Source organism: Papio anubis, chromosome 1 (assembly GCF_008728515.1).
Source record: "Papio anubis isolate 15944 chromosome 1, Panubis1.0, whole genome shotgun sequence".
NCBI lineage: Eukaryota > Metazoa > Chordata > Mammalia > Primates > Cercopithecidae > Papio > Papio anubis.
In genome coordinates this window covers 69,177,209-69,465,566 of record NC_044976.1, presented here as the reverse complement: position 1 = coordinate 69,465,566, position 288,358 = coordinate 69,177,209, and the positions used below count along the sequence as shown (strand labels likewise).

Here is a 288,358-nt window from a genome sequence, read left to right as displayed (position 1 = left end):
TATACACCATGGAATACTATGCAGCCATAAAAGGATGAGTTTGCGTCCTTTTGTAGGAACATGGATGCAGCTGGAAACCATCATTCTTAGCAAACTATCACGGGGCAAACCAAACGCATGTTCTCACTCACATGGAGCAGACTGAACAATAAAGGGCCCTTGGACTCAGGAAGGGGAACATCACACACCGGGGTCTATCATACAGGAGGGGGCGGGGAGGGATTGCATTAGAGGTATACCTGATATAAATGACGGAAGGTTGATGGGTGCAGCATGACCAACATGGCACAAAGTATACATATCTTAACAAACCTGCGTTATACTGCACATGTACCTACAAACTTAAAGTATAATAATAATAAATTAATTAAAAAAAAAAAAAAAAAGATGAACAAAATTGATAGACTGCTAGCAGGACTAATAAAGACAAAAAGAGAGAAGAATCAAATAGACACAATAAAAAATGAGAAAAGGGATATCATCACCAATCCCACAGAAATACAAACTACCATCAGAGAATACTATAAATACCTCTATGCAAATAAACTAGAAAATCTAGAAGAAATGGATAAATTCCTGGACACATACACCCTCCCAGGACTAAACCAGGAAGAAGTTGAATCTCTGAATAGACCAATAACAGGCTCTGAAATCAAGCTTGTTTCTATTATTTTCCTTGTGGTGTAAGATAAGTTGCTGTGTCTTTAAAATAACTTGTTCTCCATGTATCTTTGGAACCTGTCAGTTGTGGCAGTCTCCCTTCCTAGCCATGGAAGAGCATATTCTTGTTTATTGGCAAAGCTGTCACCATTTAATTGGTATCAGATTCTGACTTGCACAAGTAACATTATTCACTGTTAAAAACCTGGAAGGTGCCGAATTATTGGGCAAACTTTTCTAAGCCGTTGTTCAAATGTTTCTAGGAAGCTGAACTGAACACATTACGGTGGATGATGGAAACATAAGACTATCAAGAAATCCAAAGTGGTAATGGGCGAAATCTATTCAGCATCCGGCAATGGATTTATCTTAGTTGGGGAAACGGATGTTCCGAATAATGTTCTGGAAGTTATCAGGATACCTATTTTCAATATAGGCCTGAATTTTTTAAAGTAATTTTTAAGGTGGTCCTTGATAATTAAATAAAATGCTGAATTCGTGTGGCTAAAATAAATAAATAAATAAAAATAAAATAACTTGTTATATCTATAAGATTTTTAGTAAGCCTTATGACAACCACAAGGCAAAAGGCTATAATAGATTCATTTAAAATAAAAGCAACTAATTAAAACATACTATGAGAGAAAAATCACTTAACCACAAAAGAAGACAGTGAGAAAGGAAGAGAGGAGTTACAGAACAACCAGAAAATAAGCAACAAAATGGCAGCAGTAAGTCCTTCTTCTCAATAATAGCACTGAATGAAAATACTAAATCAATTTTTAAGAGAGGTAAATATTGAGAAACATTTTCAAAACAAAGTTTTGAAGACAGTTTTCATTAAGGAAAAAAGTCCTACCTCAATAGAACCATCTGTAAACTAGGCAATTTTATCATCAAACTTTATTGTCTACTCAATGCCAAATACTATGTTGGATCCTAGAAACAGAAAGAGATAAATGACAAGTTACCTGCCTCAGAAAAGAACACCGTGCAGTTACAAACCTAGAGCCAAACATGAAAAGACACTACAAGGCTGGCCAGGTGCCGTGGCTCATGCCTGTAATCCCAGCACTTTGGGAGGCTAAGGCAGGGGGATCACTTGAAGTCAGGAGTTCAAGCTCAGCCTGGCCAGCATGGCAAAAGCCCATCTTTACCAAAAATACAAAAAAATAAAATAAAATTAGCAGGTGTAGTGACATGTACCTGTATTCCAGGTACTTGGGAAGCTGAGGCAGGAGAATTGCTTGAACCTGGGAGGCAGAGGAGCCAAGCTCGTGTCACTGCACTCCAGCCTGGGTGACAAAGCAAAAGTTATTAAAAAAAAAAAAGCTACAAGACTGACAAAAAAAAAGTGCCACAGTGCCTCAGCAAATGAAAAGATCAATCGATTATAGGATCATCAGTAAACGTTTTACACAGAAGTTACAATTAAGTCTTGCCGTACACTAAAACGTGAAGTCATAAAACGTCAGACTTTCTCAAAGGCTGACATCAGCACAATGTTTCTTTCTGGCCTTCCAGAGAGGAGTTCCAGATTTCATTCACTTCTGCTGTCTACTCCAAGCCACCCTTATCCCACTGCTGACCTGGATGTTATACTATAGCCTCTTAACTGTATCACAATGGAGTGTTCAAAGAGGTCAAGGCCACATATTTGTGTGATGTCTCTCCCTTCTAAGATATTTTAATAGCAATAAGAGAAACAAAAGCCTAAATCTCTCCTCTATCTTTGTTTTTCTTTCTGGACTCTGACTTCCAGGAGTGTAGTGAAGTAAGGCTAAGCTTGGGATCTATTCTCCTTGGGAGAAAGCCTGCTCCTGTCTCTTTCTCTTTTCTCCATTTTTCTTTCTCTTCTCTCCCTTCTCTTTCTTTTTTCCTCTTCAGCTGGTCTATTTCTCATCCACAAAGAAGCCGAATCAGTTGGCTTACTAATGCAGCCCAAGAGAGTCCAGGGCGGGCTCTCTCCATCTCCATCTGTCCTTGTCCTTATGTCTCACACACTGGGACCTGTGAGTGGAGTAGTCACCACATGGGAATGATAAGACCTAACTGTGGATTGAATATTGAGGTAAAAATGGTCTGAAGGTCTTTTTGGTCTTCTTTGCTTCCAGTATATTCAAGCCTGTATATACTGTATAGTTCGATATATACTGCATAGTTCAATAGATACTTCAATATATAGTTCAATATAGTTTAGAATGTTTCATGAAGTCTTGATTAGTTCTCTTTTATTCTGCTTTGGAGTTTGAGAGTCAAGTCTGTTTAATATGATGTCACTGTCCTCTGTTGGTCAGTGTACCCTGCATGGATCCTCTGTTGGTCAGTATATCCTGCATGGATCCTTATCTTGGGTATTTCTCAGAGAAGGATAGCCAAGGCAGGACAGGGCTTGGATACTCATGAGTGCCCTGGCCAAATGCCATCCAAGTATCATGTTGACATCAATTCAACAGCTCCTGTTTCTTTATTTTGAATAACTCTGTACAGAAGGCATAAGAACAAGTAAATAGGAACAATCTAGTCTGTCACGAATATGTCCTCCCTTTGCCTTTTCAAAACATGAGCAACTAGTTGAGGACCAGAGTTGACTTCTAATTTCTCTGACAGAAGGAGCCCAAGAACCTGAAAGATATTCCCTTTTATTTTCTGTGATTACATATTGGCCAAACAGGATTTTCTTCATCTTCAATTTTAGCAATAAAAAATAGCCAGATTCACCTGAAAGATCATATTCACTTTAATAAACAAGTTTTTAAAAGAAAAAAAAATGGCCCCGCAGATTGATGGCAGTGGGCCCAGACCTGCTCTCTCTTGGTTGGCCCTGGGGTAAGTTTCTGAACCTAATTTTGGCTTCCTTAGCAGCAATCTCTAGAATCTGAGGAATTTAGCCCCTCTTCTGCTCAGTTTTTGGCCTTAACTAAAAATCTGAGACAATGAGAAAGTCCTCCTTAACCTATTATATACTCTCTCCAAATTTGGTAGAATGTCAGCGAAAACAGCAATGTATAATATAAACTCTGGAAATGTCAAAATAATCAATGAAATATCATAATTATTAAAGTTTTCTTCACAGTTGGAAAATTATCAAACCTCTTTGCCATGAGCAGTTCTAATTTTATTCTCAAAGTCTCCCTGACTATTAAAAATATGTATATGCAATATATTTATAGATGTGTATCACACTCAGAGGATGTGCCAGATAGATATGCCTACTTTGAAAAATGATAATATTCACAAGTCAGTTGCTGACTTTCCCTTCAAACCCTCTGAGCTGGCTATATGTCATTTGGCTCACAACAACCTTCCCAGCCTTCTGGAATCTCCTCTGTATCACAAGATGGCTGGGAGCCTGCAAACTATATCTCACAGACTTTCTCACCAGCTGCTTTCCAGTAAGTTTCTGCCAACGGGAGGCACTGTTGGGGAACCGAAAGGCAAAGGGAGGGAGAAATCTCTCTCTCTCTCTCTCTCTCTCCCCCTCTTTCTCTCTCTCTCTCTCTCTGTGTGTGTGTGTGTGTGTGTGTGTTTGTGTGTGTCTGTTGTTTCTGGAGGTGCATGAAAGCATTAGAGAGGGAGCAGGGCAAGTACATGCTCTAGGTCCTGCTCAAGCAGTGCAATTCCACAGCGGTGGCAGACCTGGTGCTCCTGCATCGTGCTTTTGGGCTCTGGCTCTAGCAGCAGTAACTGCAGCCTCTATAAAAAGAGACTATAGACCTGGGTTGTGCAGCCCAGCAGGCGTATGGGCTTCCAGCTGCCTGCAAGAAATGGTGATAGTTGCAGCAGCAACAGAAGTAGAACCTCAACAGCCTCTTCATCACAACAATCCTGGGTTCTGGGTAACTCCATTTCCTTTGCTGCTTCTGTTGCCAAACGGGTGGTAGGTAGGGATAACTTCACCTTCCCCTCGTCACTTCTTCAGTCTTCCAACAATTTCCTAACCAATTCCTTAAATGCTTTAGCAGTTTCCTGAATGAGCACTTATTAATATGCCACTCTATCTTTCTTAATTACAAAAAATCAAGAGAAAATAATAAAGATATATAATTTTGTTGATTCTTCATATAGGCATGTATATACTTGCTGAAAGCTGTGAAATCTTGTAATGTAAAAATAACCTACAGAGGCAGAATTAGTAAATCCCTTAAGTGCAAAACATTAAAAAGTTACAGAATGCAGGTTAAACGTAATGGATTAAACACATACATTTAATCTTGAAATGGCACTAAAATTACAGTAAAGGAAGTAAGAATGTATAAAACCACAAAGACAAAGAAAATGGAAGAGGGAAAGAGACATCAGGGATAGTAGACAAGAGAAATCAACACAATTTTGTAAGATGAAAAGGGCATGGATTCGTTTTGTTGTGGTGGTTGTTTCTCTTTTTTTTCTTTTCTTTTTTTTTTTTTTTTTTTTTTTTTTACAAGGTCTTACTCTAGGCCTAGGCTAGAATGCAGTGGTGTGACCATAGCTCACCATAACTTCAAATTCCTGAGTTCAAGCAGTCTTCCCTCCTCAGCCTTATGACTAGCTGGGACTACAGCAACACACCACCAAAAATTTTGTAATTTTTATAAAGATGGGGTCTCACTCTCTCTCTCAGGCTGGTTTCAAATTCCTGACCTCAAGTGATCCTCCCACTTCAGCCTCCCAAAGTGTTGGGATTACAGACATGAGCCACTGGCAAGCATGAACCACTGTCCTGTGGTCTGCCAGAACAGGGATTAGTTGAAATTGATTAGCAAAACTCAGAAAACTGAAGCTGAAGATTCAAGTAGCAAACCCTCAAAAAAATATCTGTATAGGAACTCTGTATAGTTCTGAAGGCAGGAGTATGAGATAGAGTAGGGCTGAAACAGGAAGACAGATTGAAAATTTATATCAGGCATGGTTTGCTCCTTAGAGCCCTCACCCCAGCCCTTGCAATTATGCTACTGTCCCACCCCACTTATCTTTTCATTCTTTAGAAGAGATGGACAAAAGTGTCTAGACTCAAGGAAAATAGCATAATTGACATTAAGAGTGAGGTCTTAGTCTAGATTTGGTTATAAAATGAAAGTTTTTATACTGAACATTGACATCACCACTCCCACTGACCAACCATTTTTTGCACAGTAGATCACCTGGGTTTTTCCCTCCAAGAAGAAAATTGGAGGACTACCCTCTAGAGAAATTTGCCAGAATAAAAGAAAAGATCTACAGAGACTAATATTTTGATGTCCCCCAAGGAAATTGCCTTACAATTTCTTACATGTAAGAAGTTCTATCTATCAATGGGCTCAGAACTTCCAATTCAAATTTTTCTGCCTCAATTTAAATAGGAGAAAATGGTCAAGGATGACTAGATATGGGAAGGAACTCTCTAACCTTAAAAAAAGAAACCAAAATAAAAGAACAGAGAAGAAAAACTGAGTAAAACAAAGGCAATATTGAAACAAAAGTCTAAATATAGTATGAATATTCCCAGGGAGAAGATATTATACCCATGAAATAAGACCGAAATACTTTAAAAAATAGTGTTTTAAAAATGAAAGAAAGAAACATTTACAAAAAGAGCTATGGGAAATTAAAAATATAATTGCAGAAATTCAGTAGAAGAATTGGAGATAAAGCTGAGAATGATTCTCAAAAATATAAAAGACCAAAGGATGGAAAACAGAAGAATAACATTTTTTCAAATTAGGCAATCATGCCTGGAAGTTCAAAATCCAGATAGAAGTGTCAGAGAGCAGGAAAAATAAACAAAAAACTAGTTGAAGAACTTAACAACAAAAAAAGTTTACAAAAATAAAGAATTTAATTTTCCATATTGAAAGTTTGCAATTGGAGTCTAGCATAGTGAATTTTAAAAAGACCTATATAAAAATTCATAGTGAAATTTCTAAATATCAAGGATAATAGAATGTTCTAAACAACATCAGAGATTTTAAAAAAGCCAGTCTTATACAAAAATAAAGAACCAAAAAAAAAAAAAAACCTGGTATCTGAGTAGTATCAGATTTAACAATTGCAGCAACAAATCAGCAGAAATCAACAAATTAATGTTTCCTAAATTCCAAGAGAAAGTTATTTCTAATCTAAAACTTTATCATAAAAGCTCTAATTTAATCAAATGTAAAGGTAGAATAAAAAACCTTATCAGCATCTCCAAAAAATTTTTATCTTGTATGCAACCTTTGTCAGAAATACTAGCAGATGTACTTCACCACAACAAAGAAATAGACCAAGAAAGAGGAAGACATAAAATCCAAAAATTCAGGGAATTCAATACAGAGAGAAAAAAGATAAATGAAAAACAAAGAATAATTCCTGGTAATGGCAACCTAAAGTGTCAGCTAAGATACTTGGTCTAGAGAGTCATGAGTCCAGATTTTCACAGGAGGACAGTGGACTCCAGAAGGACAGACCTAAAGAAAATTAAAAATGAAAAAAAAAACAGAAAGAATAAAAACCTAGAAATTATGTGTTCAATAACATGGGCTGTAGTGAAACCTGTTTTACAGTTCTGTGAGAAAGTTTAAGGCTAAAATAGTCATAGGCACCTGGATTTAAAAAACCAATTGATATAATAAAATCTGTAGTAAAAAGGGAGAGAGGAGATATATAATCACAGTACAATGCAAATTTAAACTGTGAGTGTTAATACCTTGTCATTTAAGCGCTTAGAGTGTTCACATTGATGGAAGGGCTGTTCATGCTCTGGTTGGGGGCAGTGTCTTGAACGATGCATACAAGATTATGTAGGTAGTGCATGCAAGTGGTGTCCATTGTGGCAAATACTTGTTTCTTTCTGGGTGTACGGAGATTTAGAAATCATGTTTGATTATGTGCCTTTGTGTCTGACATCCAATAAAAACTCTGTACTCCAAAAAAAAAAAAAAAACATGATGTAACTATGTTGGGAGAACAGGAGGAGAAAAAATAAGTGTATGCATTAAAATGAGTTGAAGAAGGAGTGTGAAAGACATAATCTTCTTTAGAAGGGAGCTAATAAAGTCTAAAATTGAAAAAACAAGCAAAAAGCCGTAGAACTGGTAATAAAGTATGGTAAGAGAAATTGAAAGGTAAATATAAGAACAAACAGCTAAAACGGATTGAAAATAAATGTTTCCAGGGAAAGGGAAGAGGATAGGCATTTGCTTCGATTTATTTCTTTATGTACTGTTGTAGTACTTTTAAAATTAAGCACAAATACTACTTTGAGAATAAAAATTAACATTTTTAAAAGTAAATAAAAGGTAAGAACTTTGGAATTCATATACTTACAGAATCCTAATCAATAACAAATTGTAGCATAAGTCTAGTCATTTTGTAATGAAATTAAACATTAGCTATTTAATGTATTTCTTCCAGTCATTATGTACTAATGCACACTGCAATTTTCATAATATATAAAGATTAATTTTAGACCAAATCAGTTAAAACTTCTATAAATTCTCTATTGTATGAACATCAAATTATTTTGATTACTAAGATATTCTCTTAGGTCCCATTTTGATTATTATTGCTACATAATGAATAATTCTAAAACATAGTGGCTTAAATCATTTAATTACTATGTCTCTTAGTTTTGGGGTTCTTGTTCCAGGTCTTTCATGCTGTTGTATTCAGATGACTGCGGTAGCTGAATCCAGAGTAATCCCAAAGGCTTCCTCACACACATGTCTAGCAGTTGATGCTGGCGGTGTTCTAGGAACTCAAATGAAACTGTCAGCCAGAATACCTATTCATGGCCTTTCCATGTGGTCTGACTTCCACACATCATGGCAATTGGGTTCTAGAAGTGAGCCTCCCAAGTGAACTAGGCAGAGCTTTATGACATAGCCTCAGAAGTCACATAGCATCTCTTCCTCCATATTCACAGACCTCTCAAGGTCCAAAAGAAGGGAAAATGGATCCTCACTTCTCAATGAGAGGAGTGTCAATGTCACACTATAAGAAGAACGTGTAGGACAGGAGATCTTGCTGCAGCTCTTTTGAAATATACAATCTCCTGTAGGTCCCTTGGTTCCGATATCAAAAAATCTACATTCACATAATGTTGAGTAACCATTAACTATCTTAAAAAGGAGACATGATCAGACCAGCAGAGTTCAAACTGGAATATGTATTTTTTGGTGGCATGAATAATTTCAAGGAAATAATTGCTACATCCTGAACTTAACATGTACTCTTTCCTAAAATTTGACTGTCAGAATATTTATTCTGATTTTTCTTATCCTTGTTATCCTTGTCACACTTTCAAAAAGGGGTATGCTTGTCATCTATTTTACCAAGGCACATTGATCCTGAGTGTAAAAATCTCCAGAGTTCTAGGACAATTCAAAATATTGGTATTAGTGTTGAGAAAGTAAATGACCCTAATAACTGAGTAATAAAACCTAGAATTAGTTTCAATTCTTTGCCTTTAACAAAATTGAAAGAAAACCTAATTAAGATGACAGCTGGTATATCATTAAAAATAATTTTTGATGATAGATAACTATGTGATTTTTGGCATATAACTTGGAAGGAGTTCAAATATTTGAATGACACTGCTAAAACACAACTCTTTCCATTCCCATTTACTTATTTATGAGAATACATTTTCTCAGATCTCATATCTATAAAAACAAAAATAGAATAGATTGATGCTAAGCTTTGGCTCATTCTAGCAATAAGTAATATTCAGCGACAGATATATACATTTTTTGAACAAGAAATAGCTCAATCATGAGAATAATGAATAGAATTCTAATATATTTTAGTTTTTATGTTTATTATCTAAAAGTTATTCATGATGTTTAGGTTAATTATATATTAATATGAATAATGAAAATTGAATTCAGAAGAAATCTTAACAACTGGAGTCTAAATCGCCAAAAAATTTGAATTACTTTTTCAATGTACATTCATATTTTTATGGTAGGAAAAGGGTAATTACTAAAAGACTTTGAGGCAGAAAGAATGCATTAAGCTAGCCTAAATCCTATTGGAAAAGTGGTATAGAAATAGAAGTTCAGGGAGAAGAAAAAATGAATAATTTGTGACTGTTACAGATGAATTTATATAAGTATTTTAATATCGATTTTTCATGAGAACCAAAATGGATATATCTCAAAGAAGATACAACTTTTATGTCAATATTTACAATTTGCTGTAAACTATATATTTTACAATGATTTAACTTAAATTGAGAAGTTTTAGAGGTCGAATTATTTAGAGGTCAACTTTAGAGACATATAAGTTTTTAAGATGTACTTAAGATCGCTGATTTACAATTTTAAAATAATCACCAAAACAACATAAAATTTGAACCTGATTTAACAGTATTTTACTTGAGTCATTTTTACTAGTTGAGGCCGGGCTCAGTGGCTCATGTCTGTAATCCCAGCACTTTGGGAGGTCGAGGAGGGCGAATTACGAGGTCAGGAGATCGAGACCATCCTGGCTAAGAAGGTGAAACCCCATCTCAACCAAAAATACAAAAAATTAGCTGGGCGTGGTGGCGGGCGCCTGTAGTCCCAGCCACTGGGGAGGCTGAGGCAGGAGAATGGCGTGAATCCGGGAGGCGGAGCTTGCAGTGAGCCGAGATGGTGCCACTATACTCCTGTACTCCAGGCTAGGCAACAGAGCGAGGCTCCGTCTCAAGAAAAAAAAAAAAAAAAAAAAGTTATTTTTGTTAATTAAAAGGAAGATTTTCTGAACATTTTCATATCCTGTTCACCTATACAGTTATTTTTATTGTACATTGTACATGTAATTGTGAGGCAATTGAGTAGCACAATAAAAGAAGAAAACCTTGTTTCATTAAACCTGGCAGAAAATTGGTATGGTTGGATTTTATTATCATGCCTAAGACTAATTAATTAGAACTGAGATTTCTGGTGTTGCCTAGAACTATTTTTATATACACAAAGGAACATGCTTAGAGTGTAATTGGAAATCTCTTTATTATGACATTTTTGAGGAATATGAGGGATATGGAAATGTGGAGATAAATGCTTGTCCATTTTTTAAAGATTATTAGTGACATTTACTGAATATAATACATCGATATCTAGATATGCATTCCTTGCTCTTTTGAGTGACTCAGTGCTCCGCCAAAAGCAAGCTGGTACACTGAGCCTCAAATAATCTTAATGATATTATTTACTCCAAGGCTCATCATTGGTGCCTGTCACAGGGTAGATGTTCAATATCTGTTTGTTAAATTATTGAATGAATGAAAAAACTGGAATTTATCCAGTTGGTAAGTCAGTCAGGAAGAGTTTTTCACTTTCAGAAATGTTCTATTAAAGTACAAATGTACATTGTACAGTGTTCCCAAAAGTTAGCTCATACTCTTGACTGCATCAGTGTTACCCAGAGTGTGTTATAAATTTAACTTCCTGTACCCCACCGCATACTACTACTACTAAATACTTTAAGCAACATGAGGTCTAAGAATCTTCATTTCTAGCAATCTCCCCAGTTAACTGGCATGCACAAAATTGGCAGAAAGCTGGAGAATCAGTTTTGGAAATGAGAAAAACTAGGGCAGATTCATTCAGAGAATGAAAAAACGGGAAAGACAGAGTCTCGGGGGAAAATAGTCTGGTCAGGGCACCACTGCTGTAAATGAAACAACGCTAAACATTTGTTTCACTGTGTTCAAGATTCAAATTTGAGGAAAGGACTCACTGCAGGACTACCTGGGGTCAGGTTGGTATCTTTTGTTTAGGGTGAGGTAAGGGCCATGATTAATAGTTTCACTAGACTGTATCAGATCAAGAAGAGGTTTTTCTATGAACATAAACAAAAATGCTGGTAGAAATTAGGAATGTTTTCTAGGAAGCCAAAAATAAAAATTAGGCTATACACAGTGTATAGACGTTAGGCTATACACAGTGAAACAGAGTGCCTCATAAAGTAGCATGTGTCCTGTCAACACAGAACACCAGACTTTCGCTCAACCTGAACAATATAGAAAGAATTCCTGCCTCAAGTGCCATTGGATAAACTTGAAATTTGTCTCCTATTCTGAGAGTCTGTTGCTCTGTGTTACTAATTGAATTACAAAATCATCCAATTCAGTGTTTAAAAATCAATCAAACATTGTTTGAAATCCTTTAGAAAAATGAAAAACAAAATAATTTATTATGATGGTAACTTTTGTGCTTTTACACATTTTAAATGTGTCTAATGATAGAATACTGGGTAATGTTTATTTTTGGAAAGAATAATCAATCATCGTCTGCTCAGTTCTTGGCCCTTCTAGCCAACCTCACTCCTTTCACCCATCATATGCCCACTGTTCCATAAAGGAAAACCTCAGTTATCTTATCCTCTACCATTGTCAAATTAGGACATTGTCGAAGAACCACCTGTTCACTCCCAAAAGGCTTTTGCTCTTTTATATCTTATTTCTTGGCTAAAGTTTTTTGGCCTAGTTTTTGACCCAGAAAATCTAACGTTCTTTCTTTCCTCACAGATTTCTTCTTTCTTTCCTCTGACAGATTTGCCAGTCCCTTTGGCTCACTGCATTTGCATGGTCCTGGGTAAGAATTGCATATTCTTCATCATCCTGGAACCTAATTAATAACCCCTTCTCAACTTGGTTCATGTTGGCCAGATCATTCTCCAACTCCCATTTAGGCAGGGAAGTTTAATTAAATATGTGACATATTTAAATAAGTATGTGACATGGTTGAATATGGAGAGGCCCACTATTTAGACAGGAAGTAAACTTTGACAAAACATCCAAGTAATTAAATAATTTCATAGCCACATCATTTTTCAGGAATTTAAATGTATATGTGTTTGACTTTTCTGATTCATGCCATTATTCTTTCAGTGATAGAGTGGACATGGTACATTGCTCTGAGAGGAATACCTCATTACCTTTCACAGTTCTCTGAATTTCATAGTGTTACCTAAAAATACCTTTTCACCAGAAGAGCCTAGAACAGCACTCAAAAGAGAGCCGTGTTTGCCATTACACTGATCTCAGTCAGTAGACGCCAATGGATTATTGAGCTGCATGCTGCTCATAAATCAACACACATTATACTTGTACTCTACTGCATTTTAGTCTTTCATCTACGTACTAAGTGACATTTAATGTTAAACTAATGTAAGAATTGTATCTCTATGGTTTGTTTTGGATTATTTTCTCTAGTATATTTATGAATGACCAACCTCTTCAAAAATTCATACATACTGATGATCTATGTAATGTATCCAGGGAAATAATTTTATTTCTCTCAAGAAAAATGTTACATATTCATTGAATCAACATTCAGACTATGATGAAAACCAATTTTTTGACAACATAGTCATGCTGTAGTTGAAGTTTTTATTGGTGCCACAAAGAAGTCAATTCTGAAATAGATCTGTAATAGAAGCTCACTGGCTATTCACCCGAACTCTGTTCACACAGGAGGTGATATTGGTTCAAGTATTATTAAAGCACATGAAAAGATAAAAAGTAAGCCTTACGCCATGAAATTAACTCCAGAAAATTGACTAGTTCTAGGTGATATATTAAATTGATAGTTCTGAAAATTCAGTTGTTGTCTAATGCTAAGGTATATGAACTCAACAGACAGATAATTCTTACCTGGCAAGAATATAGCTCCTAAGTAACATTTGAGGAATAACAGGAAATTCTACACCAGATACAAAAGGGATAACAGGAAAATCTACACCAGATACAGATATGCAGGATGGAGGCACTGGCTAATAGCACTGAACCTAGGATTAGAAGATCTGATTTGATCTTACACAAACCAGTGACTGTGACGCTACATATGTCTTTGAGCCTGCATTTCTTGATCTTTAAAATGAAAGCAAAAACACCTCTCTTACAGGGTGGTGGAGACAGTAATGGAGATAATAGGTGTAGAAATGCTTTGTAAATTCTAAAGTGGTCTAGAAATATAAGATACTATGTCTTCTGTTTCTTGTTAGTGCCATACCATAAGCTATCAAGGCATAATAATAATCCTGGAAAGCACACATTTAAGGCAAAACATTTGTCAAAGAAACCCGATTGGAAGAAGCAATATAGACAAGTTTAATGAACAGTCTTTCCTATTTTTCTGGATACAATGGTAAGTAAAATATTACCAAAGATATTAAATAAAAGCTTCCATTAAAAAGGCTGCGCTAAAATGCGCAGAGTCCAAGAGATCTATTCCATAGGAATTCACACAGTCAAGCCTAGCAATGTCTGAACTGTTATCCAAGCAAACTGTCTCAAAAATTAATTATTTGGAGTTACTATCGCAACACCAATACAGGTGAATGTAGTGGCATGCTGTTCCTGGGGTACCTACATGTCTGCTAGATACCTGTTAATATCCAATTAAATAAATAACAGGCTGCAAAAATGGAAAAAAGTCATTGCTTATGTCAGCGATAGAAAAAAAAATGTCTAGAAATAAGGAAAGAATTAGTGATAGAGTTGAGCACACAGAATAGCTACCACTTTAAAAGCTGTGTGGACTTAGGCTTCCCAGAAGTCCCAGACCTGTCATTCTCCTAGCTACTATCACTCCTTAAACCAAAACTGTCAGGTTTGAATAATAGAAAAACTTCTGTTACTTTCTCTGGATACTGAGTTCACTGAGAGGGAGGCAATTTAACTATCCCTCCATAGTCCCAGTTATTTCGTCCCTGACAGATGCAACATCTTCCCAGAATGATCTTCCACAGCAATGATGAAAAATGAGAGTTGAAGAAAAAGATTGTCACAAATTCAAACTAAAGAATTGGTAAAATAGTTTAATAAGGTATGCAATATAATTTTAGAGTTAAAAACAATATACTCCAAACCAGAATTTTCTTCTAAGCTTTCATTAGTTGGTTAAGACTCTACTGTTCTTGGCAGTTGCTTAAGCTCAAGTATATTTGATCACCTTTATCATAATCTTTAAATTCTATAAAATAACAGTCAGTTGGATAGATAAATTGTGGTGTATTTATAGACTAGAATATCATGAAACAATGAAAATAAGTGAACCACAGATACATTCAACAGCATGTATGACTCTTATCAACATTGTTAACTGAAAGCAGTTAGACACAAAATAATATATTTTATGTAATGACAGGTATATAGAATTAAAAAATAGTCACCCCTGGTCTATGGTGTTAGAGGTCAGTGGAGTTTCCTTGAGAGAGAAAAAAAGGTATATTCTTTGAAAGGGGCTGAATGGGCTTTCTGATATGTTGGAAATGTTTTATTTTGTGATCTGGGTAGTGGGCTCATAGGTGCATTAACTTTGTAATAATCTATTGAAATGGACACTTACGTTTTATGCACTTTTCTGCACATTTAAAAAATATGTAAGTTCTTAGTTTGGCCTCTAAGGTTGACCATGAGTATTTCCCCATGTGTTACTCCAACCTCACCCTCAAGTTGCCTCCCTAAATATTTTATTCCGACTATGTTGCTTTATTCACGCATCTCAAACAAGGTATTATTTTTAACCTGGTTCTTTTGCTTTTGCTGTTTCTCACTAGAAGTCATCTTCTATGTCTCTTCATATCAAAATCCTAATCATTCTTCAGAGTTCAACTATACCTCTTTTATGTAGCCTTCCCTCATTTCAGTAAATGTTCTTTCTCCATCCTCTGAGTTGCAATGATCATTTGAACCTCTCTCATCAATTTGATTTTAATTGCCCCTGAATTAAAAGTAAGTTCATTTGTTTTATTATGTAACAGGTATATAAATTATTGGAGAGCCAGGAACTCTATATTACATATCTTGAAATTCTTTTCCTTACTTCACAGATTAGCTGTACATGGTGCTAAGTGGATAATTGAATGAGTCTGTGAATAAATGGACAAGCAAATAAACCATTGAGTCAATTATTTATAAACATGTATAATTATTATATACCTCTGAGGGGCCCTTGGATCAAGTTTCATCCCAGCCCATGAATAAGTGTTGGTAAGTCCTCCAGTTCCCTCTTGGTTCTGGCCAAGAAATCAGTAGATGAGTGGTGGAAAGTTATATAAAATCTTGTATCTTACTACCCCCCAAAAGTGAGAGAGAAACAGACTGAAAGTCTAGAATTAGTAAATATACTACCTGTCCAAGACAAAATTGTGAAATAAGTTGTTCCTTCTCTACCTTTCCTCCAAGGATCATGCCTTTTTCCAACCCCACCTCCATACTGTCTTTCTCCTCTTCCTCCTTTATTTTCAGAGGTCAATAGTGACATCTGTTGATTGCTGTATTAGAGTTCTCTAAAGAAATGGAGCCAATAGGGTATGTGTATGCAAATTTCCATGTCAAGGGCAAAGCAAGAAGGTTATTGCAGGATCTACTCTGCAAGATTGCCAAAGGCCTATGTTCTTGGCACATGACTGAGGCAAAGCTTCACCAGATGTCCTTATACCCACACTACTGCCTTAAGGGATGGCAGGCAGCCTGACACCTTTTTCCCGAAATGTCCCTCCGGCATCCTCTGCTGATAAAGGTTAACATAGGTCTCACTTTAAAGGAGAAATACTAAAAGGAAGTGTCTATTATCACAGAATATATATTGAAGGGTGAATTTGGAGCCAAGAGGCAATAACTTGATAACTGGCATACAGGCTATAAGTACCAGTTATGAGAGCCAATAGATTCCCTTCTGGTTTTAGATCTTTTCAGCTGGATTTTCTGAATATTGAACTGAAAGACTGTTAACTGACAAAAGGCCCAGTCCTCATACCACCTAGAGCAAAGCAGTTTGTCATTGAATATTGAATGCTTTTCTGAGTCTTTTTGCCACTATTTTCCTTCAAAACCTTTCTGCCTTGGCCCCATTTTTTTTTAGTTAGAATTCTACTTATTGTCCTTGATATATACGTTAAAAGCCTGTCAACATCATATTTTTATTTTAATAATAGAATTCTAGAAAATGAAAGCTTTAAAACAGAAGAATGATAGAGTTAGGTATCTTTAAAAGTTGATAGAATATCTTAGGACAACTGGCACTTTGGTTTCCTTCAAATAATTAAGCTATAATCTATAATAACAAAATATAGTTAGAATTTTTTTTTTTTTTTTGAGACGGAGTCTCCCCCTGTCACCCAGGCTAGAGTGCAGTGGTGCGAATATAGTTAGAATTTTTAATTCAATTAGGATTGCTCTCAAATCCACCTGGTAATTCTAGAATTGCACCTTGACAACAAAGCATAGTCCCAAAAGAAAGCATTTATTTTCAGTAAAACACAAAAATACCTAAGTAAGCAACTTTAATAGGGTTTACATAAGTTTCAGTTAAAAGTAAGATATCTAATGCAAAAGACAATTGCTGTCTGTGTTATTTCTAAAAACAGAAGTTCCAGATAGTAGAGGAATTAAGAAAATAAAAACTTTACACAATGGTAAAAAATGTGTTAGTAGCTAAAATAATTACTTTATGAAGTAGACTCCCAAGGAATGTATAAACATTTCCGATTAGACAATATTGGCTCTTTGAAAAGCTTCATTTTAAGATTTAGACTAACATATATCTTTTTTTATTCTTGGCTTCAGCAATTTCTCCTAAATGCCTCAGTAGTCTTGTTTTCCTTGGGTTTTATAACCACAAAGTTTATTATTAAAAAGTTTTAGTTCACCTCAAATACTTTCTGTGCTATTTGGAAAAAGTATCTAGGGGAAAATTCACGTAAGAAGAGTAAACCCAATTTAACAGAAAACATGAAAAATTGTTGATGAAGGGCTTTCTGTGTGTGTGTGCTCAGCCCAAAGGAAGTATCGGACTGGCTCTGGGAGTGGGAGGCAGCGTGAAAAGATGTAGTATCTCCTCCTCTGCCTGCTTGTGTTGGATAAATGAATCATTTTATTGTCAGGTTGGCTGAGACTGAACGTCAACATTATACAGGAAAGTCCCAAAGGTAGGCAGCAGAGGGGATGCTATACCAGTTTCCCTCACTTGATGCTATTAAATGAGCTCACAGTCTGTAAGATAAAAGTTAGATACATTGAAGGACAATAAGTACCTAGTTTTATAGCAGTACTTTATGTTCAAACTCCTCATGAGTTTATACGTGTTTCTATGGAAAGACTGCATCTAAAACAATGCTCTTAACAAATGAAATTTATAAGAGAAAACAAGCCCTGTGAATTGCTATACTAATGAGTGTTTTTTTTTTTTCAAACACAGTAGTACAGTAGTCACTTACAATGTCTGAACATTCTAAGGCCTAACAATAGATACTACATTTGATTTACAATTTTCATAAATATGTTCTATGTTCGTTTACAAATTTTTTCCTGTGTTACACATAAAGAACACTCATCCATTCATTCCACAAAAATATATTTGTTACCTTCTATATGCCAGGAAACCATGATTTCTGCCATTGTAAATCTCTCTAGCATATGAGAAAGGTTACTATAAAAATCTGTGATTATCATGTGTTAAATGTGCACCACACTTCAACCAGGAATAATAATCATTTTTATATAATGATACAATTTCCGAATGCACACACGCATACATATATGTATAGAAAGAGAGAAAGATAATGGTAATGTTCAATATATGTACCAACTGCTACAGCAGAGGTTCCAACAAACCTAAATGCAAATGCAATAAGATTGATTTTGGAAAAATCTATAGAATACAGAATCTCAGCCACTATGTCCACTTGCAAGTATGGTTTAGCAGGCTCCCACTGATCCAAAGACAGGACCTTAAACTGCGATCTTTTCCCCATCTTTTAACTGTAATATGAGAACTTAAAAGAGGTTATAATATTGGAAATTAGAAATTGATCATTAATACATATTTATTACTTTCATACTATGTGTCAAAAACTTTGCCTGCTGTTCAATCAAGGCGAGCCAAGTTTCAGGTTACTAAGGAATAAATACAAAATAAACAATAAGCAGGGGGTGCAATGAGAGAATATTGATTGTGGTAGAAGCATGGCTGAGGAGGAAGTTGTAGAAAGATAATGGAAAAGCAACTAAAAAGGCGATCATTATTAGAGCAAGAACTTGCAAAAGGGAGAAGGTTTGAGGTCAAAGCCAAGAGGAAAGGGGTAAAAAAGGAAGAATGACTATGTTGAAGGAGGAAAGAAAATAAAGATGGATAAGAATTGCAAATCAATTTAGAGTTGTAGGATAAGTAGAATAAGTCCTAGAATGATAGGAATTTGGAAGGAAAGAAAGAGGATCTTCCAGAATGAGAAGAATAGATGAACTCCAGGAAGAAGTTATAAAGGAAAATTTTTCATGACTGTCACAACTATTTCCTCTGTGAAGTAGGGAAGGTAATCTGCGAAGAATAAAGAGTGCAGCATTAAGTACAAAGTTTAAAAAGCAGTAAAAATTTTTAAAAGAAAGTGTCATAGGAAATAGGTAAGTATCTGTAAAGATTTCCTAGAAAAAGATTGAGAGTTCAACAGAGGACCGAAATCATAAATGTATAAGGCAGACAATCAATATGGTTATGTGATTTGCTCCAGAATTATTCAGTGCCTGGTTTCAGGATCAGAACAAACAGATGGTTGGGTTATTCTAGAATTGAGGATTAGGAATAATGGAATGAGAAGAAGGTCGTGAGAGAGTTGGGAATTAAGAGCGTCAGTGAGAGAGAGGTTTAACTGAATGACTGTGGATTGTCAGCTGGAGTGAATAAGGAAATGAAGCCAAATAAGGCTTATTGATCAAGAACATATGAAACTGACAAAGTACAGAAGAATCAATGGGAGTGAAGAGCAGTCATTCCCCTGAATGAAACCCCTCCGGGTATTCTGCAGCCTGGATGATAAAGTGTCATTTACTTCTTAAACCATACAAGACTGTTTATAATCTTGCCTGCCTCTCAAGCTCATTGCTAATTCCTTCTCCCAAATGCCTCCAGGCATTCTGCATGTCCGGCAGGCAGACCAAACATGATGCTTTCTGTCTTCATGTTACTGCTGTTCTTTTAAAGGGCTCCTCTTCTTCTCCTAAACTTCATGTCCTCTATTCACTAATGAACTTCTCAGTTTTCAAGACCCACTTCAAGCATCTCTTTCTTATTAAAGTCATGTGTAGTACATGGTATGAAAAAAATGACTGCCAAAATTTCCTTCCACCCTTACATACTCATGCCATTACTCCCACCAAAAAAACCCTTGATTCTGGGCGGACAAACAGAATGCTGTAGAACTGACACTATTCCAGTTCCAACCTAACCCAACTGCCATATTGCGAAGAAGTTCAGGCTATCTTGCCTGGAGTATGAGATACCATGCAGAGAGAAAATCATAGAGAGGAGAGATTACATATGGCAACTATATCTCAGACATATGAGTGAGATCTTCTTGGCCATTCCTATTCATCCCAACCACCAGATGAATGGAGGTGGAGCCCAGTCAACCTACAGAATTATGGGAAATAAGAAATCATTTCTATTTTAAGCCACTATGTTTTGGGGTTTAATTATTCATTTATAGATAAATGACATCTCTCCCATTTTCAACCTAAGTGTAACTGTTCAAACTTTCCACTGTATCACACTACTGCACCTATAATACACCTGTATTATTTTACTTATCACACTAGGATTGCAAAATTGTTTTTACATATCTGCTCCCTTCCTATTCTGTGAGATGAAACAATGTTTCAGTGCTAGGGTATGTTTACACTATGTGTGTGTATGTATATGTGTCTGTTGTGTGAGTCTGTATTCTAAGTCCTAACACACAACATATGATAAGTATTTAATAATTGACTTGAACTACATTAAATAGGGATTGAGTTAGTGGAAGTTAGAAAGAGATAGCTATGAGGTTCAGTCATTAGAATTTTATGATTAAGTATTTCATAAAAGGAGCAGTTCCCTGATTGACACGGAAACATGATGGAAGTGAAGTTCGCTTAAGGATAGTCTAGGAATTCAGGTGGGGTGGTAGAATCATCAAGGATGTGGACTTGTGGCCTAGTACAATTACAGAATTTTGTGTGGAATGGAATATGGTGCTATCCAATGGCAAGAGATTGTGAACTTCAGAAAAAGAGACACTGTGAGTGACAGCTTTCTGAAGAAAAGGCTCTTAAAGTAATAGTAAACCATTAAGAATATGCAGGTTCAACCTTCTGCCCAATGTATGTTTAAGGGAGAAAAAGTCAGTCTCATTTCACAGACTTATGTGGAAATTGTACTTTAACTAAAAGAAGTTTCCCTTTAAGTCATCTGAGTGCACCTTTTTAGTCTCCTCCAACGACCCCTTTTTTCCACTGCCACTGAAAGCTTTCTGCACAGTCCTCTGCCATTCTCACTCTACATCTCTTCTCTGGACGATGTGAGCCACTCCGACAGCTTCCATGATTACTGGTATCTCCTACAGCTGAACTTTCTGACTCCATTTCTTTTATGAGTGTCAGAACTATTATTTACAATTCTCTTCTGAATATCTCCAGTGTTTTGCCTACCACTTATGTCAAACTCAAGACATCAAGGGACGAACTGATTATCTGCTATTCAAAACATGTTTTTTTTTTTTCCTTCCGTATTTCCTAGTTCAGTAAATGGCATACTGGCCACTCCAAGAGTATAGAAAGAAACAGCCAGCTCAGTGGTTAAGAGCTTGGATTCTGGAATTAATCAAACAGAATGTGCTCAAATTTGGCCTTCATAAATTACTAACTGTATGGTAATTCTAGTCTGCTCAGGCTGCTGTAACAAAATACCAGAAGTTGGGTCACTTAAACAACAGACGTTGATTTCTCTCAGTTCTAGAGGCTAAGAAATCCAAGATCAGAGTTCCAGCATGCTCAGTTTCTGGTGAGGGCCTTCTTTGTGGCTTGCAGACAGTTGCCTTCTCGCTGTGTTCTCACACAGAGCTACTTCTCTGGTCTCTTCTTATAAAGGATACTAGTGCCATCATGAGTACCTTTACGACCTTATCTAAACCTCTCAAAGGCCCCATCTCCAAAGGTCATTACATTGGGAGTTAGAGTTTCAACATATGAATTTTGGGGGCACACAATTCAGTCCAAAGCAGTAACCTTGGCAAACTACTTAACTTTTAAGAGATTCATTTTTCTCACCTGTTAGAATCTCCAAAACCTTCTGAAGAGGATTAAATAAATGCTTATCCAAACCCTCAAAACTAATCATACCAACTAGATCTCTTGAAGCCATTCTTACCTTCTCCCTTTCCCTTAGTACCCACCTCTTCCAAGCAACTGACTGCCAAATTCTGTTACTTCCATTTCTAAAGTGTATCTTAATATATGCGTTTGTCCATTGTCACTTCCACTGTGCTAGTTTAGACCTGAACATATTTCAACCAGACTATTCTTGACCTCATCTAACCCATCTTTCACACCATTGCCAGAGATAATGTTTTAAAAAATATAATTCTGATCATATCCTTTTTCTTCATTTTCAATTTTTTTTCAGTAGCTCCCTGTTTCCTACAAAAATCATGCCAAACTCTTTAGCATCTGACTTTTGCAGTCTTTTTCTGAACTACCTTTCCAGGGCCACTCTACATTATTTCCCACCATCCCCTGTATTTAAAACTGTCATTCTTTGAACATATTCTTCTGCCTTCATGTCTGGTTCCTTTCCTAAATCCTTACCCCCTACTTTTCCCCCTGAGAATTCCTGCTCAAACTCCAAGACCCAGCTCGAATGTGATTTCCTTTCTGTTGTCTTCCCAAAACCCCCAAGTGACATAGAATGCCCCCTCATCTGTTTTCCCACAGGGCTGTATACAAACCTGTCTAGCCTTTATTACACTACAGTATAGTTATTAATTTACTTGTCTATCTTCCCAGCTAGACTCTGAGCACTTCCTCAGAGGCAAGGATAGTGAAATATTTATTCTTGCATTAAAAGTCCATCCTGGAAAATACTAGTCAGTATATGTAAGATGCTTGATAAATGTCGGTTGAAAGAATGAATAAACTATGTAACTTTAATGGTGCCTGCTATATATTAATTCAGTTCAAATTTTTCAGGTATAAGTTCAAATTTTTCAGGTATATATAAAAAGTAAATCATTAAAACTGGGCATTGAAAGAAGTAGATTATCTATACGTATTTTTCCCAACTTTAAAATTCTATAATCTTATTGTGAGCTTGGCTAAAGATCTTCTCCAGGCATATAGGATTAAAGTCTTGTCTGAGATAGACTTAAAGTTGTAGATAGGATCTAATGGGTTGTTTAAGGTATATTTCCAATTTATTCTGTTACATTAACTTTTATAAACTGATATTTTGTGAATTTTATACCTTTCAATTAAACAAAATTGAATTATATGCAATAACTGATCTTGCAAGATGGTAACATGGTGAAGAAAGTGGTTTTTTTTCCTGAAACCTTGTCAGCTTGAGTGACATGTGAGTACCCAGCACTAAGCATCTGTTAGGGAAATCTTATTACTCTGTGTCTGTCACTAGAAAATTGGAACAAACATTGCAAGACCTACATACTTAAAATGTTATGATGTGTTTTTTAAAATTGCTTTCCACAGAAGGTCTTTTATTTTATTAGAAAATTATAAGCAAACAAGGCTTGTTTAATGGCTTTCAGAGTATAAGCACATTTCATGTCAAAATTGTATCACTTTCAACTGCTGAGTTGTGTGAGAAAGCTGTCAGGCCCTGGTGCCCAAGAAAATAGGGCACCATGGCAGAAATTTCTTACTGAAGGGCATAATGTATGCTCAATTAAACCGATACAATGTGTGTAATGGTCTACTTCTATCTTAGAATGTACTGCTAGCTTTCTGTTCTGGAATCAGAATTTTCCTAATGCCTGGACTTTTTGTTGAATCCCATGTAAGAAGTAATGCAATCTTTGAGTTTATATCTCAGGGAAGGTTGGGATCTTTTTTTTCTCCTTTTAACATTCAAAAATTCTCAGATATATTACTTTCTCATTCTGATAATCTATATATACTCTACACCCTTTCCATACTTCTCTTAGCTTATTAAATATCTTAGCTGACAATTAAAGAAAATATGCATGAAATGCTAAAATTATAGCCAATTTTTCAGAGGAATCAATTGTTGGTTACAGCATTATTTTTCTTAAGAAACATTCCCAAGTCCTTTATTTCTTCAAATACCATGGATATCTATATGTGCTTCAAATGAATGGGAGGTAATAAAATATGATGGAAAAATCCTGGAAAATTCCAACACTCCTTATATTGTTCGTTATTTGATGAGTTTATAACAATTTTGCTTCTTTAAGCCAGCAGAGAGCACCCACAGAGGTGGTAGATGATAACTTTTCCACAAAAGATGGCAATAAATAGATAACATTTAAGATATATATTTTTCTATATATTCTAAGAAAAGATGACCACTAAACATGAATTCCCCCATGATAGAAGGATATTGTATGTTACTAAACTGCCATCTACTGGATTTGTTCACCCAGTACACAATATCATCTATAAATTTTTATTTTTCAAGGAATACATGAGTTTTTTTCCCAGCCATTTTCTGACTTTCTTTCTTTCCCTAGTTCTAGAAATGTGTGCTTCTAATGACCAGGAAAAAAAAAAATTGTTTCAACTAATTATAGTCCAACCAAAGTCATTCACATCATTTAAGAATTAGATTGATTATTCATAGTGTCATGAAAACATGTCAATTTGAGACAAGAAGAGGTTTAGAGAGGCTTACACTTTTCAGAGTGCCACCTATCTCCAAAGGGCACATTCATTAAGAAGCTCCAGGTGCAAGTTGTGGAAGCAAAACAGCATAATGAAGTCCTTTGCCTCCTTGTGCACCTTTTGATTAATAACATCCTCCTTCAATTCTAGCAGATTGTACACCAGTGTATGCCACAAGAAACCTAAAATGCAAGCCTACTTTTCTATCCTTCTCTGAATAGAGTAAATCACCATTTACCTATGGCCAGAATCAAAAGAATTAACAAAATAAGGTATTTGTGGCACAACCTACTTTTATAAGAAAAGAACAGCTAATAAGCCGACTGATGATATTTACTTGATAACAATGTATAATATGTGTCACTGATCAAATTCCACCTAATCTGTCTTCTCTGTCCTATAGTCACACATGGAAATGCAATTGATATTTGGCCTGGCGCAGTGGCTCACACCTGTAATCCCAGCACTTTGGGAGCCCAAGGCAGGCAGATCACCTGAGGTCAGGAGTTCGAGACCAGCCTGGCTAACATGGTGAAATCCCATTTCTACTAAAAATACAAAAAATTAGATGGGCATGGTGGTGCATGCCTGTAATCCCATCTACTCAGAAGGCTGAGGCAGGAGAATCACTTTAACCTGGGAGGCAGAGATTGTAGTCAGCTGAGACAGCACCATCACACTCCAGCTTGGTCAACAAGAGTGAAACTCTGTCTCAAAAAAAAAAAAAAAAAGCCGGGGGGGGGGGGGTAGTGGAATGGGCATTTATTGAATACTATTTCCTAGACATTTTTTTTTTTTGAGACAGAGTCTTACTCTGTTGCCCAGGTTGGAGGGCAGTGATGAGTTCTCGACTCACTGCAACCTCTGTCTCCCAGGTTCAAGCGAGTCTCCTGCCTCAGTCGCCCATATTTACTAGACATTTTCATGGGCACTATCACACTTTATCTACATAGTAGCTTGGTTAGGTAAATATCGTTATCCTCATTGTCATCACTGAATGTGATTGAAGGCCAGAGTGATAATAAGAGCAACACTTATTGACTACTTAATATTTTCCTGTCATTGCCTTTATTACTTTAGAAAAATTGACACAATTAATTCTCAAGACCACATTATGGAAAACATGTTATCACTATCCTCATTTTATTAGAGGTGACTCCAAGAAGCTAAGTAACTTGCCCAACATTACACAAATAATATGCAATAGAGTTTGGATTTGACCCCAGCAAACTGGTTCCAATATCTGTCCTGTCAACTTCAACATTATGCTGTTTATGAATGTGTGTGTGTGTGTGTGTGTGTGTGTTTATACTTCAGTATTAAATGGGCTATATTATTGTTTGTTTCTAAAAATTGGTAATTGTGTATTTATTGTCAGGCATTTCATATGCATTATCCATTAGAAATACCACATATATGTATCCCCATTTTACTTTGATAAAACTGAGGTTTGGAGAATAACAAGAATAAGAATAATCACAGTAAACACATTACACATATCATGTGCTAGATACTCTTCATGTGAAAAGTTTTAAACATAGTACATATTTAATACTGACAACAACAATATGTTGCATTGTTACTACTACTATACAGGTGAGGAAAAAGAAAGGTACCACGTTGACCAAAGTCGCAAGGCTATCAGCAAGCAATGCAAGAAATCTAGTTCCAAAGACCCATGATTTTATCCACTACTGTAGACTTTGAAACAATTTAGAATAGTCATTCCTTGTTTATTGCAGCAAATGTTTGCAATACGCCTTAACTATAGTAGCATTCATCACAATCAAACATTTTGTTGCATACCAAGTAAAATAATTATGTACATTTGGTAAAGAGTGAGAAAGAATCAAGCCTGTACAGTTTCACATTGGTCAGGCTTATGCATAGTTTCAATAATGGTAAAAATAAAATTTTTCTCTTCATTTATCCTACAAACATTGAGCACTAACCTTGTTCGAGGTGCTTGGGTAGTGAAAATAAGGTTTGTTTTATTCTGTAAAGAATTGGAGATACATAAAAACAAATAGGAAATTGCAACATAAAGGGATAATTGCTAAAAAGAAGTTTTGCTTCCTAAATCACAGCCACAGCTACAAAACACTTTATGTTACCTGCTTTCATGACTCCAAAAGAGGTCATACACAGGGTAAAACTAGCAAAAGAATAAAAAGGCAGAAGAACATTCTTTCATAAATACATAAAATAAGGTGCTTAAAGTTGTTATAATAGTTGCAATTTTATTTAAAATTCTGTTAACATTTATGTCTGAATCACAGGTGGAAGTTCAAAATAGCTTCATGATATATGTTTTCCTTGTTTCACATCTGATATTTTTCTTTCAGTACTACTCCTTCCTAGTGGGTTTGCCTGGTCCTGAGTTCCCAGGTCCTCCCAGTCCGGCTCATGCCAAATTCAAACTATCATGTTAATCAGAATTTTTAGTTGCAGGTGACAGAAACCCAGTGCAATGTAGCTTAAGCCAAAAGAAAGTGTGCTGACATGACTTAGGTGACTGGGAAGTCCAAGAGATAGACATGCCTTGACAGAGCTATATTCAGGGATCCAAATGCTATACTTAGAGTTCACTTTTGTCCCTTGCCACACATCCCTCTCCTTAATTCTCTCCATCTGTCAGCTCTTATTGTGTCTACTTGACTTCCTTTTGTGGGCAAACTCTCTCTATACAGTGGGTCTCACATTCACATATACTGGGTTAGCAACCCTAATGAAGAAAAAAACTTCTCTTTCCCAATAATCCTAAAGGAATCCTCAAGAATATTCTGATTGGCCTTGCCTGGTTCATATATTCATTTTTCAGCCAATCACATGATTAGGTGAGCTAATACACAGAATTTGATGATCAAAAAGGACTCACAAAAATTAGAAATAGCATCAAGTTTTCCTAATAATTTCAGAGTACAGGCAATCAAGAGACAAAGACAGAGCAGAGAAAGTCTGGGACATTCTGTGTGACTTTGCCAGATGCTTCCTATCCACTGACCCAGAGTGATTAACTAGGTCTCTGTACATAGTTTTGCTGATTATTACCTCACAGAGCAGAAGCATGTAATTTATAATACATCTGCTCAGATGTTATAAAATGGCATTCCATTACATTACATTCTCCAGAGAAGCCATTCATGTCCCCATAAATCAATAGATTCCAGGTTTATTTACTAGAAGTAATCCTTATCCAGGGAGATCCTGCTAAGGGCTTTCTGTAGAAAGATCCCCCTCTGTCTAAAATCATTATTCTATTTATTAGAGTGTTTAGTTAGAAAGGAGATTAGAACAGATTACCTGACTTCCTTTCTTTTCCCTAGTGGTACCCCTATAGGAAAAGAAGTGAATGGTCCACAGGGCTAGCTGCTTTATTCCTTCCCCTGCACCAGGTGACTGGACATTCTGACTGAACATCTAGAGACAAGAATCTCAAACTGTGCTCAGGGGTAAAAGAAGAACCATGATTGACAGACCCCCAGAAGCACCTGGACTGTGAGATGGTGATAGAAAAGCACGTTGGGTAGTGCTTTTATAAACTGCGAGTGCTCTTGTTTATCATACTGCTTCTGTCCAGACAAGAGACTTTTAAGAGTTCTAATGATGCTATAACTTTCCTGTTCCTAAACTTTGTCTATTTCTCTCTAGTTTCTAACTGTGAAAAACTCTTCAGCTATGTTCTGTGACTCATAGATTACAGCAAAAGAACAAATAGTGACAGCAAAGAATGGAAACAACTATGCCAAATCTTGGAGTCTGTAGGAAAGCAATCCAAAAGAATGCTGAATAGGACCTGACAATGAACCCTTAAGAGGAGAAAGAATATCCCAAGGGTTTTCCATCTAGGCTTATGTCCTCATATTCATTTTCTTACAGAAATCTAAAGTTCTAACACAGCAAATGAATTTCTTTAACAGTCAGGGTACACAAAAAAACTATCCTACTGACCTGAGAATCCAGAAGAACCTTTTTTTTTGGCCAAGACAGCGTTTATGTTTAGGTTGAATTTGAAAGGCTTTGAACAACTCGTCACATTCTCTCTCATTCCCTAGTATTTTACACAGGCCTGTTTCATTCATTTATGCTACTGCCTGAACCCTATAAACATTTGAGATTTTCATTTAAGGTTTAAGACTTGATTTAACTGAAAATCCCTTTATAAGAATGTAAACTTTAGGCCAGGTGCAGTGGCTAACGCCTGTAATCCAGCACTTTGGGAGGCCAAGATGGGTGCATCGCTTGAGATCAGGAGTTCAAGACAAGCTTGGCCAACATGGTGAAACCCCGTCTCTACTAAAAATACAAAAATTAGCCAGGTGTAGTGGTGCATGCCTATAACCACAGCTACTCTGGAGGCTGAGGCAGGAGAATCACTTGAACCCAGGAGGTGGAGGTTGCAGTGACCCGAGATCGTGCCATTGCACTCCAGCGTAGGTGACAAAGCCAGACTCCATCTCAAAAACAAACAAAAAGAATGTACACTTTAAACTGTTTTTAGTTATTTACACTAGGATGTAAACAGTTTTTCAACTGTTTTTCACTGTGGGAGATGAGAAGCTTTTGAAGAAGTTAAGACTGAAGGAATAACAGGGTGGGGACTAGGGTGAGCCAGATGCCTACGGTTCAACATTTAAGGAGGCGTTCATTCTCAAGTGATACCTCCAGGCTCAGCACCTGAGACTGCCTCCTTAAATTTCATGCCCTATGCGTATTGTTTGCCTCACTCTTGTCCCAGTCCTTTAAGGATAAACTTTAACCAGCTTTGGTTTCTGTTACTTGTGATGAAGTACCCTAATTGCATTTCCCTTCCCCACCCATGAAATGAGGGAGTCATTCTTCCTGGGAACACCCATAATATCCTCTGATTATACCTATACTATACTTACAACACAGTTTTCTCACTATTTACACATCCATATGCACCAACACTCTGTGTGCTCCTTAAAGAAAGAGACTGTGACATAATCTTCTTTTTTTTTTTTTTTTTTTTTTTTAAATTTATTTATTATTATTATACTTTAAGTTGTAGGGTACATGTGCATAACATGCAGGTTTGTTACATATGTATACTTGTGCCATGTTAGTCTGCTGCACCCATCAACTCGTCATTTACATCAGGTATAACTCCCAATGCAATCCCTCCCCCTCTATGCAGCCTTAAAAAAGGATGAGTTTGCGTCCTTTGTAGGGACATGGATGCAGCTGGAAACCATCATTCTTAGCAAACTATCACAAGAACAGAAAACCAAACACCGCATGTTCTCACTCATAGGTGGGAACTGAACAACGAGATCACTTGGACTCAGGAAGGGGAACATCACACACCGGGGCCTATCATAATCTTCTTTATAGCTGCAATATCTAGTCCTGTACCTGTTGAGTGGGTAAGTGAATGAATGAATGGACAAATAAATAAATGAGTGTGTTGTCAGCATTGAACATGCCATACCCGCTGTGGCATGGAACACCTGTGAAATCCTTTTGTCAGTAAAAACGTTTTACTTTTGCTATAGATAGATGGCAAACTGCTTTTATTCTAATTGTGATATGATTTCTCTCATAACTTTGTAGGTAGTCTTTGTATTGTTCCAGTTTTTTATTTAAACATATGTGCTCAAGAAAGAACTGCAGTAGATTTGTGACTGACACCGTATATATGCTTTTGCCCTCAGTCTCCAGCAGGGCCAGACTCCTTGACCTAATTAGACTTCTCCACTCCCACATGGCTGGTAAATACTATAATTAATTTATAAAGGACTCTGAAACACCAGCTGGCAAAAGTTTCCTATTAATGACTTCTATGGAATGAAAAGAGCATTTAAGTTGTGGGAGAGTTGTAGTGTGTGTGTGCATGTGTGTGTGCGCATGTATTCACATTTTTTAATGTAGTGAATTTCTGAGAATGTCAAATCATAACATGTACTAAGTAAACAAGGTTTAATAATTTCTTGTCATTTCTTTCAGTACATTTATTTTAAATTTTTGAAAGAAATCTGTGTGACAAAATATTCTTAGAGATGTATATTTGGGGTATGTGAGACTTGAATGTTCATGAATATTCACACACATCCCATAAACTATGTCATTCTTAAAAGAAAGTTAAAGAGAAAAAGGTGGACCATCGGTTTAAGAAGGATGTCTCAATGCTTTGAGAAAGCAACTACTGTAGTGGCCTTTTGGAGTATTTGCCTATTCAGAAGCCATGGTTGGCAGAATTTCAAGATGGCTTCCAAGATTTCTGTGTCCTGGTGTACATGCCCTGTATTATACCCTCTCTGTGAGTGTGGGCAGGACCTGTGAATACAATGAGATGGTACTCCTTTGATTAGTTTATGTTAGATGGCAAAGGGGATGGAACCATCTCTCCTCTGATTACATTATATTATATAAGACTCTATAGTAGTATTAGTTATAGTAGTAGTGGATAGAGTAATGGTAGTGGCAGTAGCAGCAGTCGACTGGAGAGAAATTCTCCTGCTGGCTTTGGAGAAGTAAACTCCGTTGTGAGATGCCATGTAATTAGGACCTGAGGGCAGTCTCTTGAAGCTGAGAGAAACCCCTGGCCAACATCTCCCAAGAAAATAGGGACCTCAGACATAAAGTTGCAGGGAAGTAAATTCCACTGACAACTGAATATGCCTAAAAGAGAACCCCGAGCTTAAGATGAAATTGCAGCTCCACTTGGCACCTTGATTTCTGCCTAGTGAGACCCTAAGCAGAGAATCCAATTAAGCTATGCCCAGACTTCTCATCCACAGAAACAGAGATAACAAATACATGTTACTTTAAGCTTCTAAGGTTGTGGTAACTTGTTACGTGGCACTAGAAAACCAATACAAGAACCAACTGCTTTTTCTTTTCTCTGCGCACTACCCTTTACTCTCCTTTTCCCACAGGAGTGCCTCCTAGTAGTCAGGCCTATACATCACACCATGCTCCTGAAAAACTGGCATAGCTGATTGGACAGAGATGCACACCTGACTCAAGCCAGAGCAACTAGAGTCTGTCTGGAAATTTGAAGATGGGGCTAAGAGGCTCCAGGTGGGAATTTCTTGAATAGAAGAAACAGAAACTTGAACACTTTAGCAACACTATCTTCTGTCCAGGGTTGCCTATAGATATTAAAAGCCCTGAGGAAATATTCAAGGAGAGAGAGAATTTATCTATAGCAATCAACTAATTACAAAAATAATTATAAAAGTCATGGACCCATGTGAGATGGAGTGATTTGCTGTTAAAGAGTCAAGGCAAGGAAAAGCTACTAACATAGCTGCTTATTGTCTAATCAGTGAACATAAAATTTCACCTGTTTGTATTAATTATTACTAAAGAAACCATTCCTGTTTAATTTCATATCTACCACTGCAAGGAAAAGGTAGTAACACTATTATCATTCACAATGCCATGGCTCCTTGGGTCCTATTATAATTGGAACCGTATAGATCTTCTTGCCTCTGCAGTTCCATAACGCCATTTATTTAATGCTGATTACAGCATTTCTCATATTGCTTCAACATCCATTGTACTGCCTGTGAACACTAGATTCTAATTATTCAAATGTTGTTAGTGTACTTTGTTGATGATGACCACAAATACAGATCTTACACAGAGAATGCAGGAAAATGCAAACAATTATTCATATTGTGGTTGTTAATTTATTGTTTGGAATTTATTAACAGCATTTATTTATAGAACTTATTGCAGTAACGTAGAATAGCACATCTCTCAACCATGTCTTCTCTTGAATTCTCTAGACCGTAATCACTACATCCCTAGAGTGTGATCCTTTTAAGTTTGGCTGCAGCCCTGCCTTCCATGTATAGTTATCAGTGGTGAAGATAGATGAGGGGCCCTGGATAGATGAAAAGAGTCATCCCATTTGAGCAACCAATGTCCATCACTTGTTCAACAAGGCTTACGACCAACTCAAAACAGGAGGTTACCATGTTGATTAGAGGTAAGAAAGGACATTGATTGAAATGGTCCATTGGCTTTGTGTTGCTACAGTCTCAAAAGCCCTCAAAGGAGGCAAGCATTGCCATGATAAGTCATGTCTGATATGTGACACGGAGCTTGCAGAGGGGTAATGTGACTGCCCTAATGTCAGCAGCAGGGTGAGGACTGGAGACCCCAGGATAAAGGATGTCTGCAGACACACATACGATTTTCAAGTGCTCTCCACTAGAGGTGACTCCTTGGTCTGAGCAGTCAGGGAAGAGCCCACATACTGGCTCACACAGTCAGCTCCAGACCAAGGATGCATGGGGGACAGTGGTGGCCCAGAGCACTGAAGTCATCCTGTGTCTGATATTACTGAAAATCACTCTCGAACCACTGAAAAAGCATCATAGGCCGGGCGCGGTGGCTCAAGCCTGTAATCCCAGCACTTTGGGAGGCCGAGACGGGCGGATCACGAGGTCAGGAGATCGAGACCATCCTGGCTAACATGGTGAAACCCCGTCTCTACTAAAAAATACAAAAAACTAGCCGGGCGCGGTGGCGGGCGCCTGTAGTCCCAGCTACTCGGAAGGCTGAGGCAGGAGAATGGCGTGAACCCGGGAGGCGGAGCTTGCAGTGAGCAGAGATCCGGCCACTGCACTCCAGCCTGGGCGGCAGAGCGAGACTCCGTCTCAAAAAAAAAAAAAAAAAAAAAAGAAAAAGCATCATTCTGGTGGCCCATACTTGTGCGATGAAAGAAATAATGCCATGAAAAAAATAATGCCCCAGTCAGTGGGAGCTTTGGCTCTCCAAGTTGCTCTCCAGGAACTGGCAGGGCCATCCAGCCCTAAGCCACCCTACAGGTGCTAGTCCCAGAGATCCTGGAGCACTGGTGGGACCCTGAGTATCGTAAGAGGGTCGTATGGTCAGGAGGGCCTGAAGGGAAGAAACAAAGAAGCCAATAACATTTTATCTAGGCTTAGGGTGTCCCACTCAACAGGTCCTGCTGACTTGGCTGGTCCCCACCACCAAAAGCAATAGAACATCTCAGGACTTCCATTGTCCAGGATCCACATAGTACTACATTTTGGCTCCATCCTGCTGAATGGTCCAAGGCACCCCAGGGGAATTTTAGGGCATCTCAAGGAAGGCCAGGTGCAGGACCAGGTTAGGAGCCCTGGTTGCCCAGGTCTAAGAGCAGTACTGCTTTTTTTTTTTTTTTTTTTTTCAGTCTTCTGAACTAAGTAACAGAAAATCTAGTCTGAGAAAAGAATACTGTGTATGCAGAATGAATTCAGCAAAGAGACAGAGAAAGGGTGCTGCTTGAATAGAGGATAGCTTCTTTTAGGATCTTTCTGAAACTGCACTCCTGCTCTAGCATTCCATCCATTAAACACCACCTTCTCTTTATAATATGCTCCCCCTTTTTGTAGTTTAAGTCATTTTATTTTTATTTTTGTTCCTTGCAAGCAGAGTGAGCCCTAATGCAATATTTAGAGCCAGATTCTTAGGTTTGTAGATTCAGAAACTCAACTTTACCATTTCCACCAGAGCTAATCTCCTGGGGACCAACATATTAAGAGGACCCGTAAACAACTGATATGCATTTCAGAATGCCAATTTCTTAATCTATAAAGAGAGCTTAATCCAGATGAACAAATTGTGTGGATAAATTCACTCTGGGAATTTCACCATAGTAGGTTAAGTGTGCTCAGGAAGAAGAAAAATTATCAGAGGACTGTTTGGTGAGCATATAGTAAGAATAAAGAAAATGGGTAGAATTTTTCTTTCAAATTAGGATAGCTGAAATAAATTTCTTTTGTAGAAATATTTATCTTTGAAAAATCAGCTATAGTCCTTGAACTCAAATAACCTCTTCTGGTCATTATCAGATGTATTCACAAATTTTGTCCATTGTTATCCTAGACTTACTATAAAGAATTTTTCTCTTGACAAATAATTCTCCCAGAAAAATTCTGCTAATTACGGTTAGTATAGTTGATTAACTGCTGTTGCATTAACTGCATGTCATCTACCAGCTCTGGCATCTATTATTCCTATTGACCCCATCAAGTCACTATCTCCTCTCTACTCTCAAGGGTGATCACTATCCAAGATTAGTTTTGCTGCTTTTGAACTTCATGTAAATGGAGTAATATAGGATATGCCATTTTGTGTCTGGCTTTTTTCAATTCAAGACTGTGTTTGTGAGTCAAATAAATACTGGTCAATAATAGGATTGTAATTTGTTATTCTTGTTACTGTATAGAGTATTCCAACTGTGTAAATATATGACAATTTATTTATCCAGGCTACCATTGATAAGCACTTGGGAAGGATGACTGTATATGCTGTATTCTAAAAAAATTTATTGCATTTGTATACCAGAATCTATGCATAAGAATGCTCATACTGGTGTTTGTAATACCAAGCCTGAGAAACAGAAGGAATAAACTGTCGCAAAATGGAATAGTATCAGTATACATCAGTGAAAATAAAAGAACTACACCTATATGCTTCTACATGCAACTACCTAGGATTAATTTAGAGGCATAATGTTGCATGAACAAAAAAAGAGTACATAATCAACTATCCTTATATAGCTCATCAAATTAAACATACATGTATGTTAGGTTTTGAATAGAAGTCAAAGGTTAAAGAAAGACAGGGCGGCTTAACAGCAAATACAGAATTTATGTCCAGCATAAGACCTACAGAGGTGGGAGATCAGCTTAATGCCCGTGCCCATAGCTCCTTACAGGCTGGAGTAATTTATAGGCCTGGGTGGGAGTGGTCTGGGAGACCAAGGCCTGCTTCCTGGGAAAATGTTGATAAGGTGTTCCCAGGATGAGGCAGCTCTGGCCCTTGTTCTGGTGGAATGTGGTACTTTCTCCCAGCAGAATATAAGACGCAGCCTGTTTCTCACGGCCCAAACCCCATGGAATGTTTCACTTTGACTAAGGTCTGCAAAATGGCAGGGGGCTTACGGAAATGGTGCAGTTTGGACTAACGGTGCACACAAATTAAACCTTTAAAAAGAAAAGAATAAATCCCAAATATGGGAAAGTGTTATCTGTGGAAGAAAGTAATGGGATGGTATCTGGAAAAGACACTGGTAATTTAAACAATGTTGGCAATATCTCAGTTTTAAAATTACCAGTTGGTTCCCATGCTTACTTATCTGTTACACCTATTTATGTATATATAAAAAATAGGTTTCTTAACGACATCCCACGTGCATGAAATAACGGAATTTTTGTGCCTTTTTAAAATAATTTCCCTAAAAATATGAAGAGCCCGAGCCGTTTCTAGCCCTAAAGGAACCCCACGCCCCTGAATTGATCAGTCACTTCCGCCTCCACCTTTCCAGCTCCACCTATGGAAGCGGAAGTACTTTACTCTTGGGTCCTCCCACCTGTAGGGGGCTCTCCGAGGCTTCTAGTGCCACGAAGGCCTCCTATCTGGGTTGTCCTTATGACGCCTGTTAGTTTAGTCCTAGAAAAGATATTTGTATTTTAACTTTTTCATCTAAGAAACAGTAGCACAGGCATCTTAGTCTGGACAACAACGTATAAGCTGAATTCCTGGTCAGTTCCCTCATTATCAAACCCTGACGCAGTAGTAGGCGCGAGTCAGGCAGTGTGGGGACAGCCCCGAGTTGCCGAAAGTCCCCGGCCCGCTTTCCTCCTGTGAAGACATAGCTGCGGGTGGCTGTGCTGGTGGCGTTCAAGATGTCGACCAAGAATTTCCGAGTCAGTGACGGGGACTGGATTTGCCCTGACAAAAAGTGAGTTCAAGAAGGGTCCTGAATTGGGGCGGAGTTTATTAGTGGAAGCTTTCCCAGGTCCGTTCGGCATTTTCTTTTTCTATGATTTCCTGTGCCTTAAGACGGGTTGAGGCGGCGAACCGCCAGTTCCCGGGCGGGAATAAGGCTCCCAATCTCCTCACGAGAGAGGTCTTTCCGGAGTCTTTGTTCTAGATATGTCTTCAGCGTTTCGTCGACATTACCTCTCCAAGGTAGCCTCTCTTTTTAGAGTGCGAGATGGCCTACCTTTTAGCCCCACGCCCCACCCCCGCCCCGACCAGGTTTCAGCGATAGGAAATCTCTCCGGTCAGGCCAGCTTGGTGTTGGATCTCCCCCACGTGACTTTTCCCTGCAGAACTTTATTCTTGTTCACGGAAAATATTGCTTCCTCGCACTCGTCCTTTTGCCTCTTACAGTTCACCTCGTTTTGTATTTTTACTCAAACTTTTCCTCCGTACTATTTTTCCCTTTTCCCCAAACTCTAACCTCTTTGATTTGGAAAATTCTGACATTTTCTTTGTGGATCACTTCTCCACAAGAATTGGACATTTCGCCTCCTTAGAGCCGAAAAGGAGGGAAGAGGCCTGTGTTTTTGCCTACTCAGCCCTTAAGATGCCTGCAGCAGAGAAGCACGTGTGTTAGTGGCTCTGCTTTTTGACATTGTTGCCAACGCCAATGTACTCTACTAAATTGTTAATCAGATTTTTTTTGAAGGGTGCACAAGTAGATGTATCTATTCAGAAATATCATGGAAAATAATTTAACGTACAACTCATGTTCATATAGAAGCCTTTTATTTATTGTACCTGAGTTAGCCACAAATAAAGAGGTTTTGATTGTAAAGAGCAAAAACTTTGGAACAAACCTTGGTTGAGTTAAAATTCTATTAATTTAACTGCTGAAAAAGGAATAGAATTACTTTTTTATGAAAACATGAAATAACATGGATAGGGTGTGTAGACAATGACGTGTAGCAAATTCTAACTGGTAGCTATTGATAGTAATTTGATATTAAGATGACCTGAAGGAGTAGTTCAAGCCTAACAAATGATATTGAATAGAACCAAAGTTATGTATTATCGATAGTATTGCTCTGAGTGATAAGACGTTATTGAAAATGTTCAAAAGATTTACAACAACAACTTCTGACTTTGTTGTTACCTGTAAAATAATGTGCTTTTGTCAGTGTCTTTAATGACAGCACACCCAGATACTTGAGGTAGGACTTGCAAGGAGAGTACATTTCAACTCATTTACAAATATATGAATAGAAAGTTGCTTGTACAATATGTATAAATACAGGAGAAACTTTCAGAGTATATTTTCCATGTTTAATGGAGTTAAAAGGAATATTTTTAGGGGAAAAACTTAGCCTAAATATTATTTAGAGTGTTTCACTTTAGTGTCATCCCATACTTCACATCTGTATTGTATTCTAGTATAATGCCTTAAAAATCAGCTTTTTAAAATTTAAGCATTACATGTCTTTCTTAAAATTATTGAACCTTTTTGTATTTTTAGTTAGTACAACCTATCATCTTTGATTCCTTACCATCCTACCTACTACCTGTAAAAATATAATTTCATTAAGATCCATGAAGCCTCCTTGATTTATAAGTTTTTTCCTCATTGGTCCACCCCTAGGGTTTAAAACTCCCTGGTACCTTGTAAGTAATTACTGAAGTGGAGTTAACTGTCACTTCTAACTTTGTAAAGGGATTATAACTAATGATATCTGCTAACGTGAGAACTTGAGGCAGAGATCTTAAGTAATTTAACCAAGATCACATAACTGGTACATGGAAGATTGGAATATCTTATTTTGAATTTGTGACTCCAGTCTAATATTTTTCCCCCAGTAAATTGTGAGGAGTTTTTTGTTGGTAGCATTGACATTAACATGACTAAGATGTATTAGAAGTTATGAATTCCAGATATGTAGTGAGGGCAAGTTAAAATGTAAAATTTTACAAATTTAAATTTTTATAAATGCTTTTTATTTGTTTTCAGATGTGGAAATGTAAACTTTGCTAGAAGAACCAGCTGTAATCGATGTGGTCGGGGTAAGTATTTAAAGAAGATTCTATTTATACTGTATATATATCATTTATTTATTTCTCCAGGTTCATATTGCATGATTTTTCTGTTTTCAGAGAAAACAACTGAGGCCAAGATGATGAAAGCTGGGGGCACTGAAATAGGAAAGACACTTGCAGAAAAGAGCCGAGGCCTATTTAGTGCTAATGACTGGCAATGTAAAACGTATGTTTTTTAAATTATTGTCTGCTCTTTCTTCCAAAATAATAGATTTGGCCACTACTTGTTTATATTACAGCTCTTATTAACCACATTGACAAGCCAGGGTAACCTTTTAAATCCAAGGTATTGTTATTCAGTCTCACCTTTAAGTATAGTATAAAGAAATTTGAAATTATTCTTTGCATTTTTTAATGGTAATAGTTGTCACTGTGATGGATTATGTATACCAGTAAACAAATGCTTATGGTGAGCTAAAAACCCAAACTGGGGGGGGGGGGGGGGGGGGTACTTAAAAGTACTAAGGCCTACTTCTTTCTATTATTGAAAAATCCCCCCAATTTTTAGACTGTATAGTTAGTGTGAAATACACCATGAAACTCATTTTGCCTATTTACAAAATAATGTTAGATTCATAAGTTGTGTGCCATAAGTAATTATGTCTAATTATAGGTAGGTTTCTTAATGATTTTTATTTTCAGGCTTAGATTTAATTCTTTATTGATTTTTCCAACTTCCATCTTTTCTCTGTGCAGATGAATCCTATGTGTATGAAAGAGGAGTAAACCAAAAAAGTATTAAATAAATTTCTCTTTTTGTTTGTTTGTATTTTTTGTTTTGTGTTTTTTGTTTTTGAGACGAGGTCCCACTCAGTCACCCAGGCTGGAGTGCAGTGGGGGCGATCTCAGCTCTGTAACCTCTACCTCCCAGGCTCAAGCAATCTTTTCACCTCAGCCTCCTTAGTAGCTGGGACCACAAGCCCGCACCACCATGCCTGGCTCATTTTTTTATGTTTTTGGTAGAGACAGGGTTTTACCATGTTGCCCAGGATGCTCGAACTCCTGAGCTTGAGCATTCTGCCTACCTTGGCCTCCCAAAATGCTGGGTTTACAGGTGAGGCATGAGCCACTATTCCCCACCCTAGAGTCTTAAATAAATTTCTGATCCTCTAGATTATAAATTTGTATTGGAAAAGTTTCCAGCAACAGATTTGGTCACTGGATTTGGTATGCTTTGGAATTCAGTGCTTGAACTGATACCTCAAAAAAGTAAATTAACATTATTTATAGGGTATAACCATACTCTTTAAGGTATATTCAGAGACTGAGACATTAGTGGAGCCTTTAAAGTTATATTTTTTCATAAGGCATCAGAATTTCTATACAGGTTCAGTATCAGTTATCTGAAATGTTTGTGGGTTCAGCATCCCTAATCTGAAAATCTGAAATGCTCCAGTGAGCGTTTCTATTGTGTCATGTCCTCTCCTAAAAAGTTAGATTTTGGAACATTTTCGGATTTTGAATTTGTGGATTAGTGATACTTGGCCTGTGGTTATGATTTGTCATTTACTTCTCAAAATTACAAAGGCATTCTTCATACTGTATAAATTTTGCTTCTCTGCTTAAATGGTTCAGTCCGTTGTTGGAATCCGCATTTACTCTTCAGACCATTGTACATTTTCTTTGTTTACATTACCACTTAATAAACATGTTGATAGTGGTTTCATCCTAGTTTTTATTTTAAAATTCTAAAATATCTAAAAATTTGATATTCATCTATATTATAGCCTACTAATTTGGTGTTTTTCACTTCTAAAGTTGCAGCAATGTGAATTGGGCCAGAAGATCAGAGTGTAATATGTGTAATACTCCAAAGTATGCTAAATTAGAAGAAAGAACAGGTATGATACAACCACATTTTAACCAAATGGTTTTGTTTAAAGCACTAAATATTGAAACAATAATTGTATCACCTTCGAGTAAGAGCCACAGTAAGTGAGGAGTCTGTTTATTCTGCTCTGAATGTTTCTTACTGGAATTTTTTCCCCCCATACACACATACAAATCTGTTGTTTCACAGTTTCACAATTTATAAAATAACAGTGTTAGGGACCTTTATCCTAACAAGGAGGGACATAAGAATACTTTTAGAAATATTCTCCTCCTCTCCCTTTCACTGGTTTGCGTGTTTATTAGTAATGATATAATGATACCATTTTTAAATTCTTTTGATAGTCTGCTGTGACTTAAAAGGGCAAAGCCACACAATTTAAAGTGTTCTAAAGCTTTGTCAATAATTCTGCAACTTAACTATGTGTTAGGATCATCTGGAAAACTTTTTAAAATACAGATTGCAAAGTGCAGAACTGTTGAAGTTACTTGGTGGTGGGTTTCCAAAATCTGCAGGTGTTTTGGATGGTGTTTGGTAATCATTGGCCTAATTAATAGCTGATCACTAGCTTTGTGTGTTGTTACTGGTGAAATGAAAATGTTTACCTAATAGCATATAGTTTTTCCATTATCACCAATTAGCCCAACCACATTATCTGTTTACTTAAAATCTGATTTTGTCATTCAACTGCTTATATGTCACATGATCAAAGGATTCCTTCTATATATAGTCACCCTGTCACACTTAGACTTGGTGAACTACTTCCCTCTTTTCTTTGCCTCTCTAACTTTAGGCCATTTTCATTGTCTGTTTAGTTTCTAGGGATCAGAGGGCCACTGTTGAATCTTTTCAACCTAGCTCTTCCAGACTTCAACAGAAATTCTACTTTTATCCCCTCCACCCCTATTTAAAAAATTATATTCACATATGTGAGAACATTATAACATAATGTCCTCGATCTGCCCCTCCCCTGCCCCACCACCATTTTCAATCCTCAAATCCTACCTTATTCTTAGGAAGTGATTTTGCCTTTCCACTGATTGGGTAAGTTAAGGCCTTCTGACAAGGATCTCGTTTTTTTCTTCCCTTACCTAAGGTACACCGGCACCTCCACCACCACCCCTCCCCCACCCCGTTTGATTGATTGTTTATTCTGTCTCCTTTGCAGGTTTCTCTTCTTTTGGCCACTGATGTTGGGATTCTTTGCAGCCATCCCTGACCCTCTTTCTTTCCTCTATTTTGTAGGTGTTTTCTTCTAAGCCCAAAGTTTTAAGTAACTTTGCCATGATATCCAAGTTTATGTCTCCAGCTCAGACTTCTTTGACCCATATATCCAGCTGCCTATTCAACATTGCCATGCAAATGTCAAACTCATTATATTCAAACAGAATTTGTGATTTTTACCCCTGGGACCTGACCCTCTTCCAATGATCTGTTTCTCATGATTAGTACCACTCACCATACATTTGTTACATAAGCTGGAAATCTAGATGTCCTTCTTAGCCTAGATAGCTCCTTCTTGGTATCTCCAATACCCCAAAAATTCTTTTCCATTACCACCCTAGGCAAAGATATTATTATGTTTTGTGGAAAAATAGCCACCTAGCTGGTTTCTACATATTTTTATTTCCAAATTTAAAACCCTTTTTTAAAAACCCATTTTGATTGCTTTTAGGATAAAGTCTAAAATCTTTTTAACAGTTTCAAAACTTAAAAAAACTTTTGACCTATTTCCTGACTCCTTTACAGTTTCATTATCACAAGAACTATAGTTTAGTTTTGGTAAATTTTATATTGGTAACTTCTCACTTTTCTTTACTCGTTGCCATTTTTCGGTTATTCTGGTGTCTTGAACCTTTCTCACTTCCCTTACTACAAGTATTTGTCTTTGCTGGTAACAGTTGAAGGTGTGAAATGACTTACTCTGTTGCTTTCCACTTTCTTTTCGCTATTTATAATAAAGCAGCGCAGGGTTCAGGGAGCATTTCCTAAGCATGAGACAGGATATGAATAAAAGAGAATGTGATTCACTACCTCTGAAAGATTGCTGCCTTATCCTGTGTAATTCCATCAAATTGTTCAGTAATTTACTTCTTCTGTTTCGGGATTTAGGATTATTTTTGTTTTGGTCAGCTTTAAAAAAAAAAAAATTAAAGACAATGGCATAAAAACAATCTTGGCACATTGCGATTTTTATTCTTTTGGAGTATTTCCTTAGAATAAGTTATCAGGAGTTGAATTAATTGTTCAGAGTGTAGAATCACAGAATTTTCCTGTTAGTGCCTTGGTTCTTCCTTTGAAGTACATGTTATATTCATCCCCCTTTCCTGCTTTTTTTCCATTGTCACAATCCTGATCCAAACATTCATTTTAAACCTGTGTTTGATTCTTTCCTGTCCCTTGCTCAGCTTTTATATTATACTGTGAGACAAATTTGAAAATATATTCATTGTAAGACTTACACAGAAATTCTTGGTTACTTTCTAAAGCTTTCTGAAGAAATTCAAATTCATTAGATGATTCCAGAATTGTATTTTCTGTATTCATTCCTTGAAGACATTTATAGGCCACTGTGCAAGGTGCTGGGGATACCTAGGTGAGCAAAATAGTCTTACAGCAGCAAAGATTAATGAAGTCCTCTTTAGGAAAGCTATGCTTAAGCTAAGAAGGGAAAGATGAGTTACCTGAGTAATGGATTAAACACTCTTCTTTCTGTGTGTGGAGAAGTAATTAGGAGAGGTGTGGCAAGAGTGGAAATAGAACCAATTTATACGCATTACCTAAAATGCTTTAAATCAGTAGAATGAAGGAAACATACATACCATTCCATTGATTCCACTATCTCAGGTATTCAGTGAAAATTATATGCTTCAGTGTTTTGACGATAGGGAGCTAGTGTATTTTCCATTTATAGGGAAAGAGTTAATGAGCTAGATTTCTATTGTATGGGTTCATACAACATACCTTACTAACGTTTTTGTTGTCAACAGATTATTTTGCTGACTTTTAAAATAATTTTATTTACATACTTTTGAAAAATTAACTACATGAGTTATAGTTCACTTCTGATCTTACTATGATTTATTTTTGAGCTTTCCATATTCGTCATATTTTTTCAGTTTTTTCCTATGTAAATTATTTCCCATTTAGATCCCATGTATGTTTAAAAATATTTTTATTAACTTCCAACTATTTTAAAGTTTTCACTAGTACAAAGTATAATGAAGAAAAGATGTTGTATTCGTGTGGGTTTTTTTTTTCCAGAAAGTGAAATTTTAAAAAGATTTTTAAAATATTCATGATAGGCAAATTTTAAGTTACAAGTCCTAATTTTTATAAAATATTTTATTATAAATCTATTTAATATTTTGCTGATGAATGAAGTCCTTAAGTCTGAAAATCACGGGCCGCATGTCCTGATACTGCTCTGGAGTATGTGACCAGTTAGATTGTCTTACTCTTGATCAATGTATACCTCTTTAATTTTCAACAGGAGACTTTTTCAGAATATGTCAGCTCACTTTTCCTAAAACTAGCTCATTTTCTTTAATTCCAGTCTCTCCTTTAAGCTTATGTCAGAGACCTGCCAAATGAATCGTATACATTGGGTATGACATGAAAGAACAGTGGTTTGCTAATCTCAACTACTTTTTAATAGAATAATTTAATTTCAAAATGTACTGGCTACTTCAGAGAACCTGTGTGACTTTTACCTATGTGTTTATACCAATTAAACCAGGGCCAAAAGATGGCCTTTATTGTGTTACTGTGTTTGTCTGTGTAATTAGGAATTTTCCAAGCTCTAATAAGGCCCGCTACATTTTAAAGTAGCAAAATTTTAGTGTGTCAGAAGATTTCAGACTATTTGCATCTGGTAAACAGTGGAATTTAATGCTTGGTTGTTACTGAGCCCAGAAGAATTCTTCCCAGAAGAATTATGATAAACTATAGAGAAAAGTCCTTTAAACTTTATAGCAGAAGTTTGAGATGTTTTCCACCAATACATTCTATGAATTAAATAAGTCATGTAGGACAAATTGGAATTGAAAAGAGCTAGAAGTATAGCCATGTGACGTTCCAACTAAGTTCTATTTATTTTCTGTGGTGATTTCTAATATGCTTTCTTAAAGACTAGTAATTTGTTAGATGGGTAGGCAGCTATTGTTGATTAGATTTTTGTTGTTTGGAGATTTGGGCATGCTGTGTTTATTATTTAAATCAGTTGTCATCGGGTAACAGTTTGTGCCCTCTTTTTTAAGGATATGGTGGTGGTTTTAATGAAAGAGAAAATGTTGAATATATAGAAAGAGAAGAATCTGATGGTGAATATGATGAGGTAAGCTATATATTGGTGTTCAGATTGAATATAAATTAGAAAAACATAGAAAAAATTCTTAAATGCAAAGGAAAACTTAAACGTATTTTATTTTTGTAAGTGCAATTTGAGTCTTCAGCAACTGATCATTTTCAGGAAATCATAAATATCTAAAAATAATTTTTTAGAAAATGTATTAAGTTTAATGCATTGTCAGCTGACACGTATTTTGAAATTGTTTTTCTCTAGTTTGGACGTAAAAAGAAAAAATACAGAGGGAAAGCAGTTGGTCCTGCATCTATATTAAAGGAAGTTGAAGATAAAGAATCAGAGGGAGAAGAAGAGGATGAGGATGAAGATCTTTCCAAATACAAATTAGATGAGGTGAACAATTTTCTTGTCCTATTTCCCTTTTGTCTTATGAGAGTTACACCATAACATGAATGCTTTTGACAACCTCAGACACTTGGTGAAGATATATTCTGTGTTTTCATTTGTTCTCACAAAGGTTTTGGGTTTCCACTCTGCCAAGTACTATTTGTACTTGGAACACTACTGTTCTGGAGATACAGTAGTGACCGAAACAGAACTACCTTTCTCTTATTCAGTTCTAGAGGAGGAAAGATATAAATAGATAATTTTGATAGCAATAGTCTTATGAAGATACATGATGTGATAACAGTTTAGAATCAACTTTGGTTTTTGCTGATGTCTAAGGAGGTGAAGTTTGAGCTGAAACTTGAATGATAGGAAGGAGCCAGCAATAAGAGCTGAGGTGAGAGCATATTTAGTTAGAGAACAGCAAATACAGGTTCCCTAAATAGGAGATAAGCCAGCAGCCTTCAAAAATATCATACATAGGCCAGTATAATTAGAGCAGAGGAGAGAATGAGATGAGGGGGACAGCACACACTTCAGGTCTGGTGATACTTGTTCTGTCAGGCCAGAGTGTAAGTTTTATTCCATATTAAGGGTACCTTAGAGCCTGATCATAAGAGGTCCGAGAATGCAACTAAAGACATAATAAGCCAGTTTTAAAGTTTTTAAGAAAAAAGTGAGATGTATTTATCTGGCCTGTGTTCCAGAGTGATGACTGTCAGTATATTGAGATATTAGAGAGACAGAATGGATCTTCAGATTTGAGGAGACCAGCTAAGAGGTTACTATAATATGCTAGAGAATAAGGAACAGAGTTTTTAAGACCAAGAATGGTGGATTCAAGGACTTTTAAGGAGGTGGACTTGAAAATTATTGGGTGATGCATATGTGTGACAGAAAAAGTGTGTATGACCTCCAGGTTTATGTCTGTGCAATACCTGAGACAAAGTTGTCAAGTCTGTTTATTTGAGATGAGTTTAGTAGGTGAATTTTAGAATTCCAAATGAATTTGCTGAGATACCTGTGATATATGTATGTGGAGGTGCTCAGTACACTTAACTGTTTTATCTTTCCTGGTAGGTAACACTAATATCTAAATGTCTAATTATAATTGAATTTTTGTTAGGATGAGGATGAAGATGATGCTGATCTCTCAAAATATAATCTTGATGCCAGTGAAGAAGAAGATAGTAATAAAAAGAAATCTAATAGACGAAGTCGCTCAAAGTCTCGATCTTCACATTCACGATCTTCATCACGCTCATCCTCCCCCTCAAGTTCAAGGTCTAGGTCCAGGTAAACGGGTACAGGTCAAGGGTAACACCAGTCAAAATGTCAGTATCTAACTTTTTTATTTACAAATTTTGTTTTTCTTGACGAAATAAACTTTCCTTTTTATTTTAAAAATTTAATTCAAGTCAACTTTTAAAATAATTTTTCAGCTTAGTGCCATACAGTTGTTGTCCAGTATTTTTAGGAATGTGAAGTCTTAGCATGAAACTTCCTTAATTTATTTTAGCCTCATGCTTTTGACTAAAACAGACTTAAAAACTGAATTAAATTTTTACATACACTTACATCTAATTAATCTAAAGAGATAGCTTACATTTAGAAATTAAGTAAAGGGAAGATCTGTATTTTCGTTCAAGATGTTAAAGGCTAGCACAGAAATTTTCTAGGCATTAAATCATTGCTTATTACACAATGTTTAAATAGTTTGCTTTGATATCAGTATTCTGAATAAAGGAGCAAATTCAGCCGTGTTAGTTCTGTTGACTTAATGCTCATAATTTTGAGAAGTCCAGGAGTAAACTAAATAGAGGACTCATTTGTTGTACTTGAATATTCTTTTATTTGTTGATGTAAAATATGTAATCTCTGATTTTATAGTTAACAATAAAAATAAAATTTTAAGTGAGTGAAAGCAGTGATTTAAATTTAACAGTGTCCTCTTGAAGAACCTTAATCACAGTTAAGTGATGGCATGGGCAATGAATTTTAATCATATTTAGGAATAAAATATTAGCTATTAGTGTATAACAATTAGATATATGTTAATTAAGCACTACAGAGCCTGAAAGCTTAACAAAGTGGGGCTATAGCTAGTAATTTTTTGGTAAAAATATAGTGATCTTTTTCTACAGGTTATTATTATAAAAGACAAATTATAGTTGTAAATTAGATTAATGAATTTTGTGAGTTTTAAAATTTGTATGAACCATGTCTCCCCTTGTGTCATATTTTCCAATAATATAATTACCTAACAATGACAGAATTACACATTTTCCCTTTAATTCTCTAAGCATTGAGTAAACAGAAACATATAGGGATGAAATATACACATGCCAACATTCAAAACTTTGTACTAACTAGAAACAAAAATAAAAGGGGATTTATAAAGGAAAATGATGGAGACATTTTAGAGAAATTAAGTATAAACTGCAACATTCTGTTTTCTTGCATGTATTCTGGGTAGCTTCTAGTTACTTGTAAACAAAGTATTCATTGTTTTTGTAATAAAGTGATAATACTTGATGTTTTATTTGTCTAGTTGAGTGGCTTTAGGGTAATTTAATCACTTGGAAAGTGATAGTTATTTTTTTAATTACCTTTTGTTACTGAATCTTATCTAATTTAAAATACTATGTTTTGAAAGTATATATCTCGTATAGTTATCTTTTTATATGAAAATGAACTCTAATACATATCTTTCTTTCAGTGTTCATATCACAAAGCTCAATTAAGTGGTCCTGGAAAAAAAAATCCTTCCATGTTGTTCCAGGTCCCGTTCAAGAAGTTCTTCCAGTTCGCAGTCAAGATCTCGTTCCAGTTCCAGAGAACGTTCGAGATCTCGTGGGTCGAAATCAAGGTGAATGAGGTAGCATCTCTCTGTAAAGCAGAGAGAAAAATATTTAAAGGCTGCAGAAGGTGTTGCTGCTTTTTCCCCCTTATTTTGCTTCTACTTGTCAATTTTATTTTAGCATTAGAAAACTAATGCACTTGCCTCAGCTTAATTTTCTCACCATGAAATGTTTCCATTGCCAGCAGTGTGCCAAGACATTCCCATGGTTGAAATCAGGTGGCTATTTTGCATTATGCAGTGTTTATTATTTTGGCACTAAGATGTGATGAAGTAGGAAGATGAAGCCAAGTCTTATTGCCACATTGTATATTAAGATTATATATGGCCAGGCACAGTGATTCATGCCTATAATCCCAGTACTTTGGGAGGCTGAAGTGGTAGGATCACTTGAGGCCAGGAATGTGAAACTAGCCTTAGAGACAAGGTTGTAGTGAGCCTTGATCACTGTAATCCAGCCTGGGTGACAGGAGTGAGACGATGTCTCAAAAATAAATAAATAATAGTAGTTCAAATAAAATTACATATGTAAATAAAAAGAAAAATTTTCTTCATTATTAAAAGGAAGAAAAATAACCGTACCTCAAAACAGGTTCTGTTTTGCACGGCAGTTGTTTCAATATTTTCAGAAACAAATTTGCCATTTATATCAGATAAAGTTCCTAGAGAGTACTGTACTCTCATTTTCCTTTCTAGTTTTACACACAGTATTATTTATAGAGCACAAAACACTCTCAAAACTAAATCAGGAAATCTAGTTGGTTAGTTGAGATAGGATGTGGTCTTAAGTAGTAGACTGTTGTAAACTTTCAGGTTGCATGTACTCACATCTGTAGAGGGAAACATAATTTGAAAGATGCTCTTTCAGGAAATTTTTCTGTATTTAGTCAAAATGTGCTCTCTTTGTTTTTAAGTTAATTTATGATGACTTACTAAAAGCATCTAAAATAGAAAATGAAATTCCATATTTGTGGAAATTCATGTTGAAGTCTCACCGTGGCTCTTTTGGTAAAAGTATTTGCTGCTTTGAATCAAATTTAGCATTAAAGGACTGCCACAGTGTAATCATGTTAAGGAGAAAAGAATGATGTGCACACTTGCATTATAAGCCAATAAGAAATAGGTAACAAGGCCAGGCTCGGTGGCTTATGTCCATAATCCCAATACCTTGGGAGGCCGAGGTGGGAGGGCTGCTTGAGCCCAGGCGTTCGAGACCAGCCTGGGCAACACAGTGAGACCTCGTCTACTAAAAATAAAAATTAAAACAACCAGCCAGGCATGGTGGTGTGTTCTGTAGGCTGAGGTGGAAGGATCACTGGAGCCCTGGAGATTGAGGGTGCAGTGAGCCATGCTACTGCACCACAGCCTGGGGAACAGAGCAAGACCCTGTCTCAAAAAAAAAAAAAAAAAAAAAGTAGAGCGCAAATTATTTTTTATTGTTACCATTATTATTTAAGTGCTTTATAGGTAAAAATCCTTAAGTTATGGTATTCCCTTTGGGAACCATTATAATTAAGGTTTACAGAACAGCCTTCATATTCTTCCCATTTTTTCATTGCTTGTAACTTTCCAAAGAATTCTCCTTTTGGGCTTTCTGGTTTTATTTTAAGCCCAAAGGTGAATTTCTTGGGAAGTTTGAGCTAAATTCCTTCAACCAAAATATACAAGTGAAGAAAAAAAAATTTGTATTTAAACATTTACACATTTACTTCTACGTGAAGCATGTGAATGTCAACACTTCATACTTCATAAATAGTGGGTTTTCATAAAAATAAGTATTGTAAATATAAATCATTTTAAAGTTACTTTTTATTTTTGAATATTTAGCAATTTAGTACAGTTACTAGTCTTTTGTTTCTGTCCCATATGCCTGATTTTTCCGTAACAGTTTAATGAGTTGAATAATTCCACATGGAATTATGTTTATTTTCCTTGGGAAGTGGTATATAAGATGTGTATTTTCTTCTCAAATGTAAGGATGTAGTTTCTAAACATAAAGTCCTGTTAATGCAGTTACCTGCTGATTTTATAATACTATAATATTTGTGTATATTTTGGAAAGCCTTAAAAAAAGTTTTAAATTCTATTTTGATATAGTAAGCAGGGTTTTAATTACACATGATAAAATTGTAAAGGGAAAAATTAAAATAATGTTTAAGTAGAATGTTTTCATAGTTGATCCAGAAGTCTTCTGTTGAGTAAGCAGTAAGTATTCTTCCTTATAAAATTTTCATAGTTGTTATAAATCCTGTTTGTTTTTGGAGCTATCTGATAACTAAATAATCTTCCTTATTTCTTCTTTTAATGAAATGTTTGATTTGTTTCTCAATCAATGAAGATCCAGCTCCAGGTCCCACAGGGGCTCTTCTTCCCCACGAAAAAGATCTTATTCAAGTTCATCATCTTCTCCTGAGAGGAACAGAAAGAGAAGTCGTTCTAGATCTTCTTCATCTGGTGATCGCAAAAAAAGACGAACAAGATCACGGTCACCCGAAAGGTTTGGGTTTCTGTAGAAATAAGAATGGGTGTTCTTAAGTGTGTTTAATAGATAAACTTTCCTAGTCAAGGGTTAGATTTTTATTATCTCCTGTGTTCCAACTTTCTACTTTTCAACTTTGAACTTCAAAAAAACATTACTTTGTTTATCCTTTGTATTTTGATCAGGTTGTTAGAATTGTAGATCAAACCATTCTTTGATCATTTTATTGTTTAAATTTTTATTTCCATTTATAATTTTTATAGCCAACTCTCGGTTATTTCTGTCTTTTGAGATTGCAATTGAGGAGCTATATGTCGAAGTAATTTATGAGTTGACTTTTATACTTAGGCTTCTTTCAATACTAATAGTTAAGAATTCTAGAGCATCTAATAAAAAATTAACTTTCAGATCACTGGAATCTGTCCTCATTTAAATATGTGTAAATGCATTTCCACAGCAAATGCTTCATACCCTTTATCTATAAGGAAATTATTCCTTGTAGCTAATACATTTTTCATATTGCAGTCCAAATCTTTTTTGAGAAAGGCCTATGTTAGTTTACTTTATGTGTACTGACACTTAATATTGGAAGAGTGCAACTGTCATCTGTCAGCCTTTTCTGCAACAGGCTAATTACTTAGTTTCATTAATTTTCTCTGTTCTCAATTATATAGTCATTTTAATGGCTTTATTTGTACTTGCAAATTTTTCATATTTTATTAGCTTGTGAAGATAAAGATTATGTAAAGTCTATTAATTGCTGGGTTCAGTGGTAGGATTATCTCATGATTCCTACTTGTACAGAATGATTAGTTTTGCTTCTTCACATTTTGGAGTTTAGATGTTAAGATTACACACAGTCTTGTTTCTCTGCATTTGTTTCTTTGTTAAAAAATTACTCTGTTTTTGAGTGGAATTCATTCTGTTGCTTTCTTACCACTTCTGCAAATTTTTATCTTAGCCACATATAATCCCCCTAGTTTGTTGTCATCTAAACTTAATGAACATGTTCTCTATTCCATAAGCCAGGTGATTGGTGAAAACACTAAACAACCCTGAGCCCAGGGCCAACCCCTACGGAACACCACTACTTTACCCAGGTTGATATTGACTTATTCATACTAGCTGCATGAATATAACCCTATAGCAAATTGTACAATCATCTTGTGTAACCTAGATTTCCAAAACTTATTTATGAATATATTTTCTCATACACAGAAGCCTTGCTGTATCTTTTTTACATAATAGACTTCTTACACTTTCTACACCGTGTCACAGAGATTGGTTTAGTCACACTTCCATTACCAAGTTTATATGCTTTTGTTGTACATTTTCTGTAATTTTACACATTTTTGCAAGGCTTTTCTTCAATATCTTAAATAATTGAGAGGTGGCTATATTTTGAAATGAGATTCTTTTGAAATTGTAGAGAATTTTTAATTGTATTTATATGATAACTGGGCTCATATCCAAAGTCTAAACATACAATTTTACGTGTGTAAGTTCCTATCTCAGTTTTTAATTTTTTTGCTAGCATCATAGTACTGAATTTTGTACCTTCAGTGTCTTAAGAATGAATGCTGAAATTTAGCTCTAGCTTACTTGAATGCCTGCTCTCTCCATTATGTCTTACAGACGCCACAGGTCATCTTCTGGATCATCCCATTCTGGTTCCCGTTCAAGTTCAAAAAAGAAATAATGTATTAAAATTTACATCTTAAAAAAATCCAGTTCAGTGCATGAAGCATATTTTTAAAGAAGTTGGTGTCTTACTTGGTCAGAAGTGCTAAATCTGCTAGTAGAGGTGCATGCCTTTCATTGCTTTTCAAAACAATACAGCTGTGTTTATTTGTGAAGTTAAAAGTAAATAGCATTTTAAGCCATAATGTCCCAAAATAGATGCTCTGTCATTCATTATTATAACCATTTGCTTCATTTAAAACCATTTCAGCTGTAACAGAGTACTTTGCTTCCTAATTTAAACCCGTTTTTCTCATTTTCAAATACATCCTGTCCATTGGCTAAGACAGGATTACTTAGGCTTGCCTGAACTTTGGGCTTGGAGGCAAGACTGGAAACTAGTTGGAAACAACATACTTATGGAAAAGACAGTCAACCTGTTTATGCTGTTAACAGATGTCAAAGTGATTCTCACCAAAAAAAAGTTAAACTATATTGTAAGCAGCCAACTGTAAATGTCTTTACTTTGAAATTCCCTCTGCTAAGGGTGCCTTAGAATCATTGTGTCTCTTTTATCCAGCTTTACTTTTTTGCTCCACATTTAATGTGAAAGAATCTTGTGACATCTACAAGGAGAGAAGTGGGATTTATTTTCCTTTTTGACACACAATTTGGGGCAAAAAAGAAAGTCTTAAGAGTTTATCTCTTCTCTACTGATATGGTTGCTTGATAAAGACATCTCAAAATGTTTACTAATGTTTTAAGAAGCTTTGTGTGATATTCTTCAAAATCTAGTTACCAAATATGATATCGTAGAAAAGGCTAAATCATAGTCAATGAGCAAATTGAAGTAAGCTTTTAAAGTATATTTCTCTTTTGGTGAAAGGCCAATGGAGACATTGTGAATTTAAGTGAACATTTGCCTCAAGATGTTAACTATAAACATACTGCATACAATTTTCTTCTGAATAACAAGTGAATGCTTATCTCTACATGATGTAAGCAAAAATCATTATTTTTCCTATTCATTTGAAGTAAGTTATGGCTTAAAATGCTTTCGGAGTTCATTTCTCAAAATTAAAATCTGGTCACATGAGCTTCAGTTTGTTTTCTGGTTTGAAAAATAAAAAGGTTTCTCTTAACAGTATTTCCAGTGACAATGCAAGGTAAGTATATCAAAGGAAATCAACAACTGTGCTTGGGGGCTTTTTGTTATGGGATATTGATTTCTTTTTCTTGTTTTTTTTTCCATAACATTGTCTGCTGCAATTTAAATAAAAAATTACGACATTTTAAGATATTTCGTAGACAGACCAAACAAAAATATGTTTTTATTTTAAAGTGAATGTTTTTCTCTTCAGCTGATCTAAAAATGAAAGCAAAATATCTAATGTAGAAATATTTTGATAATATTTTTACAGTGAGCTTTCCCATGTTTTTATGTCTTAATTTTCTTTGCTGCGTTTATGTAGGTTGCACAAGAACTTTTACTCACTTGTAATTGTGCCTCAGACTTTTTGAAAGTCTACCTTCTAAATTGCCCAGATGATCTAGATTCTACATGTTACCATTGGTTTATTCTTGTGCTTTCTGTATTTAAAACTTTGGCTGTACTAAGCAAATACAAGGTTATAATTTAGCTAATAGTAGTTTACAGACAATTCTGATGATTATGATTTCATTTGGTTTAAACTGTACTAGTTCATTTCATAAGGAAATGATACTGTAGACAAATGTAAATAAAGCCTGTGAGTCAAGCATCAAGTGGTGTTTGTTGAAATAAACTAGAGATTTTTAAACTCTGATCTAATGTCCATTTTTAAACTAATTACAGTTTTCTTTGTTACCTTTGATTTGTTAATTTTTTATACTCTTTATATTCACCTACCTTTTATATATGATTGCTTGGTATTTTAAATTCCAAAGCCATTATCACTGCAACCTCAGAATTTTTAATTTTAACCTTTTTTTTTCTTTTTAAATAGAGCTCCTAAATTAGTTGCACACTTCTTGCCAGAACATTACATCCCTCATTCCATGTAGTAAAATACCATATCATAGTGTGCTTCTGTAACTACTCTTAAACTGTCACCTTATATAAAGCACTCAGCTGTCCACTTAACAGCTAAGTTTTCTTAAGTTTCTATTTGGAATCCTTTCATCTAAACAATATTGAATGATATCTGGTAATAAATGTCCAAGTTTAGAACTAGATCTAAATACAAGATCATCTCTAGGCACAATTACCAAGCTAAATTAGGTCTTTGAAACCATGTCATCTCCCCTTCTTGCTCTCTTGTGTACATAGCCAGTGTTGTGGATGTTGGTAAGAAGGTAGGGAATTTCTCCACTTTGCCCCTTGTTTTTGACATAAGGGTTAAATATTTTTTAAATAGAAATACTCTCATGGCTTTCCTTACCTGGAAATGGTATTTCTGTTTCTGGGAAAATTGAGTAGACAGGTTTAACTAAAAGACAGTGTGTGTGTGTGTGTAAAAGTTTTGTGTCTGAGTGTGTGAGATTTGCAGGCATTATCTAATTCTCCCTATGATCTTGTGAGGGTATATACTCTTGCATATCTTCTGTTTTGCGAAAAGGAGAGTTAAAGCACAGGGAAATTAAAAACTTGCCCAAGGAAGCCGCCGGAATAGCAAAGTAGGAATTCACCCCCAAACGTGATGGAAATTTTCAGTATTATGTCTAATAAAAGCCAAAACTCTTTGAGAAAATAAATGTGAAATTGTTAAGCCCAGTGGTCAGATATGTTTTAGTCTGCTAATTTGGTAGAGAATATATAATTTCAACCAATTATAGTTAGGGAGGTTAGACAAACACTATTTTGGATAACTTTAGATTTACAGAAAAGTTGCAAAGATCGTGCAGACAGTTCTCATATACCCCCACCAAGTTTCTACAGTCATTAGCATCTTATATTGCCATGTGTGTATATTTCTCAAAGCCAAAACCAACATTGGTATATTACTATTAATTACAGATTTTACTTGAATGTTACGATTTTTCCCCTTAAGATATTCCATAATCTAGAGTACCATCTTGTACTACTAATATCTTCCTGTTCTCTTCTGTTCTATGACAGTTTTTCATTCTTTCCTCATTTTTGATGATTTTGATAATCTTAGAGAGTACTAGCCAGGTATCCTCTAGAATATCTACCACTGCATTCTGTATTTCACTGGATTTTCTAATGATTAGACTGGGACTATGGGGTTTTGCAGAGAATACCACAGAGGAAAAGTGTCTTTCTCGTCACTTCCTATGGAAGGTACATCATAACCCTGTGACTTCACTGGGAACGTTAACAGTCGTCATTTGGTTAAGGTAGGGTTTGCCCTGATTCACCATTGCAGTTACTATTTCTCCTTTTATCTACTCTTATTCTTTCAAATCAGGTTATACTAAGTGTAGCCCATCATCATAATAAGACGGGAGAATTAAGTTCCACATCCTTTTCGGGTTAAGTATGTACACAGTATTTGGAATTTTTCTATAAGAAAGATTTGTCTCCATTTCTTTTATATATCTACTCAGGTATATTTATTTTATACTTGTTATTTATTTTTTAAATTGACTTTTGTGACCTTTGGCAAGCCTTTATTCTCTGATAGAGGGGAAAGTAGATGGAGAGAGGGAGGGAAAAATTTTTGGAGAGGTATCAAATAGGAGAAAACGTGGGTTCTAGAGCCGTGGCAAGGCGGTGGGGGGTGCCTTCAACATTAAATGAGAGCCTCCACAGTTAATTACAGTATGAGGAGGGATGGGTCCAGATTGCATTACAGCCAAGTTTGTAGTCATTGAGAGTGAGCAGTAAACAATGGGTTTTTTTTTCCCCAGCCACATTGAACTACCTGGCTGCTTAAATAACATTTAAGTAACATTACACACAGGTACAAAAAATAAACATGTAGTAATAGTTCTTAAATATTTGTTTAGCAAAATAAAAGGTGCCGGGGTAAGAAAAATGTTAACATTAACTTGGTAAATTCTAAATACTTCAGTGCGTGATTAAAATATGTCTAAAAAGATTTTGAGGAAAGCTATACTATTTTATTCAGAGAAATAAAAATACCTAAATCTGAAGCTAAAAATGCATAGGACAACTCCTCTCCCTAACCTCAATTTAGTAGGAGAAAAGCTCTTATAAAATACAGTTGTACTTAGGTGTCTGTGGAGAATTGGTTCCAGGATCACCCACAGATACTAAAATTCAAGGGTGCTTAAGTCCCTTACGTAAAACAGCATGGTATTTGCATGTAACCTGTGTATATCCTCTCATATACTTTAAATCGTCTCTAGAGTAACCCTAATACGATGCCATACGTTACTTCACGTAGATTCAGCATAACACCATGTGGCAAATTCAGGTATTGTCTTTGGAACTTTGTAGGGTTTTCTTTTCCCCTGAATATTTTTAATTTGCAGGTGTTGAATCCATGGATGCTGGATACAGAACCCGTGAATACAGAGGGCCTATTGTTCTTCAAGTTAGAGATAAAGCCTCTGATAAAATAGCAACAGTTTTGCCTGAATAGAGGCAAACTCTTAACGAGTTGACATGCAGTCTTGAAGGACAAGTTTATAGATGAGTAAGGCAAGCTAAGGTTATTCTCTTCGCAACACTGAATATTTTATTTTTTTAGGGAGCTCAAAATACGATAGCTGTGGGAAACCTCGGAGAAGGACAGGGAACTTTGTAGTAATGATGTCGGAATCAAACTGGACCACAGTGAATATTGACTACAGAATATTGATAATTTGAATACCTAAGTGTTGAACACAGAACAGTGGGATTTTGCACCTGTCCTAAAATGAAACATCTATAACCTGTTATTGGTGAGGTTATCACAAAGGCTAAGTACCTCCAACCTAAAAGTAATAGGAACTAAAGTTTACTTTAATGGGTGTGATGCAGTGGTAGAGTTTTCACTGATACTTGGTTACTATCTGGTTCTTCTGCTGACTTCAGTTTAGTTCATGGTAACTGAGTGACTCGGGACATTCTTTATGCCTAAGTTTGTTACACCTATAAAATGAAAATGACTTTTTCTACCTTGTGGGAATTATTATAAATAATAAAGTGGCACATATGTATACAACAGATATTGACAGTTTTTATCCCTTCTCCATGTTTACAGATATATATATACACACGCACATATACATATATGTACATATATGTATACGTGTGTGTGTATGCATATATTCTCAGATGCCTATTTCCCACTTACTCTTTCTAGAGCACCAGATCCATGTATGTAGCTGCCTCCTGTGTATCTCTTATTTATTTATTTTTTTTGTCAAGATGGGTCTTGCAGTGTTGGGCAGGCTGGTCTCGAATTCCTGGACTCAAGCGATATTCCTATCTTGGCCTCTGAAAGTGCTAGGATTATAGGTGTGAGCCACTATGCCTGGCCTGTATCTCCCTTCACATGTCATACAGGCAATTTTACTGCACTTAAGTTTTCCCTAAATCCTCTTAATTCACCAAACCTGCGTCTCATGTTGTATTTCGTATTGATAAACAACTGAAGTAAGTGTATTGGGGTGCATCATTGGCAAAATAAGCAACAAATCAAAAAGTAATTTACCTAACTGGGAGGAGCAGATGATAGAGTTCAAAATGCTTTGTTAGGTTAAAATAACTATGAGCAAGCATATCATGTACTAGATAGAACCAAATTTCATAAGTATAGTTAAAAAGCTTTCAATACAAGAAAATATAAAATACATAATTGCTTGATAACTAGACCAGTAGATTTTTACTGACAAATGGTTTGGACATTTATTTTGGCTTATATAATAAATAACACTAACTGTTAATGAGCTATTTCTGTGGTAAGTAATGAATTAAACACCTAAAACTCAAAACCAAAATGGAAGTGTTCAGTATGGATGAAGCAAATCCAATTAATTATAGTCTATCCTCTTATCTGTTAACTCTTAGTGACACTGTTACCCCAATCTAGCTGTTGACTGTGAACCTGTCAAAAATGTTGCTTTTTCAGCAGCTGTTTCCATGTATCAGAATTCTGATCAGGGAAAACAAATTATCTGTATTCTTATAAGTTGAATAATGTATTAGAGCCTAAGAATTTTAATGTGGTATCAGCAAATATGACATGAGAATAGGAAATATTTCCACCTTTGTAAATGGTGCAGTTAGAATTACAAGATTGTGTTGCCCTATATCACACTCACAATTATGTCTCCTATTAATAGATGCCTTAGAATCACAAAAAGGGAAAGGTTAAGGAGAATGTAGTTAATTCTACCAGAAGAGACTGATAAAGTCTACATCAGTAGACTCTGATGTAATGAAGACTACATCAGTATTCTCAGGCTGCACACACAGTACCTGTGGCACTAAAACCCTGGGATAGAAGAGTGCTAAGAAGGAATAAAATAGAATAAGGAAAGTTATGTTTTGTGTTTTTTCTTCAATTTAGTGTTAATGAAAATGTGTTTAAATTCAGGCCTCCCATAAAGTATTGCATATCATGAAGTCTAAGGCAGGTACCTGACCGTGAAAAACTACATTTTGACGCACTGATGACTGATAAGAGAGACATAAAATGTGTAACCTGTAATTTTGTTGAAGCCATTGGAAATTAGCAAACCTACACTATGTTTTCTCTACTTTTGGAGACTATTCATCTGTTGGTAAAGATTAGGAGGGAAGGAGATGTCAGGGTTTATAGTTAATGTAGATACAAAAGAAAGTCTTGCTCAAGGACTCCAAAGACATTTAACACTTACTGTAAGTTAAACATTCATCATTCATTTTAGGCACCACTGCATTCTGGTATCATTGCTTAGTGCCCTTTTGATTATATTTTCTGGGGCTATTTGAATCAGTATGGTCTATTTTTGTAAAATCCTTAATTTTTTTTTTATTAGAGGGTAAGTTAGCACAGCCCTTTCAAGGCCAATTTGAGAGTATCTGAAAAATTAGAATATTCACAGTATGAACATTTAAACATACTAATGCATTATATTACTGCATGTTAGGCAGTGAACTAATGTTAGATACCTTGATTGAAGCAAGGATAACAATTCCGATTGCTATGAAGGATATAAAAGGGGTAGGTGTATACTGCTCTTAGGACAGTAAGTATAAGACCTCGGGGTCAGGCAAATTATACTTGGTAGCTGAATTCTTAAGAGTTCAGTGCCAGCGGGGCTAAGTCTGCTCCTGGATATGATGATAAGCCAGTAAATAGCTTGGGGGAAAAAATGGTCTTAAGACAGAATTGTAGAGTTAGGAGCACCTGTCATGCAAGCCTAGTAAGCCATAGAAGGGAATTTACATTGTATGCGAAGAACAGTTGGAAAATAGTGAACAGTTTGAAGTGATCTAGTTAGTTTTAATACGAATTGCCCACTGCTTGGAGAATAGATCCGAAAGAACCATACTGGATGGTAAGGGAATAGTAAAAAGTCTTACTTAAGCAAATTAAAGTTATTACAAATCTATATGATCAAAACAGCACTAAATTTTAGGATAACTACGTGACAAAGACCAATAGTGTTTTAAGAAGTTTAAAATGTGGAAATAAAAGAAGTGGAAGTAGGTAATTTGAGCCATTGTGAGATTCATTCCTCAGTAAATGGTAAAAGTAGTATTTAAGGTAGACTCTAATAAATCATGGAACCATATTTTAATCTCCATAACCAGTGAGAGAATAATAAAGGTATAACAAGAAGTAGAAAGGAAAAATTGGAGTAATGAAAATGATTAATACAAATTAGTTTTTTAAGAGACAATGACAAAATAGCAAGCCAGTTAAACTGTTGTACCTAGAAGTGGATTTTACACTCCAATTAATCCAGAGTATCAGACAGGGTTAAGATAAATTGACAAAACCAATTGTGTATTTGTAATAAATATTTTCAGTTTGGAAATAAGAGAATGGGAAAAGAAAAAGTTTGGAATTAAACATCCCCATGGATCAGCAAATAGCAGTGGGATTTTTTTGAATGAAAATACAATTTATCAGGCCAGGTACAGTGGCTTACGCCTGTAATCCCAGCACTTTAGAGGCCGAGGGGGATGATCACGAGGTCAGGACATCGAGACCATCCTGGCTAACACGCTGAAACCCCATCTCTACTAAAAATACAAAAAAGCCAGGCGTGGTGGCACGCACCAGTAGTCCCAGCTGCTTGGGAGGCTGAGGCGGGAGAATCCCTTGAACCCGGAAGGTGGAAGTTTCAATGAGCCGAGGTCGCACCATTGCACTCCAGCCTTGGTGACAGAGCGAGATGCTGTCTCAAAAAATAAGAAAATACAATTTGTCAACACCTGTGAGATGCAGCTAAAGCAGTGCTTGGAATTGTGTGACTTTGAAAGCCTACACTAGAGAAAATTAAGTCTTTATCAAGAATACAGGAAAATACTGGCAGATCAAACATAATTCAGAGAAAAAAAGAGCAGAGAACTTCTGCTTCAGGCCAAGATTTACCCTTCAACCCGTAACAAACTAGACAAAATGTATCAGGCAGCATTTTTCAGTACATTAAGGCTGTGGAGGAGAGGTACCTGAGAAAGGAAAACAAGGTGAGTCCTATTAATGCTTCCAGCTTGCTTGAGAGAATTTCTAGGACACATCGCAGGGAGTTACCTGGATGGACCTCTGCAATCTCCCTGAGTTAAGATGAAACAGGTGGGCAGAAAGCCCAAGGCCACTAAAGGTAATACAGAAAGTACCAGAGAGGAGAGGTTCACAGATGTCTCTGGAAATCTGCAGAAGTTCCTCTTCAAGTCTTCAGATGAGTACTATCTATAAGGAAATCTTATGCCTTTGAGGAAACTACCACAAAGGCAACAAACTTGAAAAACCCTAAGCATAGGAAACATGAAGATGGGGAAGAAAAAGGCAGTGATACAATCTTAAGGCAACCGCGGCGGGTGGGGGTTGGGGAATAAGGTACTGTATAGAGGAACAGTTCTAAGGATAACAGCCGACTTGTCAGAAGCAGTGCAAGCCAAAGGGTGGTGCCACCTCAACGTACTGAAAGAAAAAAATACCAGTCTAATATTCTGTACTCAGTGAAAATATCTTTCAAAAACGTATGTGAACTACAAACAAGCTCTTCAAAATCTGAAAGAATTCACTAACAGATCTAATGCAGAAAATACTAGATTTTTTTGGCAGAAGAAAACATATCAGCAATCTGGTCCTACACAAGGTGAGAGCACAGGAAATGCTATGTGGATAGATATATTTAAGAGTTTCTTTGGAAGATAGTTGACTACAGCAAATAGAGTAAATTGTGGAACTTAGTACAAGTAAAATATACAGCAGCAAGAGCACATAGGCCAAGGGGAGAAGTGGACGTACACTATTGTAAGGTTGTTATACTATACACAGATTGGCACATCATCTTGAAGGGTACTGCAAATACTCCCAAAGTAGGGAGGAAAATGAAATTATAAATACTTGATCCGAAAGAAACCAGAAAAAGGAAATGAGCAAATTAGAGAAACCCTGCCATACTCATAATTACACTGAATGTAATGATTAAACACCCCAGTTCCGAGACAGCATTGTCACACTGGATGAAAGAAGCAAGACCTATATGCTCTTATAAGAAACCTACTGGAAACGCAAAGACACAAATAGGCTACAAATAAATAGATGGAAAATGTAAACCATGATAAAAAGATCTGAAGAAATTAGAAGAAACCTAGAGTGATTATATTAATTTTGGAAAAATTTGAGCATTGAGGTAACAAAGGTCCTTTCATACTGATGGAGTCTATCAATCTCAAACATATATACACCTACTAAGCTTCAAAATACATAAAGCAAAAACTAACGGAATTGCATGACAAAAATAGAGGAATCCACAATAATAGAGATTTCTACACTTTCAGAGTTGATGCAAGCCGTAGAAAATAAGAATATAGAATTGAAAACCAACTTGATTTCATTGACATTTAAAGAATAATCTACCTTTATGTAAATAAGGTAGAAATATAAAATAAATTTCTACATTTAAAGAATAACAACATAATGTGTGGAGCACTTATGGAGGTCAGCCATACAGGACACACAAACAGGTACACAGTCTGATTCTGTTTATGTGAAGTTCAAAGACTGCAACATTTAGCTATTGTGGCTGAAGTCAAAACAGTGATTACCTCAGGTCATGGTGATTATTAGTTGGGTTGGGACACAAGGGACCTTCTGGTTGTTAGAATTGTATATAGACATCTGGATGGTAATTAACAATTGTGTGTACATATGTTTTAAAAAAGTTAACATTTTTGCACTTTGGTGTATGAATTTTATGCCTCAAAACAATAGAACAGTACCCATCTATAAATCCAAGTCATCTAGTTAACTAAAATAAGGAAATAGAAAAAATCCAGGCATTTACGGGAAGGTTACAAAGCTACTTAGCTCCCCTACACCTCTCATCCAGTTTCCCTATTGTTAATATCTTACCTTAGTATATTTGCGAAAACCAAGAATCCAATATTTGCACATTGTTAACTGAATTGAGATTATATTTGAATTTCACCAACTTTTCCACTTAGGTCCTTTTTATTCCAGTACCCAGTCAAGGGTGCCACATTACATTTAGTTGTCTCCCCATTGTCATTTTTCATTTTCTCATTTTGTTTTCATGACCTTGATATTCTGGAGGAGTCCTGGCCTGGTATCCTGTAGAATGACCTCCATTCTTGGCTCGTCATTTTCACAATTAGATTGGGATTCTGGATTTTTTTTGAAAGATTATTACAGGTGTCAAGTGACTTTTATCATCACACCATAATCAGGAGATGTATAATATCCATGACATCACTCTTTATGTTAACCTCTTGATTAAGATTTAGTTTGTGTTGCTGCTGGAAGGGAAATCTCTGGTGGTTTTTGAGGGTCTCTCTGTTGACCAAGCTGGGGTGCAGTGGCATAAGCACAGCTCACTGCAACCTCAAGTTGTCAGACTCAGGTGATCCTCCCACCTCAGCCTCCCAAGGACTTGGGACCACAGGTGCGCACCAACACAACCAAATAATGTTTTGCGCTTTTTGTACAGATGAGGTTTTGCCACATTGCCCAGGCTGGTCTCAAACTTCTGGACTCAAGGGATCCACCTGCTTCGGCCTCCCAAAGTGCTGGAGTTACAGGTGTGAGCCACTGTACTTGGCCTTTTTTTTTTTTTTTTTCTTTTGAGGCAAGGTCTTGCTTTCACCTAGGCAGGAGTGCAGTAGCACACTGGTCTCGAACTCCTGGGCTCAAGAGGTTAGCCTGCCTTGACTTTCCACGGTGCTGGTGTTCCAGGAGAGGCCAGCTTGCCCATTCTTCCTTCCTGCCTGCCTGCCTTCCTTCCTTCCTTCCTTCCTTCCTTCCTTCCTTCCTTCTTTCCTTTCCTTTCCTTTCTTTTCTTCCTTTTTCTTTTCTTTCTTTTCGTGTGTGTGTGTGTGTGTGTGTGTGTGTCTGTGTGTGTGTGTGACAGAGTTTTGCTCTTGTTGCCCAGGCTGGAGTGCAGTGGTGCAATCTCAGCTCACCGCAAACTCCACTTCCCGAGTTCAAGCGATTTTCCTGCCTCAACCTCCCGAGTAGCTGGGATTACGGGCATACACCACCATGCCCGGCTAATTTAGTATTTTTAGAAGACATGGGGTTTCCACATGTTGGCCAGGCTAGTCTCGAACTCTTGACCTCAGGTGATCCAGCTGCCTTGGCCTCGCAAAGTGCCATCCTGCTTTTCTTATTTATCCTTTACTTCTGGAATCTTCAGGAGAAGGTGATGTGGACATAAGTTAGAGTAGACGTTTCTTTTAAGAGGCAAAGGCCATGGATGGACCTTCCTGGGCCTTCTGCTCTCCATGGGGCAGTGCTGGTCTCTCTTCATGTAAAGGGAAAGCTAAATTTGCACAAACTCTAAGGGTGCTGACAAAGCCAGTGATCCCAGATATGTCACCTACTTGTGCACACAGGTCTTGCAGCACCGTAGTTGTAAACTTTCCCACAAGGAAGAACTTTCCCAGAATGGCCAGATTTTCTCCCAGCAGCCAACCCTATCATACATGTATTAATATGACTTTTTTTTTTAAGGAAAAAAATGTATTAATGTTATAATTTCACATACTGTATAATGCTATCCTTTGATTAGTGTTTAGTTTGATGGAAACTCCAAACCATTAAAGAAAATTCAGGCCAGCTGTGGTGGTGCCATGCCTGCGGTCCCAGCTACTAAGGAGGCTGAAATGAGAGGATCGCTCAAACCCGAGAGGTCAAGTGAGCTGTTATTGTGCCACTGCACTCCAGCCTGGGCTGTAACAGAGCAAGACCCCCATCTCTAAAACAGAAAAGAGAAAAAAATCGTATCAGGTGCTACATTTGCACTGAGAAGAATCCACAAGCAGAGATGACTCTGAGAACAGTGGTGTCCTCACCAGCATCAGTTCCCACAGACTCCAGTGAATTGGGCATAAGTCAGAATAGATGCATGTGCGCCATGGGGGGTCCAGAGTGCCTGGCCCCAGAACAGCCGCTGAGTGCAGGGACCCTAAGGATGGGGAGGGGGGGGTCTGGGTGACAAGGCCAGAAGAGTCCCTGACACCCCTCACCCACCCCGCGGGACACCACAGTTGACACCGTGTGCCAGCAAAGTTGGGACCTGATGGTTTGGGGAACGTAGGTCATTGAAAGTGGCCTGCAGCAGGAGTGCCTAGGACTTACCTGGCTGGAACCCACCCTTGAAAACCACCTGAGGAGGTGCCAGAGTGTGGCTGTGGGCTCCAGACCACGTCGGCTCCACCTGCTGGGAACCCAGCTGCCACCAGCGCTGGTTGGGAACACAGGCTTGCTGTCTTCGGGTCTTGGGAAACCTGTACTTCTTAGGACTCATTCAGGATCAGCATGTCCCACCCAAGGACTTCTTCCGGAAAGGCACTCCCTGCCCACTAAAGGAAGGCTCCTCAAAGCAACCTGAGAAGCGCAGCCCATCCACCTCCTGCTGGGTGGCCCACAGACACATCAGGCTCCTGCTTGCCTGTATTTTCATGCCCCACTGTGAAAAACATGGTGAGTATTTCTTTCCAGTTATGTCCTGAGCCAAATGTTGAGCTTTTCTGCCCAGGAAGGGCAAAATTCTAGCACTGGCAGGGGTGCAACCCAAGAGGTGGCTGGGGTTCTCACGGCTCTTGGCCATGGGGCAGGCTGGTCTAGACAGCAGGAGGATGTTTTCAGGGTTGAAGTTTCCCCCCACCTAGTCCTGAACCCATTGGGTCCTGGAGCACCTGTGTTCCTATGAGGCCAGTATGGGCCACACATGTCTTCAAAAGGCCCTTGAAGCTTGACTAAGTGTGGCAGTTTCATTCTGAACATGTTACTCTAAAACACATCACTGCTAGCCACAGGAGGATCACATACTGTGAGCTTCTGACCTGTTGACGCTCAAGAGTCAGGGCGTGCAGGGAAGACTCCAGAAGTCCTAACTCTTCCTAACCTTACATCTGCGATTCTTACGCCCTCAGCTGAAGAACTTGATGAATTTCAACTTTGAAGGGGTTCTTCTAACACTTGGCCATTTCAACCAGGCTTTGCTAAAGTCATCTGAAATTGAGGGACTGAAAACCAATTACTTAGATCACAGGTTGCCTCTGAAATCTGCAAGGACCTGCTGTCAGGGCTCATTAAACCCCAAAGTATGGCACCTTGGCATGCGGATTACTCTGACCCAGAGGAGACTGGAAGGTCTCAGAAGCCTAGTCTTTGTCCTTCCTTCCTGGTTCCTGTCCCCTTTTCTCCCGCAGAGTGAGTCACAGAAACCAGAATTTGTTTTCCCCAAGGCAGGTCATAGAAACTAGAAATCATCTCTCCCAAAGCTAGCCATAAAACCTAGCAAGGTCACTCTCTTCCTTCTCCCTGGAGGACCTTCATTCCCGAGGGGCCCTGCCCCATACCCAGGGGAAGGGAAATTGTTCAAAGCAGCCTTGCTGGGTTTCCCCACTCCGTCCATCACCATTAGGCCACATCCTTTGTGTCCAGTCATGTCCAGCCATGTTCTGCATGGCTGTTCATACATCAAACCTAAATATAAAAATAAAGCTTTTCGTTGGGTTTTGGGTTAAAAAAAAAAAAAAAAAAAAAAAAAAAAGACTTCATTTGCTGGGTTTCTGCACTGTAAATTTACTGAAGTTACTATTTTTCCTGATGTATAGTAGATTCATTTGGCTTATTCAATACTACCTTATACCTTATATATTTTGTTGTTCAAATGGTTCCACCTTTGGTCTTTGGAATTTTTTTCATGTTGGCTTCTTTGTCCTTTTGACATGTCCCCAAATTCTTCTGTCTTCTGAACACTTCTTTAATTTCTGGCAGTACAAGATGCTCTAGGCTCAGCTTGTATTTTCTCAGCCATAGATGCAGAATCAGCCATTCTTCCGAAGAACCCTGTTTCCTTTTAAAGAAGAACTGTATTTAGACACCAAGATCTGGACACTGGACTAAATCGAAATTTAGTATTTGATGAAATAGGGTTTCAGTTAAGAGGAGAATTATGATTTACTTAAATGATGTTAGCTGTCTATGTGATAATCTGTAAAAAAGTTAAACCACCTCATTACCATTTGCTAAAAAGTACAAATTTTAACATCCATTTAGATTGAAAACATAAATATTAAAGTAAGAATATTCCCAAGTGCAACTTGGATATAGGAATTAAAGAGAGGCTTGCTTAAGCAGGAATCCTCAAAACCATAAATGAAAAGATCATTTTCCTGAATAAATTTCTTATATACGGTAATAGACATGATACAAAAAGTAAAAAGGCAAATGACAGGAAAATTAGAAACAGATGGTACCTCTATACAAAGAGTTGCTACAAATTAATAGCATAATGATATTCCAATAATGTATATAATTAATAGAAGAGGATGTTATTTAGCTTCACTGGTAGTCAAATTAGCATAACAATATATCTGGCCCATTGGGTTGTAAACATTTTAAACATAAGTGAAAATATCTTTGTATGATTATAGAATAAAGTATGAAAGAATACACCCCAGTCTATTAATATTGGTTAATTTGGAAGTGAAAATAGAGGAATCAAGAGATTATTAACATTTAAAATATAATCTAAATGGTCACTAAACTTCAATTTGTTACAGTAAACATAGTTTAAAATTATAAGGTCAAGGCAATTAGAAATCTATTGAGGGCCAGGCGTGGTGACTCAAAGCCTGTAATCCTAGCACTTTGGGAGGCCGAGGCAGATGGATCAGTTGAGGTCAGGAGTTCAAGACCAGCCTGGGCAACATGGCAAAACCCCATCTCTACTAAAAATACAAAACTTAGTGTATCATGGTGGCACACGCCTGTAATCTCAGGTACTCGGGAGGCTGAGGCACAAAAATGACTTGAACCCAGGAGGTGGAGGCTGCAGTGAGCTGAGAGATCACACCACTGCACTCCAGCCTGGGCGACAGAGCGACACCTGTCTCAAAAAAAAAAAAAAAAAAAAAAATTATTGTGTCCAGGCATGGTGGCTCACGCCTGTAATCCTAGCACTTTGGGAGGCTAAGGCAGGTGGATCACTTGAGATCAAGAGTTTGAGACCAGCCTGGCCAACATGGTGAAACCCCGTCTCTACTAAAAATGCAAAAATTAGCCGGACGTGCTCGCTTGAGCCCAGGAGGTAGAGGTTGCAGTGAGCCAAGATCATGCCACCGCACTCCAGCCTGGGAGACAGAGCGAAACTCTGTCTCTAAATAAATAAATATTGCAGTAAATTAGGCAAAAGATTGTGGTAACTTGAATCCGGGTGGTGACGGTGGAGATGGACACAAATGAGTGTATATGAGATATATTTTGGTATGAAGTTGAAGTTCAAAAGAGAAGTGTAGACTGCAGGTACAAATCTGAGAATCATCGGCACAGAACAGTCCACTTCTAATGATTTACCATGTAAAAATAAATCCCACAAATACATATACCAATATGTACAAGAATGTTATTGACTCACTGTTTCATTTATCAAAAGTTACAGGTAACCAGACATTCAGAAAGAATGTAATTATTTTTAGCAGAGCCTGAGGAAGAGCCTCCAAGGTCACACTCACAGGCCACATACTGTTATGCAGCTGAGAGCCTAACTGTGAAATTGAAGGGGAATGGCTTCTCGGGGTGGGGGACTGTGTGGTGGACTGTGTGGGGCTCAGGTGGTGAGATTGCTTGTGGCCAGGAGTTTGAAACCAGCCTGGGGAATATAGTATGACCCTGTCTCTACAAAAAATAAAATTGTAAAATTAGCCAGACATGGCTGCATGTGCCTGTAGCCCTAGCTACTCAGAAGGCTGAGGTGGGAGAATCACTTGAGCCCAGGAGTTCCAGGCATCATGAGCTAAAATCATGCTACTGCACTATAGCCTGGGTGACAGAGTGAGACTGTCTAAAACAAACAAACAAACCAAAAAAACAATATAATTTCTGTGCCTACTAAAACAGGTAATCACATGTTGTTCAATGCAACAACAACAACGACAACAACAACAAAGCTGAAGGAGTACTTGCAGTAATGATAGAGGAGAAAGAGGTCACAAGGAAAAGTCCTCTTTTAATCTCGGAGGTTTCTAGTTTTAACAGGTACATTTAAGTCTATTATCTATTTTGTTTTGTGGTGTAAGGTCTATGTTCATTTTTATATCCATACAGATATCTAGTTTATCCAGCACCACTTGTAAAAATGGCTGTTCTTTTGAATCACCTTAACACTTTTGACAAAGATCTGTTGAATATGAATGTCTGCATATGTGTACACATATCTATATCTCTATCTGTCATACACATATGTGTATATATGATGCTCTCTATAATACTCTCATTGATCTGTAGATCAGTGTCTTAGTTTGTTGTGTGCTGCTATAACAATACTACAACTGGGTAATTTAGAAATGGAAATTTATTTCTCAACGTTTTGCAGTTTGGGGATGTTCAAGAGCAAGGCGCCATCATCTGGTCTCTGGTGAAGGCCTTCTTGCCCTGTCCTCACATGTCAGGATGACAAGAAAGGGACCAAACTCCCTCTGTCAAGCCCTTTTAGAAGAGCAGCTAATCCCATTCACTCACGAGATGTCCTCATAGCCCAACCACCTCTTAAAGGCATCACCTCTTAATACCATCATATTAGCCATTAAGTTTCAACATGAATTTTGGAGGAGACACATTCCAACCATAGCATGCCTATCTTTATGCCAGTATCACACTGCCCTGCATATAACAATAATAAAGTATGGTTTAAAAAAACAAGTATTTGAATTTTATTGAAGTATTACATTGGAAAGCAAAGGCATACAGAAATCATAGAAGAGAAAAAAACACCTGCAAATTAGAGGAGTAAAAATTGTGACTTACTGGTTTTGGGATCGAGGATCCTGCCCAATCTTCATGACTATGGCTGTGGGAAATACTGTTAGAAAAAAAAGAAATCATAGCCTTACTGGCAACAAGTGCCAGAGACTGGAGTTAAGACTTGAAAAGCCACTGCAAATTTAAGTAGGAAATCTTGGGAATGAGAACCAGAGAAGAAATGCGATAGAACTGCCCAAATCCATGTCTCACAGCAAAACTCTGTATGAGTGAAGGAGACTCCATGAAGCCTGAGGAAAAAGCAAGCAAAACCAGATAGAAATCTAGTCTTAAAAGACCACTATTCGGCCGGGCACGGTGGCTCACGTCTGTATTCCCATTCCCAGCACTTTGGGAGGCCCAGGCGGGAGAATCATGAGGTTAGGAGATGGAGACCATCCTGGCTAACATGGTGAAACCCCGTCTCTACTAAAAATACAAAAAAATTAGCCAGGCATGGTGGCGGGCACCTGTAGTCCCAGCTACTCGGGAGGCTGAGGCAGGAGAATGGTGTGAACCTGGGAAGCAGCGCTTGCAGTGAGCCGAGATTGCGCCACTGCATTCCAGCCTGGGCGACAGAGCAGGACTCTGTCTGAAAAAAAAAAAAAAAAAAAAAAATTATTCGAGATGTATAAATGTAAATTATACCTCTACTTTGATGCTTTACTTAAGGGGATGTATTCCTCCCTGTGCTGTGTGTACTTTGAGTGACAGAAAGCTGAAACTTCAGAAACTTGGTATGTCAGGGAATAGTCCTAAGTTGCCAGAACAGCTGGAAATAAGAGGAGAATCCCTAGAATGGAGGAACCCACGAAGAAGGTGATCTCCATTGCTAACCCACCAGCAAATTACACAGGCATAGGGAAATCAATCTCTAGGGAGCCAAGCTAAAAGAGCATGGAAAATCATGAAAATGAAGCAGAGATATCAATAGCAGCATGCCCCAGGGGAGGCAATATTGGCAGTTTGAATCCAGACAAGTTAACTGTCAAACAGAACAAACAAACATAAAATCAATAATACTCAGGGAAAAAAAAACCCAGGAGAATCCAGAGTCATTACAATATATTACAATGTCCAGCTTTCAATAAAAAATTAACAGGCATGTAAAGAATAGGAAGAAAAGACAGGAGAAAAGGCAGTCATAGCAAGGGACTCGAGTATATCCAGATATTTGATTTAGCAAAGACTTCTAAGCATTGCTCTTATTTTGACACAGTAATTATATTGATTGATGTTTAAATGTTAAGTCTATGTTGCATTGTACTTCCATGGCAATCATTCTGAGAAGATAAAAGCCATGGGATCAGTGTTCTTTCTTCTGTTATTTGGCACTTAAATTCAGTAATTTTGCACTAAAATATAAACCCCATAGATGTAGGGACTGTTATGTATTGCTTTGTTATCCCTAATGACTGAAACAGTGTCTGACATAGATTGGGTGCTCAATGAATAGTTATTGAATGAATGAATGACTAAAATATAAACTAAAATTACTGGTTGGCTCCATGAAGAAAGACTTTCAGATAGTCTCCATCCATGGTGAGGCAATCAAGGGTTGATCATGTGACCAGTTATTAATCTTATTTTGTGTCCATATTTAAGATTTTTAAATAGATGTTTAATAGAAGTAAATAGCAAAATAAATTCATCATCACTAGCTAAATATTGACATATCTGTCATTGCCATTGAACATAGCTATTCATCACCAGGTAAACATTACACATTTTAAACTGTAAGGTACAAAAGGGGTACAATTAAGTAATCTGTGAATTTAAAACATATCCAGGGTAGAATTTCATTGAAAACATAATAGGTGAATATATACTCTAAATTTTAAAAAATGAATATCTGGTCTTTCAGTTTAATCCTCTACTGGTTTATTGACTGTTAAACAAAGTTGCCAATTTGTAACTTCAAAGGAAAACAAAGTGACCACAATTATGTACTGATAAGTAGATCTCTAGGAAAGAAATCAGAGATCCCCTAAGCAAAGCATCCATTGACCCTTTGGAAATTCTCTTTAAAACAGCATAAAGCATGTTATTAGCCTTTTGGTCACCAGGGGGCAGTGTTGTTTCAGACCAACACAATTCACACTATAGCTGTAGTAACTGTCCAGAAAGTACCAACCAGAATCCAACTGCCAGCTTCACACTGTTACTCCACAAACCCTCACAGTAACTTGTTTACAAGGTGAATAGCTAAAGGCAGACAATATAGGATGAAGCGAAATGCTGAAAGAAGAGAAATGTTACCCAAATTATCTGAAAGGCAACACATTTTGTTCATTGCTGTAGAGGTTAGTAAGAGACTAACAATTCTTTACTAATACATACCCTGGTACTTACCATGCTTATCAAGTCCAATTGGCTACAGCAAGCACTTCAGAGGGAGAAGTAAAAGTTTCAAAGAAGTCAAATACTTGTAAATGAAAATAAGAATAGTTTTTGATGTAACTGGAACAAGATAAGCTTTGCTTCGTTTGCTGTGCGAATGGTGAAATGGTCTTAAATTTTAAATATTGAATTACACTAGAATTTTACTAACTGCAGAAGGTATAAATTTGATAGCCACTTTCATCCAAATGCTTTGGATAAAGCTTTGTCTAAGAATAACCTCAAATATTATTTTATTTTCAAATATTAGGCTAGAAATATACTATCCCAAATACAGGTTTGAGATTAATTCAGAATAATAAGACAAAAGTTTGGAGAAGATTTTAGAATTAAATCATTTCACCCTTCCTAGCTGTTGTTCCCATTGTAAATGTGACATTTTAGTCAATAAAATGCAAAAGTGCAAAACATTTTTAAATAACAGCAAAACACAAAATGAAATTCATGTTGTGATTAATGCATGTTATTAGAATGGAATTTAAATTGCATTCTTGCTTTGCCTTCTTTAAAAAACATATAATGTTATAGTGATATGTTTTCAAACTCTCATACAGAATCAAGACCATCGAGAAAGCATGCAGAGGGACATATCCCATTCTTACCTCTTAACAGCAATTTAAAAGTTAAGAACACCCATACAGAACATCAGCTAAGCTAGGAAAGGCAAAACTGATTGGGCTTGTTCTGAAAGTCGATCTGTGTCAATCAGAATAATGGTCTTTATAGTGCTATACGATTAAGTCTAATTTCTTAAATATGAGGAAAAATGAACTTTGCAATTATTTTTAAAAATCTTTTCATTTCTTAGCCAGTGTGAAAAGGCAAAAAACAAAACAAAAAACACAAGACTTTCCCAAGATTAGGGGGAAATGACCTCACTGTTAATATTCATCTGCTGAGAGCAGTTATGGGACGCATGTCAGGAGTACATGCTTCAAATAAGATGGGACTTGAGAATTGCTGAGAGACTTCAGGAACATTCTTTAACTTCATGGGGCCTCAGTTACCCCCACCTTTAAGGGGAATAGTAATAGCAATAGTACCTTAGAGGATTTCTGTGATAAAATGAGAAATGTTTGTGAGAAATACACAAAATATTGGCTTACTGAAAGATGTTACGAGGCAAGCAAGTATGCCTATTTTCATTCAATGTTTATTATTTCAAAGGCAAAGTTTCCATATAGATTAAGGCCTTCCTAACATCTAAATACCTTTTCTAGTTCTTATTGTATGAAGATAAGAAGGATGGTTGGAGGCTTTGTGAGGAATACCTTTCTCCTCTGCTCCCCTCTCACTCCCATAGGCTGGTAGCAGCTGATTTCACTACCTCAGATACGCAAATTGATGCCACCTTCCTGTAGCCACTTTTGCCATAGCTGACTTATTTGTTGGGTGGTGGGGAGGGGAGCGGGCAGGATTAGGCGAGGGGTAGTAGTTGGGATTTACCGGTCTTGGAATTCAACCATCCGATGTATTTGTTTTCCTGTGTCTACTCCCTTAAGTCTGCAGGCACTGTCTAGTAATTTTATAGTTTTCAGCGGCACCCCAGGGGACAGGACACCTTGGCCTTTTTATAATCACTCTAGAGTCTCAAAGCAGAAAGGAAAAAAGTTAACGATCAGCTATGCAAAGGCTTGTGGGGATTGCTTAAAGACAGCCGATTTTCACTTTACCGGAGTTACTAAAGGACTTCAGGAGAAGGATCCCGTCCCTGCAGGAGCGTTTGTGGTTGAAGAAGCAGGCGAGCGAGCGCTCAGGTGCGCCTCGGCAGCTTGACTGGGGTCCGCAAGCCCGGTGCGACTTATTAGCTGCTTGCCGCCTACTGACACTCTGGCGGAGAACTGGAGGAGGCGCCCAGTGGGCTCTGGGTTCGGCCCGGAGCAGGGCGTTTCAGAGGAGCCGGTCTGGGGTTTCCCAACTCAGGCGATCAGGATAGGCAACAGCCAAGAGAGGCGCTCAGTTGCTTTGCACCCTCCTCCCACCTCGGTTGTGTCCACACCCACGGGCGCCCCGCCCCCTTGGCCTTATAGAGGGGACTCGGCACCTCGGCGCGCCTCGGAGCCAGAGGTTTTCCGGAGAGGAAGGCGCGGCTGCCTCCGGGGCCAGTGAGCCCTGGCGCTGCCGCCGCCGCGGTCCCAGTAGCGGCATAGGGCGGCGGCTGCGCCCCGCACCATGGAGGGCAGCCCAGCCACAGCCGCTGTAGCCGCCGACCTCCGCCGCCGCCCGCGCCGCGTCTGCCCCCTCCCGCTGCGGCTCTCTGGACGCTATCCCCTCCTCACCTCGAAGCCAACATGAAGGAGACCCGGGGCTACGGAGGGGGTGCCCCCTTCTGCACCCGCCTCAATCACTCCTACACAGGCATGTGGGCGCCCGAGCGTTCCGCCGAGGCGCGGGGCAACCTCACGCGCCCTCCAGGATCCGGCGAGGATTGCGGATCGGTGTCCGTAGCCTTCCCAATCACCATGCTGCTCACCGGTTTCGTGGGCAACGCACTGGCCATGCTGCTAGTGTCGCGCAGCTACCGGCGCCGGGAGAGCAAGCGCAAGAAGTCGTTCCTGCTGTGCATCGGCTGGCTGGCGCTCACCGACCTGGTCGGGCAGCTTCTCACCACCCCGGTGGTCATCGTCGTGTACCTGTCCAAGCAGCGTTGGGAGCAGCTCGACCCGTCGGGGCGGCTCTGCACCTTCTTCGGACTGACCATGACTGTTTTCGGGCTCTCCTCGCTGTTCATCGCCAGCGCCATGGCCGTCGAGCGGGCGCTGGCCATCAGGGCGCCGCACTGGTACGCGAGCCACATGAAGACGCGTGCCACCCGCGCTGTGCTGCTCGGCGTGTGGCTGGCCGTGCTCGCCTTCGCCCTGCTGCCGGTGCTGGGCGTGGGCCAGTACACCGTCCAGTGGCCCGGGACGTGGTGCTTCATCAGCACCGGGCGAGGGGGCAACGGGACTAGCTCTTCGCATAACTGGGGCAACCTTTTCTTCGCCTCTGCCTTTGCCTTCCTGGGGCTCTTGTCGCTGACAGTCACCTTTGCCTGCAACCTGGCCACCATTAAGGCCCTGGTGTCCCGCTGCCGGGCCAAGGCCACGGCATCTCAGTCCAGTGCCCAGTGGGGCCGCATCACGACCGAGACGGCCATTCAGCTCATGGGGATCATGTGCGTGCTGTCAGTCTGCTGGTCTCCGCTACTGGTAGGTAGTTCCAGGGTTGGGGAAAGTAAGGATGCGTGTGCGAGTAAGCGGGAACATAAGACTTCTCTAAGTGCTAAGTGGCAGCACCTGCAGGGGTGTGTTTGCAACCGCAGAGCGCTGGAGTGTCCTCTCCTCCTATCCGCGCCGTCTTGGTTACAGCTTCAGAGTTGAGCTCCTCACTTAGCTGAGCGCCTTCGAAGAGCCAGGATTCGCATTACGCGCTGGTTATGAGCACATAGAGATCACAGGGCTGTTCACATTCTAGTCGGGGAGGAGATAGGATATGTCACTGAAATGACACATATGCAGAGATAGAGGTTTGTCCTGGGTGCATTAAGAGCAGAATGGCTATGATAACTGCAGCCTGATACTGTGAGGGTTTTCTTTATTTCAAATACCTCTCTCACGTTAATGAGATTTTCAGTCTGCAACCCCAGACAGTCACAGCCCTCCTGCGACGTATGAGCAGCCTTCAAGGTTCATTTTTGATGATGTAGGAGAACGAAAGATGCGAGTTTCCTCCTCAGCCCTTCGGCATGGTGCTTGGCTCTCTAGGAGTGCCTGAACGATAGTCAGTGGGATCCGGAAACCCAGCAGGCCAGCATTTACTTACCCTTGTAGCAATCAAGCAGGGTTTGCTAATCCTGAGAGAGGAGGTAGAGGTTTCCCATGTCCTAGCTCCTCACACCAGAGCAATGCAAAGGAGCAAGGGATGTTTGCAAAGGCTCTTTGTCCAACACTTGACCTTACATGATATTTTTGAGGTTTTTTGTCTGTGTTACTTTTAGCTAGAAATGTCCATGTGTAAGTGCTGTTTACTTATTCTTGAAGAATGGATGCTTATTAGGCCCTGGGGAGTCTGGGCTAATAGATGTTGCAGAAAGAGCCATTTGCTCACTGTCACAAAGGTATAACCAACTATATGTATTACACAATTGTGAAAAACCTTTGAAACATGTGAATACAGTTTTTTTTTTCCTAGTTGTGGTAAAATATATTACATACAATTCAGTATTTTAACCATTATTGTGTGTACAGTTCAGTGGCATTAGGCATTAAGTACGTTGACTTTTTTGTGTGCCATATATACTTTTAAATCCCTTGCATTTGAAAATAGAAATGTAATTTCTTTCACCTGGTTTGGTAGATTGGAGCACAAACCTTGGCTCCAAATCAGTGACATGAGGGGACAAGGAGAGTTATGTTGAGACCTAACTGCCTACAAGTCGCTGTATGGTCACAGTGCTTTATTCCAGGAGTTGGAACTCAGGCTGGTGTCATCACTATGGCTTATCAAAACCAGCACCAGTTTTAGATATACAGTATTTACTTTTATGACTCAGGAATGGGGTGTACAGGAGGACAACTAGGAAGGAAGAAAGAGTTCTAAATAGTAAACACTTTACTAAAGTGTGGTAATTAATATAACTTTAAAGACAAAAGGGTATCTGAATTTTTCACAAGTGTCATTTGAGCCCCACATCGTTGAGTTTGCTGTATCACATGATTTATATCCTAGGGGAAAAAATGCAGTTAAATCAATTGAACAAAATACCCACACAGTTAATCAGACTTATGAATTTACTGTTTGTGTATTTTGTTTTTAAGTCAAAGAGAAACCATGTAGTGTGTTTTTGATGTAGACACTTTAATTCTAGTACCATGAGTATGGTGGCCTCAGAAAGAAAGTAGGTCAATCTTGAAAACTGTAATTTAGGATGGCCAAACTCATTCTTTCAAGAAAGACTGTATTTGAAACTATTTTACTTAATTTCAATTTATTTTCATTCGGATAATACTAATTGATTTATAGCATTTTACTGCACACTTTATTAATTCAATTATACACAGAGTCTCGCTCTGTCACCCAGACTGGAGTGCAGTGGTGACATCTCAGCTCTCTGCAGCCTCCACCTCCCAGGTGCAAATGATTCGCCTGCCTTAGCCTCTGGAGTCACTGGGATTACAGGTGCCCACCACCACAACCGGCTAATTTTTGTATTTTTAGTAGAGATGGGGTTTCACTATGTTGGCCAGGCTGGTCTCGAACTCCTGACCTGAGGTGATCCACCCGCCTCAGCCACCCAAAGTGCTGGGATTACAGGCATGAGCCACTGTGCCCAGCCTAGGAGAAATTGGAACTTTTAAAAGAAAATGGTTCCATCAGCTGGGTGCGGTGGCTCATGCTTGTAATCCCAGCACTTTGGGAGGCCGAGGTGGGTGGATCATTTGAGGTCAGCAGTTCGAGACCATCCTGGCCAACATGGCCAAACCCCGCCTCTACTAAAAATGCAAAAATTAGCGGGGCATAGTGGCATGCGCCTGTAATCCCAGTTACTCAGGAGGCTGACGCAGGAGAATTACTTAAGCTGGGGAGAGGTTGCCGTGAGCTGAGATTGAGCCACTGCATTCCAGCACGGGTGACAGAGCAAGACTCCATCTCAAAAAAAAAAAAAAAAAATATCCAAATATCTTCAAAAAGATTTACTGTACAAAGTTGGAATTATTTCAGAGAAAAGAAACTGACAAAGCTGCTTTCTTAATAGAGAATTGTAAGAACGAAAACACTAGAATTTAGTGATTGAATTTTCAGCATATTAGTGTTTAAATGAGATTAACACTGTTTTTTCTAACTATGGGTATGATATAGATTTCCTGTTAGCATATGTTAAGTTGGGTATAGGATACTGTTCTAATTGTCCAAACTTCTTACTTGAAAGGACGCTGAGTATATCCTGGATCATGACTATAACAAATATTCAGTTGTTACTGCAGGAAAACTTGGTAGGACAGAAATACCATAATAAGAAAATGTCCCAACTGCTACAAGTTCCCGCTACATAAATACTTAAATAGAGGCTTATGTATCCTTAAATAAAAGCTTTGTTTCCTTTTTCTTTTTCTCAGAAACTTTGCAAAATACAATATAAAATGTGAAATTAAGAGAGTGCAGTGGAAAACGATGTCACCATGATAGATGATCTACAGTTTTTAGTTACTGGTTATTGAAGACATCACATTGTCATTCTATTGCAATCAGCCAGTTGATTCAGCAATGCAATCTATTTGACTTTTATCATTATTGTTTTATATTTTATGAATGATGCTCACCATAGCTCAGTTGTTTGACATGATAGCTAAATTTCCAGAAATGGGAATAACCTTAGGATTTTGTTCAAAGGAAGCTGTGAGTACATTTTGTACTTTTATAACTTGGCACTCCCAAACAGGTAGAATGTGGCTAATACTGTAAGCTATCTCAAAAACAGTAAATATAAAGCCAGCTATGAACATTGTGAAAAGTGAGGTATGAGCAACAGTTTCTCATCATCAATCTTGGAACTGGATAAAAGCAGCCTTAGAAACTTTTGCCTTTAATCTTGAACCGGTGAATTCCCTGCTCAGTATCCACAAATACAAACAGAGATTTTCAGTTCAAGAAGATGTTTCACAATGTAGTTGTGATTTTTTTTGTTTTAGTTAAGAATCACTGATATATTTTGACAAGTGAAGTTTGCCTTTAATATGCCACATGTGGTAGATATGTATGGTGAATTATTTTCAGAAATAATGTTGTTTTGTAGCATATAAAAGTATTATTCGATTGCTAATCTCTTCTGCCACTAACTTTCTGCCATATTCAGGATGTTGTTTCAGAGAAAGTGATTAAACCTATGAATCCACATTATAGGAAAAATATTCTACAGTTTTTCTCTTTTGAAAAAGGTGTGAAGGTCAACAAAATATTCTATGATTATAAAACTGATTATATTATAATCTGTTCAGAAAAGCAGAATTTACACATTTATGAGTGAAATATTTAAAGAACCCTAATCCAAGACAAGATGTAATTAATGCCTTTGGCTCTCAGAAAAAAAGTCAGTCTGAATTTGCCAGAGGAGATTTCCAGGAAGAGGTGAATTGGCATAACCTGACTTCATGACTTTATGACTGAGACCAAGTGTGTCCGCAAACCCAGCCCAATGAGAACGAAGGGTGCACACTAGATCAATGGGAATTACGTTTTTAAAATGTTCAAGAAAACAAATTTAGGTGGTTAGTCCCTGAATGACAAGATGAGGACTTCACTCTTTTGAGTTTATCAGAAAGTGCCAAGAATTAAACACTTCTTAAGCCATCACCTTTGAAGAAATTCACATGGTCTGAAGTTGTAATATAATTGTGAGTCACTGACCCTTCTCTTTTGAACAAGCTGTGAAGGTCAGCAACTAAAATATAAAAGTTTCCACAGGTTCAGTTTTCTGGGACTAATGCTCAGGAATATGTTACAGGCATCTGTAACAGACTATGATTCATCTGAGGGTGCAGAGGGGTGGTAGGTGAGGGATACTGGGTGCTAAGTTTCAGTTTTTAGTTCTGCCCTTGCATTGCAGTAAAGAAATGCAGGGAAGTCCCCCCTAAAACTCTTTACATCTGTGTAGCACTTTTGCAACCTGCCAGTGTTCCACATTTATCCCATTCATGCCTCTCAATGCTAAGATCTACAACTGTAACATGTCAAATCCTTACTCTCCCATTTTTTCCAATTGCTTTACAAAAAGATAGGAAGGAAGTTTGTATTTCAACTCCTGCCAGCTGTGCTTCTTGAGAAGCCATAGACAATCTCTCAAGTCTTCCTTTTCCCTAGAAAATTCCAACTTTCATAAAGATGGTAACCAATGAAGGAGCCTAATTTTGGAGGGGGGTTCCTCTTATATCTTGTCCCCTAAGTTTATGGCAACATTTTACTGTAAACATAGTACAGTCTCTGACCTACGATTTTTCAACCTCATGATGGTGTGAAAGGAATGCACATTCAGTAGAAACTATACTTGGAATTTGGAATGTCGATCTTTTATCGGGCTAGTGATATGCAGTATGATACTTTTTGGTGATGAATGCACAGCTCCCAGTCAGCCATGCAAACACAAGGTCAGCAACCAATACTCTACAGTGGACTGTGTTGCCAGATGATTTTGCCCACTTGTAGGCTAATGTAAGTGTTCTGAGCATGTTTAAGGTAGGCAAGGCTAAGCTATGATGTTCAGTAGGTTAGGTGTATTAAACATATTAAATGCATCTTTGACCTTACAATATATTCAACTTACAACATTTTCAACTGACAATGAGTTTACCCAGATGCAACCCTGTTGTAAGTTGAGGAACATCTGTAATTGATTCTTATACAGAAATGACAGATGGACGGCATATGACTGAGATACATACAACGTGGAATTTCTCTGTGAATTCCTGCACCATGCTCTCTTTACACAGAACACTTCTTTCTCCATTTTTCATTGCCACTTTACCCCTCAACCATTCAGCAATATCTGCCAAGCACCCACCTCTCTTGGATTGGCTAAGATCTCAAGTTAGAAGCCATTTTCTAGCGAAGCCTTCCTTCATCCTCTCTAGGCCATGGTTGGGTGCCCTGACATTTTGATCTCATAATACCCCGCATTTCCCTGTCACAGTCTGAGTCACACTTCATTGGAGATATTGGTTTATTATCTTTCTGTTCTTTTAGTTCTGCCAAGGTCAAGTATAGTGTCTGTCTTGCACATTATTTTTTCCCTAGAAACTATCATAATTACTTGCCACATAAGGTCTGCCCAATATGTGCTTATTGACTGAATACATTTTTTTTTCTTTTGAGACAGAGTCTCGCTGTTGCCCAGGCTGGAGTGCATTGGCACGATCTCGGGCTCACTGCAACTTCTGTCTCCTGGGTTCAAGTGATTCTTGTGCCTCAGCCTCCTGAGTAGCCGGGATTACAGGTGTGTGCCACCACTTGCCCAGCTAATTTTTGTATTTTTTTACTAGAGACAGGATTTCACCATGTTGGGCAGTTTGGTCTCAAACTCCTGTCCTCCTATGATCCGCCCGCCTCTGCCTCCCAAAGTGCTGTGGCATTACAGGCACTGCACGGGCCTTGACTGAATACTTCAGCAACCAAATCAGAAGACAGGGTCTGGCCCCATGTAGATAAGCAATTAGTTTTTGGCCTTAGACAATTCACTTGATACTTTCATGAACCTTCCCCTCCCCTCCCTTCCTCTTTCTCTTTCTCTCTCTCTCTCTCTTTCTTTCTTTCTTTTTTCCTTCCTTCCTTCCTTCCTTCCTTCCTTCCTTCCTTCCTTCCTTCCTTCCTTCCTTCCTCTCTCTCTCTTTCTTTCTCTTTCTTTCTTTCTTTCTTTCTTTCTTTCTTTCTTTCTTTCTTTCTCTCTCTCTCTCTCTCTCTCTCTTTCTTTCTCTTGAAATGAAAATGCCTACCTAGCTCATTTCACAGTATTAGAATGAAAACCAACAAGATTAACATATGTGAAAATAATGGGGTAGTATACACTACTATGAAAATACTTTATTACTGAGTGCTTTTAGCAAGCTGGGAATATTCCTTCCATATGAGGAATACCACTGTGATGTTTTGCTGGATAGTAATATTGACTGTTGTGTTGAGATAGACCTTTCTCCTAGCAAACTGGAGAAAAGAGGCAAGTAGTGTTTCACAGCTTGATTAGTTAGAGTTCACTGGGAAAAACATGTGGTAGAGAATGCAACTTTCAAAAACAGAAAGAAAGAAAAATGGTAAACCAAGTGTGCCTAACTTTTTTTGTTTGTTTGTTTTTGAGACAGAGTCTCACTCTGTCCCCCAGGCTGGAATGCAGTGGCGCAATCTCGGCTCACTGCAAGCTCTGCCTCCCGGGTTCATTCCATTCTCCTGCCTCAGCCTCCTGAGTAACTGGGACTACAGGCGCCCGCCACCATGCCTGGCTACTTTTTTTGTATTTTTAGTAGAGACAGGGTTTCACCGTGTCAGCCAGGATGGTCTGGATCTCCTGACCTCGTGATCTGCCCGCCTCAGCCTCCCAAAGTGCTGGGATTACAGGGTGCCTAAATTTTTATGAGGTATTGTAATTCATCCCTCCTTCCCTTCCCCTGCCACCATCTCTCCTCTGCATTCTCTCAGGCCTGTAATCTATTCCCTTTTACAGCTTCTAGTTAGCTCTCTAACTCCAAAACACACTGATCCCATTTCCCCTTTCCCTTACACCCGAGGGAGGAGTTAGTACCTTGTTTCCTGAAGACTTCTGTCACAGGTCTGGAATGCTGTTTTCTGCTCTGTGGCCCTGAGAAAGGGAGGACTCATCTGCAATGAGCAGTTCCCCCCCCACCTGAACAGTCACTCCTCTGTGTTGGAGTTAAATGTGGGTCTTGCTAGCACCCACAGCCTCCCGTGTGAGCTCTTTCCAGTCAGGGTCTTCTTCCTGTTATCCTATATGTGCACAAACCTGTTCTACGGAATCTTGAGTTGAACTAATTGTGCATCTAACTGTTGTCTAGGATTAAGTCATTCTGCAAATTTCTTGAGAGAGTCTCTCCCTCAGTTGTCTTCATCTTTTCACAGGCAGTTAGAAATGTTGGGGCTGAACAGATCCTCTGCTGCTGACTGACAGCCCAGAATTGAATTTACGCAAGTCTTAAATCAGACCAAAGTGTGTGAATCATAGAGTTGTAAACTGCTTCACACAGTTTGACCAGGTCCTGACAACACATTAATATTATTTGCAGCCTGCAAATAGCACAATATGTTATTTTCCTATCTAGCGGCCTTCCAAGATATTCTCTGGGATGACATTTTTAAGGAGGACATTTCAGTGACTCGTGTGGGTGCTTACTTAAAATCCAAATATTATTTTAGCGAACTGATTTTATGATAGATATTTGAAGGATCATCAATCTAAAATGAAAAATGGTAGCAGAAATGAAAGAGGCTTGAGTACTCCCACTTTATATTAGAAAAAAGAAAACACCTACTAATTTAGGCGAAAGTTGTGCATTATAAATACAAGATAAATTCTCCACCAAATACCGTTACTGTGTAAAAACTCTTGGTAATACAAAAACAAAAGGCCATGTTGGAACTGGAAGCCTATTTATTTCAAGCAATAATTGGTCCCCAAATATTAAGTGTAATTTAAAACATATACTTTCCACTAAGTTTTGTTATATCCTGAAAGTAAATTTGATTTGTATATATTTTTGTCTCTCTTTCTGAATACATTATAAATGTCATTTTCTATGGTTGAGAATATGCTGCTGTTGTGATTCATAAAAATTTGGAAAAAAGTATGTGATTAATGTTGGAAAAGATGAAAGAATGATTGTAAAAGATTAGATTCATTCTAAGAAATTCACAAGACAGTGAAGTGGAGCACTGATTACTGTTTGATGTATGAAATTTCACTGGAAATGTCCTGCTACCACCAACCTTATTTGGGTCAGAGCTTCTGGCAGATCACACACTTGCGTATTTCCCCAAATAGAAGAATGCCTCAGCAGCCAGCTCCTCAGCCACAGAGTAGCATCAGTGATTAAGTGACCCCTGACTTGTGAGGACTCCTCTCTGCTTCATAAGAAGAACAGAAGAAAGTTATTAAAGAAGCAAGTGAGTGCCACAGAGAGAACAAGGCACTAGATGGCAAGAGACCCGGATCTGGTCATGGCCTTGACATGTGATCTAAGTCACTTTATCTTGCCGGACTTCCCTTTTCTAATCGGTAAGATAAAACGATTAACGACTCTAATCTTCCTTTCAGTTCTCACTTCCTGTAGCTCTAAGTAGATTAAATGGTCCCTATTGGACATACTATTTCAGATATTTGGGGGGAAATACCTAAAGACTTATTAGGAAGAAGCAGAGAAATGTATGCAAATGGACAAAATAGGTCACACATTCTTTTATCCAATGAGTCTATAAATATTTATTGAGAGCTTGTTATGTGCCTGCCACTCTCATCACTCTGGCAATGTGGTGGTGGCCAGCACTGATTCATTTAGCTATACAGGTTAAATAGTTACGTTGCTCAAGAGAGTGCTATTCACGTTATATTGTAAGATAATGACAATCTTTGGAGTTGAGCAGTAGGCAATCTGTGCAGCTCTACGTGGTAGCCTCGAGGGTAAACCAAATGGAATGCTGTCTTCCTTCATGTAGCTTCCAGTCTATTAAGGTAGACAGGCAGTAGATAATCAGTCATTCCAATAAGCAAATTTAACTAGTCTGATGGGTCTTACTGTGGTTGCCCTTACTACCACACAAGAGATTGGCCTCATGTGGGCAGGACAGTGCTGGTCCACTGCAGCGTGATGGCCCTAATGGAACATGCTTGGCCCCAAATGTACTGGGTCTGTGCTTGGACTCCATAATTAGGGAGCACATTAATTCACACCTATGACTCCAGCCACAATGCTCAGCTGCAGTTCTCCAGAGCACAAACACTGCTAGAGCGAGTACGTGGACTCAAAGGGCTGCTGACCTCAGGCCATATGCTGCTCTAGAATCAGCCTTACCTCTTGTGTCATTAGGCTCTGGCTGGTACTCAGATTATCTCCTGACAAATGTGTCTTTCCTTTTCTTTTATTTTTTATTTTTAATTAATTTATTTTATTTTGAGATAGGGTCTTGCTCTGTCGCCCAGGCTGTAGTACAGTGGAGTGATCATAGCTCAGTGCAGCCTTGAACTACTTGGCTCAAGTGATCCTCCAGCCTCAGCCTCTGAGTAGTTGTACTATTAGGTGTGTACCACAACACCCAGGTTTTCCCATTCAATGAGTTTGCTTTGAAGGCTTTTATGTCTTTTCCCTGTAGTTAATGTGGCCAAATCCACTCTGCTCCAAGTTTCTTAGCTTCAAATCTTGAGAGAAGAGGTTCAGTTTCTTAGTCTCCTCTTTCACAGAAGGCCCTGGGCCCCTGAAGCACTGTCTACCTCTTCCCAAGTGACCGGCAGAGTCTATACCACAGAGTATTGTGTGGGTTTTCCTTTGTCATACCACACAATTTCCACTATGTGAAGCTAATGATTCTAAATTTACCAAAATAAGTAATTCTTCTGAAACTTCTGCTCCAATGTCATTTGCTCTGCTCACTTGACCAGAGAAGTGCAGATGGATGCTGGCATACCTTTTTATACATCAAAACTGAGCACTTTATGGAGGCAAGAGAAAGATGCTTTGGGAGAGTATCAAAGATCTCCTATTGGTGCATTGGGGTTAGGGAGGGCATCTCTGGGAAAAAGGTCACTGATGATGAGTCTTACAAGATAAGACTTCAAGGAAGAAAGAGCAGCATGTGAAGGTGTCAGTGTAGGAATATACTGGAAGCATTGGAGGAACTGAAAGAAGGCCAGATGGATGGATTACAGTGAGTAGAAAAGAGTTTGCCTGCAAGGCCAGTTAGGGAGGGAGGCAGGGCCAGATAATTCAAAACCTTGTCATTTTTGTTTGGGAGTTTAGATTTCTACCACAAGTATAATGAAAAACAACTGAAAGCTGTAGGTAAATGATTTGGTCTGCTTTATGTTTTAAGGAGACCACTTAAGGTTGCCTAATGGATTAGATGGGTAGAGCATCAGAGCCCTCGAGTACTGAGGACAGACGGAGATGTAGAGACATTAATATAAAGAACAACTTTCTTCCTTAAATGTTGCTTTGAAAGAGGAGTGGGAAGTAGCTTGGCCTAGAATCGGTGAGAGAGGGGAAGCAGCAGTGAGTCTGTGCAGATGCACCACAGAAAACATTGAACAGGATGTGCTGGGAATGGTAAGCAGATGTGTTTTTGTAGAAGTACCTTTGAGAATGTCAAGAACTATAGATACAGCCAAATAGAGACTGAAGGGAAAGGGAGAGACACCTAAGTAGGTTGCTTAAGATTAGGAATGAGAATTTGTATTTCATTTTGGGCAAGTTGTATTGATTTTCTATACTGTTCTATATTTGTAAAATAACAGAGTGTGAATTATAAAACCTGAATTCACAAAGCCCATTTAGGTAAACAACTCATCTAATATTTGATATCTTTCTAGAATATTCTTAGTGAAATTGTTTTAGCTTTGTTTATGCTTTGTTGAACACCCTTAATAATAGGAAATTTTTTACTTTTCAAGAGCTCTAGGAATTTTCTTAGAGCCAAGATTGTGCCAGGCTCTTTCTCACACATAGTTTTTAAAAAATTTCTTGCAATAACCCTATGAGATAGGCATTTTTGTCGCCAAAGTTATTGATAATGACAAAAACTAAAACTGAGAGGAATTGAGTGATTTGGTCAAGGTAGCAGAGCTATTAAATGGACAGGCTGGGACTGAAAGGCCAATAAATTTCAATAAAGAAACAAAGCTGAGAACCATTTAGAATTCATTTGTCCATGTTTCCTCCATGCCATGATGCCTTAGAATACCCCAATTCAACTTGAACCGTTCTTTCTATTAGAAAAATTCATTTCCCTTATATTGAGTGAGTCAGAATCTGTCCTCCCTTTTGTTTCCACCCTTCGGTGCTAATACTAGCTCTTGGATTAGTTAGAACAATACTAAATTCATTTTTATTTTATTATTATGTTTTATCACAAAGAGGTTAAATTTTTTGCTGACAACTCAGTAACTGCATACATACTTTACTGCACAAGTTTTAAGTGGATCAACAATTATATTAGCAATGTAAACTCATGTTCATTTACATAAAACGACTGCCCTAGATTCTGGTGCATTTTGTGCCAGGTACGTTAGTAAATATGGCAGACATAAAGGGACTTAGCTACTTCAATTTATGTGAACAGAAAATAGCATATATGTCATCTTATAAAATACCTGTTATGTCAAATCCAGGAAAATCAATAAATGACAAAAGGAACACTTTAAAAGAAAATTTAGCGATAAAAATGTTAGATTAAAATATTAGGTTTAAAAAACTTAACAGTTGGACTTAGGAACAAGAAAGCATACACATGTTGGGAATTTTTAAGAAAAGATTCCCATATTCCACTTCAGAATTATGACCGTATTCCTAAAAAATAATTCTGGGTTTCTACAATGTCTTCCCTGCTACTATAAATCATTGTTTTGTAGTTATTAATATGGTGACTCACATAAATGAGTTTTAAAATAACATTCTTCTCACTCAAAATAAAATAAGATAAAACTAATATTACCTCCACCAAATTACAAAGAAATCCTATCGGCCGGGCGCGGTGGCTCAAGCCTGTAATCCCAGCACTTTGGGAGGCCGAGACGGGTGGATCACGAGGTCAGGAGATCGAGACCATCCTGGCTAACATGGTGAAACCCCGTCTCTACCAAAAAACACAAAAAACTAGCCGGGCGAGGTGGTGGGCGCCTATAGTCCCACCTACTCGGGAGGCTGAGGCAGGAGAATGACGCGAACTCGGGAGGCGGAGCTTGCAGTGAGCTGAGATCCGGCCACTGCACTCCAGCCTGGGCGACAGAGCGAGACTCCGTCTCAAAAAAAAAAAAAAAAAAAAAAAAAACAAATCCTATCAAAATGTTGGCCAGATGAATCCAGATACAGACACATCAGAACAATACTAAATTTACTTAAAGACATCTTTCATTTTTAAAGTTTAAAAAAATTTTTAAATATAAAAATACTATACCTAATGCTAGTTACACAGAGAGGTATTACTAATGCAGCATTATATTATTAGGTAATGAGGAGATCTACTAAGCTTATAGGCAGAAAAATAACAAAAAATTACCTTGACCGTGGCAGAGGGAGGAGCCAGGATTTATAATTTATTTAGGAGACACTTACTGAATACTGATTGCGTGTGAGGTAGTGCCACAATGACGTGACCCTTGTCCTCAAGGAATGTGTTGTCTTTAAAATGATTGCCTGGAGAAACTTGAAATTGACTCAAAAAAAAAAAAGCAGCAGCATTTTCCATCTTTAATTTTCAATAAAGAAACAAAGCTGAGAACCATTCAGTATTCATTTATTCATGCGTGCAATGAATATTTGTTTATTGAGCCCATACAATGTGTCAGCCACAGTTCTAGGTGCTGGAAATATAGCAGTGAATTAGGCTAGTTTCATGCTCTTAGGGAATTAGCATTCTAGTGGAAGGAGAGAGGCAATAAATAAACTAGAAGTCTGGTGATTGTGATAAATACCATGAAGAAAAGGAAGCAGTGTGCCAGAATAAAACCAGAAGCATCCTTCTGGCAGCTATGTGGAGCTGGATTGCAGAAAGGTATGAGTAGGAGCAGGGAAACCAGGTAAAAGGCTGTTGAAGTCATCCAGGTAAAAGGCGGTGACAACTGGGATTGGAATGGAGAAGTGCACATATTCACCTAGCGTTTTGGAGACAGAGTTTACCAGACATTTTGAAATTTCTCTAATCCCCGTCCTATGACTCTGACAAGGCATGGAACCTCTCTCTTCCTCTCCGAGCCTTTGGTTTTGAGGTGGCCAGCTATCTACATATGGCTTTCCATTTGGCTCCCCAAGAAGGAAGTGACTGCTCTAAGCTTACAAAACTAGGAAGGGACAGAATTTGGAGGTAAATTTGATCTAATAGATGTTATTTCCATTTTTCTGAGATGTGAATCAGAACAGTCACATAGAGACACAGAAGTTAGCAAAGTTTGCTTATAAAATAATAGAATGTCATAAGAATCGTGATCCCCGGAAGATCTGGAGCATGCGGATTTCCAGGCTAGGTCTCAGAAGAAATTTCTGTTGTCGTTGTTCTTTTTAAACGGGCTCTGGTTATTGTTGGCCTCTTTTTCTCCTAAACGGAGAGCAGTTCTCAAGTAATACTCCCTACTTTTAAAATCAGGATTGTTTGGCTGCAAATGACTGAAAAGTAATGCAAACTAGCTTACGCAAATAAATAAATACATAAAAATAAACAGATAGGGGGAGTTGCTTGATTCACGTAAACTGCAGGAGCATGAAGAGTGGAGGCGGGCTTATAGAAGATTGAAGCCAGGACTATCTCTTTCTGAGCCGCTAACTTCAGCTTCTTGCTGTGTATCACAATCCCCACTTCAAGGCTCTGCTCCTAAGGAGCCAGCCTAAGCCATAGCTTTGCAGCTCCTTGGCTAGGCCTTGTGTTCTTTTTTTCAAAGCTTCAAGTTAAGAAGTTTATATTTGCGGTCTACATGTGAGATTTTAATTTTGCTTTTATAATAATACAATATTTTACTGAATACGTCATCTTGAAGCACTGTTTAGACATCATTGATTTTTTTCTATTGTTTTGTTTTATAAATATGAGAAACAGTCATAGATGACAAAGTTCCATTTTCAAAGACTAGTATGAGTTTTCTAAGCTATGAGGAAAGATTCAGGCTCAGAGAATTGTCCAGAAGTAAGAGTATAATGAAAGGTGTCATTATAAGATGAAAATCTCACAAATACTCCATTAACACCATAGGGAGATGACTAGAGAAGAAAAAAAGAAGTTCTTTCTTGATTTTTCCATAAAGGATGAGCTGTGGTCTGGGTTTTATGTTAATCTGGCAGCCAGCTTTTTCTTTATAAATCAGTAGCTGTGCTAACGGCCAACATGCTGGGCGGCAGACTTTTGAATTTATTTAATGGTAGTAATTTTCTCCAAGAATAGACTAGGGATTTGCCTGGATCCAAAAGTAAATTTCTTAATACTAGCTTTTGCTCTATAAAAGACATTAGGGAACATTTTGAAATTTTTTTCTCTAGCATCTATTTCTGATTCAATTTTGCTACAGATCAATGTCAGGAAGCACGGAATGTCTTCTGACTTCAGAATTCTACCCTCTTCCTTAGACGTGGTTCTGGGTTGCAGACAACCAGCTGTGACTCCAAGTGCAAAGGGCCTATGTAGAAGGATTTCGGGAGCTCACAGAGTCCAGAGAAAGCTGGCAGGTCAGGTTTGGAAAACAGGCAGGACCCAGGATGTTCTTGATGATGAACTTCAGGCCGCACAGCCAAAGTCCTGCTGGAAAAATGTTTGCTGCATGCCACTGTGATGAATCCAACGTCTAAAAACCCCCTTCTTCTTTGTGTTATGCTTGTAAAATTCAAACTTCTATTGCCAGCCTGTCTGCTCTAGCTTGGGTTATTGACCCCCATGTTATAACAAAGGATGAAGAATCAGGCACCTCCGGCACTTGATTTTTGACATATGTGCTGGGATTTCTCTCCCACCCAGAATACAAAGAAACGGTTATCCAAAACTGGGATATTAATCATAAAAGGTGGAGGTTCATTTTTACCATCTATCTAATTTATTCTTAGAAACTTTATAACAGTAACGTATTTTTGAAGCCGTGTTCACATGTGCACGTGTGTGCACGTGTGTGTGTGCATGTGTGTGTGTGTGTTTTCTTGCCACGTATCTGTTGGGAAATTGGGGTAGCAGTGAGACTGGTGGAGCGCAAAGTGAAGAGAGCCACAAAAAATAAAAGGACTTCTATTTACTGAATGCCTATTATGTGCAGGTACATATTTGACAATTACCCTTTCCATATATTATCTAATTTAACCTTCACAACAATTTTTGAGTTTGTTGCTTTTCATTCCCATGTTTCAGTTGCAAATGATAAGACAGAAAAGATTTGATAACTTTCCCTAATCATATTCCTAGTAATGGGTAGATCTTAGGCTTTTTTATGCTATAATGCTATGTGTCACATTGTTTTTCTCTTTCTTATTAGTTTATAAAAATATTTTCAAGTCATTTCATTGAAAATATTGTGCAAAAGAGAACAGATGGATTGAGAATAGTAAAAAAAAAAATCACAGAAATGATCTGGGTCATATAATTATGGTGATGATTTCCTGTAGAATATCTATTGATTCATCAACTGATTGACCTTTGCAGAAGCTTGAGTATCTAGGGAACATATTCTGAAAATCCCTGTAGAAGGTGACAGGAGCTTTCACTTGTCTGACAGTAACTTGTTAAAAGATTCCATTCACCATGATACCTGCAATTTAGGAGGTGTTTTTTGTAAAGGTGTGGCATCAATTTTATTTACTTCTGTGTGTCTTTTAGGCTTACAGCATTCACATTCAGTGATAAAGTTTTACTAGGCAAACATTTTTCAGCTAGTATAAGTCACATATATTATTCTTTTCACTAAACTATTTGTAAAACAAATAAAACTGTATATTGAGTTCTTCTTGCTTGGTGGGAAAGTGTTTGACCACAGTCAAAATTAGAAACTTTGTTTTGACAGCTCTAAAGCCTCCAGTATGATCCAGTGCGATTGGGATTCTTGCAAACCTGCTTTCATCTTTTTTTCCTTGTAATTATGGAAAAGAGAAAGAGCCTTAGAGAACCTCAGTGTGACCACAGTGACTCTCTAACATGGAATTCAGGCATGTTACTGTAGTAGCCTCTCACCCAGATTAAAAGGCTTCAGATTCCTTAGTCCTCAAGATCTTGGATTCGGCCGCATTCACCACCGTACCATTTTTTCCATCCCTACCCCAGCATCCTTACCTTCAGTGATAAAAATCAGTTTGTAACTCTTATAATGATTCACTCAATTTCACACTCAGAAATATGGACTTTGTCTCAAATACCTACAAAGCATCTGCTGTTTTGGGAGACAGGAGTTCCTCTGAACCTAGAAACTTATTTACTTATTTATTTATTTTATTATTATTATTATTATTATTTATTTGAGATGGAGTCTCACTCTGTCACCCAGGCTGGAGTGCAGTGGCGTGATCTCGGCTCAGTGCAACCTCCATCTCCCAAGTTCAGGTGATTCTCCTGCTTCAGCCTCCAGAGCAGCTGGGATTACAGGTGTGTGCCACCACACCCAGCTAATTTTTGTATGTTTAGTACAGATGGGGTTTCACCATGTTGGCCAGGCTGGTCTAGAACTCCTGACCTCAAGTGATCTTCCCACCCAGGCCTCCCAAAGTACTGGGATTACAGGTGTGAGCCACCACACCCGGCCATAGAAACTGATTTAAATGCCCTTCCTCTTTACTCCATAGTGCCTGTGCATACCTTTACACTTAATTATGTGCAGTTATAATTATGACAATGAGGATGATTGGCCTCAACAGACAAATACTTATTTTATAATTCATGCACATTGTATTTCACAGATATAATTTCATTTTGTTCTATTGATGACAACTTGAGGAGATCCTGTCATCTTCGTTTTCAGAATAGGAAACTGGTTTTGAGATGTTAAGTAACTTTCCTGGGGTCAAATCCAGATCTGCCTGATTTTATTGCCTATGTAATTAGCCACTAAGCTTTATGGCCTCCCTCTTGTTAATATCTATTTGTCTGATTCAGTTTAAATTATAAACTGCTTAAAAGCAGAGATCTTGCCTTATTTGTCAATAAATCTTCCTGTCCCAAAACAATCACTCAATAAATGATTGTGGAATGAATGAAGAAGGGACGTGTAATTAAGTGAAAAGGACACTAGATTAGGAATAAGAAGATCAAGGTATAAATCCTAGCTTTAAGAGTTTTACATATATTAGATGCTTTTTAATCTTCACATAAATCTTGAAATGTAAGTGACATTAATTCCTGTTTTTTATTTTATTTTATTTTACTTTTTCACTAGCTGAGTACGCAACTAGCTTTAAGGCCACAGATGATAAATAGTGTTGAGTGAATCAAACTCAAATCTTTTTCATTCTAAAGCCATTAATCCAACTTGAATCTAATGAATCATGGGTACTATTAATACAGTAAAATTCGTTAGTATTTAAGATAATAGTACACGTTTTTCTTTATTCTTTTATTGTTTCCAGTTTGTTGTTAGTAATAAAAATTCTAGGGAAGATTTAAACATACCTTTAGGGTAGACAATTATAAGAGAGACAACGTTGTTTTTATAATGGAAGAGAGAAGTTAATTGGAAGCAATGGGAAGAAGCACAAGAAAACAGTTGCTCTAATGCCTGGTGTTTGAAGATGGAAAAAATGAAACGGATATTTGGAAAGGTGCCCTGGGGATAACAATTAAACATGAGGAATTTCAGCAACAATAGGGAAACATAGTAAAAAATAAAAAACAAAGGAAAAAACATAATACTGCAAAAGATGCTCAGGAGTCTCACTATATTCATGTTGCCCTCAGTCATTATTGAAGATGATGTAATATAGTGGTTTGGGAAAAAAAAAACCATAACAAATCCAAAGTTAGGGCAGCCTTCAGAGTTGGTTAATCCCAGAGCTCAGCATCATCCTCTAGGACCAAGGTTTGCCCCATCTCTCTTTCGCAGTACAATATTGGCCTCATCCTATGGCTTGTTCTCTGCAAGTGGTAGTAGAGATGCCAGTACGTGCTTCCTGGTTAACTTCTAGCAGGAGAGAGAAACTGTGTTTTTCTATTACTTTCTTTTAAAAATGAGGAAACTGTTGGATCTCATTAGCTAGTATGGGGTCACATGATCATCCCTAACCCCGGCACATTCCTGTAGCTAGGGATGGGGTCAGCCCTGAAGCACATAGGATTCAATGAAAATAACTATGTCGATGAGCAGGGGAGATGGAAGAATGGACGCTGAGTAGGTGACCAATAGTGGACGCTGCACTGATGATACCTATGCAGTTTAATTGACAGAATGAAGGTGGGAAACCCTCAAAAAGAATAAAGCACTGAAGTTTCATCTATACAGCATAGTAGCCACTAGCCTCATATGGTTATTTGCCTCTTAAAATGTGATTAATACAAATTGAGATACTTTAAATGTAAACTACACAGCAGAGTTCTAAGATTAAATACAAAAGGTAAAATGTAAAATATTGCATTAATAATTTTTATATTCACTACCTGCTGATGTAACATTTCAGATATATCGGATAAATTAAAATTCAAAATGTGTCTTTTTACTTTTAAAATAAATCTGGCTACTAGAAAATGCAAAAGCATACATGTGCTGCAGATTTGTGGCTTGAATTACATTTCTTTTGGATAGTGCTGCGTTAGACTGAAGATTTTCCAATTGTTTTAACCGGGGGAACTATGTCAATACGTCTTAGAAATAGATGAAAACAGAGCTGTTCTGGTTAAATGGGATGGGGAACCGGATAGTTCCAAGTCTCAATAGATCTATTTGCCAGTTCCTGCAAAACTATTCTTGAAAATATCTACTTTGGCTTGGTGAAGTGGCATAAAATCTTTTGTTTTTAATTCCAGTGCTTTGGGAGGCCAAGGCAGGAGAATCACTTGAGGCTAGGAGTTCAAGACCAGCCTGAGCAATGTAGGGAGATGCCTGTCTCTACAAAAATTTAAAAAGAAAAAAATTAACCTGGCTTGGTGGCACATGCCTGTAGTCCTAGCTACTAGGGAGGAACCCTTGAGCCCAGGAGTTTGAGGCTACAGTGAGTAAATTATGATGGTGTTACTGCACTCCAGCCTGGGTGACAGTGAAACCCGGTCTCTTAAAAAAAATAATAACAAAAGAAACTTACATCAAATATAGGATTTTAGGTGAATTCACCAAAAGCATTTTCCCTATGATAGTTGTAGGAACTGTTTTATTATTGCTTGTTTAAGATCTTCCCTAGAAAGGCAAGTAGTACAGTAAGAATTGCTTTCATTGGGCTCACACGTTAAGGACAGAGGGAGTCAATGGAGTTGGGATCTGTTTATCTTTTTATAGGAGCTTGGGAGCCTGTGATCCTCATAGAGTTAAGCATTTGAGTCATGGTAGGAACAGATTTCTTCCTCATATTTGCTTCCTTCTTGTTATTATTTACTTTGCTGTTGGACCAACCCAGAATATAGAGAAAAAGTTATCCAAAATTGGGATATTAATAATAAAAGGTGGGGGTCCATTTTTACCATCTATCTAATTTATTCTTAGAAACATTATAATAGTAACATATTTTTGAAGCCATGTCCAACAGCCATGTCCATGACCAAAGTCCAACAGCAAAGTAAATAATAATATAGTATTAATCTAAATAATATAATATTAGTAATAATACAGTATTAATCCAAATAAATCAATAGATGAGACAAAAGCAGCGTAAGGGGGTAAACATAGAAGATGAACACATTATAGTTTTCCATTTTCCTGCATCGCATACAATACAAATTGTGTCTTATTCAAACTTCTTTCAAACCTGGTATAAAATTGTAAGTGCTAACCATTATTTAAGCTAGATTTTAAAGTCTGATTTCCTGAAAAAGAAAAGAAACATTTTTTTCATAAGTTTTGGAAACTAAAGTTTACAGTGAGTAATATGAATATCGCATGGCACTTGCTGGTTTTCAGCTGCCACCTATGTGTTGCTTCCGTTTGTAATACATAACATCCAAATAATAGCAAAACAGCAAGTAGTACTTACATAGCACTTATATAGGTCAGGGACTGTGAGTATTACTCAGTCCCTATTTACAGCCAACAGGACAAGAGTTAGCTGTAAAGAAAGCTGGTAAATTTAGCCAGGGGTGTGTTTTGTGTTGGGAAAAGGAAAATGTATGAATATAATGTTAGGAAGTTCCTGATGCCAATACTGAGTACAAGCCTAACTCTGGCAGGGAATTTTGCAAGTGCTAAATTAAACTGTTACTGATGTGTTTTCTCAGATTCTGAGGGATATTTTAAATATTTATTATAATATAAGCAAGAGCTGATTAATCACACAATGCCAGATTCACAACTCAAGGAGCTGAAAGTGTCACACAATAGCATTGCTTTTTCTGTAACATTAAGAACAGTCTGTGATTTCCTAATCATGACAGGAAGTTTGGCCTTCAATGTCTCAACCTTTCCAAAGAGAGGCATGTTAACTGGGCTTCACCCACAGTTTTGCTGCTTGACTCTTGTGAAGGGAAAAAGTTGCAACCAAATATTTCTGGTGACTTTCTCTTCTCTTGGGGCTACCAAGTAGCAGCATTGAAGACATTCCTGCAACCCACTTACCTCACGGATATGCATAGTCTCTTATAGTAAGTATAATATAAGCATTAGTTGCTGTTTTATTATTATTATTCTTCAGATGTTAAGTATAGGATATGGTCTTATATTTTTGGGTAAAACTTCTATAAGCAAGGAGTGCTAGAATCATATATAACACTTTTACAGTAATAAAAGGACTTTTGACACTAAGTATTAAAAATTTAATGGTATCCTCATTAAAGACTGTGTTAATATGCATAATATCTTTTTTTTCTTGGGCCATATTTTTAAATAAATGTTATTAGATAAATAGTTAATAAAATATCTTCTTATAGATTCAATATATTTTATTTTAAATACTTGGTTTTCCTTTCATTCTATAACCCCAACTTACCAGCCTCAGGGTTACTACTGGCTGTCATCTGAACACCAGAACATTCCACTTAAAATCATGAGTGATAAGAAGATGTGCTTATAGTCCATTAGCACCTAGTTTGAAGCTGTTATCCTGGCTAATTATAATAACAAGAAGAAAGGAAAAAAAGAAAGGAAGGAAGGAAGGAAGGAAGAAAGGAAGGAAGAAAGGAAGGAAGGAAGGAAGGAAAGAAGGAAGAAAGAAAGGAAGGAAGGAAGGAAGGGCCTGGAGTCTTGAAAAGGGTTGAATGTTGTTAGATTTGTCCATTAGATGAAAACTCTAGAATCTGTACCCCCAAACGGGCAGGATGCACTGTACCCTTGCTCTCATTCACTTAGGTGTTAATTCAAAAACTATTTATTAATCTGCTGGGCTTGGCCCTTGCTGTGATATACCTAGAATATAGGATAGAATTGATCCCTACTCTTGTAACAATGTTCGATTATTGAGAGAGACCAACAATTAAAAACAAGCAGCAAGATAAAATGTAGAGAAGTAGAGAATTATGGGAATCCATATGAAGATTGTATTAAGGCTTGCTTTTGTCAAGGGAAATATCAAATAAATTGATGTTTCAAGACCGTGCACAAAATACGTCAGAATTTTTCAAGTAAAGAAAAAGAGGATGAGAGTTTTAAGACTTCCAGAGATCTACATTCGTAAAGCCTCAAAAGCAAGAAAGAACTGTCACTTTTAAAGACCTGCAAGAAGTTCAAGGTAATTGGATTATTGATGCATGAGAACTTAGGCTAGAGAACACAGCAGGTACTCACCAAATAAAGAGGAGCCTTGAGTTTAAGTGTTTGGACTTTATACTCAAGGCAATGTGTATAAATTAAGGACTTTTTAAAGTGGAATAAGAAGATTAAAATTTCATTTTACAAGCATCTTTTGTAAGCAGCAGCATGGGCCAGGCCAGATGGAGGCCAACAAATCATGTCATAGATGATTGTGATAGTTCAGACAAGACATGATGGAGGCCTCAGTTTATGGTCAATTGGAGGTATAAATGAGAGAAGTGATAGACTTAAAAAAAAAACATAAGAAGTTAATTGGAGACTTTGTGATTGATTGGATGTGAGGGATATGGTGAATGTGGTGGAAGGTGGAGAGAGACAGAGAGAAGTAGAGAAAGACACACACAAATGAATCAAGGGTAACTCCCAGGTTTCTATTTTAGAGATGAGGATTTACTGTGATAGGGAAGATTAATGTAGAAACGCCTTTGAGGAAAAAGATAAGAATTTCCATTTTGAAAATGTTGAATTTGATGTAAGAAATTTAAATAAAGCCATGCAATAGCAGCTAAACTAATCCGTTTGGAACTCAGAGAAAAGGTATGGCCTATAGCACATAAATGGGTTTTGAAGCCATTGAGATGAAAGACCTCACCTAGTCAGTTTATCCACAGTAAGAAGATGAGGCTCCCTAAGATACAATCCATAAATGCTAACATATTTTGAGAGAGAGAGAAACAGGAGCATATAAAGGGGACTGCAGAGGAATACCCAGAAAGGTAGCAGGAAAATTAGTAATAAAATCAGAACAAATGGTGACCCAAATATTAGAAAAGAGAATGTTTCAAGAGATAGCTACATTCAATTAGGTCTGACGTTACAGACAAGACTGTGGTGTTGATTCTGAAACCTTGTTGGTGGTCTTGGGAACAGCCCTGTCTGAGGATTTGTGAACACAGAGGTCAGGCTGTAGCAGGTTTTGGAATAAGTTTAAAGATAAGGATGGTAGACACCTCTTTTGGGGAATATGGCTGTAACTTCTGGAGCAGTCTATATGTAGGTAGGTAAGAATTCCACAGCAGGTTTTATTTTCTCAAGGTGGCAAAAATTTGGACATGTTAAAATGTGAATGAGGAAATGCCAAAAGTGGGAGAAGTTAACTATAAAAGAGAAAGGGAAAACCTGAGAGTATACGGTCTCTGAAATTCAGGATGGATAGGATCCAGGGGATAGATAGAGGGTGTGCCTTAGATAGACATGGCACCTTTTCCAGTCAAATAAGAGGAAGGAAAGAATGGATGGCTGCAGATGCCGAAGTTGGTGGCAAGAAGGTGGGAGGCCTCCTAAACAGATTGTTTGTGTGTGTATGTGTGTGTGTGTGTGCGCGCGCGCCTGTGTATATGTGTGTCTGTGTGTGTATGTATGAGAGAGAGAGAGCACTGACTAGAGAATGAATTAGGATTGGGTATCATACATTTAAGGACACCCCAATCTGCTCATATTCACCTGGTGTCCATCCCGAATATAAGATGCATCTATTTTGGATTCTCCTATGAGATGAAGTCTTCATAGATTTAAAAGGCAGTGTCATTTTGACATACTGCGAAGTTTAATAATAATTTATCATATCAGATTAGAACCATATTCATTACTCTGCATTGTGTACTGACTATGGCATAGGAAGGGATTCTTTTGTATGTCATGGCTGTATTGTCCATGAAGTCCATCACTGAGGCCAATAATTTATCACTAAATTTAGTAAGCTATAATTAATTTGTTGATGAAGCTGAATGTTTTGATCAATTATAGAGTGTCAGACTGCTCACCTCCTGTTAAATTATGCACACGTTGACCTCTTAAGAATTCAACTTAAAGTGACCACATTATAGTTCTAGGATTGCAACACTAACACTTTACCAACACGTGGATAGATGATTGTTTACTCTAAATTTAATGCTTTTTAAAGTGTAAAAAATAGCATGTGTATTGTGAAGAATTTGGGAAAAAATACAGAGGAGAAAATAGATATTGCCCTAATTCTCACCCAGAGAAAACTACTTCTAGTATATTTTACTATAAATAAGAACAGTTATTTTTTAAAATTTGGATTATACTGTGCAACATTTATTTTCACTTTTCACATTCTGAACATTTCTTCATGTTACTAAATATTCTTCATATTACTAATATTCAACAGCATGATTTTAAATGTCAGCATTAGAATACCTATAAATTATGCATGTGAAGAATGGTCCATAGGTTAAACAGTGCTCTGTTGTCAGTCATCTAGGTTTTTCTAATTTTCTATTTTTATATTGAGGTGATTATCTCTGCACAAAAGTAATTAACATCTCTGATTTTCTTCCTTCACATATTTAGCTGTTTTTAATTGTCACTAATACTCTGGTTCTCTGAATGGATGAGAGTACAATTGAACATTTGGGGTTTAAATGAAACTATATTTTTAGAGGAAAAATCTCTTAAATCTAAGCATTTTTAAGGATTAATGTACTTTAAGCCTTGACAATGACATATTATCTAGACTTTCTTTTGACACCTGAGATATAGGTGTTTGAAATATAGTGAAGATAACTCTTCTTACTTGTGTGTCACCCAGCTAATCCATCATCTATAATCCAAGAAATGAATCCTTCTATAGAATAGATTTTGCCTTCCCCCTTTCAGCCAGAATTTGAATACTTACTTAGATGTTGACATTCTGTGACTGTTCTAATAGAAAGATAAACATTTATCTAGACATATGTCTTCAGCTATACTGAGCCAAGTCATACAGAATTTACAATTTATACTAATTGAAAGGGAAGTTCTTATGCAGCAAATAATGTGGTAGCGGGCTGCTGGCTTGTTTATAATTTTGATTTTCCATATCCAGTAACTGAATAATGATTCTGCATTACTTAAAATTTTTAAAGTGCAAATTTGAGGTGAGTTTTCTAGAACGACTTTATTAGCTAGAAATTCAAGGAAAATAGACACAATACATTTATTTCCTTGCAGTATTCCCCTAAGCATTTTCTGTTCTGTTTGTGAATGTCAAGGCATTTTGTTCTGGAAGCATATGCAATAGTGTGAATGCCTGAGGCATGGGAAGAGGTATGCTATGTAAATTGAAGGTATTCATTATTCTTATCACATTTTAATTTTTGCAACTGCTCTACTAGATGGAGACAATACACAGTAAGTGTGTGTGAATCGTCTTTTAGAGAAGGAAGAAGTTAAGAACGAAAATTAGGTCACAGTCTCCAAACTAGAAGCAGAACTGAGTCAGACTTATGGAAGTTCTTTAACTCTTGGTCAGTATGTTTGCCAGAATCTTCTATTTCTTTTAATAAAAATACCCCCACCCCACTACACACACACACACACACACACACACACACTCACACACACACACTCTGCTGACATACACCAAAGCTTCATGAATCTAGTCCCTTGTTCTCATACACTGTCTTCTAACTTTGTAATTTTTCTCTTTCCTCCATTTACCCCTTGGAGTTTTTTTTGAAGAGGAGTTTGACTTTTGTTTCACACCTATTTCCTGTAGGTTTTAATTCTTTGCCCAATGAAATCCTTTCATTTTCCAGCTTTGCCCCAAAAATCATCAGAAAAAAAACTGTAGAAGTGTATGCAGAGGCCATCCAGTCCAGCCCCACTGCTTACTAGTAAATGTAATAAAGTTCAGAGATAAATGACTTTTCCAAAGTTGTAAATGATAGCAGAACCAGCAATATAATTTACTTGATTCTTAATCCATTGTTGTTTTAAAAAATCTTATAAAATGACATAGTAGTAAAGATGAAATGGTACAAATTCTAGTAATTTTTTTTAATGTTTATGAGCTGTTTATTTGTAATGTTTTCAGTTTAAATAAGGCAGGGAAAGATTTTGAAACAGTAGTCTAGGATCCAGAGACGACTTGATAACTGGAGAACAGGTGTAACTAGATTGTCGAGATTACAATTGTTTCTTAATCTGCAGTGAAGTTTCTTCCTATGCAAATCCTTCAAATTATGTAATTAACTAGTTTAAAGGGCCTAGACTCGTTTTAGTGTATTATGATGAAATACACTTATCAAATTATAGGGGAGAATTTCCAGTCAAGCAGGTTATTCTCCCATAGCCTAACAACAGAGAATTATGGAAAACAAAACATCACAGATAAAAATTGGCTTGTGAGGAAACTTCTCTTAAACACTTGCATTAGGAATAAACTGCACATGCAGAAACACCCCAGAATTGAGCCTAAGGGCAGCTAACCAATTTATTTCCTCCCCCAGAAATTAATTTTTCTGGGTTTCTTCATTTATCATCTTTAGTAGATATGTGCGGCCTACAACCCAAGGCACTTTTAAACTATGAAGTACTAAAAGATTTTTAAGTGTGTGATTATAAATCCTGCTGCAATAGAATAAAATCCAAGGATGGAATATTAAAACAGCCTTCCTGATTAATGCTTTGAACACTTAAAAGAACATTATCACTGGGGAAAGGGTAAATCATTTTTTTCTTTTAGGGTGGAACAAGGTAATTGTACTTGACAGTAGGCAGGGATGGTGAATTTAGAGATCACTGATGTAGTTGTGTTCCTAGTTATCTCAAGTGCATAAATAGCTCTCTATATTCCTGCTGATAACCAAGGGAGAGCTCTGCTAGAGGGCCTGGGAGAGTCACGTGGAACCCAGGGAAGGAGCTGACAGAAGAGCTGCAGCTCTGTTCAGCTAGAATTGGCCTCACCACTCCCTTGACCAGATCATTTGTTATATGAGGCTGTTTGAAAGGAGAAATAGTGCAGGGTATATGTGTGTTTGCTAAAACCAGTAAATAGCCTGTCTGTTAGCTGAGCATCCTGCTTTTTCTTCGTCTCCTCTCCCTTGTATGATAGAATTGGACTAATAGGAATAATTAATTCTACCAGAAATCTACATATTCATTGCCTAAGGTTTTCTCTCAAAGTCTAAACCGTCTGAAAAATATTTGCAAACACATACACAAAACTTATAATCACTGTGTAGCTGCTTAAATATAAAGACTCAACAGATGGATGCTAAGTTGAATTTATGTTCAAAATTGGATGAAGAATTTGGAGCCCCACTTTCATCTCTGCTGCCATTTGGAAACGGCAGTAGTATGCTCACTGTTTCTAATTCCGATTATCTCTGTATTGCACATCTCATGATTTCTGGGAAAAGCTAGAGTGTCTCTCCTCATGTGCCAGCTACTCCTTATAGAGCTTGTTTTTATAATTTCATAATCATTGCATTCTCAGTAGGAAATTTTAGCGTACTAAACAATGTAAGGCATATGAAACCTATATTTGCCTCATAACAATAATTTTAAATTATTAGCCTCACGAAAATTATTTTTCAAATAATCAAGGAAGACTGTGTAAAATGACTGAAGTATCATTTTAATAATTAATTTTGTGAATTTTCCTGATCATAAAAAGTTAGAGAAATCCAATTCTTTATTTTATAAAGAATATAAAAACATAATTTAAGTGAGTTTTTAGATAATTCTAGACCAGGCCCAGAACACTTTCTAGAGGATGGTAAATGGTTAAATATATTTAACTATTGGGTGGGGTAAAGCACTGAAAAAGAGAAGCAAAACTTTTCTAATAGTTTATAAAAAGAGGGGAAAGGGATTAATAAGCTTTTTTTATCATAAAGCCAACTGAGTTGAAAATATTAATTGTATACGTTTTAGTCAAACACATTAACATCTAACTGATGCCACTAGAATAACAGGCATTCGGTTTTGCATGTTGTAAATTTAGAAACTGAGATAATTTGGACAGTAGTTAGAATGAAGTTTACTTTTACTTTATTCATTTATTTTTAAGTTTCCTAAGAAAGTAAAATATTTAAACAAGCTTCCTAGGCTATTTTATCTATGAGAATGAGAAAATCGTTTTCAAACTCATTCCTTCCATTCCTCTTAACATTGGTTGAGAGCTCAGTGTGGGCATATTTGTTTTCTACTGCTGCTGTAACAAATTATTGTAAGCTTGGTGGCTGTATTAGTCCACCTGAGACTTGTTATAAAGAACTACCTGGGGCCAGGCGGTGGTGGCTCATGCCTGTAATCCTAGCACTTTGGAAGGTCGAGACGGGTGGATTCCCTGAGCCCAGGAGTTTGAGACCAGCCTGGCCAATATGGCAAAACCCCGTCTCTACTAAAATACATAAATTAGCCTGGTGGCACGTGCCTGTGATCCCAGCTACTTGGGAGTCTGAGGCACAAGAATAACTTGAACCCGGGAAGTGAAGGTTGCAGTGAGCCAAGATTGCACCACTGCACTCCAGCCTGGGGAACAGAGCAAGACTGTCTCAAAAGCACATGGTTCTGCTGGCTGTACAGGAAGCATAGCTGGGGAGGCCTCAAGAAACCTGTGATCAGGGTGGAAGGCAAAGAGGAGGCAGACACACCTTCACATGGCGGAGCAGGAGAGAGAGCAGAGAGGAAAGTGCTACGCACTTTTAAACAAGCATATCTCATGAGAAGTCACTCACTATCATAAGAACAGCAAGGGGGAAGTCTGCCCCCATGATCCAGTCACCTTCCAACAGGCCCCTTCTCCAACACTGAGGATTAAAATTGGACATGAGATTTGGGCGGGGACACAGAGCTAAACCATATCAGTGACTTAAGAGCAACACACATTTCTCTCTCTCTCTTTTTTTTTTTTTTTTTTTTTTTGAGACGGAGTCTCGCTCTGTCGCCCAGGCGGGACTGCAGTGGCCGGATCTCAGCTCACTGCAAGCTCCGCCTCCCGGGTTTGCCATTCTCCTGCCTCAGCCTCCCGAGTAGCTAGGACTACATTAGCTGGGACTACAGGTGCCCGCCACCTCGCCCAGCTAGTTTTTTTGTACTTTTTAGTAGAGACGGGGTTTCACCGTGTTAGCCAGGATGGTCTCGATCTCCTGACCTCGTGATCTGCCCGTCTCGGCCTCCCAAAGTGCTGGGATTACAGGCTTGAGCCACGGCGCCCGGCCTTTTTTTTTTTTTTTATTGTACTTCAAGTTCTAGGGTACATGTGCACAATGTGCAGGTTTGTTACATATGTATACATGTGCCATGTTGGTATGCTGCACCCTTTAACTCGTCAGCACCCATCGACTCATCATTTACATCAGCTATAACTCCCAATGCCATCTCTCCCCACTCCCCCCTCCCCATAATAGGCCCCAGTGTGTGATGTTCCCCTTCCCATGTCCAAGTGATCTCATTGTTCAATTCCCACCTATGAGTGAGAACACGTGGTGTTTGGTTTTCTGTTCTTGCCATAGTTTGCTGAGAATGATGGTTTCCAGCTGCATCCATGTCCCTACAAAGGACACAAACTCATCCTTTTTTATGGCTGCATAGTATTCCATGGTGTATATGTGCCACATTTTCTTAATCCAGTCTGTCACTGATGGACATTTGGGTTGATTCCAAGTCTCTGCTATTGTGAATAGTGCCGCAATAAACATACGTGTGCATGTGTCTTTATAGCAGCATGATTTATAATCCTTTGGGTATATCCCCAGTAATGGGATGGCTGGGTCAAATGGTATTTCTAGTTCTAGATCCTTGAGGAATCGCCATACTGTTTTCCACAATGGTTGAACTAGTTTACAGTCCCACCAACAGTGTAAAAGTGTTCCTATTTCTCCACATCCTCTCCAGCACCTATTGTTTCCTGACTTTTTAATGATCGCCATTCTAACTGGTGTGAGATGGTATCTCATTGTGGCTTTGATTTGCATTTCTCTGATGGCCAGTGATGACGAACATTTTTTCATGCTCGTGTGTCAGCAACACACATTTCTCTAACTGTTCTGTAGGCTGAAAGTCTGATGGATCTCACTGTGCTAAAGTAAAGGTGCCACAGGGCTGCATTGTCTTTTGAGTCTCTGAGGGAGAAGCGTTTACTTGCCGTTTTCAGTTTTTAGAGGAGGCCATCCTCATTCCTTACCTCCTGCATCCCTTCCTCCACCTTCAAAGCCGGAAACACTGTCTATCTGCGACCATTCTTCTATAGTCATGCCTCCCTCTGGCCAGAGCTGGGAAAAGTTCTCTGATTTTTAGGACCCTTGTTTTTACATTGGGTCCACCCAGATAATCCAGGATTATCTCCCCACGTCTGGGTCCTTTACTTTAATCACATCTGCAGAGTCCTTTTTGTCTTGTGTGGTAATGTATTCACAGATTCCAGGGACCGAGAAATGGGTATCTTTGTGTGTGGCGGGAGGCGCATTATTCTGCCTACTATAATGGGAGGTAGTAGTCAGCTCATAGGATGATAAGCCAGGCGGCATCAGAATATATTAATGTAAATATATTTATTTTAAGTAAATTCGGTGTATAATAGTCCATATTTATCAAAGAAGGGAATAATCATCTGCTTTCTTTAAATAAAAGACTTTCATTAACATCATTTGAAATGTTTTATTTATTTATTTATTTATTTTTTGAGATGGAGTCTTGCTCTGTCACCCAGGCTGGAGTGCAGTGGCGTGATCTCGGCTCACTGCAAGCTCCGCCTCCCGGGTTCATGCCATTCTCCTGTCTCAGCCTCCCGAGTAGCTGGGACTACAGGTGCTGGTCACCACACCGGGCTAATTTTTTGTATTTTTAGCAGAGACGAGGTTTCACCGTGTTAGCCAGGATGGTCTCGATCTGCTGACCTCATGATCTGCCCGCCTCGGCCTCCCAAAGTGCTGGGATTACAGGTGTGAGCCACTGCGCCCGGCCGAAACGTTTTTATATACATACAATTTTTTTTTTTTTTTTTTTTTTTTTTTTGAGCCCGAGTCTCACTCTCTCCCCCCGGCTGGAGTGCAGTAGCACAATCTTGGCTCACTGCAACATCCGCCTGCTGGGTTCAAGTAATTCTCCTGCCTCAGCCTCCTAAGTAGCTGGGATTACAGGCACACACCATCATGCCTGGCTAATATTTGTGTTTTTAGTAGAGACAGGGTTTCACCACGTTGCCCAGGCTGGTCTCGAACTCCTGGGTTCAGGGGATCCATCCACCTCGACCTCCCGAAGTGCTGGGATTACAGGCGTGAGCCACCTGGCCTGTGTACATACAATTTTAAAATTAAATTATATTGTTTAAAAGTAAATTATTGTTAAATAGCAATAATTCCATTGCCTTCCACAAGTCTGCATATTTCAAATAATATAACAACAAAACTTTATATATAAAAGTATCATCTATTCTGTTTTTTTCACTTAATACTTATATATACTATTTTTGAATTGTTGTTTTATTAAGCTTTATACCTGATGTTGGAGATGTATGTATTTACAATTTCTTGCTAGTATATATAATGCTCCTCTGAACATTTATTTATTGTATAGCTACTATTTGCTTTTATTGGATAAATCATTTGGAAAAATTCCTGTGAAAGAAATTCAACAGGAGGATTGCATGAAGCCAGGAGTTTGAGATCAACCTAGTTAACATAGTGAGACCCCGTCTCTATAAAAAATAAAAATATTAGTTGAGTGTGGTGGCATATACTTGTAATCCCAGCATCTCGGGAGGCTGAGGCAGGAGGATCATTTGAGCCCAGGAGTTCAGGACTACAGTGAGCTATGATTGCACCACTGCACTCAAGCCTTGGTGATAGAGTGAGACACTATCTCAAAAAACAAAACATGAGTCAAGTCCCAGAGCTTGAGTTTGCCTTATAAGACAAAACTGGAAATTCCCATCGGCTTTGCCAGGGATTCGTTTAAGAATAAAAACTGTGACCAAATAAGACAAAAGGGAAATGGCTGGAGACCAGTGTCACACAGACTTGTAAGAATTTTGGTGTATTATTTCCTCTCTTTCTGTCTGTCTGCTTAACCTGCTCTACCTCCTTTTTTGTTATATACTTGTATTTTTGAAATAAAATTGAGTATACATGAGCAGAATTGGCTGTTCCAGAAATCCTATGACTCAGCTCTCTTTTCCTGTTGACTTATCAATACTAGGACTAGTCATTATCAGCTTGGTGGAAAAAGACACAGAAGATGGGGAATTAAAAGAATCAAATATTTACTTACTTCAAACTAATATAGCCAATTACATCTTTTATCTCACTATAGTAGTCCATTTTGCCAACAAGAGTAGATGTATGTGTTTATAATTTCTTGCTAGTATATAACAATTAATTGCTAGTTTACAATTTCTTGCTGATGGTTAAGTGTCCTTTTTCCCAAAGCAAATCAATTTCAGATATGTTAGTACTTCGTTCAATTGCTTGTAGTCAAGTTCAGTAATCTTGGAGCCAGGTTCCTACGTGTTGATGTTATGTCCACTTTAAATCATAGAGACACACCTTTTCTTCCCTCATACATCCAAGTTTTTGAGGGACATGTGGATGCCTGCTAGTACTGTTTATCTGTTTATCTACTACAAATATGTGTTTATCTCTCTCTCTGTCTCTTTCTCTCTCTCTCTCTTTCTTTCTCACACACACACACACACACACACACACAATTGTAGGCCTTCAGAGGACAGTGTGAAAGACTCAGATGGTCCTGAAGGACATGGAAATCTCAGAAGTAGAAATGAATACTAGGATTAAAAGTGTTCCAGAAGTAGAAAACAGAAAGAATAAAGGCCAAGGGGGAAGAGAGAATAAAGGGATATTCTAGACCAATCGACTATAGCTAGAGTTTGGAGTCTGTGTAGGCAGTTAGTGGGAGACAAAACTGGAAAGAATAGTTTGGACAGTATTGTAGAGGGCTTTGAACACCAGAGTTAAATTTCTGTTTGATGGACAATGGGAAGACATTGATGATTTTCTAGTTAGAGAGGATTTGATCCCAGCTGGGATTGGAAGCTACACCTGTGATGGGCAGATATCTGTATACACCGTCTTAGTCTGCTTGGGCTGCCATAACAAAGCTGTAAACTTGATGGCTTAAACAGCGGACATTTATTTCTCACAGTTCAGGAAGCTGAAGATTCTAAGATCAAGGTGCCCTCAGATTCAGTTTCTGGTGAAGGCCCTTTTCCTGGCTTGTAGACTGCTGTCTTCTTGCTGTGCCCCACATGGCTGAAGGAGTCACCTGTGGGTTCTTCACCCTCTTCTTATAAGGATGATAATCCCATCATAGGAGCTTTCATGACCCTATCTAAACCTAATTACCTCCCATAGGCCTCACCTGCTAATACCATCACATAAAGGGTTGGGGCTTCCACATATAAACATTCAGTCCGTACCTGTACCATCTGAGTATCTGTTATAACCATAATTCAAATGAGAGAAAGATCTGAACAAGGATGAGTGTGAAGCAAGAGCAAAAGGCATTGCAGAGGATGAGGAAAAAAAGAGTTCTCAGACTCTGAAATATTGAGCCAGGGTGAGTGTAACAAAATGCTATCATTGGAGTTGTGGTTAAGTGGTTAGGGATGTTTTGGATGCTCAGGGATGTTGAATTTAATTTAAGTGATGTGACCTGAGGGCAGAACATACAGATAAGTGTAAGCCTCGAGAGAGAGATTAGATTCAATAGAAATGTACCATGAGCAAAGAAAACACAAGCCACATATAATTTAAAGTTTTCTAGTAACTGCATTTTTAAAAAGTCAGGACAAACAAGTGACATTAATTTGAATAATATATTTTTAACACAACATATGGAAATATTAGTCCATTGTGTAATCAACATATTCTAACATTTCAATGTGCTTTGGCTATATGTCAAGTACTCAAGAGTTGTATAGGTCTAGAATGGGAAACTTAGGAGCCAGTGACAAAGTCAGCTAATTTCTTTGCTTGGGAATGCGAACCCACGTTTGAGTTGCTCCTGCTTTTTTTGCTGTTATGAACAATGCTGTTATGAAATAGTCATATACACAACTCTTGGTGCAAGAATTCTGGATAGTATATTCCTAGGAGTTGTACCTCTGGGAAGTAGCAGGTGAAATAGTGCCAATTTGTTTTTTTTCTTTCTTTCTTTCTTTTTTTTTTTTTTGAGACGGAGTTTCGCTCTTGTTGCCCAGGCTGGAGTACAATGGCACGATCTCGGCTCATTGCAACCTCCACCTCCCAGGTTCAAGCGATTCTCCTGCCTCAGTCTCCCGAGTAACTGGGATTACAGACATGCACCACTACGACCAGCTAATTTTGTATTTTTAGTAGAAACAGGGTTTCTCTGAGTTGGTCAGGCTGGTCTTGAACTCCCGACCTCAGGTGATGCACCTGCTTCGGCCTCCCAAAGTCCTGGGATTACAGAAGTGAGTCACCGTGCCTGGCATGCCAATTTGTTTTCTAAGATGGTTGTTCCAGTTTACACACCCACTAATAGTGTGTAAAAGAGTCCTCACCTTATTCTACATCCTCAGGAACAGTATAGTCACATTTCTTCATTTTGATCAATCTAGAGAGTATAAAATTGCTTTGCATTTGTTGTAATTTGAATGTTTTCTGATGATTAATAATTTTGAACATTTTTCATATGCATACGAACATCTTTTTCATTCAAATATAAATACATATTATGTAGCTCATACACTGTCACTTGTGTGTTATATTATATATTACTTCAAATATAAAAATTTGTTATCTCACAAATACTTATTGAACATCTGCTATCTGCTACGTATTGATCTAGGCACTTGGAGAAAAAAATAGCCCCAAATTCCTGCAATCATGGAGTTTACATTGTGTAGTATATATTGGGTGGGGGCAAAGAAAAGTAAAATACTGTACATCATATGGTGTTAGTCTGGCTCATCCATTTCACCTCATTCAGTCTTGGGTTCTGCAAATGTAAGAAGGAGGTGGTAATACTACCTGTCTTATGATGTTTATTAAATACATATGAAGGACTTGGCACCATATCCAATAAATAGTAAGGATTCTGAAAATGCTAGTGGCAATAATAATAATAATAATAATAACAACAACAATATTATTATTTCCTCCTTTCTTGCTTCTACTTTTTCTGCAGTATTTTTTTAATTAGAACTATTGAAAATTTAAGATTAACATGTTTTTGTTATTGTTGAAGTGTTGGCTCTCATTTGGGTGAACTTGTGGTGTTTTCTGCAACAAGACATGACTTTGGCTCATTTTGAGATGTGTTATTTTCAAGCTTCTTAAATTTCAAGAATCAACAGCCTGAAGACATGCATGTTTCAAAAAGCTACATCGTGTTTAATAGCCAAAAATGTGGGGAAATACCTAGAAATGTCTTGTATAATTCAGGACTGTGTTATCCGAGTATAAATGTTGCTTGAATTAATCATTTCAATCCAACAACCAATTTATTGAAAACCGACTGCGTGCAATGTACAGGGTAGAGGAGATGCATATGACCTTATTAATCTTTGAAACAATTATTTGTCCCCCTTTCTTAGATAATGATGTTGAAAATGATCTTCAATCAGACATCAGTTGAGCACTGCAAGACACATACAGGGAAGCAGAAAGAATGCAACTTCTTCTTAATAGCTGTTCGCCTGGCTTCACTGAACCAGATCTTGGATCCTTGGGTTTACCTGCTGTTAAGAAAGATCCTTCTTCGAAAGTTTTGCCAGGTAGCAAATGCTGTCTCCAGCTGCTCTAATGATGGACAAAAAGGGCAGCCTATCTCATTATCTAATGAAATAATACAGACAGAAGCATGAAAGAAAACACTTAACTTGCATGTGCACAGCTTTTGGTAACAAATATCGCTAAACCTTACTGTGAATTTAGGCATCTCTGGCATGCCACTGTTTATGCATTGAAGTGAAATTTTTGGTATAAAGCTAAATGGTCTTAGAAGCATAGAAAATCCCTATGTGCCAAAAGTAGTGAAACACAAACAAAGGAAAATATATTAATAACAGTCTAGTGTTTTTGTTGAGTCTGCCATTTGTAGCTGAATATATGATTAATTATGTGATGAAAACATTTTTTATAAATGATCTTGGTCTGTTGGGGAGCGGGGATAGTTAATATTCCAGTACACTGAATACATGAGGAATTTAACCACATATATCATTGAAGACAAGGGATAGCAGTTTGTTTTTATTCAAAGACACTGCTGTGTTCTCTTTCATTGCCTCTCTCACTTTCTGTCACTTTTTTCCTCCTTACATTAAAAAAAGTTTAATTACAGTTAAAAATGTATAATGTGTTTATAATATTCATCAATACTGTTATTCAAATATTGCTCAATACAGCAAATTAACTCCTAACCTAACAAAGTTTAAGTTTAGTTGGATTGATAATTAGATTTACTTTTTATCTGAGTAAGAACCAATTCCATTTGTTTGAAATATGGAGTTTGTGACTACACAAATTGCTAATTATTCTTTCTTTTGAATATATTTTACATTTCTGTGAGCCTAAGGAAGATTCATAAAACTGACCTACGGGAGTTGTGAAGTAGTTTTTCAGAATGCTATGTAAGGACAGATTTGAGCACTAACTATAGGTACTCTGAATATATAATTTCCCTTGATTTTTCACCAAAAGTGTTCCCCAGTCTTTGACTCATTACATTCCAATACTGAGTCCAAAACAAATAAATATTTTGAAGAGTCAGTGAATACTTTCCATTGTTTGGCCTATTTATGTAAGAAAATTAATAACATTGACCCTTCACAGCTCTTCTGCCTGCTCCCCAAAGTGGCTCTATCTAAATATTTATTACTAAAATGTTTTTCCTACAGTCCACATGAGTACAAACCTCAATAGCTAAGCCTGACATATTTGTGCACCAGTAGATCACTACATTAAGTTTTGGGAATTGCACTTCTTAGAAATGTCTCCCCACCAAACATAGTAATCCTGTAGTTTACGCCTGCACAAAGCTTGTCGTATTCTTTGGTGCATTCATTTTGTAAACCCATTAACTTTTTATTGCAAAGATTTTCATTTGCAGTTTCTTGTACTGCTTTTCTAGTTTTTTAAAAGCTTGAGATTTATTTATACTTCTTGTAGTAACTGCATATTTGTGTGTGTGTTTAGTGGTCCTTTGGTAAAGAATTAATTTCGGTAGGTGCAATATGTCTTATCAGATTGATATATACACCAGCCTATGTCATCGGGACTAATCATTTTAAATGATCATGTCAAATTGAATTTGGAGACAAAATCTGCTGAGAGTGCTTATGTAATTCATGATGGTTCTACTAATCTAAATTTTGGAAAAGATAAATAGACTATACTAAAACCTCTCTATGCCATAGAATTGGATTATCCCATGGGTCAACTCATTGAGTATAAGACAAAACTACCTACTTTTTTTCAAAAGTGCACTTAAATCACATAATAAAGAGGCTTTACCTGTTGGGTGGTCCTGTGACCCTAAGTTCTAATCAGATAGACACAGAGGCAGTGTAGATTTGAGTGGCATGAGCATGATTAAGTTATTCCTTCCAGCATCTAGTATAACACCTGGAATATAGAAATTGTCCAATAAATATTTATTCAGTGAATCAATGAGCAGAAGTTTGCCAGAACAGTACACATTGGCAAGGCACATACCACATGATTGAAGTGCTTCATGCCATTACAGTCCATCAGGCTGATAAAGTGAATTATTTCTTCTTATTTAATTACAGAAATATGAATTTACCTTCAAGGGTGCAGTGTCATATTGCTGTAAAACAAAGTGCTTTATTTATACTAATAATTTAGGAGACCGATACTTACAAATGATAGTGGACATTACTACCAAAAGAATATCACTTTTCATCTAACCACAAAAATACAGAAAGCCAAAAAGCCTTGAAACTTATTCTTAACTGCAAAATAAATTCCTGCCCAGGAGATATATTTTAGGAGGGGATGAATGGCAGCTTTTGTGTTTTTTTTTTAACAAGCTTGAAAGGGAGGTGGAAAAGAAAGAAATTAGGTAAATGGCATATGAGTTTTGTTATCTAGACATTTGTTAGTCCGGGGAAACCTGATAAAAAATGAAAATCCCAAATGATTTCAGCCTTTTTGTGATGGCTGAGGTTAGATTTCAGAGATGTACCGAGACTAAGGCGGTGGTTAGAAACAGGATATACGTAGTCACAGCAGAAAGACGTGTCTAAGTTTAATTTTATTGGCTTTCAAGTTCACTCATGTATGCTTAGTTTGTCCATACATATGTCTAATCAGGAAAAATGCATGTATAGATTATGACATTCCTGAACTTTGAAGTATTGGTTAAAAGACAATTAAAGGCCAAGAAAACTATGTTGGAAGAAGTAAGTGAATGAAATGTAGAAATATATGTAAAATTAGCAAGTGTCAATTTTACCAAGTAGTGTTTATTTTCCAAACAATGAATTTATATACTATGCTGAGTCATAGATGAGAATGATCACATGTTACTTAATGAGAGCAGTTTACTTTTCAAATAAAATAGCTATGATGAATGTCTTAAAAGTATCTTGAAGTTGAAGAAACAAAAATGAGTTATCTCAATATTTACCAAATTAACCTAGTGCTGTATATATCCCAAGATATTTTAGGTAAATGTAAGTGTTTAATCATGCCAGATTTAAACTAGTCTGAAATACAAGGTATACATATATTTCCACTTACATTTCTTTATTTTATGAAATATCTCTTGACCATGTTGCAGAAAATAATTGCAAAACCTCATGTAAGTTAACTATGAAAGATCCTGTGAGCACATTGGTGTTGAGTGACAGACAAACTAAAAACTGGCAAACAGTATTTTAATAAGGGGGTCACTCTGTGGCAGTATTCTAATATTGGATTTTCAAGTAGATTAGGCTTTTTATTTATTCAATGTTTTTTATAATTTTGTTCTTTTTGACTCCAAATTATTGGTCAGCTTTCAACCTTCTCCACATCAGCAATCATTTAATAGTTCTTTTGGTTGAGATCAACTCAGAAAAAGAAAATAGAAAACTTTTGTTCTTTGAAATTTTAGACATGCATAATATCTATTTATTTTCATAATTTAACCCCAAAAGCTTCTCCTGCAATACACAGGATTCTAGGAGCTGAATGACATAGGGAGACTACAGAGCATTTATTATTACAAACATGCAAAAAGCTTAAGTTGAAGAATTAAAATTTCTATTTTTTAATCTATATAACAAATACAAACCATCAACAATGACAAAATTTAACAGCTGCTTGTTTATTGCTTGTTTTATATGTTTACATATCTCAAAATCTGTTAAAACTGAGGTCTAAAAACTGTACAGAATTGTGCAACTGTGGCTTAGTCCATAAGACTTTTCTGAGTTGCAATAAAGTGCTGACACAAAGTGACAGATGTCTGTGATGTTTCATGACATAGGTTATGATTGAGCCAATTTACAAAATTTAATAACCAACCTAAACTCACATACATATTTGTTAAGAAGCTGACATTAGTTCAGTATTGTAAGGAAACTAACTAGGTGGTGATGATGATAAAAGAATTAGGGGAAACATTTTATTTGATATGTTCTCTGTTTTGTAATTCCTAAAATGAAGATTCTATTTAAGGGTTATAATTTATACAAGTTTAGTCATATACCATTACATTATGATACCATAAGCAGAATGCATTATGATTCTCTAGAAATATAATTCAATCAGATACGTATCATATTCATTTATATGTCACACATTTTCTTTACTGAGAATAAAAATTATCTTATTTTCAGAAGCTTTGTATCAATCAGTTTCATATAATAAGCAACCCAGATATCTACTAGATTACATATTTCTTCATTTGAAACTACACTGTTTTCTCCTAGTCCCCTTGACTCTACTGTGCTTATCCATTCTTTCACAGAAAGAAAGTAACAAACATATTTCCTGTTGGTGAGGCTGGGATTGTTTTTAAAAGGAGAGATAATAACTTCATATTTTTAAAGTGCCAGTACCCTAATATGTGAAACAGATCAGAACTGGTTGTGTAGTAAGTCTGCTTTGTTGAAGAATTTATTATGGGAGTAAAGATGAGAAGGAAAGAGATCACCATTAGAAACAAGTCAGCCTTTTCATGCTTTTTTGAGCATTTTGGAGATGATTCTACTTCTCAAGTTATTATCATTCATGCATCTCCTCAATACTATTGTTAAATGCTTTAGAATTAGAATATTTTAATCCTTTAATTAAAGGAAGCCAAACATCTAGGCAAAAACAGCCAATCATCAAACTTTAATAGGAATTCAAATATAGATTCCTTATACAGTTTTCCATGTCTATAGAAATCAAAGCTGTAATGTTAAGCAGGGGGAAATGCATATGATTTACTAACACACTTCAATGTTCTACTTTTAAAAGGATATTCATGTGGGTGGGGCAGAGAACATAGAAAAAGATATGATGGAAAACCTGTCCATTTTCTACCTGTTAAACTTCATCATTTTGCGCCAGGCCCTGGAAGCAAAGAGAGGAAGGGGCTGACTGCATTTATCTTTGAACGCTTGAGCATCAGTAGGACAAACTACTGAGTGGCCAGGGGTCTTGTCTGTCAAAGCAAATGATAAGTTCACTCAGGCCATTATTGGCTGCTGAAATCTCTTTCTTCCCAACTTTCTTCCTCGAAAGAGAAAAAAATAGTTTGCCTTCTTGCTCTCCTTATCAAATATTTTTGTACAAATAGTATAAGCCTGTTTAAGCAAATCAATTAAAATAGGCACTGATTATTTTGATCTGTTTGTAACAAGTGGATGTAAGTACTATTTACATGGTGTGCCTAAGGAGGAGCTGAAATCATTGGCACTCTAATCCATATTGTAAAGATCAGTATTGAAAGAATAGTGTTCTTCATCTCTCCTCCACAGCATCCATCCCTATATACTTGATTAAATGGAAAAGTCTATTTTATCACCTCTATGTAAAGTTTCATGGGTAGTTATCGTCAGTGTATTTAAATATATCTTCTAGTATGTTTTAAAGGCTGGTCTTCAATACTGTGGAGACAAAAAAATAAAGAGCCTCTGAAAATACATTAGACTTTTGTTGCCATTCAAGCCATAGCTAGTATGTGTATTTAATAAATGTGTGTTATTTATGTCGTGTTTGTCAATGGAAAATAAAGTTGAATGTTCTGAAATGTCCCTGTGTTTTCTTCCTGATGTAAACTCATGTCAGGAATATATTACTTATACCTATGTTAAGTATTTTGCTGAAATCATATCTGATGTGCTTTGTCATATAATAGCACAATGTAATGCAACAGCCCCATGCTATCTGGAAAAATTAGATCATTTTGTTTTATATTCCATAATCATGTATATAGCAAATTATTGTTGATTTAATATAAATCTGAGAGTTGCTCTTTTCCCTTTTTCAACATGATGTTCCTTTGTTTTATAATCTCAAGAGTATTGTTCTTAACACAAAGTGCATTTATAAATTATTCTAAGCTTAGCTATTCCCCTTTCTTGTGGATTTTGGTGTAATCTACAGGCAGCCAAAATAAGAACTGTCCTTGCTCGTAGTCCAACCCTTTAATTGACTTGTGCCTGAGTATCGGTAGGAGCTGAGTATTGGTGGTTATGAATACTGTGCTCCCCAGCTATTTGTTCAAGTACTTATTGAGGTCACTATTGGTCTTCCTTCTTCAATGAAGGGAGTAACTCTGTGGAATGGAGACTGCAAAGTCAAGCTCATTAAAAGTATCCTTCTTTCTTCCTGAGAAAAGGTATCTAGGGAGAATTCTGTCCCTGGTTCCTCTCATGCAGGGGTTCTAGGCCTAGGACCAGATCTTATTGTCTCTAAAATCTTGATTGTTTAGCATTTCAGGATAGGCAGAGATTCATTAAAGTAAACAAAAATCATAGCTAAATAAGAGAGATAAGAGAAATAAATTGTAGTGTTCTATACTCCTGTAGGATTACTATAGTTAATGCTAATATACAGTTTCAAATAGCTGGAAGGAGGCTATTGAATGTTCCCAATACAAAGAAATGATGAATGTTTGAGATGATGTTGATGTGCTAATCACCCTCATCTGATCACTATATATTATATGTATCAAAACATCGCTCTGTACCCTGTGCCTGTCTACAATTATTATTATTAAAATAAATACTTAAATAAAATTTAAAAGTCATTATGACTAGTACGGCTATGGCTGACCCAAAATTTCCACCATCATGCTGGTAAACCTACAGGCCATGGGGTGAGACATTCCCCAGTTTCATGTCCTCAGAGGTCATGGGGCCAAATGTCCTTGGGGCCAGTGTGCTTGCTAGTACTAGCCTTGAGTAAATTCATTCTGGATGGATGTTGGTCATGGAGAATTTAAGTCACTTCTCCAAGCTTGCTCTTTCCTTCAACATATATTTATTGCGTACTTATTATGTGCCAAGCTCTGGTAGGTACTAAGACCCAAGGATTAATAAAAACAGCAAGTTCTCAATGAATTTATAACCTGGTAGGGGAACAGGAAATAATCAGAGCTGCAATTAGAGTAAGCACATGGTATCATGAGAATACATGGAAACATAATGCTAACATGAGAAGTGTTCCTGTAGAAGGTGACATTTAATCTGCATTTTGGGGAAAGAAATAGGTGTTAACCTGTAATGAAAGGACATTGTAGGATATTTTTCACTTCACTCTGTCCAAAACATTGCAATTTCCAAATCTGTCAAATGGGCTAAACTTTAGTGACCTTATGGGTAGTGTGGGTCTAAATAGAACCTATCTATATAACCTCTTACGGTCATCAAAGCAGCATGGCTTTAGGGCAGGGTTTCTCAACCTCGGCACTATTGACACATGGGATAGGTAATTCTCTGTCGTGAGGGTTGTCCTATGCATTGTAGGTTATTTCGCAGTGTCCCTGACTTCTACCCATGAGATGCCAGCAATACCTCTCTAGTTGTGACAGTCAAAAATATTCACCGACATTGCCAAATATACTATGGGGGACATAATTGCCCTCAGTTGGAACCTTTCCTTAAAAGCAAGGGCCAGGGCCACTAAACAGGTGCTATGTAGCCAAGGGTTTGCGGGATGAGGTAATCTGTGAGACCTTGGTCCACACAGGCACTGTTCTGGCATTTCCTGAGGCAGCAGGTACCAGAATGCCAGTTTGTGTCTGACTGCACAAAAATGTGGTGCTGCCACTACCACAATGCCTTGATCACCACAGGCCCTGATCGGCTTCCATCATCACATAAACCTATTCACAGATGATTAGGTACAATGTCTTAGAAAGTATCATCTTTCTATTCATGCCTCCAATCTCTATTCTCTTTTTGATAAGAGGCCTTAGAGTTTGTATGTCTCTTAAAGTGATATCGAAAGTGAATCCTGTTTCCAAAGACCTTTAAAAAATCTGTTATAATTCTACATCATTAGGTACCTATTTCCAGACAATTCTCTCAGAAGGAGAAAACTAATTTATCAAACTCTCCCCTTAAATTAGATGTTTGCATATTTAGTCTGTATAACAAAGCTGCAGAAGCTTCATTTTATCTGAAAGATGATTTTTATAAGGACTAATATTGGGCAATGTCTCTTGGCGAGCCTGTGACTTTCTGAGTTCATGCCAGTCTTCAATTCCTCAGGTCTAGAGTTATTATCGTGCATTTTGATAACAGAGTTCAAGTCCTGATCTCTATAACTGACACTACTGAAACCTATTGTTTGTATAAAACGGGAAGATGGATTTACCTACCACACTGAAAACCAAAATCTGATTTAAAAAAAAATGCAATTAGAATGAGGGAGCTAATCTGTTAACTGTAAGTTTCTGAGGCCAAGTAACAAAAGACTATGGATAATCAGCGTTCAGGCATAATATTCTTATGCATTTTTAAAAAGAAGGCTTTGAATATAACATACAAGGTTATTTGAATCTGATTTTGCAAAGAACATTGAGAGAAGATAATTCTGAAATCCACAATTGAGGCCGTTTTAAGTTATATTTAATTAGAAAGAACACTGGTTCTTAATCATTTTAGGATCAACAACCCTTCTGAGAAACTGATGATAGGTATGTGGTACTCCCACAAAAAGTGCAGAGGATTTTTGCACAGTGTCAGAAATTGTACGGACCTGCCGAAGCCTATCTATAGACCTCTTGGGCATTTATGCACATAGGTTAAGAAATCCTTCTGTGAGTGTCTCTATGATTTAAGGAACTGCAAAGCTTTACATGTTTGGTTAGGAAGCTCAAACCTAAAACTAGAACTAACTCAATGTAACTACTTCTCGGTGAATGCCAAAATTCCTTGACATCTGACTATATGTCCATAATAGTAAGTCAATGTAATTGGAGGTAGAATTATTGTAAGGAACTGCAATAATTTTTTTCTAAAAGTTGCTGTCAGGTGATGATAAGAAATAACACAATTCAATCTGAGTGGAGCAATATAAGTTACTCATCCCAGAACAGGTTGAAAAGTGAAAGACCCAATTTAAAAAACTTACAAGTTATCCAATGACGCATTTGCCTTACAATAAAGAGGTTGTTTTAGTTTTGCCTTGTGCTGGCCCAACAAGAGAGATTTATTATGTAGTTATTTTAAAAAATCAATAAAAAAAGTCATCTACCCGCCTTCCTGGAAAAATGTAATCTCCTATACACAAGCAAGCTACATGGTTAAAATGTAACTTTATGATACTAGGATATATATGTGGACACATATCTATTTATACTTCTATAGGCATTAACTTTTTGCATTGCCATTCAGAGTGCAAGTGGCAGGGTTGACCTTATTGACTGAACCTTTGAATAAGAAAACAAGACATGCATTCACAGACCTTCGTACAAATGTATAATTAATAATGATTTAAGCCAACCTTTAAAGCTATTAGTAGAATGTCTTACTGATATTTACGGTTTGCATTTCTCTGGAGGGAAAAATGCAGAGCAATTAATTACATGTATTTTTGCATTTATTTTTCTTTATTAAAGAAGATGAAAATGGAATCTTAGGGCATTGAAGTATTTGTCAATCATAAACAGTTCTTTGATACCAAAGCATCCTGCATTCTGGATGTATGTGCATGAATTGGACAGATACACAGTATGTGCATGACATTACGAATTGATTTTAATGAGTCAGCAGTGGTTAGTGAGTTGGAGTCTTCTCCTTAGAAGATCCATGAAGAGCTGTTTTTAGAGGAAAAGCAATTGTCCTTTGTTATTTTCAACATTTCTTGACCATTTAAATTTTTTCAACATTTCTTGACATTTTTATTTTAAGAGTTAAGGGGACAAAATGGGTTTTTACTTGAAATATTTTGGAGAAATAATATTGGCATATTACCAAGTGTAATCACTGCCTTAAATGTTGGGCAGCTCTAATTAGATATGCGTGACTCTAATCCCTGTCCCAGACTTTCTCACACCATTAGTAATTCAAAGCTGAACTAATTCATTTATTTTGGCCATATGTAATTTAAAATATTTTAAAGTATATTTTAAATACAGTCATTTTACAAAAATGCTCTCTAAAGTTTTGCGTGTCATAATGAAAGAGAAAATGTTCTACATTGGACAAGGAGTCAGAACACCTTGGTCTAATTATTTGATTTGTTATTTACTGGTTACTTGCCCTTGACAATTCATTAAACCTCTCTGAATAAACTTGAATTTTCTTATCAGCATAAGATTGTTACAATTAAATGAGATAATTAAAATACAGACCCTTTCTTTTTTTTTTTTTAGAGATAGGGTCTTACTCTGTCCCGAAGGCTGGAGTGCCATGGTGTGATCATAACTCATTGTAGCCTCCTGGGCTTGAGTAATCCTCCCACCTCAGCCTCCCCAGTGGCTAGGACTATAGGCATGTGACACCTCACTAGGCTTATTTTTTTTATTTTTTTATTGTTTTTAGAAACAAGTCTCACTATGTTGCCCAGGCTGATCTGAAACTCCTGGCCTCAAGCAATACTCCTGTCTTAGCCTCCCAAAGTGCTGGGATTACAGGTATCAGGCTTTGCACCCAGTAAAGACACCTGAAAGTGCTATGCAAGTGGTTAGTGTTACTTTATCTTCATTTCATTAATGGAACAATATTAGAAAATTAATTGTGATTGTTCTCATCTCATGTATAATACAGCCTTCCCAGTTTAGTATTGGGTAATTGCACATTCACCAGAACACACAAGCGACGTTAGAAAACTGGTTCTTGTCACAGACAGGATGTGTGAACTTGGGAAAAATACACAGCGTCTTTTAGGCTTAGTACCTCATCTGTAAAATAAGGGGATGATATTTCTATGTGGTATCTTCTCACTGAAAAGCCATGATTCTCCTTTCTCTCTGGAAATGTCTTGAAGGTGTTCTTGTCAGCTAAACACAGACAAGCTTTTTTCTTCTGAGTCCTGGAAAACAGCTCACAGGAAACCTCTAGGAGACAAAAATAGCAATACTCAAAAGTGTAGGTTCTTTTTTTTTCTCCAAAAAGAAATTTCAGGTTCCCACTCTCTCTCCTGAATGAGACTGATTTCTTTTCTCAACCAAATTGCAAAATCCTTGAATACAGGTACCATGTCTTCCATTTGTTAAGATTTTCTGCCTCCTTTTCTTTACTCCTCATCCTAACTACTAAATCCTATGCCTTCAGTTGTTAAATGATGGGTATTTATTTATTTATTATTATATTATTATTATTTTTTTTTTGAGACGGAGTCTTGCTCTGTCTCCCAGGCTGGAGTGCAGTGGCACTATCTCGGCTCACTGCAAGCTCCGCCTCCCGGGTTCACGCCATTTTCTGGCCTCAGCCTCCCGAGTAGCTGGGACTACAGGCTCCCGCCACCACGCCAGGCTAATTTTTTTGTATTTTTAGTAGAGGCGGAGTTTCAGTGTTTGCCAGGATGGTTTCGATCTCCTGACGTCGTGATCCTCCCACCTAGGCCTCCCAAAGGGCTAGGATTAAAGGCGTGAGCCACCGTGCCGGCCCGAGTATTTATTTATTTATTTATGGCTAAGGAACTATTGTAACAAAGAGTAAGCTACATAGATTTTTTATACACTTGTGCTTGTTTGTGTATATGTGAGGGAGCAAGAGAGATATCTGTTATACCTCACATGTGTATTCCTTTTCTTAAGTTTTTTCATAAGTTTTTATTAAAATACTATGTGCATCTCTTTAAAAAGTCAAATAGTGCTGAACGGCTTCTCATGCATGAAACCCACAGTCCCCATTCTAACCCTAACCCTACACCACCTGCTTTCCAGTGGCCACTCCTTTCAGCTTATTTTTTCAACGTTTCTTTCTAGCATATGCCACCATACTTTTAAAGAATATATTGTTATGTCACGCTTAATCAACTTTATAGACATTATATGCTGATTTTCTATTTTGCTGGATTTAGCTCTCTCCTCACCCATTCTCCCATTATAGTTTAACCGACTTTTATTAAATCAACATTCAATGTTTGCATTTTCATAATGATGAAAATATCCTTCACTGCAGAATCAGTAGTACTGTGATTATGTTTCTTTTCTTGAATACACTTCTCTTTTTTTTCTAGAGTTACGAACTCATCAAGTTTTAAATTTGCTTAACTTTGCTTTGGGACAATGGCTAAATCTTAACAGTCTTCCAAGTGCCCAAACCTATCTGATAATCTTTACCCACTTTGGGAGTCTAACATTTTTCTGGTTTTCTCTGCTATTCATCCTTTACCCTCTTTTTTCCTATTGATATCCATTTGTCTAGATTCCATGTCTTCCTCCTTCTTGAATTATTCACTCATTTTGACCTCACCTGCTTTAAAATGAGCTTCTTAATAGTAAAAGATGTTAAGTAACCAAACTCCTAGAAATGGAAAGAGAATGCTTTCAAGGACACATGAACACTAATGGCATTTTAAAGAAACTTGAACTGGTGATAATGACAATAGTGGCAGATACCATTTTATGAGCACCTATACTTTTTGTATGTTATCAAATTCTCATGTCAACAACAGAAGGTATGTGTTATCAGCACTTTACAGATAAGGAAACTGCGGTTCATGGAAGACAAATCACTTCACCAAATCCACAAAAGTTAATGAGAAATAAAGCTGGGGTTCACAGCTGATTTGGAGTTAGAATATAATCATTGTGTTATCCCTGAGCAAATAATTACTACTGTGATTAGTTTCAGAAGCTTCAAGTTTATCTTCGGGGGTTTGTCTAAAACCCCATGGAAGAAAGGCTTTGACTCTACTATTAATGTCTGGACATTTTCAAACCACTAGAAATAATTTTGGGGAGCAGTGGTGAGGCAGCTTTTCTAAGAGTGCCGATTAGATTAAGCAAACAAGATTCTCAGCAAAAAAATGTGAAGGTCCATATGTTCAATCTAGGCATGTGCACATGACTGCAAATATTTAGATCCTTCCTTGTTTGAGCCAGGACCACTTCTGCATTGGAGAGACTACTGGTCTCCTGGAGCAGATGGTTGTACAGAAAAACCGCACTTCTGCTTCTACACAGGCCTGCGGTTTTTGCTAAAGCCAAGAGTTTATCACAATTTGGGTTACTAAGGATACATCTTTTTGGCACTATTGGCTTTTGTTTCTTTTTTTGTTTTTCCTTTTGCACGTCCTCTCTGACTTGTAACTTGGGAGAATGCTTATTGAAAAGCAGAAGGTACTTGTGCTTCCTAGTTACAGAGAAACTCCTAAGAGACTGTAGAAAATTCAGGACCTAGGGCAGACTAGTTGTCATCAGTGAAACTATTCTGATCATCATCTCTCCCTGCTTAATTTTGAAATTTGCTTTAGCTTCTTCTGGGAAAATACAATGCAGTTTGAGGGGAGCACATTTTGTCTTTCAGAAAGAAAAATTCTTGCCCCCCGTTTCTGAGTTTTCCATCCCTTTTTGCTAAGAGGTGAAATCTATTTGGTGCATTTGATATTTTATTCATTCACCAGGTTTCTCTTCAACTGACTGCTCTCTGATTTCCACAGAACTGATCAGACTGATTAGAACAGTGCAAAACATTTTGTTCAAGGAAACAAAATCTCAGCGTCTCCAAACTTTAATTCTATTATTATCACTAAATGAATTCAGAATGCAACCTATCCATAGATATATAAACTTGAAAAATTTGTACATCTTGATGTTTATCTTTAGTCTTCACTGTGTACATTGCCTTTTGAATATTTCAATGTAAGTGTGACAATAGTCAACAGTTCTCAGGCATCTCTGGGGTCAATTGACATTTATTTGAAGGAATTCAACCCAATTACATTATATATATAATATATACATCTTGCTCTGTCACCTGCCCAGGCTGGAGTGTAGTGGTACAATCAGGGCTCACTACAGCTTCAACCTCTCAGGCTCAGGTGATCCTCCTACCTCAGCCTCCTGAGTAGCTAGGACTACAGGCATGTGTCACCATGCCCAGATAATTTTTGTATTTTTTGTAGAAACAGGGTTTCACCATGATCCCAGGCTGGTCTCAAATTCCTGGGCTCAAGCGATCTGCCTGCCTCAGCCTCCCAAAGTGTTGAGATTACAGGTGTGAGACACTGTGACTGGCCGCAAATCTTTATTTATCTATTTATTTACTATCCCATAGGTTATTAAACCAAACCAAATGAGTCACTGCTTAGGGCAAATGGTTGAGTACTAATTTCCTTTCTGCCTACCCATTTTTATATAATTTATCTTAGAAATGCAACTTGGAGATCTTCATAATGATTTGTTGTTAATATAATTTTTAAAACAATGTGGTAATTTATGAACTTCATTTTATAAAAGCAAGGTTTAATAAGAGAATGGGTTCAGAAAAAAAAAATTGAAATAGCAGTGAATGATGCCATCCACTTGAAGTTTGTTAGTGGGAAGCACTGCTCCATTTCATTGAATGAAGAATAGTCCACTCAACCTTAAGGGATCATTCTCATTTGCCAAAAACAATCCTGTGGAAAGGAGAGAGGGATATCCTCAGAGAGAGACAAGGGGCAAGTCAGATGTGAAGCTAGGATCTTTTGGGGGACGATAAGTATCATGGTCAGATCACTCTTGGGGGTGTAAAAGTATATGTTTCAGAGTCACATCTGGGATCAAATTTTGGGTTAATAGTAGTAGTAGAACTTGAAATAAATTTCTTAAACTAAGATTTTTGTATCCATATATATGAAGAATTAGGATTTTTGCACTTACATTATAGGGTAGTTGTGAGGATTAAATGAGGATTAAATGTTTTTGGCAAATGAGAATGATTCCTCAAGGTTGAGTGGACTATTCTTCATTCAATGAAATGGAGCAGTGCTTCCCATTAATAAACTTCAAGTTAATGTAATCATTCATTGCTATTTCAATTTTTTTGTGAACCCATTCTCTTATTAAAACTTGCTTTTATAAAATGAAGTACATAATTTACTGTATTATTTTAAATATGTGAATATTTAAAAATGTGAATATTTAAAATATTTGGATATTTCAGAAGAGTAGTGGGTACAATAAATATGGAGAAGGCAGTGTTGTTGTTGTTGGATTAGCAGTGGTAATTGCAGCTGCAACAACAATAGTAATTACCTGAGGAATCTGTAGCCCATATTGGTAATGTGAAAAAACATATCCTGACCTCTGTACCCATTCGTTACTACTATTTTGGGAGATTCAAACATAAAGCGTTTTGTTTGAGAGCATGGAACTTAAAATCAGACTAAATGCGATGGCATATCCTCATTCTGCTGATTTATTAGTTGGCTGACCTTAATCAAGTTAATTTTTTCTAAACCTCAATTTGTTCGGCTGTAAATCAAGATAATGATTTTACCTAAAAACATATTAGTTGCAAGCATCCAATGAAATAATGCATGCAAATGTTTATTTAGTGCCTAGTATGAAAGCACTCAATAAATTGTTATTATTATATTATTATAAATTGTTATTATTATTTTGAGATGGAGTCTGGCTGTGTCACCCAGGCTGGAGTGCAGTGGCATGATCTTGGCTCGCTACAACCTCTGCCTCCTGGGTTCTAGTGATTCTCCTGCCTCAGCCTCCCGAGTAGCTGTGACTATAGGCATGCACCACCAGGCTTGGTTAATTTTTGTACTTTTTTTTTTTTTTTTTTTTTTTTGGAGACAGAGTCTTGATCAGTCGCCCAGGCTGGAGTGCAGTGACGTGATCTCGGCTCACTGCAAGCTCCGCCTCCCGGGTTCCTGCCATTCTCCTGCCTCAGCCTCCCAAGTAGCTGGGACTACAGGCGCCCGCCGCCACACCCGGCTAATTTTTTGCATTTTTAGTAGAGATGGGGTTTCACCATGTTAGCCAGGATGGTCTCGATCTCCTGACCTCGTGATCCGCCCACCTCGGACTCCCAAAGTGTTGGGATTACAGGTGTGAGCCACCGCGCCCAGCCCTAATTTTTGTACTTTTTAGTAGAGATGGGGTTTCACCATATTGACCAGGTTGGTCTCGAACTCCTGACCTTGTAATCCACCCGCCTTGGCCTCCAAATATAAATTATTGTTATTAATATTAAAATCAACTGCGGAAGACTTAAGTTGGCCCAGTTTCCAACTAAGGTTGAATGTCTTCACAAGCATACAAATTTTATCCAACCTCTCAAGAGTTAGCATAAGAAGGCAAGGATGTGGTTCAACTCCATAGAAAGTAGAAGAAAAAATAAGAAACAGCAAAATAAAGAAATTTAATTAAGTTCTTCTTATGGCTTAAATGTACAGTCTTTGTGAGATAGGAAAATGGTTCTAGTAGCACAGAAGAGGTATTTTGAAAAGTTGCTATAACAATGTCGTTAAGTGGAACATTGGAAACATAAATAATAAGGCATATGGGCAAAGAGGTGAATCTCAGGATGGTAGTTCTTGTCTGAAAAACAACAAACAAGATCTGGTTATATTGGTTAATTCTTTCTCACCACTATGTAATGTAGACTAGTGTAACATGTGCCCACCACCTCAGTTTCCTAATCTGTAAACACTTATTGGAATAAGTATTTCTAGCATATAGGGTGAATATAAATATTTGAAGAAGTAGTATATACAATGAACTTGGCATACACGGCAGGTTTTAAATATGATACTTATCCACCATCATCAAAATAAGCACCATCATAGTTTCCTGCGCAAAATTTTCATAGATGTATCGAGATTCAAGCAGAACAATAATTTATTTCTGAGTACCTCGGTTCATCTCTAGCTGTAAAGTCACAATCAGAACTACCAGGGAATTTCTGGACTGTAATGTATTTGAGAAATGCACATTAAAAGGGCATTAAATCAATTTGAATTAGGATGGAAATGATTCTTTTCCTCTCAGTGCTTGGATTCACAGCAGTAACAGCTTGGTCCTTAGTGGAGCTGTTACTTCCCAAACGATGACTGTATCTCCGAGTAGATTTTGACCACCGTTTAAATGAATGATTTGTTGATTTACTGAGTCATATTCACATTTTTAATGAGCTTCTATCATGTGGGTCTAGGTCGTGGGGACATTGAGGTTTATCACTTGCAGATTTCAGATTTCAAATTCTCTCATTCTTCAAAGTGAAGTTCTCAGTTTTCACTGATTGCATTTAGGACTTAAATGTCTTTCCCAAAGTGTAAATAGCTCTACGTTTTCTTTCGTTATAGTTAGAATATATATTCATGTATAAAATTTAAGCAATACAGGAAAGCACGAGGACCAAAGAAAAATTTCCTATACTTCACTACTCAAACTTAATCATTGTTATGGTTTTGATTAATATTCTTTCAAATATTTGTCTTTGTAAATTTCCCTTTAAACCTGACTGCATCTAAGAACCATGGTAGGATTCTCTCAAATGCGTGAAGGAGTGTCACACTAAATAGGGATTTATTTCATACGCCCTGAAGGCTGGACTAAGAAGCTACAAAAAAAGGGGTCTGACTTAATCTGGAAAGATGCTAAACCAACGTGCCCTAAAGTGGCAGGGCTGGCCTTAGGCAATAATGAGTTTCCTGTCACTTCAAATATTCAAGCAAATACCAGAAAACCACTAGGGAGTTTGCTGTAGATGGATGGAATACAAATACCTTCTTTAAGCCTTCTTCCAACTCAGGATTTTATGATTCTATGTCTCAGAACAGTCATACTATGGCTACAATATTGGAATTGGTGTAAAAGAGAAAGATTTGTCTGAATATAGCTGCTGAGCTTAGTGTTCTGCTTTCAACCTCTTCAGACCTGGCTTATATTCTGCTTTATGTGTCACTAAACGCATTGTTGTTGACCCTAATCTCAAAACTAGAATTTCAACATTTCTATGTTCACCTTATCAGTTGACAATTTTTTTTGGAAAACTTTACTCATAAAAACAGCAAAAATGTTATTTAAAAAAGAGCTACAGCAATTACTTTCCAATAATTAAATCATAATATCTGGTGGCCATTAATAACAATTACAATTGGATTATTGGATTGACTTCATTGAATATGAAAGTCTGCCAACAATATGAATTTGGTCAAACTCTGCTTATTACCGATTCTGATCATTTTTTGCTATGCATAAAATATACGTATATTTCAGAAGAATAAATCTATCATGAATAACAATCACCAAATTTTTGTACAATATTATCCAACCTGTTATGTATATATTTTAAAGTTTCATAACCAAGAGAAGAGACGTATACTTTATTTATTTATTTATTTTCTTTTTATTTTTTGGGAGACAGAGTTTCCCTCTGTCACCCAGGCTGGAGTGCAGTAGTGCAATTTCTGCTCACTGCACCCTTCACCTCCCAGGCTCAAGCTATTCTCCTGCCTCAGCCTCCCAAGTAGCTGGGATTACAGGCATGCACCACCACGCTCAGCTAATTTTTGTGTTTTTAGTAGAGACGGGGTTTCATCATGTTTGCCAGTCTGGACTCGAACTCCCAACCTCAACTGATTTGCACTCTTCGGCATCCCAAAGCGCTGGGATTACAGGCGTGAGCCACCACGCCCAGCCAAGAAATATACTTTAAAACATAGAAACAGGCCAGGCTCCGTGGCTCACGCCTGTAACCCCAGCACTTTGGGAGGCTGAGGTGGGCGAATCACGAGGTCAGGAGATCAAGACCATCCTGGCTAACATGGTGAAACCCCGTCTCTATTAAAAATACAAAAATAAATAAATAAATAAATAAATTAGCCAGGCATGGTAGCGGGCGCCTGTAGTTCCAGCTACTCGGGAGGCTGAGGCAGGAGAATGGCGTGAACCCAGGAGGCAGAGCTTGCAGTGAGCCGAGATCCCGCCACTGCACTCCAGCCTGGGCGACAGAGCAAAACTCTGTCTCAAAAAAAAAAAAAAAAAAAAATAGAAACACATGATTCAGTAAATGTTAAACGTTAAAATAATTAAAATAATTATAAGAAACCAATACCATTACATAAACAGGGAATTTTTTAAATCCTTTTTTTAAGTCAACAATAAAATTATTCTTCAAGACATTATTTTGTCCCAGAGAGTAGGATTGAATGGGTAATTTTTTTTCAGGTAAGTCGAGCCTAATTACTACTTACGTATTCAACATTAAATCGCTCCCTGAAGACATCATTTCTGTGTGCCACTGCAAACTCCAAGGTTTATAGCATCATCAATAAGGAAGGCAATGAGTAACCTTATGGAAGGGATTTGGGGATTTAAAGATGTAAATTTGAAGGATGGTTCTTGACTTACCAGCTGTGTGACTGAATAGGTTTTAATCTCTTTCAGCCTCTGTTTACTTGTGTATAAATTGGAGATAAAAACACCTATTTCACAAGATAGCAAGGAAATGAGATATTATGTATATATAAAGCCCAGTAGGGACTCAATCATTTATAGACAATATTATAATCAAATAACACTAATTGCCTTTCCAGAAACATATTTAAGAGTTATATTAGTTGAATTGTGATAACAATAAAATAGTATTAATAGTCAACACTTATAAAAGTATTTTATATTTTCTAAGGTAATTTATATTTTATATTTTATAATCTTATATTTTATAATTTTATATTTAGTATTTTATATTTTCTAAGGTAATGTAGTTTTATTTGATCAAATTTTTATTTAGCTAGGGAGTATTTTTATTTAGCTAGGGAGTATTGTTATTATTCCTATTTTATAAAAAATTAAGACTAAGACATATATCAAAACATCATGTTATTACTATAATTTTTACTTGTCAATTAAAATAATTCTAAAATATTTTTAAAGAAAGACTCAGAGTAGGTGTAGTATTTGGACGCTAGAGTGAAACTTCAGCTCAAATATCACTTCTACACTTGCTTTAGAGTGAGTTTCTTACTCCTTCTAAGCTTCAGTTTTCTCATTTGAATCGTGGAGATAGTAGTGTCCTCGACTATCTATTTCAAGAGCAGAGACTTAGAGGGTCCTTTACTATTTCCCCAGTGCCCACTGTACAAAGCCCAAAAGATTTAACTTGTTCAAATCTCTCAGTAAAGCAATCCCAATCTACCATTCCAATGTTTTTCTGACTACACTGATCCCAGCCTTTTTTGAATCCTCTCCCCAAACACATTATGCACATTCCCAGTTCTGTTTCTAGTGTTTACTTTGCTTAAATGTTAATTTCAATGAACACAATTCTACTCATTCATTAAAGCGCAGCTCAAAAGACACCTACCCTAAGAATTGTTTCCTTATGCCTGATTCAGAATTACTGATTCCCTCCTTTGTACATCCATAAGCACCTCATTTATGCCTCGGTGATTACTTCTCACTGCTCTACTTGTATTGCAGTGAGCTGTGCATGCTTCTAGCTCCGCCACTGGATGGTCACCTTCTTGAATGAAAGACACATCATTTTAATCTTAGTGTCCCAGCCCCTCCCACTTCCTCTCCTCCCCAGACCTTCAGCTTCCAAGAATGTGAAGGCTTTGAAGTAGAGACATACAGTAGACATATAAATATTTATTAAATTGATTTTAATGACCAAACAAAATAGTACAAATCAAAAAATGCAATGATGCCCAAGAGGAGGGTTTAGTTAAAAAAAATTAAGGTTTGGCTAGTCGCAGTGGTTCATGTCTGTAATCCCAGCACTTTAGGAGGCCGAGGCGGGTGGATCACAAGGTCAGGAGATGGAGAACATGTTGGCCAACATGGGGAAACCCTGTCTCTACTAAAAGTACAAAAATTAGCTGGGCGTGGTGGTGTGCACTTGTACTCCCAGCTACTCTGGAGGCTGCGGCAGGAGAATCACTTGAACCCGGGAGGCAGAGGTTGCAGTGGGCAGAGATTGCCCCACTGCACTCCAGTCTGGGTGACAAGAGCAAAACTCTGTCTAAAAAAAAAAATAATAAGGTTTACAGACTTACCACATTGATAGACACAGCATACACTACATGTTTCATATGCTACATGTTTCTGTTAATAGTTAACTATAATTAGGGACTGAAATTAGAGATAATGGTATCCAAACTTTTGGCATGCATGCTATTCAGAATGCCTCTTTTTCCATCCCAGTAAAGGTCCCTTGGTGTCACCATTGGAGAGAATATTAAATTGAATGAACTACGGGTCTTAGTGTGTGCAACACTTCTTACATTCTTATATTAAGTTTCTGAGGTGATGTGAAGGTAAGACAGTGTTTGCATTAATTCAGATGTCTGCAATGGCCCCAGCTGGAGAATGGCCAGGCTGAGAGGTGAGCAGCCAGGCTAGAAGAGAGAAGAAGGGTAGATGTGGTTGGCAGGAGCAGAGAAACTGGCAAAGAGCAGAGCAGCCTTTGGCCGCAGGGTCTAAACCCACATCCTTGCTTCCAGCCATTTTGGTAACACAGCTATGAAGTCAGAGACTGATAAAGAGTGAAAAAACACTTTCCTTCCAAGAACCAAGAGCATTTCAAGAAAACTTCTGACCACCTCCTTTTGAGGCGCAAGGAAGTTGAACAGGATTTTGATCTGTTCACATTTAGAAATTTTGTTTTGCTTCCTGCCATGTGCTCATATCACTAGACTGCAGTTTCTCCATCAATTCTTCTTATTGTTCACTGCATCCCTATTCCTTCACTCACTCAGTTTGCATTCAGCTTCTAATTTCTGCTTATTACTATACTTAACCACAGTGCGGATGCAAATGCCCTTGAGGAGCAAAAATGCAAGCAACACATCTCAAAGACTGGAAAACTCCAAAGCACACCTGAGCAGCCTCCCAGTCATTCCTGAAAGTCTTTCTTCTGAGCTCTCCAGAGACTGTAGAGCTTCTTGTTATTAATGCTCTTCACCCACACCTCAGTTTTGTTAATGGGCTGCTGCAAAAGGAGAGCCTACCGTGGTTAGACATTTTAACCTAACTGTACAAAATGTAAACTTCCGCCCAAGACCAGTTCACTTTTCAATACTTGGTGAATTTCTCAGAAAATTAGTATAGCATGATTCCTCTAGCTTTTGGGGTGTCATAAGCTCTATTGCAGAGACATATTCACCCCTGTCCCACGTATACACATGCACTTTGCAAAGCAAACCAAAGACCCAGGAGTCTTGCACTGTCTCTCTAGAAGTTTTCCTTTTAAGAAGGACACCATCTGTGATACATTCCGCTTTCTTAGTGGGGGATATGTAACAAATATAGGACAGTAATACTGAAAAACAAACGGTTTAAAGATGAATGTGTTCCACTAGGCAGAACAAGAGAAGTGAGGTTCATAAGAGAATTTCTGGAGGTAGGAAGAAAGTTAAGTATATCCAGATCTATATCTCGATATACTTGTTAGAAGAGGGGGGAATTTAACATTGAGGGACCTCATATCTAATTTTATTGAAGAAGGAAAACAAGGTTAATTGAATCTATTTCCAAGTATCTAATGAAATTAATCTCAAAAAGTTCTACCTAGAGCAATGTTGTTGTTATACATGTTTTGGGTCTTAGTTATACTGTTGCCATAGTATTCAAATTAGCATGGATGGTCATTCATCAAACACTTCGAAAATGGTAGTCACTATGCTAAGTGCTTAGAAACTGCATTTCTCATCTCTGCTTCTCAGAGGGAAATGTATAGTGTAGGGTGAGGCTTTCATTAGTATCTTTTATTTGGTTGAGCCCTGAAGGAAATCAAGTGAAATGATGAAATCGATGTCCTTGGTTGCTCAAGTGTTGCCTCTTTTCTGTCTCTAACACTAGGCTGTTTCCACCTGAGTGCATGATAGAGAGGGGAGCATATTTTGAGACATGAAGCTGCTAGGTGTTTCTACACAATCGGTTACACAGGGTCCTGTAGCTGAAAGAAGCAGTAGAGATCACTGAGTCAGAAGGAGTTCAACTGGTTCAACAGAGCGCTATCTTTAGTAAGGGGTGAAGGGTTCAATTTTTGAACAATATGTGGGCAGCTCTAACAGCAGCCTAGGCTCAATATCTCTCTTTTATCTGTTGTGTATATCAGGCTTTTAATTAGGATTTCATTGAAAGAAATCGTTCTGCTTCCAAAAAAACAAGGCTATCAACCAGAAATTCAGTTCACCTGAGAGAGTTTAAGTGGCTTGCTCAAAGTTGCATAGCTCCTTAGAGGCAGAGCCAGGTCTAGAACTCAAGCCTTCTGACTCCCAGACTAACTTCAGCCTTGACGCTGTTTTTCACAGGTATCTGGCTAAATAAAGAGCAGGGATTCTGGAGCCAGACTACTTGGGTTCAAACCCCAGTTCATTTACTTACTAGCTGTATGACTGAGGGTAAATTACTCACCCTCCTCGGGGCTCAGTATTTTCATTTGTAAAGGTATTAGTACTTTCCTCTGGGATTACTATGAACATCAAATGAGCTAAAATGTGTAAAACTTTTAGAAAAGTGCTTGATATTTAGTATAACCAATTCAATGTAGACTATTATTATTATTATTTAAACGGTTTCCAAAAGCTTTCCTAACCCTATAGGATCTACCATAAGACCTATAATCTAAGAATTTTCATTTCTTTGTGCAAGGACACAAAAAGCCCATCTTAGAAAGTAAATGTATTATCTGGGTAATAACACAGTAAATCACTGTCACTCTCATATGTCATAAATAACTATTTCCATTACCTCTAGCCACTTAGTAAGGCCATAGAGGAATGGGACATAGAAGAGTTAAGCCTTAATGATGAGTTAGAGTTAGGATTTCTTTGGAAAAACCTGGGAAAGACATGAAGGGCTGGAAGGGAGCAAATCTCAAGAGAAGACAGACACCTGAAACTATTGTAGACCTTTTCAAAATTCTCTTCTGGGTCCACCTCAGAGACTGTGGCACGGAATGCATCTCCCTGCAGTTCCCAGAAAGGACTGGTGTCAGGGTCTCCATGTGCTCACTCCCTAGCAACCTTTCCTCCCTGTCTCATTCCACATATATTCTCTATAACCTAGCCTTCTGGCTCGGATAGTGTAATGAAAGTAGCAGTGGAAAATTAAAGAAAGTAGGCTTTTAAGGGAAGACTGAGGGTTTGGAGAGGAGAGGATAAGAGAGGAAATATCTCACCAGTCAGCCTCAGGGATAGTGGGCAGAGAGTGAGTAGGGTTTCCAAGAAAGGAGCAGTAAAACCAAAGTGTAATGTCCACAGGCCAGTTCCTCTTTCGCCATGTTTCCTTGGACTGTCAGAAGTGTGAGGGTAGGGCCAAGTCCTGAGTATATGCCCTTGTAGAGTGCCTCGTTTTTCTAGATTGTATTGGAGAGTGGGAGTTCTAAAGGTATGTGTGTGAGTGTCTGAGAGAGAGAAGAATTGAGTGGAATTTAAGGTTAGGTGACTTTTATTATTAATCAAATGGAAGCCCAAGGTCAATGAGATGCACATGGGAAGGAAGCCTATGAAATGAATGACATTCAGAAGGCAGTTCTCGACAGTAAATTCAAATAACCTGCTTTCTTGTGAGCAAGAAATTAAATCTTCCCTTCACTATTTGTGAAATGGAATTGTAGCATTTTTCATTCTGCTCCAGGTAAACACAGATAATCTAGCATTTTTATTGCTATTAATATTAATCTCCATGTTATATGATTGTGGAGTGATACACATCAGTTAGTTAAATATTTTAGTTTCAGCCAGGTGCAGTTGCTCATACCTGTAATCTCAGCACTTAAGGAAGCCGAGGTGGGAGAACTGCTTGAGCCCAGAAATTCAAGAACAGCCTGAGCAACACAGTGAAACCCGGTCTCTACAAACATAAAAATTAGCCAGGTGTGGTAGTGTGCACTTGTAGTACCAGGTAATTGGGAGGCTGTGATTATGCCACTGCACTCCAGCCTAGGCAACAGAGCAAGACCCTGTCGCAAATATATATATATGTACATATATGTATTTATATGTGTATATACATGTATATAAAATGCATGTGTGTATATATATTTTTCACATATGTGAAAAATACATACATATACATACATGTATATCATGCCCAGAAGCTTGATGTGTATATACACGCATACATATATGTATGTATATATTTTCACATATGTATTTTTACAAATACCTGTATATATGTGAAAATATATATGCGTGTGTGTGTGTGTGTGTGTGTGTGTGTGTGTGTGTGTAGGTTCCAAGGATTGGTAATATGTTTTTGTTAATTCAGAAGGCACTTCAATATTTTGTAAGTCCAGGTGCATTTTTACACCATTGATGCCTGGTCAATGCTATCAAAGTAAATGCTGCCATGTGAAATGTCTGGATGCTTGATCCTGGGTTGAAGAAATTTTGTTACACATAGTACTTAGATTTCAATCAGTAAGCGACATATTATAACTGCTCAGCCTTCTATAATTAGTTAAGAAATTTATTTTTATTTTCAGTGTCAGTCCAAGTGCTTCTCAGCTAGTTTCAAAAGAAGCAGTTATGAGTTAGCCAAATACACATTCTCAATAATATTCTTTTAGCTAAAAATATTTGCATATGTGTAGCTCACGAAAACTCAGATATCATAAAAACAAAATTATTCTGCAGAACCATGAAAGTGAGAAAGTAGAGAAAATAAGTTAATGCAGGCAAAAAAAGAGTCCCTTTTAAAAGGTAATTATTCCAGAAAACTGAAAACGGAGTGCCTCTCCCAGTGAAACATAAGTGAGCACCAAAATGATTTTAGTAACAACAATAACACTTAGACGTACATTTATTTTATTTGATTATCCCAACTTCCTTGTGTAGAAAATGGAGCTGCTGTTATCATTATCCTTATATTATAGATAAGAAACCAAGCTTTATAAAATTTAAACAACTTTCCAGGTCTATAGTGAGTTAAGCTTCAAGCATTCTGATTTCAGTTCTCAGATCTTTCCAGTGCCATTATCTGTATTGTAAACCCAGTATGAGGGCAGAGCAGAATTTTATTACACAGTAGTATGATACTATGTCACCTCTCCGCTTTAAGAATGTCAAAATATTGTACAAGTTTTGGGGAAATTACATGCAAACAATTTGCAATTATCATTGAACTTCTGGGCATGATACACAATAAAACCAGCCTCCTCATGTTAACTCCCAAAGCCTTGGTGACAGAACATTTTAGGTAATTAACTTCATTTTAGGCTAGCTATAATGAAAGCTCTTGGTTTCCTTTTACAAGTGTGGCTTCTCTTCACATTACTTTAAGTTTTCTCTTGATAACTGCTCAGAATTTATTCTGGCTGATGGGATGACTTTATCAGTATGTTAGGTTTTGGTGAGCTTCAGAAAAAAACAAAAAATAAATAAAACAATGGTTAAAAGAACACAGAGGGGTATCTCTTTCCTATTTATATAAATTCTGGATATAGACAGTCCAGGGCTGATCCGGCTACTCCTGGTTATCAGAGATTGGAGCTATTTCTAGCTGTCATTCTTAGTGCACAGCCTCATAATCCAATATAGCTGCTTGAGCTCCAGCCATTATTCTGCCTTCTGGTCAGCAGGAAGGAGGAAAAGTAAATAAAGAAGGGTGTGCCTCTTTCCTTTAAGGAGAATTTTTAGAAGTCTCATCACTTCTGCTCACAAATAATGGGCTGGAATTTAGTCACGTTGCCACAGCTAACTGGGAAACAGTCTGGAAATGCAGTGTTTTAGTTGGCACCCAGCTCACAATCAGAGCTCTGGCAGAAAGAGAGGAGAGTGGATGCTAGGAAGCAATTGGAAGCCTCTGCCACAGTCCAAGAATGGTTCTTTGTTTTATGTACCCATATTGCATGACTTTTAAAACTTCCTATGGGTTATTTTATGTCAAAGAATTTATCAAGGTTTTGCTTGAAGATCACAGTTACTATATTACTAAGAATAAGAGAAGCTGAATGATAAGTAATTTGCTATATTACTTCATATTTAAAATTAAACAACTGGGTTTTTAACCACTTTTATGTAAGATCCAGATTCCAAATGGTCATATTGTGACTAATGGGGCTTTAGACACTTGTATTTTGATACTCCTATCACTTAGAGAAATGAGAATGCATTGTGAATTTAGGCGCTTCATAACCACTAACTACATACAATTTACACTACATAATGCGAGCTGTTTAACAACAAAACATTTTTATTGGTGACGAGTCAAAGTTTTCTTTTAATGCCTAGCATAGTGTCTTACACATGAAAGATATGTAATCAATGAGGGCTAAATTGAATTGACCTTCACTACTCAGTTGAATTTATTTATTGGATGTATAAAAGACCCTTGACAGCTTCTGCTAGTATCCAATAATTATTCTATGGCAGTGTCACACTGGCTGTGATCTAATTTGATTGTATTGTGGTTATGCCTATGCACAGCTGGGAACACAGGGGACAAATCTCTTCTCAGCTGTGTTAAGTGTTTTGCCCCCAGACAGTGACCACACCTGCAGCCTCAGGGACTAGGAAATCCTCCAGAATACTGAAGTGCATAGAGATCAATCAAATCAGCTCTTACTTGGAAAATAAAGATCGATTTATCGTGGAACTACTTAGTGCAATTACCGTATTTATGATAGACTTTAATCTTATTTAATCCTTCTCAACTATTGATGTGGTAATATACTAGAAGAGTACATTTAATCTTTTCTTTTTATCTGAGCTGTATTTCTTATAATTTACCTTGTAAAACTGTAGATAAAATTGCAATAAGACCCTTGATTGACTCCTGTTACTGATGATACAACAAAACATAACTTACATGTTTTGTCAGACTTAATTTGTCTTTAGACATATATTCTTAACTTGTTTGGAATTAGAATGGCCTGGTTTTATTAGTTATCTTTGACACCATTTCCGTTTCCTTCCTGGTCACCGTTATAATACCTCAAACTGGAAAAGAAAAGGCTCATATTCACAGATTTATAAAGGGGAAAACCATAACCATATTTTTTTAGTGCCATTGATAGCTCTTTGGCTCTTAGAGTCTCTGTTTTGCTAATGGCCAGGGTGAAAATTATACAGTGTACAACGAGGCTGTAATACAATTACAGTAAATACTAATTGTAAAATTAATACAATTTTAGGTGCTTAAAGATATCTGTTTAAAATTTTTCTCGATAGAACAAAACTCTCACAAATGTTTGGTCTCTGCTGGCTGAAGCAGGAGCTAGGAGGTAGAAGAGTAGGAGATAGGTTCTTGATCTTGCAGTGGAAGATATTTTGTCAATCCATTATTTTCTTATTTTGGATTAATTCAGTCTCTTTGAGGCAAATGTTATCTTTCATGGTTTCTCCCAGCACGCCCTTCCCTTAGCCAAGATGGCATCTGTGTGAAGGAGAAAGCTCACATGCCGTTGTGATAATGCAGGTAAGTGAAGGGAGGCAGTTTATCAAAAGCAGGTCCTGATCCTGCCCTTTGGGTCCTCCCTGAAATCCCCAGAATCAATTGTTGTCTTGCCTGGTTGCTAGACAGCCACTGGCATCCACCATTGATTTCAATGCCGGTGAAACCTGGGAACAGTTTCCTCAGCATGTTCTTGCCTTGTGGTCCTGCTTCCTTGACTTGGCCCCACTGTCATCTCAGTGGCACAGAAGACTCTTGAGGCACAGCCACTTCCTTCCTCTAGTCCATTGCCTTAGGCTCGTTCCCTCATAGGAACTGCTGTCTCTGCCATGGTGTTACGTGAAAGGGGTCCTGATTCAGATCCCAAAAGACAGTTCTTGGATCTCAGGCAAGAAAGACTTCAGGGTGAGTTTACAGAGTAAAGTGAAAGCAAGTTTATTAAGGAAGTAAAGGAATAAAAAATGGCTACTCCATAGACAGAGCAGCCCCGAGAGTTGCTTGTGGCCCATTTTTATGGTTATTTCTTGATGATATGCTAAACAAGGGGCTGAGTATTCATGCCTCCCCTTTTAGACCATATAGGGTAACTTCCTGTTGTTACCGTGGCATTTGTAAACTGTCACGGTGCTGCTGGGAGTGTAGCAGTGAGGATGACCAGAGATCACTCTTGTCGCCATCTTGGTTTTGGTGGGTTTTGGCCAACTTCTTTACCAAAAGTGTTTAGTCAGCAAGATCTTTATGACCTGTATCTTGCGCTGACCTCCCATCTCATCCTGTGACTTAGAATGCCTAACCGTCTGGGAATGCAGTCCAGTAGATTTCAGAGTTGCTCTGGTTCAAATGCCTCTAACAATGTCATCTTGGCCCTAATCATAGCTGTGACAGACTGCCACTGCTACTACTTGAGACCGTCACTATGACAGTTACTACTGTTACTGCCTGAGAAGGTCATTACAAGACTGAATAAAGTGACGAACACGGAAATGAAAACTTAAGACAAAAGTAACTATTTTAAGGAAGGGTCCAGGGGTAGAAGAGAACTCCCTGCTTTTAGGGAGCAAAGGCAGCCCTTTGTATTTATTGGGTAGAAAGAACACGGAGGAGGAGGTAATGACGGGTCAGCTGCTTAATTGATCACAGGTTCACATTATTACTAACAGGCTTCACATTTGCCTAATCACAAGAAACACTTGTGCCTGGATTGTGACTTCCCTCCCGCAGTTCTTCTGGGTGGCATACAGTTTGTCAGTTTGCCAACATTCTGCATTTATGAGAAACAGTTTACTGTTTACTCACATAGCCTCCAGTAGTACACTGAGTTGATCACGACCCTCACTCTTTCGGCCTCCAACAATAGCAACTCCATGGCAGTCTCTATGGTGTACAGCTTTCCACTGCCTTCCATAAACCCCAGGGAGAGTTCAGGGAGGCTGGAGGAGAGTCAGGGAATGGTAACTGGCTTTCTCCTTCATGTCCACACATACATGCGGTGACACCTCATCAGCCTGTATACTAAACAGCTTGTGACCATTTCTTCTTTCTCTGTGATGTTTCTGTTCTTTCTCCTGCTTCTGGATTTTGACTCTGAGGCCATTGTAATGGAGAAGTAAGGATGTTATCTCCTACTCCTCTTTCTATGCTCTCCCCTCTTCTAGCACTAGAAGGATTTTGTCTGCAAAGGACCTTCCTTGCAAAGGTTTTCTCCTGCTGCTCAAGTTGGCATTGGCTCTCCCTTTTCCCTCGGGCTATCATGATGGAAGGGTTTCCATGAGAGTGGGAAGGGGACAGAAGACAATATTATCACCAATTCAGGAAAATGTATTGGGAAGTTTTTGAAGATTTAGAGAACATTTTTATTGTTTCACCAAAATATCTCTTTAATTTTTCTGAATTGTGTAACTTTATCCTTGTCTTTGAAAAATATGTATTTTTCTTGTTTTTTTTTTTCTTTAAATTATTAACTAAGTTAAAGGGCTTTCCTTATTGACTTAAATTTTTTTAAATTTTATTTCTAGAGACAGGGTCTCACTGTGTTGCCCAGGCTGGAGTGCAGTGGTACAATCATAGTTCACTGCATCTTCTAACTCCTGGGCACAAGGGATTCTCTCATCCTCCCACCTCAGCCTCCTGAGTAGCTGGGACTATAGGCTCACACAGCACACCTGACTAATTTAAAACTTTTTTTTGGTAGAGACAGATCTTGCTGTGTTGCCCGGGCTGGTCTCAAATTCCTGGCCTCAAGTGATCCTCCCACCTCGGTCTTGCAGAGTTACCCTTACTGTTTTATTAGTAGAGCAACTTTGAATAGTTAGAATAATTTTGTTAATTTAATGAATTTTTTTTTTTTTTTTTTTTTTTTTTTTTTTTTTTTTTTTGGAGACAGAGTCTCACTCTATTGCCCAGGCTGGAGTGCAGAGGTGTGATCTTGGCTCACTGCAACCTCCATCTCCCTGGTTCAAGTGATTCTTGTGCTTCAGCCTCCCAAGTAGCTGGGATTACAGGTGTGTGCCACCACACTTGGGTAATTTTTGTATTTTTAATAGAGACTGGGTTTCACCACATTGGTCAGGCTGGTCTCAAACCCCTGACCTCAGGTAATCCACACCCATTGGCCTCCCAAAGTGCCAGGATTACAGGCATGAGCCACCGCACCCAGCCTTGATGAACTTTAATAATGTTACTATTTATATCAATTAGCAACATAGCAGATACTCACAACAGCTAAACCATACAGAACTGTTTATCTAGTAACAACAATTTCTGTACTCAACCCAATGGTTATGTGTACAATTCGTCCTCCGGGCAGTTCAGGCTTTCCATGGCAATAAATCCCTGGGGACTAGGACCTTTTAGGAGGCAGCCTCTTGTTAAAGTCTGCTTCCAGGGATATGGCTGTTTCCTCATGGTTCTGAGAACCAAGAGGTTCTATTTGTGGAACAAACCAACCAAATTCAGTGAATCAGAAAGTGACAAAGATAGTTCAGGGAAGGATTAGTCTCTAGACTACTGTATTTTTGATACCAATAATTGTTCTTCCTTTTGCTTGTTTTACCTTTACAGAGCTGGGAGCACATAAAAGATAAGGCAGGATGTGAATTTGACCAGGTGTTCATGTTTATCACCAGGCTGAAAGAAAAAAATTCTCCCTTTGGCACATAAAGAGCCTTCTAAATCAGACAGCAAATCATAACTAGTGTCACTCTGTGTCAGGCATTGTGCTGCGTTCTTTAGAGGTACAGAATACTTACGACACAGTCTCTGGTTTCAAAAAGCTTGAGTCTTGTTGAAAAGATTATCCATTCATTCACTAAATATTTAACGAGTTCATACTATGGGATAGGCACTGTGATATGTGAGCATAGAGCAGAAACGAGGTAGATTTGAACCCCGCCTCAATGGAACTGATAATCAAGTGGTACTGATAGTCAATGACTGACTCTGGATGTTTCCAAATATCCCCAGTTCTAGCCATAGAAAGTTCCTTTTTTTTTTTTTTTTTTTAAATTAATTAAAAGAACGCAAGCACATCCTGGGTGACTTCATGAAATGCAGTCCCTCTCAAGCACTCTGATGGTTCCGGGGAGTGATTAGGCTCTGGCCGTCACTGACAGGCCTCCCTCTGGGCTGTGCTCTTGCATTTCCACAGGTCCCTTCAGGCTCTCTCTGATCTGTTTCTCTAGGTGGCTCTCCTCTCTCTACTGTGCTTCTAGTCAGTCTGGGAAGCCTCCTTTTTTCATTCTTCAAAGCTTCACCCTCATACAGCTCCTTATTCACTTACTTGTGTAGCTTCTTTTTAGAAATTTGTGATTTATTTTATTTTTAATTGACAAATAGTCACTGTATATGTTCTGTATTTATAGGGTATGATGTGATGTGTTGATATATGTTTATACTGTTCAGTGATTAAGCCAATTAACAAATCTATCATCTCTTTATTAGTCTTTACTGAGACCTTCAACCGAGCCAAGGGTGAAGGGGGTAGGAGGAAGTGAAAAAACAGTGGAATTTAAAAGCAGAGATAACTATTCCTAATGGTTATTGACTGCTCCCTTTCATAGATGTCCACAAATGGACAGTACATTTTTTAGCTCTGCTAATATGGAGTGGGAGAGAGAGAGGAATGATGGTGGAGAGGTGGACAGGACACTTGTGGCCCGTGAAGTAGATGTTCATCTTTATTTCAAGGACAATAGAAAAAAAAGCAGCAATTTTACAAAGCATATATGTTGGGATGTCTGTGTATGTCTGTGTGTAATGAGCAGATTCTCTTTAGAAACAGTTGTGTGGAGAATGGCTTAGCTACCAATATTAGGTGGCATATGCTAGATGCTGGATGAGCAGGAGTAGTGTCATATACTGATCAATGTTTTCCCTCCCAAATCTGACAGTAGGTCTGTCAGACATCAGGAATTTCTTCCCAACAGCCCGGGGGGGTGGTGGAATACTGCAGTCCAATCACAAATGATATTCCCAAAGTGGGAGGCAGCAAGTGTAAGACTGAGCTTATTTATGTAGCAGGTCTGTGTGATTACACACACTATTGTAAAATATACCTGGTAGAATAATTTCATGGAGAAAACATCCCTCTTGACCTGGTATCAGAAGTAGATGTACAGGGAAGTGAATGAAGCTGAAGTTTCAAAATCTCTCACTTGCACAGGCCTTTTCCTAGGGACCTAGTTTTATATTCATTTTATTAAAGAAAGTTTTATACTCTTCAGATGCCACAAAACCTGGATCCACCTCTGTCCAGTATAGTCTCCATGTATTCATGGAGAAAGTGGAATTTGAACTTGCCCTTCAAAGAAAATTAGCCTGTGCATGTCAAAAGGAATGGGAGCCCATTCTGAATGAGAATAACTGTGGGGGCAGTGTGGAGGGTGCACTGCAGGGCCATGAGTCAATTAATTGATGGGTACCAGGGATCACTAAAGCAAGTGTCGGATACCCAAACCCATCACCTAAGGTGTTTGTGTTCGTTGGTTATTTATGTTCTTTGGGCCATAGGAAATAGATCACCACTTACATTAACTTAGGCAAGAGGAGGTTTATTGTAATAGAAACAGCATTATGAGCCATGCACAGTGGCTCATGCCTATAATCCCAACACTTTGGGAGGTTGAGGCAGGAGGATCACTTGAGCTCAGGAGTTAGAGATCAGCCTAAGCAACATAGTGAGACCCTATCTCTACAAAAAATAAAAACATTAGCAGGGTGTGGTGATGCATGCCTATAGTCCCAGCGACTTGGAAGCCTGAGATGGGAGGCTTGAGCCCAGGATGTCAGGTTATAATGAGCTGTGATTGTGCCACTGCACTCCAGCCTAGGTGACCAAGACAGAGTCTGTCTTGAAAGAAAGAAAGAGAGAGAGAAAGAGAGAGAGGGAGAGAGAGAGAGAAAGAAAGAAAGAAAGAAAGAAAGAAAGAAAGAAAGAAAGAAAGAGAAAGAAAGAAAGAAAAGAAAGAGAAAGAAAGGAAGGAAGGAAGGAAGGAAAGAAAAGAAAGGAAAGGAAGGAAAGGAAGAAAAGAAAGAAAAGAAAGAGGAGGGGAGGGGAGAGGAGGAGAGGAAAAGAAAAGAAAAGAAAAGAAAAATGAAACAACATTATGGCTTGGAGTGTGTAGGCTGGAGTTGGAGAGTAGATTAAGATCCCAAAAATCAACAACTGGAGGAAATGGAATCCCTTGCCTATTGTCCACCATTATTGGACCCAGCTATTTTCTGCTTGTCATAATTGTGTTTCTATTAACAGTTGTCTATTTTTTTCTCTGTATTGTCAATATAATTTCTTAGCTTAATCATCTTCTTCCTCATGGCTCTGTTCCTGATACTAATCTTCCTTATTTTCTTAAGATTCTCAAGAAAGGAAGTCTCTTCCTTATAAGGTCACTTTTCCTTGACTGGCAAAGTCATAGATCAGTGGCTAACCTGTGGCTTGAGCTTGCACATCTTGTCCAATCAAGTATGCCTAAAATGTACAGAATCTTTGCACAAAATAGGTGACCTGTAGTTGCCCCTTCAGCAGAAGTTGTGGGACAGGGAATTTTCCTTACAAGAACCTGTAGGTGAGGCTAGCATAATAAATGGCCTGTCCGTTATGGCCGAAATAGGAATAGCTAATATTTTCTGAGTGCTTACTTTGTGTCATTGTGTCAGATTCTGTTCTAAGTGCTTAATATACATTAACCCCTTTTTTAAAAATTTAAGAGTCAGGGTCTTGATCTGTCACCCAGGCTGGAGTGCATTGGTGCAATCATGGCTCAAATTCCTGGGCTCCAGGAATCCTCCTGCCTAGGTCTCCCAAAGCACTGGGATTACAGACATAATGGGTGGTCTGCATTAACCCTTTAATCCCACCAACAATCTTATAGGGGTAGGTACAACCTTTATTCCCATTCCACCAAGAAGGAAACTGAGGCCCAGCAAGTTGCAGTAACTTACCCAAGGTCACGCAGCTAATAAGTGGTGGAACCAGGATTCCAGCTGGGCAGTATGTTCTAGAGTTTACCCTTCTTCCTGCCTAGGGTTTTTGGCTATCAATCTCCCCAAACTATGTCAAAGTTCCCACTTATTTGAAAGTGGTAACAGTTCTATTTCTCCAATTGCAATCCAGCTCTATCCAATCTTAGTCCAAAAGTGAAACATCCACAATAACCAGCTGTATTTGCTCGCTGCCTTCCACTCTTGCTCATTCAGTCCTGTCTTTGTTCAAGCCGTTCCCCACCCCCTTCCAGTTCTTTTCATGCTCTGCACCTCCTTATGAAACCTTAACTCCCCTCAGTTACTTTTATATTTCCCCTTTCTCTGAATCCTTAAGGCTTCTACAGTCTGTACTATTGTGAGGAGACCAGTATAACTGCATTTAAGGTCTATTATCTTTAGAATATATTTTGATGTTTTAGAAAGAGAAAAACACAGAACCCCCTTAAAAGATGAAGATTCAGAAAGCAGTGCTAGAAGTTACAAAGCCTAGTAACTGTACAATCTCTTTGGATAGTGAGGCTGTAAAAACTCCAAAAGATGAAGTTAAATTGAGGAGACGGTTGTAAGGCATTAGAGGCTTTAATACAGTTTGAGTTGCTCAGAGTCTCATGAAGGGGTGTGAGAATGTTCATTGGAAGGAGAGTCCCTGGCCTACCCACTTTGTTTCCCCAGGCAGTTTGAATCCTGAGAGGAAAGATAAGAAAGGAAGGAAACTTTGGAAAGTAAGAAGGGGAAACAGTTTATTTTTGTTGTTAGTGTGATAGAGCAGGCCCCGGACTAGAAATGATGGCTCACACCCAAAAGACCAGCAAGTAAATAAGGACAGTAGATAACGTGCCAGCTATACCCATTTCCTCAGAATTCTGCTGAAGTGACAAGTCTATCTGTATTCCCTGTACAGAATAACTAATAAATTTTTTATGAAAGCTATCTTTTTACAACTAAATCATGTATTAGGCACCAAAAGCCTGGTTTCTAGTTCTGGTTCTAGGTCTAGATTTGAGCAAGTCAACTTCACTCAGCTTAAATTTTTTTTTTCACCTATAAAATAGAAATAATATCTACTCACTTATAGACATTGTATGTAAAAACATGTAGAAGAAATCGTTCATTCAAACATCACATAGGAATTAAACCACGTTGTGGCTGACTCTGGTTTAGTCACAGGTTCCATCAACAAACAGAAACACGAAAATCTCTGCTCTTGTGGGGCTCACTGAGTGGTATAATTGGCCCAGCTCACATGTTTTAGTTTCTTAACCCTGCTCAGTTATCCACACTTTTATTTTTTTAAAGAAACAAGCATTTGCTCAATAAGGTATGTCCTAGGGTATTTATGCGGGGATTAAATCTACAAATCTATTACTGGGCCTAGTGATAGAGCAGAAAGAGGAAGCTAGATTCCAGATAGGACTTTGCTGCAAGCTCACTTTTTGACTGTAAAAAAAGTGGCTTCGTATCCTCATCTGTAAATAAGAGAGTTGGATTACATCATCTCCAAGGCTCCTCTTAGCTTTAAAAAGTGCAGTTTCGTTTACGCCCACAGGGATCACTACTCTCTTGGTGGCTTGGTGCCTAAGAAGAACTTGCCAATGCTCAGAATATAGGCTGCAAATTCTAACAAAGTAGATGATGGTGAACATCACCATCTTATGCTCTGGACTGTGACTATGTGCCATTTTCTATTATTTCTTGTTATTTCAATTGCTTCCCAACTAGGGTACACACTCCTGCAAGGCAGGAATCAAGAAGTGCATTATACATATTATTATCTGGATCAGGAAAGACTCCCTTGATATCAGAAGCCTGGATTTGTATTTCTAAAATTATCTGTATTTTCCCCCTTGAGTAGGTCAAATGCTGCTCCTACTACCTTATATGTTTTGCTTATTAATTTGACCGATTAACTCTATTTTATGTCATGAACAATATAAAATTTAGTTCTACTCTTATCAGAATAATGTGTTCATTCCAGCTTAATGAAGTTTCACTATACTTGCATAAAAAGCAGGGGGAGGTTTGTCAATTCTAGAACTTAATATGCAGTACAGGTATGTCTAGCCTGAGTACTACAATACCAGATGAGAGCATATACCAAAAGTTTCTAAGAGACTAGTTTTATTAGCACAGGAATGAAAAACAATTACAGAATTTGGAGGGAGTGAGGCAGTAGAGTGTGGTTAGGACCCGTGTTCTGGAACTAGACTCCTGGCATTTGAATTCAAACTCTACCACTCACCTGGAGGTGACCCTAGGCGAGTTACTTTACCTATCTATGCCTCCGTTTCTGCATATCTCAAGTGAAGATGATAAGAGTACCAATTACAAATAATTAAATGAATTATTATTTGTAAAGTGTTTGAACAGTGTCTGACAAAGGGAGAGGACCTTCTAATTCTGGTCAGTTGTTTAGGAGGGAGTTAAAAGGAGAGGAATTAGGAGCATCTGACACTGTATGTCACTTTAAAAAGCTGGTGGTAAAGGAAGGCAAAACATTGGACTGCGCTTGTAGGAAGGAGTAGAGACAAACAGTCAAGCACAGGTGTTTGTGTGTATTGGTTTCCCAAGACAAGGGAAGCCTCCACATATCTGAAAGTGGATGGAAAGGAGCCAGTGGTCAGGAAGTTGGAAGAGGGAGGGGATAGCTATGGGAGCGGGATGACCTGTAACAAGGACTCAGTTAATCAGAGGTGAAGAGAGGGAATTCTAGGATAGTTTTCTCTTTGTTCCTTCAAAATCTAGCTAGCTTTATGCCATGTTACAAATCTGGCCTTGAAATTCTGAAGGTGACAGCATAGACCATCATAGTCCTCAGTTATTCAGGATCAAGCAGTGTGGATGGGGATAAATTAGTGAGCTGGTGTGGGTGAGCAGAGATAACTATTAACGACATGATGGAAAGTAGCTATAACCCTGTGGTACAGCTGGGTCATTCTGGAAGGAATGATGCAGACAAACTGGCATAGTGTTCAGCCCACAGAGGCAACATGGCTCTGTGAATACAGGCATCAGGCATCCTCAGCTAAACCATAAACAGCCACAGGGTCTACAAATGAGCCATAGCAGAAGGCCAAACAAATGAGCTATGCTTGTGTAGTCTCCATTTGGTGTCTGTGGCATCTGCATTCACACATCAATCATCTTTCAGAATTGCCATAGGAAAACAATTTAGCCCAAGAGTTAAATTCAAATTGGAAGATCAACACCGACCCTTCCCCCAAGTACACTGATAAATAGTCTGCACCGCCTTAACTGAATTATTTAAAAATATCCTGTAACACAGTTTAGTAAGTAAAGCTGTCTAAATTGAAATCTTTGGGCTCTCACATCCAGAGGGAGGATAAACTTTGCTGGCAGACTGGATATCTTATATACTGGGAAATTTGGGAAGAACGCAACAGAGCTGTAAGTTTAGTTGGAACAAGAACAAGATTTATTTCAGGCAGGAAGATCCTAGGCAGCATGAAGGAAAATCTTTATGGCTGCAAGAGCTGATATGTCTAAGAGAGGCTCATTAGTACCTGTTCATTCTTATACTTTCAGGACAGGCCATATTTGGTGTGAACGAAGATCAGGGTACTAAAGGGTTTAAGCATGAAACGAAATTAAAGGCAAAGGGGTTTGGCATCACCTGACATATGGTAGTCTTTATCTTTTAGAAATGGGAAACTTTCAAAGATATTTATGATTTGCCAAGATTTGCCTTGGAAACAATATGAAGGACATGTTAAGGAGAAGGAAAACTTGGGTCAGAAACAGTAGTAACAAGGCTATTAGTAGATCAAATCATATATAATCTCCAATACACAACAATTTTTAAAAATGGAATTGATTTTTTGGAGCAGTCCATCGCAGAATTGAGAATTACAGAGATTTTTCACAGACCCCCTGTCCCCACATATGCATAGCTTCCTCCATTATCAATGTCCCCTACCAGAGTGGTATATTTATTGCAGTTGATGAATCTACAGTGACAGCATTATTACCCAAAGTCCATAGTTTCCGTTAGGGTTCACTGGGTTTGGAAAAATGTATAATGACATGTCCACTATTATGGAATTGTAGATTAGTTTCAGAGCCCTAAAAATCCTCTGTGCTCCACAGACAATGCCTCTAGGGAAACATATGCTTCAGAACTCTTGGCTCTTGACAAATTACCTTGCAGTGCTTCTTCTTTTAGGTTTTTTTTTTTTTTTTTTTTTAATGTAATCTCCTGCTATTTGCATTGTACAGGTATGTGATATCGAAATTCCTACAGCTGTAGTCTGCTTCTAAAATTTAGCCAACAAATAATGCAAGCCCAAGGGCATTTCCTTAGTTAAAGCAGGGCTCTAAATAAGAACCAAGCAGCATAAAAGCAGGAAGAGGAACCTAGTGGTCAGCTAAGGTGAGAACTTATCCTAACCAGATCATTCCTTAGCAGATGGAGAATCTTCTCACATAGGAGTACAACGGGGGCTTTGAAAGTCTTGCAGAAAAAAAAATGTTAAAAAACCCAAAAACTTGTTTTCCTTTCTCTTCAAAGTCTGACCAGTCTTCCAGAACCATAAAATCTCTGTGCGAATTGCCACTAAACATTTTCTGTTTGCTGTGGAATAGGTATTGGTCAAAGTGTAACTTCTGCTGCAAAGAAGACACGGCATTTTATGATTCTTCACACAGCACTGCCTGCCTAAAACAGAAATCATCCATTAGCTTAACGCAGTTAAGAATTGGAAAACTATATGTCTGTCTGGACAGCTTGTATAAGGCCATGCCACTTAAGATGGCCATGTTGCTTAAGATAATCTTAATTAATTTTTTGAGAGATAAAATAAAACCTTAGGAAGCCAATTTTAAAAGACTGAAGAAACATTGGATTTTATTTTTTTCTCCTTTCTCTTGTAACACATTTTTATGAGGAATTCATTTTATTCTGTCTTTTTCTTAAAGACAATTACTGAGAAATTTATTTAAAAAAAAAAAAAAGGAATCCTTTTTTGGCTGTAACATCCAATGAATTTAGGAGATGTGTAACATGGAGAATGCTGTTGAGGGATGGGCCTCGGGACTGGCTGTGCAGCATTGTCCGTTCAGGCCACAAATGCCTATCCACCATGATTTCTGTGCCAGGCACTGTGGTAGCTGCTGGAGACTCAGTGGTAAGCAAAACCAGGCATGGTTCTTGCTCTCATGAAGCTTATAGCTTAGGTACAATGACACATATTCAATAAATAATCACACACATAACTATACGTTTCATACAACACCAGTTCCTGAAAGAAAAATAATAGTAGATGTCGTATAGTGGGGGACCAGTCCTAGTCAACAGGATGTTCTCCAAGGAAGTGATTCTCCAAGTTGAGATCTATCAGATGAGTAGAAGTTAGCCAGGTGATGAAGAAATGGAAGCATACTCCAGGCAGAAGAAAGTGCAAGTACAAAGGCCCTGAGGTATAAAGGAGGATGACACTGTTCTTAATGTTTGAAGATGGCTGGTATAGGCTGAGCACAGAAGACCAAAAAGGCAAAAAGTTTGAAAAGAGGCTGAAGTTGTGTCCCGAGGCCAGATAAAACAGCCTTTGATGTCATGTTAAGAATTCTAGTCTTTATCCCAGAGCAATGGGAAATCACGAAAAATAATCAGCTGGAGGGTAGTTGAATTAGATTTCTCTTCACCAGTCACTTGAGGTCAGTGAGTTCTTATTCAGTGTTTAACAAGTGCTGCGATAACTTCCCCAGTCATATCAGACATGGTCTCGGCTCGCAAGTGGTATTTGATGTCTAAGTGTCAGAGGAAATAAGTGTGAGTCAAAGCTTGGAAGTAGAAATGAGATGGTCCTAGGAAGGTAATATCTAAAATATTCTTATTCATCATAGCCAAAGTGACTTTGATATGCACCTTTTGGTTTTGCTTTTCTTTCAAAATACTCAAAGAAGTGTGCTGTGAAATCCTCTGTCTGTTCACAGATCAGGTACCACACAAACAACTATGCATCCAGCTCCACCTCCTTACCCTGCCAGTGTTCCTCAACCTTGATGTGGAGTGACCATTTGGAAAGGTGAGATTTAGAAACTGCTGGGATTTACAGCATAGCCTCCTCCCATCTCTCTGTTCTAATCTGAGTTCATGCTACAAAGGCAGACTATCTCTGAGAATTAAAATGCACATTAAACGTATACGTCTGATTAAGAGTACTAGATTCCCTTAGAGGAATTGTTGTTTTTAAAACTCTACTTAAGTTTCCTCCAACCAAGAGGTTTTTGAAACTGACTCGAGTCTGATCTTGTGACTGATCAAGTCTCTTGCCATGAAAGAATCTGCAAGTCACTGATTTTTTCATAGTAAGGACAGTTTCCAGGAGTATGTTAAGGCTAAGCTACTCCTATTTTAATTAGGTATCAGAATCCAGCGTGTTCGCCATATGGCTCATATGGCTAGCACACTCTTAGTTGAACTTTTGATTAGATCTATTTTGAATAAAACATGTACTTCAATGAATGAATACTCTAAAAGGCAGAAGAACTTAATCCCAAATGTCACGTATCAAATTTCGAGCTTTAGCTTCCTCCCTCAAGCACCTCTTTTTAATATTTCTATTAGTGGCTAATTGAGTGGAAAGTCTGCTGGGTATTATAGCATTGTGTGATTTTTTTTTTTTTCTTTTTAAGAAAGACTGTGGAAAGGTTTATTTTTGCAGAGATAGCACACTTGACTTATCGATAAAATGGGTTGAACTCTTCATTTTAGTGAAAAAGCGTGCTCATTTTATTTTATTCTCTGGGTAATGTCAGGTACAGTAACTCCTTTGGTCAGTACAAGTTGTTATAATGGATATGAACATTCAAGCAGCTCAGTTTCTTTAGACATTTATCCTCCCATGGTTGAGGGAACTGAGAGAGAATCTCCTGTTTTTCAGGGGAAGAGATGAATGTGTTTTTTCAATAGAGATATATAGTGTGCCACTTAGAAGATAAGAACAAGCTGGTTGATTCTAGAAAATAGCTTTAAAAGCAGGAGTCCAATACAATTTTTACTCAACTCACATTTATAATCCTATATCCTTCCCCACATCTATCTATCTATCATCTATCTATCTATCTATCTATCTATCTATCTATCTATCTATCTATCATCTATCTATCTATATGTATATAACACACACACACACACACACACACACATATGTGCACACTGGGTGCTGTTTTGCTATTAATACAGATTCCCCTAGAAAACAAATGAAGGGAAATTAAGAGAGACACCTTGTTTCCATCTCTTTTTTGGTAGGTTCACTCTAATTCCATTTTTAATTTTTTAAAGTAAATCTTATTAAACTTTTGCTCAGTTATAAAAATAAGCCCTGTTCTCTATGGAAACTTTGGAAAATGATGAAAATTAGAAAGAAAAGCAGCTTACTAAACTTTAGTCTCACTAGTCAGTAAAAATTAAGTATTATGTTAGTGTATGTTTTTCTATACTTTTTTTCCTACAGTTCTTACATTTTGTTTTACACATTTATGTTAATATTATGATATACATTTTTTAACCTTGTTCTCATTTTGTTTAGCATAAAATAAGCATTTCTCAGACTATTTGCAAATTATTTGTGAAGCCATTTTAATATTTATATAATAGCCTATCTAAATAATACACTATAGTTTACTTAACCATATGGTCAATTTTGTGGTCAAATTTGCCACACTGATGAAAATATTACTCTATCATTACCCAAGTACTGAAAGGTAAAGGTTTTAAAAAACTGTTTATGTATATGTATTTTACCATAAGGAGACTTTATGGAATAATCAATATGTAATATTTAATATTCTTTAAAGATACATGTAATCAGACTGTTTGCTAAAATAATTAGAGAGATTTAAAATTTCATCGACTATGTGTGATAAAATTTGCTTTACTCTAATTGGCACTGTGTAGTATCTTAAAAAAAATGAACAGAATACTTTAATTTTTTTTTTTTTTTTTTTTTTTTTGAGACAGAGTCTCTCTCTGTCACCAGGCTGGAGTGCAGTGGCATGATCTTGGCTCACTGCAACCTCCGCCTCCCAGATTCAAGCAAATCTCCTGCCTCAGCCTCCCAAGTAGCTAGGACTACAGGCACACGCCACTACGCCAAGCTAATTTTTTTATTAGTAGAGATGGGGTTTCACCATGTTGACCAGGATGGTCTTGGTCTCTTGACCTCATGATCCACTCACCTCAGCCTCCCAAACTGCTGGGATTACAGGCATGAGCCACTGCGTCTGGCCTACTTTGATGTTTTGATAGGAAAATATTCTATTTCCTGGCTCTTTCAGCGTGTATTCTTCTTTATTTCTTTTTAGACTAGAGTTATATACTAATTGAAACTTATTTTTACAACAAAATTATTTGACCACTTATTGTGCCTACAATTGCTTTTTAAAAAATAAAACACATGTAATTACTTCAAATGAGAATGTTTTAAATGTTAAAGCAAACAAATTTATTACTTATATTTTACTCCTCACACCATACACAAAGTTATAAAAAAAAAAAATCCCCATCCGTGCTTATTGCATCTTTCTCTCTCTATTCTAACAGACAATGAAAGAACGGAGTCGGACATTTTATTGCAATTCCTGCTTCCCTGAATTTGCGTATTTCTTCCCACCTGACAAGGAGAATTATATTTTGATTTGGATTATTTCTTCATTTTTATCTGTTTATTTTAATGATTGTTTTGTTGGTAATATCCATGGAGATCAACTTTATTATTATTATCCATGCCTCCGAATATTAGATTGGTTTCTTGAATGGCATTTTGAATATACATTTAAGAAGTTGGGAAGAATTTCACAGATGATGATTGGAGGAAAAGTGATGAAAAGAAAGACCTGTGTTCCACGAATTTTCTCCAGCTTCAAACCTTTAATGAGTCTTAACTGAAGTGGACATCTTTACATTTCATGACAGCTTGATTTTACAATATGAGTTTGAAAAATCAGTATAAGTTTACGATGGTGAAAAGTCAACATATTGAGAGCAATAATTCAATTAATAGAATATGAACTTAATGAGATATAAAAGAAAATGAGGGCAGGAGGGAATAGTGACAAAAATATTTGTGCCCAATTATGATTAATGTTTTAGAGATGTTGTGTCCTTGTGGGCTTAGCATGGAACTAAAAGTTTCTGAGTTTCAATTCTGGTTGTGTGTCATTTAGTAACTCAGGAATCTGCTTAATTGTTATTTCTAAGCTTTTGACGACAAAGGAGTGATGCAGCTAAGGGCATCCTTGAAGTGTCATAAAAAACAAATTTGAGATTGGATGATTAGCTGCACAGTTAGAGTGATAAAAAATCCAGGCATGCCTTCTGATTCACCATGATCAAGTCAGGATTTCTTAGTATTTCTTTGCTGGCAGCATATACGAAGGCAAAATTAATAAATAACATAGTTGTTGAATAACAAATTTTGTAACATTTTTATAAAACAAAAGAATCTATTTTGTCTGTATTAAAATAAAAAACTTTGTGGACTTTTAAAAGATACACTTGAGTCATCTAATAGTTTTCAAATGATATGCTTACCTGCTTTTAAATTCAAGCAGCCTTTCTTCTTCTTGTCCTTTTTTTTCTCTTCCTCCCTTTCTTCTGTCCCCTCGTTTACTTAATTCACCACATATTTACTGAGTGTCTCCTCTGTAGGTACCATGCTAAGGGCCATACTTCACCTATACGACATCTTGGGAAGTGATGAAAATATGGTCTCAGAAGTTTTGCCATAGGATCATATGCTGTGACTACATATCATTTCTGCCAACTATAATGACTCAATTGTAGAGTCCTTCTTAAACAGCAGAACCAGTTGTGAATTAGCTATAAAAACCATAACTACTTTCTTCCAAATCTATACTTAAAATCGTCTTAACTAGCGTAAAGCTGATGCTCTACACAATCCCTTTACTTAAGTTTAAATTCAGTGAATTTTACTGAGTATATAGTATTTGCCAACATCGGAAGAATGTCCATTCTTCTGTTACCTCTGTCTGTTCCTCATTCATCTGTGTGACTAGCTGTCATCTATTCACTGTTTTATTTTTACAAAAGATGGTACAGTTTATAGAGGGCTTCACCAATTTTTCATAACTAATATAAGAATTCAAATTCAGGTTCAAGTTTTTAAAATTCCAGGTGTACTGTTCCTTCTTACAGCACAATGGAATGAAAGATTTGCTGCAATTATATTCTGTTTACGAGACAAAGTGATGTGGTAACAGAAATATGAGTTTTGGAATCAAACTTGGATTTAAATCTGGCTGTGCCACTCACAAGCTCTGTGACTCTGAGAAAGTTAATTAGTTTCATTGCATCTCAGTAAATTAATCTATAAATTGAAGATAATAGTACTTACCTGTAGGGTAATTGTAATAAAGTGCATAAAATGAGTATTGCACGATAGATCCTCAGAAAGTATTTACTATGATTGATTCTTTACTCAGACTTATTTCTACCTATTTAATATGAATCTCAGTTTCAACTACAAACTGGCTTCCTGACTGTGTGGGTTTAAATGTCATGAACGGAATCAACTCCAACCATCCTTTGGATGCTATTCTTGTTTATAAGACGTCATGATAATTTTTGTCCATGCAAAACCTACCCACCTCCCACATGTTCAGATCTCACCTTATCCTTAGGCCTTGAATACTTTAAGTATTTTTGTTTTTTCCTTACCTCTGTCTGCAACTTTGAAGCTACGTAGTACCCATTTTGACTATTGTATTGTACTATTCCTTAAATATTTCCGTTGTGTATGTCTCTTTCCATGTGACAAAACTGTAATTCATGGTGGACAGGACTCATTTCTTAATTTTTTCCATAGGTCTCTTGGCACTAGTGTAGTGTTTGACCCTAGAAAGATGTTACTAATTAAGTAAATTGTCAGCAAAGGTAACATGTACAAGATTAACATAAGTGAACATGATAGCTTTTTGTTTTTATGTTATTGTTCATGTTATTGGTTGTTGTCATTTCACGTTATACTTTCCTGGTTTAAAAATGTCTACATCCAGGGAGAATAATCACAAGAAGTGTTTTTTGTTTGTCTGTTTAAGACAGAGTCTTACTCTGTAGCCCAGGCTGGAGTGCAATGGCGTGATCTCGGGTCACTGCAACCTTGGTCTCCCTAGTTCAAGCAATTCTCCTGCCTCAGCCTCCTGAGTAGCTGGGATTGCAGGCACCCACCACCACTCCCAGCTAATTTTTGTATTTTTAGTAGAGATGGGGTTTCACCATGTTGGCCAGGCTGGTCTCAAACCCCTAACCTTAAGTGATCCACTCACCTCAACCCCCCAAAGTGCTGGGATTACAGGTGTGAGCCACCATACCCAGCCCACATGAAGTTTTATATAACATGTTTATTAAAGGTTTTTTTGGTTCAAGTAATAAGTAATAAAATAATTAGAAAAGTTAGAAAAATAATGACTATTTGGCAAAAATATTTCTCATACAATGAGAAATTATCTTTGTCCAATTAGTTTAAAATCTAATGTAGAGAAACTATATATCTATATATACATATCAGTATATATATGTATATATGAGATACTTTAAAAAATAGACTTTAATTTTTAGAGTAGTTTTAGTTTCACAGCAAAACTGAGCAGGTACAGAGAACATTTTTGTTTACAATCTGCACAAATGTATCCATTGTGTACTAAATTCATTGAAAATAATGTCATGCTACATGTGTACTCAAATACTCTGGGTTGTAATTCAGCAACCCAGACTTGGTTTTTAACACCAACTTGGTTTTTAACAAGTACTGTCATCTTCATTTTCCATAAACACAAATTCTCATCATTATGTAACAAGGTTATAATGAAGATAGAACTAACCCTCAAAATAAAGTAAGATCCTTAAGAACTTTGCCCCCAAAAAAAGTTACTTGTGAAGAACTGATGCTTGATCTACAGTTTTATTGTAATTGTAGTAACTACTGTAAAGCTCTGTGGGATACATACGTGAAACAAACATACAACATTAATATGCTTTAAGTGAGCTATGTAGACCTGAGTCCTGACTATACATATAATATATTCCATGTACTTTAAAACTTACAGCTTTTGCATTGGAAGAAATGAACTGCTGCCTACTCCAGCCCCCATCGTATTGCAGCATTAGTGCTTTCATTCAGCATCAGTGCAACCCAGTGTAAAAGAAAACAAACAAATTAAAAAAAAACTCAGCTGTGCTGTTCCCAAGAGAGGTTGGACCAGGGTAATGTAAAGAGGCGTGCCAAGCCATGCCAAGATCTATTAGCCAGGAATAGGTAAGAGAACAGAGAATATTGTGTTTAGAAGGGCTTTGGCTTCCGTCAGAAGGTATATTTATCTAAGTTCTCCCAAAGAGGGAAGAGAAAAGTAGAGTCATTATCTTTTACATAATAAAATATATCCACAGAATATATGAAAATTCAGGCAGTGTTAGCTTGGGTCTGTGTTTTTAGTATCTATAAGAATAATTTTCAAAAATTAAACAAATAATAAAATAAAAGTTATAAGGAAATTAGATGAACTAAGAGAAAAAGCTTTTCAACATCCTTAGTAATTGGAAGCACATTTCAAATAAATCTGTTCTTAAGATAATTGTCACTATGCAGGTATCTTAAGGATCTGTATAAAATATATACTTCTCATTATATTTTTAGTTATGACTACAGAAGTGTTTAACTGTCATCTTAAAAATATATGTCCTCATATTTTTTATTAACACAGGCTTTTATGATCTTATTAATTCAAAATATTTCTAGGCTCATCCTAGATTTTCTACAGCTTTATTTTCATTATCTGAATTTTTTTTACTTTAAAAGAGTGTGTACAATAAATATTTTTAAAAACTTCTGTATTTTTATTTAAATACTCAAACACATTGTAAGCTATTGTGGCCAGGACTTAAAACACCTACAGAGAACCTATAGAGTCTAGCACAGTCAGTACTAAGCACATAGAAATTGCTCAATAAAAATGTGATGAATAGTCTCAGTGGACCAGGCTGTAATGTAAATGAATGATGTCTAAGACAAGTAGGTGATATTACACTGTGAGTAATGGTGGCATTTAGTTGGCAGCTGATTCTCTATTTACATTTCTTTTTTGATATTATGCCATTTTGGTCAGTCTTTAAATTTAAGTAGTACAAGGAAGTCTTTTTTTAGACTTCTTGAAGAAAACAGCTGTATTTTTTTTAACATGGCATGACTGCTGTTAAGAAAAACTGTAAATTAGTTCAATCATTGTGGAAGACAGTATAGAGATTCCTCAAGGATCTAGAACCAGAAATACCACTTGTCCCAGTAATCCTATGACTGGGTATATACCCCCCAAAATAGAAATCATTCTACTATAAAGACACATGAACATGTATGATTATTGCAGCACTATTTCAAATAGCAAAGACATGGAACCAACACAAATGCCCATCAGTGATAGACTGGATAAAGAAAATGTGGTACATATACACCACGGAATACTATGCAGTCATAAAAGGGAATGAGATCATGTGCTTTGCAGGGACATGAATGAAGCTGGAAGCTATCATCCTCAGCAAACTAACACAGGAACAGAAAACCAAACACCACATGTTTTCACTCATAGGAACAGAAAACCAAACACCACATGTTCTCACTCGTAAGTGGGAGCTGAACATTGAGAACACATGGACACAGAGAGGGGAACAACATACACCAGGGACTGTTGGGGAGTCGGCGGTGAGGGGAGGGAACTCAGAGGACAGGTCAATAGGTGCAGCAAATCACCATGGCACATGTACACCTATGTAACAAACCTGCACGTTCTGTGCATGTATTCTGTTTTTTTTTTTTTTAAGAAGAAATAAAGAGCAAAATGTAAACAATGGAAAAAATAGATAAATACAAGTCTGCATATTGAATAACTTCTTTCTTTATATTCATTTTTTAGAATTTTTCATTTCTATAGGTTTTGGGGGATCAAGTGTTATTCGTGAGATTTTGGTGCACCCATCACCTGAGCAGTATACACTGAAATAACTTATTTTAGCCAGCTATCTAATTTCTTACCTTGTTAGAGGAGCTGAATTTTAACTTTATACCTACAGGCAGATGAAGGTATTGCAGAAGATATATAGCCTGTACAATAAAATAAACATAATTTGCACACATGAGAACAGGAGAAAATATTTTATTACTTCTTTGAGCAAAGTATAGTTTTCTCTTTACAGAAGTAAGTACACTAGGGCCTTAGTAAATGAATAACAGTTTTCAGTTTATTTCCAGGTAAAAGTTGGTGATTGCTAATTATGGCTTTAATCAGTTTGTTGATTTAACCTAAAACTCAAATGCTAAATCTCTTTGGATGCATTGGAATTACGTAAGAAATATTTATGGAGCATTACTTCGAGAAAGTAGCAAAAAATAAATTCCAAGTACATATCAAAAACCTGAGAACTTAAGTAACAAGCTCTGAAATCCTATGGTCCTGGAAGAGCAGAAGAAAATACACACTAAACCACAGAACAATGAAAAATACAGGATAAAGCAAAAGTAAAGCAGAGAGGAACGTAAATTTGTCACAAAACTGGACAAAGGATAATTTAGTAAGAGGTGCTCCATAAACACTTGCTGCTTGTTGTGGTGGTGGGAGGAAGATGCTGCTGGTAAAGAATAAGACATAGGTATTCAAGTAAAATTAGCTAAATGTCATACTAAGAATAGAGGGAATGGGGAAAAGATAGTATATAGTCTTAAAGAAACTTTTGAAAAAGTAAGAAAAATACAAGATTGAGTTAATCTCCTTTCTCTGTATCTAATCATCCTGTAAGTTCCATTAGTCCTACAAGTATTTCTCAATTCTGCCCCTCCGTTTTCGCTGGCATGGTCTACATCTAGGTCTCCACCATTTCCCATCTGCATTGCTTCAGTAACAGGTGTCTTGCTTCTGATCTTGGCCCCTCCATCCATTTTCCACACCTGCTGCCAGGGTTATATTTTGTTAATAAAATGAAAATCTGTTTTATTTTCTTTTTTAAACATCTTTAATATTTTCCTGTGAGTTTCAGGATAAAGTTAAAACAACCAAACTTAGTCCACAGAGCTTTCTACAACCTAGTCCCTGCAAGGCTCTGATTTTTTTTTTTTACATCCACCTGGCTTTATAGCAATGCCTACCTGCTCTCTCATGTCTCTGTGCTTTGCATATGCTGTTCTAACTACATTGGATACCCCCTTCTCCCTTTCTCTATGTGACTAACCCTCACTCATCTTTCATATTTCAACAGAAGTACCACTTCCTTCAAGAAGCCTCCTTCCTTTAGAAAACATTTTTCTGTGTTTAATTTGTTGGTTTATTTGTCCATCTTCTTTGCTATCGAAGATGGGAACCATATTTCTCACTTCCACATCTAGTGTGTCTATCACAGTATATGGCATAGAGCCGGTACAAACAAATTCTTGCTGGAGAAAGAAAGAATGGAAAGAAGAGATGCAAAAATCAACTATGAAAGTTTGAGCAAAAATAATAATTCAAGATAATTCAAGACTGAAACCATCCTTTTGTTACTTAAAACCAGTAATTAGTCACATTTTCTGAATGATCACTTGATATGGTTTGGCTGTGTCCCCACCCAAATCTCATCTTGAATTGTAGCTCCCATAATTCCCACCTGTCATGAGAGGGACCCACAGGGAAGTAATTGAATCATGGGAGTGGGTCTTTCCTGTCTGTTCTCCTGATAGTGAATACATCTCACAAGATCTGACGGTTTTACAAAGGGGAGTTCACCTGCACATGCTGTCTTTCCTGCTGCCATGTAAGACATGACTTTGCTCCTCATTCACCTCCCACCATGATTGTGAGGCCTCCCCAGTTATGTGGAGCTGTGAGTCAATTGAACCTCTTTCCTTTATAGGTTGCCCATTTTAGCTAGTTTTTGTTGGCAGCGTGGGAACAGACTGATACAGTAAATTGAGTGTTGCCACAAAGGGCACCTGAGAATGTGGAAACAACTTTGGAACTGGGTGATAGGTGAAGGTTGAAACAGTGTGCAGGGCTCAGAAGATAGGAAAATGTGGGAAAATTTGGAACTTCCTAGAGAATTGGAGGGCTCAGAGGACAGAAAGATGTGGGAAAGTCTGGAACTTCCTAGAGACTTGTTGAAAGGCTTTGGCCAAAATGCTGGCAGTGATGTGAACAATAAAGTTCAGGCTGACATGGTCTCAGATGGAGATAAGGAACTTGTTGGGAACTGGAACAAAGGTGACTCTTGCTGTGCTTTAGCAAAGAGACTGGTGGCTTTTAGCCTCTGCCCTAGATATATGTGGAACTTTGAACTTGAGAGACATGCTTTGGGATATCTGGTGGAAGAAATTTCTAGGTAACAAAACGTTCAAGAGGAAGTGAAGCATTAAAGTTTGGAAAATTTGCAGACTGACCATGCAAAGGAAAAGAAAAACCCATTTTCTGGGGAGAAATTCAAGCCTGCCACAGAAATTTGCATAAGTAATCAGGAGCCCAATGTGAATCACCAAGACAATGGAAAAAATGTCTCCAAGGCATGTTGGAGACCTTCCTGGCAGCCCCTCCATTGGAGGCCTGAGGATTAGGAGGGAAAAATGGATTCCTGGGCCCCCCCTGCTGTGTGCAGCCTAGGGGCTTGGTGCTCTGCGGCTGCTCCAGCCATGGCTAGAGGGAGCCAAGGTACCATTCAGGCAGTGGCTTCGGAGAGTGCTGGCCCTGGGCCTTGGCAGTTTCCACACGGTGTTGGGCTTGCAGGTGCACAGAGGCCAGGAATTGGAGTTTGGGCGCCTCTTCCTGGATTTCAGAGGATGTGTGCAGATGCCTGGATATCCAGAGGTTTGCTGCAGGGTCAGGGCCCTTGTGGAGGCCCTTACTGGGTCAGGGCCCAGTAAGGAGGGGAGATGTGAGGTTGGAACCCCCATGCGGAGTCCCCACTGAGACACTGGCTAGTAGAGTCATGGGAGGAGGGCTGCCATCCTGCAGACCCCAGAATGTGTATCTGCCAAAGGCTTGTGTGGTGCGGTGTGCCTGGAAAAACCTCAGATACTAAATGCCAGCCCATGAAATCAGTCAGGAGGGGGGCTATACCCTGCAAAACCAGAGGGACAGAGCTGTCCCAGATTATGAGAACCCACCTCTTGCATCAGGGTGACCTGGATGTGAGACATGGAGTCAAAGGAGATCATTTTGGAGCTTTAAGATTTGACTGTCTCACTGAAATTCAGACTTGCATAGGGCCTGTAGCCCCTTCTTTTTGGTCAATTTCTCCCATTTGGAATAGCTGTATTTACCAAACGCCTGTACCCCTATTGTATCTAGGAAGTAACTAACTTGGTTTTGATTTTACAGGCTCCTAGGCACAAGGGACTTGCCTTGTCTCAGATGAAACTTTGGACTGCAGACTTTTGAGTTAATGCTGAAATGAGTTAAGATTTTGGGAAAGTGTTGGGAAGGCATGATTGGTTTTGAAATGTGAGGGCATAGATTTGGGAGGGGTCAAGAGTGGAATGATATGATTTGGCTGTGTCCCCACCCAAATCTCATCTTGAGTTGTAGCTCCCATATTTCCCATGTGTTGTGAGAGGGACCTGAGGGGAGGTAATTGAATCATGGGGGCAGGTCTTTCCCATTCTGTTCTCATGATAGTGAATAAGTTTCATGAGATCTGATGGTTTTATAAAGGTGAGTTCCCTTGCACACACTCTCTTGCCTGCCACCATGTAAGACATGACTTTGCTCCTCATTCACCTTCCACCATGAAGTGTAAGGCTTCCCCAGACATATGGAACTATGAGTCAATTGAACCTCTTTTTTTTTTATAGATTGCCCAGTCTCAGGTATGTCTTTGTTGGCAGTGAGGGAACAGACTAACACACTGCCCAGTTGATGGCTTTCCTGTAACAGACAGAACTAATTTTACATTTAGAATCAAAGCATGCAGAGTCCTGTTGAGATAGCAAACAAAACTAAAGATGAGTATTACAACCTTTTCTCACTTGGTAGAATTTAACACAATCTTGGAAACTCCAGGAAAAATAACAAATGAAAATGTTGCTCTCAAATCTGACCCTGCATTTCTTCAAAAGTAGAATAGAGTCATCTTGGAGGAGCAGCTCAGGATTGTAAGTTGAGTAGCTGTGGGTTTGAACCCTGACTGATACTAGGCAGTTGTATAATCTTCAAGACTCTATATCTGATCTTGTTTAGCCTCGGTTTTCTTATTTGTAAAACAGAGTAACATCTACTTGCAGTGCTGCTGCAAAAATTAGAGCTAAAGTGTGTCAGGTCACTATTTTTAGAATCATTACAAATCCCCAGAAGGCAAAGATGGTCCGAAGAAAGCCATTTACAGGATGCCTCAACTTTGAGTTTGTGGCTGGAATTTGGATCTAAGAGATGGGAATTATGTGTCCTCAAAAGCAGCAGATGGGCATGATAGGGCCCTAAGCAATTTTACTACAATCCTTTTGGAAACCTCTAATTGTTCTCTAAAGAGTTAACTTCAATTATCATTAGCCATCTGCTGAACCAATGGGATTTCCTCTGCAAGTGCCAGCAAGAATATTCCTGCCAGATAAAGAGAAAATGCTTTTGAAATAAAACTTGTAGAGCATAACTCACACGTAAATACTTTCAAAGTTAAGAGGAAACAGCCTGAGGCTAGAGCCACCATTAATATTCAGAATGCATAAAATATGCATGTTGTATGCTAAGAAAGAGTGAAACGTAAGCAGAGAGTTACCAGTGAAGGCTACATCATCTGAGTCTGTTTCAGAGTGACCTCTGGACAACACCATGATACCAGGGCCAGTGGGATTAAGGAAGACTATCTCCCAAGGCACCTGTTCATAAAAAGAAAAAGCAGGGTACCGTGGTCAGCCAATGGGATCAGGAAATTCAAGATACAGAACGTAGTACTTGTGCTACCCTTAGCTAATCACATAGCTACTGCCATATTGCAGAATTCGTTGGAACCAAGTGGAAAAATGACAGATGCTAAAAGAAGGGAATTTATAGAGATTTGGTGTAGCATTTTCCAGACTCGCCTAATCATATAAATCATGCAGGGATTGTTGAAATAGAAAATTCTAAGCGTTTCCCGGGAGGTTGAGTCAGAAAGTCTGGCATGGGGCCGAGGATTTTGCATTTTTTAAACCTTCCAGGTGATTCTTCTCATCAGGCAGGTTTGACATTGATGTAGTCCAGTGGTTCTTAAAGTATTGCCCCCAGATCAGCAGTATCAGCGTTACCTGGGAACTTCTTAAAAATGCAAGCTATTGGGACCCCACTCCAGACCTATGAATTGGCAACTATGGGGTGGAGTGGGAAGAGGGGACAGCAATCTGTGTTTTCGAAGCCCTCTGGTGATTATCATACATACTAAAGTTTGAGATCTACATTTGTCAAATGTGGCCCAGAGAGCTGGAAGTGGGGAGTGTAGCTGCTGATTAGGAAATTCTCCTGGCCCAAATTCTCCTAGGACTAAGAAGGTCATGATTTAAATCCAGATACTAACTGTTGCTTTTCCCTTGACTTCATTGTCTCTTTTTCTATTTTCTAAGAAGCAGTTTAATTGTGTGGCCCTTTTTAAATTTCCCGCTGATCAAGGCCAATCCCCTTTCTCCTTCATAGCAAGGATTCTTTATTATTTTTCTCCTTGATCCTCTTGCATTTTTTGCTCCCATCTTAAAGACATCAGTAGAATGACATTGGTAGTATGGCTGAGGCTCACATTTCTGTCAAATGTGTTTTAATACTGGAATGTATCCAGAGAGCTGCTGTAATATTTTTTAATGGGAAGTTTTAGCAAATCTTGTCCTCTTTACAAAGCCTCACTTTTTTTTTCCACCGTTTGGAAGGGCAAGGCAATGCTTAAAGATATTATCCATTTTTAAAATGGCCCTCATTTTGAAGGTTAGATTCTGGCATCAATGACATGCAAATATTCCCACTCAGTGTACAAAAGCAGAAATAAAAAGGGAGTCACTAATCAGCTAATGAGACAATTTTCTGGCACAACTCTGAAGAAAGTGTATTAGTGTTAATTTCTTATGGTTGCCACCACGAAATACCATATGCTGAGTGGTTTAAGCAACAGAAATATAGTACCTCACAGTTCTGGAGGCCAGAAGTCCAGGATCAAGGTGTTGGCACTGTTGGTTTCTTCCATGAGCTGTGAGGGAAAAACCCGTTCCATCCCTTTCTTACAGCTTCTGGCGGTTTGCTAGCAAGCTTTGGAGTTTCTTGGCTTGTAGATGCATACCCGTCTATGTCATTAGGTTCACGAAGTGTCCTCCCTGAGTGTGTGTGTTCCCACTTTTTAAAGAACACCAATCATATTGATTTAGGGGACCATCCTACCTCATCTTAACTAATTATATCTACAATGACCTTATTTTCAAATAAAGTCACATTAGGCACCAGGAATTAGGACTTCAATATATGAATTTGAAAGGGGTGACAAAATCAACTCATATCAAGAAGGGTTGGTGGAGGGAGAAAACCAAATCTAAACTCCAAAATCCTAAAGACCTGACATGATGTTGTCTGTGGGACTTAAAGTGTTTAAAAATTGAATAAAAATCTCAATGACACATGTTGGCCCTGGCTACAATTAAGAAATCTATAAAACATAGATGAAAAAAATTGAAGAGGGGCTGGGCATGGTGGCTCATGCCTGTAATCCCAGCACTTTGGGAGGCTGAGGCGGGTGTATCATTTGAGGTCAGGAGTTCAAAACCAACCTGGCCAATATAGTGAAACCCCGTCTCTACTAAAAGTACAAAAATTAGTCAAGCATGGTGGTGGGTGCCTGTAATCACAGCTACTCAGGAGGCTGAGGCAGGAGAATCGTTTGAGTCCGGGAGGTGGAGGTTGCAATGAGCCGAGATCTTGCCACTGCACTCCAACAGCCTAGGTAACGGACTGAGACTCCATCTAAAAAAAGAAAAAAAAAAAATTGAAGAGGACACAAATAAATTGAAAGATATTCTCTGTTCATGGATTGGAAAAATTAATCATTAAAATTTCCATATTACCCCAATCTGCAGATTCAATGCAATTCTTATCAAAATACTAATGACATTCCTCACAGAAATAGAAAAAACAATTTTAAAATGTATGTGGAACTGCAGAAGACCCAGATAGCCACAGCAATTCTGAGCAAAAAAGACAAAGCTGGATGCATCACACTGTCTGACTTCAAAATATACTACAAAGCTCTAGTAACCAACACAGAATAATACTGGCATAAAAATGGACACATAGACCAATGGAAAAGAGAACCAAGAAATAAATCCATGCATTTACAGCCAACTGATTTTTGATAAAGATGCCAAGAACATACATTGGGGAAAGGACAATCTCTTCAATAAATGGTGCTGAAAAAAATGGATAGCCATATGCGGAAGCATGAAACTAGATCCCCATCTCTCACAATATACAAAAATCAACTCTAAACAGATTAAAGACTTAAACATAAGATCCAAACTATGAAACTACTATGCAAAAGATAGAGGAAATGCTTCTTGAATTTGAGCTGGAAAAGGACTTTTTGAATAAAACTTCAAAAGCACTGGCAAAAAAAGCTAAAATAGACAAATAAGATTACATAAAATTAAAAAGCTTCTGTACAGCAAAGGAAATAATCAATGAAGTGAAAAGAAAATCTACAGAATGAGAAATATTTGCAAACTATGCATCTGATGATAAATTAATATCCAGATTATATATAAAACTCAAACAACTCAACAGCCAAAAACCAAAAAATCAGGTAAAAAATGGCAAAAGACCTGAATAGACATTTTTTCACAAGAATACATACAAATAACCAACAGATATATTTAAAAATGCAAAACTTCACTAATCACCTGAGGAATGCACATCAAAACCACAATGATATCACCTCACCGCAGTTAAAATAGCTTTTTTCAAAAAGACAAACAATGCTGGCAGAGAAAAGAGAACTCTCACACATGATTGGCAGAAATACAAGGTAATACAGTCATTATGGAAAACTGTATAAAGGTTCCTTTAAAAACTAGAAATAGACTACCATTTGGCATACATCAAAGAAAATGAAATCAGTGTGTTGATGATATATCTGCACACCCATGTTTATTATAGTGCTATTCACAGTAGTCAAGATACGGAATAAATCTAGGTGATCATCTACAGATGAATGGATTAAAAAGAGTTACACACACACACACACACACACACACAATAGAATACTATTTAACCATAACACAGAGTGAAATCATGTCATTTGAAGCAATGCAGATGAACCTGGGGGACATTATATTAAGTGAAATAAACTAGACACAGAAAGACAAACACTGCATAATCTCACTCATGTGAAATCTAAAAGCATTGATTTCAAAGAAATAGAGAGTAGAATAGTGGCTACCAAAGGCTGGAAGTGGGGGCAACAAAAGGTTGGTCAATTGCTACAATGTTAAATTATACAGGAAGAATAAGTTTTGGTGTTATATTACACAATATGGTGACTATAGAAAATAACATTGTACTACATATTCAAGATAGCTAGAAGATTTTGAAGGTTGTCACCACAAAGAAATGTCTAAAATGATGGATATAATAACTACTCCAATTTGATCATTACACTATGTATATGTGCCTCAAAACATCACATTGTATCCCCAAAATATGTAATATTATTGTGTCAATTATAAATTTAAAAATAAATTTTAAAAAGGAAGAGAATTCAAGTGGTCAGATTTCTGACCTTGTATTATCTAGAAGATTTCCCTGCAAAAAATAAATACTACAAAGTTTTTAAAGCACATGGTGGGAAAAATATTTATGTTGTACATAACAGATTTTAAATGATCAAATTAAATGAAAGTGAAATTGCTCTATTTATATTGGAGAGGATGAAATGTTGTAGGAATGCCTGCAGTTACGTTATCAACTCAGGCTGACTTCACTGCTTTGAATAGTCAAATTTTTCCCTTGTAGTTTCCAAATCAGAGCAATATACTCATTTAGGGGTTGAAGTTTGAAAGGAAATCAGATGACACCCATTTAAAAGATGATTAAGGTTTACATAATTCTTTGGACAAGGGGACATTCGAACAGATGTATGATGCTATTACTGAAAACAGAGAGTAATGGTGTCTCACTGTTGCCTTCTTGATTCAGACTTTCTTATTTGGGGATTTTAATTTACCTTTCTGTCCTGTACACAGACAAACCTTCAAAAGAGTATAACAAACAGCTTTACTTCTATTATTATTATTATTATTAAGACAGAGTCTTGTTTTGCCACCTAGGCTGGAGTGCAGTGGCAAGATCTCAGCTCACAGCAACCTCCAACTCTCCGGCTCAAGCGATTCTCCTGCCTCGACCTCCCAAGTAGCTGGGATTACAGTCATGGGCCACCACACCTGCCTAATTTTTGTATTTTTTAGTTAAGATGGGGTTTCACCATGTTGGCCAGGCTGTTCTCGAACCCCTGGCCTCAAGTGATCTGCCCACTTTCGCTTCCCAAAGTGTTGGGATTACAGGTGTGAGTCACCACGCCAGGCCTATATTTACTAACAAAAGTTTCACCTTGAGTTTGGGTCAACTGTCTCTGCTGGTCTCTTGACTCCACAGTCCAGTTGTTGGCACCAATTTATCTTGGTGCTTTGGAAGCCTGTAAAGGCAGTTCATGATCATTCAGAACATTCTTCAGTGTTGTTTCTAATGCATGTATTGTTAGTCTTATCCTGACCTTTACATTGTGCCAGTAAAATTCCATTGATTGTACTTTTTCATCACTGTATTTGTGTACCCACGTCCCACTTTTTAAAGGAAAAGTCATGGTTGAAAGACATGTGCTTGTGTTCTAAGAAGTGATGCAACTGTTTTTGGGGGAAAAAAATGGAACTTTAAGCATATTTCTAAAGTTCTTTTTGTATCAACACTTCTTGCTGTGTTTTCCCAGTCGCGGTGGTGTTTGACAAACACCCAGCTGACACTAATCTGGTACACAGCTGAACAAATCATTTTCTTAAAATGGTTCCCCCAAAAGGCTAATTATAAATATAAATGCCTGTAATTACTTAGATTACCTGTCTATATACAAATTATTGTAGGAAATATAGAGGGAACTGCATTTGTATGATCCACTCAACAACATTCACGATATCCTGTAATGAGTTCACACTTCAACTTCACTCAGACTTCACAATTATACAAGAAATTAACTCTCTCTCATGGTGGAGATAGTTGCCCAAACCTGTAGTGGCTCTCCTCTGCAGTGAGGTTGGAAATAGCTACTTGAGATGCCATAGACAGCCAAAGTCCAGTTAAGATCAATCCTAGACTGGGCGTTGAAAAATTTCTTTAGGTCTTTCAGTTTACATTAGGCATCTGGTTGGTTGTCTTTAAAAAAATGTATAATTGTGCATAGTGATGGGATTAGTGGCCCTAGAATATATTTCTGTAACAATTCCACCCTTGAATGAATGATAACATCAAATAGGGCCAAATATATTTCAAGCAAGAAGTTCTGCTTTAAGAACTAATGACCAATTTCTAGTGATATTATTAGAAGTGTTATAAAATGTTTTTTATTTCCTGTATTTCTATTGGGGAAAGAGGACAAGAGCAGGATGGATAACTCCAAGTGCTTCCAATCTCTACTAACGGAACAGTATCAGATCATGCAGGAAGGAACATGTCTCCATCTGATTTTAGTATTGTTTTTCTTAGTAGGATTTTTATCCGCTCTCCCTTCCTCCTTGCCTTCCTTCCCTTCTTCCTTTCCTCCATCTTTCTTCTCTCTCACTTTCTGTCTTTGAATACTTACCAGGTGAATAAAATCCACTTGATTGTGCATTACCTGAGAATAAGAATCAGGTTATTTCTAGAATGATGAGACTCTATCTGATGCAAGGAGAAAAGGGAAGTAAACTTTTTTAAAGTTTACAATCTATAAGTGCTTTATATCCACTATGTCATGTAATAGCCAACACCTTTCTATGAGATTGTTATTATAAATTTTCATTTCAGAGATGAGAAGCTTGAGGCTCATCTCTAAATTATGGCTTAATTAACTTACTTCCTCAAGGCCTATGATTTATGTGGTGTTATTAGAATTTAAATCCAGGTTTGTCTGGCTACAAATTCTGTATTTCCACTGTAAGCTTCAAAACATTTCCATTGTTTACAACTGACTGCAAATATCCTGATGTTAGAAATTATGTTAGCCTTAAGAAAATAATTATAGTTTCTTAAAGAAATGATGAGACTAAAATCTTAGCTTTCTTCTCTAGTCTTTTCTTTCTTCATAAAGGTAGAGATTACAATTCTCTGAAACTGTGGGTATTATTTTTAGCCAGAAAACATGACAATATAGAATACCTTACTTTAATTTCATTTTCAATAGTAAATTTGTAGTTTCTTTTTTTAACCGTCATGTGTTTTTTCTTCCTTTTAGTTGTTAAATGTAGAAAACAGAATTTAAAATTCCCAACTATATACAAAAAAGGAAATATTTGTATTACATGATAGCAAAATGCCATCAAGAGACACTATTGAATTTGCTTTCTCACACAGAGAAAAAGTAATAGTGAAATGGGAAAAATGGATATTAGACTTGAAATCAGAGCTACTGGTTTTGGAATATAGACTCTTCCATTTATCTCATACGTGAATTTGGGTAAATGATTTAAAACCTTTAAGCTTCAGTTCCATCATCTACGACAAAGGTCTTAATGCAGATTTGCAGGATTGCTGTGAGGATTATTATGAGAAGACTACGTTAAGACTGTCCGAACATTTTTAAGAGTAATGTAGACATACAGCACTAGTACTGCCAGTCCCCACTCCTGACCCCATGGAACATCCTGCCTAGCTATGATGGTAGTCTTTCCAGCAGATCTGGACAGCTTCACGAAATGAAGCCTCATAAAAGTCTTTTATAAAGACTGCCCCAATAGACCTGCCTAGGTTAGTGGACCTAACAAGTGGACACAATTAAGCTAGATGGATCCTCTAGGCCAGCCTGTGTTCAGGTGAGAGATATCCGCTGCCTTTTTCCACCTAAGGCCTAAAATACTAAGTTGGAGTTTTAGCCCTTTAACTTAATTCCTGTTAAAATGCAGCTATCTTAGTGAGTGATTTCTATATACTTTGCTGGGAGCAACGTGTGACAGAGCAGTGGGAATGGGACAGGGAAATCATGAGTTGGACACAGAAGAGACAGAAAGGCATGCCTATGACTAGGAGAGGCTTGGTAGGCAGAACTAAGGGGATGAATGACAGTGTTCTCCATTTCTACAGTCTCTTCAGATTCAGCCATGCCTATGTGGTTTATCTTTTGCTGTACTTTCAGTCTATTTACCATTACCCCTCACAGAAATAGCTATTTTCATTGAACATCGTCTGTGGTTTAGCATCCTGCTGGGAACTTTACATATTAAATTATAGCAAACTTATACTGTTATTACTGTTTTTCAGATGAGAAAAAGAAGACTCAGAGAGCAACTAAGTTGCAAAGATAGTATTAAAACTTTGCATTTGAATCCAAACCTCTTCACTTTCTGCCAACCGTACTGCTTGTCATATTCCCTTAAATTAAAAGTTTGTATTTTCCTTCCTATCAAGAATGTGAAGGAGCCTATCCCAGTCACAAAGATTAGGATATATAGTAGCAGCAGCAACAACAACAACAAATCCCCAAATCTTAGCATTTAAAAATGGCAAAAGGTCTTCGACCCCATATAACATGTCTGTTGGGGATCAGCTGTGAGAACTTGGAAGCACATTGTCCTCATCAGGGACTCGGGCTATTGGAGGCTTCAAGCATCACTAGACCCCACAGCACACAGAAGGGAAGAATTGTATGGCAGCTTTTTTTTTTTTTTTTTTTTTTTGAGACGGAATCTTGCTCTGTCACCCAGGCTGTATGGCAGCTCTTAAATACTGCCAGAGCAAGTATTATGTGATGCCAAACTAAAGAAGTATGGTTGTTCCTCGGTATCCACAGGGGATTAGTTACATGACCACCTCCCCCATACCAAAATCCCAGGATGCTCAAATCCCTTATATAAATTATAGTAGTATTTGCATACAATTTATGCACATCCTCCTGTACATTTTAAATAATCTCTGTTACTTATAATACCTAATACAATGTAAATATTGTATAAATAGTGATTATACTGTATCACTTTTTTATTTGTATTATTTTTATTGTTGCATTGGTATTTTTTACTATTTTCTTTTCTCAATATTTTTGATCTGTGGTTAGTTAATCTGCAGTTTGCAGAACCCCCAGATACAGAGGCCAACTGCGCATTGTGAGCAGGTATAAACCTATCATGTACTGGAACAGAGGAGAAATGAGGTACTCGTGAGCAGCATTAATGTATACACCAGAATCTCAGTAATAAAGACAGAATAACAGTGAAGAAAATAACTACAAGAGTGATGTGTTTTAAAAAAGCTAGCTCCTCCAGCTGAGTTTGTGACTCTAATCCCTGCTTATTTTGAGCACTTTCCATGTGTTGATTGACTTGGAAAGGTAGGAGATTACCAGCAAGCCAGACCATTTGGGCAAACATGGGCATATTTTTAGCAAAGCTGAACAAACTGGTTGGTCACTTAAACTACCCAATTTAGACTTATGGTAAGAATAGCACATGGTTCAGAATTGCCAAGACTGCTGCTTTAGTCAACAGAAAATTTTTCATATGCATGGTGGTAATGCAGTGCGTCTCTGGAAGAAATGCAAGAGTATTTTAACATTTGGTCCAGAAGAAATATGTAAAGGGTGTTTGTAGAATTTGGTGCCCTCCTCAGTGACTTGAGGTTATGGATTTGTGAACTGAAAATCTGTAATTTGTTCAGGTTATTAAAACACATTCTAATTCAAAATCATTAGAATGGCCAAAAACTTCCACTTTTAGGACTCTATGAAACCTACATTAACCTTAAAGTAACAAAGCTAGTAAGTGTGATGTAGTAGAAGGGGCTTTAAGGAAGGCAGGGTTCATAAACCCATCATGAAGTTACTTACTGCAAGAACTTTAATTAATTTCAAATCTTTCAGGCCATTTCTCATCTGTTATGTGAGAATATTAAGTAAATGTGGCAAGTACTGTTGATTCTACCTTCAAAATATATCTTGTACTATTCACTTCTCTCCATCTCTGAAACTCCTAATTCAGGCAAAACTCATTTCTCAGCTAGACCACCACACCTGTTCCTAATACATCTCCTCTTGCCCCCACCAGCCCACTCATTACTCAGCAGACAAGGATCTTTCCTGCCCCAGGTTCTTTGCACATGCTATCCCACTCTTTTCCCCACCTCCTGCATGCTACAGCTCTGTTTCTTCCTTTAACAGCTTAAGTACTTTCTCAAAGCATTTTTTCTTGCTATTCCTAACTACAGTAGATTTCTCTATTATTTACTATCTCAGCTCATTTGTTTCCTTCATGGTGCCTATCCTATGTAGTAATTTGTTTCTGTTTGTGTGTTTACCTTTGGTTTTCTATATTACAATATGAGTTTCCCAAGGGCAGAGACGGGCTTTGTCTTGTCTGTCCTTGAATCCACCGAGCAAAGTGCCTGGCACATTGGAGGTGCTGAGGAAATATTTGTGTAATGATTGAAGGAATTGCTGTGAAGAATATGTGAGTTAATTAAGTGCATCTTTAGGTACCTGGGTAGTGCTTGGTTAATATTGTTATTCTTTCCCTTTTCTTTACCAGTGCTGCCCAATCAATCTCCATTTCTTCTACTCCATACATTTCCCTGCTGAAGGTATACTAGCATGTTTCCCCATCATATGCAAATATCCTAGAAATCTAAACTAAAAGGCAAAGATATTGAAGTACAGAGAACAGAAGAAATTGCTCTTGACTTTGATACATTGTTCTTTTAATACCTCTGTGTTTTTGTGAATTATGCACTGAAACTCTTACATGACCTTTCCTACACCAGATTTAGAGGTTTGTAATCAGCGGACAAATGTTTGTTTCTTATGATTTCTTTCCATAGGTTATACAGTATCTCTAAGTTTGTCTTGAACAATGCTGTTAAAAAATAATTTTAATACTTCATTGTTATTTTCTTTTATTATTCAAAAATCGGTGGAAAATGAAGATGCAAAAATGCAGAAAGTGGTTATAAAAAGTTGGCTAAGGAACAGTAGAGTTAAGACAAAGGTAAAAGGAATTAAGCATGCAATGGATGGTTACCATTTAGTTTCTATTGGATACATTAAAATTAAACTGATTAATAGTGTCTTTATTTACAAAGGAAGCAAGTAAGTTTAAAGAATAGCATGAAACGGGCCTGGCACAGTGTCTCACACCTGTAATTCCAGCACTTTGGAGGCTGAGGCAGGCAGATCACTTGAGGTCAGGGGTTTTAGACCAGCCTGGTCAACATGCTGAAACCCCATCTCTACCAAACAACAACAACAACAAAAATGAAAATTAGCCGGGTGTGGTGGTGGGCTCCTGTAGTCCCAGCTACTCAGGAGGCTGAGGTGAGAGAATCGCTTGAACCTGGGAAGTGGAGGTTGCAGTGAGCCAAGATCGTTCTGGGTGACAGAGCGAGACTTTGTAAAAAAAAAAAAAAAAAAAAAAAAAAAAAAGCATGAAATGCTAGAATTTATTGGGTATTATATCTAAAAGGAGAGCATATTTATGAAATTTAAATCAGTTTTTTTAGCTCTCTGTAGAACAAAATCCCCACTCTAAAATACATTATCTCTTGCATATTTGACTTTCTTATATGTTTTTAGTCTGATTTTGTTTGAAAGTAGTGAATTGCCAATACAGCTTGCTCCTTTTGTCCCCTGAAAGGTGAGCAAACCCACCCTGTCATTTACTTATGAGGAACTTATGACTCAGTGAGGTGAAGGGATTAGTCCTACTGGAATGCCTCCATTCTTTGTAATCAGTTGCCTGAATTATTTTAGAGTCTGTTTATTTTAAAGGAATCTTTCATAGTTCTGGCAAAAATTTATTTATAAGTGGCTTTCAGTTTGGGGTAGAAAATATTAACTATTACACAGCTGATCATTTTAGATGTACAAGAAGTAAGGCACTCAGGATGTCCTTAACTTTGTTTTCCTCTTGGTTGGTTAATCCCTCCATATGCAATGAGTTTTTTACTTCAATCTGTTTCTCGTTTAAGACCACTGAAAGTTAATCCATGGAGATCACACTCTGTACCTTCTGAAATAACTCTAACAAATCAAGTTTAAAATTTTCCTGACCCTTCTTCAAGTCTTCCTTCACTCCTTAACTCCTGCCAGTGTGTCCTGGGAATTTGCCTCTGGACTTTGACACATTTACTCTTTAGATTTGTTATGTCCCACATTCACTGAACTTTGCCATATTCTTAATGTTGATCTGGATTTGCAGAGGGGGTTTTGGAGTTCTGCCCATATTCCCAATGTCTAATCTCCAGCAAGCCTATCTCTGTTTTCCTCCACTATCCACTGCCTTAAATTAAATTACCATTATGCTAGCTACATTTCAAGTTCTTGGTAGCCACATGTAACTACTGGTAATCATATTGGACAGAATAGAAAGTTGTATTGAACAGTGCTACCCTAGAGTATCGAGACCTTCACCTACCTGTGCCAGCGTCAGTATCTCTCTCTATAGATGAAATATCTGGGCAACACAAACTAGAATGCCTCAAGGGTCTATAAAATCATTTGGCAAGTTAAGTCTCAGTAAAAATATCCTTGATGTTTTTTTCTTTGTAGTTAATGATGCATTTTCATTGCTTTCCAAACTCTTTTACAAGGCTTACAAAATCCATCATGACCTTTACCATTTGTCTAATTTCATTATTTCTCTTTCCCTTGAACAGTACTCTTTTGAACTGTTTTACATTTCTTGACTCCAAGTCTAAACTTGCTATTCTTTCTGTCTAGAATATTCTTCCTTTCCTATTCAGTGTTTCAAGTATTCTCTGGTGCTATGGGACACTTTAAGAGGAGGAGTTTAATCCCTTTGGACAACTTAGAGATGTGGAATTAATTTAATGTTGCTTATTTCTATCATTCAACATCAGAAAGCAATTTAAGGCACAGGCAATGTGAAACTGAATTTGGTACACAGAAAATTATGAAATACTAAACTTCTTAAGGGAGGAGTCCTTAACCTCAGAAACTTAGATTGTTCCTATTGTTTTATAAGAAACAAATCTTTTGCATATTTATCCGTAGATGTGTATGTGTGTATGTAACTCCCTTCCCCCACATAAACTTTTCCCAACACTCCTTTACCCCACACCTGAACAGACAATGGAGGAGAGAATGGAGGAGCTCTGTGAATAAAATGCAAACTGTATTTGAATGTAGCCCAATATTTAACTCAAAGAAAATATTTTAATACTAGCCAGAACTTTTGAGAACCATGCTCTAATTCATCCTTTCTTTTTCTTTATGACATCTGTCTAGAGGGAACATTTGTGGAAGAGACTCATCCACAGAGAGAGTAGGGTTGGCAGAAGCAGTGCAGCTCACAGATAGGCTGCGGTCCTTCCTGTAAGGCAGCACCTGACCTCTATCTAGTGAGAAACATTTAGAGAGAATAGGCTGACTTACAGCAAAGAATGACAAAGAGTTGGGGTATCCCCTTTGAAGGTACTTCCTAGCATTATTATAACATCTTTTTTTTTGAGATGGAGTTTCACTCTTGTTGTCCAGGCTGGAGTGCAATGGCATGATCTCAGCTTACCACAACCTCCACCTCCCAGGTTCAAGCAGTTCTCCTGCCTCAGCCTCCCAAGTAGCTGGGATTACAGGCATGTGCCACCATGCCCCGCTAATTTTGTATTTTTAGTAGAGACGGGGTTTCTCCATGTTGGTCAGGCTGGTCTTGAACTCCCAACCTCAGGTGATCTGCCCGCCTCGGCCTCCCAAAGTGCTGGGATTACAGGTGTGAGTCACTGTGCCTAGCCATATTATTATAATGTCTTAAGCTAATATATTTGAATGGATGACAAACATGGTCTGGCACTTCACCTGTATGCTTTTCCCTGTTCTTCCTTTATCCATGTTTGGGGTGCAGAGACGAGGATAGAGATCTCTTCAGGAAATGTGTTTACTTAATGACAATAAGCTACAAGGAGCCTTTCCTGATACTTTTACTCAAGACTTGAGAATTGAACCTGATGCTATGCTTCAGACTAATAAGAAAATGAAAAGAAAATTTGTGAAGTTTTATAATATACCTATAGTTGCAATATCATCCTGAAAATGCAGTAACTATGATGAAGATTTCCCAAATTCCATTCAATAGATCTCAATTTGACCAAGATCAGAATATTCAATTAAACTTTCAGGCACTTAAAGCAAGAACTCATAATCTTCATCAAGCCAAAAATATACACCCACTTGAGAAACTATTCACAATTCAGATGAAATGTCTCTGGTCATTTTTCTTTTCAGTTATTGCAAAATCTGCTTCAGTGAAACATGCCCATCTGTTTCTGTATAATTAAAAAATATCTTGTACAAGTAATGAAGTACATGAAATCAAACACACTTGTTAAACTAATGGCATATGGAGTTATTATGCATGTGAGACTCGAGGCTCAGTGATTAGATTACGCCTCTCCACTTCCATTATGACTGCAAATTGGTATGCAGCCATTTTCAAATTAGTGACTGTATTAGTTAGTTCATGGGCTGCTGTAAAGATCTGCCTGAGACTGGGTAAATTATAAAGGAAAGAGGTTTAATTGACTCACAGTTCCACAGAACTTGGGAAGCCTCTGGAAACTTACAATTATGGTGGAAGGGGAAGCAAACACATCCTTATCCACATGGCGGCAGGAAGGAAAAGTGCAGAACACAGAGGGGTGGGGAAAAGCCCCTTACAAAACCATCAGATCTCATGAGAACTCACTCACTATCATGAGACCAGCATGGAGGTAACCACCCCCATGATTCCATTACCTCCCACCGGCTCCCTACCATGTATAATTCAAGCTGAAATTTGGATGGGGATGCAGCCAAAGCATATCAGTGGCAACATATAAACACCAAGACTCATGTCTAGTTTTGCAGAGTGTTGGTTTTATATGATAGCAGTTACTGTTCCTATGCAGTGAAGTGTGATACAGGCTCTTCCTAAGGCATTGCAGGAAACCTCTATCATTTCATCACACTCACTATGCTAAAAGCCATGATGAAATCCATGACTGTGCTCTCTAGCACTTACTTATGTTTTGATTACTACAAATAATTTTTTTTACATTTTGTTTCTTAGGATTCTCAGGCACAAACACCCATGCATCCTATCAAAACAAAACAAACCATAGCAAATATATGTAAACACTTTTGGAATATGTACACATAGATAAACAAGTGTATAGAATGTAACAAAGTTTCTAAACCTTATCACATTGTTTATTTTAGTTGCCAGTACTCAACAATTATTCAAGAAATTCAGACCCCAACAGCGTTAATGTCTCAGCAACGTAACCTGAAGCTCAGCAACCCAAGTCTATATCAGTGGGAAAGCCTGAGTTTGTGCATTGTCCAAATGTGAAGGTTAATTTGAATTATTTTTCTAGACATATGGAGCTCTCCTTTACTTTCAAAAAAGAGAGAAAGAAAAAGTTGTTGCACACCTACCGTATTAGTCCGTTTTTACACTGCTGAAAAGGACCTACCCAAGACTGGGAAGAAAAAGAAGTTTAATTGGACTTACAGTTCCACATGGCTGGGGAGGCGTCAGAATTATGGTGGGAGCTGAAAGGCACTTCTTACGTGGTGGTGGCAAGAGAAAATGAAGAGGAAGCAAAAGCAGAAACCCCTGATAAACCCATCATATCTTGTGAGGCTTATTCACTATCATGAGACTAGCACAGGAAAGACCGACTCCCATGATTCAATTACCTGCCACTGGGTCCCTCCCACAACATGTGGGAATTCTGGGAGATACAATTCAAGTGGAAATTTGGGTGGGGACACAGCCAAACTGTATCACCTACTTTAGCTTAAACATGGTGTTAGATATATTCACAGAAGACACAATGTTTAATTCTAATAATGACCCTGAGAGTAAGAATTTTTATCTCTATTTTTACTGATAAGGAAAACTAACGCATAGAGCAGATCATTGACTTCCCCAAGAACACAGTGCTGAGGCTGAGATACAAACCTAGTCCTGGAACTCTTGAGTTTACTCCTTTTCTAATGTACCATGCTATCCCAGGTCAGTGAAAACCTACTTATGTAGTTACTATACCTGGAATTACATAAGCCTGCTCAAGGACATGTAGGGGCAAATCAACCAGTGAAAATAAAGTACAGCAGAACTGGAAACATAAAACCTGTGAGTATGCATATCTGATTCCTGGAACACAAATAGTCAGGACCACAGTCAAATGAGCTGAAGGTTAGTTCTGGGCCACAGTCCAATTGGAAATAGAAGTGTCAAATAGAAAACCTATAGCAGAAGTCCCGGTAGGCAAACTGTGCCAGTTGAGTGGACTATTGGAGATCATTTTGGTGTGGTGGGTCCATGAAAACCCAGGGCCTACCAGATACACCAGCTTTACAGCAACGGACTAACTAATTCCAGACACTGCAGACTGGCTTACTATATGCCTGCCTGTTATAGTGTAAGATGTTTTATGCAGATTATCAATGAAACCTCACCACAGCCAGGAGGAAGCAAGATTATTTTATTACTTGCCATAGTTTAGCATGGCAGGTTGAGTAGTGGTAAAGGGCATGCACTGTAGAACTAAGTTTCCTGGGTTTGTCTTCCAGTTCTTATTGATTCTGTTATCATTTGTTTGGGGAAATTTACTTAACTCTGTCTGTTACCCACTTCATTTGTAAACTAGGAGTGAGATAGTTCTCAAGTTTTTAGCTTTCCAAGACTATAAAGAGCTTCAAATGGTGACTGCCTCAGGAAATTGCTAGGCAAGTATATGATAAATAAAGAATAAAATTAAGTAACTTGTGTAAATTCATAAAAATGGTATGAGGTGGGGCTGGGACTTAAATTCAGAGATATCTGACTCTGCAAGTGAGGGACCTCAGGGACTTCACCTGTGAGGGGACTAGGGAAAGCAGATATCAACACAAACCCAAGAGTCCTCTTATTTTCTCTCTTATCCTGTATCGGCTACCATTTCGATGGACGTCATGAAATTACTAAAAGTAATTTCTGAATCTCCTTTGCATAAGGCCCTTTCCAATGTTAGCTGCGCACTTAAAATATTTAATTTTGCATGACTAAATCCACCTCCATCTTACTTCAATACTATTTCGAATTCTCTGGTTTCTGAGGAATTCACAATAATGGGCCCTAGGCAAAAATTTTAGATTAGAGTATAAAGAACCCTACTGAGTTTAGGCACATCAGTAATGCCTTCTCCAAAATAAGAAATATACTTTCAATTTACATCATAAAATGAGATTTTTTAAAAAGTTAAAGGTTTTCTTGATGCATTTCCTTAAACTAGTATTTCAAAAGATAAAAATAGCTTTTCTCTGTTAAGAAGGAATGGCTGCTTTATGAGTGCTTTCTTCTTAACTTGACATGAAGCAAATTTAAGCACTATATAGCTAGATCTGTTCAGTCTCATCAATATATGAGAAAGTAAATTTTCATAAAAAAAAAACTTTACCTGTGCCAAATCAAGTCCTATTAGGTTATATAAGATCTGTTATTCCATGACTGAGTCCTTGGAATGCATCCCAGTTCAGTCTAGTAGAGTTTCTTTCTCTGGATTTCATATGCATAGACATACGCTTGGTAGACAGAGACACTGTGTGAATTTGAAAGCAGGTATTTTCAAGTAAAAGCCATGACCAACAGTTCTAAATGAGAGCAAAATCTCCTGTGTTCTTTTTCACAAAACTGCAAAACTGTAAGAACAACACGGGTGTGTTTTTGTGCATTTTCTTGGATCAGCTTTTGTCTCACTGTTACTAGTCTTTCCAAGTTCGAAGGGGTCATGTTTAGTTTGTTTTTCAACTCAGAAAATATAATAATTATATCTTGAAGTGATGCAATATGTATAATAGTAGGGAAATTAAGCAAAGATTTTGAAGTCAAGCCTCTTTGGGTTCGAATAGTTCCTCAGCCACTAGCTAACTATAGGGCTTTAATCAAGTTATTTAAGCTCCCCAGTAGATTAGAGAAGAAACAATCTGGAGACACAGGGACCTCTCAGGAGGCTACTGCACTGGTTCGGATGAGAAGTTCTCTTTAGAATGAAGATAATACAATGAAGAGGGAAAATCTGCTTAGGATTTGGCTTTTGGGAGGCAAATATTCTGATTGACTCTGGTAGCAAGGACTCAAAACCCTTTTTACCTAATTTATCTGATGAAAATCCACTGATGATAGAGCACAGATTTGGTACTTCTGATGAAGAGGTAAGGCTACAAAAAGACATATCCACAAATGGCACGATAGGTAACATTTTTCATCTTCCTTTAGTCTCAGCAGAAAGTCCTTGAGCATCCACTTATTTCAGATACAGGGTTAGGCATTCAATTTGGTGCTGGGTATATATAATAAAAGTTCACCAGCTCAAAGACCTACAAAGAAATGCTGTCCATGTTTATCTGGACTTTTTGTTTCAAGCAACAACAAAATTCAGATTTAAAAAATGACATTTATTGATGAAATACCTGAAAAGTCTAGGACTTCAGAAATGGATGGACCTTGGTGCTTAAATGATGTGTGAAGAATCTGGGTTTTTCTGTCTCTTGCTCTGACTTCTTCTGTACTGGTTTCATTCTCAAAGGTACTCTTTTCATGGTAGTAACATGGCAACCAGGAGCTTCAAGCTGTTGTCTTTACCATTTGAGAAACTTCAGTGGGAAAAAAATTGCTTTGACATCTCAAAATTTCTCAGAAGTTCCAGCAAATATTGCTGATAGATTTATTGACCTAGTTTAGGTCATATATCTCTATGTTCCTTGTTGAGCTAATTACCTTGCACTACGCTTGACCCTAATGAACCTTATAGACTAGAATAGAGGAAAGTGGCTCCAAAAACGATAATTGAATCATTATTACTAGCATCAAGGAAGAATGACTTGAGTGATTAAAAATTACATATGTCAACTGTACTATCTAATTGATTTAAGTAAGTACTCTTTTTTATTGCAAATGACAGAAATTCATTCCAGCTTAACCCAAATGAAATTTGATATAAAAATATCATGGAACTCAAGAGCAAGTAGCGCCATAGGCCTCATAAGGAACTGAAATGAGAAAATGAAAATCAATTGGTATTACAACACTCTCTCTCTCTCTTTCCACATCTATATTTAGGATATGTCTCTGTCTTCATTCAAATATCTCTCCTTCTCAATGCACATGATTACTCAACAATTCTCAGTTTCAGCCACTGAAAAGAGATCAAAATTAGTTTCCCTCATTCTCAAGTCAAAATTTGTGGAAAAAAAATATTATTAGTCAAACTTGTATCTAGTGACCACTCTTGTCCAACCAAGTATGACATAGAGACTGGGTTAAACCAACTGCTTGGTTTGGGGGTAATTCTTGGAAAAATAAGGCTATTGTAATGTTGACAAAAATACCAAAAGCAGTCCACTGCAACATCACAACCAACCTTACTGACAGAAGATCTTGTTCCTGCTATAAAATTCATCTTTATCTTCTGGACTTTAGTAAATCTGCAAAGGTATAGAATCTATACCTTTAAAAATGTCCACACAACAATATGAAAAATGGCAAGTCAATCTCCAATAATGAAATCTTGTATCAAAATCAGGCTACATGACTGTCACCCTGGCAATATATACGTAAAGAATCTAGACAACAAATAAAAACTCAAACTACTTGCTTATTTACTTGCTGTTAAGTTGCAAGTTGTGGAAAAGAAATTAATCCATTCTAATGAATATTTATCCATTTCTTATGAATTTCCAAATATGTCATCAGAAGTTAAGGCAGCAGATTTGTAGACAGAGTCACTTTCCCTCAAAGACTGACAGACTACTTGAGGAGACAGACAAGTAAATCACTGATTGAAAAATAGCAAAGATATTTGATAAATGGGGTACACTCAGGATGCTATAAAATTTCAGAGAAGAAAACATCCTACCTCAAGGGGTATATTAGTTTACCAGGACTGCCGTAACAAAATACCCACAGACTGGGCAACTTAACAGAAATGCATATTCTCACAGTCCTGGAGGTGAAGAGTCTAAAATCAACATGTTGGCAGGTTTAGTTTTGTTTGTGGCTTCTCTCTTTGGCTTGCAGGTGAACACTTTCTCTTTGTATCCTGTGCCTGCACATCCCTTGTCTCTCTCTGCATGTTCAACTTTCCTTTTCTTATAAGGATACCAGTCAAATTGGATTAAGGCCCACCCTGAAGACCTAATTTAACCTAATTACGTATTTAAAGCCCCTATCTGCAAGTACAGTCACATTCTAAGATACTGGGAGTTAGGTCTTCAACACACAAATGGTAGGGTGAAGAGGTGTGCACAATCCACCCATAACAAGAGAAATTTTCCACAGTAGTGATGCTCGACCCAGCCTTAAAGGAGAGGGTATAACCCTGTGGATAGAACAGCAGAAACAAAGGTATAAATGCAAGAGTGTGCATTGCTTATCTATGGAATTTTAAATGGTCTGGTAAGGCTGGAGCTTAGGATACAAATGAGGAATTGAAAATTGGCAAAATGTGAAGTTGGAAAGGTAATTATTGATTGAATTATAAAAGGTTTTGTATTGAGATGGGCTAAATCATGGTTTAAAAAATGTCTCAAGATATAATAGTACAAACACAACAAAAGTTTATTTCTCTCTCAAGGAATAGTTCAGGGTTGGTGCTACAGGTCCACTAGCAACTCTCTTCCACAAAGTGATTCCAGGATCAGACTCCATTCATCTCAAGGCTCTCATCTGTGTGATCATGCCTGGCTGGCTGTGCCCAAGACTTTCACTTTAAGGTCTGAACCAGTAAGTGGTACACTCACTCCTGCTATCCTGCCATTGGTGAGTACTATTCACATGACCTCTCCTGGTTGCTGGATTATGGGGATTATAACATAAGGGAGTTGGCTGGATAACCCCTTCCCAGTTGTAATTCTATTATTATGAAAAGACAGAAAGGCATTTGGTACTAGGAGCTGTCATCATCACAGTCTTATAGTCATAGTAAGGAGTCTGGGTTCTTATAAATTTGAGGATTTTTAAGGGGGAGGGTCGTGATTAAATTTTAATTTTAAAATGTAATGCTAGTAGCATTATAAAGAAAGAATTTGTGAGGCAATGTCAGAAGCACAGATACAATATGAAGGAAGCTGTTTTGGTAATTCTGGCAAGTGATTCTGAATTAAGACAGTGCTAGTAGGAGTGTAGAAGACAAAACAGATTCCAGTGATATTTTAGAAATAGACTCATCATGATTCCTGACTGATTTCTTATGAGAAGGGAGGAAGAGGAAAATTCTAGTAACTCTTAATTCCTGACTTGGGTGAATGATGAGATTTTTGTAACATTAAATGAGGAGGAGAGGGCTTGGGAAAGGCTCAGTTAAAAACATACTGAGGTTTGAGATATCTGTGGAATATCAGAGCAAAGGTATCCAGTAAGTCCTACACACAAGACATATTTTCAGGGGCTGAAAAAATACTTTTCATGTTTATTATAATAATGACAAAATGTAATTGGAATCACATGGGGATGAGGTCAACTATAATAATCATAGATTTATATAATGACATAAGAATGGTGATTTCCAATTTTCATTTTATGCCCAAACAAAACAGGTCTTAGGCAAAACAGAAGAGTTTAAATACTACCAAATTATGAAAGCAGTAGTTTAGCCATTTTCTAAGTATTCAATGGCAAAAAAAAAAACACACAAAAATTTTCCCTTAAAATTCATAGATTCATAGATTCAAATTCTATAGAAAGATAAGCATAAAACAGAAAATCATTACAAGTTAGAGGAGCTTTTGAACTTGACAACTCTTTATGTATGAGTATTGCATTAGATATGCACTGTCATTGAAGTAGACATTTGATTAATAACCCTATGCTCTTGCAAGTATCTATCAAGTATGTTGAAAAAACAAGAAGCAACCAATTTTATTCTTCCATCTATCTTGCTGGCAAATAACTAGCTCCCTTCTGAAAATGCTGAATCATTTACATTTACATTTTTATTAACCTGCTCATTTTGTAGGATAGGCTCAAGGTAGTTACTACTAAATTAAAGATGATCATGTGACCATGAGTTAGTTAGAACATGAATCAAAGACCCAAATGCAAGATCTTATAACATAACTGTTAAGAAAATGACAAACAACTAAGTAATACCCAGATGATGTGGTTTGTCCGTGTCCCCACTCAAACATCAACTTGAATTGTATCTCCCAGAATTCCCACATGTTGTGGGAGGGACCCAGGGGGAGGTAGTTGAATCATGGGGCAAGTTTTCCAGTGCTATTCTCATGATGGTAAATAAGTCTCACAAGATCGGATGGGTTTATCAGTGGCTTCTGCTTTTGCTTCTTCCTCATTTTTCTCTTCCTGCCACCGGGTGAGGAGTGTCTTTCACCTCCTGCCATGACTCCAAGGCCTCCCCAGCCATGTGGAACTGTAAGTCAAATTAAACCTCTTTTTCTTCTCAGTCTTGGGTATGTCTTTATCAGCAGCATAAAAACAGACTATATACAGCAAGGTGGTATCAGTAGAGTGGGGCATGGCTGAAAAGATACTCGAAAATGTGGAAGCAACTTTGGAACTAGGTAACAGGCAAAGATTGGAACAGCCTGGGAGGACTCAGAAGAAGTCAGAAAAATGTGGGAAAGTTTGAAACTTCCTAGAGGCTTGTTGGATGACTTTGCCCCAAATGCTGATAGCAATATGGAAAATAAGATCCAGGCTGAGGTGGTCTCAGGTGGAGGTGAGGAAGTTGTTGGGAACTGGAGTAAAGGCGACTCTTGTTATGTTTTAGCAAAGAAACTCGTGGCATTTTGCCTCTGCCCTAGGGATTTGTGAAACTTTGAACTGGAGAAAGGTAACTTAGGGTATCTAGCAGAAGAAATTTCTAAGCATCAAAGCATTCAAGAGGTGACTTGGATACTGTTAAAAGCTATTCAGTAATATAAGGGAAGCAGAGCATAAAAGTTTGGAAATTTTGCAGCCTGACTATGTGACAGAAAAGAAAAACCCATTTTCTGGAGAGAAACTCAAGCCAGCTAGAGAAATTTGCATAAGTAACAAGGAGCCGAATTTTAATCCCCAAGACAATGGGGAAAATGTCTCCAGGTCAAGTGAGAGATCTTCATGGCAGCTGCTCCTATCACAGGCCCAGAGGCCCAGGAGGAAAAACTGGTTTCATCGGCCAAGCCCACAGTCCCTGTGCTGTGTGCAGCCTAGGGACTTGGTGTCCTGTGTCCCAGCCACTCCAGCTGTGGCTAAAAGTGGCCAACATACAGCCCAGTCTGTGGCTTCAGAGGACGGAAGCCCCAAGCCTTGGCAGCTTCCACATGGTGTTGAACCTGTGGGTGCACAGAAGTCAATAACTGAGGTTAGGGAACCTCCACCTAGATTTCAGAGGATGTATGGAAATGCCTGGATGCCCAGGCAAAAGTTTGCTGCAGGGGCAGAGCACTGATGGAGAACCTTTGCTAGGGAAGTGCAGAAGGGAAATGTGGAGTCACAGCCCCCATACAGAGGCCCTACTAGGGCACTGCCTAGTGGAGCTGTGAGAAGAGGGCCACCTTCCTCCAGAACCCAGAATGGTAGATCCACCGACAGCTTGCACCACGCTCCTGGAAAAGCTGCAGACACTCAACACTAGCCCATGAAAGCAGCTGGGAGGAAGGCTGTGCCCTGTAAAGCCACAGAAGTGGTGCTGTCCAAGACCATGGGAACCCACCTCTTGCATCAGCCTGACCTGGATGTGGAACGTGGAGTCAAAGGAGATCACTTTGGAGCTTTAAAATTTGACTGCCCCACTGGATTTTTGGGCTTGCACGGTTCCCAAAACTCCTTTGTTTTGGCCAATTTCTCCCATTTGGAATGGCTGTATTTACCTAATACCTGTACCCCTATTGTATCTAGGAAGTGACTAGTTGCCTTTGATTTTACAGGTTCATAGAGGGAACGGACTTGTCTTGTCTCAGATGAGACTTTGAATTGTGGACTTTTGGGTTAATGCTGAAATTAGTTAAGCCTTTATGGGAGAGTTGGGAAGGCATGATTGGTTTTGAAATGCAAGGACATGAGATTTGGAGGGGCCACGGGTGGAATTTTCCATATGGTGTGGCCATGTCCCCACCCAAATCTGAACATGTATCTCCCAGAATTCCCACCTGTTGTGGAAGGAACGTAATGGGAGGTAACTGAATCACAGGGGCTGGTCTTTCCTGTGCTATTCTTGTGATAGTGAATAAATCTCATGAGATCTGATGGGTTTATCCGGGGTTTCTGCTTTTGCTTCTTCCTCATTTTTCTCTTGCCGCCACCATATAAGAAGTACCTTTCACCTCCTGCCATGATTCTGAAGCCTCCCCAGCCATGTGCAACCACTTTTTCTTCCCAATCTCAGTTATGTCTTTATCAGCTGCGTGAAAACAGACTAATACACCAGATGTTCGAAAATATTTTAAATTTCTTAGATAATATTACTGAATTCAGGAAGTGAAAATGGAAAATGTTTTTGAAGATATAGCATTATCATTGAGTTCTTCCCAAAATATTTAAATTCTTTTTCAGTGAGAACCATTATAGTAAATTTTATAAATCATCATAATTTTAGTAAAGATAATTTACAAATTATATTTGAGTTCATTGAAAAACTCCATGGCAATTTGATATTTCCCTGTCTAGTCTGGTACTCAGGCTCAGGTGTGATGTTTGGGTATTGACCCTTGGGTACTGAATCTGATGTATTAGTTTTCTGATCCTCTTCTAGGTTCTGATTTTCTGTTTTTATTTCTATAGCATGAAGCTTTTAAAATAAGACTTTTGCTAAAATTGACATTGATCTCCCCCAAAACACACACTCTGTTCTTTAAAGAGGAGAGTGTAAACAGTATTTCAAAATAGACATCTTATAATTTGGACTGTAGAGTCTTTCAGTTATAGAATTTGAGTTTGACTCCAAAATGTCGTATTTCATCTCAAAATAAAGGCCAATATCCTGAATAAGAGCTAACTCTTACCCATTTGGTGGGAATCAAATTATAAAATTACCTTTCTAATTTTTTTAATAAAAGTGAAATATGCTTAAAAAGCAAAATGAGTCAATTGCTTCAGATGATGCATAAACATAATAAACAATGATTAATTTTTATTTCTTTAAAAGGGTACTTTATTTTCATGTTTTATATTTAATTAACCATTAAATACATGGTTGTAAGATGATAAAGAAACAGTATGTTTTTAAAAGGGATATAGAGAGTCACTACACTATATAAATAGATTTTCTATGGGAGAGTGACCACTTTAAATGACTAACTCACAAGTTTCCTTGGGACTAATGATACCTAAAAGGCAGTTTCAAGTACATCCAAGTTCCAAATTCTCAGGATCTTCTTCACCTAACTATTCCTTTTGATGTTCCTCAGGGATTTATCCTGGGCCACATTGCATAGCGTACTTTATGGATTATGTGGCTTAAGTTCATATCCTCATGCTGATGATTCCCAAGTCTCTGTCCTGTTCAGACCTCCTGCCTGCACATTCAACAGCTGGCTGGACATCATATTCAATTTAACCCCCCACTTAGTGCCTGCTAAATAAATGACGTCAATTAAATGGCTTATTGAGAATGTAAAATGCTTTACAAAAACACTGGATTATAGACATCTTTGGTGACACAAAATAAAAACATCAGCTTACAGCAATTTTCATCCCAAATTTTCAACTGCCACAAGTAATTTCCACCTGTTATCCCTCCCTCACCCAAAATTCACTATGCTTACAATCACAACATTCCCCTCTATCTTACTCTGAGACAAATTTCTAGATATGATCCTAATTTCCTTGTGTCTTTAAATGGCACCAACCTTGTTTTGGGCCAAAGGAGCCCTATTCAAGTGTGCAAATTGGGAAAAATATATTTTGGGCAGGAACTTCTTCCCCTTTTAGATGGTTTTTTTCTGCTATTGTCCCTTCATTCCCTTCTCCTCCTATTGAAATATTGCTTTCCGCCGGTTGTCAATTTCTTTCTTGACTGGATTTTAATTGGTACAGTATTTACTCTCCTAGGGAACTGATGAAAAAAAACCTCAAAAGAATGACTCTGCAGTCATGAAATTTTAAGGATTATGCTAAGGATAAAATAGATATACTTGTGGGGTGAGGTCTTTTCTGATAGCTTTCAAATAATACAGATTCTACTACAAAGTATGAATTTACAGTGAAGAAGACCTAAAAGTTATCTAAGCCACCTTTGTTCTCTTGTGTTACATAGTCTTACTGCCAACTTTCTAAAATCCTGTTTTATTTATGTTGCTGTCCAATTGAAGAACATACAAAGCCTCTTCCATTTTGTAGGCCATTGCAGTTTAAAATATCTGTCAGAGCCTCAGTCTGATCTTCCCTTTACAGTCATTTTTTTCTTCACTATGTAAAGTATCCAGACTTTACACTTTTTGACTTTTGGAATTGTACTGCAAGATTAAAATCCCCGTTCTATACTTGTTAAATTGTTTCATTAAGTGATGAATAACTGAAATAATTAATAAATAAAATATTGCTGTGCCTGCTTCTTGCATGCCACTACTACTCTCACTCCAGCCTCTACACTTTTGTGTGTGCTACTCCTCACACCTGGAAAGCACACTTTCTACCTCTGAAACTATGACTGTAGTGTCCACCAAAATCACCTGGAAGGCTTAGCAAAGCACACAGTGCTTGGTCTCATCTTAGGCTGGAGCCCAAGGGTTTGCATTCAAGCAAGTTCCCAACAGACGTTAATGATGCTGACCCAAGGACCACACTTTGAAAACACAGTTTAGAGCTCATATTATCTAGAGTTCTGAGATCCACTTTGTATTATTTCACATGAATTTTTGTGGTGTCCTTTTTTCATACTAGAGGTTTTTCATACTTCTAGAAACTTGTGACGTATTGGTCCATTCTCCAAAAACTTGGTGCTCTCACAGCATTAGTCCTAACCATGCTGAACTTTTTACCTTCCCCTGAAAAGACCATGCATTTTTGTAATTTCCTGCTATTGCCTTTTCCCAGCTTACTTCCCATCCTTTCATCGTGGTAAAATCTAAGACCTAGTTCTACTGTCCTCTCTTTTATCAAGACTCCTTCAAATTTCTTGGAAATCTCCACCTATTCCCATCTCTTTGATCCCATGGATCTCTGTACTTGTCAAGACCACTGAGAACATCTTTGCATGCATATTCTGAATGCCTAAAAGGCAGAAAGCAGAATATATATATATATACACACACACACACATATACACACACACACACACATTTGTATCCTTCGTACCAACACAATGCCTCAATAGAAGTATTTTTAAAGTATCCCAATTATTTGTAAAATATTGTGTTAAGTAAAAGCAGAAACAAACAATAAAGGCAAACCAAACTATTGCAAAAGGAAAGTGAACTTACATACTGAGTTGTCATGCAGAATATTGAAAATCAGATCAATTTAAATAGACTCTCCCATTAAGGCACAACCTCAGCTTCTATTCATGGCTAAAACATGCCAGATAGTATATTGATATATTTATTGCTATTTCTGTATATAAATAAAAACTGAGAAAAAAGAGTAGGCAGAAGGAAGGAAAAAATACTTCTGCTTAGTCTAAATAAGACTGACTAGATGAAAATTAGAGGAGGTTAAAGAATATTTAGATTTGCTTGTATATTATAAAAGTATATGAAAAAAGCATGTTGATGTCATTTACAGTGAGAACTTTCTGACAATAGATCCTGTGACCTCTTATGAATTATTTTTTACTTTAATGTGCTTCTTCCCAAACATAGATTTGATTCTTTGCTTCAAGTCAACTACATACTTTTTTGCACTTGACTTTAGGATCAAGGCATCTTGGTGGGCTCACTATGGGCTTATTTCTCTTTTTCTATCTCCAGAGTAAAAACCACATGTAACTTCAACAATGGGTCTGTTTAGAACTGGTGATCAAAATGTATCTTGAAGGGCCAAAAGGGAAAGGTTAGAGCTGCTAGGTTAAACAAGGTCAGTTTGAGGAAGTAATCATTTCGACAGCTGACATTTTGTTTTGTAATAAACTTGGCCAACTGTTTTTTGTGGAAATTTTATTGTTTCTGTTGTTACTGCTGCTTCTGTCAGGGAAGGTGATCTGGAGAGTGTTTTAGAAAGCATGCTTTTCACAATTGAAATGATAAATCATCTTATGTAACTATCACACTCATTTATATCTTCACATTGAGGTAGGCAAATCTTCGGAAAGTAATGTTGTGTGTGTGGCCTGTATTTATGTATCAACAGAGACATCCTAATTTCCCCCCCCCCCCCCAGTTGATCCATGAGCATATTTATAATTTAGTATTTTAAAATCTATGTTAGTGATGGACAGGCCACTTTCACTGATATGGAAACTATGCAGTGAGAAACTGAGTTTCCCAAGCACAGAGTTAATGAGAAACTACAGAGTCAGAGGATATAGAAGATTAAAATAAGCTAGTGTTGCCAAACTCAGTTTCCTTAGCAGAAGTAGCTGAATTCCTGAAGCCGAGCCAGTCACTTTGAGACATGTGTTTTATTTATGCTGCGGCATCTTCGTGATGATGCATATTACTCATGTGTATACTCAGAGACACATGACTGTGAAAGAAAAAAACGAACAAGATGTGGTAGCCTGATGTTGTTGGGTGACTTCTCAAAGTCTTGGTTGGAGTTTCTGGTTGAGATTATTTTGCCTTGTGGGTAGTTTAGTGTGTGGGCTAATTTGTTCCCTTTTCCAGGTAATTACGAGTTTAGTTTTCTAATTTTGGGTTTACAAGATTGTCAAGATAATTAAATAAGAATATATTGTGAAGAGACTAGCATAAGGCTGACATATATACATTGTCAATAAATGGAGCTATTAATTGTGAGAAAAATGAGATCTTTGAAGATTTTATTCTCAGGGACAGGAGCCATCCTGTTCTTCCACGTGCATATTTACTTCAGCACTTAGAGCATACTTCAACTTTTCAATCAATTTCCATTAAAGAGCCTGCCTCACCTATTTCCAATGGCTGGCAGTATTGTCACCATTTAGGGGATAGGGTAGTAAATTTAAAAGTTAATATTTCTCCAATTTCTGAGTTAAAAAAACTTGCATCACCCCTTCCAAAGTTATCATTTCTAAGGATACGTAGGCATTGGAAGAAAAAGTATAGAGTGATTCTAGCTATTAAAACTAGGTGATTATAACTGCTTTCACTCCCAGTGTTGCCAAAGGACAAATTATTGCCAACAGATGAACAAAGAAAATGGTCTTCTGCTTCTGAAGTAGTCACTTTCTCCCTTCATGTTCCCAGCAACTGTTTATTTGGTACCTCCTATGCGCTGAGCCTAGGCAAATAAAAATGAATCTGAGATCATCCCTGTGTTGCATAAAAACTTCACCTTGTTTAATGATGTTTATTTGGGGGAAATATTTGGGAAATATATTAAATGATATCAGCAAACATTAAGGAGAAATTACTTTTTACAAAGCACAGTGACTTTGAGGGAAAAGATAATAAAAGAAGGTATGATCTTTTTTATGATAGGATAGAAGAAATGGAATTAAATCTAGGAAAGTCAGTGATAGCAGTCAGTCACAAGCAAGAAATAAAATGTTATGAGAACTCAGAGAGGACAGAGTTTATTCCTGTCTTAGATGAATCTGCAAGACTTCACAGAGGCAAGGGAAACTGATATAAGTCTTGAAGAATAATAACTTCATTCACTCTTCAATCAAGAAATTATTAAGCCATTACTAAATACTAGGTACTATGGCAAATAAGATACAGAGAAGACACAGCTCCCTTTAGGAGCTCATGGTCTAGTTATAGAAGAGACAGGTATGTAATCAAATAATTATAACACAATAGACATAATATTAAAATATAACATATGATACTGATATAATTTAGTACAGTTACTGAAAAAACCCCTCACTCTGCCTTCAGTCTACAGTTGTGTGTGTCTGTGTTTGTGTGTAGTACGTTTGTGTACCTCTATGTGTATATGCACATAGAAGGGAAATTTAGAAAGTCTTTCCAGAGGAGACATTTGAACTAAATCTTGAGGAAGGGTAGAATTCAGCAAGCTTCCCCAAGAATTGGGGGCATAGGTGAAAGAGGGAGGCAATAAGGTTTGGCTCTGTGTGCCCACCCAAATCTCATCTTGAATTGTACTCCCATAATTCCCATGTGTTGTGGGAGGGACCCGGTGGGAGATAATATAAATCATGGGTGCAGTTTCCCTGTACTGCTCTCCTGGCAGTGAATAATCTCATAACATCAGATGGTTTTATCTGGAGGTTTTGCTTTTGCATCTTCCTAATTTTCTCTTGCCGCCACCATGTAAGAAGCACATTTCACCTCCTGTCATGATTCTGAGGCCTCCCCAGTCGTGTATCACTGTAAATTAAACCTCTTTTTCTTCCTAGTCTCAGATACCTCTTTATCAGCAGCGTGAAAATGGTCTAATACAGTAAATTGGTAACAGTAGAGTGTGGTATTGCTGAAAAGATACCCAAAAATGTGGAAGCGACTTTGGAACTGGGTAACAGGCAGAGGTTGGAGTAGTTTGGAGGGCTCAGAAGACAGGAAAATGTGGGAAAGTTTGGAACTTCCTAGAAACTTGTTGAATGACTTTGACAAAAACGCTGATAGTGATATGAATGATAAGGTCCAGGATGAGTGGTCTCAGATGGAGATGAGGAACTTGTTGGGAACTGCAGCAAAGGTGATCCTTGTTATGTTTTAGCAAAGAAACTGGTGGCATTTTGCCCCTGCCCTGGAGATTTGTGGAACTTTGAACTTGAGAGAGATAATTTAGGGTATTTGGTGGAAGAAATTTCTAAGCAGCAAAGCATTCAAGACATGACTTAGGTGCTGTTTAAAGCATTCTGTTTTAAAAGGGAAACAGAACATAAAAGTTCAGAAAAGTTGCAACCTGACAATGCAGTAGAAAAGAAAAACCCAGTTTTTGAGGAGAAATTCAAGGTGGCTGCAGAAATTTGTATGAGTAGCAAGGAGCTGAATGTTAATCCCCAAGACAATGGGGGAAATTGTACCCTGAGCATGTCATAGGTCTTCATGGCAGCCCCTCCCATCACAGACCGGGAGGCCTAGGAGGAAACAATGGTTTTGTGGGCCAGGGCCAGCGTTCCCATGCTGTATGCAGCCCAGGAACTTGGTGCCCTGCATCCAACTTGTTCCAGCCATTGCTAAAAGGAGCCAACATACAGCTGGGCCAAGGTTCCAGATGGTGCAGGCCCCAAACCTTGGCAGCTTCCACATGGTGTTGAGCCTGCAGGTGCACAGAAGTCAGGAATTGAGGTTTGAGAACCTCCACCTAGATTTCAGAGGATATATAGAAATGCCTGGATGCCCAGGCAAAGTTTGCTGCAGGGTCAGGGCTCTCATGGAGAGCCTTTGCTAGGGCAGTGCAGAAGTGAAATGTGGAGTCTGAGCCCCCACACAGAGTCCCTACTGGGGCACTGCCTAGTGGAGTTGTGAGAAGAGGGCAGCTGTCCTCCAGACCCCAGAATGGTAAATCCACTGACAGCTTGGACTGTGCACCTGGAAAAGCTGCAGACATTCAATGCCAGCCTGTGAAAGCAGCCGCAAGGGGAGCTGTACCCTGCAAAGTCACAGGGGTGACTTTGACTCCCAAGACCATAGGAACCCACCTCTTGCATCAGGGTGACCTGGACATGAGACATGGAGTCAAAGGAGATCATTTTAGAGCTTTAAAATTTGACTGTCCTGCTGGATTTCGGACTTGCATGGGCCATGAAACCCCTTTGTTTTTGTTAATTTCTCCCATTTGAATGGCTGTATTTACCCAATACCTATATTGCCATTTTATCTAGGATGTAACTAGCTTGCTTTTGATTTTACAGACTTGTAGGCTGAAGGTGTTTGCCTTGTCTTAGATGAGGCTTTGGAGTGTAGACTTTTGGGTTAATGCTGAAATGGGTTAAGACTTAGGGGAACTGTTGGGAAGGCATGATTGGTTTTGAAATGTGAGAACATGAAATTTGGAGGGGAAGGGGAAGAATGATATGGTTTGGATCTTTGTTCCCACCCAAATCTCATCTTTAATTGTCCTCCCACAATTCCTATGTTCTGTGGGAGGAACCAGGTGAGAAAATTTGAACCATGGGGTGGTTTCCCTCATGTTGTTCTCATGGTAGTAAGTATCATGAGATCTGATGGGTTTATCAGTGGTTTCTGCTTTTGCACCTTCCTCATTTTCTCTTGCCACTGCCATGTAATAAGTGCTTTTGCCTTCCACTGTGATTCTGAGACCCCCATAGCCATGTGAAACTGTAAGTCCAATTAAACCTCTTTTTCTTCCCAGTCTCAGGTATGTCTTGATCAGCAGCATGTAAATGGACTAATACAGGAGGGAACCAAATTTTCTCAGGAAACTGGAAAGAATGTGAGTGTATGAGTAGAGTGTAAGGAGATGGAAAGTGAGAGCTGGGAGTGGGAATGATAATGTCAATTATGGTTTAGATATGAGGGAGAAGAAATTAAAACTGAGGTAAGGACAAGATAATAACAGGCTTTGTACAAAACAACAGGAAAATTTTGAGGTGGCTGTGATTAGCCCCAGGGTGACTGACCCCTGCCACTGGGGAGTCTGGGTCAGTAGGACATAGTCTGCTTTACCCATGCCCCAGTTTCAGTCACCTCTTGTTCCCAGTCCCACACAGTTGTGTTGCAAATATATGACCTCAATTTTAGGAGCCATGAAGCCAAAATATATTATTATTGTTTGAGATACTTTGGGAACATGAAATAACACTTTACTTAGTTTGGAACTGTTAGCTTCATCTTTTGATATAAATGTAATTTAGGTCTGAAAATCAAAAGACATAAAACAGAGCAATATAAGAGGAAGCATTTTTAAGCTGATAAGAGATCTTATATTTTTTGAGTAATATAGTTCAGAATGGTTTCTTCTACCTTGAGTTGCTCAGAACAGTTAATTTCCTTTGTCCTTGAAACAGAATATTTGCCCATATTTCATTCCCATTTAACTCATTTATCTCTCTCACTATAGAGGTTTCCCTGCAAATACTTTTTCTCCATTGGAGGCTTTGGGAATAAATAAAACATTGGAGATAAAATTGCAAGTTAAAACTATTATTTATTTCTCCATCGTTTGTCAGTAACTTAAAGGGTAGCAGAGATAAGAGCTGTTCCTTGGGAACTTCTGGGAATTTGGTAAGGGATTATCTTTTCACCTGTTTTCCAGCTCATGAATATAAACACTGCTCAGAGAGACCTGTTTTAGGGTAAAAGTAAGGTCATTTTGTACACAGGGTGCTGTGTGTCACAAAGTATTTTATTAACCAGGGTGACCAGTAACAAAGTTAATTATTTAGTCAATATTTTACTAAGTGTTTCAGTCATTACCCATTTTATTTTTAAGTACTTACTTTTGCTATTCTCTCCATCTACACATCTGATGTTTTACATGAATGTATTTAAATTATTAAATCAACTGCAAAAGTTAGCCACAGATTAAATCATATTTTATCAGAAACTTGCACCTGGCAAGAAAAAAAAGACGTTTAGGAAAAGGACTACTAATTAAACATTTGAACTTCACTAAGTTCCTTTCAAATTGCTTTTTAAGATTAGCCCAATAACCAAGATGTTACAGCTGAATGATAGACAAGAACTCCACAGTTTTTACAGTTCGAAGGTAAATGGGGAAAATCTTTTTGAGGGTTAATGCCATAGGGAAAGTGAGGAATCAAAACACAACTGTATTTATTCATCTTTAGAGCTATTTTATTTCATAACTTTGGATTAGTCATTTAAAAATGCCACAGAAGTCATATGTTTTCTGTGACAGAAGAGAATAATACACACAAGGTCAATTTACAAAACTCTAGTTTGCAACTCTCCTAAGAAACGGAGTTCTGAAAAATCTCTGATCTAGAGGACTTAGTTCAAAGTAACAAGCAGAAATTTTGTTTAACTCAAGTCTTAGATTTGGGTTCCCTAGTTCCTAGGTTGTGAATATGTGTGTTTATATATGTGTGTATGTGTGTATATGTGTGTGTATCTGCAAATTCCTAGGATGGAAAAACAGGCTAATGAAGCAATGTGAATTTCTGAAATTTTCTACTGAGTAGTTGTTTTTAAATTATAATTATTAGTAATGCATGCTAATTGTAACAAGTCAAACAATACAGAAGCATTTGAAGAAATTCCTTTTCCCAAGAATAGCAAGTCTCTTGTGCATATCCGTCGTTCTTTGTTTTGTTTTGAGACAGGGTTTCATTCTGTCACCCAGGCTAAAGTGTAGTGGCACTGCCATGGCTCAGTACAGCCTCAATCACTCAGGCTCAAGTGATCCTCCAACCTTAGTCCCCTGAGTAGCTGTGACTATAAGCACATGCTATCATGCCTGGCTAATTTTTTATTTTTTTTCTAGATGTTGCCCATGCTGGTCTCAAACTCCTGAGCTAAAGTGATCTTTCCCCCTTGGCTCCCAAAGAGTTGGGGTTGTAAGCATGAGTTCTTCCACCCTAACTTTTTTTTGTAATCAAAGGTATTTTGACCTCATTAACATGATTTATAATTTTGAATTTCTATATAAGGCAGTAGTTTTCAGCCCTACTTATGTCCCTCACACACATTTATGTGTACATATATGTTAAATATATATATGATGAATGAATTTCTTCATTGTTAACAGAAATGTTTCATAATTTATTTTTAAAGCCATAATCTTTAAACAGTACTTTTATCTACATAGTACCTGGTAGACAAAAGTTGCTCAGTATTTGTGGAATGAAAAATTATATCCATCTAACCATTAGAAATAGCTCTAGCACACTCCACGGCACAACTTAAAAATCATTAGATCAGTGGATACGGTAAACACAAGGAGCTAAGGCACTTGGTTTACAGGTTTGGGTTTTGCATAGCCCCTCTGTGTTTCAGTTACGATTTCTATTTTACTTGATGTATTTGGGGGCAGTTAACATTACTGGCCACTTGGCTTTTTCAAATTTTCCTGTTCTCTTCTATACCCCTGAGTGTTTCTCCATTGTCTTCTTTATGGTGAATGACCTCTAGGAATCCAGTATAGCTCTCTTCTTCTTTTTGACTTGATATGCTCTTTTTTGAATGATCTCATCTACTTCTGTGGTCTTAATTACCAACGTGTCGATGATATTTAGATCTTTATTTCCAGAGCCTGCCATTCTCCTGAGATCCAGAAAATATTTCTAAATGTGACTGAAGAAGCTCATTTTTATGTTATGTAGATGTTTCAAACTCTCCGATATATAATGCTATCCTCTCTCTCATGATATTCCATAGGTATGCTTTCTTTTTTACTGTCTTCTCTATTTTGGATAATGGTATTGGTTGTTCAAGCTAGAAAATTAAAAGGCATCTTAAACAATTGTCACTTCTCTTACCTATCGTCAACTCCTGCAGGTTCTATCTCTTAAATAGTTCTTAAATACTCCACCTCATATAATTTGTCCCTACAACCACTATGCTGGGTCAGAACCTCAACATCTCTCACATGCATTGTCTCTCCTCTACAATGTTGATAACAATATTTTCTTTTTAAAACAGAAATATGAGCATTTCATTTCCCTACTAGAAAAGTATCAGTGATGTCCTTTGCCTAATTTGGTAGTCTCTTTGTAGCCCCAGGGGATACACTGAGATTCGAAAAGGCAATATTGAGATTTCTATTGTTATTCACTCTTTTTTAGTGCAATATTTAATATTCACTAAAGAATGTAACATATATTTTATAAAGTACAATAATGAAAAGAATGCCTGTGAACCCACTACTGACTTACATCCTAGAACATTGCCAGAACTGTTTCATCTACCTTCACTTTTACCTCTCTCCTCCTCATGCTTCCACTAACACAACCCCACTTAAGATAAATTTCATTTGTTATAATTTCCTTATTTTTCATGTATTTAAAACATATGTATTTATTTATAAATATTATGTTGTTTAGCTTGTTTTTGAAAGTTTGAAGATTTACTCTTATTTTTGCATGAAACTGCAGTTCATTATTTTTATTGCAGAATTCAATTTTATTCCAATAAGTGACTACATCAAAAATGATTTGTCTACTCTCTTTTTAATGGACACTCACCTCTTTATAAGTTTAGCTATTACATACAATGTTACAATGGATAATATTGTATATCTTCTTGTTACACATGTATGATTTTCAAGAATATATCTGGCAGTGCAAATATTGTATTATAGGATAGAGAAATGTTCAAAGCATAATATGTTAGTAGTGACACATGTACATAGCTTATTTTAAAATGTGTTACAGGTATATTAAGAGTGAGTGCCTACCCGAGTGTGGTGGCTCAGGCCTGTAATTCCAGCACTTTGGTAGGCTGAGGTGGGTGGATCAACTGAGGTCAGGAGTTCGAGATCAGACTGGCCAAAATGGCAAAATGACATGTCTACTAAGAATACAAAAATTAGCAAGGCACGATGGCAGGTAACTGTAATCCCAGTTACTCAGGAGGCTGAGGCAGGAGAATTGCTTAAATCTAGGGGCTGGAGGTTGCAGTGAGTGGAGAATGTGCCGTCGCACTCCAGCCTGGGTGATAGAAACAATACTTTGCATCATTCAATCCTATCATGTTGACACTCAATATTAACCATCACAATAAGGTTAGGTTAAAACAGACAGATAACTAAACTAGGAATTATACCAGATTTGTCTCAGTTCATCTTTGGCTAGCCATATTGTTACAAGAAAGGAGTCAGGATTCAGACACCAAGAGAGGGTTCTTGGATCTCATGCAAGAAAGAATTCAGGGTGAGTTCATGGATTAAAGTGAAAGCAAGTTTATTAGGAAAGTAAAGGAATAAAAGAATGGTTACTCCATAGACAGAGCAGCCATTTAATTTAGAGCAGCTTAATTTAAGAAAATGTTTAGTAAGTTTCTCCTGAATTCCTACAAAAATAGTACTACAGCAATATATTCCACAAGAGTGAAGCAAAAGAAGTAGAATTTTCTCAAGTAAACAAAATTAGAAAGCTTTCTATGAACTGGGCAACTGTTGGAACTAAGCTAATATGGGGCTGTTAACTGATTCTAATGTGCCCACAATTAGAATACTCATTCAGATTTTTACATTAACCATCCCCCTTGTTTGTTCTGAGCAACAGTCAGAGATCACTGGTTGGTTCACAAGAATAAGTAGGGTTAGCCAAAATTGCAGAAACACGTTTAAAAACAACTGATGAGACTAAAATTTAATAATAAGTGTACCATAGTTCTTGGAACATAATTTCTCTTTCCAGTCTCCCATTTTAACTAAAGACAAATCATGGTAAGATTGATTTGCTTTATTATATTTGGCCTGATTATTTGTATAAAGTACAGCAAGAATAAGTATTTGCCATAAGCTTTTTAAAAATTGGCTTTGACGGAACTCTGCTCCATAGAAAAAATCTTAAATAAGACTTTTTTAAAAAGCCAAGTTCTACCATGGGTTTGCACCCTCAGATACCTACAAGTTGGGTAAATTCCTCTCCTTTTGAGGTCCCAAGATAACATGGGGATCCTGGACTTGTGACATTCTTTACTTACCACGGGTCAGGAACCTTGTACAGAGATGGTGTAGGCAAGGTGTGAGGCCAGTTCCTCAAGGGGTTTTATTGGCTCTACAAGTCAAATTTGATTTCTTAAAGAAAAGCATGCCATTCCAGTAAAAGCCTTGGTAAAATAATCAATTTCTCCAATTGTGTCCTGTTGCAAAAGAAAACAGATTCTTATTGCACTCATGCAAATAACTATGTTGCCATAAATTGAGAATATTCACAGATAGTTTCCAAATTCTGGACAAATCAGGTAGAGAGAAACAAATATGCTCCAAATTTTGTTCATAAGAGTATACTTTACTCGATTGCTACAAGCTGTAAATAGCTCAAAAGAAAAGTTTTCCTGACTCTGAAAAACAAAACAAAGGATCAGTAATGTTTTCAGAAAAATTAAAAAGATTACTTTAGACTTCTATTAGTTTAGTCCATGCAGTTAACTTCTGTTTAATATTCATGAACATTTCAGCTTTCCATGAGTGTTCTGAAAGATTTTTCTCTATTCTAATGTAATAATCTCCAAAGTTATCAGAAACTTGCATTTAAGAACACCTGTTATAGTTGTACAGCTGACTATAAAATCATCTTCCAAAGAGGATTAAAACAGGACAAAAATTGTCTGTGGATGATAAAAAGTCTTAGGACAGCCACTATTAAAGCCACAATTGATAAGGAAATTTGGTTACTTCTGTGGCATATAGCAATTTCACATAACAATTATAACTATTAATAACATACATTAAGCCATAACAGAATTAGAGGGGTTTCCCATAATTTTGGAACATATACCAATAACACATTTATGCAAATACAGCCCAAAGAAAAACAAGCACCATTTTGTATTTGACAATGCTTCTTGTATGATTTTTATACCAACTAAGCCAAATGTCACTGTCGTGTTAGTGCATTATTGATGTTAAACCCAATTCTTAATAAAACTTTATAGACAAATAAATTCAATCTTAACCAGTTTGACCATAGATAAGATTTTCATAAACCTTTTATAACCCTTTACAATTTGTCTTAGAGGTCAGATCATAAGTAGGTTTTTGACCTAAGAAAACCTTGTTATGCTTTTATTTCAATGCTCAATTTACAGAAAAATGGAATAATAACCCTTTTAACTTTAGCCAGTGTGTTCACACAATTTCTTTTACAATTAATTTTTCATAAACCTTCCACAACTTGAATAACACTTCAACTTTATTCTAACTTAAAACAATCTTTTAACCCTTTAATCTAGGCAGAAAATTTCATATTCCCTGGACTACTTATAATTTTTTACACAAAACACAATTTACTATCTTTACATGCCTTGTGTGTAGAACTGTTTTTTTAAGTAGTCTCAGATACATGTTATGGTGTTAACTCTTAGAAACTTTTTTTTTCTTTTGGTGAAAATCTTGACAAGTAAGGGATTTTAATTATGTACTAGTGTGGAGCCTAGGACCCAGACAGAAGTGCGGATAAGGGCTGGCTTTTTCTAGCACAGCTAGGGGGCATGGTTAACGCCACATGTCCCAGGATTTACCAAGCTGTAAAGCAGGGAAATTGTACAGTAGGAGTCATAGTGGCATTTTATGAAGAATTTAGGAGTCCAATCACCTTTAAATTGTACAATGTTTCTTGCATAAATTCCTTTTCATAAATTCTTTCATGACTCATACAGACCATCTACAACATGCTTGGACTTTCTGACTTGTCATAAACCTTCCTCATGTTAAACAACCAGTCAGTTTGCTTTAGGACAAGAATTTACCATAGAAGATCCTTTTTTATATAAAATCTCTTTCTTTATAATCTTCTTTGCATAGCTTCTAGTTATGCTTATTTCACATGTCCCCAGGCCTTATCTAGAATCTGATGTCTCCAAGGAAGGTTAAATTGAACAAGTTTTAAAAGTCAAAGAAGCAGTTTATGACTTTAAAGCATTTATCAAACTTAATATCTGACCCGTATAATTTAGACCTGTTTATATTTTTGAAAAAATTTTAATGTTACAATTAAAATTGTCTTTATTTTAAAACTGTCTTTATTTCCCAAAGATTACTTAAGTCACATGAACTAAAAGGCATTACACTTTTTACTTTTCTGACAAAATATTTGATTTAGCACTTATTTTTAAGCCAATCAATCAAAGCTCTTTCATGTATAGGTATCACACAGATAATACATATAAATACATACAAGATAGAGAACTCATTTTCCAAGCCAGGAATTAAACCTTGAACCCGGGCTGCCATTGTGATGGCAGAGACCAAGAGAAAGTACTGCCACCTGGTTACAAGGTCAAGCTCCCAAGAACATAAAAGAGACAAGAAGGAAACTTCATCCAGTTTTTTTTGTTTTTTTTTTTCAGGGACCTGCAGCAAAGTTTATAACTGACCAGTTTGCTGGGCCATCTTGAAAAGCAGGTTTAGGGGTGTCCTAAGCCCATATTCTATTCTAAAGTATGCCTTACTATAACAGAACAATACAGAAAGACCCACAAAGCATGGCAGATTAACTACAGCCTGTGACTAGCCTCACAAATCCTTTTTTCCATTAATTAAAACTTCACAGAGATGATAAACAGTGATTTTTACCATTCATTCAACCAGTTTGCACAGAGAGAGAAAGGGAAGCATTGCCTGAAGTAAGATGGGGAAAGCAAGGAACTCAGGAAGGCCAGAGAAGACCCACCCTTTGCAGTGACACTGAAAAGTTCAGGCGGCCGCTTGTTGTTTCTCCCATTTTACATTAAGTGATATAAACTTACGTTTCTCTGAGTACATATCTATCTCTGCTACTAGATTATAAACTCCTTGAGGGTGTACACTTTTCTAATTTTGTTTATTGCTGGTACTTAGTAAGTACAACATAATAGATTCTTAGCAATGCCACTCTTTTTTACTCATTTTTCAAAAATCACGTTGAGCACCTACTATGTTTATAATGTAAATGATGATATGAGTGAATGAGTATAAAGTACACAAAGGATTTTAACAGCGATACCACTGCATGTATCTAAACTTTACCAACTTCTTGAGTAGTCTTGTCTGTAATTAGTTTATTTGTAAGAGTTAGCCTTGTGTAGAATATGCATAGAGACAACAACATACAAAAATTGTGAGGATTCTTGATTTCCTCTTTAGTGCTTCTTGCCCTTCTTCATCTAACCACAACCACATTTCACAATCACTAATAAAATATGAACAACTGATGTCGAATTCAGGATCCTGTTTCAGAAGGGAAAACAGAAACATTTACCTTGTTCTTAGGACATGCTGTGCTCTTTCACAGGTGTCTGTCCATCTTGACCACTGTTGCTGAAATGGCTTTCTTAATCAAATAATCTCAATCTCCAGCTTTGTAGCTATATCTAAAGTTCCCATATTACTTATACTTTGGGCTATAGACACTGATAACATATGTCAACATGCAAACATAATCTAGAGAGGAAACAAAGTAAAAACCTTAATTAATCATTAATAACTTTGTTCAAATTGGTTTCTGAGATTTCTTTTAGTAAGCAGAACCCTAAAAAAGTGAAACCCCAGTCAAAATTATTTTGGAGCCCTGCTCAATCCCAGTGGAACCTTGAAGTGAAGTCCTGAACAGCTGATTTACACAAGGGCTAGAAATCTCTCCAGTTCTTCATTTCTACAGCCTATTGAAAGGGTGACATTTTAACAAGAAATTAACCAAAAGTCTGGAAGGGCATGAATGATGAGCTTAGTCTGGAGAAGAGAATGAATCTCCAACCTTAAGTGTTTTTAGAAACACTTAATTTGTTTCTTGAACATTCATTTCACCTTGTCATTCACATTCCTCATTTTACCTTGTCACCCATGTTCTTCTGAAAAGTTTGTGACAGTTTCTACATATAACAGATAAATTGAGACAATTGTCAGCATTAATTGGGCCTCAAACTCAGCCCCAGGAAATATCAGAATCAACAGAGTATTTGCAAAAGACAAGAAAATGACCGTGAGTCAGCCTTGCCCCAGTAAAACCGAGAGCTCCTTTATAATTGGCAAGATATCTTACCTTAGGCTGGCGGAACTGAATATTTTTGGTAAGATGTTTCATTATTTCTTTACAACTGTAATAACTGGGTTCTCACCTCTATCCTCTTCAATTCTTTTTCTTATGAAAGCCTAGGACAACACAAATGGAACTCTCCCTGCAACTGTTCTGGCTTCTAATGATTTTCCTCTCTACTGCACAGAGTATACAATAGTAATTCCATATTCAGTACAGATTCGGATTCAGTAAGGAATGGCCAAATACAGAGTCAGTAAGGAACGGCCATATCTTATATTCATCCTCTTTTATCCCCCAGTTGTAGTAAAACCCAAAGTGAAAAAGAGATTTTCCTTCAGGAGAAGCAGAGATTACAAATGCCCACTTACCTGACTGAATTTTAGTCACTGTGGATTAGTCATCACAATATTTGCTACCTGAATTGAAATAATATTCAATACATTTAAATACATACAAGTAGATGTACTAGATTGGTGCTTAAAATCTAAATGGAATTTTTTTCTAGGTAAATATGCTTTGTAAGATATGCTTTCTCTTCTGTGTTTACTGACCAGGTGTGTTCCCAGATTTTTCATCTCCTCTCAGGTCACTGGAAAGGAAAGATATTTCATGATGGGTTCTGAGAAAGAGAAAATATCAAAGAACAAATTTTTGTGGCATAATCCAAAAGACCTCCATCTAAATGTACAGAGAGAAAGTTCCTTTTAAGAAAGGAAAGAACTGACAAAATTATTACTTTTTCATCATTTCAAAACTCAGGGTCTATTTGGATTGGGTTAGATGCCAACAGAATAAATTGCTGGACAAAGTTGGGTGGTGGTTTACATTATTAGAGAAATAAATTGCAATGGGCCTGGCAGGGGCAGAGGGATAAAAAAATATATAGAGCTCATGCTTTACAGATGGCCTACTTGAACAGAATGTAGTGTCACTTCAAATAAGCCCAGGCAGCAGTCCCAGGCTCTGTATCATTCACAGTTCTACTTCTTACTGCAAACTAGAGCCTCTATTTGTATCTCTGAATACATGTCCAAGAAACTATAACTATTTCATTGAAATGGATACTGCAGGCTTAATGTAATAGCAAATTGTCCTAATTCTCTGCTTCATTTTTTTTAGGCATTTATATACCATGTATCAAATATACAGGGAGAGCTGCCTATATATTAGCAATCATCATTTGCTTCAGGAACTCCAATAGAAGTACATCACAAATTGGAAAGCTATTTGTTCATGTTCAAAATTCAACTATGGAATCAACATGCTGGTGCTGTCAGGAGCTAGAAGATCACCCATTCTAATGTTTTCTGAGTTTTGGTGAGGAGAGAAAGGCCCAGATTGTGAAGAGACTTGCTCAAGATCATACAGCAAGTTAGAAGGATAACCAGGTCCAGATTTGAGAATTCTGACCCCTATTTTCTGTGACTCAAGTCCAGAATGATCATTGCCTTGATTAAGATGCTCTAGAGAAAAGGTAGATTCTTGTTCAGGGAAAAAAGTGAACAGCTTCCAAATTAGATTGACTTTGTGGGTAGTCTCCACTTCATTGTTTCCTTGACTGTGAAGAAGCTTTTTGGTTTGATGTAATCTCATTTGTGTATTTTTGATTTTGTTGCTGTCCTGTGCTTTTTAGATCTAAATCAAAAAAATTCATGCTCTGCCCAATTTCATGAAGCATTTCTCCTGTTTTCTTCTAGTAGTTTCATATCTTCAGATTTTACATTTAAATATTTAATCTATCTAGAATTGATTTTTGTATTTGGTGGAGAGAGAGAGGTCTAGTTTCATTCTTCTGCATGTGGATATTCAGTTTTTCCAGCACCATTTATTGAACAGACTATCCTTTCCCCAGTATGTGTTGTGTTGTTCGTGCCTTTGTTGAAAATCAGTTGGCTGTAAATGCATGAATTTATTTTTGAGTTCTCTATTCTGTTCCATTGGTTTATGTGTGGTTTTATGCCAGTACCAAGCTGTTTAGTTACTATGGGAGAAGTATTTGCAAACTATACACCTGACTTGCAAACTATACACCTGACAAGGCATTAATATTCAGATTATATAAGGAACTCAGATAACTCAATAGCAAAAGAACTCAAATAATTCCATTTTTAAAATGGGCAAAAGAACCAAGTAGATAGTTATTGGAAGAAAATCCAAATGGCTGACAGATGTATGTAAAAATGTTCAACTTTACTAATTATCAGGAAATTGCAAATTAAACTACAATAAAATATCACCACACGCCAGTTAGAATAGCTATTATCAAAAAGGCAAAAAATAACAAATGCTGGCAGAGAAAAAAGAACTCTTATACATGGTTGGTGGAAGTGTAAATTAGTACAGCCATTATGGAAAACAATGTAGAGGTTCCTCAAAAAAATAAAAATAGATCTATCATATAATCCAGTAATCTCTTTACTGGGTATATATCCAAAGAAAGTGAAATCAGTATGTCAGAGAGACATGTACACTCATGTTTACTGCAGTGCTATTCACAATAGCCAAGATATGGAATCAGCCTAAATGACATTCTATGGAATTGATTATATATATGTGTGTGTGTGTGTGTGTGTGTGTACACAATAAAATACTATTTAGCCATAAAACAGAATGAAATCCTGTCATTTGAAGCAACACAGATGAACCTGAAGGACATTATATTAAGTGAAATTAACCAGGCACAGAAAGACAAACAGCACATAATCTCTTGTACGTGAAGTCTAAAAAAGCTGATTCTAAAAGCACAATCTAAAATACCAGTTACCAGAGGTTGAGGAGAGAGGGGGAAAGTGGGGGTTGCGGGGGGACCAGGAAAGATTGGTCAGTGTGTACAAAGTTACAATTAGACGGGAAGAATGAGTTTTGGTGTTCTATTACACAGTAGAGTGACTCTAGCAAATAACAATGTAGTGTATATTTCAAGATAACTAGAAGAGAGATTTTGAATGTTGCCACAAAGAAATGATAAATGTTTATAGCGATAGGTAAGGTAATTACCGCAATTTGACCATTATATCATGTACACGTGTTGAAACATCACATTATATCCCATAAATATGTATAATTATGTGTCAGTTGTAAATTTAAAAGTCATATTAATATCCAAACAAATTTAGTTAGCTGTTTAAAAAAATTTTTCAACTTTTACTTTAGATTATATGTGCAGATTTTTTTATATGGGTATATTGCAACCAGGTAGTGAGCATAGTACCTGGTAGGTAGTTTTCCAACCCACATTCCCCTCCTCCCCCATGCCCAGTTGTCTGCAGTATCTATTGTTCCCATGTTTGTGTCCATGTGTACTCAATGTCCCACGTACAAGTGAGAACACACAGTATTTGGTTTTCTGTTCCTGTGTTAATTCTCTTAGGATTGTGACTTCAAGCTGCAACCATGTTGCTGCAAAGGAAATGATTTTTATTCTTTTTTATGGCTGTGTAGTATCCCAAGGTATATATGTATCACATTTTCTTAATCCAGTCCACCACTGATGGGCACCTAGGTTGATTCTATGTCTTTGCTATTGTGAATGGCATGGAGATGAACATATGAGTGTATGTCTTTTTGGTAGAATGATTTATTTTCCTTTGAGTATATACCCAGTAATGGGATTACTGGGTCGAATTGTAGCTCTGTTTAAAGTTCTTTGAGAAATCTCTCAACTGCTTTCCATGGTAGTTGAACTAATTTACATTCCCACTCACATTGTATAATTGTTCCCCTTTTCTCTGCAGTCTCAGGAGCAACTGTTGTTTTTTGACTTTTTAATAGCCATTCTGAATGGTGTGAGATGGTATCTCATTGTGGTTTTGATTTACATTTATCTGATGATTAGTGGTGGTAAGGATTTTTTCATATGTTTGTTGGTTGCTTGTATGTCTTCTTTTGAGAAGATCTGTTCATGGTCTTTATCCATTTGTTTTTAATTGGGTTATTCGTTTTTTGCTTGTTGATTTAAGTTCCTTACAGATTCTGAATATTAGACCTTAGTTAGATGCACAGTTTGCACATATTTTCTCCCATTTTGTAGTTGTCTGTTTCCTCAGTTGATAGTCTGTTTTGCTGTGCAGAAACTAGTTTAATTAGGTCTCACTTCTCAGTTTTTGTTTTCGTTGCAATTGCTTCTGGGGACTTAGCCAAAATTTTTTTGCCAAGGCCAATTCTGAGAAACATACACATAGACCAATGAAACAGAAAACTCAGAAAAAAAAAAGCTGCGCATCTACAATCACCTAATCTCTGACAAGACCAACAAAGACAAGCAGTGGGGAAAGGACTCCCTATTCAATAAATGGTTTTGAGATAGCTTTAAATTTTGGTTGAAATTGGTTAAATGGACAGTTATATTTGAGACACTTAATGACTGCTAACACATTTGGGAATTCCTCCACTGTCAAGTAAAGTTTATTGTGACTTTAAGATTGTTACCCAATTGGCAGAAGACAATCAGGCTCTCCAAACTATCTAAATAGATAGCAATCTGACTTCAAATTCAGTGACCTTAACCAGTGTGCTTTGTTTGCATCCTCGTCTCTTCTTTTTCAGTTGTTTTATCATCATCATTTTCATGATCTCTTTTAAGGTCTTTGTGATTCTTAGCCAGTCTCTTTCCTTTCCAAACTCTCCACGCATTAATGTGTTCATTCATTCGTTTATTCAATAGGCACAGATAATTTAACACATTCCATGAAACAGATATATAAGACAACTCTCCTCAGAATTCATAGCCTACAGAGGGGGACATTGATTGTAACAGAAAATGAAATTTAAAAAATCTAAGTTTGAAGCTCACATACCCATGGAAATAATCTATGTAGTTCTTGATTTTTTTTTCTAATGAAGCAGATTACAATGTACTGTTATGTAAACGCTTCTCATGCCAAGTTTATGAGTTAGATAGAAAAAACAGAAGTCCCAAAGAGGTTAAAGCAAGGTCAGTAAGTCCCAGGAACCGTATGTGTCCTGTTTACCACTTGCACCTAGCATAGGTTCCCGGCATATATTTGGTGCTTAATAAATTTTTGACTGAATGACTGAACACAGCTAATAAATGTCTAAACTATGCCTTAAACACAGGTCTCCTAATCTTGATTCCAGTATTATTCAATTGCATTCATTTTCAGTGTTCACTGTGATCATTACCTTACTTTACTCCTCAGAGCCACCTCTCTCATTTTCTTCAAGTTCCATCTACTTGATATAAATCATCCCAGTTAACTAATGCTTAGGAAGCTATTATTAAATATATTCACTAACTTAAAAACAGTCTCAGCTGAAGCAGAAGATGATTGACTCTCCAGGTATTGCACCTCAGTTAAGTAGATAATTTGGATCAGGAGGCCCATCAAATCCTATCAGAGATATAATCACAGACTGCTCTTTTGTAGAATCCCAGCCTTGGGAGTCCTGTGACAAGTTTTATGAGAAGAGTAAGGGGCCTGAGATGTGACATTTTTAAATGACAAACAGCTATAAATTTGTTTTTGAAATGCTCTTATTTTTATTATTAAATGGTAGAAATTATGAAAATAGTTATGATGATGTCATTGATGGCAGGAATGAGGTTGACAATTATAAGAAAATATGACAACCATTTACTGAGATCCAACTCTGTTCCAGAAATGTGTCAAATGATTTACACATGTTATCGCAACCAAATCCTAGCAATTTCATGACTAGATATCAACTGCAGTTTATAGGTAACGGAGGCACAATGGCTTCCATTAACTCCGAATATTCATCAAATACAACTCATCCTTCAGATGATTCATCCCCAAATAGATGTACTGTTCTCATTTCCTCACAGCCACATTCATCCATTTCCCTCACCCACACATAATATTAGAATACAGATATTATGTATATGTACTATATATATATTATATATACTTATATATGCTATAAGAAAGGCCAAACTATCAGTCAAGTAAACAAAATATTGAAGACCATAGAATACTTTTTTTTTTTTTAATAAAAAAAATTGTATTTACTTAGAAGCATTCAGAATGTCAACAAAACAGCTGCAACTGTTTTTTTTTTTTGCAATTACAGAGTGGTATTCAGTTAACAGAACAACAATTATTTCGTATAAGCTGCATCAGAGACAACTGAAGATGAAAAAACTACCATCCCCATATATAACTAATTTGTGCTGTGCACCAACAAGAACCTGCTTTAAATTTCCATGCCAATTTACAACCCCCATACTGTACCAGGCAAGGTTAGTGGCTATTGAAAATACCACCAGGACAGGGCTATCTAAAGACACATTCGGTAGTGTGTTAACTATACAAAAAAAGACACTGTACAGTTTAAAAACAAATCTTACACAGCCTTACATTTCAATTTTTTTCTTTAAAAGGAGTGAGTTGTGTACAGGGGGGTTAAATGCTTTATAGACAAGAAAAAAAAACTGCGCTAGAACCAACTTATTCATCATCATCATCTTCTTCTTCATCTTCATCTTCTTCATCTTCCTCCTCCTCCTCATCCTCTTCATCTTCCTCATCTTCCTCCTCTTCCTTCTTTTTCTTGCTTTTTTCAGCCTTGACAACTCCCTTTTTTGCTGCATCAGGCTTTCCTTTAGCTCGATATGCAGCAATATCCTTTTCGTATTTTTCCTTCAGCTTCGCAGCCTTCTTTTCATAAGGCTGCTTGTCATCTGCAGCAGTGTTATTCCACATCTCTTCGCAACATCACCAATGGACAGGCCAGGATGTTCTCCTTTGATTTTTGGGCGATACTCAGAGCAGAACAGGAAGAAGGCCGAAGGAGGCCTCTTGGGTGCATTGGGATCCTTGAACTTCTTTTTTGTCTCCCCTTTGGGAGGGATATAGGTTTTCATTTCTCTTTCGTAACGGGCCTTGTCCGCCTTTGCCATATCTTCAAATTTTCCTTTCTCTTTAGCAGACATGGTCTTCCACCTCTCTGAGCACTTCTTAGAAAACTCTGAGAAGTTGACTGAAGCATCTGGGTGCTTCTTCTTATGCTCCTCCCGACAAGTTTGCACAAAAAATGCATATGATGACATTTTGCCTCTCGGCTTCTTAGGATCTCCTTTGCCCATGTTTAGTTATTTTTCCTCAGCGAGGCACAGAGTCGCCCAGTGCCCGTCCGGCTCTCACTTGCCCCGGCGCTGTCTCTATGGAGCTCAATGTACTGCAATGGCTGTGAGAGCGGGAGCCAGACGCAGCCTAAGACCATAGAATACTTTTCAACTCATTCTATAAAGCTGGCATTACTCTGATACCAAAACTCAAAAAAGACATTACAAGAGGGCAAACTACATAACATTATCTTTCATGAACAAAGACCCAAACATTTTTGTTAAATTAGTTAACCAAATCCAATAATATATATAAAGCATAACAAATCATGACTAAGTGGAGTTATCCCAGAAAAACAAGGTTGTTTAACATTCAAAAATCAAGGTACTTCATCATATTAAGAGACTCAAGAAGAAAAACCACATAATTTTTGAATTACATGAAGAAAAAACATCTGAAAAAAATCTATATTTATTCCCGATAAAATCTTTCAGCAAACTGGGAATTAAAGGGAACTTCCTTTTCCTAATAAAAGGCATGAATAATATTCTGTGGCTTAATATCATACACAGTGGTAAAAAACTGAATGTGTTCTTCTCAAGACTGAGAATGAGGCAAAGCTGTCTCCTTCAGTTCATGTTTACTGGAGATTCCAGTCAGGATAATAAGGCAAGAATAAGAAATAAAAGGAATACAGATCGGGCTTTTAAAAATGAAACTTTCTATTTACAGACAACTTCATCATCTATGTAAAAAGTCCTCAAGAATTATTAAAAAGCTGCTAGAACTGGCCAGGCACAGTGTCTCACGCCTGTAATCCCAGCACTTTGGGAGACTGAGGTGGGTGGATCACAAGGTCAGGAGATCAAGACCATCCTGGCTAACAGGGTGAAACCCCGTCTCTACTAAAAATACAAAAAATTACCCAGGCTTGGTGGCGGGCGCCTGTAGTCCCAGCTATTCGGGAGGCTGAGGCAGGAGAATGGCGTGAACCCGGGAGGCAGAGCTTGCAGTGAGCCGAGATCGCGCCACTGCGCTCCAGCCTGGGCCACAGAGTGAGACCCTGTCTCAAAAAAATAAAAAAGAAAAAAAAAAAAAAAAGCTGCTACAACTAACCAGTGAATGTAGCAAGGCTGTAGAATACATGGTTAAAATTTACAAATCAATTTCATTTCTGTATGCTAGCAATGAGCCACTAAAAATTTAGATGTAGAAGACAATACCATTTATAATAGCATCAACAATATGAAATATTAATAGGAATAAATTTCATAAAAGATTCACCAAAAAAAGGTACACTGAAAGCTACATTGCTGAGAAAAATTTAAAGGAGGCCTAAATAAGTGGAGACATATACTGTGTTCACAAAATGAAAAATTAAATATTGCTAAGATGGAAACCCTCTCAAAACTTATGTATAATTCAAGGCAATTCCAAACAAAATCCCAGCAGATGTTTTCTATAAGCTGATTATAAAATTCATAAGAAAATGTCAAAAAGGTAGATTAGTCAAAACTATTTTTCGAAAAAGAAGTCAAATTAAAGGACTTATACTACTTCACTCCAAAATTTATTATAACACTAAAGTTAAATAAAAAGTATTATAATACTGATATAAAGATAGACATACAGATCAATGAAACTGAATAGGAATTAAGAAATAGTCTCACACTTATATGGTCAACTGATTTTCAATAAAAGTGCCAAAGCAATTTGATGGTGAAAGATCGTATCTTCAACAAAGATGCTGGAACATAAATCTATAGAGGCTAGAAGATAAAAAGAAAAACATGACACAATAGAAGGATTTTTGCATGTTCCAGACTGAGTGTAAGTAGTACAGGACTTATATGTTGGTCCCATGATGTTGAGGATGTAGCCTTTTTCAAAAGTCTCTACATGTACCATTCATTCTGAGATTTAAAATAGTGGTTCCAACTCCTTCTGTTATGTGTATATGATAGTCAGTGGGAAAGAAAGAAAAGCAATGAAAAACAAATGCTTTAATTTAACATAAACTGTACATTGAACTCATCACTTCTGTTATCATCCCACTGAACTGACCCACAACAAATATAAACATATATGAAATTTCACTTGAACCAGTTCAATAAATTAGCTGTTGATTATGTTACAGTTTTTTTCAAAGATCATAGACCAGAAACATTCTCTATTTTTTTTTTTTTTTTCGTATGTAAGATGGGAAGAGTTAGGCTTTAGATTGAGGAGAAAATGAATGGTATCCTAGATCCTGCAATCAGAGTTCAAAGCTGTGTGGACTTTGAGAAGATGGGAAAATTTAGTATAATTTTGTAACATTTTGTAATGATGTTATCTACTTAAGAACACCCAGTTACTGTAACTTCAAGTTCTTTGATCCATGGCCATGCAGGTTCACCAACATATCTATGAGTCAGCACAAAATACTTAGATCTCAATGAAACACAAGAGTAATTTTTGATGTCATTGTCAGCTATTTTCTGGGGAGTGATTTTTTTCTTTGATCATGATGGTGAATACTTGGGATCATGAAAGTACTAAAAAATTTTATAGGTCTGCAACAAAATGTGGATCTCTTTTTCTCCCTGAATTTTTAAATGAAAGATTAAAGCAATGTGCTGAAAGTGAAAAATGATTATAAACATTTATCATCTGGGGCCTTTTTGTTCGTTGTGGAGTTCAAAACAAACAAATAAAATTTTTATTTCTAGTTACGTTGTAACACGATTTCCTCTGTTTTTCAACCTCATGAAATCTAACTTTGTCTAAACTTTTAATAGAATTGGCTAAAAACCTTCATTTTGTAAATTCCTATCTTCCTAGTTTCCCTCCTCTTAAAAAAATGTCATCAGTTTCTGCCATCCTACATTTTTTTGTCTTCTCCCACTTTTTTCCCTATCTTCAGAGAACTCACACTTGCTGAGTACTTTGAATTTAAAGTTTAACACTTGCCGTTTTTAGAGGGACAAGATCTGTATGAAGAGACAAAAAAACCTATCTATAACTGTCACCTGGGTACTGCCAGATTTCTAGAATTTGGGGAGAAAATATTTCTTTAAGACAATGTGTTCTGTTGTTCCCATAAGAATATTTGATCTTATCAAAACATGTGCTCCAGTTTTTGGTTTGGAAAACAAAAATGTCACTGTAACTGTGGGGGGAGAAATTTCATGCATTAGTATGACTGAGTACAAAAAAAGTGTGACAATGACTTTTGTCATTGAAGAAAAGGGTCTCTAATCCAGTTTGTTTGCTTGTCTCTCTCCAGTTCTACCAGTGTGATACTTTGTTCAGATTAAGCACTTTTGGCTCTCAGTCTAGGATGATAAATTTGACACCCATAACATCATTCATGTGCATGTGTGGCGTTTGTTATGGTTAACTAGAGTTTTTTTTTTGTTTGTTTGTTTGTTTTGTTTTTTTTTTTTTAGATGGAATCTCGCACTGTCACTCAGGCTGGAGTGCAGTGGCGCAATCTCAGCTTACTGCAACTTCTGCCTCCCGGGTTCAAGCGATTCTCCTCCCTCAGCCTCCTGAGTAGCTGGAATTACAGGTGTGCCACCATGCCTGGATAATTTTTATATTTTTTAGTAGAGACGGGGTTTCACCGTGTTGATCAGGCTGGTCTCAAACTCCTGACCTCGTGATCCACCTGCCTCGGCCTCCCAAAGTGCTGGGATTACAGGCGTAAGCCACGGCCCCGGCTGGTTAATTAGATTTTTACAACCAGAACGTTGCTCATTGACATTTTTTCTAACCATTGCTTGCTTAATTTGTTTCTTCTGTTTTGTAAATGTTGCCTCTCTGCAAGCATCTTCAGCAGAAACGATGGTTGAGATAAATTTTTAACATAAAGTTAGGTTGAACAGTTTTTAGATCATTGTATTTCTGTAGGCAAAATTAATATTCTGAATTTTTTAAGGTATTCATTCTAAGCTACAGTCAGTGGCTCATACCTGTACTCTCAGTCACTTGGGAGACTGAGGTGAGAGAATCACTTGAGCCCAGATGTTTGAGGCTGCAGTTAGCCATAATTATGCCACTGCACTCCAGCCTGGATGACTGACAGAGTGAGACTACATTTCGAGAAAAATAAAATAAAATAAAAAATGAAGTCACAAACACCATCAGCCATGGTTCACCAACCTGAGTGTAATCGGTGGACCAGAGATTATGGCACATATGTTGAGGTTGACAGATTCCACAGCTGTCAGGCAGCCTTGTGGCTTTAGGCAGAACCTGGATGTCACTTAGGGTTTTGCTTCAGAGAAAGCCAATGAGATCATTTTGAATGTGGGGTTTTCTTTGGATTCAAACTGTAGACCTTCATTTTCCTAGAGAAGTACTTTCTGTTCACCGTTTTCAGTTCCTTACGATATCAGTAAGGTTGTGATCATGTTGCAGTTGCTATTTGTCAGCACTTATTAGCAATAGTAACATGTAATGATTACTGAGTGCCTGCTAATCCCAAGCAATGTATTATAGTAACTGCTTTGCATGAATGATCTCAATTGATCCTTACATTAATTCTATGAAGGTTGTATTCTTATAATATGTGTTTTACAGATGAATACATTGAACCCATAGTGGGTAAGTGATTAAGTAAGCATTTCAAATCAGTTCTTTCTGATTCTTAACCCTCTGAAGTGAGTGAGAGTGAAGAAAGCTAACGCTCTTTATAGGAAGCCTTGAAATATTTTTCTTTTCCTTTCTTGTAATATCCCGTGTGGCACATGTGGTCTTCAAAGATATTATAAAGACTCCACAGAAAAATATTTTTGTCAAGTAACTGTTGACAGGCCTGAGTATTTCAGTTCACTTGTGAGTTAATGCATCTACAAATTATCTTATCTCAACCTTCCTAGCCTCGTTTCCTGCCAACTCTACACAACAAACTGTACAGTTACCCAATATCTTGTGAACTCTCACACTTACGGAGCTTCAAAAATACTGTTGCTGGGAGAGATCTTCTGCATTTACTCACGCAGTATGTCCTTTTATGGGGCCTTGGGAGACTCTTCCAGGAAGAATGAATTACTCCTTCCATATATATTCACATATAGCTTGATTACACAGTATTTTTCATAGGGCCTTTTGAAGAGTAATATATACTTATACTAAAACAATAAAAAATGGCTTTCAGTGTAAAGTATGTCTCCCTCTCATGCTCACCGCACAGGCTTCTCCTAAGGGAACAACCATTACCTGTGATGGTTAACACACGCAGAAATATACACCTACACATAGCTCTTTGGGCTTTGCAAGATTGGAAGCCTGTATAATTTGGTGTTCTGCACCTTGCATTTTTCACTTAATATCTTGAACTTCTTTCTCTATTAGTATATAAGCTTTATTTATAGTAGCTCTAAATATTTTATTATATGACGTCCATAATTTATGTAACCATTCTTCTATTGATATTTGGATTGTTTCCAGCTGTAATAAACAATGCAGAAATAAGCATCCTCATGTGCATGCTTATACAGAGAGTGAGTCGATGGGCCTTGAAAGCAAATTTCCAGGTTTTGAATCCTAGCTCTGCACTACTAGCTCCTATACTCTTAAGTTGGTCAACCTCTATATGCTTCACTTTTCTCTTATGTAAAAATGGATATGTAATTGTAATTGCATAGGGCTTTCTGAGTATTAAGTGAGATATGACATGAAAAAAAGCTTTAATGCCTAGTATATAGTAAGGACTTAATGATGTTTACTACTATTATTATAAAGATCATGCCTTTGGGAGCATTTGTGAGTACGACTTTAGGATAAATTCCTGGAAGTGGAAATCTTGGGGCAAAAGACATGTGCATTTACTATTCTTATAGATACCTGACTTAATTGGATTCACATAGAAGCAGATCTTGAGACAAGGATCTGAATACAAATAGGTTACTTAAGTGGTGGAGGAAAGTCCAACAGGGGAGTGGGGAAGTGAAGCAGGAAGGGAAAGTAGCCAATAATGGGTGCACTATTGAGTCAGTTATCACTTAGTGTACCTGGAGCTCAATCCTACCAAGGAAACTCTGAGAGCCAGTACAGACGCAAGCATCAGAGTTATCCTGCTCCAGGGGAGAAGGAGCTGGGCTATCGGTACACCGACTCCTGTCCTGGTGGGTCAGTCATTGGCTGAGAGCTGCTCCTAAGAGCAGTGGCATCCAGATTAGAGCACTGGGAAATCTCTGTCTCAGGTTCTGGCAATAATGGGATTGTGTAGATGATTTTAAAAGAGCAGAAACATTGACCAAAAATCATTCCGATGTTTATCATCATGATATGCTGGGAATTATCTACAGTCTTTGTTATAAAATACTCCTCCCCTCAGGGGCACCCCACCTTGCCTCTCCATATTCCACACCCTGGGAGGTACTCATTTCCAACACTTCCAGCCTATTGCACAAGCAGACAAAGCGGGTATCATTAGTCAGAGAAGGAAAGGAATGCAAGCACCGACCACTGAAAGTCTGTCTTGCAGGAACTGAAGAGAGAGATGATATGGTCAGAGAATCAACAGTGAACCTGCTCCACTCACACTGTCTACACAAGCTGATGACCTGATGGATGTACTTCTTGAAGCCCTGCCCACAGTAGTGAGAATTTCCCCTCACTACTTTCTTTCCTGGCCACCCTGGGTAGAGCTGTGTTGCACAAGCAGTCCACTTTCAGCTCATATGAAATATTGAGCCACCCATCTCTGAAACGGACCTGGGTTTTTCATCTTCTGATAACTGGTTATGGGAACTCTCTGTGAGGTCTCAGGTGTGACCTGAGGGAGACACATTGGTTTAACAAGTTAAGTATATGTGGGACATAGCTGCCAATTTGTGTAACTTAGTTGTTCCCACTGGACATGCTCATGCCTGATCGCAAATGTACCATTCATTGTATGATGTGTTACTGATGTGCCTGCCCAAACTACTGACTTGGAAGATCTGACAATAAAGAGCTCATGATGAGCAGCCCAGTCACACAATTACTTGATGTGCCATGAGCAGGCTCGATTTCTACTGGATCCAGTAGCATACCGAGAGCTGCTTTTTGAATGGCAAATGGTTCTTTGAAGGCTTCTGGCTTTCACATCATGTCCTGATTGATAGTAGATCTTGTCCATTTTTTTCTCTGTTACCTATGACACTAACAGCCACCAGCCGACGCCACTGTCCTTCTAATTCCCATTATTCCCTTATCTCTTATGTTCTGAAGATGTTTCATAAGCTAGTGTATGCCCTTCATCCTGTAACCCAACCCATTTCAGACTAACGAATGAAGATGAAAATGCTAGTTTGGACCCTGAAATGCCTTGCAAGGTAGAGATGATTTTCCATAGCTAAAACAGAAACAACAGCAAAAACTGTTACCATATTGTTACCAATATTTGGACTTTTTTACCATTGGTGAGTGACATTTGGTCATTACAGGCACCTCACATTTAGTGAACTGATGTCTTGTGACTCTAATCTAATACAACTTGCTAAGACAGGAAACACTTGGCACTTCCCTGGGGCATTTATTAATGGGGAAACACTTGGTTTTACAGTTAATCTGAATTATGTAACCCCTGGGAACCTATTAAGTTTATGAGAAACTAGTTCTACATGATGATGACTGCATTTGTTAACATCTGTATTCATAATGCAAAAGCTACATTTGTAAATGAACTTACCTCAAATTAAGAAAATGCAATTTGGAGCCAATTTGTGGAAATGCATGTATGTGTCAAATGCTAACTCCCTCCCTCTCCCTTCTTTCCTTTTGTCTTTCCAATGGCTTTATAGATGTGAACAGAATGGGGAAAACCAAACTAGTTTGAACTTACTATCCCACTTTATGCGCATTTAATTCAATCCTTACAACAGCATTATGAGTCAAGTATTATTATTCCTATTTTAAAGTAATTTGCGCAAGCTCACGCAATATACAAAGTGCAAATTATAAAGTTACTATATGGAATTTATGCCTAGATCAATTGATGCCAGAGTTCATTTTTTCCCACTCCTGCAGGAGTTCTCAAAAATTGGCTGCAGTTATATGACGGATTTGGGATGCTTTTTAAAAATAATGATACTTGAGGCCTACTCCTAGAGATTCTGATTTAATAATTCTGTGGTAGAACGTAGGCATCTATGACTTTTTAAAGTTCCCAGGTGATACTAATATGCTGTTACATCTGTACCACTCTACTGCACCATTTCCCTTTACTCTTATAACTATAACTCACATTTTTCATTGTCCTTGCAGTTTTCAAAGTTTTGAAAAAATACATAGCTCATTATATTAGTCTGCTTTCACGCTGCTAATAAACACATAACTGAGACTGGGAAATTTACAAAAGAAAGAGGCTTAATGGGACTCACAGTTCCACATGGCTGCAGAGGCCTCAGAATCATGATGGAAGGCAAGGAAGAGCAAGTGACATCTTACATCGACGGTGGCAGGCAAAGAGAGAGCTTGTACAGGGAACTGCTATTTTTAAACCCATCAGACCTCATGAGATTCATTCACTATCATGAGAACAGCACAGGAAAGAGCCGCCCCCATAATTCAATCACCTCCCACTGGGTTCTTCCCATGACATGTGGGAATTGTGGGAGTTAACAATTCAAGATGAGATTTGAGTGGGGACAGAGTCAAACCATATCATTCCATTCCTGGCCCCTCCCAAATCTCATGTTCTCACGTTTCAAAACCAATCATGCCTTCCCAACAGTCTCCCAAAGTCTTAACTCATTTCAGCATTAACTGAAAAGTCCACAGTCCAACGTCTCATCTGAGACAATGAGCCTATGAGCCTGTAAAATCAAAAGCAAGTTAGTTGCTTCCTAGATACAATGAGGGTACAGGCATTGGGTAGATACAGCCACTCCAAATGAAAGAAATTGACCAAAACAAAGAGGTTACAGGCCCCATACAAGTCCAAAATCCAGCAGGGCAGTCAAATCTTAAAGCTCCAAAGTGATATCCTTTGACTCCATGTCTCACATTCAGGTCACCGTGATGCAAGAGGTAGGTTCCCACAGACTTGGGCAGTTTTGCCCCTGTGGCTCTGCAGGGTACAGCCTCCCTCCCAGCTGCTTTCATGGGCTGGCGTTGAGTGTCAGACTTTTCCAGGTGTGTGGTGCAGGCTGTCAGTGGAGTTATTATTCTGGGGTCTGCAGGATGGTAGTCATCTTCTTATAGCTCCACTAGGCAGTGCCCCAGTAGGGACACTGTGTGGGTGCTCTGACCCCACATTTCCCTTCTGCACTGCAGAAAGTTCTCCATGAAGGCCCCACCCCTGCAGCAAACTTCTGCCTGGGCATCCAGGTGTTTCCATACATCTTCTGAAATCTAGGCAGAGGTTCACAAACCCCAATTCTTTCCACCGTGTGGAAGCTGCCAAGGCTTGGAGCTTGTACCCTCTGAATCCACAGCCTGAGCTCTATGTTAGTCCTTTTAAGTCACAACTGGAGCAGCTGAGACACAGGGCATCAAGTCCCTAGGTTGCACACAGCACAGGGACCCTGGTCCCAATCCAGGAAACCGTTTTCCTCTGAGGCCTCCAGGCCTGTGATGAGAGGAGCTGCTATGAAGACCTCTGAGATGCTTTGGAGACATTTTCCCCATTGTCTTGGGGATTAACATTCACTCCTCATTACTTACACAAATTTCTGCAGCCAGCTTGAATTTGTCCTCAGAAAATGGGATTTTCTTTTCTATCAGATTGTCAGGTTGCAACTTTTCTGAACTTTTGTACTCTGCTTCCCTTATAAAACTGAATGCCTTTAACAGCACTCAAGTCACATCTTGAATGCTTTGCTGCTTAGAAATTTCTTCCACCAGATACCCTACATCGTATTCCTCAAGTACAAAGTTCCACAAGTCTCTAGGGCAGGGGAAAAATGCAGCCAGTCTGTTTGCTAAAACATAACAAGAGTCACCTTTGCTCCAGTTCCCAAAAAGTTCCTCATCTCCATCTGAGACTACCTCAGTCTGGACCTTATTGTTCATATCACTATCAGCGTTTTTCTCAAAGCCATTTAAAAAATCTCTAGGAAGTTCCACACTATTCCACATTTTCTGTCTTCTTCGGAGCCCTCCAAACTGTTCCAACCTCTCTGCCTATTACCCAGTTGCAAAGTCACTTCCACATTTTCAGGTATCTTTTCAGCAACCCTACTGGTACCAATTTACTATATCAGTCTGTTTTCACACTACTGATAAAGACATACTGCTGATAAAGACATAGAGACTGGGCAATTTACAAAATAAAGAGATTTAATTGATCTCACAGTTCCATGTGACTGGGGAGGCCTCAGAATCATGGTAGAAGGCAAAGAGGAGCAAGATCTTACATTATGGCAGGCAGGCAAAGAGATAATGTGTGCAGGGAAACTCCAGTTTTTAAAACCATCAGATCTCATGAGACTCATTCACTATCACAGAAACAATGCAGGAAAGATCCACCCTCATAATTCAATCACCCCCACTGTGTTCCTCCCACAACACATGGGAATTGTGGGAGTTACAATTCAAGATGAGTTTTGGATGGGAACACAGCCAAACCATATCACTCATCTCATCTTTAAACCAATCGAGGCAAGAATTTTTATGCTCATTTTACAGAAAAGAAAACTGAGATTCAAGGAGTTTGAAATCTTACCCAATATTACAAGAGTCAGTAGCTGAAACCCAGGATAATTGGAAAAGGGCTGTTTTTATCCTTATTTAGAATACCCTAAATGTGATCCCTTTTGGTTCCCTCTTTTTCCCTCCTCCTCTGGTTTATTCCCCAGGCTGGGCCTGCAAAAGACTCTTGAATGCCATTTAAAGCTGTCAACCATGTATGGGTGGGAAAAGTGCTAGCTGTGAGGACTGATTCATTACCAAAGAAGGTTGGGTTCGTAGTGAAAACAGGGAGTTAGAGTTAGAGAGAGAAGTTTGAATTAACTTAAGAAGGTGATTTTATTTATTTGAAGCCGAGGTTCCTCAACAATAAGTGGAAAAAGAAACCATAATAGCTACCTCATTGTTTTGTCATGAGAATAAAATAAAATTATATGTACAAAGATTTGTAAATCGAAAGGCATTATATCTATGTTAGTCATTACTATCTCACTTATGATGATTAGTTTTGAGGTGCTATGTTGCTTTTCCAGGGCTGCTGTAACAAATTCCCATAACTTTGGTGACTTAAAACTACACAAAATTATTTTCTTCCAGTTCTGGAGACCAGAAGCCCAAAATTAAGGTGTCAGTGGGAGTCACACCCCCTTCTGAAGTCTCTAGAAGAGAATTCATTCCTTGCCTCTTCCAGCTTCTGCTAGCTGTTGGCATGCCTTGGTGTTCCTTGACTTGTAGTCACATTACTTCAGTCTCTGCCTTCATCTTCCCAACTCCTTCGCCTCTGTGTCTGTCTCAAATCTCCCTCTGCTTTCTTTGTAAGGGCACTTGTTACTGGATTTTGGACCCAGCTGAATAATCCTAGATGATCTTTTCATCTCAAGATCTTAACTATTATATATGCAAAGATTCTTTTTCCAAATAAGCTAACTTTTACAAGTTCTGGGAATTAGGACGTGTGGCATATCTTTTGGGAGGCCAGCATTCAACCCGCTACAGGTATTACGGGTGTTTCTCTTTTCTTAGGCTCAATATGCCCGCCTCTGATTCACTAACTGCCACTTGCTAGTAGATTTTAGTTCCAAATCTTTGATTTGGTAAATAAGTTATCCAGTATGTAAGTCAGCTCTGCCTCTGCCCCTAACCAACTACATAGAACTTTCTGAATATCCCTTGTGCTTTCCTACACTGTGCCATTCCTTTGATGCCTTTCCTCTCTTTCTGGAACTCAACACTGTTTTTCACCCCCTTCTGTGAAGTATTTCTAATCATCGAGAAAGACTGCTCTCTCTTTTCTCTCCAAATCTGTTAGATTTTGGGGCTTTCTGTCTTGATTCTAGCACTTATCACAGCCTGACCTTTACTGTTGTAGCTGGGAACCTGTCTGCTTCCCCATGAGACTGAGTGTTGTTTTTCTTATGTCTTCAAGATACAGATAGTGACTCATTCATCTTTGTACCACCTACTGCCTATGGTCAGTTGCCAGCCATGTGGTACATTTTCAGCAGAGGTTGGTGAACCTCACGGAACCGTGTGGAATTGCACGGCACCTGACAACCACCTCCCTCAGATTTCCCTGGTCTACTACCCTGTGTGGCGGCTGAAATAAAAGCCATGGAGTCTTATTGCCCTTTCAGTGGTGCAAATTTTGTCTTATTCTCCCTATTTGGACATTTATTATTATTATTGTGGTGGCAGTAATTATTGTTATTTTTAAAAACTGACTTACAGGTATCTTTTCTTCCTTTATTCATTCTATAGTTTATTCAGTGGTAATTAATCTCTCTGTGTTTTAAGGTTTTCTTCTATGAAAATATATTTTTTTTCTGGTGGAGAGTCTGTATCTTTATGTCAGTAATAACTGATATTTCTGATATCATCATACTTAGGCTAACTCTTGGTTGACGTAGGGGAAAGTACAGAGAAGCTGTTTGAGTCTCTATTCTCTCCTCAAATCTCTGCACTGTGCATTGATTTAGGTTGATATTTTAGAAGTTTAATAAATTGATTTATCTCTTTATTTTCCCCTATCCTTTTTGTAGTGAAATCCTTCTTCCATCTTATGTTGAAAATCAAAAATTAGGTTTGGGATAAACAGAAGATTGACTTTTGACTCATTTCCTGAACATTACCAGTGCTGCATGTGGTAGGTACACAGTCGCCTTTATGATTTTTCAAAAGCTTTTCCATTTAAAGTGAACACCTGTCTCAGAATCTCCTAGATTAAATAGTTATACTCACATATTCCTTAAACTGTAAATTCTTTGAAGGTAGGCACTGCCTTTGCTCTTCATAATAATCATGGTGCCAGTGCAGCATCTGGCACATAATTGGTATTCAAAAACGTGGATAAATCAGTTAATACAAATATCTATTTTGGGAGTCGGCACAACATCGGTAGACAGTGGGTTCCTCTCATTTCTTATTTCTACTATAATACAACTTAATTTCATGGTAGTATGTTAATGGACACAATCTCCCTTTTTACCAACACAACATCCAGGGAAGCCCAAATAAACTCTTGGTTGAAACCAACATATTTCATAATTCCTGTTCTTCATGTGCAACCTCCACATAACAGCTGATGATTACATGTTTTCTTACAGCTCCTCTAGTCCTACTCGGCGAATTTAGGGACAGTTTAGATTTGTGGGCATTTGAGGAACAAGACAGAAGCCTGCCCCACTCCAAAAGCAGTCAACTTTAGTCCACATACACCAGTGTCCCAGGTTTCAGGCCTAGCACTTAAACCTCTAAACTCAGAATGGTATCTCTGGGGATCAGCCAGGAGAATAAGGGGTTTTCTCTTCCTGTTTTTCCTATGGGCTTGGACATCAGTCTAATCACATATGGCACAGTTTCTCCCAGGAGAAGTCCATTTGAACCTCACTAAACAATAATTTCTGGGTCATACCCTTGCAGTATATCTAAGACACTCCTATGTGTTTCCTCCTACTGGTACATCATACAAACTTGCAATAAATAATCAAATAGCGGAACAATCAAGTCCTGACCCTCACTGCTTTGTACCTTGGGCTTGGAGAGGTTTATCCAAGATAAATTGGTTCATGCATTATGAGCACCTGCCAGTGCATGTATGACATTCTTCATGGAGTACACCAAGTTCTATATGATGGGGATGCCCTACAGAAGGCTGTGCTTTCCTCTCTCATTCCTCTTCTGCCTTCAAAATGAAATATAGAGCTGAAAGGCCACACAAGTCTTAATGGATGTGCCAAGCTGCATACATTACATTTTGTATCTCACTTTGGATAAGAAAGAAATAGTATCTTAAAATAAATGCTCAACACATGGTGTTTACAACCTCTTTCCTCTCTAAATTCATCATTTATATATTAATATAACTATGATATAAAATTGCCAACAAAAGAGATATAAAAGCATACTGAAGTAGTCTCTAGGAGTTCAATCTACATTTCCCATCACTCAGAGCCGGGGGCACTCAGTCATTTGTTCCTGCATGTAAAAGAGGCTAACACTCAGAATGAGAATACAAAGCAGCTGTCCTTCAAAGTCCAGCCCTATTGTATACATAGCAGAGAACATCCCTTCTCCCCAACTCCACCAGCCTGACCACTGACAGAGTAGGAAACACAGGTCATGATAGGAGTTGGGGGCCTTGCAGTCACCCGGCAAAGAAATAGGGGCAGTTGTCTGTAAGATAATAAATTAAAGTTAAATCATTTACTAAAATAAGGCAAAAATAAAGATAAAAGTAAAGGTAATCTGAAACTGGCTTTGTATCAAAAAATAAGAGCAACAACATGCTGAAGAAAATAAGGAAGAAAATTGGTAGCTTTAGGTTTTTTAGTCCAAGCTTGCACCTCTATGGGAAAGGCTAGTGTCACTGAAGTGCGGCTGAGGTGTTTTCAGAATCCTTATAACTCACAGGTTGCCTCTGAGATATTCAAAATTCCTACCATTACAGTCGTTGCATCTAGAAAGTCTAGTGAAGGACTGAAGAGTCTAATACTGAGTCATTGAAGGATATAGTACAATTATACCCTATGACAATTGATGTGAACTTTTATTTATTTTCTCTCCTAATCTCTTCATCAACCTTTTTATTTGCTTATGTCCCTTAGTTCCAGTACTTAGATTTTTATGGGGGTTATTGTAACAACCTTACAAACTGATTTCTGTTTCTGCTCTAATCCCTTGCAACTTATCTTTCACACGACTACTAGTATAAAACCCAAATCTGCTTCTATTTGTTCCCTCCCTGAAATGCTTGAAAAGCCCCTTAAGAGTAAAATCCTGCAGAGTAAAATCCAAGCAGAAGCATAAAAGCACGATATAATCTGGCTCATGCTGATCTCTTCTAACCGCTCACTCCCTCAGAACTCCTTGCAATTGCTTCAAAACACATTAGTGATTCATGCTTCTGTGTCTTGAGATTTCCTGTTAGCCTGGGATACTCTTCTCCTCTTCCAAGGCTGATCAATTTTCATTCATGCTTTGAGACTCAGTCTGGGTGCCATTTCCTTTGGGAAGCCTTCTCCTGTTCCTGGAGTGAATTTTATATATGCATGGCACGTTACCATAGTGGTTTTTTTTCTCCCTCCAATACAACTCCTCACATTGTATTACAACTGTATGTGTTATTGTCTCCATTCCCCATTAGACAGTAAACAGTAGGAAAGCCATGGACTGAATCCCCAGCACCCAGTACCATAATGCTAGGAACAGAGCAGGTGTTTAATAAACATTCCTCTAATGAATCCACAAGCTGTTCCTGGGACAGATTCTACCTGGAGCATTTTCGCATATATTATGCCTTTTAACCTTTCAGCAACAAATCCAGTCCTTTCGTTTTGTATGAGAATAGTCTATTTCTTGGAGCATTCTTCAAGCATCAGGCTAAGGTACATGAGTATTATTACACTAGGCAATTGAAGGAAAGAGAGGATACTCAGATAGGAGGTGACTGATGGAAGAGGCAATAGTTAAGAAAGAGGAACGTAAAACAGAGATCTTAAGACATTACAACTTTGATGTTACAACAAAATTGTATCTCCTTATTTGAGATTTCAGACGGAAAGGGAACCTGAAATTGTATCACTGTATATTATTAACTAGGTAATATGTTCACTATTTTAGGTGCTTTTATGCATTAACTCACTTAAGCCTCCAAAAACTGCAGAATATAAGTACTCTTATTATCCTCATTTTACAGAGGAGAAAACTGAGAAACAGAGAAAGAACTAATTTGTCCAAGGTACATAGCTAGTAAGTGGCACAGTGATGATTATAAACCTGAGCAGTCTGAAACCAAGAGACTGTGCTCATAACCACTATACTATGTTCTTTCTGCCTGATGCAGTTACAGTGCAGAGGGGTAAATATTTTAACAAGTTGTAGCAGTAGCACAGATGGAAGACTGGTGGTCAAGGAAGGCATTCGAGAGGAGATGAAGAATAATCAAGTCTTAGAGGAGTAGGAATTAACCAAACAGCACGGAGTATAAGAGCATTTTAAGAAGAAGGAGTGATTGATGTCTGTGGAGATGAGCAGGCTGTGGAGAAGAATCTATCATCTTGGTCTGGAATTGTATTTATGGCTGAATACCAAGGAAAAGGGGAAAGGAGAAAAAGAGGAAGACAAAAATTGACATCAGTGTGTGTTACCCAATTCCATACTCAGTAGTATTGGCCTGGGTTGCCCAGCAGAGAAGTGGGAGGAGTCCTCCTTAAGAAGACTACAGTCCCCCTCACATGAGGATGCTGGGCAACAAGCCTCAAATGGACAATTCCCAGAGCCAGCAAAGGACCAGGATGCATGGGAGATGCTAAATACACACTATTAAGGTAAAGAAATATCCATGGAGAGACTCTTTCCAATTACCCACTCCCCAATCCCCACTTTGTTTTTTTTTTTAATCAGTGAGGACCACATATTCAAACACATTAAGTGATATGTTCAAATAGATTAAGTAGTATAGCTCCTTAGCAGAAAGGTTGGGACTAGAAACAAGGAAATGCAGCTTTTTTCTTGGAAGAACTGATGATATTTTAGGGCGATACAAATCAAACAAAAACGTGTTGATGTCAATAACAGCACAGCATCTCAATAAATGCAAAACAAACAAACAGGTATTTCAGAATTTAAGTTCTAGGTGCTGAAGGGTTGGCTGAGTAAAATTGGAAACCAGGAAACATTCCTGGAGCAGGTGAGCTTTTAACCAGGATTTTGTGAAGGGATGGACCTTGGCTGGAGGCAAAGAGGACTGGAAGAAATGAGCTCCTGAAGGGGAGACATGTCTTATGATACTATGATATGTACCAGTTTGGTGGGTTGTATGGGCAGGCAGCTTGATAGAGTGGAAAGAGCTGACATGTGGGAGTCATAAAGAACTGAGGTCAACTTGCTGACACTCATCAGCTGCAGGACCATCAGCTGTGGTTCAATTATTTGATCGCAAGTGTTCTCCTCTCTTCAATGAGGGTAGAGTTTCTCACCACTTAGTGGTTATTGTAGTTACAGAGTCATTTGGTGACAGCAGCAGCAGGGATTGATATCCTTAGAACTCCTCTTTTTTACTATTCATTGAATGAATTCACAAATGAATAAATGAGTGGATGGATTCCCGGTTAGATTTTCTTCAAGCTAAAGAACACTTCAACCCCCTCGAGCAATGGAAACATGACACTCACCAGTGCATCCTAGCATCATCAGATAAAACATACCTCACTGTCCCTAACCTCCTCTTACTAGCTTGCCTGGGAGGAGAAAGGAAAGGGGAATGGGCTTTCAAGATCACTGAGTAGTGGACTGTTTGATGATCCAAATCTAAAAAGGAAGAGACATTCCACAGATCTCAGGCACATATCCCTAAGCTTCTGAGAAACACCCTTCCTCATCGGATCCATGGGTGGACGCACATCTAACTCTTACATCCCATACAAGGAGCGTCTAGAGTTTTACTCCTACTCAAACTACAGGGAAAGAAATCAAGCATCCACATTTAAAGTATCAAGCCATACGGTGGGATATTTTCTCAGGTCTGGGTCTGAAACACCTAAATGTTGTGCTTGTTTGTACTCTGCTATGTGAAGGAGAGTCTGAAAAGCTCCAGTCCTGGAGGAACACTAATGCCTAGTCAAAAAAAAAATTAGAAAAGAGGTCTCACAGTGTAAAATATCATAAAATCTTAGGGTTGGATGGGACCTTGTGGCCACCCCTGTTAAGGGTTTTCAGACTCTGTGATTTTAAGAACTAGTAGAATTACAAAAAGCAAAATAAATAAAAACAGAAATAAGAATTTGACGTAAGAAGACTGTATTAGCTTCCTAGGGCTGCTGTAACAATTGACCACAAGCTAGGAGGCTGAATGGAAATTTACTGTCTCACAGCCCCAGAGGCTGGAAGTTTGAGATCAAGGAGTCAGTATGGCTCGTCTCTACGGAGGACTGGGAGGGATAATCTGTTCCATGCTTCTCTTAGCTTCTGGCAGTTTTCTGGCATTCTTAGGCATTTCTTGGCCTGTAGATGGCATTATCCCTGTGTGTTCACATCATCTTCCTCTTTGTATACATTTGTCTCTATGTTCAAATTTGATATGGACACCAGTCTTGAATTAAGGCCCACCCTAATATCCTCCTCTAAACTTGATCATTTGCAAAACCACTATTTCCAAATAAGGCCACATTCATAGATACTAGGATTAGGACTTCAATATCTGTTGTGGGGACACAAGTTAACTCTTAACAGTAGCCAACTAGTAATTTCATTAAGTAAGGACATTTTTTAAAAAGAGAAAAAACATGCATCCTACTATCTTCATTATTTTGAAGAAAAGATATTTTAACTCCTAAAATTTTAGGAATGTTATCATTTCACTGCAAAGGGCAGTCTTTCCCAGAAAGAGTAGCTGGAATGTTACACCAAACAACATGCACATATGCAATGCAGCGCTCTTCTTCCTAATCTCACTCCAGGTTGTCAGAGACATTGCCACCGACAACTAGGGATCTGTGAAAAACTTTTCTTTGGTTCTCCTGGTTTAGTACAACTGCTTGTCCACTGCTTAAACCTCTTTTGCAACCACTTTAGCCTGAGCTTTGAAACTACAGTTCTTATATGTGATAACAGATACAATCAAAGCAAGAGCTTATGCTGTTACCTTAACATCACACTTCTGTACCTAAAATTATGTCAGACCAAATTCATTTCCTGTTCTCTGAAATTTCTTCAGCAAGTATGCTATGGGTTGTTTCTGTGAAACAAAAACTTGTTTTTGTGAAATCTCACATCAGGGACTGAGCCAAGCATTCTGAAACTTTTGTATTTCTTTTTATATTTTGCAGCATCTGGAGTCTGAATTTCAGCTCTGTGTCTGTTCACTTGGTTTACAAAGTGATGCTGATTTCATCAGCCCTTACACTGGATTTTATATAAATGATTTTATAGTTGTTTATCATGAGAAGTAACCACTATTCAAAGGCAATGAGTAATCATAGGCAGCCACTTAAATTTTGGGACTACTTCTCTCTTATTTGTGGCCAAAGACAAGTTTCCTCAAGCTGGCAGAATACTAACCACATGAAGCTTGGATTGTTTGAGTTGCTATTCATGACCAGCAACTGACTTTGCCTTATAAATGTCCAGAAAGCCTGACACACACAGAGTGTGGACTATCACTTGTCAAATATTTTGAGAAAATAAGAAAAGAATGAGTAAAAATTGTGGCTTATACATTATTTGTAATTTCTCCTATTTGTCATTTATTTTGTGAAATGCTAATGCTCTGGCTCCTGGTGCTGGGGGGAACTCAGTATTGAGATGTCAATAATCAATTGAGATCAATAATCAATCGAGAGTCATTTGGTGACAGCAAAGATTGATATCCTTAGAACTCCGTTATATCTGGATCATCAAACAGCCCACCACTCAGTGAAATGTCAAGAGAAAACCTTTGAGAGAAAACTAAGGGAATACTAAGAAAGTCATGCTGTAAGTGAAAAGATTGGATTGTAGTGTCAGATATAGGTGGTTTAACCCCCCGCCTTTGCCATTCAGCATTGTGTGATTTCAGGCACAATACTTAAAATCCCTGAGTGTTAGTTTTATCTCCTATACAATGGAATTAACATCTACTCCTTAAGACTGTTATAAGGATTCACATATCTCTACTGGAGACAGTAGTGGGATGAGTGGGGGGAGGACTTTCAAGAAGCAAACAGTAAACTAAATATACTTTTGCCTAAAGGTGAGGCTTGATCAAATTCCACAGGAATTGTTATCCATAATAGCACTTCATTAAAATATTCTGATTTTCTTACATGAGTTGAATGATTATGTAACATCCTTTTTGGGAGAAAAAATGAGTTTGCCTTCAACAAGAGTAGAAGAAAATCAAATACGCTTCACATCAGACAACCAGAGTGTTCTGAAATATAATAAACTATTCAAGGTCATGTAGAAAACTAGGCATTCAATGTAGTTTTCTGGCAGACTTGCAGGCTCAAAATGCTATTTGCTAGTTAACAGAGTTAAACTGATGATTGTCATAAAACTTCATAAGAAAACAAATTTATCAGGCACTTTTTTGGTTTTTTTTTTGTTGTTGTTGTTGTTTTTTTTTTTTTTTTGAGATGAGGTTTTGCTCTTGTTGCCCAGGCTGGAGTGCAATGGTGCGATCTAGGCTCACTACAACCTCCGCCCACCAGGTTCAAGTGATTCTCCTGCCTCAGCCTCCCAAGTAGCTGGGGTTACAGGTGCCCACCACCATGCCTGGCTAATATTTTGTATTTTTAGTAGAGATGGGGTTTCACCATGTTGGCCAGGCTGGTCTCGAAATCCTGACCTTAGGTGATCCACCCACCTTGGTCTCCCAAAGAGCTGGGATTACTGGGGTGAGCCACCACACTCCACCTATCAGGCACTCTAAAAGATTATTTTTCATTCTGACCAAAAGCAAAATGTGGTTCTTGACATTTAATAATTATTTTGTAATAAGGTTGGTCCATATAGATTAAATTTTTTATTTTATTTTTAATAAATATTGTTGGATTTCAGAAAATGTTGAATGGGGTATGGAGGATATTGAAGATGTAATTAAAATATCAAGGAAGCAACCAACACATGAATTTTCTCTGTTGCTTTTATTCTTAGCATCAATAGACTTTGGAACATTTGGATAATTTCATCTTGGCAGTAGTTTTCAAAGGAATTTGAAAACTATAAATTCCCAGAAAAATTCATGAGTAAAAGTTGTGGCTTAAGTATTATTTGTAATTTCTGACTGACTATATTGTTTGTATTTCCCTGACTTTTCAGGGAAGAGTTCTTACTCATGTAAAAGGCATTTCACATTTCTGCATGAACACTCACATACAAACTTAAAAGCTAGAATTTAACTTAAACAGTGGTTTGTCTGTGATCTTGTCACCTACTTGGATAAGGTGGATGCTGGGGAAAGTCTTGGTGAGGTAGCCTCCTCAGGAATCACAAGGAAAGACATGCAGAAGAAAGACCCTACTACCATTCCCAGCACATTGGCCTTGTCCTGATGTCTTTCTCCACGCCACAGTCCTATAGCTGAAACAAGAGGCAGTGTCCCATGGCAGGAGGCAGCAGGCTGTTGCAGAATTAAATCCAAGCACTGGCACTTAGCTGCATGACTTTAGGCAAGTGTCTCAGACTCTTTAAGCATCAGCTTCTCATCTGTACCATGGAGATATCAGTATCTACCCCACATGGATTATTAGAAAATTAGGCTTGGTGGTATAAGGTGCCTGGCACATAATGGGTAAATTACCAGCTTCTAACCTCAAACCACACAGTTACTGCATACTGCCTCAGGAGAACGAGGATCTGAGAAAAGCTGATAAACTAGATTCCACTTATTCCTTGCTTAGTTCTAGTTTGTACTCAATAGTAATGAAACATTTTTTTTAGCTGGACACTTCTGCTTTCCAAGAGGCAATCACCTACTCACAGAAAGCACATAGATCCGATATTATTTAATATGTATTACAGGATCTGCTGTAGATGTAGTATTATTTTATGTGCTAGGAAGATATGAAGGTGAAGTAAGAACTGCTTCTACTCTTTTTTTTTTTTTTTTTTTTTTTTTTTGAGACGGAGTCTTGCTCTGTCACCCAGGCTGGAGTACAATGGCACAATCTTGGCTCACTGCAACCTCCGCCTCCTGGGTTCAAGCGATTCTCCTGCCTCAGCCTCCCGAGTGGCTGAGACTACAAGCATGTGCCACCACACCCGGCTAACTTTTGTATTTTTAGTAGAGACAGGGTTTCACCATGTTGGCCAGGCTGGTCTCAAACTCCTGACCTCAAATGATCCACCCACCTCAGTCTCCCAAAGTGCTGGGATTACAGGTGTGAGCCACCTCCTAAGGAGGTTACAGTTTGTAGAGGAAGAAGACAGAGGATGAGGACATGAACAGTTTTTCTGTATATGCTTCTCATTTGACACTGGTCATACCTGGTGCCAGCTGTGTTAAATACATGTCAACAGATGGCAGTCACCATTTACTATTCATTCTGTGCCAGGCACTGTGCTGAGCACTTTGAACACCTTATCTTGTTTAAACCTTAGAAGGAACCTGTGAGGTAGGGTTTTCTCCAACATTTGACATGAGGAAACTCAGGCTCAGAGACTTTAAAGAATATGCCCCCAAAGCAACAGCTCATAAGTGATAGAATTGGGTTTGAAATGCAGGTCTGTCTTCCTCCAAAGCATTTTTTTCCCCTGAAACTCCATATTTTACAACCTCACCTCTGCGTATCTTTCACAAGAGGTTACATAATAGGTGTCCCAAAGTATTTATTCCTAGATAATTATAAAGAGGTAAGTAGCTGGTCTAGGAAGCCCTTTCAACATTAACTCAGCCCTGCTGTGGATTTCCCCTTTCAGCTGAGTGAGATTTCATAGTAAAGATTTTGTTTCCGTATAGCATTACTACTTCGAAGTGCAATTTCAAATGTCTTTTCCTAAGACTGGTGGCACATGTCTCTCTTACGGGGTTTTCCATATTATATAAAGCATTTGTTAGGACCTTTTAAGATCTCCATCAATGATCTTAAATTGGCATAATTTTGTAATCTTTCCTTCCTTAGCTTATGACTAAGATTACAAGAAAGTCCATGCTATTTTTATGATTGTTGTTAGAGAAGAATGCTATGCAAGCCTATAAGCTCTAAAACAAGCAGACTGTATCAAGAACACAGTTCCTGCCCTAGAGGGTATCTGATCTAAAACTACAAATGGGTGTATTATATGACACTGACCATTTCCATACCCTTGGGGCAGCAGTAAAGATCATTTGATGTCCTCCTATTTTAAAAATGGAGAAATTTTTCTTTTCTTTTTCTTAAGATAGACTTTTATCAATTATAGTGAATGAGGGAGAGAATAGAGTAAGCAAGAACTGAGAAACAGAGCAGTGTTAGAAGTGTTGAGTCTTTAAAATTCATTGAAATGTTTCTAGCTGCTTTATTAATATCTAACTGTAGGTCTGAGGGTGGCATCTGCAGTTGGTGTGTTTATATCAAATGGGAATTCAGGAAATGCATTCCAAAATCAAATAGAAATAACTTGGAAACTATTGTGTCTTTATTTTTTCATTAAACAATCCTTAATTGAGTGCCCATGTAATGAATGTTAGTCCCCACGCTGGAAGCTCATGGTCTAAGGCCAGGGACAACAAAGGCACTGCAGGTTGACCCAGAATGGGATGACTTTTATGACAGTGGAATGGAAGGTTATACTTGAAATCCAAAGGAGTGTCACTTAACACAGCCAGGTAGTGTGTGAGTCAGGAAAACCCAGCCTGGAGAAGGTGAAGCAGAGTTTTGCAAGTTGAGTAAAAGCAACTGCACTCAAGAATCAGTTTCCAGAGAGGACAGCATGTCAATAGGTATGGAGAAAGTAAGAGGGCTTATTATGTTTAAGGTACTTAAGGAACAAAACAAACAAAAATTCCTATGAATATATAACTGGGTGCTCCTGCAGGTAACTCTAGAGATAAAACCAGAAGGAAAAACCATAGCAGTATCTTGAAGCGCTTTTTATGCCAGCCTAAGGAGTTTGGACTTTGTCCTAAGAAGAGTGATTAAAAGGTTTTTAATATAAACATGATAAAAAACAATTTATCTCATAGTACCACGAAGGATAGGTCAGGGAGGACTGTGTGTGAGAACAGGCTGTTACAGTAAGAAAACATAGTGTCTGTGGAGATAAATATTTAAATGCTAAAACTGATAAGACAAAGTAACTGGTTAGGATAAGATTAGACAAACCATGGCAGCTGAGTGGATGATTGTGCCATTTACCAAGATAACGTACACAAGAGAGAATTTGGAAGGGGTGATACTTACAGTAGATTGTAGCGTAAGTTAATGGACCAGTATTTTGTATTAGAGTTGTTTTGATGTCCACTTTTTTTTTTTTTTTTTAATCATCCTCCACTAGTTTCCAGGGGTTAGAAGATAGATTTGGGGGTCATTTCAAATTTCACGTCACTTACTGGCTTTCTGATCTTAAGAGGACCACTTAATTCTATAAGCCTCAGTGCTCTCAGTGGCAAAATGGTAAGAATACTTATGTTACAGGGGTGTCAGAAATAAGGGTTAAAAGAGAAAATGAATATAGAGTCCTGAAACAAAATGCATGTTGTTAAATAAATGGCAGTTGTTATTATTACTTTTGTTGTTGTCTGTTGAATGCTCACTGAGTGGAGGGTCTATGCTTCCTTCACTCTGTTGTTTCTGCAGGACCTTGTCTAGTGGTCTGTGTATAAAAGACTAAGCTGTAATCATTGAATTGAGCTGAACTGAAGTGGCGCAACATGGAAATGCCAAATGAAGTTGCTGGAAGACATGAAGCATTTATGCATGTTTCATGTACTTTAGTTAAATAAGTCACCCAGAAAGAGTCGAGAGTAACATTTGGAGATGAAGGACAGGAAAAGAGCAATGATACTAATTAAGTAAGATGGAAAGTGGCTCCTAACAGTAGAAAACAGTAAATTGACCCAAGGGAAGAAGCCTAAGAACAAGTCCTCACAGACACGTGGGGCCTTCAAGAGAAGTCAGAGATCTGATGGTTCTCCTTAGCTCAAGGTTTTACCGAGATGTCGTATCAGCAATTATCTAACATATTGATCACTGCAAGAAGAAAACTATAGATCATAAGCCATATGAAAAGAATTAAACACTATCCTAGTATAGAAACCTAATCTGAACATTGATGTTTTGTCCAATTGTCATCACGATTCTTATTTTATTTTTCTTTTGGTCATTTAATTTTCTCTGAATGTGAGTCACGTTAATATTTATATGTAATTTTAGGTTGCCTTTGCATTTTATACTAAATTTGTCCAATAGATAAATAAAAATTATATTTATCATTAACATAAATTAAATAAAATATAAGCCAACAAAAACACAGCACAATCTTTTTTTTTTTTTTTTGAGACAGAGTCTGGCTCTGTTGCCCAGGCTGGAGTACAGTGGCACAATCTCAGCTCACTGCAAGCTCCCCCTCCCGAGTTCACACCATTCTCCTGCCTCAGCCTCCCTAGTAGCTGGGACTACAGGCACCCACCACCACGACCGCGTAATTTTTTGTATTTTTAGTAGAGACGGGGTTTCACCATATTAGCCAGGATGGTCTTGATCTGACCTTGCAATCCGCCCCCCTCGGCCTCCCAACAGAGCACGATCTTAAGTGGAAATCCAACTGAGGTACTGGTACTGGATTTAAATTTGAGGGGTTAATTTGCCCATCCCTAAAGAGCTAGTTAGCATATATCTAGGTATAGTAGATAAATCTAAGCCATTGGGGCATGAAAAGGGGGGAAATCTTTAACACCACATACATTCAGCTGTTCTTATGTACTTTCTTTTTTAAAAAACCTACTACACTCCTGCTGTGCGCTATGGCCCACCCTATCTCGGGGCTGCTGCAAATTGCTACGCACATTATTCATACCAGCAGCGTGCCAAGCAGAGGAGAGGGAAGGTGAATCCCAAAGAAACAAGCATCTTTTTCTAATTTGCATAAATCTATGGCTAAACAACAGCACAACTACATCCTATGCCCCACAGTCTTTTCCATCAGAAAAAAAAAAAAAAAAAGATCCCCAAATTCACAAACCAAAGCCTAGTTTCTTAGCATAGATTGTGCTTTTTTTCACATCTCAGATGAATTTAAAAGCCTGAGATGGGATGGAGAACAGGGAGACGTAGGTTAAAGGGAACATAGTTGCTGTTATGTAGGATAAATAAGTCTAGAGATCTAAATTTATAGCATGAAGACTATGGTTAATGATATCGTATACTGGAAATTTGCTAAGACAGATTTTAGGTGCTCTTAACACACACACACACAAAGATAACTATGTGAAATGATAGATATATTAATTTGTTTGAATGTAGTAGTTATTTTACTATGCAAATGTATATCAAAACATCATGTTGTATACCTTAAGTACATACAATTTTTAAAATGCCTGGGAGGCTGAAAAAAATAGGATCTACATAGATACGTTTTGATGTTCCTGAACTTCCCTAACCCTCTCTTTAATTGTCTCTAGAAGCCTATTATTTATCCTTTAAATGGTGGTTTTTCAGAGTCTTTGGATCTGCCCGAATTCATAAAAGGCCATCACTTTGATGCCCCTTCATGATTGTGAGGTGCCTATTGCAACACGACCATGACTGCTACTTCTGCTAGGAGGGCTTGTTGGGGCTGTTCTCTGCTCCTGGAAACTCAGCTTAGAGAAAGGCCAGGAGAAATCTTGCTAGTGTACGTAGTATTCTTATGCTGATTTTCAAATAGTCAACTCCCACAGCTTTGCAGGCTTTAACACCAAAATGAAAGACAGAAACAGTGTTATTGCTTCCTTGCTCTCCAGTCAGGAACAAACACAGATGAAGCTGCCTTTACCCATACCTATTTTGAGTTACTCAGAAAGATCTAAATAGAATCTTATATCCAAACATAATGGAAGAAAGAAAATAGTTTTCTACTTTTTGCTCTTGTTTGTATTCTGGTCTACAGTTTGTGTCTGAATATGAGTTTTGGAATATTATGAAACAGCATAACCACTCTGCTAGAAAATAACAGCTAGTATAAATCAGCCAGCTCACAAGCAAAACAGATTTTTTAAATCTGCTTTATATTCTCTAATGCACCACAGAGAAGATGTCAAGAATTTGAAATTTAAATAGAGAGAAAAATTATTTAGAGACTTTGTTGAAAAATAAGTATAGACAGGAGCAATAAACAAATCTATCATATTGGAACCTAGAATTGCACTGCAAGGAAGCAAATTTCAGTTATTTCCCATGCCATAAAAAATATCAAATACTATAGATTTAGAAACCTGAGCCTTCCTCATGCCACCAAAAATGGGGGATGCGGGAATGTTACCAATAGGACAAATTACACACATTTGGGTTGAAAGAAAAGAAAGAACTGTAATAAGCATAACCAGCAACATGCAGAAAATCAGCAAAAGAGCTTGGATATCAAAGCACACCATAACCTAAAGCTAAAGCCTTTTACAGACTATACCAAGTCATGCATGAAAAGTGCCAGGAAGGAAAATATTTACTAAATTCTCCACTTAGTCCCTTTGAGATAGCAGTATTCTGTAGAATTTCAATGGAAGTGCAACAAGATCCGAAGTGTTATTAGAGTCCATATAAATGTCCTTTCCCCTCTCACTGGTCTCAAGCCCTCACCATTAGTACTTTGAAGTGCTCTTAACCCCACTCAGTAAGGTTTTTCTTCATGGCCAAAGGAAAAATATAGACTTCTCTTCCAAGACTTCCAGATGTTTTCATTATTGGTCTCAAACTGAAACTGAAGTTTCATCTTCAGGATCCTCCCTTTCACATCCCCTATGTTGCAACTTATCTGTCTCTAGTGTTAACTTATTCTTCCTTCGAAGCAATAAGGAGAAGTATTTAAGAACTGGGTCAATAGGGTCAAACAAATTTTGATCTAAGGACCAGCTCCACCATATACCAACAGTATGACCTTGGCAAGCCATTTCATTCATTCACTCATGAATTCAACCATATTTATTGAGCATCCAGTGTGTGCTGGAATCTGTGCTTAGCGTTGGAGATAAAGAACAGTACAAAAACTCCTGTCCTCATGAGACCCTTATTCTAGTTAGGGGAGATAGAAAATGTCTAATAATTGCCATGATGAAAACTAAAGCAGAGTAAAGATGCAGAGAGTGATGGGGGAGTGGAGAGAAGAGAGAAAGGAGAGAGGTTGTGCTTTTGACAGGTTGATCAAGGAAAGCTTTTCTGATAAGATGACATTTAGATGGAAACTGAATGAATGAGGAAGTGAGTCTTGTGGTATCGGGGAGATGGTGTCCCAGGCAGAGGGATGATGAGTTTGTGGTCCAATGATTTCAGTCTCTTCTTTAGGAACTACTCCCCATTGGTATTGTATCCCTGTTTTGGTCAGTTTGGGAAGCTATAAGATATCACAGACTAGGTGGCTTAAACAACAGAAATTTGTTTCACACAGTTCTGGAGGCTGGCAAGTTCAGGATCAGGGTGCCAGCAGATTTGGTGTCTGGTGAGTCCCTCTTTTTGGTTTGCAGATGTCAGTCTTCTCATTGTATCCTCAAATGGTGGAGAAAACAGAGAAAGGAAGCAAACTCTCTCTTGTCTCTTCTTAAAAGGGCATTAATCCCATTATGTGGGTTCCACGTTCATGACCCACCTTCATGATCTCCCAAAGCTCTATCTCCAAATATCACCACACTGGAGATTAGGGTTTCAACATATGAATTTGGTGGGTAGGTATGGGGGAGACAAATATGCAGTCTTTAGCAATCTCTGATCACATGAAGCTGTTGTGAAGATCATATGTGGTTTATAGTATAAAAGTGCTTAGGGCCATTATTGGAGCATAAGAAATGGTCACAAAAAGACAGTATTATTTTTTCTATCAGGTTCAGCAAGAATATCCCCTTTGAAAGCTCCTTTGCCATATGCTTCCTCCCATCCTCATTGCCAGCATTATTCCCCTCTCCATTTGTTTTGCATGGCATGTTGTACACTGTACAACATGTAAACTGTACAACATGTACAGCACTGTACAACACTGTACAACATGTAAACACTGTAATAGCATTTATCATATTGTATATCTTTATTCTTTTCTTTTCCCTTTTGTTTCCTCAGTTAGACTGTGAGCTTGATGAAGGGAGTGACTGCACCTTATTCTTGGGCCCTCAGAGCCTAGCACAGTGCCTGACGCATTAAAGTTTCTAAATTCATGCTTGTTGAATGAATAAATGAATGAGCTTAAAACACTTCTTGTTTCCACGAAGTTTTTAAACTTACTCTCATCTCTATCTCCATTTACATTTTGTATCAGTCATATTACATAATATATGTATCACTTAACCCGTATTATTTTGTATGCAAAATTTTTTGCATCTATATCTTGTTTCCAACTAGATCATAAAGTCTTATGGAACAGAAATGGTATATTTTATTCTTTGTATCCTTCTTAGAGTGTTATGTACATACATGGGTTAATTATCATTGTACTGTTAAAAGCTTAATGAATAAATGCACAGATGGACTTAAAAGCCATTTGATGGAGTATTACACTTTTTTTATGGATGGAGTGAGTAATGATGTTAGAATATGACTACTATTGCTTCAGAGCAACCACAGAGAACCTCCGAAGTCCAACCCAGAGAAGCTTTAGAATGCTCTCATAATGAAGTGGAGCAATAAAAATCTCAATATTATTTCAAAACTCAGAATTTATTCCTGGTCACTAAAAGAAGTAAAAAGAGTCTAACTCTTCAGAATCAGACAAATGTTGGCTCTTGTGTTTTCAGGAAAATGATCTTGGAATAGTTAGACAAAGGACAAAAAATATACAGAATTCAATGGGGTGTGATTTTAGTATCTAGAAGAGTTGTGTTCCAAATAAAGGAAGCATACAACAAATATAGAGGATTCCCCTCATGCTCCTATTTACGAAATCTAGAAACATGATGGAGTTCTTTTACATAGAAAGACACCTAAATATCTCAGCCAGAAAATGATGCAAAATTCAATAGCAGCCTGTATGTGGTTTCCAATCTCTGTAAGTGGACAGAATTCTACATGTATCCACTGAATTTAAGGGGCACGGATGAAAAGACCACCCCAGTTAGAGAGTGTATTAATTTTCTATTGCTTCCTAATAAATCACCACAAATTTAGTGATGTAAAGCAACACAGATCTACTATCTCACAATTTCTCTGTGGGAATCTGGGTATGCATTAGCTTGGTCTCCAGCTCAGGGTCTCATTCGACTGAAATCAAAGTGTCAGCCAGGGCTGTGGTCTCAATTGAGGCTTGAGATCATCTTCTAAGTCAGCAGGAAAGTGGTGATGCTGCTGCTGCTGTTGCTCCTGCTTGTCTCTTGTCTCTTTTAAGGTTTTACCAGATTAAGTCAAACCCTCCCAGGAACGTTTCCTTTTTAATTAACTCAAAATCAATTGACTAGCAGACTTGATTGCATCTGGAAAATACCTTTGGCAATATAATGTAACATAATCATGGGAGTTATAACCCATGATATTCCCAGCTTCTGATCACACTCCAGGGGAGATGATCACACAGCTCGTGTATACCAGGGGGTGGATATCTTGGAGGTTATCAGAATTTTGTCTAATTCAGAGGGCACTGAGACAGATAAATAAGAATCAGGGTGTCCCAAACAACAGCATTACACCTAAGTGTCTCAAAATTACTTAGGATGGTAAAATTACTGGGGATGATATAATTGTGTTCTGATCCTTTTGTTTTTTCTTTTTTTTTTTTGAAATGGAGTCTTGCTCTGTCGCCCAGGTTGGAATGTAGTGGAGCAATTTCTGTTCGCTGCAACCTTCACTTCCTGAGTTCAAATGATTCTCCTGCCTCAGCCTCCCAAGTAGCTGGAATTGCAGGCATGCACCAAAATGCCTGGCTAATTTTTGCATTTTTAGTAGAGACGAGGTTTCACCATGTTTGCCAGGCTGGTCTTGAACACCTGACCTCAAGTAACCCACCCACCTTGGCCTCCCAACGTGCTGGGATTAGAGGTATGAGCCAATGTGCCTGGCCATGTTCTGATCTTTTAATGATGGCAACATTTAGTATTGTAGAGCATGAAAATGTCAAAGTCACAACTCTAAAATGTTTTTATTTAGAAATATGTGCCTATTAGAATTTTAGTTACTAGTATTATTTAAGAAAATTGGACTTTTTATAATAACAGGTCAACATTGTAATTCCAAGCTAAAATGAGTGAGTAATTGCTTTAGGCTTGTAATTTCAGATTAAAATCTTACTTGGAACATTTAAGAGAACTTCAGATTCGTCACATCTATAAATTTAATTTATTAGGATTATAAGAGTGACTTAAGTTCTTGGGAAGTTTCTTAAGTTGCCTAACTGGTATACTTAAAAAGAAAATAAAAATATATTACACTAATAAATGTGCTTAAATATTTAAGGAATTTAATTAAGTAGTGAAATCTTCCTTCAAAGTAATTATAAAATTTGCTATATTTATGAATGTATTAATAAGATTTATAAACTAACATAAAACCTTAAGAACAAGAGTTTAAATAAATTGAACACTAATTTTGCACCAAAGTTACGTTAAATAGGTTTTTTTCTAGGCATAAAAACTGCCCTCAGGAACATAAAAATACTCACGTTCAACAAGTTTCAACTGTGCTATTTTGTATGACCTTTGTCAAGTTACTTAAATTCTCTTAGCTTCAGTTTCCTCGTCTACAAAATGGGTATCATCATATTAACTTTTAGGGTTGCTGGAAGGGTTGAGATATTTTGCATAAAGTGGTTGGAACATGTAAGGCCCTCAATAATGAGAACTCAAAGAAAAAGAGATTAGAGAGCCCAAGATGATAGATTAGAAGCCACTCAGGTGTGCTGCTCTCAGAGAGGGAACAAAAGGGCTAGTGAACACTGACCCTGCAGGCCAAACATCTGAGAAACCACATTGGGATCCTTCAAGGCAGCAGGGGGCACATAGCAGAGAAAAGCAAAGCTGGACACCAGCCTATCTTGGCTTAGTGTGAAACCAGGAGAACCTCTCCCACATAGTAGAGGGTGAGTGAGTGAGAGCCCCCTAGAAGATTCGCACTCTCCACAGGGACCAGTGCAAGACTGGGAATGGGAGAATCCCTCTGGCCCCCCACACTCCCATCTGTGATAATAAAATGAGGTAGAGAGCCACCTGATCATTTTGCGGAGGCAACTCTTGAGTCCAAGAGGGCCTCTACAACCCTTTGGCCCCAAAGCAGACCAGCACTGGCACCATAGCTCCAATAGAGGCCACAGTTGCAGTGTCTGGGAGAAATAAGATTGATCTATCCTCACCTCATTGGACAGTACCAGCTTCCAGCCCAGTGGTGCTGCTTCTTCCTGAACTTGGCCAGCAGCCATAGCCTCCTGCTGTCCCAGGAAGCACCCAGATAGCAGAACAAGCAATCCCACCCACCCCCACCACTGAACCAGGTGGAGAAAGCCTGCTAGAGCTTCCAGCCCAACAGTCCCACTTCCGTGTAAACTCAGCCAAGGGTGCAGCATCCTGTTGTCCTGAGAAATACCCAGACAGTAGGTTGGGTGACACCACACACCCATGCCAGTGGTAGCCAAGGGGGGCAATGCCTGCTAGATCTTCAAGCCCAGAAAACCCTCTTCTGCCTGAACTCAGCTAGTAGGCAAAGCCCTCCATTGTCCTGAGAAACACTGAGATGGCAAGATGGGTGACCCTACGAATCCCTAACACTGGAAGCCAAGTGGGTAATGCTTTCCAGAGTTTCCAATTCAGAGGTTCCACTTCTGTCTAAATTTGTTGGGGGTGCAGCCTCCTGTTGCCCTGGAAACACCCAGATGGCAGGGTGGGCAACCCCACCTACCCCTGCCTCTCATAGCAAGATAGGCCACACCTGCTAGAGCTTCCAGCTCAGTGGTTCTGCTTTTGCCTAAACTCTGTAGACAGATGCAACCTTGTGTTTCCCTGAGAAACACTCAAACAACATATTAGGGCCAACCCAGCAAGGAAATGGCTTGTCTGCTAACTGCATACTCTGCCTAAGGAAGTCCTGTGGACGAGAACATCCAACAAAAGAAACACAGTCATAGAGACAGTAATTGGAGGGGTCTCTTCTAAGACCCAGGAGCAGACTATAATTGAAGCCAGTTGTCTAATCTCACTAAGAACCACAGTCAAACCCTCAAGGGCACCAAAAAGGTAAAAGCAAAAAGCCCATCCAAAGGACTGCAACTTTAAAGACTGAAGAAACATCAGCCCACATCGATGAGAAAAAAACAGTGCAAGAACCCTGACAACAACAACACAAAAAGGCAAAAATGTCTTCTTACTTCCAAATGACCACACTAGTTCCCCAGCAAAGGTGGTTAACCAGGCTGCAGTGACCGAAATGTCAGAACTAGCATTCAGAATATGGATAGAAATGAAGATCATTGATATTCAGAATAAAATTGTATCCTAATCCATGAAATCTAAATAAAATAATAAAACAATACAGGAGATGAACTATAAAATGGCCATTTTAAGAAAGAATCAAACTGAACTAATAAGAGTTGAAAAACTCACTTTAAGAATTTCATAATACAACAAGTATTAACAGCAGAATCAACCAAGCTGAGGAAAGAATCTCAGAGCTTGAGAGATTGCTTCTCTGAAATAACTCCATCAGACAAAAATAAAGCAAAAACCATAAAGAATGGATAAAACCTCTGAGAAATATGGGATTATGTAAAGACACCAAGAGATCAAATCTATAATTCATTGGCATCCCAAGGAAAGGGAGAGAAAGCAAGCAACTTGGAAAACATATTTGAGGTTATCATCCATAAAATTTTTCCAAGTCTCACTAGAGAGGCCAACATTTAAATCCAGGAAATGAAGAGAACCCCTGAAAGACACTATGCAAGACAACCATCCCCAAGACACATAGTCATCAGATTCTCCAACGCTGAAATGAAGGAAAAAATGTTAAAGGCAGCTAGAGAGAAGGGGCAGGTCACCTACAAAGGGAATCCCATCAAGCTAACAGTGGAACTTTCAGCAGAAACTCTACAAGCCAGAAGAGACTTGGGGGTCTATATTCAGAATTCTTTTTTTTTTTTTTTTTTTTTTTGACAGAGTCTTGCTCTTTCACTCAGGCTGGAGTGAAGTGGTGTGATCTCAGCTCTCTGCAACCTCCACCTCCTGGGTTCAAAAGATTCTCCTGCCTCAGCCTCCTGAATAGCTGGGATTACAGGTGCCCGGCAGCATGCCTGGCTAATTTTTTTATTTTTAGTAGAGACGAGGTTTCACCATGTTGGCTAGGCTGGTCTCGAACTCTTGACCCCAGGTGATTCACCCACCTCACGCTAGGGTTACAGGCGTGAGCTACCTCTCCCAACCTCAGCATTCTTGAAAAAAAAAAAAAAAGAAATTCCAACCAAGAATTTCATATCTAGCCAAACTAAGTTTCAAAAGCAAAGGAGAAATAATATCATTTTCAGACAAGCAAATGCTAAGGGAATTTGTTACTGCCTTGCACTGTCACTAAAGGAGTACTAAATATGGAAAGGAAAGACTGTTACCAGCCATCACAAAAGCACACTTGAGTATATAGGCCATTAACACTATAAAGCAACCACACAATCAAGTCTGCATAATAACCAGCTAACAATATGATTACAGGATGAAACCTACACATATCAATTTTTTTTTTTTTTTTTTTTTTTTTTTGAGAGGGAGTCTCACTGTCACCAGGCTGGAGTGCAGTGGTGCAATCTTGGCTCACTTCAACTTCTGCCTCCCAGGTTCAAGTATTCTCCTGCCTTAGCCTCCCAAGTAGCTGGGACTACAGGTATGCACCACCACACCCAGCTAATTTTTGTATTTTTAGTAGAGACAAGGTTCCTCCATGTTGACCAGGATGGTCTTGATTTCTTGACCTCATGATCTGCCCGTTCAGCCTCCCAAAGTGCTGGGATTGCAAATGTGAGCTACTGCGCCTGGCCACACATATCAATATTAACCTTAAATGCAAACAGAATAAATACCTCAATTAAAAGGCACAGAGTGGCAAGTTGAATAAGAAAGCAAAACCCAATTATATGCTGTCTTCAAGAGATCCATCTCACAGAGAACGACACCCATAGATTCAAAGTAAAGGAACAGAGAATAATTTACCAAGCAAATGGAAAACAGAAAATAGCAGGGGTAACTATTTTAATTTCAGACAAAAGAGACATTAAACCAACAATGATCAAAAAACAAAGAGGGAGGCTAGACGTGGTGTCTCACCCCTATAATCCCAGCACTTTAGGAGGCCAAGGTGGGAGGATCATTAGAGTTTGGGAGTTCGACACCAGCCTAGCCAACATGGTAAAACTCCATCTGTACTAAAAATACAAAATTTAGCCAGGTGCTGTGGCTTACACTTGTAATCCCAGCTACTCAGGAAACCGAGACATAAGAATAGCTTGAACCTGGGAGGTAGAGGTTGCAGTGAGCTGAGATCATGCCACTGCACTCCAGCCTAGGTGACAGAGTGAGAGTCTGTCTCAAAACAAAAGAAAACAAAACAAAAAAAGAAGGACAGAAGGGCATTACATAATTATAAAGTGTTCAATCCAACAAGAAGATCTTAGTACCCTACGTATATATCCACCCAACACAGGTGTACCCAAATTCATAAAGCAAGTACTTACAGACCTATGAAGAGATTTAGATAACCACACAACAATACTAGGAAATTTTAACACCCCATGGCTATATTAACCATATCATTGAGGCAAAAATACTAACCAAGATATTCAAGATGTGGACGCAACATTTGACCAAATGGACTGAACAGACATCTACAGAACACTCTATCCCAAAACAGAATATACATTCTTCCTATCTGCACATAGCACATACTCTAAAATCAACCACTCAATAGGACATAAAGCAATTCTCAGCAAACTAAAAAACAAACAGAAATCATACCAACCACACTCATGGACTACAGCACAATAAAAATAGAAATCAATACTAAGAAAATCACTCAAAACAATACAATTGTATGGAAATTAAACAACCTGCTTCGGAATGACTTTTGTGTAAATAATGAAAGGAAGGTAGAGATTAAGAAATTCTTTGAAAGTAATAAGAACAAAGAAACAAAATACATAACTAAGGAAGTGTTAAGGGGGAAGTTTATGGCATTAAACACTCATATAAAAATGTTAGAAAGATCTCAAATTAATAACTACCACCACAATTAGAGAAACTAGAGAAACAAGAGCAAACCAATCCCAAATCCAGCAAAGGACAAGAAATTACCAAAATTAGAGCAAAATAAAAGGAAATTGAGATGCAAAATAAAATACACAAAAGATCAATGACTCCAGGAGTTGGACTTTTGAAAAAATCATTAAGATAGACCATGAGCTAGACTAATAAAGAAAAAAGGAAAGAAGATTCGAATAAACATAAACAGAAATGACCAGGGGTACTTTACCACTGATCCCATAGAAACACAAGAACACCTCAAAGATTATTAGGAACACCTCTGTGCATACAAACGAGAAAATCTAGAAGAAATGTATGAATTCCTGGAAACATATAACCTTCCAAGATTGAACCAGGAAGAAACTGAATCCCTGAACAGACCAATAACATGTTTGGAAATTGAATCAGTAATAAAAAACTTACCAACAGGAAGAAGCCCAGAACTGGATGGATTCACAGCCAAATACTACCAGACTTACAAACCTATGACCTCCATAGGTTTGTAATGAAGAACTAGTACCAATTCTATAGAACTATTCCAAAAAACTGAGGGGGAGGGACTCCTCCCTAACTCATTCTATGAGGCCAACATGATCCTAATACCAAAACCTGGCAGACACACAACAAAAAAAGAAAACTTCAGGCCAATGTCCTTGATGAACATAGATACAAACATCTTCAATGAAATACTAGCAAACCAAATCCAGCAGCACAACAAAGCTTAATCCACCATGATGTAGTAGACTTTATCCCTGGGATGCAAGGTTAGTTAAACATACACAAATAAAAAAAGTGATTTATCACATAAAAAGAGCTAAAACCAAAAACAACATGATCATCTTAATAGGTACAAAAAAGCTCTCCATAAAAGTCAGCATCCCTTCATGCTAAAAACCCTCAACAAACTTGACATTGGAGGAACATATTTCAAAATAATAAGAGCCATCTATGACAAATGCATAGCCAGCACCATATTCAATGGGCAAAAGCTGGAAACATTTCCCTTGAGAACTGGAACAAGACAAAGATATCTACTCTCACCACCCCTATTTAAGATAGCACTGGAAGTCCTAGACAGAGCAATCAGGTAAGATAAAGAAATATAAGGCATCCAAATAGCAAGAGAAGAAGTCAAACTATATCTGTTTGTAGATGATATGATTCTATACCTAAAAAAACCCATAGTCTCTGCCCAAGAGCTCTTAAATCTGATAAACAACTTCAGCAAAGTTTCAGGATACAAAATCAATGTACAGAAACCAGTAGCATTTCTGTACACCAACAACGTCCAAGCTGAGAGCCAAATCAAGAATGCAATCCCATTCACAACATCACAAAAAGAATAATATATGTAGGAACACAGCTAACCAGCGAGTGAAAGATCTCCATAATGAGAATTACAAAACACTGCTCAAAGAAATCAGAGAAGACACAAACAAATGGAAAAACATTCCATGCTCATGGATAGGGAGAATCAATATTGTCAAAATGACCACACTTCCCAAAGCAACTTACAGATTCAGTGCAATTTCTATCAAACTACCAATGAAATTATTCACAGTATTGGAAAAAAGTGTTTCAAAATTCATACGGAACCAAAAAAGAGCTTGAATGGCCAAGGCCATCCTAAGCAAAAAGTACAAAGCTGGAGGCATCACATTACCCGACTTTAAACTATGCTACAAGGTTACAGTAACCAAAAGGGCAGGGTGCTGATACAAAAACAGACACATAGACCAATGGAACAGAATAGAAAGCCCGGAATTAAAGCCACAGACCTACAGGCATCTTGTTTTTGACAAAGTTGACAAAAACAAATAATAGGGAAAGGACTCCCTATTCAATAAATGGTGCTGGGATAACTTGCTAGCCATATGCAGATGATTGAAGGTGGACCCCATCTTTATACCATATACAAAAATCAACTCAAGATGGATTAAAGGCTTAAATATAAAATCCACAACATGAAAACCCTGGAAGATGACCTAGGAAACACCATTCTGGACATAGGCTCTGGCAAATAGTTTATGAAGACACCAAAAACAATTGCAGCAAAGACAAAACTGGACAAATATTTTCTCCCATTCTCTAGCTTATCTGTTTACTCAATTGATAGCTTCTCACAGCAAAAGAAACTATCAATTGACTAAACAGACAACCTAGAAAATGGGAGAAAATGTTTGCAAACTACACATCTAACAAAGGTCTAATATCTAGAATCTATAGGGAACTTAAACACATTAATAAGCAAAAAACAAAGAACCCCATTAAAAAGCAGGCAAAGGACATGAACAGACTCTTTTCAAAAGAAGACATACACATGGCCAACAAGCATATTATAAAATGCTCAACATCACTAACTAGTAGAGAAATGCAAATCAAAACCACAATGAAATAACATCTATACCAGTCAGAATGGCTATTATTAAAATGTCAAAAAACAACAGATGCTGGCAAGGTTGTAGAGAGAAGGAAATGTTTATACACTCCTGGTGGGAATGTAAATTAGTTTAGCCATTGTGGAAAGCACTGCAATGATTCCCCAAAGAACTTAAAACAGAATTATCATTCAACCCAGCAATCCCATTATTGAGTATGTGCCCAAAGGAATATAAATCATTCTACCATAAAGACTCATGGGTGCTTATGTCTATTGTAGCACTATATACAGTAGCAAAGACATGGAATCAACCTAAATGCCCATGGATGGATATACAACATGGAATACTACATAGGCATAAAAGAACTAGATCATGTAGTTTACAGCAATATGGATAAAGCTGGAGGCCATAATCCTAAGCAAACTAATGCAGAAAAAGAAACCTGAATGCCACATTCTAACTTATAAATGAGAGCTAAACATTGAGTATACATGACCATAAAGAAAAGAACAACAGGCACTGTGTCCTACTTGAGGTTGGAGGGTGGGAGGAAGGAGAGATTTGAAAAATTCCCTATCAGGTACTCTGCTGATTATCTGGATGAAGAAATAAACTGTACACTAAACCTCTGTGATGTGCAATTTACCTGTATAACAAACCTACACATGTACCTCTACACCTAAAATAAAATTAAAAAATAAAAAGAAGAAAAAAGAAATTGTATTCTTCTCCTAAAACAAGGACACAGGCCTTTTTTACAGTCTACCCATGCCACTTTAAAAGTTCAATCTTCCATATACTTTCCTAAGTACTGATTAGTTTGTTACCTTTCTAGGCACAAATGATGTTTAGAGAATTTGAATGTCAACAGCAGGAGAGTAACCTGTCAAACCCCAGGGATATTGATCACACCCTTCAGATCTTAACCAGAAAGTGGCTGAAGGAAAACAATTACAAACCCATGTCTCATTTTAGTCCTTAAAATTGAGACATAGAAGGCAGAAAGTCAGCATCAGTCTCCAAGGACTTTTTGCAACCAGTATTTCTGTGCCAACATCTTAGGCCAAATTATTGGAATGAGGTTTAAAACACTAGGGGAAGGGAGAAGCTGAGTATTCCCTCTAGGCTAATAGTTGCCTGGTGAAATGTCACTGCATTTGTGTCAGAATGTGCAGAGGAATGCAATCCTGTCTGGGCAGAAGGCAAATAGAAAACCCAAAGGAGAGCTGATTCAATCACTCTGTATGATTTAAAATGTGTTATGGGCAGCAGAGATACTGATCCACTTTTCCCAGGTTCCTATATTTGGGGACTGAAACTGCTGTTTCAAAGAAAAAGAAAAACATGAAATGAATTATTCTGAGCACTTATACAAATCTTTTAGTGTGCTCAATTTCTCCTGAGAAAATGCAGTGATTTGATGACAGCTCTGGAAGGGAACAAGCAGAAGTATAGAAAGGGGTATGGGGAAGTGTCAGAGAGAAAAAGAGACAGAGGGAGAGATATAAAGAGATAGAAAGGAGGAATATAGAAACAGAGAGAGTCTCAAAGAAAGAAAAAAAGAAGGACAGATTCGGAGACAAGTAGTGAGGCAAGACCCAGACAGAGAAAACAAACACAAAGAAGTAATATTTAGAACACAGAGAGCTCTAACACTGAAAACCAACGACATAAAAACAAATGAAACACTGAAAATATATATATAATTTTTAAAAACCCAAGGAACCAGCCAGAGGAGCTGGGGAGGGAAAAGAGAGAAAGGAAGATAACCCATGGCAACACGCAATTGAGTCAATATTTATTGAGTGCCCACAGAGAGCATGGCAACCTACTGGAACTTAAATAGAAATAAATTCAATTCTCTCCAGTCCTGAAGGGTGGGGAAGCTCAGGTCTGCTGTGCTGCCTAGGGGCTGAGGAAGTGTGAGTACATGCAGATCCGCACTGAGCTCTGCTTGCTGCAGTTTGGTCCCAGCTCCACTTCCTTGGTCTGACCTGCAACCTTCTTCCCCAAATTCCACCAAAGAAAAACAAATTGAAGAGACACAAAGGTTTTTTGTGTGTTTTTTTGTTTTGTTTTGTTTTCGTATTTGTAACATCAGGTCTAAAACAAGTACTATTATTAGTAGTAATGCCATATTTCTTTATGAAACATAAAAACCTGGAAACTAGATGTTTTCAAAAGAGAAAAGTTGAAATTTTAAGAAGAGACCAAACAAGAGACCACTTTCATTAGGTATCTCCCCTCCCAGGTCCTGACATATATAATAATACATAGTATTTTAAAAGCACCAAAACCCCAGCCTGGCCAATATGGTGAAACCCCGTCTCTACTAAAGATACAAAAAATTAGCCATGCGTGGTGGCACGTGCCTGTAATCCCAGCTACTCAGGAGGCTGAGGCAAGAGAATCGCTTGAACTCAGGAGGCGGAGGTTGCAGTGAGCCGAGATAGAGCCATTGCCCTCCAGCCTGGGTGACAGGGCGAGACTCCATCTCAAAAAAAAAAAAAAAAAAAAGGCACCAAATCAAAACCTCACAAATCACCACTAAAGAACTTATCCTTGTAACCAAACACCACTTGTTCCCAAAAAAACCTATGAAAAATTAAAATAAAACAAATCTCTCTTATTTTATACAATTTCGTCTAGAAAGTAGGTTGTAAGAATATCAGAGTACACAGACACATGTCTGATCAAAATGTCTCCAAAAAACCTACAGAAAGGGAAATGTAGTCTGTTATATGACTCACCATGTCCATGAAATAAAAATAAACCATGATTTATAAGAAATACAACCATTTCCGGCAGTGGGTACTAGAAAATAGATTTGCAAGGAAAAGACACAATAATCAAAGCTCATTATGCTCCGTCAATGGACCATCCCCATTCAGACCAAACTATCTGGTAAACCTAAAGAAAGAAGGCACATAGCAGAATAATTTGTGGAATATTAGCTTATTAATTCTTCCTTTATTTTCCTATCTCACAACTGGAATTTTAGAACTGCTCAGCCTCTAGGATTTTTAGAGTGGAAAACCAAAAGATACTTAAAAGAGATTTTTGTTGTTGTTGTCATTTGAGAACTTCTTGAAGAAACTATACTACTATTATCCTGAGGATGCAGGACAGAGAGAATAACTTCAGAAGCTTGGGAAGAGGGAGCTATGTCTCCTGAACCAAAAAGAGGGTCAAAGTCAAGGGCCCAGGCATTTCTCAGTAGCAGAAAACCACCCCAGGGAGGTGGTATGTGGTAGTGGAAACGATCACACAGTCTGGAACAGATTCTCAATGGTACCCAGTGGACCAAGGACCAATGACTACATCTCAGATGATGTGGCACTCCCTATAACTAACTTTAGGAATTCAGCACAACTCTATGGTGTGGCAAGTCCCAGTAGTGACTTCAGTTGAAATCTCCACCACTCTAGCAAAATAGACTATGAGAACAATTTTAGTTAATTTTATTAAAAATGAGCTATTTCATATATACTTGAGTTTGTGATCTAGATGCCATATATGCTGCACAAACTTCGGCATCAAATAGAATGAGGTCTGAGTTAACTTTTGGTCATCTTACTTAATTTCTCCAAGTCTTACTTCTGTCATCTGTAAATGGAGACCAAAGGTAGAATTTTATTCATTTGTTATTATAAGCAGTGAGCAATAGGTGTATGCTCAGTGCTTAGTCCAGTACCTGGAACATAGTTAGTGTTCAGTAATGGTTGTTATTTTTATTCAGTTTGAAAAATGTCTCACTCTACTAAGAAGTCAAGTGAAATTTTAACACAAAGCTTATACGTAATTATTACGGAGGGAAAACCATCATTTATGTACAACTGTTTACAAGATTTAAAAATAGAGACTATTAATAGTTCTTCAAGAGAAATACCCCTAACCATTACAGGAAGAACAATATGAACATACAACCAAGAAAAACACCAACCGTCTCCCACAACTTTCTCAACATGGGGCCATGCCCATTCAGATCAACGTGTCCAATAAACCTCAAACTCATGGGAAAGAAAAATTTAAAAAGCAATTCAAACCTGTAATATGGCAATGACTTTTAAGAAGTCAACTGTCCACCAGGCGCAGTGGCTCAAGCCTGTAATCCCAGCACTTTGGGAGGCCAAGACGGGCGGATCATGAGGTCAGGAGATCGAGACCATCCTGGCTAACACGGTGAAACCCCGTCTCTACTAAAAGATACAAAAAAAAAACTAGCCAGGCGAGGTGGCGGGCGCCTGTAGTCCCAGCTACTCGGGAGGCTGAGGCAGGAGAATGGCGTAAACCCGGGAGGCGGAGCTTGCAGTGAGCTGAGATCCGGCCACTGCACTCCAGCCTGGGCGACAGAGCGAGACTCCGTCTCAAAAAAAAACAAAAAAAGTCAACTGTCAAACTGTCACCTTTCTTTTCCTTTTCTTCCCTCCCTTCCCTCAACACAATCATGTTTGAGGCCAAAGCTATTTATAATTCTTGGAGTGACTGACTTTAAAAGGCTTTTGACAAGCAGTCTAGTGACCTTGATGAAAATATCTTAATCTAACAGATATACTTCTCAAATGGAATGTGGGAGGGGAGGGCATACATTAACTTTTGGTAAGCTAAAATAGCACCTTGAAAATTGAGTGACCCTAGATATGGATTTAATAGTTGTACCCATTTCAGGTTATAAAAGTCCTAAGATTAAAAAAAATTTGCAAGTTCAGCTCAGGATAGAAGAAGGTTGATATTTCTGCATCTAATGTATGCCTCTAGCTCATTAGGTAATAAGGTTTGCATTCACATTAAAATTCTTAGTGTGGTTTCAGGCTCTCCTCATTCTTGCTTTCCTCTACCCTTCTCAAATGATTTGGGACTAATCATTGGTTTCAGTTCTCTCACCAAGGGGCCCATGGCAAAAAAATCATGACTTAACAATTGAACAAGCATATCTTGAGCCTTTGTTATGAACTCAATGCCAGGGACACTGACATGGACATAGTCTCTGCTGTCAGCCCTATCTCAAAACTCTGACAGAGGCTTCTCCAGTTATATAGTTTGGATATTTGTCCCTGCCCAAATCTCATGTTGAATTGCAATCTCCAGTGTTGGAGATGGGGCCTGGTGGGAGGTGTTTGGTTCATCCAGACAGATTCATCATGGCTTGGTGCTGTCCTCATGATGGTGAGCAAGTTCTCATGAGATCTGGTTGTTGTAAAGTGGGGCAACTATACACCCGCTACTGTCTCTCTGCTCCTGCTTCCGTTATGCCAAGTGCCTCCTCCCACTTCATCTTCCACCATGAGTAAAACCTCCCTACGGTCTCCCCAGAACCCAAACAGATACCAGAACCATGCTTGTATGACCTGCAGAACCGTGGACCAACTGAACCTTTTTTAAAAATAAATTACCCAGTCTCAGATATTTCTTTAGAGTAATGCAACAATGGCCTAATACAGAAAATTGATATTTAGAAGTGAGGCATTGCTATAAAGATAGATACCCAAAAATGTGGAAGCAGCTTTGGAACTAGGTGACAGGAAGATGTTAGAAGAGTTTGGACATCTCAGAAGAAGACAGGAAGATGAGGTAAACTTTGCAAATTTTCAGAAACCCATTAAATGGTTGTGACCAAAATGCCAATAGTGATATGGACAATAACATCCAGGCTGAGAAGGTTTCAGACTGAAATGAGGAATTATTGGGAACTGGAGCAAAGGTCACCTTTTTATTCCTTAGCAAAGAATTTGGCTGTATTGTATCCATGCCTTAGGAATCTGTGGAAGTTTGGACTTGAGAGTGACAACCTAAGGTATCTAGATTGAAGGAAGGAAGACATTTCTAAGCAGCAAAGTGTTCAAGATGTAGTCTGAGTGCTTCTAACAGCCTATGTTCAGATACCAGAGCACAGAAATGACTTAAAATTGAATTTATATTTAAAAGGAAAGCAGAGCATACATGTTTAGAAGATTTCTCAGCCTGACCATGTGGCAGGGAAAGAAAAAGCATTTTTCTGGAGAGGAATCCAAGAGGCTGCAGAGAAACCACTTGCTAGAGAAATTTGCATAAATAAAAGGGAGCCAAGTGCTAATAGCCAAGACAATAGGAAAACAATTTTAAAAGCATTTGAGATTTTTGAGATAGCCCATCACAGAATCAAATACCTAGGAAGGAAGAATGATTTCGTGGGCCAGGCCCAGGGCTCTGCTGCCCTGCACAACCTCAGGACAATGCTCCTTGCATCCTGGCTGCTCCAGCACTAGCCATAGCTCAAAGGGGCCCAGGAGTAGCTCAGGAAGCAGCTCCAGATGGTGCAAGCCATAAGTATTGGTGGCTTCCACATGGTGTTAAGCCTTCAGGTATACAGAGTGCAAGCGTGGTGGAGGCTTGGCACCCTCCACCTAGATTTCAGGGGACATATGGGAAAGCCTGGGTGTCTAAGCTGCTTATCAGGGCAAGCCCTCACAGAGAACCTCTATTCGGGTAGTGCAGAGAGGAAATGTGGCATTAGAGTCCCCACACAGAATCCCCACTAGGACATTGCCTAGTGCAACTGTGGGAAGAGGGCCACCATCCTCCAGACCGAAGAATGGTAGAACCACTGGCAGTTTGCACCCTCAGTGTAGAAGAGCCACAGACATGCAACTCCAACCCATGAGAGCAGCCACAGGGACTGAACCCTGCAAAGCTACAGACCAGAGCTGGCCAAAGGCCTTGGAAGCCCACACCTTGTACCACTGTGTCCAGAATGTGGGGTATGGAGTCAAAGGAGACTATTTTGGAGCTATAAGATTTATTGACTGCCCTGCTGGGTTTCAAACTTGCATAGAGCCTGTAGCCTTTTTCTTTTGGCCAATTTCCCCTTTTGGAATGGGAATGTTTACCCAATGCTTGTACTCACATTGTATCTTGGAAGTAAATAAATAGTTTTGACTTTCCAGGCTTATAGGGGGAAGGAACTTATCTCCAGATGAAACTTTGGACTTAGACTTTAGATTTGGAACTTTTGAATTAATGCCAGGGCAAGTTAAGATTTGGGGGTACTATAGAGAAAGCATGATTGTATTTCACAGCATGAGAACGACGTGAGATTTGAGGGGTGGAGAAGAGGAGTGGAATGATATAGTTTGGGTATTTGTCCATGCCCAAATCTCACGTTGAATTGTAATCCCCAATGTTGGAGATGGGGCCTGATGGGAGGTGTTTGGGTCATGCATGGGGGCAGATCCCCAGGGCTTGGTGCAGTTCTCATGATAGTGAGTGAGATCTGGCAAAATTTCGTTGTTGTAAAGTGTGACACCACCCCCGCCCCGACACACATATGCTCTATCTTGCTCTTGCTTTCACCCTATGAAGTGCCTTCTGTTTTGCCTTCCATTATGAGTAAAGAAGGTACAAGCATGGCACTGGAATGTACTTCAGGCTGTAATCTGTGAGACGGGCTCATTTATAAAAAAAACAAACAAACGAAAAGGAGATTTAATTGGTTCATGGTTCGGCAGGCTTTAAAACATGGCACTGGCATCTGCTTGGCTTCTGGGGAACTGGCTTCTGGGAAGCATGAATGGCCTAATATGCCCAGCTTCTTACAGATTTCTTACATTCAGTCTTGTCTACCACCGAATCTACTGAGCCACTTCCTGTGGCTCCAACAACCTCTTTCTCTCCTGTATGGTTACAGAGCAGTTATAATTCAAGATTTATGAACTTTTGAAGTTCATTCTTCTGATGATGATTGGAACACATGCATGAGTTTCCACTAATGTTCCATTTTGTAGAATAGGACTTCCATTTTTATTTTGACTTCCATTTTCATTCTTGTTCTAGAAGTCTTCATGATTTTCTAGACCCTTCCTAGGAAGAGTTTCCTTTGACTCAGACTGTCCTGCCTCTCTGGAGATGAGGCATTATTATCCAGAGCACAATCTTAGTGGCTATGATCTTTCTATCTGCACACAAGCTTCCCTAATGACATCTGTTTGGATTTCTGTGTTCTATTTGTACATTACTTTGTGCCCACCTCCAGGGGAACTCAGCTACTAGAAGTTAAACCAACCAAACCCATGGATGAATATTTTGGTAAATAGTACTTGTTGAATGAAGGAATAAAACATTTATTTATTATTTACAACATGTGAGCTTGTAAATAATAAACAGACATTGTGTCATATTCTAAAGCTATGGAGATAAGATACAGAACCTACAATCAACAACTACAGTCTCAAAGGGAAAACAGTAAGGAAACAGACAATTATAGTGATTTATAACTATAAGTATCAGAAGTATTCAGAAACACCACAAGCATAGAGAGGAAAAGCCCAAGTCTTCTTATGAAAGTGAGGGTGGGCATCACAGAGGTGAGGTTCGAGTGAAACTGTAAAGGTGACATAGGAGTATACTAGATGAACTAAATGGTTGCTGGGAAAAACGGGACTGGGTGAAGGTACACAGATTGGAGGCAGTGGGAACAGTGTTTGTAAAAGCCTGGGATATACAACAACATGGTATATCTAAGGTATAATAACCCTGGATGTTTTGCTTAGGAGTTTGACTTTTATCTTATAGGCCAAAAACAGCAAAGAAAATTAATCTGGAGGGCCTACAGACCCCTGCCTCTCACGATATTTAGTAATGTGTATTGTGGATGACGAAGACAGGACTGTGAATCAAATGCTGTCTGTTTGCAATCTAAGCATAGATAAATTTGAGCCACTGAAGGATTTTATTAATCTGTAAATAATGTACCTGCAAGTTTCTGTCTTGCCATTCCAAGTAGGAGAGCTTCCTTAAGACCTAGCCTGGCCTCATGGGCATATTTAGTGACTATGTCAGCACCTTTATCTTTCCAGACTTTTTTTTTTTTTTTTTGACAAAGTCTCACTCTGTCACCCAGGCTGGAGTGCAATGGCACCATCTCGGCACTGCAACCTCTACCTCCCAGGTTCGAGAGGTTCTCCCACCTCAGCCTCCCAAGTAGCTGGGACTACAAGCACCCGCCATCACATCTGGCTAATTTGTTTTTGTAGTTTTAGTAGAGATGGGGCATCATCATGTTGGCCAGGCTGGTCTCAAACTCCTGACCTCAAGTGATCTGCCCCCTCAACCTCCCAACATGCTGGGATTACATGTGTGAGCCACCACGCCTGGCCCAGACATTTTTAATTGCAAGTAATCAGCCTGTAGATTTCCTTGAAGATTTTGATACTTGCCCTCGAAGAATATTAAACTATGGAAGAGGAATAAGTAAAAAAATAAATATGAATAGTGTGATAAGCCATAATAGAGGTACATTCTTAAAAGCCTGCAACACAGAGCAGAGAGAAAAAACTCTACCTGGATGATTAGAGAACTCTTTATCAAGTAAATAATACAAGAGCCTTGCATGACAAGTTAGAACTCTTAGAGGTGGAGAAGGGAATTTGCAGAAGAGGAAACAGCCTGAGCTAAGAGCACTAGCGTGGGTGCATCTGTGGTCTATTCAGGAAACAGCAGAGAGTTTTGTATTGACAGGGTGGTGGTGAACCAGGACTGGTGGCAGATATACAACTGTAAAGGCAGGTTGAGGCAATTGTGAAAAACTTGTATAACATGCTTTAAGCAGAACTGTTTCTTAGACATACCTCTGATGTGGTAAGGAGAACAGGCTCTAAGTTAACATGGAGACAGAGAGAGTAGTTTAAAACCCAGTTAAGGCAATCAGAGCAGAGAAGCTGATCCGGGAGGAAGAGCAGGCACCCTCTATCCTGCTGCCTGAGAAAAATGCAGAAGTCCGGGTTGGAGTTATAGTTCCATTGCAAAGAGCCTACGATTCAGACTGCGGGAACACCTCAAGCAATCTCAGCCTGATAGAGCTGCCAGTGCCCTCTGATGGTGGCCCATTTGATGGCCAGAAATCAAGGCACCATCTAATTCCTCTTCCCTATCCCAAGGTCTTACCAAATGCTTGTCTGCTGTGATAACTGCTGGAGCCACAGATCTTCAATACATTAGTCTTTCAATCGAAAAGCTCATAGTCTCGTCATCCTGATGTAAGACACAGAGATGAGCCCATCATTATAACATGTTTGGTCTGTGCAATAAGAAAAATATGCATAAGACAGTTTGTATAGAAGGATGATTAACTCAGGACTCGGGGGCTTTGTTGGTGGTTTGATCTCTAGGTTGGTGGTGAAAATATACTCATAGAAGATGTAATTGGCCTCTGAAATAAGATTAGGACTTCAGAAAGTAATTGATAGGAAGGCTTTCATTAAGACCAACATGGGTTATTTGGAAAACTGAAAGTAAGTCTCTGTTCTAGAAGCGTCCACAGTTGGCACAGATTTTGCAGTGGCTCTTCTGTGGAAGTCTTAATGATACTCAGTGTTTCCTACAGTGCTTCACTCAGCAAATATGTATTAGGCATCTTCTACAGGACAAGCCCTCTGGTCAGCAATGTGGTATAGGACCCCCAAGGTGCTTACGGCCAAGCGTTAAGACAGGCGTTTAGACAGAAGGATATGAAGGGGTACTTTCTTTAAAGTTCAAGTTGTACACAAGTAGCAGTTGGCAGCAAAGCGAAACAGGCTTTACATGGAAGGGGGCAGTCAAGGAACGCTTCCCAGAGAAGGAAGTGCTTGAGTCGAACTTTGAAGAACAAATGAGTAGGAATTTCCCAGATGACAGTCCAGGAAAGGTGTGGCATCTTTGTTTCTGTGATGTGGCTCCAGATGAGTGTCTTCCTGCCTCTATGGTCATGTCATTGCTACTCTTCTCTTCCGGCTCCTCTTCTTCCCACCCCTGCTGTGATTGATCCCTCAAGGTTCTGTGCTCAGTCCTTCCATTAGTTCTCGGATTTGTCCTTTCCCTCCATGTCTTCATTCACATCCATGACTTCCACTAACACTTGTGAGCTTCAAACTTCTTAGTAAGTAAAGACCCCACATTGTCAAGTATGGGACATTTTACCCAGGAAGTCAGCCTATCTCTAATGAAACATGCTCCAAAAATAACTTACTGTCTGTCATCTCTGTTGTCCCACCCATCTTTTTGTGGCCTGATTTTATAAGTCAAGAACCTTGAAGAGATCCTTAGCTTGCTTCCTTTCTATTCCCAACATCTAGTGCCTCTCCAAGTTCTGCAGTGCTCTTAAATTCTTCTTTCTGTGTCCACTACTAATGCCTTAAATGGGTCCCTCATAATCTCCTGCCTGGCTGATTGCAGTCACCTCCTAATCTGTCTCTCTATTTCCAGCTCACGCTCTAAACCTATCCTTCCTCACTACTGCTAAGGTGGTATTTCTAATCAGCAAGTCTGATTTTGGATCATATCCCACTTCACCACACCCCTACTGCTTATGATATTCCTGTATTTGTGATAACCTTTGGAATTAGGTCTCAGTGCCTTAGAGTGGTAGACAAACCTCTCCTGCTGACCTCACCAGTAGCTTTATCTGTTGTCCTCTCCCTCCAGGAATTCTCCAGGAATTCTAAATGGATTGTAGATCTCCCAAAACATCATGTTGTTTCATACTTTCTTGCCTTGAAATGCTATCACCTAGAATGTTTTCCCTGTCACTCTTTCCACGTGACACTGTCGCGTCCCCTTCCTTGACTCTCCCTTCTGGAGAGATGGCCACTTTCTTTTCTGGACTGCTTCTGGACCAGGTATTCTGAACTATCTATTATAATGCCACTTTGCAAAAATCAAAGAAGCAATATGGCATAGTAGTTAGGAAAAAGCAACCAAATCCTAGTTCTGACACTTACCGGTGTGAACTTAGGCAAGTTATTTAATCTCTCCTTGGCGTAATTTCTATAAAACTCACCTATAAAATGGAAATGATAATAGTATCTGCCCCATAAAGTTATTGTCCAGTTAATGTATATAAAGCGCTTTAAACAAAAAAGTACTTGGCTTAGAGTAAGAGTTACATAAGAATTTGCTGATTGCCAACTGTGAGCATCTCGATTTGAGGAAATTATATCTTATTCATCTCCATGTTCCCGGGGCCCAGCACCAGTGCCTTACACAGAGTATATGTGGAACAAATGTTTGTTTACAGAGCAACGACTGAATCTCTGGCTTTTCCTTTCCCTTGGTGTAAGACCCAGTAAATCCCAAAGTCATGCTGATTTTCCTTTCCAATGTCCTCCACATTGATTTCTTTTTTCCTATGGTAAGTGTCACAGCTCTTTCATTTATTCAGCAAAAAGTTATTAGTCAACAGTGTGCAAGGCATCCTAATTGCTAGAGATAACCGCTGTAAACAAGACAGATTCCTTCTGCTTATGGACATTGCATTCTAACAGAGGACACAGACGTGAAATAACAGCACGTTAATTACCTGATCAAAAGAGTGATATATATAATAGGAATCTTGGGGAGGTCAAAAAATTTCTCTTAGATAAAAACTTTGACTAATATATTTTTAAAAACTAGAAGTAAATAGTTAGAATAAGGTGGTAAAAGCTGTGGTGGAGAGTGACCGAGGCAAAGAGAATGGCATGTGTAAAGCTCTGAGGTAGGAAGAAATTTGACATGTAGATTTTTAGTTCCCCATGTCTGGATTATTGCTACAACTCCTACCTGATTTCTGTAAAGAGTGATCCTCCCCACTGCTCTCATATTAAACTTTCCCTTATGTAGATTGCCTGCTCAAGAACCTTCCATGATTCTCCTTTGCCTACTGAATGACATACTAATTCCTGAGTTGTTTTTCATGTCCCAATATAATATGGGTTTCAGTGATTATCCAATTTTATCTTCCACAAATCATCTACATCTATACTCACCATAGCCATCATGAACTACTTGATATTCTCCACACATTCTTTATGTTTTCCTACCTTTCCACCTTCGTTCAGATTGTTATTGCTACCAAAATGCCTTTCTTCTCTGTTCCCATCCATGCTTGTTTCACAAAAAAAAAATCCATTTGTTATATATGTGATGTGCCTTGATATTTTCTATTCTAGTCTATTACATTCTAGTTCAGTTTTTAAGACAAGTAAGCAAGATGTAACCCACAGAAGTGATTTCATAACTCACGAATGGATCTTGACCCAGGATTGAAAACATTGTCCTAAATAGCTTTAAAGATTTTTTTTCATGATCTATGATTCTTGAAGAGAGTTGGCTTTAGTAGAGTCAAAATTTTCTTCTAGCAGTAGAATCCTCTAACCAGCTACATCTGGATTATTAGGCTTCTGTATTCTCTGAAGACAGGACAGTCTTCAGAGAATTTGGCCTGAATGCATGATCAATGGGGAAGCAAATCATACAGATCCAAAGCACTCTGAGGATGCTTAGTAATACATCTTAATTTGTAGGTGATATCACACTTTGCTATTTCAGTCCTGCCAATGATCTGAAGTTGCTAATTGTATTGAACTGTTCCGGATCACATATTGGGCAAAGATGAACATGGGAGAATACTTGTCCCAGCTGAAATTGAGAAAAAAAAAAATCCTCTTAGCAAATAAATCCATAGCAACTAGATACAGCTGTAGCTCATGTTGTGGCCCATCATCTCTTTCTCTAAGACAGAGAACCTGGGCATCGGCCCCCCTTCTTTAAATAAACTACCACCAAGCCTCTTGACTTTACATCCTACAAGTGTCTCCGATCTGTCTTCCTCTCTCCAACTTCCCTGCCTCTCCTGGAGTTCAAGCCTCCTAAATGTTTATTTTGCGATCTTTCTTAGTGTTTCACACAGTGAAAGATCTATTGTGCTATCCTCCTGCTAAGAACCATTCAGTTATCCCCTGTTTGTTCCCTTAGGAGAGGGTCCAGTGGATAGTACATAAAATTGCTTGCAAAGCCCTTCCTGATCCATCCTCAGTAAGCTCTCCTGTCTCATTCTTACTCCCTTCTTTCTTCTTTTCCTCCTCCTTGTCTTCTCTCCCTCCATTCATCTTCTACCTTCTGATCATTAAAAACAAAAAGCTTTGTGCCTCAAACACTTCATGTTTGTTTTCTTTGGTTTGGTTTTCTGGTCTAGAACATTCCCTTCTTTATTAGACAACTCTTATCCTTACTTCAAAACACATCTTGGATATTTCATTCCTTGAGTCTTCTAAGTCAAAGCTATGAGACTCTCTCCTGTCCTCCCTTAATTCCCTATATAGTTCACCATTACACTATATCGAAATTATCCATTCACTTCACTTCAACAGTGTGAAAGCAGGACTTTTTCAGCACAATATCTCTATTGCTTATCACACAATAGGAGGACCCTGCAGTGTCCAGCTAAGCTGGTGACTTGGAGATAAATCTGCCTAAGCCTGGGATGAAGTATCTGTGAACTATTTTGACAGCAGATGTAAGTCATGATCTCTAAAGAACTTACCAGTTACTATTAATATTTTTTTTATTTAGTATGTTTAAATCTCCATTTGTTTTTTGTATCTCATTTCATAAGTTCAAGAGTGGGTGAAAAAAAGAGGTGCTAATTTGGGTTCCCTAAAATTCCAATATTTCAGGGTAATCTCTCTTAGACACTAAATTTTACTTCTTACCAGGCCCACCCTGGCCAATATATAGATCCTCAGATGAATGGGGCTTTCACAACAGTTTTATTCATTTATTCTCAATCATCCACTTTTCATTGATTAAACAACCACTAAGTGCTAGATACTGGAAATTCTAGATGATTAATATGTCATCCCTCCCCTCAAGACCTAGTCCCTGAGCTCCAAGGAGGGAAGGGAACAAACAGGTAAGCTATTATGAGATAGAAGTTCTTATGTCAACTTTAACAGCCAAAGAGTTCCACAGAAGCATAAAAATGTTAAGAAATGAGAGTTTGCTTTCTGGAAGAAAAAAAACAAGTAAGTTTTACGGATGATAAATATTCTGAGAGGGAAACACACAGCAAGCTGCAGATACCATACAGAGAAGTTTGTTTTTGTTTTTTTGCTAATGAAACCATGAAGATTGTCATTGTATCAGCTCACAAGTAGTCAGTGCTATTTCAGTTAATTCTAATTGATTCTTTTCTCTTTAAGTTTTATTTATGTTTGATTGACACACAATGATTGTGCAAATTTATGGAGTAAAATGTAAATGTTTCCCTTTATAACTGAAAAGCGAGTAGCCTAGCAAAGTCTACGCATTTCTTCAAAGGCATAAAAGCAAACATAGCCAAGATGATGCAGCGTTTAGTCATGGGTGGTCAACACTTACAGGTTGTGCTGATTATTAAACTTTGAATGTTAATGTGGACGCTGCTAATGCTAACACCAGAAAATTAGAAATGCATTCTGAAGGATTTTTGACTTAAGCAAAATTAGAAATGAGCAAAACCTTTCTGGACAGAATGATTCTACAATTTTAACAAGCCAAAAATTATTCAAAATGCATCTCTAAGCCTTTTGCATAAGTATTTAGGACCTCTTTGAATTTCTTGCTATTCCTTTAACATGTTTGTTTTATAATACATTATCCCTTTGCAGTTCTTTCTAGATGGAATAACTCCCTGCCCTTCAGGTGCCCAGTAAACTTAATTGTCACTTCTGTGAAGCATTATAACAAGATCAGTGGGAATCCCTTAGGCTGAATTAATAACTCCCCACTCCTAGTGGCCATACCACTATGTGACTTTCCTTTTAAATTGTTCTTACTCCATTTTAGTATTCTTTGTAGAAGTGTCTCTGTTCCCTAACAGACTGTGTAAGTTACTCAATAATTCCTTAGCTACAGGACCCAACAGTGCCTTATATAAATTTCCATATAGGCAGGTTTAATGGATGAATCATTCTACATTTTTCTTGGCCTCTTCTGTGTCACCATAGTACTAAGTCTCTGTTCTCTTTCATGGTCTTTTCTTCTCCAGTTTGAAAAACTTTATGATATACAATAAGGTCTCACATAACATCATTGGTCGATTCTTGAAAACTGCAACTTTAAGTGAAACGATGACTATTGAAGTCAATTTTACCATAGGGTAATTAATTTAAAAAAGAGACAAATATTTATGGTGTATTTCTGCTCACAAAAATGTCACCAAACTTCTAAATAAAAAACAAAACCCTTCTAACCTTAAACCTTGAGATAAACGTAAGGTATACATTTATTTAAGAAAGATTAATACAAGCAAGAAAGATAATTATTTACCCTATTATTTCAGTTCATGGTCTCAGGTGGCCAAAGTCCTTCCCAGCATCTCAGGTAGCCAAGCAGAAACCCACTCTGGACATAACAATGTGCAAACTCCACACAGACAGTAGCCCCAACGGGGAATCACATTTTTTTTCTTATCAATGTTATTAAGAAGCAAAGTTGAATAAAATGACATTGAATAAAATATTATCTGAGTGCCTGTTATACATTATTAAAAAATTCTAATCTCACAATTAGAATATATACTATTTTCAATTAGTTACAAAATTATCTTAGAAAAAAGTAGGAGTTCTAGTTGTAAGAGCCATTTTTGTTAGTTTGGGACAATCACTTGTCTTGACTTCAGTTTCCTCATCCAAATAATGAGGACATTACCAAATGATCTGCAAATCCAGCGCCCATCCCCCACCCCCGCCCACCCACTCTAATACTACAGTCCCATACTCTTTCTGAATTCATTAAAAACGGATAGTCTAGGTCACATAATTGTACACTTAATTAACAGTTTTATTATCTTGTATTATCTTGACTCATTTCTTCTTTCTTTGTTCTTCCTCAAAAACACATAACCAAATTGTAAGTTCTTTGATGTCTGAAGAACTCAGAAAGTCAAACCAATACAGATTCAAGTCCTGACTCTGCCATACACAACGTCTTTCTTGGCAACTTCCTCAACATGGCTAAGGTTCAGTTTCTCATGAGTAAAATGGGAATAATAATAATAGTACTTTTTAAATACAGTCATAGCTAGCCTCCTTCTGCATTCGTTACAAGTTCCTGCAATTGGCATTTGTGTAAGAATGCAAGCTCTTAATAACACAAATACGTTCACTGGTGAATTAATCACATTTTTATCTGTTTCTTGCTGATTACCAGATACTGTAAATACCTAATAATACAATAAAATTACAGTGCCAACTAAAATTGTAAATCTTGCAATATATGCAAATCTTCATGAAGTTGATAAAAAGAGCCAAATAATTGTAAGGCACACAGGTGAAGCCATTGACAAATTGAAAGAAAGAAAACTAATGAGAATATGACAGACTAGGCACCATAAAGACACCGAATGGAAAATGGTGATTAAATAGATACATGACTCCAACATTTTTCACAAAACTAAAATTGTGGCAAATCTTTAAAAAAGATATTGTCTTGTATTGTTATGCAAATGCTCAAAATTAATTATTTAATTCATTCTTTGCTCTTTCTAAGGAATAATTTATGGAAGTAATGAGCAAAAGGATGAAATTCAGCATGAGAATAGGAGCATCTCACAGTGGGTACTGCAGAGAAAGCAGGGGACAGTGAGAAGCAGCAAAGGCAGCCCACTTCTGATTCTCAGTTCTGACACAGGCCAACTCTGGTGCTTACCCTTAGCAGCAAAATGAGAAAGCAGCGGGGAAAAACTCAAGGCGGATCATTGAACTCTATGTATCTGACACCTAACACCTTATTGAAGTTTCTTTTTTTTTTTTTTTTTTTTTTGAGACGGAGTCTCGCTCTGTCGCCCAGGCTGGAGTGCAGTGGCCGGATCTCAGCTCACTGCAAGCTCCGCCTCCCGGGTTCACGCCATTCTCCTGCCTCAGCCTCCCGAGTAGCTGGGACTACAGGCGCCCGCCACCTCGCCCGGCTAGTTTTTTGTATTTTTTAGTAGAGACGGGGTTTCACCGGGTTAGCCAGGATAGTCTCGATCTCCTGACCTTGTGATCCGCCCGTCTCGGCCTCCCAAAGTGCTGGGATTACAGGCTTGAGCCACCGCGCCCGGCCTGAAGTTTCAACCTAAGCAAGTCTATTCAAATATATTTAAAAAAACTAATAATTTTTAAACTTCCATAAAACCTTAGTGAACATTATTTATATATCATTTTGCAATAAATAAAAGTAATTTTATTGCTTTATGTTCAATGAATAACTCTGTGAGGTAGTTAGAACAGATATTACCTCTATTTTACTGCAGAAAAACCAAATGTTGGTAGGAGCTTACTCAGGTACTCAGAGAAAGAACACAGGTCCTGGACTCTAGGGCATGTTGATAAAAATGTTTTATGTCATTTCCATCTGACCAGTAATGTAGTTCAAATTCTCATTATAATCTTTTTAGGGTATATTTTGTTGGTCCCAATTTTCTGAAGGATAAGAAATCTGAGGTTTGAAGACATTCAATAAACTGGCCCAGACTCAGTGGTAAATATCAGTTTCCTAATTCCACGGTCCCTGCTTTTTCCAGGACACTCTCCCCTTTCACTATGTCAGGTTGTTTGCTAAAACTCAGGATCAAATGTCTTTACTAATAATAGGAAAACTATACCCACAGAAATGAGGTTTTCAGAGAATAATAGAATTTTAGAAAGTTCATCTTAGAAAAAGTGACTGCAGTTCATACCTCAATTATAATTACTGGTACATTTAGGAACTAAAGTTTAAAAGTGATGCATTTGTTTCAACGTTGTTTCCTTTTTCTGTGTGCTTTCTATAGATGATACTAAAGAGCAATGAAATAACCAAAAGCTATGTCATGCCAAAAACAAACAGAAAGAATCTGTGTTTTGTATTAATTCCTGAGCTCAGTAGATCATTGCCTCTATCATCCCATTTTACCAACTGAGATGTGAACTATAAAATCGGCTGAGCAAATACACCAATAGTTCTTGAGACATTCACTGTATTTTATGTATTTTATGCCTATCTTTTCTCTAAGAATATTGTAGTAAAAATATAAAATTTTGTTTAATAAAGCTATAAAGCAGAATACATAAGCAGAAATTATCCCCAGCAAACTGGCCTGAATTTATGTGCTGTGAATGATGAGTATGTTTCTACTACTATTGCAACTGTAGTCATAAATTATTTGTGAACAAGGGCCAAGAATATATAGTTTAGGTTATATTAAAATTGCAGTTAAGAAAATATTTTCCTTTGGGAGACTGAGGTGGATCACAAGGTCAGGAGATCAAGACCATCCTGGCTAACATGGTGAAACCCCGTCTCTACTAAAAATACAAAAAATTAGCCAGGCATGGTGGCGGGCGCCTGTAGTCCCAGCTACTCAGGAGGCTGAGGCAGGAGAATGGCGTGAACCCGGGAGGTGGAGCTTGCAGTGAGCCGAGATCACGCCACTACACTCGAGCCTGGGTGACAGAGTGAGACTCTGTCTCAAAAAATAAATAAATAAATAAATAAATAAATAAATAAATAAAAATAAGTGAAATCCAAACACGAGAAATCCATGCTAATCCATATCAAAAAGAAAAAGAAAACTAAGAACAAAAAATCTTGAAAGCACCAGGAAATAAATGACACCTTAACTATCAGGGGAAAAAACAGTTTGAGTGACAGTGGATTTCTCATTAGAATTCACAATGATCAGAAGGAAATGGTACAACAAATTTCAAGTCCTGAAAGAAAAGAACTGTCAAACCCAAATTTTGTATCTGGCAACATTTTCCTTCAGAAATGAAAAGGAAATAAATGCATTTTCAGATTAATGAAAATTAAGAGAATTTTTCACAAGCCACATACATTAAAACAATGGCTAAAGAAACCTCTTGAAAGCGAATGGAAATGATTAAAGAAGGAATCTTAAAACATCAAGAACAACAAATATAAGTAATACAAAAGACGTTCCTTCTGCTCTTGTGTGTTCTAAATTTAGTTTAGTAGTCAAAGCTAAAAGTACAATATTTTCCGATATGAATCTAAATGTATGTAGAGAAAATATTTAACACAACAATATTATAAATGGGTTGGGGAGATGGGTACAGATACTTAAAAGAAGGCAAGTTTTCTACATTGGACATAAATTGGTAAAATATTAACACCAACAAATCTTTGTGGTGGTGGAAGAATTCCATATCTTGCTTCTAGCGATTGTTACAGGAATGCATACATATTAAAAAAATGGCATAGAACTATACACCACATTGTACCAATGTCAATTTCCCGGTTTTGACATTGTACTATAGTTAATATAAGATGTAACCCCTGGGAGAAAGTGAGTGAAGGGTGCCCAAAAACTATCCATTTTGCAAATTATGAATCCACAACTATTTCAAAATAAAAAGTAAAAAAAAAAAAAGTAAGCTTTTAAAAAATTCTTATTAAGTCACATTCTGAAACACCTTCTAACCTTAAAAAATTGAAAAACAAAAACCATAGTAAAGAGTTGGTATAAAATTACAGAGCAAATGTCTTCAGTAATTGATTGTTTTGCTTCAGTTAAGTTTTGGATCATCATTTGTGACCTATTTGAATTGGGGAAATGCAATTCTATTTTGATGCTGATGTTACTATCAATGTCTAGTTTTTTCTTTTTTGTTAGATGGAGTTTCGCTTTTGTTGCCCAGGTTGGAGTGCAATGGTGCAATATCGACTCACTGCAAGTTCCACCTCAGCGGCTCAAGTGATTCTCCTGCCTCAGCCGACCAAGTAGCTGGGATTACAGGCGCCTGCCACCACACCCAGCTAATTTTTTTGTAGCTTTTTTATGTCTTCAATAATCTCATTGTATAAAAGCTAATGAGTTATCTTGGCTAGGTCATAAAGATAACTGACAACTTTGTTAACAGCTCCTAAATAAAAATATTATTTATAATCTTCAGCTATCAGGGTATAGTGATAAACACCTTGGAAGTTTACAAGCATTTTTTCTCTTTCAGAGAAGTGAAAAAACTAGCATAAGAGTCTCTGGATCTCTTAGTGGCACAACTAGATAGTGGCATCAAGCTGTGAAACATCCAGGCCGTATTATCAAACTTTTTGATCTACCGTGAAAATCCTTCTTGTCCTTTTAATCGGTAGTAAACATTGTTTTGGAAACTCTGAAAGCCCATATCGCTTCTCTCAGAACTGACCACACATCCTCAATGCAACTCTATTTGGATTATACAATCTCCACTGGTCTCATTGGACTAATTAATATGATTGTCTCTCCAGATAATTGAGAATTATGACCCACAGAATCAAACTGGGTAAACTTAAGGTTCTATGTTGCCAATTGGCTACTGTTACTACTTTCGGATTTTATCAATGATGAGATATTCCAAACATACACAAAACACCAGTTTGCTCCCTTCCTTGAATGAACAGATATTAATACTCTGTCATAATTGTTTCAAATTTCTTTTTCCCTAAAAATTATAAAAACTTTGATATGGACACAAAATTAAAGTAGTACTAGATATACCAATCACCGAGATAAAACAGTTATCAAGATTTTGTCACATTCACAGAACCTATTTATTTATTTTTAAAATTACAATAGAAAACACATTTTAACATAACTTGTTTAACATGAAAATTATCTTGACCATTTCTAAGTGTATAGTTCAATAGTGTTAACAACAGTCAAATTGTTGCGCAGTAGATCTCTAAAAACTTTTCATGTTGCAAAACTGAAACTCTATACCCATTGAGAAAGAACCCTCTATTTCCCCTTCCTCACAGCCCCTGACATCCACAATTCTGCTTTCTATTAGTTGGACCAATTTAGATGCCTTATACAGGTGAAATCATACAGTGTTGGTCTTTTTGTGATTGGCTTATTTTACTTAGTATAATGTCTTCAGGGTTCATCAATGTTACAGCACATGACAAAATTTCCTTCTCTTTTTAGGCTAACATTCCACTGTATCTATATACTCCATTCTCTGTATCCATTTATATGTCAATGGACATTTGGGTTGCTTTCACCTCTTGGCTATTGTGAATAATGCTGTAATGAACATGGATATGAAAATATATCATCAAGAGTCTGTCTTCAATTCTACTGGATATGTACCCAGAAGTGGGATTTCTGGAACATATGGTAACTGCATTTTTTAATTTCCTGAGGAAACTCTATACTGTTTTTCATGGTGGCTGCACTGTCAATTCCCATTGACAATGCACAAGAATTGCAGTTTCTCCTCATTCCAATACCATTTGCTATTTTCTGTTTTTGTAACAGTGGCCATGTGTATTAGTCCATTCTCACACTGCTATAAAGAACTACATGAGACTGGGTAATTGAAGAAAAGAGTTTTGACTCACAGTTCCATAGGCTGTACAGAAGCATGTTTGGGAGGCCTCAGGAAATTTACAATTATGTCAGAATGCAAAGGGGAAGCAAGCACATTTTACCATGGTGCAGCAGGATAGAGACAGAGAGAAGGGGGAAGTGTGCCACACAACTTTAAACCATCAGATCTCATGAGACCACACTATCACGAGAACAGCAAGGGGGAAATCTGCCCCCATGAGCCAATCACCTCCCACAAGGTCCTTCCTCTGACATGTGGGGATTACAATTTGGCATGAGATTTGGGTGGGGACACAGAGCCAAACCATATCGCCACCTTGATGGGTGATATCTCAATATAGTTCTGATTTGCATTTCTCTAATGGTTAGTGACATTGAATATCTTGTCACTTGGTAGCCATTTATAAATCTTTGGAGAAATACCTGTTTGTGGCTTTTACCTATTATTTTTAACTAGGTTATTTGCTTGTCGTTAAATTATAGGCATTCTTTATATACTCTGAATATAACTCCTTATCAGATACCTGATTTAGAAATATTTTCTCCCATCTAGTAAGTTAATTTTTCACTCTACTGATTGTTTCCTTTCAGGTGCAAAAGGCTTTAAGTTTGATGTACTCTCATTTGTCTATTTTTGCTTTTGTTGCCTGTGGTTTTGGTGTCATATCCAAGAAAACATTGCCAAATCCACTGTTATAAATTTTTTCTCCTGTGTTCTTATTGCAGTTTTATATTTTAAGGTCTTATGCTTAGGTCTTTAATTCATTTTGAGTTTATTTTCGTATATTGTGTAAAGTAAGGATCTGACTTCATTCTTTTACATGTGGATATCCAGTTTTCTTAACACCATTTGTTAACAGTACTACCCTTTAAGACCATTGTATGGTTTTGGCACTCTTGTCAAAGATTGATTGATTGATTGATTGTGTGCACAAGGGTTTATCTGGGACCTCTATTCTATTCTATTGATCCATATGTCTGTCCTTATGTCAGTACCACACTGTTTAGATTACTGTAACTTGGGATCACTTAACCTATTTTTTAAAACATGTTTTTTCTTTTTCTTATTTGAAGTATTTTTCAGCAAATATCAGATGGTATTATTTTACCCCATCATAATTCAGTATAACTCTAAAAATTATGATCCACTACAAAACCACAATATTATTATCACTCATAATGTTTCTTTGGCATAATCTTACAGCTGGTCTTACCCAAATGTATGGATTTTCTCAAAACTGTGTTTTTGGTTTATTTGAATTAAAATCTAAACAAGGTCCACATTTTAATATGTTTGTTTTTTAGGTCACTCTTAATTTAAAGTAGTTCTTCCTCTGCCCCCTTTTCCTCCAACCATTGACTTATAGAAATTAGTTTAGTTGTTCTATAGAATGCCTCCCATTCTGGATTTCTCTAATTCTTTATTATGTCATTTAACACTAAATGGAAATTAGCTAGTGGCTTAATTGTGTGGTCATTTAATTATAAATTTAAATTAACCTAGAACCATCATCTTTTCATGTCTGCAAGCAGTTTTTTAATCTTATCTGCAAATTGAAGATTCTGAGGACTTTTCCCAGTTTCACTGGGCATTCTCACATGTCTTGCCATGTTTCCACCCAAGGAATATAGGATCTTCTTCTTTTAGTAGATGTTTGTAGAAAATTTTTTTATGCCCCAAGTTTGTGGCATACATAAGTTGTCCCTATTCATTTTTCAGTATTCCTGCCACACAACTTCGTTCTTGTTCTTGTTATACTGCTGTAAGTGATTTACCACTCCTGTTCATAATCTGAAATTTATGGGAATTTATTGCCTTCGACTTTTATTTAAGACATTAACAGTGCATTCATTATTGGCTATCCTAATTGATTTGTTTGTTTTCCAGGAGGAATTGTGGGGAAATTAAAACCTGCCTTTCTGCCAGGATCACATCACTGGATGCTCCATGACTCTCTTTTTGTAAAAGAAAAAAAAAAATCACAGAAACACCCCCCCGTCCCAAACTAGTCTCTTTTACTTCTTCCCCCAAGCCCACCCCCAAATATAACTGTTATCCAGAAGCTGTTATGTACTGTTTCCATACATGTTTTTGTACTTTTGCTATATCTATATACATCAATTAAATTTATGTCCTATTGTTGTGAATTTATATTTGCATATACATTTTCATATTATATGTATAATTTGCATTTTTGTTTTTTTATTCAAAATTATGTTTCTTGAGATTTATCCATATTGAAACATAGATAAATTTTATTGTTAATTTTAACTGCTATAGAGTATTCCATAATTTGAATAAAGCATAATTTGTTTGTACAATCTCCCGCCAAGGGAAAATTATTTCCACTCTCATCATGGCAAGGAATACTGCAAAAACAAAAATTACATTCATACATGTTTGCCTGCACCCATCTGCCTGATTTTCTCTAAAATAAATATCTAGGAGTGGAAGTGCCAGGTCAAAGGGCATATGCTCTTCTTATGCCCACATACACGAGAGTTTTCCCCAAGTATATCTACATCAACATCTATGATGTCTTAATTTTCTACATCCTTGTCTGTATTCATTTGTTTTCATGCTGCTATGAAGAAATACCCAAAACTGTGTCGTTTATAAAGGCAAGAGGATTAATTGACTTAAAGTTTCACAGTTTCACATGGCTGGGGAGGTTTCATGAAACTTACAATCATGGTGGAAGGGGAAGGAAACACGCCCTTCTTCACATGGTGGCAGGAGAGAGAAATGCCAAGCAAAAGCGGGAAAAGCCCCTTATAAAACCATCAGATCTTGTGAGAATGAACTCACCATCATGAGATCAGCATGAGTATAACTGCCCCCATGATTAAATTACCTCCCACTGAGTTCCTCCTATGACAAGTAGGAATTATGGGAACTAAAATTAAAGGCGAGATTTGGGTGGGGACACAGAGCCAAACCATAGCATTGTCAATGTGAAATAGTACTTTATTGTTACTCTACCATATATTTTATTGAACGAAATGTGAGGTTGAGAGCCTTTACAAGTCCTATTAATAACTTTATCTTCTTTTTCTGTGTATGGTCTGTTTATAAAATTGATAATCTCTTGGGTTTTATGTCAATATCTTAATGATTTGTGAGGGTTTAAAAATATATTCTAGACAATGATTCTTTTTGATATTTATTAAATATAATGCATTCTTATAAAATCGTCTATGAATTATTTCTCCCTTCCCCCCTCCATTCCCTTTCCTCTGCCTTCATCTCTCTCTCTCTACATCTACTTCTACCTCTAGCTCTATCTCTAGTTATAGCTCTATCCCTATCCTTATCCCTATCCCTAACTCTATCTCTAGCTCTAGCTCTACCTTTATCTCTACATGACCTCTACCTCTACGTCTAGCTGTATGCCTACCTCCACTTCTAGTACTGGTACCAGCTCTAGCTCTACTTCTATCTCTACCTCTACCTCATCTCTATCCCTAGCTCTCTAGCTCTACCTGTAGTTCTACCTCTAGCTCTAGCTATACTTACATCTCTACCTCATCTCTATATCTAGCTCTAGTTCTAGCTCTACCTCTACATCTAACTGTAGCTCTAGCTCTACCTATCTCTAGCTCTACTTCTACATCTAACTGTAGCTCTAGCTCTACCTATCTCAATCTCTATCTCTATCTCATCTATCTCCATAACCATTTCTCTCCCTACAGTTCAGATTTTGTTCTTGGAAACAGCCTGGGAAACAGAAAGTTTACTATAATTTCCATTTTCCCAAATCTCCATCTCTAACCACACCTCACCCCTACTACCACCACACAGATTTCTTCATGGAACATCCCTTGTTTGTGAAGCATCGACACTTATGCAAACAGGTATTAAAAGTACAAGTGTCTGGCCAGGCATGGTGGCTAACGCCTGTAATTCCAGCACTTTGGGATATGGATCACAAGGTCAGGAGATCAAGACCGTGCTGGCTAACATAGTGAAACCCTGTCTCTACTAAAAACACAAAAAATTAGCTGGGCGTGGTGGCAAGCGCCTGTAGTCCCAGCTACTCGGGAAGCTGAGGCAGGAGAATCACTTGAACACGGGAGACGGAGGTTGGAGTGAGCCATGATCACCACTGCACTCCAGCATGGATGACAGAGCAAGACTCCATCTCAAAAACAAAACAAAACAAAACAAAAAACAGTAGAAGTGTCCTGCCTTTATGGACTACCTGTTTGTCAAATATGATCACATTCCATAAATTAGTTTTAAGTTCAGCTGTGGTTTCCCTCCTTTCAGCATGCATATTATCTCTTCCCCTCCTCTGGACCTTTCCTATCCATGTCTTTACTAGGATTATTACATATCTGGTGAGTGCTGTAAACAAAATGTTATGTGTGCAATTAATGCTAATTTGGATGATAGGAAACAGAAATGTTAATTCTAATTACTTTTCAAACATAGCTCATGCATTAATAAGAGAATCTGATGTCACTTCAAGATAATTTGGTTGAGATGATAATGCTAATTTATTGAAATGAGTGGGTGTCATAATCAGTTTGGAAAAAAAGAGAAACATTTCTAAGACATACCAGATCATATTAATACATCACCTCCATACACAAAATTGGTGTTAACATACAAATTCCTCTGGTGCATTCACTAGATCTCAATATTTAAGGAAGCAATGCCTCCTTAAATATTGAGATCTAGTGAATGCACCTTTTAAAACTGTAATATATAGGTCAGAAGGTTTTTTGTTTGTTTTGTTTTCCTATCATTCTCTTTGACTTTTAACATAGACTAGAGAAATAAAGGCACATGCAAATGCATAGATTTATTTAGATTTCAATTGAAATTTTTCATTATGCTTATTATTTTTAAACACAGGCATCTGCTTGGCTTCATGGGCAAAGCCCTGAATTTCATTCTCTTCTTACTGAAGTTCTTGAAATGGAAGTAATACTTTAATATTCGATAATAATAGCCCAAGAAGGATGGTAACATACAAGTGTAAGTATTATACATCAAAGAATAAATTTTTTACAAGAAAATGCATTATATTAAGAATCATAGAAGTTTTCACTCATAATAACAAATATGGAAGAAAAAATAGCTTGCAATAAACATACCCAGTCCATATTTGTATCCAATATATGTTTTTTCTCTAAAGCAGAATTACAACATAAAATCAAAATTTAGATTCCAAATGGTATATCATATTAGAGAGAAAAATAGTAGCAAATGAACAGTTTAAAACTGTCCAAAAATATCAGTAATTTTATTTGAAAAATGACAAGCATTCTTCAAAGTTCTAGGCCACCCAATTATTTCAATAAAACAAATTGTCTTAGAGAAAGGCTCATAAACTCTGAGCCATTCATTAGTTTATTTTTGTATCATGAGGGAGTTAGCCTGGGAAACTGGCAAAATCCTATCTTGCTTGAAAAGTAAATCCTTGGATTAGGGTTCTGTGCAACAAAAAATGCAAAAGGCTAATAATTTTACTTAAAAATTTTATGATTATTAATTTTCATTCTGTTAGCCTACATCACAATTAAAAGAAATAAACCATTTTGGTGGTTTGTGCCTGATTTTTCCCAAATTTCTTTATTTTCTTGCTTTTTTTTTTATATTAAGCATAATATTTCTATTACCTTCAGTGTGTACTCTTTATTACAAATTCTTAATGTCTGGATTTACTAAATAATTAAAACCATTCTTGCAAATGTCCAATATAAGAGCGAGTAGGTAAACTTCTTGCTTCATACCTTTTCCCAAAAACTTTTATTTTCAAGTAAAACTGATTCTTATTTGCTTTTAATTTACCAGCCACAAGCTTGATATCATTTAATTAGCTAGTTAATAAAGCTTTGTATTAAATCTTTGTATACACAATGATTTATTTGGGACTTAAATTTTGAATTCTTTCCTCCTTAAATTAATAAAATTTTGAGTTTGTTTTAATCTTCAAATATTTCAATTTGTTTTTTAAACAAACAAGCCTGAATTAAAGGAATGACTGAAATAAATGCCATTTTTTCTCTTACATGATCATACTATTAAAACTATAAAGTTTACACATCAAAATAAAAAGATAACTAAAGACAAAATAAAAAATTGTGAAAGCACCAATAAATAAATGATGTCTTACCTATCAGGGGAAAAATCTTATGGACTCTCCAAAAGAAAGAGTAGTAGCTCCTCTAAGTTCCCTGAAGGATAATAATCTGTGACACTACAGTAGATACTCAGACATAAAGTAGTTCCAAGAACAAAGACTATTGTCTGTCAAGCGCTGCTTATTTTCATTACAGCCAGGAATATATTCAAAAGGTATATTTGTAATACATTAGCCACAATCTAATTGTGCTACCACTGGAGAGCTGCTCAGTGTCTAGTTCATCACACAGTAGGGAATTGAAGTTGAGTTCATTCTTTTTGAAGGTTGATATGGTTTGGCTGTGTCCTCACCCAAATCTCATATCCAATTCCTACATGTTGTGGGAGGAACCCCGTGGGAGGCAACTGAATCATGGGGGCAAGTCTTTCCTATGCTGTTCTCATGATAGTAAGCCTCATGTGATCTGATGGTTTTAAAAATGAGAGTTCCCTGCACAAGCTCTCTGCCTGCTGCCATCCACGTAAAACATGACTTGTTCCTCCTTGCCTTCTGCCATGATTGTGAGGCTTCCCTAGCCACGTGGAACTGTAAGTCCAGTAAACCTCTTTCTTTTGTAAATTGCCCAGTCTCGGGTATGTCTTTATTAGCAGTGTGAAAGCGGATTAATACAAAAGTCTAATCAGAGTTGGATTTGTGTTGCTTTTGTTTGTAATACTCTGCTACGACTGAATACAAGGAGGTACAGTTTTTTCCATGTTACTAGCTTTTTCACCTCTTTTCCACAATAGCACAAATTCATGCTAGGAAGTTAACTGTGTGGCCATGAGAGCTTGTCTATACCATGGTCTCCAAAAAACTGACTTTAATTCTTCTTATCTTTCCTACCAATATACCTACCATTGCTTTCCTCTTCAAACCTCAACTATTTAGTCAGTGGATTCAGCTTTAACCTTGTCACCTTATATGTACACGGACATTTTTACATGTTTTACATGAAACAAGTAGAGCATGAGTTAAGTAAATAAGTGTGTGTGTATGATGCACATGTGTATGCAGAAAACTGTAATCTCAATTTACTATTATTATCTAGGGCAATTAGAGAGGTGGTCAAGCACAGATAACAAAAGGGTTTAACAGAAAACAGATAACATATGTCTTTAGGGAAGAAAGGATTACAAATTTCACACTGGTCAAAATTGAAATTTCATAGAATAAACATCTGCAGTTTATGCTAAAAGTTGCATGAAAGGGTTAGAATATGATATTATTATAGGTAGATTTCAACCTTTGGTTGCAGCTGGCTGATGGGGGCTGCTGGCAACAGCTGTTATTTGGGTGCCCCAGCTGACTGCTCCCAGAATACCCACAGCAGTTACAGGCTGGGAGGAGGCGGCAGGTGCTATCAGATGACTGCTCAGGAATGTGCCCTAAAGGGAACACTATTTAGCATGCAGGAGACTTGTCAAGTGACTTTCTTTGGAGGGTGATTTTAAAGAGTTGTCTGCAACTAATGATGTCTGTGATCTGAACAGAGGTCATCTTCAATAACTTCTCTTCCTGTAAACAGGAAAAGGAATGCCGGGAAATGGGTAAGAGAGACAAAACAAGAGGGAGCCCCAGTCACTTTTGGACCTGGTAGCCAATGTGGCACTGCTTGCTATCCCTGGAGCTGAGTTTTAGTAATCCTTAGATAATGTCAGTCTACTTTGTTTAGAAATTGAACTTCAACACAATGAACACTAGTGAGGTTGGGTGCTGCAGCCAAAAAGCTTAGGATTTGAAGGTATCCTAAGAATCCATCTTCACTACTACACAGCTTTGTGACACTGATCTCATCATATAACTTACCTACATGTTATTATCCCAATTTGCAAAATGGTGATTATAATAACTGCCTCAATACATTAATGTAAAGATGAAATAAGGAAACATGTAAGGTGTCTGGCATATATTAGATGCTCAATATTTATGGTTCCTCTTTCATCATATTGTAGGCTAATTGAACCCAATCTTTCTACCCTCAGAGACTGAGTTGGGTATTAGAAGACATTCACACGTTTATGTTAGGAATCAATTCACTCCATCCACAATGGCCATCCATGCTGTTCCTTAAACATGGTAGGCATTATTCTACCTTATGGTAATGGATCTGGCTGTTCCCTCCTCTGAACTTTCTCCCAAGTATGCATACGAACTGACTCACTTCCTTCAACTCTTCACTTAAAGGTATTCTTCTCATTGAGGTTTACCCTGACAACACACTTAATATTGTAACCTGTACATGGCCCTCTTCACTGCTCCCTCAGTGCCATACTCCTGAGTCCCCTTACCATGCTCCTTTACTTTTTTAAAAAAAAATACATTTATTGCCTTCTAGCACTTAATAAAATTTTAAAATTACATTTACTGATTATTCTTTGTTTTTCCCCAGAAGACTGTTGTATTAGTCTATTTTCATGCTGCTGATAAAGACATACCCAAAGGTGGGAAGAAAAAGAGGTTTAATTGGACATACAGTTCCACATGGCTGAGGAGGCTTCAGAATCACGGCAGGAGGTGAAACGCACTTCTTACATGTAGGTGGCAAGAAAAAGATAAGAAGGATGCAAAAGCAGAAAACCCTGATAAGACCATCAGATCCTGTGAGACTTATTCACTGCCATGAGAACAGTATGAGGGAAACCGCCCCCATCATCCAAATGATCTCCCACGGAGTCCCTACAACAACATGGAGGAATTATGGGAGTACAATTCAAGATGAGATTTGGGTGGGGATGCAGAGCCAAACCATATCATTCTATCCCTGGCCCCTCCAAATCTTATGTCCTCACATTTCAAAACCAATCATGCCTTCCCAACAGTCTGCCAAACTCTTAACTCATTTCAGCATTAACCCAAAAGTCCACAGTCCAGTCTTAACCTGAGACAAGCAAGTCCCTTCCGCCTACAACCCTGTAAAATCAAAAGCAAGCTAGTTATTTCCTAGATACAATAGAATTACAGGTATTGGGTAAATACAGCCATTCCAAATGGGAGAAATTAGCCAAAACAAGTCCCATATAGGGCCCATACAAGTCCAAAATCCAATGGGGAAGTCAAATTCTAAAGCTCCAAAATGATCTCCTTTGACTTCATGTCTCACATTCAGGTCATGCTGATGCAAGAAGTAGGTTCTCATAGTCTTGAGCAGCTCTGCCCCAGTGGCTTTGCAGGGTATATACCCTCTTCGGGCTGCTTTCATGGGCTACAGTTGAGTGTCTGTGGTTTCTCCAGGCACACAGTGCAAGCTGTTGTTGGATCTACCATTCTGGGGTCTGGAGGACAGTGGCCCTCTTTTCACAGCCCCACTAGGCAGTGGCCCAGTAGGGACTCTCTGTGGGGGCTCTGACACATTTCCCTTCTGTACTGCCCCAGCAGAGGTTCTCCATGAGGGCCCCACTCCTGCAGCAAGCTTTTGCCTGGGCATCCAGGTATTTCCACACATCTTCTGAAATCTAAGTGGAGGTTCCCACACCTCAATTCTTGACTTCTGTGCACCTGCAGGCTCAACATCAGATGGAAGCTGCCAAGGTTTGGGGCTTGCACCCTCTGAAACCATGGGCCGAGCTATACCTTGGCCCCTTTTAGCAATGGCTAGAATGGCTTGGATGCAGAGCACCAAGTCCCTAGGCTGCACACAGCACAGGACTCTGGGCCTGGCTCACAAAACCGTTTTTACCTCCCAGGCTTCTGGATCTGTGATTGGAGAGGCTGCCATGAAGACCTATGACATGGCTCAGAGATATTTTCCATATTGTCTTAGGGATTAATATTCAGCTCCTTGTTACTTATGTAAATTTCTGCAGACAGTTTTGAATTTCTTCTCAAAAAATGGGTTTTTCTTTTCTACTGCATCATCAGACTGAAAATGTTATGCTCTGTTTATGTTATGCTCTGTTTCCCTTTTAAAATGGAATGCTTTTAACAGCAACAAAGTCACCTCCTAAATGCTTTGATGCTTAGAAATTTCTTCCAACAGATACCTTAAATCATCTCTCTCTAGTTCAAAGTTCCACAAATCTCTAAGGCAGGGGCAAAATGCTGCCAGTCTCTTTGCTGAAACATAACAAGAGTCATCTTTGCTCCAGTTCCCAACAAGTTCCTCATCTCCATCTGAGACCACCTCAACCTGAACCTTATCATTCATATCACTACTAGCATTTTTGTCAAAGTCATTCAACAAGTCTCCAGGAAGTTCCAAACTTTCCCACATTTTTCTGTCTTCTTCTGAACCCTCTAAATTGTTCCAACCTCTGCCTGATACACAGTTCCAAAGTCACTTCCACATTTTTGGGTGTCTTTTCAGCAATACCCCATTCTACTGGTACCAATTTACTGTATTAGTCTGTTTTCATGCTGCTGATGAAGACATATGCAAGACTGGGAAGAAAAAGAGGTTCAATTGGACTTATAGTTCCACATGTCTGGGGAGGCCTCAGAATCATAGTGGGAGGTGAAAGGCACTTCTTACATGGCAGCAGCAAGAAAAAAAAATTAGGAGGATACAAAAGCAGAAACCCCTAATAAAACCATCAGCTCTCACGAGATTTATTCACTACCTTGAGAACAGTGTGGGGGAAACCACTGCCATGATTCAAGTTATCTACCACCAGGTCCCTCCCACACACATGGGAATCATGGGAGTACAATTCAAGATGAGATTTAGGTGGAGACACAGAGACAAACCATATCAACTGTATACTCAATAAGGGTTTAAAATCTTTATTCACTTCACTGATGTGTCCCAAGCACCTGTTTCCTTGTAGGTAGTTAGGGCAGAATAAATATTTTTTCATGAATGAATGCACTGAGGCATTTCAGAAAACATCAATCTATAGTGTTTAGGAATTGACTATGACCTGAATTAACATGCTTTGTTCACCTCCCATCCCCAGATACTGGAGCGTAGTTAGTATGACATGTATAGTAGAATGAATAAAAAAATAATGGATTCGGGCACAACACTGCCTCCCATGAGGCTAGGGAATTACCCAGACTCAGACAAAATTCATTACCATCATTCTCTTCTTTATGAACCTGACAACCAAACATACTGGTTTAGGAATTTTTTCTGTTAAATATATTTGGTTGATGTTATACCCAGAAGGTCAAGATAATGTGGAAAATACTATCTACTGCCCTTGAGTCAAGGACTCTGATGTACATTATGGTGAATATGTATGCTTACTATGTAATTTCAAGTTTGAAAGTTGACATTTAAATTACAATAATGTCCCTCATTTTTGTAACACAAGAGCAACAGAAAGAAGGTCAGTTGTACCTTATCAGTGGAGAGTGCTACCTTGCTCCCATGTCATTTTGAGCTTTGCTGAGCAGGAAACTGGCTTCTAATCTCATGGAGTGAGCCTATGTACTTCACCCAGTTGAAGAAACACAACTGATTAAGCCTTTCCTAAAAAGCTATTCTTTGTTCTTGAAAGTTTCTGCTCTACATAGTAGCAAGAAGGCATTATCTAGTACAACCTTAAGAAAACACACCTTCTCAACACTCAAGATGAAAATACTCAGAGGATTTGTATACAGTCAAATCCAAAGTGAAAAATACTTTAGAGTCATGTTATTTGGGGGAGTGGAGACAATAAGACATAAAATAAGGAGGGCTAATGTTATAAAAACAAGATAGAAAGTTTACAGTAATCTTAGTAAATTTCTGTCAAGAGAGCTGCAATTCAGATATGCTGCATTCTCATTTGACCTTTATTTACCTCTACTCCCAGTCTTTAAAATGATGGTCTTTCTCCTGAGATGTTCTATAATGGAACTTTGGGACATATTAATCTGATTTCACACAATTGTTGTGTTCAGTCATCTGTACTCAATGTGTCATATATGCCTGAAAAACCAGACATCAAACAAAGGCTTTATGTGATGCTAGTATGTGGTCTTGCCTTGTAACAATGCATTTATGTGCCTTTGTCTTTTTCTCCTGGAATTAAGACAGCTAAAGATTTCACAAGTGGCACCTAAGAATGATACCCTAGGGAAGCACTGGGCCTGTTTATATTCCACCTCATCATGAACACAGTCATTCACGTATTTGATCACACAGGGTAAAGGAGATATGCAATACTTTTCTGAAACAATGTGAAGACAGGAGAATAAATCAAACATTCTGGTAAACAATTCATGTCCTCAAAAACATGTTTTAATGTGTGCAACTGTCTTTAAGTGCTCCAAACCCAGACATCTTACTTTAGAGTCAGAGCTCCCAAGTGGCAGACAAAAGCACCAACTTGCTCATGATTCATTCTAACCTTTTTACATAAAACTGGAAGTAGGAACCACAGTCAAAGAATAAGAAAGCTGATCCAGAATTTACCAGTGTAAATTATTCAGCTAAAAAATATTACATAAATGCATGCAGAAGTCAGGAAGAAGAAATCAAAACATAAGATCATAATCCCAGTAGTATGCTGTCAAACATGAATGAACAAAGATTGTTGGTTCTATGTAGAGATACTATATTGAATGGAAGATGTGAAAAGCTGTCTGCTCCTAAGACTCTGATAACATAAGTATCAAAGAATGATAAATGGACTGGATGATTAGTGCTAAAAGGAACTTTTAATAACATCTAATGCAAATCCAGTAATTTTACAGAGGCTTTAAATAGATTTGGAAAAGTTGAATAATGTGCTCTCAATCCATAATTAGTTGATACTGATGAATATACCAGAAAAACAGAACAAACCATCTTTGCCATTGAAGTGTATCTGTCTTATTAGGTTTAACTAATATATTCAGACATCAGGTCATGTGATACCTAATGCTTGAACTGGTCAGGTGTTGCACTTCGTTCCCAGAATTGATAGATGGTTGTTATTGCATTCTGCCATTGCCTTTGTTATCATAGTAATTATAATGCCCTATTTACTTCAGCTAGAGGATTAATGTTTCAGGATATCTTTTCTTCTGTCTAGACATAGATTATTTGTATAAATACTCTATAAAATGGAGTTCCCAGGTTTTGTTCCTATTCAGTTATTCTGCTTTCTATCTTGCAATTAACTACAAAAAGGTGAATACATAGCACTGAGAATGAGGCAAACCAAGGGCCTGCCATCAGGTGATTTTAAACATTGAGCATTGGCATAGTAATTAAACTCAACCAACTGTAGAGTTAATAAAAATACAGATCCAGATTGCTAGTCAACTATTTCAGATGCATGGTTCTGGTTACACAGTGAAAACCTAGGAACTTTAAGGACACTATAGAGGTTGCTGTAGCCAGTTTAGTTAACACCTTACAAATCACTACAGCTGAAAGGGCTGAGAACGATCTAGTAGACAATTCTCACTCAAGGTCAGAAAGATAATTAACGGCTGGACCGGAACAGCTACCAAGAATTTCTCACACTAGACCAGGAATCTCTCCAAACCACCCTAACCTTGAAGATTATGTAACTTTGAAAGAAATTTGTACATAGTTGTCTTAATTCTGTGCAATATTTAAGTGGCCCCACATAATTTCAAATAAATCCTGGTTGAAGTTGCCTGAATCTTGATTTGTTTTGAACCTACAAGTTATTTACAAGTTTTAAAACTACTGAGTTAGGTTTTCTTTTGTATGTTTATTTAAGAAAATGGAGAACAAATAGCCCCAAACTTCAAACTGTTCATGCTGAATAATTGGACATTATATATTAAGGACACAGGAGGTATGAGAATTCCTCAGCTACAGTCAGTAGCAAATGTGTTGGACTAGCTGAAAGATTTAGAACTAAGTACGAGGCGAGAGAGAGAGAGGATAAGGAAGGAAAGCTAAGGAAGTAACTTTTTCTTACAAAACTCCTCTAAAGTACTCTTTTTATAACAGGTCTTGCCAGAACTTAGATAAACCAGAATGACTATGTTATTCTTCCAGAAAACTGTTTATGAATCAGTCTGCTACTTTCTACCCCACCAAAAAAAAAAAATATATATCACAGTACTTCAGCACTGAGGGGATTAGTGGCCGAGCAATCTCCTTCAGAGTGCTGCTCACTTAGTTTGTTAAAGGACAAAGTAGTTGAATCATCTTACTCGCTGAATCTAGAGAAAAAATACTGTCACTTCTTTATTGTTGTCATTTTGCAGTGTTTATTATGTCATAAAATGTTAGGCTTTGAAGTCCCAATCTGACTGTTTAGAGCAGGGATCTCCTGCCAACTGCATGATGTCATCAAATAAGCAAACATAATAAACATAATTAACAGAGCAAATATTTATCAAGTCACTGGAATTTAAAAGTTGTTTGTTATAGCTACTAGTGTTACTTACCCTGACTTATGCACAAAGGAAAATAGTTTCATTTCAAATAGGTAGTTTTTTTCCCAAATAGCCGTACATATTTTTAACCAATACTTTATTCTCTTCGTCTGTATACCTACAGAATGTGATTATTGTCTTCCTTGAAATTGAATAAAGTATTGTGACTAGATCTAGCCAATAAATTGTAAATGAAAATTATTAGGTTGGTGCAAAAATAATTGTGTTTTTTTCTGTCACTTTTAATATGTGTGACTATGATTGTGGATATCTCATGTTCAATTATCCAGGCTTTCTTTTGGTAATTGAGACAGTTTCATGTTCTAAATGTTGCAGCTACCACATAGTAAAGCCCCTGCTGGTCTGGGTTTCTGAGTGACTCTAGAGTTGAGTCCCATGTCAACCAAAAATAGTTACATAATTTGAGTAGAAAATAAGGTTATATTGTGTTAAGCTGCTGAGATTTTCAGTTTGTTATCATAGTGTAACCTACCCTATCCAATATATATGACACATGGGATAAAAAGTATATATGTATATATTTGCATATGTGTTTATATATGTACATAAGCATCTATGTGTATATGTATATATGTACATGTGTATATATGTACATATGTATGCATATACACATGCATATACATATATGTACAAACATACATAAGTTTATGTATGTGTATGTACATAGACACATAAGTACATATAAAAGTATATTAGTCAGAATATGCAAGTATATACATATGCATACATGTACATATATAATATGATTACTAAATTGTTGCATAAAGAATTCTGATAATATATTAGTGCTTTATTTTACAGAAACATTTCTTAATTATGTCTTTAAAAGAAAACAGTTTTCAACAATTTAGGTTACCTTTCATAACGTTATACCAAAAAGCAAGCAAACTATAGCCTAGATGGCAATCTCTGCTGGAGGTTCTGCAGGTGCTAATTATACCCCTTAATCTTTTTACATTTTAACTAGTATGAAAATAAACACACAAAAAAATGTGGAATTGTGAGTCTCAAAATATTAGCTTTTCACCCTAAATGTGAGTTTTTCTACTTTGTACTACCTAATATGAACTGACTCATCCTTCTACTTGCAGGGAGATCCGCTGGAGGACTGCGGGCTTCCCTCCGCAGAGCTAAAAATGCTCTGCTCTAGTGAGTTGACTGCATGGAGGAGTAAGCAGAGGAAAACAGGCACCGCTTAAGGACATGTTGGAGAGGGAGCAAGAGGCTGCTGCTTGCACCACAATGATACTGACCTCATCTCATCCTTAGGAGAAGTAGAAAACAGGGCAATCAGGAAGACAGACTCCTGGGGTTCTTCCAATATTGTTTCCTCCTGGAGAGACTCAGAAATTCCTTTTTTAGCTATGAAATTTTAAGATGTTGATTAATGTGCTTTCTCTTCCACCCACAACAACCTTGTATGAGTCTTCTACATCTTTGCCATTATTACTATTCAACATTAAAAACTGTGTCCTCTGACTAAAGAGACATGATGACTAGGTGTTTGTGTTGTTCTGAATTGGATACTGAAACAGAAAAAGAACACGAGTAGGAAAACGGATAAAATTTTAACAAAATCTGAAGTTTAGTTGATAGGAATGTACTGATGTTAATTTCTTAGTTTTGATAAACATACCATGGTTATATAAAATGTTAACATTTGGGGACACTGGATGAAGGATACGTAAAAACTCTGTACTACTTTTGCAACTCTTCTGTAAATCTAAAATTATTTCAAAATAAAAGTTTAAAAGAAAAATATTTTTATTTTACAGGATGGGGAGCACAATCATTAGAAGTTTATCTTATGAATAGAAAAGTCATGGCAAAGGCTGCCTTTGTAATATTACTTAATATTACTTCAACAAAAAGTAATATTGTTTGGTAAACAAAGGCAAAGTGAATTAGGCGGGATGAACCTAAAGAGATATTTTGGAGCTCCTCTTTTAATATTTTGACTTAAGTATAATAATAATACACTTCTTGTAATGCTCTGTGACTTTGAATATAATGGGAGGCAGGTTTGCCCTAGGCAGTATCCAGCTTGAGATTTCCTTAGTGATTTTGGAGTTCCAAGATGTTTTCTTTTCACAGTTCAATGAATAAGAAAAGGAGCAAATATATAAAAAAGCTGACCTACTGTATGTGGCTGACTTCTCATAATTTTGTGAATCCTAAAAGGCATTCTTT

General features: G+C 37.8%; 2 protein-coding genes, 1 long non-coding RNA gene, 1 other non-coding gene and 1 pseudogene across 7 annotated transcripts; 3 read left to right on the top strand and 2 right to left on the bottom strand.

Annotated features, from left to right (window-relative positions):
- Positions 1-719: 719 nt before the first annotated feature.
- Positions 720-850, top strand: LOC116272209. Its single transcript, XR_004180940.1, has one exon. It is a non-coding gene; the product is annotated as a small nucleolar RNA SNORA24 (small nucleolar RNA).
- Positions 851-35,631: 34,781 nt separating this feature from the next.
- ZRANB2 (zinc finger RANBP2-type containing 2) lies at positions 35,632-53,446 on the top strand. 2 transcript variants are annotated; one of them, XM_003892057.2, is made up of 11 exons: positions 35,632-35,984; positions 38,013-38,065; positions 38,156-38,264; positions 39,857-39,939; positions 44,189-44,265; positions 44,494-44,628; positions 45,749-45,918; positions 47,405-47,491; positions 49,821-49,979; positions 50,987-51,061; positions 51,597-53,446. In XM_003892057.2, the coding sequence occupies exons 1-10, from the start codon at positions 35,929-35,931 to the stop codon at positions 51,018-51,020; spliced, it is 963 nt and encodes a 320-aa protein (XP_003892106.1). In that variant the 5' UTR covers positions 35,632-35,928; the 3' UTR covers positions 51,021-51,061; positions 51,597-53,446. The 2 variants fall into 2 exon arrangements, with proteins under 2 accessions (XP_003892106.1, XP_003892107.1); XM_003892058.2 differs by lacking the exon at positions 50,987-51,061.
- A 12,303-nt stretch (positions 53,447-65,749) lies between these two features.
- On the bottom strand, positions 65,750-69,425 carry LOC103886002. Its single transcript, XR_002524128.2, has 2 exons — positions 69,032-69,425; positions 65,750-66,080 (listed from the first exon to the last, which is right to left on the bottom strand). It is a non-coding gene; the product is annotated as an uncharacterized LOC103886002 (long non-coding RNA).
- Positions 69,426-73,005: 3,580 nt separating this feature from the next.
- Positions 73,006-274,462, top strand: PTGER3 (prostaglandin E receptor 3). Of its 2 annotated transcripts, XM_009210887.4 has the most exons (4): positions 73,453-74,613; positions 109,810-109,989; positions 150,390-150,481; positions 153,001-153,949. In XM_009210887.4, the coding sequence occupies exons 1-4, from the start codon at positions 73,717-73,719 to the stop codon at positions 153,005-153,007; spliced, it is 1,176 nt and encodes a 391-aa protein (XP_009209151.2). In that variant the 5' UTR covers positions 73,453-73,716; the 3' UTR covers positions 153,008-153,949. The 2 variants fall into 2 exon arrangements, with proteins under 2 accessions (XP_003892109.1, XP_009209151.2); XM_003892060.5 differs by lacking the exons at positions 150,390-150,481; positions 153,001-153,949 and adding an exon at positions 273,634-274,462 and having other exon boundaries at positions 73,006-74,613.
- On the bottom strand, positions 210,314-211,492 carry LOC101026485 (annotated as a pseudogene). The gene has a single exon (XR_649392.4). The product of XR_649392.4 is annotated as a high mobility group protein B1 pseudogene (transcript).
- Positions 274,463-288,358: the final 13,896 nt, after the last annotated feature.

Bases quoted from the DNA above. Each gene is read 5' to 3' on its own strand.
- PTGER3 (XM_009210887.4), top strand. From the start codon at position 73,717: ATGAAGGAGACCCGGGGCTACGGAGGGGGTGCCCCCTTCTGCACCCGC. The intron at 74,614-109,809 runs GTAGGTAGTTCC...CCCCTTTCTTAG, and splicing joins TCTGCTGGTCTCCGCTACTG to ATAATGATGTTGAAAATGAT. The intron at 109,990-150,389 runs GTAGCAAATGCT...GTCTGTTCACAG, and splicing joins TTCTTCGAAAGTTTTGCCAG to ATCAGGTACCACACAAACAA.
- ZRANB2 (XM_003892058.2), top strand. From the start codon at position 35,929: ATGTCGACCAAGAATTTCCGAGTCAGTGACGGGGACTGGATTTGCCCT. The intron at 38,265-39,856 runs GTATGTTTTTTA...TCACTTCTAAAG, and splicing joins AATGACTGGCAATGTAAAAC to TTGCAGCAATGTGAATTGGG. The intron at 47,492-49,820 runs GTGAATGAGGTA...CAATCAATGAAG, and splicing joins TCTCGTGGGTCGAAATCAAG to ATCCAGCTCCAGGTCCCACA.